Source organism: Pelmatolapia mariae, linkage group LG1 (genome assembly GCF_036321145.2).
Source record: "Pelmatolapia mariae isolate MD_Pm_ZW linkage group LG1, Pm_UMD_F_2, whole genome shotgun sequence".
Taxonomy (NCBI): domain Eukaryota; kingdom Metazoa; phylum Chordata; class Actinopteri; order Cichliformes; family Cichlidae; genus Pelmatolapia; species Pelmatolapia mariae.
The window spans coordinates 5844630-6091759 of record NC_086227.1 but is presented as its reverse complement, the minus strand read 5'-3'; the positions used below and the strand labels follow the sequence as shown (position 1 = coordinate 6091759).

The 247130-nt window shown below is 40.6% G+C and overlaps 1 protein-coding gene and 1 long non-coding RNA gene across 3 annotated transcripts; one reads left to right on the top strand and one right to left on the bottom strand.

Annotated features, from left to right (window-relative positions):
* The first annotated feature begins 7094 nt into the window (after window positions 1–7094).
* vstm2b (V-set and transmembrane domain containing 2B) lies at window positions 7095–126912 on the top strand. Of its 2 annotated transcripts, none has more exons than XM_063479555.2 (5): window positions 7095–7631; window positions 7979–8157; window positions 8678–8707; window positions 9125–9545; window positions 126132–126912. In XM_063479555.2, the coding sequence occupies exons 1-5, from the start codon at window positions 7559–7561 to the stop codon at window positions 126218–126220; spliced, it is 792 nt and encodes a 263-aa protein (XP_063335625.1). In that variant the 5' UTR covers window positions 7095–7558; the 3' UTR covers window positions 126221–126912. The 2 variants fall into 2 exon arrangements, with proteins under 2 accessions (XP_063335625.1, XP_063335540.1); XM_063479470.2 differs by having other exon boundaries at window positions 9110–9545.
* Window positions 126913–222861: 95949 nt separating this feature from the next.
* LOC134631163 (uncharacterized) lies at window positions 222862–227439 on the bottom strand. The gene is made up of 3 exons (XR_010094376.1): window positions 227213–227439; window positions 226214–226394; window positions 222862–223593 (listed from the first exon to the last, which is right to left on the bottom strand). It is a non-coding gene; the product is annotated as an uncharacterized LOC134631163 (long non-coding RNA).
* Between the last annotated feature and the right edge of the window lie 19691 nt (window positions 227440–247130).

Here is a 247130-nt window from a genome sequence, read left to right as displayed (position 1 = left end):
TTGTCAGGAAAAAGTTTCAACTCAAGTAAGCCAGTCAAGGACAAGAATGGGAAAACCATCACAAGTGACAAGAAACAAAGAAGAAGATGGGTTCAATGTTCAATGTTTAATGGTAACTTAATGTCCCCAATGGGAAATTTGCAGTATGTCCATACATCTCTGTATAAAAACAAACAAACACAACACATACCCACAAAAATAAGCCCAGAGGAAACAACCTAAATTTATCATCAAAAAAGTGCAGTGTGTAATGGCAACAACCCTTATGGTTTAGTGTTATTAACTATGATAATAGCACTAGGTACAAAAGACAATCTATGTCTCTTTGTCTTCACTGCAGGCACTTTATACCGACAACCTGATGGAAGCAGTTGAAAATCATTAAAGAGAGGGTGATCTGAACATAGCATGACAGAGGTTGCCTTCCTCAGCACCTGCCTGTTATAGAAGTCCACAAGCTGGACCTGAGACCTCCCTGAAATCTGACCAGCCACTTTAACCAGGTTACTAAGTCTGGTCTTATTATTCAAAGAAATATTACCATACCAAGCAATGATATAGAAGGTTAAAACAGATTCAATAAAACTTTTATTTAAAAAAAGAGTCATCATTACAGATGAAACATTAAAACCTCTCAACCTCCTTAAAAGGTACAGTCTTTGTTGAACCTTTTTCACTGTAGCAGCAAGATGTGACTCAAAGGACAGAGCTTTATCAAGAACAACCCCCAAATACTTATAACTGTCCACCAGTTCAATGGCTGCACCATTTACCACTGTTAGTGCAGGATGGGGGGATGTCTTCCTGAAGTCAATTACCATGTCCTTGGTTTTCAGTGTGTTGATCTTTAAGAAGGACTGATCATACCACAAAACAAACTCATCCACAACAGGCCCATGGGAATCCTCTTCACCATGAAGGAGGCTTACAATGACTGTGTCATCTGCACATTTAATGAAATGCCTATTAGCCTGTGTACTGCGACAGTCATTAGTGTACAAAATATACAGTAGAGGAGAGAGACAGCAACCCTGTGGTGAACCAGTAGAAGAGTTCAGCTGTTTGGTAAAACAGCTGTTTACTCCATTTACTCTCAAAGAGATCCTGAATTGACTAACACCGCAAACAGTCACCGACATACCACCAGCAGAAGAGCACCTCTGTATCAACACCAGTCCACCAACCAAGGCAGAGATCACCAAAGCCATCAAGTCCTTGAAAAATGGAAAGGCACCAGGGCCTGACGGCATCCTTCCAGAAGCTGTCAAGGCAGACGTGACAGCAGCAGTGGAGATGCTGCATCCTATCCTAGTGACGATATGGGAACAGGAGCAAGTGCCTGCCGACTGGAAGCTTGGGCACCTGGTGAAACTCCCCAAGAAAGGGGATCTATCCCAGTGCGGCAACTGGCGAGGAATTATGCTGCTGTCCATCCCCAGCAAGGTGTTGACCAGAATCATCTTGGAGAGAATGAAGGAGGCATTGGACAAGAGACTGTGATCAGAGCAGGCAGGATTAAGACAAGACAGATCATGTACAGACCACATCGCCACTCTGTGCATCATCATCGAGCAGTCTATCGAATGGCAGTCTCCCTTGTACACAATCTTCATTGACTTTGAAAAAGCCTTCGACAGTGTCGACAGGGAGACCATTTGGAAACTGATGCAGCACCATGGAATCCCACATCAACATCATCCAACAGCTATACGAAGACTCGTCCTGCCAGATCATCCACAAGGGAAAACTGACCAACCCCTTCGCAGTGAAAACCGGAGTGAGGCAAGGCTGGATGTTGTCACCGATATTCTTCCTGATTGTCATGGACTGGATCATGAGAGGAACCACAGAGGGCAGCAATACTGCATTCCAGTGGACCTTCACAAAACAGCTGGAGGACCTGGATTTTGCAGAGGATGTTAGCCTTCTGTCCCATAAGCAGCAACATGCACAGTCCAAGCTTACCTGGCCTGAAGATCAACATCAGAAAAACAGAGGTGATGCGGCTGAACAACTGACAAAAACATCCACTGCAGCTACAGGGAGAAGACTTAGTGGAAACCGACTGCTTTGTCTACCCTAGGAAGAGTAGTCAACAGCAATGGTGGCGCAGATGAAGACATTAGGAGCCGGATCAACAAAGCAAGGCTTGCATTCAACATCCTGCGACCCATCTGGAACTCCAAAGCCTTATCTCAGCGCAGCAAGATCCGCATCTTCAACACCAATGTGAAAGCAGTCCTCCTGTATGGGTCCGAGATGTGGCAGGGAGTGTTGGTCAAAATAAAATAAAAGACTCAGCAGTCCTGTTGCTCTATTTTCACCTGTATAGCAGGAGTGGGGCAGGCGGAGGTTTGCCCTGGTGCAGGTGTGCCACCGCGGTCAGTGGAAGGATACGGCAATTTCTCTGTGAATTTCACATTCCAGCGGCAGTGTATTTGGTGCTTGCTCGGATGTTTAGGGGTTTTTTTCGCTGTAAAAAGAAGTTTTCTTCCCACGCAGTGAGCAGGGGACGCTAATGTTTTTGTCACTTTTTACGGAATCAAACTCAAAATAAGGTCAGTACTTCCACGCTTTAAATGCTGCACGGTCATACTCTCTCCCGCACTCGTTATTTTATGCGTTTTTGATCTGCACACAGCTGTTGCCACGAATGTCGCACTTGCTTACGTCATTGTCATGAGACACTCACGCAAAAAAATCATGGTTTTAGTAACGCAGTAACGCAGCGTGCTTACGGGAAAGTAACAGTAATCTAATTACCTCTTTTTGCAATAGTAATCCCTTACTTTACTCGTTACTTGAAAAAAGTAATCGGATTACGCGTTACTGCCCATCTCTGGTGGCAGGTGGCCAACACCATTACCAGCAAGATACAGAGCTTCATCAACAAGTGCTTGCGACACATCCTCAACATCAGATGGCCTGAGAAGATCTCGAACACAGACCTGTGGAAGAGAACCAGAGAGAACCCGGTCGGTCAAGACATCAAGAAGAGAAAATGGGGCTGGATAGGCCACACACTTCAAAAAACATTCGACAATGTCACAAGACAAGCACTGGACTGGAACCCACAAGGAAAAAGGAAAGTGGGGGGACCCAAACAGATGTGGAGAAGATCTCTCGAGAGTGAAGTAAAGGCTGCCAGAATGACGTGGACCCAGCTGAAGAGAACGGCTCAGAACAGAGTCCGTTGGCGCGGTGTTGTTGCGGCTCTATGTCCACCAGGAGTCTACAGGCTTGATAATAATGATGATACATAAAACTGTATTATTGGAACCTTATAGATGGCAAATGGACTGATTCTTGAATAGCCCCTTTCTACTCTCCCGGAGTACTCAAAGCGCTGTATACAACACCGCATTCCCTTTCTTCTATGCTTTTCAGTGCTTTCTAGTTAACAATAACACACTAATGGATGCATTGGAGAGCAACCTGGGGTTCTCTATCTTGCCCAAGGATTAATTGGCTGGAAGAGACACGGATGGAACCCACAGCTGGACTGGCCGTCAGGCATACCGGCCATTTGCCCGGTGCCCAATGGCAATTTTCCATTTTTATGGGCCAATGTTTTTTTGTTTTTTTCTTTTGTAATGTTATAAACAATGAAAGGTGGTGGATTGGCCAATTGGTCATGATCAACTCTGGGTTGGACCAATTACAGCCGAGGAGGCTGAACTTCAATATTGAGGTGAAAAGAATATTCAGGTCAAAAGAAATACGATTTGTCCTGTACTTCAGCTAGAATGAAAAACAGTCACAAAGCTGGAGTTATTCTGTGTCTTTACGCTGCGCAGCTGCCTCTTCTTCTCTCATTCTCTCCCCCTCCCTCTCCTGTTGCTACTTCAATCATGAAACTGATCAATGATCAGCTGATCGGCTTTTCTGTCGCAAGTCCCGTCTCTCGTGTTTGTTTAGTGCGCACGTTGCGCTGGAAAGAGGAAACCAGCGGTAGTTGCAGGTAGTGTACTTTCTTATTCTCATTTAAAAATGTCTAGTTTTTATAAATAATTATCTGAATCTTAGAACCAAAGTTTTTATCTGATGTAATGTATAGAAATCCATTATTGTATATAGTAAATATTAAGTCTAATATATACCCTAGTAAGCTATAGTACTTTTTCCTTTGGAAAAAAATAGGATACCAGAATAGGGAGGATGGTGTAGGTTTAAGTTTATTAGATTGATACATATATACCAACAAGACAGTGTACATCACTGTCACAACAGTGTTCGTTTTCATTCACAAGCTTTACGGCTTTTCCTATAATACCTGGTGGGCCGGTCTGTAGTCAAAATGCCCAGGCCAATTTTTTTGTCCCAGTCCAGCCCTGATTGAACCACTAACCTTCCGAGCAGTAAATTACCTGCTTTACCTCCTGAGCTACAGTCACCCACTTATAATACTTAAAATGATTATTCTGCAGAAAAACGTTCCCCACCATTATTAAAATATTTGTTGGCCTTTTTTGGGGGGCTGTATTGGACAGAGCAGTGAAGAGTGACAGGAAGATGGAGGGAGAGAGAGAGAGAGCGTAAGACGTGGCAAAGGGCTGTGTGTCAGACCCGAAAGGGCCAGTCCGCTCCCCCCCCCCTCCCCCCCCCCCCCAATCAGTATTAATTAAAATTACTGTTGCATGTGTTTAAGACTGAGCTCATTTACAATGGACATTAAACATTGTAAATGTTTAATGTCCATCATCATATTTTATAAATCACATTTGCGTTGACTGACCATATACATCTGGAAATAAAAGTTGTTCATGACCTCAGAAACACAGGCCTACATCTTGAGTTTTCAAAAATTATATTAAAATAATCAATTATATCAAATTGATCAAATAATCAATCTTCTATACATCACACATGTTGGCCAAGGTGGTAGGCAAGAGGAAGCTCATTTGTTAGGATGCTAAATCACTGGAGCTCATTTATTTGCTAATGCTAGCTGTGTTTCCATAGGAAGTGCAAATTGTAACTGATCTCAGAGCAGTAAAAAAACGACCAGCTCCTGTTTGCCTCACACTGGTTTCCCCTTAGTTTACTGTCAAAGACCACAAGTTTATCCACAGCGTGCATGTGCAAGAACCCTAACTTTACCAGAAAAAAGTTGCTGGCCAGCTCCAGACATTGTTACATGATGGACAAGCCCTCAGAGACAGAGACATAACACCATTGCAATGACATTGAAATAGCTTTCAAAAAAAGAAAAATAAAAAAAAACAAAAAGCTTTTGGCGGCAATAGCCGACTGCGGCAACAAGATGGCAGTAATGTAGCAGCTGGATGCACATATGAAGTGGCAGAAGAGAAGCTTTATGACAGTGATATCTAAGATGAAAGGAGAGAGATTGCTTTACTTTGGCATGTTTTAATTTCATTTAAGATAAGATAACTCTTTATTGTCATTGCACAGTCATATCTACTACAATAGTACAACGAAATTGGAAACTGTTCCATGTTGGCACTATGCACAACTAAACACAACTGAGCACAGCACAGTAACAACACAACACAGTAACTTAAAGTGCAAGAAAGGTATGAGCAAAAAAAGAATGACTTAATAAATAAATAAAAGAATGAGTGAATGTTTATTGCACATTATTATTGTTGTTGTTGTTGTTGTTATTGCCCCCTCAAAAAGTCCAGGGAGGTAGCCAATCAGGTTAGTTGTTAGCACTGATATTGAATATTGATGAGACTGGCATAACAACTGTGCAAACCCCAGACAGAGTGATTGCAAATGTGGCACTAAACAAGTCGGGGCAATGACATCAGCAGAGAGAGGTTCACTGGTCACCCTTGTATGTGCAGTTAATGCCATTGGCAACACAACTCCTCCAATGTTTGTGTTCCCATGCATACGTTATGCAGACCACATAATGTCAGAGATGGGCCAGTAGGAAGTATTGGTAATGGAAATATATTAGGATGGATGCAAGAAACAGAGTTCCTCATCTTTCTGAAGCACTTTGCAAACCACACCAAGGTCAGCCATCTGATGGTGATTAAAAACTTGACACAAACGCATACAGTTCAGTTAATGAAGCTGGTGCACAACTACATTTTTTTTCAGCTTCATTATTATGTTCAAATCTTAGTGCAAGAGTTGTAGGTTACAATGCCCACTGAGCCAATGAGGCGAGACTGAATGAAGGCCAACCAAAATGAATGAAATATTCAGTTGGTGAAAAGTTGTTGTTTCTTTTGTTAGAATATATTCAAAAGCCATATTTCTGCACTCTGTCACACACACCTCCACACACACCTCCACACACACACACACACACACACACACACACACACACACACACACACACACACACACACACACACACACACACACATGTTTATAAGTGCATTTAAGTGTTGAATAAAAAAGATTACATATTAAGGTTTTGTCAGTACCCTTATTTCATTGTGTTACATTATGTTACAACGTACCCAGACTATGTGGTTAATTGTAAAATTTCACTCTTTGTGTTTGCAACCATGCCATGCAATTAGTAACTGTGTTGCAGAGAAAATAGCTCTACTATTTAATAACAGAGACATGCAGATATTTTGGATTGCAGAAAAGACAGAAATGTCAGAAGTGTTACAACTATCCCGGTCTCCCCCACTTGAGCAGGAATGGAAAAATACACCCAAAAACTTGACGCTCACCTTGGATCATGATAGAGAAATCACAGAGACTGTTGCAAGATTTGAAAAAAATATCTGCAGGCTGAGCTATTTTATGTCATAATTTGCACAAGTTTAAAATTACTTTTGAATAGGTTCATTTACAACTATACAACAAATCATAGCTTTGAACATGAAAAGTCAAGCAACTTTTTCATTATCATTTTACATAAATAGATTTTTTTTAAATTCACCGGCTTTGAAAAGTTGCATTTTCATTCATTTCCATTAACACCGTGTCGTCCAATTAATGTGACTCAGTTCAGCTTTCACACTAATTCAGCAAGTGTGTGAGTTCAATGCATAAAAGAAAATTGGTATTTATATTTGGAGCCCTGAAGCAGTGGGAAGACAAGACTGGCGGTGTGTGTGTGTGTCTCTTTGCAGCGTGCACAGCAGCGGGAGGGCTGCAGGTCGGTGACAGCAGACAGAGGAGGCGCAGCGACGAAGCTCTGCACTTTTCAGCAGTGATCGCTGTTGGTCTCTGGCTGCCTCAGCTGCAGTGCTTCCGATCTTTAACACACGCACAAGACCGTTAGTGAGGATGGAGCCTTTCTTCTTTCAGGGAAGCGCTGTACCAAGGTAGAGGAAGTCCCTGATCAGGAAGTTCGTTTTCTCAGATGGTAGTCAGCTGGGAACGAAGGAGGCGCCTCTTCTCTGAGAGATCCACTATTTGTAGCCTCTGCGCTGAAATGGAACTTTAATTATGCCCGAGCTCAGCTTTGGATCCTACGTGTTGCTGATGCTGCCGCTGCTGCGTCTGAATCGGGGTTCTTCTGTGCCTATATTTGGAGTTATCTGAGCAGGCGGGTAACATCGCGTCCAGGTCAAATGACCGTCCAACACTCGTGAACGTGATAAGAATTAACTGTGACATGGAAAAAACGGGACTCGACGGGATCCTTTATTATTTCCTTATCAACTCAGCCTGTATGATTTGTGCCAATGGTAAGTGAAGTGACATGAAGGTAATGCACATCGGAGATAGACTGGCATTAAAAAGCTCCTTCAGCTAAGCGCCACTTGTGTGAAACATGCCCTGCTAATGCTGATACTAAGCCCGTGCAGCTTATCCTTCTCTAATAACATGAATAGATAAATAAAATGCTTTCAATTAAATAAAGCCAGGGGAGATTTTTTGGATACCTCAGTAGAAACGTGTCAGTCTATAAACGGGATATGATTTAAATAGGGGCAGATGAAAGACCAATCTGCAGAGGAGGGCATATACTCATTTAAAAACTTGCAAAATTGCCGTCTCGCCTTTTTCTCTCTTCTACCCTTACACACCAAAGCTACATTTACTGAAGTCCCTAAAGATGTGAGTGTGGGGGAAGGAGATGATGTTGAGATGCCCTGCGCCTTTAAAGCTGTCAGCTCAGCACCCATGTCTTTGGAGATCCAGTGGTGGTACCTGAAGAAAGATATGTCTAAAGATGAGCTGCAGATCACTGCTCCAACTAACAGAGCCAAGGTACTTATAGCCCTCACGCATATGTGTGTGTCTCTGTCTCCACCCTGCATCATCTGCACTACAATTTATTTTAACATCCTTTAAGCATTAACACTGACTATATTTGGGAATACTGCTAAAGCATTTTCTCCACATTTCAGTAGCCATAAGCAGCACTTGTTGAACCATTTTAAAAGTGAACTGAAAACCCACACATCACTCAGACTTTGGGCACTTGGTGATTATCAACATTATCTGATACCTCTTAGGTCTGGTGTTTCAAACCACCATCATGAGCGCATATGGAAATTCATTTCCCCTTCAGCCCATTACAACATGTGGCAGGGGGGGAAAGAAAGCAGAAGAAAACACACACAAGGGACAATGAGAGAGGCTATCAACAGTGTCTTTGAGACAAACAGCTCTGCTTGTGCCATTTTCTCTCTCTGAAACAAAATAAAGGAAAACTCGTGTTGTTACCAAAATGTGCAGCTGACATTCGGTGAGATTTTCAAAACTGATAAAAGTATCTCTTTTTTAGGATGTTTCAAGAGAAGCCACAAAAATAAGTGTAAGTACCCGCTTTACTGTCCCGTTGAAAGTGTTTTATTCCCTGGATTTGTTCTATAATATTCACACTTTAGAGAGAGCATGAAATTCTTTCTGGCAAATGAAGATTGACCTGTGGCATCACAAAAGTGAGGCTCAAAGATTCCTCTTGTGCACATTTAGTTTATGCTAAACAAGCAAATAATATGTTATATAGGAGTTAGTAACACGTGTCCTTATTAGAGATAATGAAGGCTTTATAAATCTTTTGTGTTGATGTGTTGAGCAACTAATGAAGAGTCATGTTTTGGTGGTTAGTCATAAAACATGGAACTACAGATCGATGAATAAAATGCATAATAAAAGCAGATGTTACTGAGGCATTGCCATTTTTTTTCCCATGATCTCTGTGCCTGACTTCCAGACTGTGCGTGTTCAGGGCAATGCCATCTCTCACAGCCTCAGCCTGTCCAAGGTGAAGAAAGAAGATGAGGGCGTGTATGAGTGCCGTGTTTCTGATCTGTGGGCTGATGAAAGTCAGGAATTTAATGTTCATGCTACACTGCATGTCACACTGGCTGACAGTATGGTGGCTGAAGAGGCTGTGTCACACATTCAGAACCGTGGATCACTGAGGAATACCATCACAGCTTTGGGAGGTGCCTCATCTTGGAGGGCCACCTCTGAGCCTAGCAAAAATTTTGCAGGAGGTCGAATGCCAGGGCTGGGGAAGCACCGGGTGTCTCAAGAGTCTCAGCCTGGTCTCCTGTCTCCCTTCATATCCACCACCTCAGTGGCCAGGTCATCAGCTACACCCCTGTCAGGAGACGCAGGCATCCTCAGGCAGCAGTATGGGGCTGGTGAGTGAATGGGTGAATGCTGGAGATGGGTGGAGGTGAAACAGAGCTACAGTGACCCCCAGGTGTTCTACAATCTAAGATTAAATGGTGCAGTTTATCTTAGACTGAGGCTGCTGGTCTGTTTCGAGCTTCATCTGTCTTAATAAATTAAATAAAAGCAAATGCGCTGTTTACCTTGTAGCTATGTTTATCTACAGGTGCACTTCTATAGTTTAAATGTACAATACTTTTTTACTTTTTGTTCTCATAACCCATTTATATGCCCATGCCAACACCTCTCATGCTTTTCAAATTTATTCTATTCAGATGAGCACATTTTTTGACTTCTCTACGCATGTCTAACACCTATTTTTAGTTAGAAGCTTGGCAGATGGTTAGCAAGGGATGGGAGGGGCAGAGAGTTGTAATCTACCTCCCTGTAATTCGTCTCCCTGTCCCAGTTTTGTTCGATGACGCGTACTTGTGAATAATTAAAACTCATAGAAGTCTAGGCGCTCTGCTGATGTAGACTGCAGCTGGTCTGAATTGTATGCAGATCTCATGTATTGATTTGAAGTGCCTTTGCGTCGATGTGAATGTACTATGTTGGTAAATGATCAGTCTTTAGACAAAACGGTTAGGGTTAGGGTGTGTGCTTGTTCCTTTTAGGAAACTGTATCTCTTCAATATACCGTCATTCAGTGACTTCTAACAACGAAAGGGAGCAACATCTGAAATATGTGTGTTATATTATTAGAAAGTATTTGAACAAAAAGAGAAAACTAGATTTCGTGTGAAATACATGGATGATAGCTGGATCTGGAGAACTTACTCTTTGATTATTTGCAAGAAAATCAGTTAAAGTGACTGTTTAGTGGAATCTTTCCCAAATTCACCTGTTAAAGAAGAAAGTAGCAGAAGCAGATATATGTCAAAATTTTCACATATCTGTTCAGACCCTCCTGTCACTATAAAACACACACTGCTCCCAACAAACTGCAATAACTTCAGACATCTGGAAGTTTGTCATCCTTCAGTGCCTGGGTAGCTTGCAGTATGCCCCCAAAAGCAAAAAGCAAACAACGATGAACTAAGAAGTTGTGAGGTCAAGTGTCCACTGTTCATTTATGTAAGCAGCATCTGTTAGCTGTCTTCTAGATTATTACTGAAAGAATCCACAAAAGCTCCCAGCCACAAGCTTCCATTGCTGGCGTGAATGCTTCTTACTATTTTAGACATTTCAGCTGTGTTATGGAAAAATTTTGGTGAACACACTTGGTCGCTTTTCCTGGCTCATGTCCATTTTTGTGAACAACCAAACATTATAAGTGGATGGTAACAGAGGTATTTATTATACTTCATGAATGTATGTAAATGCATGCTGTTAACACTCCTACATACATCTGGGTGACTCAGCTTTTTAGTCTTGTTCATTTCCGATCTGTATCTGTTGTCTGGAGTTAGACATCACTCAGAGTTGTGATCTGTGTCAGAAAGGGTTCTCCAGAGCTTGTCAGTGAGAGACCAGAGCAAGTAATAGAGCGTGATTATACAAGGGAAGCATTTCTCCTGACCTCAGAATGTGGGGAAGTTTTTTTTTGTTGTTGTTTTTTTTGCAATTTTGGCCTCGAAGAGTGCAGAGGCAGGCGAATTAGTGTGAAGCTGGGACATGAGCTTTGAAGCTGAAACTGTGATTCACAATCAGAAGGAAATTATGATTCAGCAGCTTATTGGGAGGGATAGAGGGTTATTGATTGCTATACATGCTTTTTCCTAATATTTTGTTTGGAGCAAACATTTCCATACAGGAGTTACACAATCACATTTACTTCCTTCACTGTAAAGATTTGTTGTCTCGCAACTTAATTTGCTTTCAAAAGCTGGATTTTTTCTGGTGTACTTCTGTTTTATTGCTGCACTGTACTGACTTTTTGGACTTTTTAAAGCAAACTGGCCTTTCTTATAATCAGAATGAATCGAATAGACACATAAAAAAATGTTCAAATACTGGGTAGTAAAAATATAATAATAAGGTTCAAACAGTCCTACAAAGTCCCATATTGCAAAGTGAACTAGTTATAATTTCTGAATGATATATTGTTGAATTTCCACTTTCTTGAGCAATTCAAAATAAATCATGTAGAATACTTTTTAACATAAAATCCTCAGTTGCAAATATAAAGAAAATGCCATTTTATACAACTTTTATGCTGGATTGAGAAAATATGACAAGTTCTACCACAAAAATAAAAATATTAGTAGATAATCTAATCCAGGGGTTTCCATCTCCAGGCTGCAAGGGCCGGTGTCCCACAGGTTTTAGATATCAAACTGGGTCAACCTGATCAAATGATTAGTTCATTATCAGGCCTCTGGAGAACTTCAAGACATGTTGAGGAGGTCATTTAGCCATTTAAATCAGCTGTGTTGGATCAAGGACCAGTGTTGGGAAGGTTACTTTTAAAATGTATTCCACTACAGATTACAGAATACATGCCCCAAAATGTATTTTGTAATGTATTCCCTTATGTTACTCACTTTGGATTACTTAATATATTATCAAGCTTTTTACAACAACATGAATGTACTATTGCTGTGTGATTTATTACTATTATTGAAGAATACTCGCCATATCAATACCAACTAGATTTTTAAATCTTAATATAAAATGAGTAACAGTAGGATGGACATTAGGTAAGGCTGCACTTTTTGCAGCGATCTTGTATAGAAAACTATTCCACGCGTATATAAAACAGGTCCGCGGCGCCGAACTGTAGTAAAGGGGCCTCTGGCTAATATGTCGGGTTCCGTGTTGGACTCGTAACCATAAACTAGCTTTACTTTGTTGTCTGGGTCAACTTTGCTAGCGAGAGACAGAGAGAGGCGTTGACAGGCTGCTCCAACGGAACTTATTGTTTCGGAGAAAAACACAGACATAGTGTACAGTCGAGTTTTAATAGCTTACTTACAACTGGGCTACACTACCCATAAGGCTACATTCTTTAGGGCTATGCCTGTAACACTCTGCCTATTGCCTTCATATTAAATAATTTTTTTGAACAATAATTTTTCATTATGCGGGCCGCAAGTAGGGGTGACATAGGCCGCTAGATTGAGACACACACATTAGAGCCTCTGAATGTGTGTTTTGTTTGGGTTTCCAATGACGTGGAATTATCAAAAATAGAGAGGGCATAGCCTAACATATGAAACAGGAAAAGACCGCCGTGTAATCCATTTATTTCAACAAAGTAACTGTATTCCGAATACCACCTTTTTAAATGGTAACTGTAATGGAATACAGTTACTCATATTTTGTATTTTAAATAGGTAACGCCGGTACATGTATTCCGTTACTCCCCAACACCGTCAAGGACACATCTAAAACCTGCAGGACACCAGCCTTGAGGCCTGGAGTTGGACATCCCTGATATATTCCAAATAGAATAGGATTCTGTAGTTTGCAGATGTTGCTGTAATTATGACTGAGCAAAATAATTTAGTTAAATATAAGCATACTTTTCATATTCTAGACTCTGGAAGTTCAGGTTACGTTGTCCAGGACCTCTTAGCAAAAAAAGTTTGGGAACCACTGTCTTACAACAAGCATGTAGCGATTCCCTGCTTTGCTCCTCTCAACAGACCCTACAATTTCCATTCCAAGACGCTCAAAAGGAATGCCGATGACAGGGAGAGGTTGGAGTGCAGCGCTGAGGGGGATTTTAACAGATGTTATCTGACACTGTGGGCAACCTTTACAAAATGGAGCCACATCTTTGCTCAGACCAGGCCAGTAAAAATGGTGTTTGATGCAAGCTGTGGTCTTGTTCTTACCAAGGTGGTCAGCCCACGGAATAGAATGTCCCAAGGTGAGAATGGTGTCTCTCACCTTTTGGGGAACCACTAGCTGCAACACAGACCCTTTCCGATGATAGAGAATGTCATTTTGCAAGATGTACTCACTGTTAAGAACCTGCTCCGCTCCAGGTTCATTTTCCTTTGCCTTCTGGAAAAGAGATATTAAAGATTGATTAGATTTCTGGAGTTCAACTATTTCAGATGGAATATTGAACACTAATGGTAACTATGTTGGCTCAGTGTCTGTTGGCGAAATTAGAATTTCTCCTTCCTTTTTTGTCTGTGGGTCTTCGGTGGCTTCACCACAGTTGTTCCTAACTCCTCATTGGAAAAGGGCAGCGCACTCAGAATCTCAGAGTGGGTATTGACTTGCTTAGCCCGTGCTCTGGTAACGGCTACATTGCATTTGTGGATCTGATCGGACTCCAACAAATCAAAAAGCAGAGGAAGGTCATGCCCATAAGGCAAACTGCTCATAACACACATATTAAGCAAATGCATCTGATCCTGAACCTTAATGAACCCAACTAACAAAACCTCAAACAAACATAAGACAAATTGACCTGCTGAAATGACACATGAACTTAAATACTGACTTAGCTACACCACATGACACACAAGGGGAAGACAAATGGCTGCCATATAATCTACTAACACAAAATGATTAAACAAACTCCAAACACCCCCCAGGCACTGAAGCATTTGGTTTAGTCCAATGAGGCTTTCAGCAGTACTTCAGATCCATTAGCCCTTTGCCACACCTTTTACCAATCAGGGAGGAGAAGCCAAACCCGCAGGTCACTCAAGCAAAGAAAGATGAATTAATATAACATAAAACAGAATTTTGACCATTGTTTCATGTGGCCTCTTTCAATGCCACGTGATATGTGTGCACTCCCTATGAACATTGTAAGGTGTGATGAAAAAAATAAATTTAACCAAGAAATTATATTGGACAACTAGAAAGCGAAAATTTCAGAAGAAATTTTAAGTGTGCCTATGCCGCTGCTAATCAGTGTAGTTTGCCATTCATACAGCTACAGAGAGCAAAACTCAGAAGAGCAGCCATTCTCCACCATGAACTATGGTAAAAACAAACACCGCTCGCGCCTCACAGATGACAGCTTACAGTTTTGTGTAAAGATGAAGTGACTTTGTACAGCCCCGATTTGCAGACGCTGTGCACACAGGTTCATGAGCAGAAGTCCCATTGTACCACGGCAGACCCGACAATGTTTGCATGAACACGCTTTGAAGCATTACGTTATGGACCACTTTTCACACATGGTTGGTGTACCCACACAGCAGGCTGTAGCTTTTCAACTCACAGCCTGATACACACCCAAAAAACAGCCGAGAGAGCACAGACTACGCCCGAGAGGCGTGATTGCAGGTGCCGCTCAGGTGGGTCCACCTCCCCTGCAGCGGCACTGCAGACCACGCCCCGCCACACACATCAAACACGTAAAATAAATATTTATGCACTTTTGCATTCACTTTTTGTTTTTTGTTATTTTTACACAGTGTTCTGAATGATTAACAATGGTCTACAGCCAATCTTGTGTATTATTATACAAACTTTGGTTGTAAGATGCAGATAACTATTTAATAAAAAGCTAAATATTTTATATGAGAGTAAGAAAGAAAAGTATATCTTTGTGTCCCCCTTTCCCTGTTAATGCCCTACCTGGCACCCTGGCAAAAGCTTTGCTAGATCCGCCCCTGCACAGTTACCAGCTGTCAGCTACACAAAAACAGGAGCTTGGTGTTTATTTGTCTCTCAGAAACAGTTCATAACTTCCCTTCAACTCATTCATGTCACCTAAAGGGCAAACCTGTTTCTCCATCACCAGTTCAGCTCTGATGATTCAGTAAGGACATCTGGCTCCAGCAAACATCAGCTGATACTAGAAATTAAAATCAAATGAATTCTAACAACAGCTGATCAAGCTTAAACGTGCTGCTGTGTTTAGCGCGATAAACAAGAGCGAAAAACCGATCGTTGATCAGTTTCATGATGGAAGTTGCAACGGGCCAGAGAATGACAGGGGAGGCTTCATAAAGACAGAATAAATCGTAATATTTTCTCTGAATGTGGGATCTGACCCAAATAGAGTGCAGTTCATAACTTCTTACCTGAAATTCAGTTCAACTCACGCTCCTGCCTGTTAGCAACCACCGGTCGATCGGCGGTCGCCTCGCCGCCTCGTATTTCTCGTTCGCGGCATGTCCTTTCTGTCACACACTGCTGCCCTCTGTTGTAGCTCCACCACCAAACAACTCAGTTATTTTTTCCACATCGACCAGCATCATCGGCCCATATAAACGAAAAATAAGTCTAGCTAAAACACAGACTGTTGGCGAGCGATCGGGTGGTGAAACGTTTCAGGCGCCTCACTGTAAGACAAGTCCGGGTGCTCTTTCACGAAGGGTCGCTAGCGGCGCCAGCTAGCTAGCTACGCTAGCGGCGCTAGCTAGCTAGCCGGCTATCAAGACATGGGATGTCTTGATAAAACGAGCAGATATTTGAAGTTTACACACCTACATTCTCGCCTGAAAATATCTTAAAAGTTTATTTTGTGACCTAGAACCACAAATAAAAGACGTTTAAAAGGAAGAGGTGTCCGCCATTGTTTAACTCGGCAGAGGGGTGCTATGAATTATGGGATATGGAGTTTTCTAACAAGCATACAGATTTTCAGCCGTACTACTCCCGGTATACCACTAGAGAGAGCCAACACACCACAAATAAAGTCTGTTTCTATGGAAATTGGCCTAAATTTGCACTAAAATCTAAATATTTCAAAAACTATAAAAGTCATAAACACCAAAAGTGTATACCATACTAGTCCAGCTCCAGCCACACAAAATGATCTAACATATGTAACCCTATTGTCAAAACTGTTTGGCAGAGAAGCGCGGGAAAATTTTCACTAAAATATTAATATTTAATAAACTATAATAGTCATAAACACCAAAAGTCATAGCACACCATTCCTGATCCAGCCGCACAAAATGAGGTAACATATATGAAGCTTGTCTCAAAACTGCGGGGCAAGATTCGCTGCAAAATTTCAGGCAGAAACTGAAGAATAACTAGAAAAATTTGCATTTCCTGCGAAAATGCTGTGTGGATGCCTTAACGCTGAAGCTGTCTGCTGAAAAGCTGAAGAAGATGAAAAGTTGCATGGTGGTGAAAAAAAAAATGTCTCCCTGAGCAGGACTCGAACCTGGCCCTGCTGGGCTCAAGGCAGAGACTCATCTCACTGTGCCAAACTCACTCTCACAAGGAAAGTGATGGAGAGGCTGACAATTATGGTGGAATGAGCAGAAGCTGCTGAGAATTGTGCTGATAAGAGGTGAAAAGGCTGAAAATTTTGCAGAAAAGAGGTGAATCAGCAGAATTTCTGCAGAAAAGACGCAAAGAAGCAGAAACTTGCGCTGAAAAGAGATGAATCAGCAGAGTTTCTGCTGAAAAGAGTTTTTTTTTCGGAAAACAGCCAAAAAAGCTGGAATTTGTGCTGAAAAGGGGTGAAAAAAATGAAAATTTTGCTGAAAAGGGGTGAAGAAGCTAAAGTATACCAAATCAAAGTATTTGTGCCAAAACATAGTGTTTCTGCCATATTGTGGTACTACTACATTACAACATGAATACGGATTAAAGATGAAAGAAACTGGCAACAAATTCCTCCACTACAAACCAGTCTGATACCACTTCTTTGCAGTGTTCACATTACCACTTCTTTGCAGTGTTCACATTTACTAAGGCACTACCCAAAAGGCGCCACAAGAGGGCACTCCAACACAAGAGATGACCTATGTACACTGATGCACTTAGTAACAGTCAGCCTCCTACTTAGCCACTACGTAATACAGCGATATTACAGTGTACAAATTCACATAAATTTGTACGGGGAACAAACAAAGCAGGAACAAGCCCAAAACAATAAAATAACTGGGCTGCCATAGCTATCGCTAACTACCACATACGCTAAAGGTAACTAAAACCAATACACACAAGTAGCAGGGTAAACATCTTAAGCATGGAACATTTACTCACGTTTATGTGACACACACCATCCCCAACAAATACAGGATGGGCTATTTGCTCCCCTTCCCAGCAGCTCTCTCCTCAATCGTTAGCCCAGGAATGAAGGAAGACCATCTAGCTCAGAAGTCCCATGAATTCCCTCACTGCTCAGAGGCTGCTGGGTAATGTAGCTCACAATAACACAGGTTTTTCTACAAGCACAAATACTATAACATAGCAGAAATACTGTGATTTTGTTGAAATACTATGCTTTAGGACAAATACTATGATTTGGCAGAAATACTATGTTTTAGGACATATACTATGATTTGGCTCAAATACTATGATAAAACAGCAATACTATGTTTTGGTACAAATGCTGTGCTTAGGCACAAATATTATGATTTGGCAGACACTATGATTTAGCAGAGATAATATGATTTGGCAGAAATACTAAACTTTGGTACAAATACTATAATTGAGTGCAAGTACTTTAAGATAACAGAAATACTATGATTTAGCAGAAATACAATGTTTTTGCAGAAACACTGTAATTTCACTCAAATACTATGAAATAGCAGTAATACTATGATTTGGCAGAAATACTATGTTTCAGTACAAATACTATGACAAAGCAGAAATACTATGACTTAGAAGTAATACTATAACAAAAGGGATTCCTCAAAATACTATGAAATTGCAGTAATTCTATGATTTGGCAGAAATACTGTACTTCGTACAAATACAATGCTTTGGTACAAATACTATATTTTGATTTGAATACTATGATTTGCAACAAATACTATGATTTGGCACGAGTAGAATGATTTGGTACAAATACTACGAATTGGCAGAAATACTGTGACTTAGTAGTAATACTATAACATAACAGATATACTGTGATGTTGCAGACATTCTATGTCTTTGCACAAATACTGCAATTTGGCAGAAATACTATGTTTTAGCACAAATACTATGGTTTGCTATAAATACTATGATTTGGCACATATACTGTATTCAGCAGATATACTTTAACAAAATAGAGAGTCTACGACTTAGTAGTAATACTATAACATAATAGATATACTATGATTTTGCAGACAGTCTATGTTTTTGCACAACTAGCACAATGTGGCAGAAATACTATGATTTGGCACAAGTACTATGATTTAGTAGAAATACTCTTATTGGCAGAAATACTATGTTTCAGTACAAATATTATGATTTGGCAATAATACTGCGTTTCAGCACAACTACTGAGATTTGATTGAAATACTATGATTTAGAAGAAATACTATGACTTCGTAAAAATACCATGTTTTGGTTGGCACAAGTACCATGATTTAGTACAAATACTACGAATTGGCAGAAATACTGTGACTTAGTACTAATACTTTAACATAACAGATATACTGTGATTTAGCAGACATAGTATGTTTTTGCACAAATACTACGATGTCGCTCAAATACTATGAAATTGCAGTAATACTATGATTTTGAAGGAATACTATGATTAGGTAGAAATACTATGCCTTAGTAGTAAAACTATAACATAACAGATATACTGTGATTTTGCAGACATAGTATGTTTTTGCACAAATACTACGATTTCACTCAAATACTATGAAATTGCAGTAATACTATGATTTTGAAGGAATACTTTGTGTAAGAGCCAATTAAAGGTTAATTTTATTGCTAATGGTAAAATGATTAAAGGAGAAATATACATGTTTGTTGTTAAGAATATATTTTCTAGTTAATTTCAAAATACTGTTTGTTAAAGGTATAAAAATATAGAAGTGCGACATTCTAATGCGCTTTTTAGTATTTTGGGCTTCCGGCACACTGTAGTTACGTAGTTGGGGAGTCAGATAAGCTGGAAGCAACACAGTTTTTTGACCGAGCCTTGCCATGTAAATTCAAAGTTTCAATAAACATCTTTTTTGCAAGAAAAGAAAATGGACTTGCTCGCGTTTCAAATGCATGTTGCCGGACTGACTCCTAAAGGTGGGACAGAAGAGTGAAATAGAGACGGAGTGCCGCCACTACATAAGTCAAAAAACTCGCTTCACCAATATGTGGGGGATCGGCTGCACGGCGCTCAGATGGAAGGGCGCAGCCTAGCGGAATGTAAGATAAAAGGCGCTGCTTAAGGATGCTGGCACAAAACCGGATAATTCTTTGGATCATTCTTTAGAAGAAGGTAACAAACTCTTTTATTACTTCGTGCTGTAAGAGGAAAAGGACGTCTTTCGGCGGCTCGTTAAGCTTGGTGGAAAACGAAAGTGAAACTTAACTTCGTGCCGTCGTCAACCCTGCTCTCTTTTTTCTCTCTCTGCGTGTGGGACTGCATGTTGTAAAACAGGATTTGATGCAGTCAATGTGGAGTTTTTGGCACGTTATGAAGCTGGTTTACACTATGTCTATTAAAAAAATCTAAGGAGAAGACAAATAGTGCATGCAACTTGAGCCAATAAACCCCTGCAACTTGTAAGATGGCAGACGAAAGAGAGGTGGGAAGAACGTGTAAGTTAACAGAGAAGGCTTTGGAAGAAAAATTACAAAGATTCATTGCCTTAAGAAGACGAACATTAGGAACAATCACAGGCAAAATAAAGGAGATAAAGACAATGATGAGTGATGCTCAGAACCTTCAAAATGTGAATGAAAGGATGGAAAGTGACTTTGCATTGGCTCTGAATGAGTTTCACAGTCACAATAACCAAGTTATGAGCCTTTTGTCTGAAGAAGAAAAAATGTTTGACCAGGACAACTGGTTTGAGCTCAAAATGGCATCAATAACAGAGTTTATGAAAATAACAAAGAAATGGATAGCAGAGGATCATAAGCATATGATTCCAAATGAAGCTGAGCAGCAGGAGCACGTTGCAGATGATTTGGAGGAAGCTGTGAACCCAGATGACAGCGCATCACAGGTTGGAGCTAGAAAGGATGCAGTTCATAGCTCGCGTGGGTCTCAAGTCAGCCGAGCATCTACAACATCTAGAGTTTCATCAACTCGTGCTAAACAGGAGGCAGAACACGCAGCCTTGCTGGAACGAGCAGCCGCATTGAAGAAAAAGCAAGAGCTTGAGTTAGAGTTGGCCAGGATTAGGCAACATCTTGAGCTTGAAACAGCAAGAGTCAAAGCAGAAAAGGAAGAGTTAGAGTTGGAGACTGCATTAGCCGAAAGTCAAGCAAAATTAAAGGTGCTCAAAGAATATGAAAGATCTGAAGATGGTCTGAGCAGTTATGTGTCAATACAAAGATCGCAAGGTCGAGGAGTTAAAAAGGAAAGAGTTGGCATAATGCTCCCACAACAAGCTGATGTGAGTAGTCACGCTAATTCACAAGTGCAAAACTCACAGGTACCACAACTGTCTCATCCAGTCTCCACTCATGGGCTTAATGCTCACATTAACAGAAGTGATGATCTATTGTCAGTCATGCAGAAGCAGAATGCAATCACTGAGTTACTTGTGAAACAGCAGCAGCTGGCTCAGTTGCCAACAAAGGACATTCCTGTTTTTAAAGGTGATGCACTACAGTATAAGGCCTTCATAAGAGCCTTCGAACATGCAGTAGAGCAAAAGACTGATAACGATCAAGATAAGCTGTATTTTTTGGAACAGTTCACTGCTGGCGAACCACAGGAGCTAATTCGCAGTTGTGTTCACATGACTCCTAGCAAAGGTTACCGCGAGGCCAGACGGTTGCTACATAAGCACTACGGAGATGAGCTAAGGATCGCAAGCGCATTCATTGAGAAGGCACTCAAATGGCCGCAAGTGAAAAATGATGATGCAAAAGCATTAAATGCTTATGCTATGTTCCTGACTGGATGTCGCAACACCATGGAGGATGTTGAATTTTTGGAAGAGATGGATAATCCAACCAATCTGCGCACAGTGATATCCAAGCTGCCCTACAAAACCAGAGAACGTTGGCGTGTAGAAGCATTTGAACTCCAAGAAAAGAGGGGCAAAAGAGCAAGATTTGCAGATTTGGTGAACTTTATAGACCGCCAGGCTAAGATAGCTATGGATCCACTCTTTGGTAATATCCCAGACAACCGTGCAGTGACAAGTGGAAAGACTGACCAAAAGGAAAGATATCCAGCAAAGAAGGAGTTTCGAGGAAGCAGTTTTGCCACCAATATTTCCGCCGAGAACAAAAGACAAGAAACAAACGTTAAAACTGAAAATTCAATCAAGACAGTAAGTGCCTTTGAGAAGCCATGTTTGTATTGTCAGCAGCCTCACACTCTTGCTTCTTGTGGCAAGATTAAGAATCAACCACACAAAGAACGTATAGATTTCTTGAAGTCAAAGGGGCTCTGTTTTGGATGTTTGGTTTATGGGCATCTCAGCAAGTTCTGTAAGCGCAGAGTGGAATGTAAAGAGTGTTCACTAAAGCACCCAGACATTCTGCACATGAGGACAAAAGAAAGTTCTGTGGAAACAGAGAGGAAGGATGTTACTGATGGTAATGAGGCGCCTTGTGCTCAAGTTCCTGTCAGTCAAGAGACTTGTGGGCTTACAGGGGCCGGAGAAGAGGAATGTGTGCTCTCTATAGTACCAGTCAAGATCAAATCTAAAAGGAGTGATAAATATATAGAGACATATGCCTTTTTGGACCCGGGAAGCACGGCAACATTCTGCACTCAAGATCTACAAAGGAAACTGAATGTTAAAGGAAAGCCTACACGGATACTTCTAAGTACCATGAGTCAAGAAAAACCAGGAGAACAGAAACTCATGAACAGTTTTGTTATATCAGACCTGGAAGTGTGTGGGTTGGAAGATTCCAAGTTCGTTGACTTACCCAAGGTGTTCACTCACACTAGTATACCTGTGAGTAGTGGAAACATACCCAGGCAGTCAGACATTCAGAAGTGGCCTTATCTACGTGAAGTGAAGCTACCAGAGATAGAGGCTAATGTAGACCTGCTTATAGGAGCCAACTGTGCAAAAGCAATGGAGCCATGGCGTGTCATTCATGGACAAAATGGAGGTCCTTATGCAGTGAAGACCACCATTGGTTGGGTTGTGAATGGACCCATAAGAAAAGAACTAAATGACACAGAAAACAAAGAACCACATTTCTCAGTAAGCCGAATCTCCTTAGTGGAAGTTGAGAAGCTACTGGTCCAACAGTATAACATTGATTTTTCAGAACGTAATTATGATGACAAAGAGGAAATGTCACAAGAAGACAAACAGTTTCTACGAGCAGTAGAAAAGACAACGACCTTCGAAAATGGACACTATAACATTGGATTGCCACTTAAGAATGAGAATCTGCAAATGCCAAACAACCGTTGTGTTGCGGAGCAGCGGATAGCATGTTTGTTCAGGAAGTTTAAGAAGAATCCTCAGTTTTTTGAAGATTATAAGTGCTTCATGGAAACCATCATCACCAAGGGCTATGCAGTTCCAGTGCCAGACCACCAGTTGAGCCGTGACGACAACAGAGTGTTCTATATACCACACCATGGGGTGTATCACCCGAAGAAGAGAAAGTTGCGAGTCGTGTTCGACTGTACGGCTTCATATCAGGACATGTCTCTAAACAAGGAGTTACTGCAGGGACCGGATCTGACTAACACGCTGGTGGGTGTTCTTTTAAGATTCCGTGAAGAGCCAGTAGCGCTGATGGCAGACATTGAATCAATGTTTTACCAAGTCAATGTACCAGAAAGGGATGCTGATCTTCTTCGTTTTCTTTGGTGGCCAGATGGCAAGCTGGATGAGCCCATGAAGGAATATAGGATGATGGTGCACCTATTCGGAGCTACTTCCTCACCAAGTGTCGCCTCATATGCGCTAAGAAGAACGGCAGAAGATCACAAGGAAGAAGCATCTCCAGAAGCTGTTCAGACAGTCCTGTGCAACTTCTACGTAGATGACTGTCTGAAAAGTGTAGCTACAGAAAAGGCTGCAGTGAAATTAGTCAGTGATCTTCGTGCTCTGTGTACCAGTGGAGGGTTTACATTAACAAAATGGACAAGTAACAGTAGAAAAGTGTTGATGTCAATTCCTGAAGAACACAGAGCCAACGAGGTGAAAGATCTGGATCTTAGGCATGACAGTTTGCCAGTTGAGAGAACTCTAGGTGTACAGTGGAACACAGAAACAGATACCTTCACTTACACTATAAGGTTGCAAGACAAGCCAATGACCAGAAGAGGCATTTTGTCAGTCATTAATTCAATTTATGACCCTCTTGGCTTTCTAGCACCAGTCATCTTGCCTGCAAAACTTTTGTTGAAAGATCTCTGTAAAGAGCAGCATGGTTGGGACAAGGAGATCAACGAAAAGCATGCAACAGTTTGGAAAAAATGGAAAGAAGACGTTGTACTCCTCTCCAACTTCCATGTGAGTAGATGCCTAAAGCCTACAGGTTTCGGATGCACCGTTGTTGCACAGTTGCACCATTTTTCCGATGCTTCAGATTACGCATATGGAACTGTCTCTTACCTGTTGATGGAAAATAGACATGGCAAGAGACATTGTGCCTTTCTCATTGGGAAATCAAGAGTTTCTCCGCTCAAGCAAGTCACAATTCCTAGGCTTGAGCTGACTGCAGCAGTGATTTCAGTGAGGATGGACAGATTACTGCGACAAGAACTTCAAGTTCCTCTGCAACAATCAGTCTTCTGGACGGACAGCACAACTGTGCTTAGATACATTGATAGCGAAACATCTCGCTTCAAAACTTTTGTTGCAAATAGAGTTTCACTGATTCGAGAAGCAACCAAGCCATCGCAATGGAAGTATGTGACATCAGCAGAAAATCCTGCAGATCAAGCAAGCAGAGGCTTAAAGCCAAAAGATCTACTGGAAGAAGGTTCATGGATTCACGGGCCGAACTATCTTCTAGATGAAAATGAATGGCCAGAACAGCCAGTGAGAAAGAAGGAAAACCTTCAAGATGATCCAGAAGTCAAGACTTCAGCAACGGTTAATATGCTGAAAGTTGAGGAATGCATGGAACCGATGAAACATGTCATTGACTACTATTCAGACTGGACTAAACTGAAAAGAGCAGTGGCCTGGATAATGAAGCTAAGGAAGGTGCTGTGGATGTTAAAGGAAGAAAGAAAACATTACTCGAACATAGTCCAGAAAAATGAAAATGATCCTGAAAAGCAAAAGTTAAAGTTGCAAGTGCACATGGAGACATTTAAATCTGCAATAGGAAAGAAAGCACTTGCTTTGGAGGATCTTGAGGCTGCCGAATCAGAAATTGTTCGCTTCAGCCAGAAACAACATCATGGAGAGGAGATCAAAATCCTACAGAAGGGAGGACAGCTCAGTTGTAGCAGCCAGCTGTTCAAATTAGACCCAGTTCTGCGAGATGGGGTGCTGAGAGTTGGCGGCAGACTCAATAAATCAGGCTTGCCAGAAAATGCTAAACAGCCAGCAATTCTTTCTAAACACAGCAAAGTCTCTGAAATCATCTTGAGAGACATCCATCAACGAACTGGTCACTGTGGTCGCAATTATGTGCTGGCGCAGTTGCGATGCAGATATTGGATTCCACAAGCCAATTCTGCAATTAGAAAGATAATCAACAAATGTCAAACTTGCCGTAGGATTTCTGGAAGGGTTGGTGAGCAGAGGATGGCAGACTTACCTGAAGACCGTCTTCTACCAGACAAACCTCCGTTCACGAACACTGGCGTTGACTACTTTGGCCCATTTGATGTTAAGCGGGGCCGGGGTACTGTCAAAAGATATGGTGTCATGTTTACCTGCCTCACTCTCAGAGCTGTACATATTGAAGTTGCAGACAGTCTTGACACAGACTCCTGTATCAATGCGATTCGACGTTTCATCTGCAGAAGAGGTCAAGTTACCATCATGAGGTCAGATAATGGCACAAACTTTGTGGCAGCGGAAAGGGAGTTGAGGGAAGCCGTGCAAAGATTGGATAACGACAAAATAGAAAGAGTCCTACAACCAAAAGGCATAAAGTGGATTTTTAACAGCCCGGCTGCTTCACATCAAGGTGGAGTTTGGGAGAGACAAATTCGAACAGTGCGTCGAATTCTCAGCGCTCTCTTGAAGGAACAAGTGCCAAATGAAGATTGTCTTCATACGATAATGTGTGAGATTGAAAGCATCATTAATGGAAGACCTCTGACAAGCATCTCAGATGACATAAATGACGTTGAAGCTTTAACGCCGAGCCATCTGTTGCTGCTTAAGTCACAGCCCCTCATGCCTCCAGGTGTCTTCAACAAAAATGATGCATACACCAGAAGAAGATGGAGACAGGTTCAGTATCTGGCAGATTTGTTTTGGACCAGATGGACTCGTGAATATCTTCCACTTCTGCAAGAGCGCCAGAAGTGGCTGAAACCGAGAAGAAACTTCATGGTCGGAGATCTTGTGCTGCTGGTGGACAGTTCTTCTCCACGCAACTCCTGGCTCATGGGGAGAGTGGTTGAGACGTTGCCAGACTCAAGTGGAACAGTCCGAAGATTGAAAGTAAAAACTAAAAGCAACATCCTGGAAAGACCCGTTAACAAGTTGTGTCTTCTGGAGGAGGCTTCATCCGAACGATGAAGAGAAAGAATGTTTGTTCATGGACATTACAATTAGGTTGGCTCTTAATGATTAATGTGTAAGTTAGTAATTGTTTAGTTCTCCCGCCTAACCAATTAGGGGCCGGATGATGTAAGAGCCAATTAAAGGTTAATTTTATTGCTAATGGTAAAATGATTAAAGGAGAAATATACATGTTTGTTGTTAAGAATATATTTTCTAGTTAATTTCAAAATACTGTTTGTTAAAGGTATAAAAATATAGAAGTGCGACATTCTAATGCGCTTTTTAGTATTTTGGGCTTCCGGCACACTGTAGTTACGTAGTTGGGGAGTCAGATAAGCTGGAAGCAACACAGTTTTTTGACCGAGCCTTGCCATGTAAATTCAAAGTTTCAATAAACATCTTTTTTGCAAGAAAAGAAAATGGACTTGCTCGCGTTTCAAATGCATGTTGCCGGACTGACTCCTAAAGGTGGGACAGAAGAGTGAAATAGAGACGGAGTGCCGCCACTACACTTTGATTTGGTAGAAATACTATGCCTCAGTAGTAATACTATAACATAACAGATATAGTGTGATTTAGCAGACATAGTATGTTTTTGCACAAATACTACAATTTGGCTAGAAATACTATGTTTGGGCACAAATACTATGATTTGCTATAAATACTATGATTTGGCACATATACTATAATCAGCAGATATACTATAACATAACAGAAATTCTACGACTTAGTAGTAATACTATAACATAACGGAAATTTTAATTGGGCACAAATAACATGATTTGGCACAAATACCATGATTTGGAAAAAAAATTACCATGATTTGGCACAAATACGATGATATGGCAGAAATACTATGATTGGGTACAAATACTATGATTTGGCACAAGTACTATGACTTAGTACAAATACTATGATTTGGCAGAAATACTATGATTTAGCAGAAATACTATGTTTTAACATAATATCTTTTGACAGAAATTTCTGCTAAAAGGTACTATTTCTGCTTTTTAGCAGAAATACTGTAATTTTGCATAAATACTATGATTTGGGATAAATACAATGATTTGGCAGATATACTATATTCAGCACATATACTATAACATAACAGAAATACCTCCATTTACCTACTAGTAATACTATAACATATCAGAAATGTCATGATTTGACACAAAAACCATGATTTGGCACAAATACCATGAATTGGCAAAAATACTATGATTTCCCAGAATTACTATGATTGAGCAGAAGTACTAAGATGTAGTAGAAGTACTTTGATTTAGCAGAAATACTATTATGGATTAGTAATACTTTAACATGGGAGAAATATTGATACACACACACATACAGAGAGCCTAAAGGGAACAGTGGCTGTTAAGAGTCTGGGCTTGGTATATCTAGGTCAGTTAAATTGGCTGCACCTGCTGTAATCAGCCCTTACACACACAGACACAGAGAGAAGTATGAGTCTTCTTCAGTGTATTTCTCACATTCAGGACTCCCCTCGAACAAATGGCCATAATTTCCTAACCATAGGGGCTAGAACGCTCATTCTGACACCGTTTTGTTCAGAAGAGATGGGGGAATCTGCAGGTCTTCATAATTCAGAGATAAAATATAAATTATTGAAGATATATGACTTGCAATACACTGTAACTGAGTAGAGGCAAAGCAAAACTGCCTTGACTTGCCCTCAAACAACGTTTTGTAACTCTAAATCTATATGGAGCATCAAAATCATTCTTTCACCGTAAGAAACAGCAGGCTTTGGTGAACAGTCATGGAAATTTTCAGGTCTCTGTGGAAATCCATCAAAAAGATATGACGAGAGAAAAAAGTGCTGCATTTCCAGAGTTTGAAATCTGAGCGAGGGACAAATTTCCTACCCTCAAACAAGTGTAATTCATGGCCAAATGGTAATAGGTGAGGAAATAATTCTTGAATTCTGAGCATCAGGGATGTCTGACGATATATTGGCACAAGCGTTATGTCTCAACTTTGTTTTGTTAAGGAGATATGACGATTTGAAAATGCCTGTCATTAGAGAAATCCAGCGGTGATTTTGAACAAACTCTCCATTGAGTTTCTATGGAGCGTTTTAAGACCTTGTGTTGCTCTGAGGAGATTTGCAAAAATTCTGTAAATCCCACAACAATGATAGTGACATTGTCTGAAAGCCAGCAAAAATACCTACGTTTTGATGTATAATTTGTGGGGGTTGAGTGGAAATTGAGCGAGTAGCAAGAAGTTGTTCAGACATGAAGAGAAAATTCAGAAATTTCCACTGTCCATTTTGAGTTAATTGCATAGCAACCATAACAACGCATGTATTTTCTAATAAATCACAATTTTGCAACTGAAAACTTAAAGAGGTATAAGATTAAAATGGTAAAAGATCTGAAAAAGCTGAATCATACAGGAATAGCCCAATAATCTGAGAACATTTTAAAGTTTGAATGGAGTTTCTAGGTGAAAGTATGAGGAAGTAGTTAAGTTTCAAAAACAAGCAAGTTTTAGCAGAATTTCTGAAGATTTCCATTCATTTCAATGGGACAAATTAAAGGAAAAAAGTGTAATATTTTAAAAAGTATAATAGTAATAAACACCAAAAGTCATAGCACACATTAGCAGAAATAGCAGAACAGTTTAGAGTTTGAACTGAGAAAATCGGCTGAAAACTGAGGAAGTAGTTAAACGGCAAAAAACGTACGGAAGCAACCAGAATAAAGTATAAAGAACTAGAAAAAATTGCATTTCCTGCGAAAATGCTGTGTGGATGCCTTAATGCTGAAGCTGTCTGCTGAAAAGCTGAAAAAGATGAAAAGTTGCAAAAAGTTGTATGGTGGTGAAAAAAAAAAGTTGTCCTGAGCAGGATTTGAACCTGACCCTCTTGGGCTCAAGGCAGCAGCTCATCTCACTGTGCCAAACTCACTTTGACAAGGAAAGAGATGTAGAGATTGACAATTATGGTGGAATGAGCAGAAGCTGCTGAGAATTGTCCTGGTAAGAGGTAAAAGGGCTGAAAATTTTGCAGAAAAGAGGTAAATCAGCAGAATTTCTGCAGAAAAGAGGCAAAGAAGCAGAAACTTGCGCTGAAAAGAGGTGAATCGGCAGAGTTTCTGCTGAAAAGAGTTCTTTTTTCTTAAAACAGCCAAAAAAGCTGGAATTTGTGCTGAAAAGGGGTGAAAAAAATGAAAATTTTGCTGAAAAGGGGTGAAGAAGCTAAAGTATACCAAATCAAAGTATTTGTGCCAAAACAGTGTTTCTGCCATATTGTGGTACTACTACATTACAACATGAGTACGGATTAAAGATGAAAGAAACTGGCAACAAATTCCTCCACTACAAACCAGTCTGATACCACTTCTTTGCAGTGTTGACGTTTACTAAGGTACTACCCAAAAGGCGCCACAAGAGGGCACTCCAACACAACAGATGACCTATGTACACTGATCCACTTAGTAACAGTCAGCCTCCTTGAATTGGTAGAAATGTGATTTAGTAGTAATACTATAACATAACACATATACTGTGATGTTGCAGACATAGTATGTTTTTGTACTACTCATTTGTAGTGAAAACATTAGCAATATAAATTACAGGTCTGTGATAGGTGTTGGACTGTTGAGAAGAGTTAAATAAGTTGAACAGATATGTTTGGGTACAAATACTATGATTTGGTAATAATACTGTGTTTTAGCACAACTCCTGAGATTTGATTGAAATAATATGATTTAGAAGAAATATTATGACTTTGTACAAATACAATGTTTTGGCACAAATACCATGATATGGCAAAAATACTATGATTTAGCAGAAATACTGTGATTGAGCAGAAGTACTAAGATGTAGTAGAAGTACTTTGATATAGCACAAATACTATTATGGAGGAGCAATACTTTAACATGGGAGAAATATTGATACAGACACACACAGATACACAGAGCCTAAAGGGAACAGTATGGAGTGTTAACAAGAATCTGAGGTCCATATTAGAAAAGCTGCTAAAATCATAAAACTTTGCAGAATTGTAATAAATGAACAATATGAATTACTTGTCTGTGATAGTGTATTAATTTGTAGGGGGAAAAAAACATGTTGACCAAGGTGGAGTTGAACCCGTGATCTTTAGGCTGCCGACCGGCGTCATTACCAACTGCGCCACTAGGAAAGAAGATGGCGGCCGCTTGGAAAACAGGGAGATGAATTGTCAGATTTAGATCGTGGTGAGAGGCGTAGAACGCCGATTTTTGGAGTTACAAAACGTCATGTAACTCAAAAACTAGGTGGAATAGAAGCATCATTCTTCTACTGGGTGAATCAGCGGACTTTGGTGTACTTTGACTGCGATTTTCATTGCTCTTTGTACCTCAGTCGCGGAGATATGACGAGAGAAGAAACGGCTTCATTTTCAGAATTTGAAAAGTGAGAGGAGGGCAGATTTCCACCCCTCAAACGAACGTAATTTATGGCTCAACAGTAAGATGACTGTAAAAACTGCTCCACTTTGATTCAACAGAAATACTATTATGGAGGAGTAATACTTTAACATGGGAGAAATATTGATACACATACACATACACAGAGCCTAAAGGGAACAGTGGCTGTTAAGAGTCTGGGCTTGGTATATCTAGGTCAGCTAAATTGGCTGCACCTGCTGTAATCAGCACTTACACACACAGACACACAGAGAGGTATAAGTTTTCTGCAGTGTATTTCTCACATTTAGGATTCCCCTTGAACAAATGGCCATAATTTCCTAACCGTAGGGGCTAGAACGCTCATTCTGACATCGTTCTGTTCAGAAGAGATGGGGGAATCTGCAGGTCTTCTTAATTCAGCGTTAGAATATAAATTTTTGATAGATTTTTGAAGATATATGACTTGTAATACACTGTAACTGAGTAGAGGCAAAGCAAAACTGCCTTGACTTGCCCTCAAACAACGTTTTGTAACTCTAAATCTATATGGAGCATCAAAATCATTCTTTCACTGTAAGAAACAGCAGGCTTTGGTGAACAGTCATGGGAATTTTCAGGTCTCTGTTGAAATCCATCAAAAAGATATGACGAGAGAAAAAAGTGCCTCATTTCCAGATTTTGAAATCTGAAGAAATCTGAGCGAGGGACAAAATTCCTACCCTCAAACAAGTGTAATTCATGGCCAAATGGTAATAGCTGAGGAAAAAATTCTTGAATTGTGAGCATCAGGGATGTCTGAAGATAAATTGGCACAAGCCTCATGTCTCAACTTTGTTTCGTTAAGGAGATATGACGATTTGAAAATGCCTCTCATTAGAGAAATCCAGTGCTGATATTGAACAAGCTCTCCATTGAGTTTCTATGGAGAGTTTTAAGACTTTATGTTACTCTGAGGAGATTTGCAAAGAATCTATAAGTCCCACAAGAATGACACTGTCTGAAAGCCAGCAAAAATACCTACGTTTTGATGTAAAATTTGTGGGGGTTGAGTGGAAATTGAGCGAGTAGCAAGAAGTTGTTCAGACATGAAGAGAAAATTCAGAAAGGACAAGTGCACACTCTGAGTTAATTGCATAGCAACCATAACAACGCATGTATTTTGTGAAAAATCACAATTTTGCAACTGAAAACTTAAAGAGGTATACAATTAAAACGGTAGAAGATCTGAAAAAGCTGAATCATACAGGAATAGCCCAATAATCTGAGAACATTTTAAAGTTTGAATGGAGTTTCTAGGTGAAAGTATGAGGAAGTAGTTAAGTTTCAAAAACAAGCAAGTTTTAGCAGAATTTCTGAAGATTTCCATTCATTTCAATGGGACAAATTAAAGGAAAAAAGTGTAATATTTTAAAAAGTATAATAGTAATAAACACCAAAAGTCATAGCAAACATTAGCAGAAAGAGCAGAACAGTGTAGAGTTTGAACGGAGAAAATCGGCTGAAAACTGAGGGAGTAGTTAAACGGCAAAAAACGTACGGAAGCAACCTGAAGAATAACTAGAAAAATTTGCATTTCCTGCGAAAATGCTGTGTGGATGCCTTAACGCTGAAGCTGTCTGCTGAAAAGCCGAAAAAGATGAAAACTTGGAAAAAGTTGTATGGTGGTGAAAAAAAATGTCACCCTGAGCAGGATTCGAACCTGGCCCTCCTGGTCTCAAGACAACCACTCATCTCACTGCGCCAAACTCATTTTGACAAAGAAAAGGTGGAGAGACTGACAATTTTGCTGAAATGAGCAGAAGCTGCTGAGAATTGTGCTGATAAGAGGTGAAAAGGCTGAAAATTTTGCAGAAAAGAGGTGAATCAGCAGAATTTCTGCTGAAAAGAGGTAAAGAAGCCAAAAGTTGCGCTGAAAAGAGATGAATCAGCAGAATTTCTGCTCAAAAGAGTTTTTTTCTGAAAAAAGCTGAGATTTGTGCTGATAAGAGGTGAAAAGGCTGAAAATTTTGCAGAAGAGGCGAATAAGCAGAATTTGAGGTGAAAATTCTGAAAATTCTGCTGAAGAGTTCAATCAGCAGAATTTCTGCTGAAAAGAACACTTTTCAGAATTCTGCTGAAAAGATGTTTTTGCTTAAAATAGCTGAAAAAGCTGGGATTTGTGCTGAAAAGTGGTGAAAAAACTGAAAACTTTGCTAAAAAGGGGTGAAAAAGGTGAAATTTGTGTTGAAAAGACTTGAAAAAGCTTAATTGTTAACTGACAGAAATGTTGCCATAAGCGGGATTTGAACCCCGGCCTCCCAGTCTGAGAACGGATGCTCATCTCACTGAGCTAAAACACAGGTCATCTCGGCAAAGAAAATCAGTGATGCCACTGATAATATGGCAGAAATGGGCAAAAAATATTGCATAAAAAATTCAATATCTCAAAAAGTATAGAAGTTATGAGCACCAAAAGTCATAGCCTAAATTAGCAGAAAGAGCAGAATTTTTCAAAGTTTGAACGGTGAAAATAGCATGAAAACTGAGGGAGTAGTTAAGCGGCAAAAAACGTACGGAAGCAACCAGAATAAAGTACTAGAAAATTTGCATTTCCTGCGAAAATGCTGTGTGGATGCCTTAACGCTGAAGCTGTCTGCTGAAAAGCTGAAAACGATGAAAAGTTGCATGGTGGTGAAAAAAAAATGCCACCCTGAGCAGGATTCGAACCTGGCCCCGCCAGACTCAGAGCAGCTACTCATCTCACTGACCCAAACTCAGTTACAGAAAGAAGAGGTGGACAGACTGACAATTCTGCTGAAATTAGCAGAAGCTGCTGAGAATTGTGCTGATAAGAGGTGAAAAGGCTGAAGATTTTGCAGAAAAGAGGTAAATCAGCAGAATTTCTGCAGAAAAGAGGTAAAGAAGCAGAAACTTGCGCTAAAAAGAGGTGAATCAGCAGAGTTTCTGCTGAAAAGAGTTTTTTTTCTGAAAACAGCCAAAAAACCTGGAATTTGTGCTGAAAAGGGGTGAAAAAAATGTAAACTTTGCTGAAAAAGGGTGAAGAAGCTAAAGTATACCAAATCAAAGTATTTGTGCCAAAACACTATTTCTGCCATATTGTGGTATTTGTGCTACAAAAGTTACTACATTACAACATGATTAAAGATGAAATAAACTGGCAACAAATTCCTCCACTACAAACCAGTCTGATACCACTTCTTTGCATTGTTGACGTTTACTAAGGCACTACCCAAAAGGCGCCACAAGAGGGCACTCAAACACAAGAGATGACCTATGTACACTGATGCACTTAGTAACAGTCAGCCTCCTACTTTGCCACTACGTAATACAGCGGAAATACAGTAGCAGAAATGCAATGTTTTTGCAGAAACATTGAAATTTCACTCAAATACTATGAAATAGCAGTAATACTATGATTTGGCAGAAATACTATGTTTCAGTACAAATACTATGACAAAGCAGAAATACTATGACTTAGAAGTAATACTATAACAAAAGGGATTCCTCAAAATACTATGAAATTGCAGTGATTCTATGATTTGGCAGAAATACTGTACTTCGTACAAATACAATGCTTTGGTAAAAATACTATATTTTGATTTGAACTCTATGATTTGAAAAAGATGAAAGCATTGCAGAAAAGAGATGAATCAGCAGAATTTCTGCAGAAAAGAGGCAAAGAAGCAGAACGTTGCGCTGAAAAGAGGTGAATGAGCAGAATTTCTGCTGAAAAGAGGCAGAATTTCTGCTGAAAAGAGGCAGAAGGTTCTGTATGTAGAAAAAGAAACATGATAAACCATGTGTGAAATAAAGAAATGAAATGAAAGAACAACCTGATTCTGCTCAAATTCACCAATCAGAGCTACTGAGCTACAGAGCCACAGAGCTACTGCAGAATTTCTGCTCAAAAGAGTTTTTTTCTGAAAACAGCTGAGATTTGTGCTAATAAGAGGTCAAAAGGCTGAAAACTTTGCAGAAGCGGTGAATATGCAGAATTTGGGCTGAAAAGAGGTGAAAATTCTGCTGAAAAGAGTTGAATGAGCAGAATTTCTGCTGAAAAGAGTTCTGCAGAACTCTTTTCAGAATTCTGCTGAAAAGAGGTTTTTGCTGAAAACAGCAGAAAAAGCTGGGATTTGTGCTGAAAAGTGGTGAAAAAACTGAAAATTTTGCTGAAAAGGGGTGAAAAAGCTGAAATTGAGTTAAAAAAGTTTAACTGTTAACTGAAAGAAATGTTGCCATAAGCGGGATTTGAACCCCGGCCTCCCAGTCTGAGAACGGATGCTCATCTCACTGAGCTAAAACACAGGTCATCTCAGCAAAGAAAATCAGTGATGCCACTGATAATATGGCAGAAATGGGCAAAAAATATTGCATAAAAAATTCAATATCTCAAAAAGTATAGAAGTTATGAGCACCAAAAGTCATAGCCTAAATTAGCAGAAAGAGCAGAATTTTTCAAAGTTTGAACGGTGAAAATAGCATGAAAACTGAGGGAGTAGTTAAGCGGCAAAAAACGTACGGAAGCAACCAGAATAAAGTACTAGAAAATTTGCATTTCCTGCGAAAATGCTGTGTGGATGCCTTAACGCTGAAGCTGTCTGCTGAAAAGCTGAAAACGATGAAAAGTTGCATGGTGGTGAAAAAAAAATGCCACCCTGAGCAGGATTCGAACCTGGCCCCGCCAGACTCAGAGCAGCTACTCATCTCACTGACCCAAACTCAGTTACAGAAAGAAGAGGTGGACAGACTGACAATTCTGCTGAAATTAGCAGAAGCTGCTGAGAATTGTGCTGATAAGAGGTGAAAAGGCTGAAGATTTTGCAGAAAAGAGGTAAATCAGCAGAATTTCTGCAGAAAAGAGGTAAAGAAGCAGAAACTTGCGCTAAAAAGAGGTGAATCAGCAGAGTTTCTGCTGAAAAGAGTTTTTTTTCTGAAAACAGCCAAAAAACCTGGAATTTGTGCTGAAAAGGGGTGAAAAAAATGTAAACTTTGCTGAAAAAGGGTGAAGAAGCTAAAGTATACCAAATCAAAGTATTTGTGCCAAAACACTATTTCTGCCATATTGTGGTATTTGTGCTACAAAAGTTACTACATTACAACATGATTAAAGATGAAATAAACTGGCAACAAATTCCTCCACTACAAACCAGTCTGATACCACTTCTTTGCATTGTTGACGTTTACTAAGGCACTACCCAAAAGGCGCCACAAGAGGGCACTCAAACACAAGAGATGACCTATGTACACTGATGCACTTAGTAACAGTCAGCCTCCTACTTTGCCACTACGTAATACAGCGGAAATACAGTAGCAGAAATGCAATGTTTTTGCAGAAACATTGAAATTTCACTCAAATACTATGAAATAGCAGTAATACTATGATTTGGCAGAAATACTATGTTTCAGTACAAATACTATGACAAAGCAGAAATACTATGACTTAGAAGTAATACTATAACAAAAGGGATTCCTCAAAATACTATGAAATTGCAGTGATTCTATGATTTGGCAGAAATACTGTACTTCGTACAAATACAATGCTTTGGTAAAAATACTATATTTTGATTTGAACTCTATGATTTGAAAAAGATGAAAGCATTGCAGAAAAGAGATGAATCAGCAGAATTTCTGCAGAAAAGAGGCAAAGAAGCAGAACGTTGCGCTGAAAAGAGGTGAATGAGCAGAATTTCTGCTGAAAAGAGGCAGAATTTCTGCTGAAAAGAGGCAGAAGGTTCTGTATGTAGAAAAAGAAACATGATAAACCATGTGTGAAATAAAGAAATGAAATGAAAGAACAACCTGATTCTGCTCAAATTCACCAATCAGAGCTACTGAGCTACAGAGCCACAGAGCTACTGCAGAATTTCTGCTCAAAAGAGTTTTTTTCTGAAAACAGCTGAGATTTGTGCTAATAAGAGGTCAAAAGGCTGAAAACTTTGCAGAAGCGGTGAATATGCAGAATTTGGGCTGAAAAGAGGTGAAAATTCTGCTGAAAAGAGTTGAATGAGCAGAATTTCTGCTGAAAAGAGTTCTGCAGAACTCTTTTCAGAATTCTGCTGAAAAGAGGTTTTTGCTGAAAACAGCAGAAAAAGCTGGGATTTGTGCTGAAAAGTGGTGAAAAAACTGAAAATTTTGCTGAAAAGGGGTGAAAAAGCTGAAATTGAGTTAAAAAAGTTTAACTGTTAACTGAAAGAAATGTTGCCATAAGCGGGATTTGAACCCCGGCCTCCCAGTCTGAGAACGGATGCTCATCTCACTGAGCTAAAACACAGGTCATCCCGGCAAGGAAAATCAGTGAGGCCACTGATAATATGGCAGAAATGGGCAAAAAATATTGCAAAAAAAAATTCAATATCTCAAAAAGTATAGAAGTTATGAGCACCAAAAGTCATAGCCTACATTAGCAGAAAGAGCAGAATTTTTTAAAGTTTGAACTGAGAAAATCGGCTGAAAACTGAGGGAGTAGTTAAGCGGCAAAAAACGTACGGAAGCAACCAGAATAAAGTACTAGAAAATTTGCATTTCCTGCGAAAATGCTGTGTGGATGCCTTAACGCTGAAGCTGTCTGCTGAAAAGATGAAAAAGCTGAAAAGTTGCAAAAAAGTTGTATGGTGGTGAAAAAAAAATGTCTCCCTGAGCAGGATTCGAACCTGGCCCTCCTAGGCTCAAAACAAAGACTCATCTCACTGTGCCAAACTCACTTTCACAAGGAAAGAGATGGAGAGAATGACAAGTATAGTGGAACGAGCAGAAGCTGCTGAGAATTGTGCTGATAAGCGGTAAAAGGGCTGAAAATTTTGCAGAAAAGAGGTGAATCAGCAGAATTTCTGCAGAAAAGAGGCAATGAAGCAGAACTTTGCGCTGAAAAGAGGTGAATCAGCAGAGTTTCTGCTGAAAAGAGTTTTTTTTTTCTGAAAACAGCCAAAAAACCTGGAATTTGTGCTGAAAAGGGGTGAAAAAAATGAAAACTTTGCTGAAAAGAGTGAAGAAGCTAAAGTATACCAAATCAAAGTATTTGTGCCAAAACATAGTATTTCTGCCATATTGTGGTATTTGTGCAACAAAAGTTACTACATTACAACATGAATACGGATTAAAGATGAAAGAAACTGGCAACAAATTCCTCCACTACAAACCAGTCTGATACCACTGTGCAGTGTTCATGTTTACTAAGGCACTACCCAAAAAGCAACACAAGAGGGCACTCCAACACAAGAGATGACCTATGTACACTGATGCACTTAGTAACAGTCAGCCTCCTACTTTGCCACTACGTAATACAGCGGAAATACAGTAGCAGAAATACAATGTTTTTGCAGAAGCACTGTAATTTCACTCAAATACTATGAAATAGCAGTAATACTATGATTTGGCTGAAATACTATGACTTAAAAGTAATACTATAACAAAAGGGATTCCTCAAAATACTATGAAATTGCAGTAATTCTATGATTTGGCAGAAATACTGTACTTCGTACAAATACAATGCTTTGGTAAAAATACTATATTTTGATTTGAACTCTATGATTTGAAAAAGATGAAAGCATTGAAAAAGGTGTAAAGGCTGAAAATTTTGCAGAAAAGAGATGAATCAGCAGAATTTCTGCAGAAAAGATGCAAAGAAGCACAACGTTGCACTGAAAGAGGTGAATGAGCAGAATTTCTGCTGAAAAGAGGCAGAATTTCTGCTGAAAAGAGGCAGAAGGTTCTGTATGTGGAAAAAGAAACACAATGAACCATGTGTGAAATAAATAAAGAAATGAAATGAAAGAACAACCTGATTCTGCTCAAATTCACCAATCAGAGCTACTGCCACTGTCTGCTTCATTAGGCTGGGTACTTGTATGTATTTCGGTCCATATTAGAAAAGCTGCTAAAATTATAAAACTTTGCAGAATTGTAATAAATGATCAATATAAATGACAGGTCTGTGATAGTGTTTAAATTTGTAATGAAAAGAAAATGTTGAAGTAAGGGGGGATTGAACCCACGACCTTTGAGGTGCAGAGCCGTGTCATTACTGATTGCGCCACCTGGCAAGGGGGTGGGCGGCTGAAAAACAAATAGATCAGCAATCAGAAATAGATCGCGCTGAGAGGCGAAAAGCGCCGTTTTTTGGAGTTACAAAACGTCGTGTAACTCAAAAACTAGGAGGGCTAGCAGAATAATTCTTGTACTGGGTGAATCAGCGGACTTTGGTGTATTTTGACTGCGATTTTCATAGCTCTTTGTACCTCCGTCGCGGAGATATGACGAGAGAAGAAACGGCTTCATTTTTGGATTTTGAAAACTGAGAGGAGGGCAGATTTCCACCCCTCAAACAAACGTAATTTATGGCACAACGGTAAGATGAATGAAAAAACTGCTTCCACTGTGAGTGTCAGGAGTGTCTGAAGATATATTGGCACAAGCCTCATGTCCTAACTTTGCTTTGTTAAGGAGATATGGCGATCTAAAAATGCCTCCCGTTACAGAATTTCAGCTCTGAATTTCAAAACCTCCCTATAGAGTTTGAATGGGGACTTGTCAGACCTTGTGTCACTTCGAGGCAAATTGCGAAAAAACTGTGAATCTCACAATAAAGATAGTAACATTGTCTGAAAGACAACAAAAATACCTACGTTTTGATGTATAATTTGTGGGGGTTGAGTGAAAATTGAGCGAGTAGCAAGAAGTTGTTCAGACATGAAGAGAAAATTCAGAACCGACCAGCACACACTCTGAGTTAATTGCATAGCAACCATAGCAACGCATGTATTTTCTGAAAAATCACAACTTTGCAACTGAAAACTTAAAGAGAGATAAGATTAAAACGGTAGAAGGTCTGAAAAAGCTGAATCACACAGGAATAGCCCAATACTTTGAGAACATTTTAAAGTTTGAATGGAGTTTCTAGGTGAAAGTATGAGGAAGTAGTTAAGTTCCAAAACCAAGCAAGTTTTAGCAGAGTTGTGGAAGTTTTCCATTCATTTCAATGGGACAAATTAAAGGAAAAAAGTGTAATATTTTAAAAAGTATAATAGTAATAAACACCAAAAGTCATAGCCATCATTAGCAGAAAGAGCAGAACAGTTTAGAGTTTGAACTGAGAAAATCGGCTGAAAACTGTGGGAGTAGATCCACGGCAAAAAACGTACGGAAGCAACTAGAATAATAAAGAATAAAGAGAAACAGGAACTCAATAGTGTGGATGCTTCCAGCATCCACACAATAATAAAGAACTAGAAAAATTTGCATTTCCTGCGAAAATGCTGTGTGGATGCCTTAACGCTGAAGCTGTCTGCTGAAAAGCTGAAAATGATGAAAAGTTGCAAAAAGTTGTATGGTGGTGAAAAAAAAATGTCACCCTGAGCAGGATTTGAACCTGGCCCTCCTGGACTAAAGGCAGCTACTCATCTCACTCAGCCAAAGTCATTCTCACAAAGAACAGGTGGACAGACTGACAATTCTGCTGAAATTAGCAGAAGCTGCTGAGAATTGTGCTGATAAGAGGTGAAAAGGCTGAAAATTTTGCAGAAAAGAGGTGAATCAGCAGAATTTCTGCTGAAAAGAGGCAAAGAAGCAGAAAGTTGCGCTGAAAAGAGATGAATCAGCAGAATTTCTGCTCAAAAGAGTTTTTCCTGAAAACAGCTGAGATTTGTGCTAATAAGAGGTGAAAAGGCTGAAAATTTTGCAGAAGAGGTGAATAAGGAGAATTTGGGCTGAAAAGAGTTCTGCAGAACTTTTCAGCTGAAGCTGGCTTCAGGCTGAAGGTAAAGAAGCAGAAAGTTGCGCTGAAAAGAGGTGAATGAGCAGAATTTCTGCTGAAAAGAGGCAGAAATTTCTGTATGTAGAAAAAGAAACACTGTTGAACCATGTGTGAAATAAATAAAGAAATGAAATGAAAGAACAACCTGGTTCTGCTCAAATTCACCAATCAGAGGTACTGCCTCTGTCTGCTTCATCAGGCTGTGTATTTGTTTCTGCCATGGAGCGTTAACAAGAATCTGAGGTCCATATTAGAAAAGCTGCTAAAATCATAAAACTTGGCAGAATTGTAATAAATTAGCAATATAAATTACAGGTCTGTGATAGTGTATAAATTTGTAGTGAAAAACAAAACAAAACATGTGGACCAAGGTGGGATTGAACCCACGACCTTTGAGCTGCAGAGCCATGTCATTACTGATTGCGCCACCTGGAAAGGGGGCGGCGGCCTGAAAGACAGAGACTTGAGCAGTCAGAATTATATCGCGGTGAGAGGCGAAAAACGCCGGTTTTTGGTGTTACAAAACGTCGTGTAACTCAAAAACTAGGAGGGCTAGCAGCATAATTCTCGTACTGGGTGAATCAGCGGACTTTGGTGTACTTTGACTGCGATTTTCATTGCTCTTTGTACCTCCGTCGCGGAGATATGACGAGAGAAGAAACGGCTTCATTTTTGGATTTTGAAAACTGAGAGGAGGGCAGATTTCCACCCCTCAAACAAACGTAATTCATTGCTCAACGGTAAGATAATTGTAAAAACTGCTTCCACTGTGAGTGTCAGCAGTGTCTGAAGATGTATTGGCACAAGCCTCATGTCCTAACTTTGCTTTGTTAAGGAGATATGGCGATTTAAAAATGCCTCCCGTTACAGAATTTCAGCTCTGAATTTCAAAACCTCCCCATAGACTTTGAATGGGGAGTTGTCACACCTTGTGTCACTTCGAGGCAAATTGCGAAAAAACTGTGAATCTCACAATAAAGATAGTGACATTGTCTGAAAGCCAGCAAAAATACCTACGTTTTGATGTATAATTTGTGGGGATTGAGTGAAAATTGAGCGAGTAGCAAGAAGTTGTTCAGACATGAAGAGAAAATTCAGAACAGACCAGCACTCACTCTGAGTTAATTGCACAGAATTGTGGAATTTTCCCATTCATTTCAATGGGATGGGACAAATTAAAGGAAAAAAGTGTAATATTTTAAAAAGTATAATAGTAATAAACACCAAAAGTCATAGCAGGAATTAGCAGAAGGAGCAGAACATTTTAGAGTTTCAACGGAGAAAATCGGCTGAAAACTGAGGGAGTAGTTAAGCGGCGAAGAACGGAGCAACTTGAAGAATAAAGTATAAAGAACTAGAAAATTTGCATTTCCTGCGAAAATGCTGTGTGGATGCCTTAACGCTGAAGCTGTCTGCTGAAAAGCTGAAAAAGCTGAAAAGTTGCATGGTGGTGAAAAAAAAATAGTCACCCTTAGTAGGATTCGAACCTGGCCCTGCCAGACTCAGAACAGCTACTTATCTCACTGACCCAAACTCATTTACACAAAGAAGAGGTGGACAGACTGAGAATTCTGCTGAAATGAGCAGAAGCTGCTGATGATTGTGCTGATAAGAGGTGAAAAGGCTGAAAATTTTGCAGAAAAGAGGTGAATCAGCAGAGTTTCTGCTGAAAAGAGTTTTTTTCTGAAAACAGCCAAAAAACCTTGAATTTGTGCTGAAAAGGGGTGAAAAATGAAAACTTTGCTGAAAAAGGGCGAAGAAGCTAAAGTATACCAAATAAAAGTATTTGTGCCAAAACATAGTATTTCTGCCATATTGTGGTATTTGTGCAACAAACGTTACTACATTACAACATGAATACGGATTAAAGATGAAAGAAACTGGCAACAAATTCCTCCACTACAAACCAGTCTGGTACCACTGTGCAGTGTTCACGTTTACTAAGGCACTACCCAAAAGGCGCCACAAGAGGGCACTCCAACACAAGAGATGACCTATGTACACTGATGCACTTAGTAACAGTCAGCCTCCTACTTTGCCACTACCTAATACAGCGGAAATACAGTAGCAGAAATACAATGTTTTTGCAGAAACAATGTAATTTCACTCAAATACTATGAAATAGCAGTAATACTATGATTTGGCAGAAATACTATGACTTAGAAGTAATACTATAACAAAAGGGATTCCTCAAAATACTATGAAATTGCAGTAATTCTATGATTTGGCAGAAATACTGTACTTCGTACAAATACAATGCTTTGGTAAAAATACTATATTTTGATTTGAACTCTATGATTTGAAAAAGATGAAAGCATTGAAAAAGGTGAAAAGGCTGAAAATTTTGCAGAAAAGAGATGAATCAGCTGAATTTCTGCAGAAAAGAGGCAAAGAAGCAGAACGTTGCGCTGAAAAGAGGTGAATGAGCAGAATTTCTGCTGAAAAGAGGCAGAATTTCTGCTGAAAAGAGGCAGAAGGTTCTGTATGTAGAAAAAGAAACACGATGAACCATGTGTGAAATAAATAAAGAAATGAAAGAAAGAAATGAAAAGAAATGAAATGAAAGAACAACCTGATTCTGCTCAAATTCACCAATCTACTACTGAAGCAGACAGAGGCTACTGCCTCTGTCTGCTTGATTAGGCTGGGTACTTGTATGTATTTCGGTCCATATTAGAAAAGCTGCTAAAATGATAAAACTTTGCAGAATTGTAATAAATGATCAATATAAATTACAGGTCTGTGATAGTGTATAAATTTGTAGTGAAAAAACAAATGTTGAAGCAAGGTGGGATTGAACCCACGACCTTTGAGGTGCAGAGCCGTGTCATTACTGATTGCGCCACCTGGCAAGGGGGCGGGCGGCTGAAAAACAAAGACATGAGCAGTCAGAAAATAGATCGCGGTGAGCGGCGAAAAGCGCCGTTTTTTGGAGTTACAAAACGTCGTGTAACTCAAAAACTAGGAGGGCTAGAAGCATAATTCTTGTACTGGGTGAATCGGCGGACTTTGGTGTATTTTGACTGCGATTTTCATAGCTCTTTGTACCTCCGTCGCGGAGATATGACGAGAGAAGAAACGGCTTCATTTTCAGAGTGTGAGAACTGAGAGGAGGACAGATTTCCACCCCTCAAACAAACGTAATTTATGGCTCAACGTTAAGATGAATGTAAAAACTGCTTCAACTGTGAGTGTCAGGAGTGTCTGAAGATATATTGGCAAAAGCCTCATGTCCTAACTTTGCTTTGTTAAGGAGACATGGCGATTTTAAAATGCCTCCCGTTACAGAATTTCAGCTCTGAATTTCAAAACCTCCCCATACACTTTGAATGGGAAGTAACCACACCATGTGTCACTTCGAGGCAAATTGCGAAAAAACGGTAACTCTCACAATAAAGATAGTAACATTGTCTGAAAGCCAGCAAAAATACCTACGTTTTGATGTATAATTTGTGGGGGTTGAGTGGATATTGAGTGAGTAGCAAGAAGTTGTTCAGACATGAAGAGAAAATTCAGAACAGACCAGCACTCACTCTGAGTTAATTGCACAGAATTGTGGAAGTTTCCCATTCATTTCAATGGGATGGGACAAATTAAAGGAAAAAAGTGTAATATTTTAAAAAGTATAATAGTAATAAACACCAAAAGTCATAGCAGGAATTAGCAGAAAGAGCAGAACAGTTTAGAGTTTGAACGGAGAAAATCGGCTGAAAACTGAGGGAGTAGTTAAGCGGCAAAGAAAGTGGCAACTTGAAGAATAAAGTATAAAGAATAAAGAGAAACAGGAACTCAATAGTGTGGAAGCCCTTTAGGGCATCCACACAATAAAGAGAAACAGGAACTCAATAGTGTGGACGCCCTTTAGGGCATCCACACAACTAGAAAAATTTGCATTTCCTGCGAAAATGCAGTGTGGATGCTGTAACGCTGAAGCTGTCTGCTAAAAATAGCTGAAAAAGCTGAAAAGTAGCAAAAAATTGTAATAACTTTGCAGAAGCATAAGAACTTAGCAAAAATGTTAATTACTTGGCAGAAATACAATAACATAGCAGAACTTAGCAGAAATATTGTAACTTAGCAGAAACATGATAACTTCTCACAAATATAGGAATTTAGCAAACATGGTACAAGATTACAGATACTTTTTTTTTAACAAAAATACCTAAACATTGCAGAAATATTGTGATTTAGGACAAATATTACAACATAGCAGAAATGGTGTGATTCAGCAAATATAGTATGCTATGGCACAAACAGAATGAAAATGCTCAAATACTATGATTTTGCTCAAATACCATGATCATGCAATAATACCAATATTTGGCAGGAATACTATGCTTTGGCAGTAATACTATGATTTGGTAGAAATACTGTAATTACGCAGAAATACTATATTTACCTCAAATCCTATAAAATAGTAGAAATAGTATGATTTAGCAGAAATACTGTATTTAGCACAAATACCGAAAAGTAGCAGAAATACTATAATTTAGCATAATAGTAATAACTTACACAATTACAAATATGGACACATATGGAAACACACATGCACAGAGACACACAGCAGCAGCAGCAGCAAGTGAACAAACAGGGGCTGTACATACAGTGTTTCCTGTATGTTTCTAGGTGGGTCAAAAAGCCTGGAGCTGCTAAATTTGAATCCACAAAATCAGAGAGGCTGTGTACTTTTTCCCGCCAAAACAGGTGCACTACACGCAGGAACACAGAGGGAGACTGGATTTTTGCAGTCTACTTCTCATAGTGAGGACTCCCCTCAAACAATGACCATAATTTCCAAACCGTAGGGGCTAGAGCGGTCATTCTTACAACGTTTTGTTCAGAAGAGATGGGGGAATCGTCAAGTGTTATCTATTTAAAATAAAAATATTAATTTTTAGAGATATATGACATAGACGGAAAGGTTGGCTTACAAGCCATGTAGGCCCCAATATGCAAATTTGAATGCTTCAGCCCTCACACATGATTGGCTGGGTGGGAAACTGAGCAGGCCCTGATTTGTAAATTTGAATGTCTCAGACCTCAGATATGATTGGCTGGCTTAGAAGCCATGAAGGCCTCAAGTATGCAAATTTGTATGTCTCAGCCCTCAGATGTGATTGGCTGGCTGGGAAGCCATGCAGGCCCTGATATGTAAATTTAAAAGTCTCAGTCCTCACAGAGGATTGGCTGCCTGGGGACCTGGCAGAAATATATAGAAATACTATGATTAAGCACAAATACGACATTTAGTAGAAATACTATATTTAGCACAAATCTTATAAAAGAGCAGAAATAGTATGATTTGGCAGAAATGCTGTATATAGCACAAATCTTATAAAATAGCAGAAATATTATGATTTAGCAGAAATGCTGTATTTAGCACAAATCTCATAAAATAGCAGAAATAGTATGATTTAGCAGATATACTATATTTAGCACAAATCTTATAAAATAGCAGAAACAGTATGATTTAGCACAATAGTAATAACTTCTATTTCAGCCCGGCGAGCAGAAACAAGTCACCACATTGATAATGTGTTCCATTCATTTCAATGGGCAAAAATATTGCATAAAAAGCTTAATATTTTAAAAAGTATAATACTTAGAAGTACAAAAAGTCATAGCAGGAATGAGCAGAAATAGCAGAATCCAGTGAAACTTGAATGGTGAAAATTGCACAAAAACTGTGGAAGTAGTTAAGCGGCAAAAAAAATTGCATTTCCTGCGAAAATGCTGTGTGGATGCCTTAATGCTGAAGCTGTCTGCTGAAAAGCTGAAAAAGATGAAAAGTGTCAAAAAGTTGTATGGTGGTGAAAAAAAATATGTCGCCCTGAGCTGGATTCGAACCTGGCCCTCTTGGACTCAAGGCGGCAACTCATCTCACTGACCCAAACTTGTTCTCACAAAGAAGAGGTGGACAGATTGACAATTCTGCTGAAATCAGCAGAAGCTGCTCAGAATTGTGCTGATAAGAGGTGAAAAGGCTGAAAATTTTGCAGAAAAGAGGTGACTCAGCAGAATTTCTGCAGAAAAGAGGGAAAGAAGCAGAACGTTGCGATGAAAAGAGGTGAATGAGCAGAATTTCTGCTGAAAAGAGGCAGAAGGTTCTGTATGTAGAAAAAGAAACACTGTTAAACCATGTGTGAAATAAATAAAGAAATGAAATGAAAGAACAACCTGGTTCTGCTCAAATTCACCAACCAGAGGTACTGCGTCTGTCTGCTTTATCAGGCTGTGTACTTGTATGTATTTCTGCCATGAAGCGTTAACAAGAATCTGAGGTCCATATTAGAAAAGATGCTAAAATCATATAACTTTGCAGAATTGTAATAAATTAGCAAAATAAATTACAGGTCTGTGATAGTGTATAAATTTGTAGTGAAATAAAAGAATGTTGAACAAGGTGGGATTGAACCCACGACCTTTGAACTGCAGAGCCGTGTCATTACTGATTGCGCCACCTGGAAAGGGGGCGGGCGGCTGAAAGATAGAGACTTGGGCAGTCAGAAATTAGATCGCGGTGAGCGGCGAAAAGCGCCGTTTTTTGGAGTTACAAAACATCGTGTAACTCAAAAACTAGGAGGGCTAGCAGCATAATTCTTGTACTGGGTGAATCAGCGGACTTTGGTGTACTTTGTCTGCGATTTTCAATGCTCTTTGTACCTCCGTCGCGGAGATATGACGAGAGAAGAAACGGCTTCATTTTCAGAGTGTGAAAACTGAGAGGAGGACAGATTTCCACCCCTTAAACAAACGTAATTCATTGCTCAATGGTAAGATAATTGTAAAAACTGCTTCCACTGTGAGTGTCAGGAGTGTCTGAAGATATATTGGCACAAGCCTCATGTCCTAACTTTGCTTTGTTAAGGAGATATGGCGATTTGAAAATGCCTCCCGTTACAGAATTTCAGCTCTGAATTTCAAAACCTCCCCATAGACTTTGAATGGGGAGTAACCAGACCATGTGTCACTTCGAGGCAAATTGCGAAAAAACGGTAAATCTCACAATAAGGATAGTAACATTGTCTGAAAGCCAGCAAAAATACCTACGTTTTGATGTATAATTTGTGGGGGTTGAGTGGATATTGAGTGAGTAGCAAGAAGTTGTTCAGACATGAAGAGAAAATTCAGAACAGACCAGCACTCACTCTGAGTTAATTGCATAGCAACCATAGCAACGCATGTATTCTCTGAAAAATCACAATTTTGCAACTGAAAACTTAAAGAGAGATAAGATTAAAATGGTAGAAGGTCTGAAAAAGCTGAATCATACAGGAATAGCCCAATAATCTGAGAACATTTTAAAGTTTGAATGGAGTTTCTAGGTGAAAGTATGAGGAAGTAGTTAAGTTTCAAAAACAAGCAAGTTTTAGCAGAATTGTGGAAGTTTCCCATTCAATTTCAATGGGACAAATTAAAGGAAAAAAGTGTAATATTTTAAAAAGTATAATAGTAATAAACACCAAAAGTCATAGCAGGAATTAGCAGAAAGAGCAGAACAGTTTAGAGTTTGAACGGAGAAAATCGGCTGAAAACTGAGGGAGTAGTTAAGCGGCGAAGAACGGAGCAACTTGAAGAATAAAGTATAAAGAACTAGAAAAATTTGCATTTCCTGCGAAAATGCTGTGTGGATGCCTTAACGCTGAAGCTGTCTGCTGAAAAGCTGAAAAAAATGAAAAGTTGCAAAAAGTTGTATGGTGGTGAAAAAAAAAGTCACCCTAAGCAGGATTCGAACCTGGTCTTCCTGGTCTCAAGGCAGTCATTCATCTCACTGAGCCAAAGTCATTCTGACAAAGAATAGGTGGAGAGACTGACAATTTTGCTGAAATGAGCAGAAGCTGCTGAGAATTGTGCTGATAAGAGGTGAAAAGGCTGAAAATTTTGCAGAAAAGAGGTGAATCAGCAGAATTTCTGCTGAAAAGAGGTAAAGAAGCAAAAAGTTGCAGTGGAAAGAGATGAATCAGCAGAATTTCTGCTCAAAAGAGTTTTTTTCTGAAAAAAGCTGAGATTTGTGCTGATAAGAGGTGAAAAGGCTGAAAATGTAGCAGAAGAGGTAAATAAGCAGAATTTGGGCTGAAAAGAGGTGAAAATTCTGAAAATTTTGCTGCAAAGAGTTCAATCAGCAGAATTTCTGCTGAAAAGAGTTCTGCAGGAGTCTTTTCAGAATTCTGCTGAAAAGAGTTTTTTGCTGAAAACAGCTGAAAAAGCTGGGATTTGTTCTGAAAAGTGGTAAAAAAAAAACCCTGAAAATTTCGATGAAAAGGGGTGAAAAAGTTGAAATTTGTGTTGAATAGAGTTAAAAAAGTTTAACTGTTAATTGAAAGAAATGTTGCCATAAGCGGGATTTGAACCCGGGTCTCCCAGTCTGAGAACGGATGCTCATCTCACTGAGCTAAAACACAGGTCAACCCGGCAAGGAAAATTAGTGAGGCCACTGATAATATGGCAGAAATGGGCAAAAAATATTGCAAAAAAAAATTCAATATCTCAAAAAGTATAGAAGTTATGAGCACCAAAAGTCATAGCCGGCATTAGCAGAAACAGCAGAATTTTTTAAAGTTTGAACGGTGAAAACAGGCTGAAAATTTTGCAGAAAAGAGGTGACTCAGCAGAATTTCCGCAGAAAAGACGGAAAGAAGCAGAACTTTGCGCTGAAAAGAGGTGAATGAGCAGAATTTCTGCTGAAAAGAGGCAGAAGGTTCTGTATATAGAAAAAGAAACACTGTTCAACCATGTGTGAAATAAATAAAGAAATGAAATGAAAGAACAACCTGGTTCTGCTCAATCTCACCAATCAGAGGTACTGCCTCTGTCTGCTTCATCAGGCTGTGTACTTGTTTCTGCCATGGAGCGTTAACAATTGTGCTGATAAGAGGTGAAAAGGCTGAAAATTTTGCAGAAAAGAGGTGAATCAGCAGAATTTCTGCAGAAAAGAGGCAAAGAAGCAGATACTTGCACTGAAAAGAGATGAATCAGCAGAGTTTCTGCTGAAAATATATTTTTTATGAAAACAGCCAAAAAAGCTGGAATTTGTGCTGAAAAGGGTTGAAAAAAATGAAAATTTTGCTGAAAAGGGGTGAAGAAGCTAAAGTATACCAAATCAAAGTATTTGTGCCAAAACTTCCATATTGTGGTACTACTACATTACAACATGAATACGGATTAAAGATGAAAGAAACTGGCAACAAATTCCTCCACTACAAACCAGTCTGATACCACTACTTTGCAGTGTTCACGTTTAGTAAGGCACTACCCAAAAGGCGCCACAAGAGGGCACTCCAACACAAGAGATGACCTATGTACACTGATGCACTTAGTAACAGTCAGCCTCCTACTTTGCCACTACGTAATACAGCGGAAATACAGTAGCAGACATGCAATGTTTTTGCAGAAACATTGTAATTTCACTCAAATACTATGAAATAGCAGTAATACTATGATTTGGCAGAAATACTATGTTTCAGTACAAATACTATGACAAAGCAGAAATACTATGACTTAGAAGTAATACTATAACAAAAGGGATTCCTCAAAATACTATGAAATTGCAGTAATTCTATGATTTGGCAGAAATACTGTACTTCGTACAAATACAATGCTTTGGTAAAAATACTATATTTTGATTTGAACTCTATGATTTGAAAAAGATGAAAGCATTGAAAAAGGTGAAAAGGCTGAAAATTTTGCAGAAAAGAGATGAATCAGCAGAATTTCTGCAGAAAAGAGGCAAAGAAGCAGAACTTTGCGCTGAAAAGAGGTGAATGAGCAGAATTTCTGCTGAAAAGAGGCAGAATTTCTGCTGAAAAGAGGCAGAAGGTTCTGTATGTAGAAAAAGAAACACGATAAACCATGTGTGAAATAAAGAAATGAAATGAAAGAACAACCTGATTCTGCTCAAATTCACCAATCAGAGCTACTGCCTCTGTCTGCTTCATTAGGCTGGGTACTTGTATGTATTTCGGTCCATATTAGAAAAGCTGCTAAAATTATAAAACTTTGCAGAATTGTAATAAATGATCAATATAAATGACAGGTCTGTGATAGTGTTTAAATTTGTAGTGAAAAAAAAATGTTGAAGCAAGGTGGGATTGAACCCACGACCTTTGAGCTGCAGAGCCGTGTCATTACTGATTGCGCCACCTGGCAAGGGGGCGGGCGGCTGAATAACAAAGACATCAGCAATCAGAAATAGATCGCGGTGAGAGGCGAAAAGCGCCGTTTTTTGGAGTTACAAAACGTCGTGTAACTCAAAAACTAGGAGGGCTAGCAGCATAATTCTTGAACTGGGTGAATCAGCGGACTTTGGTGTATTTTGACTGCGATTTTCATTGCTCTTTGTACCTCCGTCGCGGAGATATGACGAGAGAAGAAACGGCTTCATTTCCAGAGTTTGAAGACTGAGAGAAGGACAGATTTCCACCCCTCAAACAAACGTAATTCATTGCTCAACGGTAAGATAATTGTAAAAACTGCTTCCACTGTGAGTGTCAGCAGTGTCTGAAGATATATTGGCACAAGCCTCATGTCCTAACTTTGCTTTGTTAAAGAGATATGGTGATTTGAAAATGCCTCCCGTTACAGAATTTCAGCTCTGAATTTCAAAACCTCCCCATAGACTTTGAATGGGGAGTTGTCAGACCTTGTGTCACTTCGAGGCAAATTGCGAAAAAATGGTAAATCTCACAATAAAGATAGTAACATTGTCTGAAAGCCAGCAAAAATACCTACGTTTTGATGTATAATTTGTGGGGGTTGAGTGGAAATTGAGCGAGTAGCAACAAGTTGTTCAGACATGAAGAGAAAATTCAGAACAGACCAGCACACACTCTGAGTTAATTGCATAGCAACCATAGCAACGCATGTATTTTCTGAAAAATCACAATTTTGCAACTGAAAACTTAAAGAGAGATAAGATTAAAACGGTAGAAGATGTGAAAAAGCTGATTCACACAGGAATAGCCAAATAATCTGAGAACATTTTAAAGTTTGAATGGAGTTTCTAGGTGAAAGTATGAGGAAGCAGTTAAGTTTCAAAACCAAGCAAGTTTTAGCAGAATTTCTGAAGATTTCCATTCATTTCAATGGGACAAATTAAAGGAAAAAAGTGTAATATTTTAAAAAGTATAATAGTAATAAACACCAAAAGTCATAGCTGGCATTAGCAGAAAGAGCAGAACAGTTTAGAGTTTGAACTGAGAAAATCGGCTGAAAACTGAGGAAGTAGTTAATCGGCAAAAAACGTACGGAAGCAACTAGAGGAATAATAAAGAATAAAGAGAAACAGGAAAACAATAGTGTGGATGCCTTTGAAGGCATCCACACAATAAAGAGAAACAGGAAAACAATAGTGTGGAAGCCCTTTAGGGCATCCACACAATAAAGAGAAACAGGAACTCAATAGTGTGGAAGCCCTTTAGGGCATCCACACAATAAAGAGAAACAGGAACTCAATAGTGTGGAAGCCCTTTTAGGGCATCCACACAATAAAGAGAAACAGGAAAACAATAGTGTGGATGCCTTGAGGCATCCACACAATAAAGAGAAACAGGAACACAATAGTGTGGAAGCCCTTTTAGGGCATCCACACAATAAAGAGAAACAGGAACTCAATAGTGTGGAAGCCCTTTTAGGGCATCCACACAACTAGAAAAAAATTTGCATTTCATGCGAAAATGCTGTGTGGATGCCGGAACGCTGAAGCTGTCTGCTGAAAATGAGTGAAAAAGATGAAAAGCTGCAAAAATTGTATGGCAGTAAAGAAACTGAAAAATTATGCTGAAAACAAGTGAAAAAACAGAAACTTTTGCTGAAAAGAGGTGAAAAGGCAAAGATTCTGCTTAAAAGGGGTAGAGAAGTTCAAATTTGTACTGAAAAGAGGTGAAAGGGTTTTCTCTGAAATGAGCAGAAGATACTGAGATTTGTATTGATAAGAGGTGAAAGGCTGAAAATTCTGCTTAAAATAGGTGAATCAGCAGAATTTCTACTGGAAAGAGGTAAAGAAGTAGAACGTTGCACTGAAAACAGGTGAATCAGCAGAATGTGTGCTAAAAAAGAAGTTTCTATTGAAAACACCTGAAAAAGCTGGGATTTGTGCTGAAAAGGGGTGAAAAAACTCACAATTCTGCTGAAACGGGGTGAAGAAGAGGTGTTGGGCTGTTGAAAAGAGTTAAATAAGTTGAACTGATATGTTTGGGTACAAATACTATGATTTGGCAAAAATACTGCGTTTTAGCACAACTACTGAGATTTGATTGAAATACTATGATTTAGAAGAAATATTATGACTTTGTACAAATACAATGTTTTGGCACAAATACTATGATTTGGTTCGAATGCTATGATTTGAAACAAATACTATGATTTGGCAGAAATACTATTATTTAGTAGAAATACTGTGATTTACCAGAGGTACGTTTCTGCAAAAATACTATGATTTTGCAGAAATACTATGCCTTAGTAGTAATACTATAACATCACAGATATATGATGATTTTGCAGACATTCTGGTTTTACACAAATACTATAATGTGGCAGTATACTATGTTTTAGCACAAATACTATGATTTGCTATAAATACTATGATTTGGCACATATACTATATTCAGCACATATACTATAACAAAACAGAAAGCCTACGACTTAGTAGTAATACTATAACATAACAGATATACTGTGATTTTGCAGACATTGTATGTTTTAGCACAAATACTATGATTTGCTATAAATACTATGATTTGGCACATATACTATATTCAGCACATATACTATAACAAAACAGAAAGTCTACGACTTAGTAGTAATACTATAACATAACAGATATACTGTGATTTTGCAGACATTGTATGTTTTAGCACAAATACTATGATTTGCTATAAATACTATGATTTGGCACATATACTATATTTAGCACATATACTATGACAAAACAGAAAGTCTACGACTTAGTAGTAATACTATAACATAACAGATATACTGTGATTTTGCAGACATTGTATGTTTTTGCACAAATACTACGATTTCGCTCAAATACTATGAAATTGCAGTAATACTATGATTTTGAAGGAAAACTTTGATTTGGTAGAAATACTATGCCTTAGTAGTAATACTATAACATAACAGATATACTGTGACTTTGCAGACATAGTATGTTTTTGCACAAATACTATGATTTCGCTCAAATACTATGAAATTGCAGTAATACTATGATTTTGAAGGAATACTATGATTTGGTAGAAATACTATGCCTTAGTAGTAATACTAAAACATAACAGATATACTGTGATTTTCCAGACATAGTATGTTTTTTTCACAAATACTACGATTTCGCTCAAATACTATGAAATTGCAGTAATACTATGATTTTGAAGGAATACTATGATTTGGTAGAAATACTATGCCTTAGTAGCAATACTATAACATAGCAGATATAATGTGATTTCTGCAGCCATAGTATGTTTTTGCACGAATACTACGATTTCGCTCAAATACTATGAAATTGCAGTAATACTATGATTTTGAAGGAAAACTTTGATTAGGTAGAAATACTATGCCTTAGTAGTAATACTATAACATAACTCATATACTGTGATTTAACAGACAATATGTTTTTGCACGAATAATACGATTTCGCTCAAATACTATGAAATTGCAGTAATACTATGATTTTGGAGGAATACTATGATTAGGTAGAAATACTATGCCTTAGTAGTAATACTATAACGTAACAGAAATTTTAATTGGGCACAAATAACATGATTTGGCACAAATACCATGATTTGGCAAAAGAAATACCAGGATTTGGCACAAATATGATGATATGGCTGAAATACTATGACTTAGTACAAATACTATTATTTGGCACAAATAGTATGATTTAGCAGAAATACTATGTTTTAATATAAATAATATCTTTTGACAAACATTTCTGCTGAAAGGTACCATTTCTGATTTTTAGCAGAAATACTGTAATTTTGCATAAATACTATGATTTGGGATAAATACTATGATTTGGCAGATATACTATATTCAGCACATATACTATAACATAACAGACATTCCTCCACTTAGTAGTAATCTCATAACATGAAATAAATATTATTGGTTTGGCCCCAAAACCATGATTTGGCACAAATACCATGATTTTTCAAAAATACTATGGTTTAGCAGAAATACTATGATTGAGCAGAAGTACTAAGATGTGGTAGAAGTACTTTGATTTAGCACAAATACTATTATGGAGGAGTAATACTTTAACATGGGAGAAATATTGATACAGACACACAAACATACACATACACAGAGCCTAAAGGGAGCAGTGGCTGTTAAGAGTCTGGGCTTGGTATATCTAGGTCAGCTAAATTGGCTGCACCTGCTGTAATCAGCCCTTACACACACAGACACACAGAGAGGTATAAGTTTTCTGCAGTGTATTTCTCACATTCAGGATTCCCCTCGAACAAATGGCCATAATTTCCTAACCGTAGGGGCTACAATGCTCATTCTGACACCGTTTTGTTCAGAAGAGATGGGGAAATCTGCAGGTCTTCTTAATTCAGAGATAGAATATAAATTTTTGAAGATATATGACTTGTAATACACTGTAACTGAGTAGAGGCGAAGCAAAACTGCCTTGACTTGCCCTCAAACAACGTTTTGTAACTCTAAATCTATATGGAGCATCAAAATCATTCTTTCACCGTAAGAAACAGCAGGCTTTGGTGAACAGTCATGGAAACTTTCAGGTCTCTGTGGAAATCCATCAAAAAGATATGACGAGAGAAAAAAGTGCCTCATTTCCAGAGTTTGAAATCTGAAGAGATCTGAGCAAGGCACAAATTTCCTACCCTCAAACAAATGTAATTCATGGCCAAACGGTAATAGGTGAGAAAAAAATTCTTGAATTGTGAGCATCAGGGGTGTCTGAAGATATATTGGCACAAGCGTCATGCCTCAACTTTGTTTCGTTAAGGAGATATGGCGATTTGAAAATGCTTGTCATTAGAGAAATCCAGCGCTGATTTTGAACAAACTCTCCATTGACTCTCTATGGAAAGTTTTGAGACTTTATGTTACTCTGAGGAGATTTGCAAAACATCTATAAGTCCCACAACAATGATAGTGACATTTTCTGAAAGCCAGCAAAAATACCTACGTTTTGATGTATAATTTGTGGGGGTTGAGTGGAAATTGAGCGAGTTGCAAGAAGTTGTTCAGACATGAAGAGAAAATTCAGAATGGATGAGTGTACACTGTAAGTTAATTGCATAGCAACCATAACAACGCATGTATTTTCTGAAAAATCACAATTTTGCAACTGAAAACTAAAAGAGGTATAAGATTAAAACGGTAGAAGATCTGAAAAAGCTGAATCATACAGGAATAGCCCAATAATCTGAGAACATTTTAAAGTTTGAATGGAGTTTCTAGGTGAAAGTATGAGGAAGTAGTTAAGTTTCAAAAACAAGCAAGTTTTATTAGAATTGTGAAAGCTTCCCATTCATTTCTAATGGGACAAATTAAAGGAAAAAAGTGTAATATCTTAAAAAGTATAATAGTAATAAACACCAAAAGTCATAGCAGGAAAGAGCAGAAAGAGCAGAACAGTTTAGAGTTTGAACTGAGAAAATCGGCTGAAAACTGAGGAAGTAGTTAAAGTCCAAAGAACGGAGCAACTTGAAGAATAATAATAAAGAATGAAGAGAAACAGGAACTCAATAGTGTGGAAGCCCTTTTAGGGCATCCACACAATAAAGAGAAACAGGAACTCAATAGTGTGGAAGCCCTTTTAGGGCATCCACACAATAAAGAGAAACAGGAACTCAATAGTGTGGAAGCCCTTTTAGGGCATCCACACAATAAAGAGAAACAGGAACTCAATAGTGTGGAAGCCCTTTGAGGGCATCCACACAACTAGAAAAATTTGCATTTCCTGCGAAAATGCTGTGTGGATGCCTTAACGCCAAAGCTGTCTGCTGAAAAGCTGAAAAAGATTAAAAGTTGCAAAAAGTTGTATGTTGGTGAAAAAAAATGTTATCCTGAGCAGAATTTGAACCTGGCCCTCCTGGGCTCAAGGCAGTAACTCATCTCACTGTGCCTAACTCACTCTGACAAGGAAAGAGATGGAGAGACTGAAAATTATGGTGGAATGAGCTGAAGCTGCTGAGAATTGTCCTGAGAACAGGTAAAAGGGCTGAAAACTTTGCAGAAAAGAGGTAAATCAGCAGAATTTCTGCAGAAAAGAGGCAAAGAAGCAGAACATTGCGCTGACCAGAGGTGAATCAGCAGAATTTCTGCTGAAAAGAGGCAGAACGACCTGGTTCTGCTCAAATTCACCAATCAGAGGTAGTGCTTCTGTCTGCTTCATCAGGCTGTGTATTTGTATATATTTCTGCCATGGAGCGTTAACAAGAATCTGAGGTCCATTTTAGAAAAGCTGCTAAAATAATATAACTTTGTAGAATTGTAATAAATTAGCAATATAAATTTCAGGTCTGTGATATTGTATCAATTTTTAGTGAAAAAAAACAATGTTGAACAAGGTGGGATTGAACTCACGACCTTTGAGCTGCAGAGCCTTGTCATTACTGATTGCGAGGGTCTGAAAGACAGAGACTGTTGCAGAAAAGAGGTGAATCAGCAGAGTTTCTGCTGAAAAGAGGTTTTTTTTCTGAAAACAGCCAAAAACGCTGGAATTTGTGAAGAAAAGGGGTGAAGAAGCTAAAGTATACCAAATCAAAGTATTTGTGCCAAAACATAGTATTTCTGCCATATTGTGGTATTTGTGCCACAAAAGTTGCTACATTACAACATGAATACGGATTAAAGATGAAAGAAACTGGCAACAAATTCCTCCACTACAAACCAGTCTGATACCACTTCTTTGCAGTGTTCACGTTTACTAAGGCACTACCCAAAAGGCGCCACAAGAGGGCACTCCAACACAAGAGATGACCTATGTACACTGATGCACTTAGTAACAGTCAGCCTCCTACTTAGCCACTATGTAATACAGCGATATTACAGTGTACAAATTCACATAAATTTGCAGGGGGAACAAACAAAGCAGGAACAAGCCCAAAGCAGGAAGCTGCTGAGAATTGTGCTGATAAGAGGTGAAAAGGCTGAAAATTTTGCAGAAAAGAGGTGAATCAGCAGAATTTCTGCAGAAAAGAGGCAAAGAAGCAGAAACTTGCGCTGAAAAGAGATGAATCAGCAGAGTTTCTGCAGAAAAGGTTTTTTTTTTCTGAAAACAGCCAAAAAAGCTGGAATTTGTGCTGAAAAGGGGTGAAAAAAATGAAAATTTTGCTGAAAAGGGGTGAAGAAGCTAAAGTATACCAAATCAAAGTATTTGTGCCAAAACATAGTATTTCTGCCATATTTGTGCCACAAAAGTTACCACATTACAACATGAATACGGATTAAAGATGAAAGAAACTGGCAACAAATTCCTCCACTACAAACCAGTCTGATACCACTTCTTTGCAGTGTTCACGTTTACTAAGGCACTACCCAAAAGGCGCCACAAGAGGGCACTCCAACACAAGAGATGACCTATGTACACTGATGCACTTAGTAACAGTCAGCCTCCTACTTAGCCACTACGTAATACAGCGATATTACAGTGTACAAATTCACATAAATTTGTAGGGGGAACAAACAAAGCAGGAACAAGCCCAAAACAATCAAATAACTGGGCTGCCATAGCTATCGCTAACTAGCACATACGCTAAAGGTAACTAAAACCAATACACACAAGTAGAAGGGTAAACATCTTAAGCATGGAACATTAACTCACGTTTATGTGACACACACCATCCCCAACAAATACAGGATGGGCTATTTGCTCCCCTTCCCAGCAGCTCTCTTCTCAATCGTTAGCCCAGGAACGAAGGAAGACCATCTAGCTCAGAAGTCCCATGAATTCCCTCACTGCTCAGAGGCTGCTGGGTAATGTAGCTCACAATAGCACAGGTTTTTCTACAAGCACAAATACTAGAACATAGCAGAAGTACTGTGATTTTGTTGAAATACTATGCTTTAGGACAAATACTATGATTTGGCAGAAATACTATGTTTTAGGACATATACTATGATTTGGCTCAAATACCATGATATAGCAGCAATACTATGTTTTGGCACAAATACTATAATTGAGTGCAAGTACTTTAAGATAACAGAAATACTATGATTTAGCAGAAATACAATGTTTTTGCAGAAACACTGTAATCTATATTTTGATTTGAATACTATGATTTGGCACGAGCAGTATGATTTAGTACAAATACTACGAATTGGCAGAAATACTGTGACTTAGTAGTAATACTATAACATAACAGATATACTGTGATGTTGAAGACATAGTACGTTTTTGCACATATGCTACGATTTCGCTCAAATACTATGAAATTGGAGTAATACTAAGGTTTTGAAGGAATGCTATGATTTGGTAGAAATACTATGCCTTAGTAGTAATACTATAACATAACAGATATACTATGATTTTGCAGACAGCCTATGTTTTTGCACAACTAGCACAATGTGGCAGAAATATTATGATTTGGCACAAGTACTATGATTTAGTAGAAATACTCTTATTAGCATAAATACTATGTTTCAGCACAACTACTGAGATTTGATTGAAATACTATGATTTAGAAGAAATACTATGACTTCATACAAATACTACTATGTGTTGGTTCAAATACTATGATTTGCAAAAAATACTATGATTTGGCACAAGTACCATGATTTAGTACAAATACTACGAATTGGCAGAAATACTGTGACTTACTAGTAATACTTTAACATAACAGATATACTGTGATGTGTTTGGCACATATACTATAATCAGCAGATATACTATAACATAACAGAAATTCTACGACTTAGTAGTAATACTATAACGTAACAGAAATTTTAATTGGGCACAAATAACATGATCTGGCACAAATACCATGATTTGGCAAAAAAATACCATGATTTGGCACAACTACCATGATTGGGTACAAATACTATGATTTGGCACAAGTACTATGAGTTAGTACAAATACTATGATTTGGCACAAATACTATGATTTAGCAGAAATACTATTTTTTAACATAAATAATATCTTTTGACCGAAATGTCTGCTAAAAGGTACTATTTCTGCTTTTTAGCAGAAATCCTGCAATTTTGCATAAACACTATGATTTGGGATAAATACTATGATTTGGCAAATATACTATATTCAGCATATATACTATAACATAACAGAAATACCTCCACCTACTAGTAATACTATAACATATCAGAATGTCATGATTTGACACAAAAACCATGATTTGGCACAAATACCATGATTTGGCAAAAATACTATGATTACCCAGAATTACTATGATTGAGCAGAAGTACTAAGATGTAGTAGAAGTACTTTGATTTAGCAGAAATACTATTATGGAGGAGTAATACTTTAACATGGGAGAAATATTGATACACACACACATACACAGAGCCTAAAGGGAACAGTGGCTGTTAAGAGTCTGGGCTTGGTATATCTAGTTCAGCTAAATTGGCTGCGCCTGCTGTAATCAGCACTTACACACACAGACACAGAGAGAGCTATGGGTTTTCTTCAGTGTATTTCTCACATTCAGGATTCCCCTGAATGTACAGTACGCAGTATTATTGATTTGGCAATAATACTGCGTTTCAGCACAACTACTGAGATTTGATTGAAATACTATGATTTGCAAAAAATACTATGATTTGGCACAAGTACCATGATTTAGTACAAATACTACGAATTGGCAGAAATACTGTGACTTACTAGTAATACTTTAACATAACAGATATACTGTGATTTAGCAGACATAGTATGTTTTTGCACATATACTACGATTTTGCTCAAATACTATGAAATTGCAGTAATACTATGATTTTGAAGGAATACCATGATTAGGTAGAAATACTATGCCTTAGTAGTAATACTATGACTAGGTCTGTGTGGAAATCCATCAAAAAGATATGACGAGAGAAAAAAGTGCCCCATTTCCAGATTTTGAAATCAGAACAGATCTGAGAGAATGACGAATTTCCTACCCTCAAACAAGTGTAACTCATCTCAGAATGGTAATAGGTGAGAAAAAACTTCTTCAATTGTGAGCATCAGGAGTGTCTGAAGATATATTTGCACAAGCCTCATGTCTCAACTTTGTTTCGTTAAGGAGATATGACGATTTGAAAATGCCTCTCATTAGAGAAATCCAGCGCTGATTTTGAAGAAACTCTCCATTGAGTTTCTATGGAGAGTTTTCAAACTTCATGTTACTCTGAGGAGATTTGCAAAAGAACTATAAGTCCCACAAGAATGATAGTGACATTTTCTGAAAGCCAGCAAAAATACCTACGTTTTGATGTATAATTTGTGGGGGTGGAAATTGAGCGAGTAGCAAGAAGTTGTTCAGACATGAAGAGAAGATTGAAAAAGGACAAGTGCACACTCTGAGTTAATTGCATAGCAACCATAACAACGCATGTATTTTCTGAAAAATCACAATTTTGCAACTGAAAACTTAAAGAGGTATAAAATTAAAACGGTAGAAGATCTGAAAAAGCTGAATCATACAGGAATAGCCCAATAATCTGAGAACATTTTAAAGTTTGAATGGAGTTTCTGGGTGAAAGTATGAGGAAGTAGTTAAGTTTCAAAAACAAGCAAGTTTTAGCAGATTTGTGGAAGTTTTCCATTCATTTCAATGGGACAAAAAAAAAAGGAAAAAAGTGTAATATTTTAAAAAGTATAATAGTAATAAACACCAAAAGTCATAGCAGTCGTTAGCAGAAAGAGCAGAACAGTTTAGAGTTTGAACGGAGAAAATCGGCTGAAAACTGAGGGAGTAGTTAATCGGCGAAATACGGAGCAACTAGAAGAATAAAGTATAAAGATAAAGAATAAAGAGAAACAGGAACTCAATAGTGTGGAAGCCCTTTGAGGGCGTCCACACAACTAGAAAAAGTTTGCATTTCCTGCAAAAATGCAGTGTGGATGCCGGAACGCTGAAGCTGTCTGCTGAAAATGACTGAAAAAGATGAAAAGTTGCAAAAATTGTATGGCAGTAAAGAAACTGAAAAATTCTGCTGAAAATAGGTAAAGAAGCAGAATCTTTTGCTGAAAAGAGGTGAAAAGGCAAAGATTCTGCTTAAAAGGGGTAGAGAAGTTCAAATTTGTACTGAAAAGAGGTGAAAAGGTTCCTTCTGAAATGAGCAGAAGATACAGAGATTTGTACTGATAAGAGGTGAAAGGCTGAAAAATTCTGCTTAAAATAGGTGAATCAGCAGAATTTCTACTGAAAAGAGGTAAAGAAGTAGAACGATGCACTGAAAACAGGAGAATCAGCAGAATGTCTGCTAAAAAAGAGATTTCTGTTGAAAACACCTGAAAAAGTTGGGATTTGTGCTGAAAGGGGTGAAAAAACTCACAATTCTGCTGAAACGGGGTGAAGAAGAGGTGTTGGGCTGTTGAGAAGAGTTAAATAAGTTGAACTGATATGTTTGGGTACAAATACGATGATTTGGTAGAAATACTATGCCGTAGTAGTATACACTATAACATAGCAGTTATAATGTGATTTTGCAGACATAGTATGTTTTTGCACAAATACTACGATTTCGCTCAAATACTATGAAATTGCAGTAATACTATGATTTTTAAGGAATACTATGATTTGGTAGCAATACTATGCCTTAGTAGTAATACTATAACATAACAGATATACTACGATTTGGCAGACATTCTATGTTTTTGCTCAAATACTATGAAATTGCAGTAATACTATGATTTTGAAGGAATACTATGATTACGTAGAAATACTATGCCTTAGTAGTAATACTATAACATAACAGATATACTGTGATTTGCAGACATATGTTTTTTCACAAATTTTACTCAGTTGTATATAGCATTTTTATTCTATCTTATTGTATATTTTATTCTATTTTATTCTAGTGTATATAGTATTCTATTGTATTCTATTCTGTACAGTTGTGTACTGTATTTATTCTTATTTTATTTTATTCTAATTTTTGCTTCATAACTTTTGCACTGTCCACTTCCTGCTGTGACAAAACAAATTTCCCACGTGTGGGACTAATAAAGGTTATCTTATCTTATCTTATCTTAAATACTACGATTTTGCTCAAATACTGTAAAATTGCAGTAATACTATGATTTTGAAGGCACAAATATTATAATTTGCTATAAATACTATGTTTTGGCACATATACTATATTCAGCAGATATATTATAACATAACAGAAATTTTACTTGGGCACAAATACTATAACTTGCCACAAATACCATGATTTGGCAAAAAAATACCATGATTTGGCAGAAATACTATGATAGGGTATGAATACTATGAATAGGCACCAGTACTATGATTTAGTACAAATACTATGATTTGACAGAAATACTATGTATGTTTTTGCACAAATAATACAATTGGGCAGAAATACTACGTTTTAGCACAAATACTATGATTTTGCCCATATACTACATTCAGCAGATATATTATAACATAACAGAAATTCTACGACTTAGTAGTAATAGTATAACATAACAGAAATTTTACTTGGGCACAAATACTATAACTTGGCACAAATAACATGATTTGGCAAAAAAATACCATGATTTGGCAGAAATACTATGATAGGGTATGAATACTATGAATAGGCACAAGTACTATGATTTAGTACAAATACTATGATTTGACAGAAATACTATGCCTTTGTAGTAATACTATAACATAATAGATACACTTTGATTTTGCAGACATAGTATGTTTTTGCACGAATACTATGATTTTGCTCAAATACTATGAAACTGCAGTAATACTATGATTTTGAAGGAATACTATGATTAGGTAGAAATACTATGCCTTAGTACTAATACTATAACATAGCAGATATAATGTGATTTTGCAGACATAGTATGTTTTTGCACGAATAGTACGATTTCGCTCAAATACTATGAAATTGCAGTAATACTATGATTTTGAAGGAATACTATGATTTGGTAGAAATACTATGCCTTAGTAGTAATACTATAACATAACAGATATACTGTGATTTTGCAGACATTCTATGTTTTTGCACAAATACTACGATTTTGCTCAAATACTATGAAATTGCAGTAATACTATGATTTTGAAGGAATACTATGATTTGGTAGAAATACTATGCCTTAGTAGTAATACTATAACATAACAGATATAGTGTGATTTTGCATAAGTATGTTTTTGCACAAATACTACAATTGGGCAGAAATACTATGTTTTAGCACAAATACTATGATTTGCTATAAATACTATGATTTGGCCCATATACTATATTCAGCAGATATATTATAACATAACAGAAATTCTACGACTTAGTAGTAATAGTATAACATAACAGAAATTTTACTTGGGCACAAATACTATAACTTGGCACAAATACCATGATTTGGAAGAAATACTATGATAGGGTATGAATACTCTGAATAGGCACAAGTACTATGATTTAGTACAAATACTATGATTTGACAGAAATACTATGCCTTAGTAGTAATACTATAACATAACAGATATACTGTGATTTTGCAGACATAGTATGTTTTTGCACAAATATTACGATTTTGCTCAAATACTATGAAATTGCAGTAATACTATGATGTTGAAGGAATACTATGATTAGGTAGAAATACTATGCCTTAGTAGTAATACTATAACATAACAGATATGCTATGATTTAGCAGACATAGTATGTTTTGCAAGAATAGTACGATTTTGCTCAAATACTACGAAATTTCAGTAATACTATGATTTTGAAGGAATACTATGATTTGGTAGAAATACTATGCCTTAGTAGTAATACTAAAACTTAACAGATATACTGTGATTTTGCATAAGTATGTTTTTGCACAAATACTACAATTGGGCAGAAATACTATGTTTGGGCACAAATACTATGATTTGCTATAAATACTATGATTTGGCACATATACTATAATCAGCAAATATACTATAACACAACAGAAATTCTACGACTTAGTAGTAATACTATAACATAACAGAAATTTTAATTGGGCACAAATAACATGATTTGGCACAAATACCATGATTTGGCAAGAAAAATACCATGATTTGGCACAAATACGATGATATGGCAGAAATACTATGATTGGGTACAAATACTATGATTTGGCACAAGTATTATGATTTAGCAGAAATACTATGTTTTAACATAATATCTTTTGACAGAAATTTCTCCTAAAAGGTACTATTTCTGCTTTTTAGCAGAAATACTGTAATTTTGCATAAATACTGTAATTTTGCATAAATACTATGATTTGGGATAAATACAATGATTTTGTAGATATACTATATTCAGCACATATACTATAACATAACAGAAATTTTAATTGGGCACAAATAACATGATTTGGCAAAATAATACCATGATTTGGCACAAATACAATGATATGGCAGAAATACTATGATTGGGTACAAATACTATGATTTGGCACAAGTACTATGACTTAGTACAAATACTATGATTTGGCACAAATACTATGACCTAGCAGAAATACTATGTTTTAACATAAATAATATCTTTTGACAGAAATTTCTGCTAAAAGGTACTATTTCTACTTTTTAGCAGAAATACTGTAATTTTGCATAAATACTATGATTTGGGATAAATACTATGATTTGGCAGGTATACTATATTCAGCACATATACTACAACATAACAGAAATACCTCCACCTAGTAGTAATACTATAACATATCAGAAATGTCATGATTTGACACAAAAACCATGATTTGGCACAAATACCATGATTTGGCAAAAATACTATGATTTCCCAGAATTAATATGATTGAGCAGAAGTACTAAGATGTAGTAGAAGTACTTTGATTTAGCAGAAATACTATTATGGAGGAGTAATACTTTAACATGGGAGAAATATTGATACACACACATATACACCGAGAGTAAAGGGAGCAGTGGCTGTTAAGAGTCTGGGCTTGGTATATCTAGGTCAGCTAAATTGGCTGCACCTGCTGTAATCAGCACTTACACACAGAGACACAGAGAGAAGTATGAGTCTTCTTCAGTGTATTTCTCACATTCAGGACTCCCCTCGAACAAATGGCAATAATTTCCTAACCTTAGGGGCTAGAACGCTCATTCTGACACCGTTTTGTTCAGAAGAGATGGGGGAATCAGCAGGTTTTCATAATACACAGATAAAATATAAATTATTGAAGATATATGACTTGTAATACACTGTAACTGAGTAGAGGCGAAGCAAAACTGCCTTGACTTGCCCTCAAACAACGTTTTGTAACTCTAAATCTATATGGACCATGAAAATCATTCTTTCACCGTAAGAAACAGCAGGCTTTGGTGAACAGTCATGGAAATTTTCAGGTCTCTGTGGAAATCCATCAAAAAGATATGACGAGAGAAAAAAGTGCTGCATTTCCAGAGTTTGAAATCTGAAGAAATCTGAGCGAATGAAGAATTTCCTACCCTCAAACAAGTGTAACTCATCTCAGAACGGTAATAGGTGAGAAAAAAATTCTTGAATTGTGAGCATCAGGAGTGTCTGAAAATATATTGGCACAAGCCTCATGTCTCCACTTTGTTTTGTTAAGGAGATATGACAATTTGAAAATGCCTCTCATTAGAGAAATGCAGCGCTGATTTTGACCAAACTCTCCATTGACTTTCTATGGAGAGTTTTCAAACTTTGTGTTGCTCTGAAGAGATTTGCAAAAAATCTGTAAATTCCACAAGAATAGCCCAATAATCTGAGAACATTTTAAAGATTGAATGGAGTTTCTAGGTGAAAGTATGAGGAGGTAGTTAAGTTTCAAAAACAAGCAAGTTTAGCAGAATTGTGGAAGTTTTCCATTCATTTCAATGGGACAAATTAAAGGAAAAAAGTGTAATATTTTAAAAAGTATAATAGTAATAAACACCAAAAGTCATAGCAATAATTAGCAGAAAGAGCAGAACAGTATAGAGTTTGAACTGAGAAAATCGGCTGAAAACTGAGGGAGTAGTTAAACGACAAAAAACGTACGGAAGCAACCAGAATAAAGTATAATAAAGAACTAGAAAAATTTGCATTTCCTGCGAAAATGCTGTGTGGATGCCTTAACGCTGAAGCTGTCTGCTGAAAAGCTGAAAAAGATGAAAAGTTGCATAAAGTTGTATGGTGGTGAAAAAAAAAAGCCACCCTGAGAAGGATCCGAACCGGGGCCTCCAGAGAGCAAGGCAGCTACTCATCTCACTGAGCCAAACTCATTCTCACAAAGAAGAGGTGGAGAGACGGACAATTCTGCTGAAATGAGCAGAAGCTGCCGCGAATTGTGCTGGTAAGAGGTGAAAAGGCTGAAAATTTTGCAGAAAAGAGGTGAATCAGCAGAATTTCTGCTGAAAAGAGGTAAAGAAGCAGAAAGTTGCACTGAAAAGAGAAGAATCAGCAGAATTTCTGCTCAAAAGAGTTTTTTCTGAAAACAGCTGAGATTTGCGCTAATAAGAGGTGAAAAGGCTGAACATTTTGCAGAATTTGGGCTGAAAAGAAGTGAAAATTCTGAAATTTCTGCTGAAAAGAGTTCAATCAGCAGAACTTCTGCTGACAAGAGGTGAATGAGCAGAATTCTGCTGAAAAGAGTTCAATCAGCAGAACTTCTGAAAAGGGGTGAAGAAGCTAAAGTATACCAAATCAAAGTATTTGTGCCAAAACATAGTGTTTCTGCCATATTGTGGTACTACTACATTACAACATGAATACGGATTAAAGATGAAAGAAACTGGCAACAAATTCCTCCACTACAAACCAGTCTGATACCAGTTCTTTGCAGTGTTCACGTTTACTAAGGCACTACCCAAAAGGCGCCACAAGAGGGCACTCCAACACAAGAGATGACCTATGTACACTGATGCACTTAGTAACAGTCAGCCTCCTTGAATTGGCAGAAATACTGTGATTTAGTAGTAATACTATAACATAACAGATATACTGTGATGTTGCAGACATAGTATGTTTTTGTACTACTCGTTTGTAGTGAAAAAAATTAGCAATATAAATTACAGGTCTGTGATAGTGTATAAATTTGTAGTGAAAAAAAAATGTTGACCAAGGTGGGATTGAACCCACGCCCTTTGAGCTGCAGAGCCGTGTCATTACTGATTGCGCCACCTGCAAAGAGGGCGGGCGGCTGAAAAACAAAGACATCAGCAATCAGAAATAAAAGAGATTTCTGTTGAAAACACCTGAAAAAGCTGGGATTTGTGCTGAAAAGGGGTGAAAAAACTCAATTCTGCTGAAACGGGGCGAAGAACAGGTGTTGGACTGTTGAGAAGAGTTAAATAAGTTGAACAGATATGTTTGGGTACAAATACTATGATTTGGTAATAATACTGTTTGGTAATAATATTTTTGGTAATAATTTTCAACCTTTTGAAAAGGCTGAAAATTTTGCAGAAAAGAGGTGAATCAGCAGAATTTCTGCAGAAAAGAGGCAAAGAAGCAGAAACTTGTGCTGAAAAGAGATGAATCAGCAGAGTTTCTGCTAAAAATAGTTTTTTTTTCTGAAAACAGCCAAAAAAGCTGGAATTTGTGCTGAAAAGGGGTGAAAAAAATGAAGATTTTGCTGAAAAGGGGTGAAGAAGCTAAAGTATACCAAATCAAAGTATTTGTGCCAAAACACAGTGTTTCTGCCATATTGTGGTACTACTACATTACAACATGAATACGGATTAAAGATGAAAGAAACTGGCAACAAATTCCTCCACTACAAACCAGTCTGATACCACTTCTTTGCAGTGTTCACGTTTACTAAGGCACTACCGAAAAGGCGCCACAAGAGGGCACTCCAACACAAGAGATGACCTATGTACACTGATGCACTTAGTAACAGTCAGCCTCCTACTTAGCCACTACGTAATACAGCGATAACACAGCAGAAATACTGTGATTTTGTTGAAATATTATGTTTTAGGACAAATACTATGATTTGGCAGAAATACTATGATATAGCAGCAATACTATGTTTTGGTACAAATGCTGCGCTTAGGCACAAATATTATGATTTGGCAGACACTATGATTTAGCAGAGATAATATGATTTGGCAGAAATACTAAACTTTGGCACAAATACTATAATTGAGTGCAAGTACTTTAAGATAACAGAAAAACTATGATTTAGCAGAAATACAATGTTTTTGCAGAAACACTGTAATTTCACTCAAATACTTTGAAATAGCCGTAATACTATGATTTGGCAGAACATAACAGAAATTCTACGACTTAGTAGTAATACTATAACATAACAGAAATATTAATTGGGCACAAATACTATAATTTGGCAAAAGTACCATGTTTTGGCAAAATCCCATAATTTGGCACAAATACTATGATTTGGCAGACACTATGATTTAGCAGAGATAATATGATTTGGCAGAAATACTAAACTTTGGCACAAATACTATAATTGAGTACTGTAAGATGAGAGAAATACTATGATTAAGCAGAAATACAATGTTTTTGCAGAAAAACTGTAATTTCACTCAAATACTATGAAATAACAGTAATGCTATGATTTGGCAGAAATACTATGTTTCAGTACAAATACTATGACAAAGCAGAAATACTATGACTTAGAAGTAATACTATAACAAAAGGGATTCCTCAAAATACTATGAAATTGCAGTAATTCTATGATTTGGAAGAAATACTGTACTTTGTACAAATACAATGCTTTGGTACAAATACTATATTTTGATTTGAATACTATGATTTGTCACGAGTAGTATGATTTAGTACAAATACTACGAATTGGCAGAAATACTGTGACTTAGTAGTAATACTATAACATAACAGATATACTGTGATGTTGAAGACATAGTATGTTTTTGCACATATGCTACGATTTCGCTCAAATAGTATGAAATTGCAGTAATACTATGGTTTTGAAGGAATACTATGATTTGGTAGAAATACTATGCCTTAGTAGTAATACTATAACATAACAGATATACTATGATTTTGCAGACAGTCTATGTTTTTGCACAACTAGCACAATGTGGCAGAAATACTATGATTTGGCACAAGTACTATGATTTAGTAGAAATACTCTTATTGGCACAAATACTATGTTTCAGTACAAATACTATGATTTGGCAATAATACTGCGTTTCAGCACAACTACTGAGATTTGATTGAAATACTATGATTTAGAAGAAATACGACTTCGTACAAATACTACTATGTTTTGGTTCGAATACTATGATTTGCAAAAAATACTATGATTTGGCACAAGTACCATGATTTAATACAAATACTGCGAATTGGCAGAAATACTGTGACTTACTAGTAATACTTTAACATAACAGATATACTGTGATTTAGCAGACATATTATGTTTTTGCACGAATACTACGATTTTGCTCAAATACTATGAAATTGCAGTAATACTATGATTTTGAAGGAATACCATGATTAGGTAGAAATACTATGCCTTAGTAGTAATACTATGACATAACAGATATACTGTGATTTTGCAGACATAGTATGTTTTTGCACAAATACTACGATTTCGCTCAAATACTATGAAATTGCAGTAATACTATGATTTTGAAGGAATACTATGATTTGGTAGAAATACTATGCCTTAGTACTAATACTATAACATAACAGATATACTGTGATTTTGCAGACATGGTATGTTTTTGCACGAAAACTACGATTTCGCTCAAATACTATGAAACTGCAGTAATACTATGATTTTGAAGGAATACTACGATTTGGTAGAAATAGTATGCCTTAGTACTAATACTATAACATAGCAGTTATAATGTGATTTGGCAGACATAGTATGTTTTTGCACAAATACTACAATTTGGCAGAAATACTATGTTTGGGCACAAATACTATGATTTGCTATAAATGCTATGATTTGGCACATATACTATAATCAGCAGATATACTATAACATAACAGAAATTCTACGACTTAGTAGTAATACTATAACATAACAGAAATTTTAATTGGGCACAAATAACATGATCTGGCACAAATACCATGATTTGGCAAAAAAATACCATGATTTGGTACAAATACAATGATATGGCAGAAATACTATGATTGGGTACAAATACTATGATTTGGCACAAGTACTATGACTTAGTACAAATACTATGATTTGGCACAAATACTATGATTTAGCAGAAATACTATGTTTTAACATAAATAATATCTTTTGACAGAAATTTCTGCTAAAAGGTAGTATTTCTGCTTTTTAGCAGAAATACTGCAATTTTGCATAAATACTATGATTTGGGATAAATACTATGATTTGGCAGATATACTATATTCAGCACATATACTATAACATAACAGAAATACCTCCACCTACTAGTATACTATAACAAATGTCATGATTTGACACAAAAACCATGATTTGGCACAAATACCATGATTTGGCAAAAATACTATGATTACCTAGAATTACTATGATTGAGCAGAAGTACTAAGATGTAGTAGAAGTACTTTGATTTAGCAGAAATACTATTATGGAGGAGTAATACTTTAACATGGGAGAAATATTGATACACACACACATACACAGAGCCTAAAGGGAACAGTGGCTGTTAAGAGTCTGGGCTTGGTATATCTAGGTCAGCTAAATTGGCTGCACCTGCTGTAATCAGCCCTTACACACACAGACACAGAGAGAAGTATGAGTCTTCTTCAGTGTATTTCTCACATTCAGGACTCCCCTCGAACAAATGGCCATTATTTCCTAACCGTAAGGGCTAGAACGCTCATTCTGACACCGTTTTGTTCAGAAGAGATGGGGGAATCTGCAGGTCTTCATAATTCAGAGATAAAATATAAATTATTGAAGATATATGACTTGTAATACACTGTAACTGAGTATAGGCAAAGTAAAACTGCCTTGACTTGCCCTCAAACAATGTTTTGTAACTCTAAATCTATATGGAGCATCAAAATGATTCTTTCACCGTAAGAAACAGCAGGCTTTGGTGAACAGTCATGGAAATTTTCAGGTCTCTGTGGAAATCCATCAAAAAGATATGACGAGAGAAAAAAGTGCCTCATTTCCAGAGTTTGAAATCTGAAGAAATCTGAGCGAATGACGAATTTCCTACACTCAAACAAGTGTAACTCATCTCAGAACGGTAATAGGTGAGAAAAAAATTCTTGAATTGTGAGCATCAGGAGTGTCTGAAGATATATTGGCACAAGCCTCAAGTCTCCACTTTGTTTCGTTAAGGAGATATGATAATTTGAAAATACCTCTCATTAGAGAAATCCAGCGCTGATTTTGAACAAACTCTCCATTGACTGTCTATGGAGAGTTTTCAAACTTTGTGTTGCTCTGAAGAGATTTGCAAAAAATCTGTAAATCCCACAAGAATGATAGTGACATTTTCTGAAAGCCAGCAAAAATACCTACGTTTTCATGTATAATTTGTGGGGGTTGAGTGGAAATTGAGCGAGTAGCAAGAAGTTGTTCAGACATGAAGAGAAAATTCAGAAAGGACAAGTGCACACTCTGAGTTAATTGCATAGCAACCATAACAACGCATGTATTTTCTGAAAAATCACAATTTTGCAACTGAAGACACAAAGAGGTATAAAATTAAAACGGTAGAAGATCTGAAAAAGCTGAGTCATACAGGAATAGCCCAATAATCTGAGAACATTTTAAAGTTTGAATGGAGTTTCTAGGTGAAAGTATGAGGAAGTAGTTAAGTTTCAAAAACAAGCAAGTTTTAGCAGAATTTCTGAAGATTTCCATTCATTTCAATGGGACAAATTAAAGGAAAAAAGTGTAATATTTTAAAAAGTATAATAGTAATAAACACCAAAAGTCATAGCAATAATTAGCAGAAAGAGCAGAACAGTATAGAGTTTGAACTGAGAAAATCGGCTGAAAACTGAGGAAGTAGTTAAACGACAAAAAACGTACGGAAGCAACCAGAATAAAGTATAATAAAGAACTAGAAAATTTGCATTTCCTGCGAAAATGCTGTGTGGATGCCTTAACGCTGAAGCTGTCTGCTGAAAAGCTGAAAAAGCAGAAAAGTTGCAAAAAGTTGTATGGTGGTGAAAAAAAAAAATTTCACCCTGAGTAGGATTCGAACCTGGCCCTGCCAGACTCAGAGCAGCTACTCATCTCACTGACCCAAACTCATTTACACAAAGAAGAGGTGGACAGACTGACAGTTCTGCTGAAATGAGCAGAAGCTGCTGAGAATTGTGCTGATAAGAGGTGAAAAGGCTGAAAATTTTGCAGAAAAGAGGTGAATCAGCAGAATTTCTGCAGAAAAGAGGCAAATAAGCAGAAAGTTGTGCTAAAAAGAGGTGAATCAGCAGAGTTTCTGCTGAAAAGAGTTGTTTTTCTGAAAACAGCCAAAAAACCTGGAATTTGTGCTGAAAAGGGGTGAAAAAAATGAAAACTTTGCTGAAAAAGGGTGAAGAAGCTAAAGTATACCAAATCAAAGTATTTGTGCCAAAACATAGTATTTCTGCCATATTGTGGTAGTTGTGCAACAAAAGTTACTACATTACAACATGAATATGGATTAAAGATGAAAGAAACTGGCAACAAATTCCTCCACTACAAACCAGTCTGATACCACTGTGCAGTGTTCACGTTTACTAAGGCACTACCCAAAAAGCACCACAAGAGGGCACTCCAACACAAGAGATGACCTATGTACACTGATGCACTTAGTAACAGTCAGCCTCCTACTTTGCCACTACGTAATACAGCGGAAATACAGTAGCAGAAATACAATGTTTTTGCAGAAACACTGTAATTTCACTCAAATAATATGAAATAGCAGTAATACTATGATTTGGCAGAAATACTATGTTTCAGTACAAATACTATGACAAAGCAGAAATACTATGACTTAGAAGTAATACTATAACAAAAGGGATTCCTCAAAATACTATGAAATTGCAGTAATTCTATGATTTGGCAGAAATACTGTACTTCGTACAAATACAATGCTTTGGTAAAAATACTATATTTTGATTTGAACTCTATGATTTAAAAAAGATGAAAGCATTGAAAAAGGTGAAAAGGCTGAAAATTTTGCAGAAAAGAGATGAATCAGCAGAATTTCTGCTGAAAAGACGCAAAGAAGCAGAACGTTGCACTGAAAGAGGTGAATGAGCAGAATTTCTGCTGAAAAGAGGCAGAATTTCTGCTGAAAAGAGGCAGAAGGTTCTGTATGTAGAAAAAGAAACACAATGAACCATGTGTGAAATAAATAAAGAAATGAAATGAAAGAACAACCTGATTCTGCTCAAATTCACCAATCAGAGCTACTGCCTCTGTCTGCTTCATTAGACTGGGTACTTGTATGTATTTCGGTCCATATTAGAAAAGCTGCTAAAATTATAAAACTTTGCAGAATTGTAATAAATGATCAATATAAATGACAGGTCTGTGATAGTGTTCAAATTTGTAATGAAAAAATAATGTTGAAGCAAGGGGGGATTGAACCCACGACCTTTGAGGTGCAGAGCCGTGTCATTACTGATTGCGCCACCTGGGAAGGGGGCGGGCAGCTGAAAGACAGACATTTGGGCAGTCAGAAAATAGATCGCGGTGAGCGGCGAAAAGCGCCGTTTTTTGGAGTTACAAAACGTCGTGTAACTCAAAAACTAGGAGGGCTAGCAGAATAATTCTTGTACTGGGTGAATCAGCGGACTTTGGTGTATTTTGACTGCGATTTCCATAGCTCTTTGTAGCTCCGTCGCGGAGACATGACGAGAGAAGAAACGGCTTCATTTCCAGAGTTTGAAAACTGAGAGAAGGACAGATTTCTGCTAAAAAAAAGAGGTGTAGACGCGCTTGATGGAAATGGCTTCATGTGTAAGGATACACTGAAGAGTGTCAAGAAAGAAGAGTGCATGCAAGTAAGGAAGATGTGTAACAACTGTGACAGGCAGGACTCGAACCTCTGCCACCGGGTCCCACAGCAGCGGCTCAACCCTCTGAGCCAAATGAGGTCTGGTGACAAAGGGGGCGGGTGTCTAAGACACAGAGACTTGAGCAGTCAGAATTAGATCGCGGTGAGCGGCGAAAAGCGCCGTTCTTTGGAGTTACAAAATGTCGTGTAACTCAAAAACTAGGAGGGCTAGCAGCATAATTCTTGTACTGGGTGAATCAGCGGACTTTGGTGTATTTTGACTGCGATTTTCATAGCTCTTTGTACCTCCGTCGCGGAGATATGACGAGAGAAGAAACGGCTTCATTTTCAGAGTGTGAGAACTGAGAGGAGGACAGATTTCCACCCCTCAAACAAACGTAATTTATGGCTCAACGGTAAGATGAATGTAAAAACTGATTCCACTGTGAGTGTCAGCAGTGTCTGAAGATATATTGGCACAAGCCTCATGTCCTAACTTTGCTTTGTTAATTAGATATGGCGATTTGAAAATGCCTCCTGTTACAGAATTTCAGCTCTGAATTTCAAAACCTCCACATAGACTTCGAATGGGGACTAAGCAGACCATGTGTCACTTCGAGGCAAATTGCGAAAAAACAGTAAATGTCACAATAAAGATAGTAATATTGTCTGAAAGCCAGCAAAAATACCTACGTTTTGATGTATAATTTGTGGGGGTTGAGTGGAAATTGAGCGAGTAGCAAGAAGTTGTTTGGACATGAAGAGAAAATTCAGAAAAGACCAGCTCTCACTCTGAGTTAATTGCATAGCAACCATAACAACGCATGTATTTTCTGAAAAATCACAATTTTGCAACTGAAAACTTAAAGAGGTATAAAATTAAAACGGTAGAAGATCTGAAAAAGCAGAATCATACAGGAGTAGCCCAATAATCTGAGAACATTTTAAAGTTTGAATGGAGTTTCTGGGTGAAAGTATGAGGAAGTAGTTAAGTTTCAAAAACAAGCAAGTTTTAGCAGAATTGTGGAAGTTTTCCATTCATTTCAATGGGACAAATTAAAGGAAAAAAGTGTAATATTTTAAAAAGTATAATAGTAATAAACACCAAAAGTCATAGCCATCATTAGCAGAAAGAGCAGAACAGTATAGAGTTTGAACTGAGAAAATCGGCTGAAAACTGAGGAAGTAGTTAAGTGCCAAAAAGTGTACGGAAGCAACTAGAGGAATAATAAAGAATAAAGAGAAACAGGAACTCAATGGTGTGGAAGCCCTTTAGGGCATCCACACAATAAAGAGAAACAGGAACTCAATAGTGTGGAAGCCCTTTCAGGGCATCCACACAATAAAGAGAAACAGGAACTCAATAGTGTGGAAGCCCTTTTAGGGCATCCACACAACTAGAAAAATTTGCATTTCCTGCGAAAATGCTGTGTGGATGCCTTAACGCTGAAGCTGTCTGCTGAAAAGCTGAAAAAGATTAAAAGTTGCATGGTGGTGAAAAAAAAATGTTATCCTGAGCAGGATTTGAACCTGGCCTTCCTGTGCTCAAAGCAGCAACTCATCTCACTGTGCCTAACTCACTCTGACAAGGAAAGAGATGGAGAGACTGACAATTATGGTGGAATGAGCAGAAGCTGCTGAGAATTGTCCTGAGAAGAGGTAAAAGGGCTGAAAACTTTGCAGAAAAGAGGTAAATCAGCAGAATTTCTGCAGAAAAGAGGCAAAGAAGCAGAACATTGCGCTGACCAGAGGTGAATCAGCAGAATTTCTGCTGAAAAGAGGCAGAACAACCTGGTTCTGCTCAAATTCACCAATCAGAGGTAGTGCTTCTGTCTGCTTCATCAGGCTGTGTACTTGTATATATTTCTGCCATGGAGCGTTAAGAAGAATCTGAGGTCCATTTTAGAAAAGCTGCTAAAATAATAAAACTTTGTAGAATTGTAATAAATTAGCAATATAAATTTCAGGTCTGTGATATTGTATCAATTTTTAGTGAAAAAAAACAATGTTGAACAAGGTGGGATTGAACTCACGACCTTTGAGCTGCAGAGCCTTGTCATTACTGATTGCGAGGGTCTGAAAGACAGAGACTGTTGCAGAAAAGAGGTGAATCAGCAGAGTTTCTGCTGAAAAGAGGTTTTTTTTCTGAAAACAGCCAAAAAAGCTGGAATTTGTGCTGAAAAGGGGTGAAGAAGCTAAAGTATACCAAATCAAAGTATTTGTGCCAAAACATAGTATTTCTGCCATATTGTGGTAGTACTACATTACAACATGAATACGGATTAAAGATGAAAGAAACTGGCAACAAATTCCTCCACTACAAACCAGTCTGCTACCACGTCTTTGCAGTGTTCACGTTTACTAAGGAACTACCGAAAAGGCGCCACAAGAGGGCACTCCAACACAAGAGATGACCTATGTACACTGATGCACTTAGTAACAGTCAGCCTCCTACTTAGCCACTACGTAATACAGCGATATTACAGTGTACAAATTCACATAAATTTGCAGGGGGAACAAACAAAGCAGGAACAAGCCCAAAGCAGGAAGCTGCTGAGAATTGTGCTGATAAGAGGTGAAAAGGCTGAAAATTTTGCAGAAAAGAGGTGAATCAGCAGAATTTCTGCAGAAAAGAGACAAAGAAGCAGAAACTTGCGCTGAAAAGAGATGAATCAGCAGAGTTTCTGCTGAAAAGAGTTTTTTTTTCTGAAAACAGCCAAAAAAGCTGGAATTTGTGCTGAAAAGGGGTGAAAAAAATGAAATTTTGCTGAAAAGGGGTGAAGAAGCTAAAGTATACCAAATCAAAGTATTTGTGCCAAAACATAGTGTTTCTGCCATATTGTGGTACTACTACATTACAACATGAATACGGATTAAAGATGAAAGAAACTGGCAACAAATTCCTCCACTACAAACCAGTCTGATACCACTTCTTTGCAGTGTTCACGTTTACTAAGGCACTACCCAAAAGGCGCCACAAGAGGGCACTCCAACACAAGAGATGACCTATGTACACTGATGCACTTAGTAACAGTCAGCCTCCTACTTAGCCACTACGTAATACAGTGATATTACAGTGTACAAATTCACATAAATTTGCAGGGGGAACAAACAAAGCAGGAACAAGCCCAAAGCAGGATCCGAACCTGGCCCTCCTGGTCTCAAGGAAACTATTCATTTCCCTGAGTCAAAGTCATTCTTACAAAGAAGAGGTGGTGAGACGGACAATTCTGCTGAAATGAGCAGAAGCTGCTGAGAATTGTGCTGATAAGAGGTGAAAAGGCTGAAAATTTTGCAGAAAAGAGGTGAATCAGCAGAATTTCTGCAGAAAAGAGGCAAAGAAGCAGAAACTTGCACTGAAAAGAGATGAATGAGCAGAGTTTCTGCTGAAAAGAGGTTTTTTTTTCTGAAAACAGCCAAAAAAGCTGGAATTTGTGCTGAAAAGGGGTGAAAAATGAAAATTTTGCTGAAAAGGGGTGAAGAAGCTAAAGTATACCAAATCAAAGTATTTGTGCCAAAACATAGTGTTTCTGCCATATTGTGGTACTACTACATTCCAACATGAATACGGATTAAAGATGAAAGAAACTGGCAACAAATTCCTCCACTACGAACCAGTCTGATACCACTTCTTTGCAGTGTTCATGTTTACTAAGGCACTACCCAAAAGGCGCCACAAGAGGGCACTCCAACACAAGAGATGACCTATGTACACTGATGCACTTAGTAACAGTCAGCCTCCTTGAATTGGCAGAAATACTGTGATTTAGTAGTAATACTATAACATAATAGATATACTGTGATGTTGCAGACATAGTATGTTTTTGCACTACTCATTTGTAGTGAAAAAAATTAGCAATATAAATTACAGGTCTGTGACAGTGTATAAATTTGTAGTGAAAAAACTGGCAACAAATTCCTCCACTACAAACCAGTCTGCTACCACTTCTTTGCAGTGTTCACGTTTACTAAGGCACTACCCAAAAGGCGCCACAAGAGGGCACTCCAACACAAGAGATGACCTATGTACACTGATGCACTTAGTAACAGTCAGCCTCCTACTTAGCCACTACGTAATACAGAGATATTACAGTGTACAAATTCACATAACAACAAACAAAGCAGGAACAAGCCCAAAACAATCAAATAACTGGGCTGCCATAGCTATCGCTAACTAGCACATACGCTAAAGGTAACTAAAACCAATACACACAAGTAGCAGGGTAAACATCTTAAGCATGGAACATTAACTCACGTTTATGTGACACACACCATCCCCAACAAATACAGGATGGGCTATTTGCTCCCCTTCCCAGCAGCTCTCTCCTGAATCGTTAGCCCAGGAATGAAGGAAGACCATCTAGCTCAGAAGTCCCATGAATTCCCTCACTGCTCAGAGGCTGCTGGGTAATGTAGCTCACACTAACACAGGTTTTTCTACAAGCACAAATACTATAACATAGCAGAAATACTGTGATTTTGTTGAAATACTATGTTTTGGGAGAAATACTATGATTTGGCAGAAATACTATGTTTTAGGACATATACTATGATTTGGCTCAAATACTATGATATAGCAGCAATACTATGTTTTGGTACAAATGCTGTGCTTAGGCACAAATATTATGATTTGGCAGACACTATGATTTAGCAGAGATAATATGATTTGGCAGCAATACTATGTTTTGGCACAAATACTATAATTGAGTGCAAGTACTTTAAGATAACAGAAATACTATGATTTAGCAGAAATACAATGTTTTTGCAGAAACACTGTAATTTCACTCAAATACTTTGAAATAGCCGTAATACTATGATTTGGCAGAACATAACAGAAATTCTACGACTTAGTAGTAATACTATAACATAACAGAAATATTAATTGGGCACAAATACTATGATTTGGCAGACACTATGATTTAGCAGAGATAATACGATTTGGCAGAAATACTAAACTTTGGCACAAATACTATAATTGAGTACTTTAAGATGAGAGAAATACTATGATTTAGCAGAAAAACCATGTTTTTGCAGAAACACTGTAATTTCACTCAAATACTATGAAATAGCAGTAATACTAAGATTTGGCAGAAATACTATGTTTCAGTACAAATACTATGACAAAGCAGAAATACTATGACTTAGAAGTAATTCTATAACAAAAGGGATTCCTCAAAATACTATGAAATTGCAGTAATTCTATGATTTGGCAGAAATACTGTACTTCGTACAAATACAATGCTATGGTACAAATACTATATTTTGATTTGAATACTATGATTTGGCACGAGTAGTATGATTTAGTACAAATACTACGAATTGGCAGAAATACTGTGACTTAGTAGTAATACTATAACATAACAGATATACTATGATTTTGCAGACAGTCTATGTTTTTGCACAACTAGCACAATATGGCAGAAATACGATGATTTGGCACAAGTACTATGATTTAGTACAAATACTCTTATTGGCACAAATACTATGTTTCAGTACAAATACTACGATTTGGCAATAATACTGGGTTTTAGCACAACTACTGAGATTTGGGTGAAATACTATGATTTAGAAGAAATACTATGACTTCGTACAGATACAATGTTTTGGTTCAAATAATATGATTTGCAAAAAATACTATGATTTGGCACACGTACCATGATTTAGTACAAATACTACGATTTCGCTCAAATACTATGAAATTGCAGTAATACTATGATTTTGGAGGAATACTATGATTTGGTAGAAATACTATGCCTTAGTAGTAATACTATAATATAGCAGATATAATGTGATTTTGCAGACATAGTATGTTTTTGCACAAATACTACGATTTCGCTCAAATACTATGGAATTGCAGGAATTATATGATTTGGTAGGAATACTATGCCTTAGTAGTAATACTATAACATAACAGATATACTATGATCTTGCAGACATTCTATGTTTTTGCACAAATACTACAGTTTGGCAGAAATACTATGTTTGGGCAGTAATACTATGATTTGCCATAAATACGATGATTTGGCACATATACTATAATCAGCAGATATACTATAACATAACAGAAATTCTACGACTTAGTAGTAACACTATAATATAACAGAAATTTTAACTGGGCACAAATAACATGATTTGGCACAAATACCATGATTTGGCCAAAAAATACCCTGATTTGGCAAAAAAATACCGTGATTTGGCACAAATACGATGATATTGCAGAAATACTATGATTGGGTACAAATACTTTGATTTGGCACAAGTACTATGAATAAGTACAAATACTATGATTTGGCAGAAATACCATGATTTAGCAGAAATACTATGTTTTAATAATATAACAGTAATAATATAACATAGTAGAAATACTGTTATTTTGTGGAAATACAATGCTTTATCACAAATACCATGATATGGGAAAAATACTATGATTCAGCAGAAATACTATGATTGAGCAGAAGTACTAAGATGTAGTAAAAGTACTTTGATTTAACAGAAATACAATTATGGAGGAGTAATACTTTAAAATGGGAAAAATATTGATACACACACACACACATACACAGAACCTAAAGGGAACAGTATTTGTGCCATGCAGTGTTAACAAGAATCTGAGGTCTATATTAACAAAGCTGCTAAAATCATAAAGCTTTGCAGAATTGTAATAAATGAACAATATGAATTACTTGTCTGTGATAGTGTATTAATTTGTAGGAGGAAAAAAACATGTTGATCAAGGTGGAATTGAACCCGTGATCTTCTGTTTGCCGAGCAGTGTCATTACCAACTGCGCCACTGGGAAAGAAGATGGCTGCTTAGAAAACAGGGAGATGACCAGTCAGAATTAGATAGCGGTGAGAGGCGTAAAACGCCGATTTTTGGAGTTACAAAACGTCGTGTAACTCAAAAACTAGGTGGAATAGAAGCATCATTCTTCGACTGGGTGAATCAGCGGACTTTGGTGTACTTTGACTGCGATTTTCATTGCTCTTTGTACCTCAGTCGCGGAGATATGACGAGAGAAGAAACTGCTTCATTTTCAGAATTTGAAAAGTGAGAGGAGGACAGATTTCCACCCCTCAAACAAACGTAATTTATGGCTCAACAGTAAGATGACTGTAAAAACTGCTCCAACTGTGAGTGTCAGCAGTGTCTGAAGATGAATTGGCACAAGCCTCTTGTCTTAACTTTGCTTTGTTAAAATTATTTATGATTTATGATTTGGAAGAAACACTTGAACTTGGTAGAAATACTATGATTTACATGAAATACTTTGACTTAGCAGAAATTCTATAATCTTGCAAAAAGGACTACAGTATAGCAGAAGTTCTATCATTGAGCAGAATTACTAGGATTTAGCACAAACACTATGATTTGGCTCAAAAACATTTATTTTGCAGTTATATTGTGATTTGGCAGAAATACTATGAGCAATAATAATATAACATAGCAGAAATACTGTTATTTTGTGGAAATACTATGCTTTCGCACAAATACCATGATTTGGCAAAAATACTATGATTTAGCAGAAATACTATGATTGAGCAGAAGTACTAAGATGTAGTAGAAGTACTTTGATTCAACAGAAATACTATTATGGAGGAGTAATACTTTAACATGGGAGAAATATTGAGACACACAGACACACACATACACAGAGAGCAAAGTGTACAGGGGCTGTTGAGGGTCTGGGCTTGGCATATCTAGGTCAGCTAAATTGGCTGCACCTGCTGTAATCAGCACTTACACACACAGACACAGAGAGAGGTATAAGTTTTCTGCAGTGTATTTCTCACATTCAGGATTCCCCTCGAACAAATGGCCATAATTTCTTAACCGTAGGGGCTGGAACGCTCATTCTGACACCGTTTTGTTCAGAAGAGATGGGGGAATCTGTAGGTCTTCATAATTCAGAGATAAGATATAAATTATTGAAGATATATGACTTGTAATACACTGTAACTGAGTAGAGGCAAAGCAAAACTGCCTTGACTTGCCCTCAAACAACGTTTTGTAACTCTAAATCTATATGGACCATCAAAATCATTCTTTCACCGTAAGAAACAGCAGGCTTTGGTGAACAGTCATGGGAATTTTCAGTTCTCTGTTGAAATCCATCAAAAAGATATGACGAGAGAAAAAAGTGCCTCATTTCCAGAGTTTGAAATCTGAAGAAATCTGAGCGAGGGACAAATTTCCTATCCTCAAACAAGTGTAATTCATGGCCAAACGGTAATAGGTGAGGAACAGATTCTTGAATTGTGAGCATCAGGGATGTCTGAAGATATATTGGCACAAGCGTCATGTCTCAACTTAATTTTGTTAAGGAGATATGACGATTTGAAAATGCCTGTCATTAGAGAAATCCAGCGCTGATTTTGAACAAACTCTGCATTGACTTTCTATGGAGAGTTTTAAGACTTTGTGTTGCTCTGAGGAGATTTGCAAAACCTCTTTAAATCCCACAACAATGATAGGGACATTTTCTGAAAGCCAGCAAAAATACCTACATTTTGATGTATAATTTGTGGGGGTTGAGTGGAAATTGAGCGAGTAGCAAGAAGTTGTTCAGACATGAAGAGAAAATTCAGAAAGGACAAGTGCACACTCTGAGTTAATTGCATAGCAACCATAACAACGCATGTATTTTCTGAAAAATCACAATTTTGCAACTGAAAACTTAAAGAGGTATAAGATTAAAACGGTAGAAGATCTGAAAAAGCTGAATCATACAGGAATAGCCCAATAATCTGAGAACATTTTAAAGTTTGAATGGAGTTTCTGGGTGAAAGTATGAGGAAGTAGTTACGTTTCAAAAACAAGCGAGTTTTAGCAGAATTTCAGAAGATTTCCATTCATTTCAATGGGACAAAAAAAAGGAAAAAAGTGTAATATTTTAAAAAGTATAATAGTAATAAACACCAAAAGTCATAGCAACCATTAGCAGAAAGAGCAGAACAGTTTAGAGTTTGAACTGAGAAAATCGGCTGAAAACTGAGGCAAAAAACGTACGGAAGCAACTTGAAGAATAACTAGAAAAATTTGCATTTCCTGCGAAAATGCTTTGTGGATGCCTTAACGCTGAAGCTGTCTGCTGAAAAGCTGAAAAAGATGAAAAGTAGCAAAAGTTGTATGGTGGTGAAAAAACACATTGCCCTGAGCAGGATTCGAACCGGGGCCTCCAGAGAGCAAGGCAGCTATTTATCTCACTGAGCTAAACTCATTTACACAAAGAAGAGTTGGAAAGACGGACAATTCTGCTGAAATGAGCAGAAGCTGCTGAGAATTGTGTTGATAAGAGGTGAAAAGGCTGAAAATTTTGCAGAAAAGAAGTGAATCAGCAGAATTTCTGCTGAAAAGAGGTAAAGAAGCAGAACGTTGCGCTGAAAAGAGATGAATCAGCAGAATCTCTGCTCAAAAGAGTTTTTTCTGAAAACAGCTGAGATTTGAGCTAATAAGAGGTGAAAAGGCTGAAAATTTTGCAGAGGAGGTGAATAGGCAGAATTTAGGCTGAAAAGAGGTGAAAATTCTGAAAATTCTGCTAAAGACTTCAATCAGCAGAATTTCTGCTGAAAAGAGTTCTGCAGAACTCTTTTCAGAATTCTGCTGAAAAGAGGTTTTTGCTGAAAATAGCTGAAAAAGCTGGGATTTGTGCTGAAAAGTGGTGAAAAAACTGAAAACTTTGCTGAAAAGGGGTGAAAAAGCTGAAATTGAGTTAAAAAGAGTTAAAAAAAAGTTTAATTGTTAACTGAAAGAAATGTTGCCATAAGCGGGATTTGAACCCAGGCCTCCCAGTCTGAGAACGGCTGCTCATCTCACTGAGCTAAAACACAGCTCAGCCCAGCGAGCAGAAACAAGTGACCACATTGATAATGTGTTCCATTCATTTCAATGGGCAAAAATATTGCAAAAAATATTCAATATCTCAAAAAGTATAGAAGCTATGAGCACCAAAAGTCATAGCACACATTAGCAGAAAGAGCAGAATTTTTTAAAGTTTGAACTGAGAAAATCGGCTGAAAACTGAGGGAGTAGTTAATCGGCAAAGAACGGAGCAACTAGAGGAATAATAAAGACTAGAAAAACTAGAAAAATTTGCATTTCCTGCGAAAATGCTGTGTGGATGCCTTAACGCTGAAGCTGTCTGCTGAAAAGCTGAAAAAGATGAAAAGTTGCAAAAAATTGTAGGGTGGTGAAAAAAAAAAACTCACCCTGGGCAGGATTCGAACCTGGCCCTGCTGGACACAAGGCAACTATTCATCTCACTGACCCAAACTCATTCTCGCAAGGAAGTGGTGGAGAGATGGACAATTCTGCTGAATTTAGCAGAAGCTGCTGAGAATTGTGCTGATAGGAGGTGAAAAGGATAAAAATTTTGCAGAAAAGTGGTGACTCAGCAGAATTTCTGCTGAAAAGAGGTAAAGAAGCAAAAAGTTGCGCTGAAAAGCGATGAATCAGCAGAATTTCTGCTCAAAAGAGGTTTTTTTTCTGAAAACAGCTGAGATTTGTGCTGATAAGAGGTGAAAAGGCTGAAAATTTTGCAGAAGAGGTGAATAAGCAGAATTTGGGCTGAAAAGAAGTGAAAATTCTGAAATTTCTGCTGAAAAGTGTTCAATCAGCATAACTTCTGCTGAAAAGTGGTGAATGAGCAGAATTCTGCTGAAAAGAGTTTTTTGCTGAAAACAGCTGGAAAAGCAAAGTTGTATGGTGGTGAAAAAAAAATGCTGCCCTGAGGAGGATTCAAACCTGGCCCTCCTACTCTCAAGGCAGATATTGATTCCCCTGAGCCAAAGTCATTCTTACAAAGGAGAGGTGGAGAGACGGACAGTTCTGCTGAAATGAGCAGAAGCTGCTGAGAATTGTGCTGATAAGAGGTGAAAAGGCTGAAAATTTTGCAGAAAAGAGGTGAATCAGCAGAATTTCTGCAGAAAAGAGGCAAAGCAGAAACTTGCGCTGAAAAGAGATGAATCAGCAGAGTTTCTGCTGAAAAGAGTTGTTTTTCTGAAAACAGCCAAAAAAGCTGGAATTTGTGCTGAAAAGGGGTGAAAAAAATGAAAATTTTGCTGAAAAGGGGTGAAGAAGCTAAAGTATACCAAATCAAAGTATTTGTGCCAAAACATAGTGTTTCTGCCATATTGTGGTACTACTACATTACAACATGAATACGGATTAAAGATGAAAGAAACTGGCAACAAATTCCTCCACTACAAACCAGTCTGATACCACTTCTTTGCAGTGTTCACGTTTACTAAGGCACTACCCAAAGGGCGCCACAAGAGGGCACTCCAACACAAGAGATGTACACTGATGCACTTAGTAACAGTCAGCCTCCTACTTAGCCACTACGTAATACAGCGATATTACAGTGTACAATTTCACATAAATTTGAAGGGGGAACAAACAAAGCAGGAACAAGCCCAAAACAATAAAATAACTGGGCTGCCATAGCTATCGCTTAACTAGCACATACGCTAAAGGTAACTAAAACCAATACACAAAAGTAGCAGGGTAAACATCTTAAGCATGGAACATTAACTCACGTTTATGTGACACACACCATCCCCAACAAATACAGAATGGGCTTTTTGCTCCCCTTCCCAGCAGCTCTCTCCTCAATCGTTAGCCCAGGAACGAAGGAAGACCATCTAGCTCAGAAGTCCCATGAATTCCCTCACTGCTCAGAGGCTGCTGGGTAATGTAGCTCACAATAACACAGGTTTTTCTACAAGCACAAATACTATAACATAGCAGAAATACTGTGATTTTGTTGAAATACTATGCTTTAGGACAAATACTATGATTTGGTAGTAATACTATGTTTTAGGACATATACTATGATTTGGCTCAAATACTATGATATAGCAGCAATACTATGTTTTGGTACAAATGCTGTGCTTAGGCACAAATATTATGATTTGGCAGACACTATGATTTAGCAGAGATAATATGATTTGGCAGAAATACTAAACTTTGGCACAAATACTATAATTGAGTGCAAGTACTTTAAGATAACAGAAATACTATGATTTAGCAGAAATACAATGTTTTTGCAGAAACACTGTAATTTCACTCAAATACTTTGAAATAGCCGTAATACTATGATTTGGCAGAACATAACAGAAATTCTACGACTTAGTAGTAATACTATAACATAACAGAAATATTAATTGGGCACAAATACTATAATTTGGCACAAGTACCATGTTTTGGCAAAATCCCATAATTTGGCACAAATACTATGATTTGGCAGACACCATGATTTAGCAGAGATAATATGATTTGTCAGAAATACTAAACTTTGGCACAAATACTATAATTGAGTACTTTAAGATGAGAGAAATACTATGATTTAGCAGAAAAACCATGTTTTTGCAGAAACACTGTAATTTCACTCAAATACTATGAAATAGCAGTAATTCTATGATTTGGCAGAAATACTATGTTTCAGAACAAATACAATGACTTAGAAGTAATACTATAACAAAAGGGATTCCTCAAAATACTATGAAATTGCAGTAATTCTATGATTTGGCAGAAATACTGTACTTCGTACAAATACAGTGCTTTGGTACAAATACTATATTTTGATTTGAGTACTATGACTTGCAACAAATACTATGATTTGGCACGAGTAGTATGATTTAGTACAAATACTATGAATTGGCAGAAATACTGTGACTTAGTAGTAATACTATAACATAACAGATATACTGTGATGTTGCAGACATAGTATGTTTTTGCACATATGCTACGATTTCACTCAAATACTATGAAATAGCAGTAATACTATGATTTTGAAGGAATACCATGATTTGGTAGAAACACTATGCCTTAGTAGTAATACTATGACATAACAGATATACTGTGATTTAACAGACAATATGTTTTTGCACGAATAATACGATTTCGCTCAAATACTATGAAATTGCAGTAATACTATGATTTTGAAGGAATACTTTGATTTGGTAGAAATACTATGCCTTAGTAGTAATACCATGACATAACAGATATACTGTGATTTAGCAGACATAGTATGTTTTTGCACAAATACTACGATTTCGCTCAAATACTATGAAATTGCAGTAATACTATGATTTTGAAGGAATACTATGATTTGGTAGAACTACTATGCCTTAGTACTAATACTATAACATAACAGATATACTGTGATTTTGCAGACATAGTATGTTTTTGCACAAATACTACAATTTGGCAAGAAATACTATGTTTGGGCACAAATACTATGATTTGATATAAATACTATGATTTGGCACATATACTATAATCAGCAGATATACTATAACATAACAGAAATTCTACGACTTAGTAGTAATACTATAACATAACAGAAATTTTAATTGGGCACAAATAACATGATCTGGCACAAATACCATGATTTGGCAAAAAAATACCATGATTTGGCACAAATACAATGATATGGCAGAAATACTATGATTGGGTACAAATACTATGATTTGGCACAAGTACTATGACTTAGTACAAATACTATGATTTGGCACAAATACTATGATTTAGCAGAAATACTGTGTTTTAACATAAATAATATCTTTTGACAGAAATTTCTGCTAAAAGGTACTATTTCTGCTTTTTAGCAGAAATACTGCAGTTTTGCATAAATACTATGATTTGGGATAAATACTATGATTTGGCAGATATACTATATTCAGCACATATACTATAACATAACAGAAATACCTCCACCTACTAGTAATACTGTAACATATCAGAAATGTCATGATTTGACACAAAAACCATGATTTGGCACAAATACCATGATTTGGCAAAAATACTATGATTAACCAGAATTACTATGATTGAGCAGAAGTACTAAGATGTAGTAGAAGTACTTTGATTTAGCAGAAATACTATTATGGAGGAGTAATACTTTAACATGGGAGAAATATTGATACACACACACATACACAGAGCCTAAAGGGAACAGGAGCTGTTAAGAGTCTGGGCTTGGTATATCTAGGTCAGCTAAATTGGCTGCACCTGCTGTAATCAGCCCTTACACACACAGACACAGAGAGAAGTATGAGTCTTCTTCAGTGTATTTCTCACATTCAGGATTCCCCTCGAACAAATGGCCATAATTTCCTAACCGTAGGGGCTAGAATGCTCATTCTGACACCGTTTTGTTCAGAAGAGATGGGGGAATCTGCAGGTCTTCATAATTCAGAGATAAAATATAAATTATTGAAGATATATGACTTGTAATACACTGTAACTGAGTATAGGCAAAGTAAAACTGCCTTGACTTGCCCTCAAACAACGTTTTGTAACTCTAAATCTATATGGAGCATCAAAATCATTCTTTCACCGTAAGAAACAGCAGGCTTTGGTGAACAGTCATGGAAATTTTCAGGTCTCTGTGGAAATCCATCAAAAAGATATGACGAGAGAAAAAAGTGCTGCATTTCCAGAGTTTGAAATCTGAGCGAGGGACAAATTTCCTACCCTCAAACAAGTGTAATTCATGGCCAAATGGTAATAGGTGAGGAAATAATTCTTGAATTCTGAGCATCAGGGATGTCTGACGATATATTGGCACAAGCGTTATGTTTCAACTTTGTTTTGTTAAGGAGATATGACGATTTGAAAATGCCTGTCATTAGAGAAATCCAGCGGTGATTTTGAACAAACTCTCCATTGAGTTTCTATGGAGCGTTTTAAGACCTTGTGTTGCTCTGAGGAGATTTGCAAAAATTCTATAAATCCCACAACAATGATTGTGACATTTTCTGAAAGCCAGCAAAAATACCTACGTTTTGATGTATAATTTGTGGGGGTTGAGTGGAAATTGAGCGAGTAGCAAGAAGTTGTTCAGACATGAAGAGAAAATTCAGAAATTTCCACTGTCCACTCTGAGTTAATTGCATAGCAACCATAACAACGCATGTATTTTCTAATAAATCACAATTTTGCAACTGAAAACTTAAAGAGGTATAAGATTAAAATGTTAAAAGATCTGAAAAAGCTGAATCATACAGGAATAGCCCAATAATCTGAGAACATTTTAAAGTTTGAATGGAGTTTCTAGGTGAAAGTATGAGGAAGTAGTTAAGTTTCAAAAACAAGCAAGTTTTAGCAGAATTTCTGAAGATTTCCATTCATTTCAATGGGACAAATTAAAGGAAAAAAGTGTAATATTTTAAAAAGTATAATAGTAATAAACACCAAAAGTCATAGCACACATTAGCAGAAATAGCAGAACAGTTTAGAGTTTGAACTGAGAAAATCGGCTGAAAACTGAGGAAGTAGTTAAACGGCAAAAAACGTACGGAAGCAACCAGAATAAAGTATAAAGAACTAGAAAAATTTGCATTTCCTGCGAAAATGCTGTGTGGATGCCTTATTGCTGAAGCTGTCTGCACAAAAACTGAAAAAGATGAAAAGTTGCAAAAAGTTGTATGGTGGTGAAAAAAACAAAAATTGCCCTGAGCAGGATTCGAAACTGGCACTCTTGGTCTCAAAGCAGCCACTCATCTCACTGAGCTAAACTCACTCTGACCAAGAAGAGGTGGAGAGACGGCCAACTCTGCTGAAATGAGCAGAAGCTGCTGAGAATTGTGCTGATAAGAGGAGAAAAGGCTGAAAATTTTGCAGAAAAGAGGTGAATCAGCAGAATTTCTGCAGAAAAGAGGTAAAGAAGCAGAAAGTTGCACTGAAAAGAGATGAATCAGCAGAATTTCTGCTCAAAAGTGTTTTTTCTGAAAACAGCTGAGATTTGTGCTAATAAGAGGTGAAAAGGCTGAAAATCTTGCAGAAGAGGTGAATAAGCAGAATTTTCAGCAGAATTCTGCCGAAAAGATGTTTTTGCTGAAAATACCTGAAAAAGCAGGGACTTGTGCTGAAAAGAGGTGAAAAAAAAATATTGCCGTGAGCAGGATTTGAACCTGGCCCTCCTGGTCTGAAGGCAGCCATTCATCTCACTGAACCGAACAGGTGGAGAGACTCATAATTCTGCTGAAATGAGCAGAAGCTGCTCAAACTTCTGCAGAAAAGAGGTGAATCAGCAGAATTTCTGCTGAAAAGAGGTAAAACAACCTGTTTCTGCTCAAATTCACCAATCAGAGGTACTGCCTCTGTCTGCTTCATCAGGTGGGTACTTGTATGTATTTCTGCCATGGAGCATTAACAAGAAAATGAGGTCCATATTAGAAAAGCTGCTAAAATCATAAAACGTGCGCTGAAAAGAGATGAATCAGCAGAGTTTCTGCTGAAAAGAGTTGTTTTTTTTTTCTGAATACAGCCAAAAATGCTGGAATTTTTGCTGAAAAGTTGTGAAAAAAATGAAAATTTTGCTGAAAAGGGGTGAAGAAGCTAAAGTATACCAAATCAAAGTATTTGTGCCAAAACATAGTGTTTCTGCCATATTGTGGTACTACTACATTACAACATGAATACGGATTAAAGATGAAAGAAACTGGCAACAAATTCCTCCACTACAAACCAGTCTGATACCACTTCTTTGCAGTGTTCACATTTACTAAGGCACTATCCAAAAGGCGCCACAAGAGGGCACTCCAACACAACAGATGACCTATGTACACTGATGCACTTAGTAACAGTCAGCCTCCTTGAATTGGCAGAAATACTGTGATTTAGTAGTAATACTATAACATAACAGATATACTGTGATGTTGCAGACAGACATAGTATGTTTTTGCACTACTCATTTGTAGTGAAAGAAATTAGCAATATAAATTAGAGGTCTGTGATAGTGTATAAATTTGTAGGGAAAAAAAATGTTGACCAAGGTGGGATTGAACGCACGACCTTTGAAATGCAGAGACGTGTCATTACTTACTCTGCTGAAATTAGCAGAAGCTGCTGAGAATTGTGCTGATAAGAGGTGAAAAGGCTGAAAATTTTGCAGAAAAGAGGTGAATCAGCAGAATTTCTGCAGAAAAGAGGCAAAGGAGCAGAAACTTGCGCTGAAAAGAGATGAATCAGCAGAGTTTCTGCTTAAAAGAGTTTTTTTTTTTCTGAAAACAGCCCCAAAAAATGGAATTTGTGCTGAAAAGGGGTGAAAAAAATGAAAATTTTGCTGAAAAGGGGTGAAGAAGCTAAAGTATACCAAATCAAAGTATTTGTGCCAAAACATAGTGTTTCTGCCATATTGTGGTATTTGTGCCACAAAAGTTACTACATTACAACATGAATACGGATTAAAGATGAAAGAAACTGGCAACAAATTCCTCCACTACAAACCAGTCTGATACCACTTCTTTGCAGTGTTCATGTTTACTAAGGCACTACCCAAAAGGCGCCACAAGAGGGCACTCCAACACAAGAGATGAGGTGAATGAGCAGAACTTCTGCAGAAAAGAGGCAGAACAAAAGAGAAAACTGAAAACAGCTTTTGCCATGACCGGGATTTGAACCTGGCCCTTCTGGTCTCAAGGCAGCTGCTCATCTCACTGAACCAAACTCATTCTCACAAAAACAAGAGATGGAGCAACTGACAATTTTGCTAAATGAGCAGAAGCTGCTGAGAACTGTGCTGAGAAGAAGTGAAAAGGTTGAAAATTTTGCAGAAAAGAGGTGAATCAGCAGAATTTCTGCAGAAAAGAGGTAAAGAAGCAATAAGTTGCGCTGAAAAGAGATGAATCAGCAGAATTTCTGCTCAAAAGAGTTTTTTTTCTGAAAACAGCTGAGATTTGTGCTGATAAGAGGTGAAAAGGCTGAACATTTTGCAGAAAAGAGGTGAATCAGCAGAATTTCTGCAGAAATGAGGTAAAGAAGCAATAAGTTGCGCTGAAAAGAGATGAATCAGCAGAGTTTCTGCTCAAAAGAGTTTTGTTTTTCTGAAAACAACCAAAAAAGCTGGAATTTGTGCTGAAAAGGGGTGAAAAAAATGAAAATTTTGCCTACAGGGGTGAAGAAGCTAAAGTATACCAAATCAAAGTATTTGTGCCAAAACATAGTGTTTCTGCCATATTGTGGTACTACTACATTACAACATGAATACGGATTAAAGATGAAAGAAACTGGCAACAAATTCCTCCACTACAAACCAGTCTGATACCACTTCTTTGCAGTGTTCACGTTTACTAAGGCACTACCCAAAAGGCGCCACAAGAGGGCACTCCAACACAAGAGATGACCTATGTACACTGATGCACTTAGTAACAGTCAGCCTCCTACTTAGCCATTACGTAATACAGCGATATTACAGTGTACAAATTCACATAAATTTGCAGGGGGAAAAAAACAAAGCAGGAACAAGCCCAAAACAATAAAATAACTGGGCTGCCATAGCTATTGCTAACTAGCACATACGCTAAAGGTAACTAAAACCAATACCAACCAATGTTTTTGCAGAAACACTGTAATTTCACTCAAATACTATGAAATAGCAGTAATACTATGATTTGGCAGAAATACTATGTCTTTGCAGAAACACTGTAATTTCACTCAAATAATATGAAATAGCAGTAATACTATGATTTGGCAGAAATACTATGTTTCAGTACAAATACTATGACAAAGCAGAAATACTATGACTTAGAAGTAATACTATAACAAAAGGGATTCCTCAAAATACTATGAAATTGCAGTAATTCTATGATTTGGCAGAAATACTGTACTTCGTACAAATACAATGCTTTGGTACAAATACTATATTTTGATTTCAATACTATGATTTGGCACGAGTAGTATGATTTAGTACAAATACTACGAATTGGCAGAAATACTGTGACTTAGTAGTAATACTATAACATAACAGATATACTATGATTTTGCAGACAGTCTATGTTTTTGCACAACTAGCACAATATGGCAGAAATACTAAGATTTGGCACAAGTACTATGATTTAGTACAAATACTCTTATTGGCACAAATACTATGTTTCAGTACAAATACTATGATTTGGCAATAATACTGGGTTTTAGCACAACTACTGAGATTTGGGTGAAATACCATGATTTAGAAGAAATACTATGACTTCGTACAAATACAATGTTTTGGTTCAAATAATATGATTTGCAAAAAATACTATGATTTGGCACAAGTACCATGATTTAGTACAAATACTACAGTTTCGCTCAAATACTATGAAATTGCAGTGATACTATGATTTTGAAGGAATACTATGATTTGGTAGAAATACTATGCCTTAGTAGTAATACTATAACATAGCAGATATAATGTGATTTTGCAGACATAGTATGTTTTTGCACAAATACTACGATTTCGCTCAAATACTATGGAATTGCAGTAATACTATGATTTGGAATACTATGATTTGATAGAAATACTATGCCTTAGTAGTAATAGTATAACATAACAGATATACTATGATTTTGCAGAAATTCTATGTTTTTGCACAAATACTACAATTTGGCAGAAATACTATGTTTGGGCAGTAATACTATGATTTGCTATAAATACTATGATTTGGCACATATACTATAATCAGCAGATATACTATAACATAACAGAAATTCTACGACTTAGTAGTAACACTATAATATAACAGAAATTTTAACTGGACACAAATAACATGATTTGCCCCAAAACCATGATTTGGCAAAAAAATACCATGATTTGGCACAAATACGATGATATTGCAGAAATACTATGATTGGGTACAAATACTATGATTTGGCACAAGTACTATGAATAAGTACAAATACTATGATTTGGCAGAAATACTATGACTTAGCAGAAATACTATGTTTTAACATAAATAATATCTTTTGACAGAAATTTCTGCTAAAAGGTACTATTTCTGCTTTTTAGCAGAAATACTGTAATTTTGCATAAACACTATGATTTGGGATAAATACTATGATTTGGCAGATATACTATATTCAGCAAATATACTATAACATAACAGACATTCCTCCACTTAGTAGTAATCTCATAACATAAAATAAATATTATGGTTCTGCCCCAAAACCATGATTTGGCACAAATACCATGATTTGTCAAAAATACTATGATTTAGCAGAAATACTATGATTGAGCAGAAGTACTAAGATGTAGTAGAAGTACTTTGATTTAGCACAAATACTATTATGGAGGAGTAATACTTTAACATGGGAGAAATATTGATACTCACACACACATACACAGAGAGCAAAGTGTACAGTGGCTGTTAAGAGTCTGTGCTTGGTATATCTAGGTCAGCTAAATTGGCTGCACCTGCTGTAATCAGCACTTACACACACAGACACAGAGAGAGGTATAAGTTTTCTGCAGTGTATTTCTCACATTCAGGATTCCCCTCGAACAAATGGCCATAATTTCCTAACCGTAGGAGATAGAACGGTCATTCTGACACCGTTTTGTTCAGAAGAGATGGGGGAATCTGGAGGTCTTCATAATTCAGAGATAAAATATAAATTATTAAAGATATATGACTTGTAATACACTGTAACTGAGTAGAGGCAAAGCAAAACTGCCTTGACCTGCCCTCAAACAACGTTTTGTAACTCTAAATCTATATGGAGCATCAAAATCATTCTTTCACCGTAAGAAACAGCAGGCTTTGGTGAACAGTCATGGAAATTTTCAGGTCTCTGTTTAAATCCATCAAAAAGATATGACGAGAGAAAAAAGTGCCTCATTTCCAGAGTTTGAAATCTGAAGAAATCTGAGCGAGGGACAAATTTCCTATCCTCAAACAAGTGTAATTCATGGCCAAACGGTAATAGGTGAGGAAAAAATTCTTGAATTGTGAGCATCAGGGATGTCTGAAGATATATTGGCACAAGCGTCATGTCTCAACTTTGTTTCGTTAAGGAGATATGACGATTTGAAAATGCCTCTCATTAGAGAATTCCAGCGCTGATTTTGAACAAACTCTCCATTGAGTTTCTATGGAGAGTTTTGAGACTTTATGTTACTCTGAGGAGATTTGCAAAAAGTTTATAAGTCCCACAACAATGATAGTGACATTTTCTGAATGCCAGCAAAAATACCTACGTTTTGATGTATAATTTGTGGGGGTTGAGTGGAAATTGAGCGAGTAGCAAGAAGTTGTTCAGACATGAAGAGAAAATTCAGAAAGGACGAGTGCACACTCTGAGTTAATTGCATAGCAACCATAACAACGCATGTATTTTCTGAAAAATCACAATTTTGCAACTGAAAACTTAAAGAGGTATAAAATTAAAACGGTAGAAGATCTGAAAAAGCTGAATCAGACAGGAATAGCCCAATAATTTGAGAACATTTTAAAGTTTGAATGGAGTTTCTAGGTGAAAGTATGACAAAGTAGTTAAGTTTCAAAAACAAGCAAGTTTTAGCAGAATTTCTGAAGATTTCCATTCATTTCAATGGGACAAATTAAAGGAAAAAAGTGTAATATTTTAAAAAGTATAATAGTAATAAACACCAAAAGTCATAGCAATAATTAGCAGAAAGAGCAGACCAGTATAGAGTTTAAACTGAGAAAATCGGCTGAAAACTGAGGCAGTAGTTAAACGCCAAAAAGTGTACGGAAGCAACCAGAATAAAGTATAATAAAGAACTAGAAAATTTGCATTTCCTGCGAAAATGCTGTGTGGATGCCTTAACGCTGAAGCTGTCTGCTGAAAAGCTGAAAAGTTCCAAAAAGTTGCATGGTGGTGGAAAAAAAAAATGTCGCCCTGAGCAGGATTTGAACCTGGCACTCCTAGTCCAAAGGCAGCTACTCATCTCACTGAGCCAAACCCATTCACACAAAAAGAGAGGTGGAGAGACTGATAATGCTGCTGAAATTAGCAGAAGCTGCTGAGAATTGTGCTGATGAGAGGTGAAAAGGCTGAAAATTTTGCAGAAAAGAGGTGAATCAGCAGAGCTTCTGCTGAAAAGAGTTTTTTTTTTCTGAAAACAGCCAACAAAGCTGGAATTTGTGCTGAAAAGGGGTGAAAAAAATGAAAACTTTGCTGAAAAAGGGTGAAGAAGCTAAAGTATACCAAATCAAAGTATTTGTGCCAAAACAGTATTTCTGCCATATTGTGGTATTTGTGCTACAAAAGTTACTACATTACAACATGAATACGGATTAAAGATGAAAGAAACTGGCAACAAATTCCTCCACTACAAACCAGTCTGATACCACTTCTTTGCATTGTTGACGTTTACTAAGGCACTACCCAAAAGGCGCCACAAGAGGGCACTCCAACACAAGAGATGACCTATGTACACTGATGCACTTAGTAACAGTCAGCCTCCTACTTTGCCACTACGTAATACAGCGGAAATACAGTAGCAGAAATGCAATGTTTTTGCAGAAATATTGTAATTTCACTCAAATACTATGAAATAGCAGTAAATCTATGATTTGGCAGAAATACTATGTTTCAGTACAAATACTATGACAAAGCAGAAATACTATGACTTAGAAGTAATACTATAACAAAAGGGATTCCTCAAAATACTATGAAATTGCAGTAATTCTATGATTTGGCAGAAATACTGTACTTCGTACAAATACAATGCTTTGGTAAAAATACTATATTTTGATTTTAACTCTATGATTTGAAAAAGATGAAAGCATTGAAAAAGGTGAAAAGGCTGGAAATTTTGCAGAAAAGAGATGAATCAGCAGAATTTCTGCAGAAAAGAGGCAAAGAAGCAGAACGTTGCGCTGAAAAGAGGTGAATGAGCAGAATTTCTGCTGAAAAGAGGCAGAATTTCTGCTAAAAAGAGGCAGAAGGTTCTGTATGTAGAAAAAGAAACACGATAAACCATGTGTGAAATAAAGAAATGAAATGAAAGAACAACCTGATTCTGCTCAAATTGACCAATCAGAGCTACTGCCTCTGTCTGCTTCATTAGGCTGGGTACTTGTATGTATTTCGGTCCATATTAGAAAAGCTGCTAAAATTATAAAACTTTGCAGAATTGTAATAAATGATCAATATAAATTACAGGTCTGTGATAGTGTTTAAATTTGTAATGAAAAAAAATGTTGAAGCAAGGTGGGATTGAACCCACGACCTTTGAGCTGCAGAGCCGTGTCATTACTGATTGCGCCACCTGGCAAGGGGGCGGGCGGCTGAAAAACAAATAGATCAGCAATCAGAAATAGATCGCGGTGAGAGGCGAAAAGCGCCGTTTTTTGGAGTTACAAAACGTCGTGTAACTCAAAAACTAGGAGGGCTAGCAGAATAATTCTTGTACTGGGTGAATCAGCGGACTTTGGTGTATTTTGACTGCGATTTTCATAGCTCTTTGTACCTCCGTCGCGGAGATATGACGAGAGAAGGAACGGCTTCATTTTCAGAGTGTGAGAACTGAGAGGAGGACAGATTTCCACCCCTCAAACAAACGTAATTTATGGCTCAACGGTAAGATGAATGTAAAAACTGCTTCCACTGTGAGTGTCAGCAGTGTCTGAAGATAAATTGGCACAAGCCTCATGTCCTAACTTTGCTTTGTTAAGGAGATATGGCGATTTCAAAATGCCTCCCGTTACAGAATTTCAGCTCTGAATTTCAAAACCTCCCCATAGACTTTGAATGGGAAGTAACCAGACTATGTGTCACTTCGAGGCAAATTGCGAAAAAACGGTAAATCTCACAATAAAGATAGTAACATTGTCTGAAAGCCAACAAAAATACCTACGTTTTGATGTATAATTTGTGGAGGTTGAGTGGAAATTGAGCGAGTAGCAAGAAGTTGTTCAGACATGAAGAGAAAATTCAGAACAGACCAGCACACACTCTGAGTTAATTGCATAGCAACCATAGCAACGCATGTATTTTCTGAAAAATCACAATTTTGCAACTGAAAACTTAAAGAGGTATAAAATGAAAACCGTAGAAGATCTGAAAAAGCTGAATCACACAGGAATAGCCCAATAATCTGAGAACATTTTAAAGTTTGAATGGAGTTTCTAGGTGAAAGTATGAGGAAGCAGTTAAGTTTCAAAACCAAGCAAGTTTTAGCAGAATTGTGGAAGTTTTCCATTCATTTCAATGGGACAAATTAAAGGAAAAAAGTGTAATATTTTAAAAAGTATAATAGTAATAAACACCAAAAGTCATAGCAGTCGTTAGCAGAAAGAGCAGAACAGTTTAGAGTTTGAACTGAGAAAATCGGCTGAAAACTGAGGGAGTAGTTAAGTGCCGAAAAACGTACGGAAGCAACTTTAAGAATATTAAAGAACTAGAAAAATTTGCATTTCCTGCGAAAATGCTGTGTGGATGCCTTAACGCTGAAGCTGTCTGCTGAAAAGCTGAAAAAGATGAAAGGTTGCAAAAAGTTTATGGTGGTGAAAAAAAAAAAAAAAAGGTCACCCTGAGCAGGATTTGAACCTGGTCCTCCTAGTCTAAAGGCAGCTACTCATCTTACTGAGCCAAACTCATTCTCACAAAGAAGAGGTGGACAGACTGACCATTCTGCTGAAATGAGCAGAAGCTGCTGAGAATTGTGCTGATAAGAGGTGAGAAGGCTGAAAATTTTGCAGAAAAGAGGTGACTCAGCAGAATTTTTGCTGAAAAGAGATAAAGAAGCAGAAAGTTGCGCTGAAAAGAGATGAATCAGCAGAATTTCTGCTCAAAAGAGGTTTTTTCTGAAAACAGCTGAGATTTGTGGTGATAACAGGTGAAAAGGCTGAAAAATTTGCAGAAGAGGTGAATAAGCAGAATTTGGGCTGAAAAGAAGTGAAAATTCTGCTGAAAAGAGTTCAATCAGCAGAATTTCTGCTGAAAAGAGTTCTGCAGAACTCTTTTCAGAATTCTGCTGAAAAGACGTTTTTGCTGAAAACAGCAGAAAAAGCTGGGATTTGTGCTGAAAAGTGGTGAAAAAACTGAAATATTTTACTGAAAAGGGGTGAAAAAGCTGAAATTGAGTTAAAAAAAAGTTTAACTGTTAACTGAAAGAAATGTTGCCATAAGAGGGATTTGAACCCAGGCCTCCTAGTCTGAGAACGGATGCTCATCTCACTGAGCTAAAACACAGGTCATCCCGGCAAGGAAAATCAGTGAGGCCACTGATGATATGGCAGAAATGGGCAAAAAATATTGCAAAAAAAATTCAATATCTCAAAAAGTATAGAAGTTATGAGCACCAAAAGTCATAGCAGGAATTAGCAGAAAAAGCAGAATTTTTTAAAGTTTGAATGGCGAAAATCGGATAAAAACTGTGGGAGTAGTTAAGTGCCGAAAAACGTACGGAAGCAACCAGAATAATAAAGAATAAAGAGAAACAGGAAAACAATAGTGTGGATGCCTTGAGGCATCCACACAATAAAGAGAAACAGGAACTCAATAGTGTGGATGCCCTCTGAGGGCATCCACACAATAAAGAGAAACAGGAACTCAATAGTGTGGAAGCCCTTTTAGGGCATCCACACAATAAAGAGAAACAGGAACTCAATAGTGTGGAAGCCCTTTTAGGGCATCCACACAATAATAAAGAAGAAAGAGAAACAGGATCTTAATAGTGTGGAAGCCCTTTTAGGGCATCCACACAATAAAGAGAAACAGGAACTCAATAGTGTGGAAGCCCTTTTAGGGCATCCACACAATAAAGAGAAACAGGAACTCAATAGTGTGGAAGCCCTTTGAGGGCATCCACACAATAAAGTATAATAAAGAAGAAAGAGAAACAGGAACTCAATAGTGTGGAAGCCCTTTTAGGGCATCCACACAACTAGAAAAATTTGCATTTCCTGCGAAAATGCTGTGTGGATGCCTTAACGCTGAAGCTGTCTGCTGAAAAGCTGAAAAAGATGAAAAGTTGCAAAAAGTTGTAAGGTGGTGAAAAAAATAAATGCCGCCCTAGCAGGATTTGAACCTGGCCTTCCTGGTCTCAAGGCAGCTATTCATTTCCCTGAGCCAAAGTTTTTCTTACAAAGAAGAGGTGGAGAGAGGGGACAAGTCTGCTGAAATGAGCAGAAGCTGCTGAGAATTGTGCAGATAAGAGGTGAAAAGGCTGAAAATTATGCAGAAAAGAGGTGAATCAGCAGAATTTCTGCAGAAAAGAGGCAAAGAAGCAGAAACTTGCGCTGAAAAGAGATGAATCAGCAGAGTTTCTGCTGAAAAGAGGTTTTTTTTCTGAAAACAGCCAAAAAAGCTGGAATTTGTGCTGAAAAGGGGTGAAAAAAATGAAAATTTTGCTGAAAAGGGGTGAAGAAGCTAAAGTATACCAAATCAAAGTATTTGTGCCAAAACATAGTATTTCTGCCATATTGTGGTATTTGTGCCACAAAAGTTACTACATTACAACATGAATACGGATTAAAGATGAAAGAAACTGGCAACAAATTCCTCCACTACAAACCAGTCTGATACCACGTCTTTGCAGTGTTCACGTTTACTAAGGCACTACCCAAAAGGCGCCACAAGAGGGCACTCCAACACAACAGATGACCTATGTACACTGATCCACTTAGTAACAGTCAGAGGTGAAAAGGCTGAAAATTTTGCAGAAAAGAGGTGAATCAGCAGAATTTCTGCAGAAAAGAGGCAAAGAAGCAGAAACTTGCGCTGAAAAGAGATGAATCAGCAGAGTATCTGCTGAAAAGAGTTTTGTTTTTCCGAAAACAGCGAAAAAAGCTGGAATTTGTGCTGAAAAGGGGTGAAAAAAATGAAAATTTTGCTGAAAAGGGGTGAAGAAGCTAAAGTATACCAAATCAAAGTATTTGTGCCAAAACATAGTATTTCTGCCATATTGTGGTATTTGTGCCACAAAAGTTACTACATTACAACATGAATACGGATTAAAGATGAAAGAAACTGGCAACAAATTCCTCCACTACAAACCAGTCTGATACCACGTCTTTGCAGTGTTCACGTTTACTAAGGCACTACCCAAAAGGCGCCACAAGAGGGCACTCCAACACAACAGATGACCTATGTACACTGATCCACTTAGTAACAGTCAGATATAGCACAAATACTATTATGGAGGAGCAATACTTTAACATGGGAGAAATATTGATACAGACACACACAGATACACAGAGCCTAAAGGGAACAGTATGGAGTGTTAACAAGAATCTGAGGTCCATATTAGAAAAGCTGCTAAAATCATAAAACTTTGCAGAATTGTAATAAATGAACAATATGAATTACTTGTCTGTGATAGTGTATTAATTTGTAGGGTGAAAAAAAATGTTGACCAAGGTGGAGTTGAACCCGTGATCTTTAGGCTGCCGACCGGCGTCATTACCAAGTGCGCCACTGGGAAAGAAGATGGCGGCCGCTTGGAAAACAGGGAGATGAACTGTCAGATTTAGATCGCGGTGAGAGGCGAAAAGCGCCGTCTTTAGGAGTTACAAAACGACGTGTAACTCAAAAACTAGGAGACCTAGCAGCATAATTCTTGTACTGGGTGAATCAGCGGACTTTGGTGTATTTTGACTGCGATTTTCATAGCTCTTTGTACCTCCGTCGCGGAAATATGACGAGAGAAGAAACGGCTTCATTTTCAGAGTTTGAAGACTGAGAGAAGGACAGATTTCCATTAGAAAAGCTGCTAAAATCATAAAACTTTGCAGAATTGTAATAAATGAACAATAAGAATAACTTGTCTGTGATAGTGTATTAATTTGTAGGGGAAAAAAATGTTGACCAAGGTGGAATTGAACCCGTGATGTTTGGGTTGCCAAGCAGTGTCATTACCAACTGCGCCACTGGGAAACAGAGAAGCAGCTTGGAAAACGGGGACATGAACTGATCGCGGTGAGAGGCGTAAAACGCCGATTTTTGGAGTTATAAAACGTCGTGTAACTCCAAAACTAGGTGGAATAGAAGCATCATTCTTCTACTGGGTGAATCAGCGGACTTTGGTGTACTTTGACTGCGATTTTTATTGCTCTTTGTACCTCCGTCGCGGAGATATGATGAGAGAAGAAACGGCTTCATTTTCAGAGTTTGAAAAGTGAGAGGAGGACAGATATCCACCCCTCAAACAAACGTAATTTATGGCTCAACAGTAAGATGACTGTAAAAACTGCTCATCTTTGATTCAACAGAAATACTATTATGGAGGAGTAATACCTTAAAGGGAGCAGTGGCTGTTAAGAGTCTGGGCTTGGTATATCTAGGTCAGCTAAATTGGCTGCACCTGCTGTAATCAGCCCTTACACACACAGACACACAGAGAGGTATAAGTTTTCTGCAGTGTATTTCTCACATTCAGGATTCCCCTCGAACAAATGGCCATAATTTCCTAACCGTAGGGGCTACAACGCTCATTCTGACATCGTTTTGTTCAGAAGAGATGGGGGAATTTGTAGGTCTTCTTAATTCAAAGGTAGAATATAAATTTTTGAAGATATGTGACATGTAATACACTGTAACTGAGTAGAGGCGAAGCAAAACTGCATTGACTTGCCCCCAAACAACGTTTTGTAACTCTAAATCTATATGGAGCATCAAAATCATTCTTTCACCGTAAGAAACAGCAGGCTTTGGTGAACAGTCATGGAAATTTTCAGGTCTCTGTGGAAATCCATCAAAAAGATATGACGAGAGAAAAAAGTGCCTCATTTCCAGAGTTTGAAATCTGAAGAGATCTGAGCAAGGCACAAATTTCCTACCCTCAAACAAATGTAATTCATGGCCAGACGGTAATAGGTGAGGAACAAATTCTTGAATTGTGAGCATCAGGGATGTCTGAAGATATATTGGCACAAGCGTCATGCCTCAACTTTGTTTCCTTAAGGAGATATGACGATTTGAAAATGCTTGTCATTAGAGAAATCCAGCGCTGATTTTGAACAAACTGTCCATTGACTCTCTATGGAAAGTTTTGAGACTTTATGATACTCTGAGGAGATTTGCAAAACATCTATAAGTCCCACAAGAATGATAGTGACATTTTCTGAAAGCCAACAAAAATACCTACATTTTGATGTATAATTTGTGGGGGTTGAGTGGAAATTGAGCGAGTAGCAAGAAGTTGTTCAGACATGAAGAGAAAATTCAGAAAGGACAAGTGCACACTCTGAGTTAATTGCATAGCAACCATAACAACGCATGTATTTTCTGAAAAATCACAATTTTGCAACTGAAAACTTAAAGAGGTATAAAATTAAAATGGTAGAAGATCTGAAAAAGCTGAATCACACAGGAATAGCCCAATAATCTGAGAACATTTTAAAGTTTGAATGGAGTTTCTAGGTGAAAGTATGAGGAAGCAGTTAAGTTTCAAAACCAAGCAAGTTTTAGCAGAGTTGTGGAAGTTTTCCATTCATTTCAATGGGACAAATTAAAGGAAAAAAGTGTAATATTTTAAAAAGTATAATAGTAATAAACACCAAAAGTCATAGCCATCATTAGCAGAAAGAGCAGAACAGTTCAGAGTTTGAACTGAGAAAATCGGCTGAAAACTGAGGAAGTAGTTAAGTGCCAAAAAGTGTACGGAAGCAACTAGAGGAATAATAAAGAACTAGAAAAAATTGCATTTCCTGCGAAAATGCTGTGTGGATGCCTTATCGCTGAAGCTGTCTGCTGAAAAGCTGAAAAAGATGAAAAGCTGCAAAAAGTTGTATGGTGGTGAAAAAAAAAATGTTGCCATGATCAGGATTTGAACCTGGCCCTCTGGAGCTGAAGGCAGCAACTCATCTCACTGAGCCAAACTCATTCTCACAGAGAAGAGGTGGACGGACTGACAATTCTGCTGAAATTAGCAGAAGCTGCTGGGAATTGTGCTGATAAGAGGTGAACAGGCTGAAAATTTTGCAGAAAAGAGGTGACTCAGCAGAATTTCTGCAGAAAAGAGGGAAAGAAGCAGAATGTTGCGCTGAAAAGAGGTGAATGAGCAGAATTTCTGCTGAAAAGAGGTAGAAGGTTCTGTATGTAGAAAAAGAAACACTGTTCAACCATGTGTGAAATAAATAAAGAAATGAAATGAAAGAACAACCTGGTTCTGCTCAATCTCACCAATCAGAGGTACTGCCTCTGTCTGCTTCATCAGGCTGTGTACTTGTTTCTGCCATGGAGCGTTAACAATTGTGCTGATAAGAGGTGAAAAGGCTGAAAATTTTGCAGAAAAGAGGTGAATCAGCAGAATTTCTGCAGAAAAGAGGCAAAGAAGCAGATACTTGCACTGAAAAGAGATGAATCAGCAGAGTTTCTGCTGAAAATATTTTTTTTTCTGAAAACAGCCAAAAAAGCTGGAATTTGTGCTGAAAAGGGTTGAAAAAAATGAAAATTTTGCTGAAAAGGGGTGAAGAAGCTAAAGTATACCAAATCAAAGTATTTGTGCCAAAACTTCCATATTGTGGTACTACTACATTACAACATGAATACGGATTAAAGATGAAAGAAACTGGCAACAAATTCCTCCACTACAAACCAGTCTGATACCACTACTTTGCAGTGTTCACGTTTAGTAAGGCACTACCCAAAAGGCGCCACAAGAGGGCACTCCAACACAAGACGTGACCTATGTACACTGATGCACTTAGTAATGAAAGTATGAGGAAGCAGTTAAGTTTCAAAACCAATCAAGTTTTAGCAGAACTGTGGAGGTTTTCCATTCATTTCAATGGGACAAATTAAAGGAAAAAAGTGTAATATTTTAAAAAGTATAATAGTAATAAACACCAAAAGTCATAGCAGTCGTTAGCAGAAAGAGCAGAACAGTTTAGAGTTTGAACTGAGAAAATCGGCTGAAAACTGAGGGAGTAGTTAAGTGCCGAAAAACGTACGGAAGCAACTTTAAGAATACTAGAAAAATTTGCATTTCCTGCGAAAATGCAGTGTGGATGCTTTAAAGCTGAAGCTGTCTGCTGAAAATAGCTGAAAAAGCTGAAAAGTTGCAGAAATTGTAAAAACTTTGCAGGAGCAAAGAAACTTTTCTAAAATGTAGTAACTTAGCAGAACTGTAATATCTTAAAGGAAACACTAGAAAAAATTGCATTTCCTGCGAAAATGCTGTGTGGATGCCTTAACGCTGAAGCTGTCTGCTGAAAAGCTGAAAATGATGAAAAGTTGCAAAAAGTTGTATGGTGGTGAAAAAAAAAAAAATGGCGCCCTGACCAGGATTCGAACCTGGCCCTCCTAGTCTCAAGGCAGCTACTCATCTCACTGACCCAAACTCATCCTCACAAAGAAGAGGTGGACAGACTGACAATTCTGTTGAAATTAGCAGAAGCTGCTGAGACTTGTGCTGATAAGAGGGGAAAGGCTGAAAATTTTGCAGAAAAGAGATGAATCAGCAGAATTTCTGCAGAAAAGAGTTTTTCCTGAAAACAGCTGAGATTTGTGCTAATAAGAGGTGAAAAGGCTGAAAATCTTGCAGAAAAGAGGTGAATCAGCAGAGTTTCTGCTGAAAAGAGTTTTTTTTTCTGAAAACAGCCAAAAAACCTGGAATTTGTGCTGAAAAGGGGTGATAAAAAATGAAAACTTTGCTGAAAAAGGGTGAAGAAGCTAAAGTATACCAAATCAAAGTATTTGTGCCAAAACATAGTATTTCTGCCATATTGTGGTATTTGTGCCACAAAAGTTACTACATTACAACATGAATACGGATTAAAGATGAAATAAACTTGCAACAAATTCCTCCACTACAAACCAGTCTGATACCACTTTTTTGCAGTGTTCACGTTTACTAAGGCACTACCCAAAAGGTGCCACAAGAGGGCACTCCAACACAAGAGATGACCTATGTACACTGATGCACTTAGTAACAGTCAGCCTCCTACTTAGCCACTACGTAATACAGCGATATTACAGTGTAAAAATTCTTACAAAGAAGAGGTGGAGAGACGGTCAATTCTGCTGAAATGAGCAGAAGCTGCTGAGAATTGTGCTGATAAGAGGTGAAAAGGCTGAAAATTTTGCAGAAAAGAGGTGAATAAGCGGAATTTCTGCAGAAAAGAGGCAAAGAAGCAGAAACTTGTGCTGAAAAGGGATGAATCAGCAGAGTTTCTGCTGAAAAGAGTTTTTTTTCCCTGAAAACAGCCAAAAAAGCAGGAATTTGTGCTGAAAAGGGGTGAAAAAAATGAAAATTTTGCTGAAAAGGGGTGAAGAAGCTAAAGTATACCAAATCAAAGTATTTGTGCCAAAACATAGTGTTTCTGCCATATTGTGGTACTACTACATTACAACATGAATACGGATTAAAGATGAAAGAAACTTGCAACAAATTCCTCCACTACAAACCAGTCTGATACCACTTACTAAGGCACTACCCAAAAGGCGCCACAAGAGGGCACTCCAACACAACAGATGACCTATGTACACTGATGCACTAACAGTCAGCCTCCTTGAATTGGCAGATTTAGTAGTAATACTATAACATAACAGATATACTGTGACGTTGCAGACATAGTATGTTTTTGCACTACTCATTTGTAGTGAACAAAATTAGCAATATAAATTACAGGTCTGTGATAGTGTATAAATTTGTAGTGAAAAAAAAATGTTGACCAAGGTGAAAAGGCTGAAAATTTTGCAGAAAAGAGATGAATCAGCAGAATTTATGCAGAAAAGAGGCAAAGAAGCAGAACGTTGCGCTGATAAGAGGTGAATGAGCAGAATTTCTGCTGAAAAGAGGCAGAATTTCTGCTGAAAACAGGCAGAAGGTTCTGTATATAGAAAAATAAACACGATGAACCATGTGTGAAATAAATAAAGAAATGAAATGAAAGAACAACCTGATTCTGCTCAAATTCACCAATCAGAGCTACTGCCTCTGTCTGCTTCATTAGGCTGGGTACTTGTATGTATTTCGGTCCATATTAGAAAAGCTGCTAAAATTATAAAACTTTGCAGAATTGTAATAAATGATCAATATAAATTACAGGTCTGTGATAGTGTATAAATTTGTAGTGAAAAAAGAAATGTTGAAGCAAGGTGGGATTGAACCCACGACCTTTGAGGTGCAGAGCCGTGTCATTACTGATTGCGCCACCTGGCAAGGGGGCGGGCGGCTGAAAGACAGACATTTGGGCAGTTAGAAAATAGCTCGCGGTGAGCGGCGAAAAGCGCCGTTTTTTGGAGTTACAAAACGTCGTGTAACTCAAAAACTAATTCTTGTACTGGGTGAATCAGCGGACTTTGGTGTATTTTGACTGCGATTTTCATAGCTCTTTGTACCTCCGTCGCGGAGATATGACGAGAGAAGAAACGGCTTCATTTCCAGAGTTTGACGACTGAGAGAAGGACAGATTTCCACCCCTTAAACAAACGTAATTCATTGCTCAACGGTAAGATAATTGTAAAAACTGCTTCCACTGTGAGTGTCAGCAGTGTCTGAAGATATATTGGCACAAGCCTCATGTCCTAACTTTGCTTTGTTAAAGAGATATGGCGATTTGAAAATGCCTCCTGTTACAGAATTTCAGCTCTGAATTTCAAAACCTCCACATAGACTTTGAATGGGGAGTTGTCAGACCTTGTGTCACTTCGAGGCAAATTGCGAAAGAACGGTAAATCTCACAATAAAGATAGTAACATTGTCTGAAAGCCAGCAAAAATACCTACGTTTTGATGTATAATTTGTGGGGGTTGAGTGGAAATTGAGCGAGTAGCAAGAAGTTGTTCAGACATGAAGAGAAAATTCAGAACAGACCAGCACACACTCTGAGTTAATTGCATAGCAACCATAGCAACGCATGTATTTTCTGAAAAATCACAATTTTGCAACTGAAAACTTAAAGAGAGATAAGATTAAAACGGTAGAAGATCTGAAAAAGCTGAATCACACAGGAATAGCCCAATAATCTGAGAACATTTTAAAGTTTGAATGGAGTTTCTAGGTGAAAGTATGAGGAAGCAGTTAAGTTTCAAAACCAAGCAAGTTTTAGCAGAATTTCTGAAGATTTCCATTCATTTCAATGGGACAAATTAAAGGAAAAAAGTGTAATATTTTAAAAAGTATAATAGTAATAAACACCAAAAGTCATAGCTGGCATTAGCAGAAAGAGCAGAACAGTTTAGAGTTTGAACTGAGAAAATCGGCTGAAAACTGTGGGAGTAGTTAATCGGCAAAAACGTACGGAAGCAACTAGAGGAATAATAAAGAATAAAGAGAAACAGGAAAACAATAGTGTGGATGCCTTTGAAGGCATCCACACAATAAAGAATAAAGAGAAACAGGAAAACAATAGTGTGGAAGCCCTTTAGGGCATCCACACAATAAAGAATAAAGAGAAACAGGAAAACAATAGTGTGGAAGCCCTTTAGGGCATCCACACAATAAAGAATAAAGAGAAACAGGAACTCAATAGTGTGGAAGCCCTTTTAGGGCATCCACACAATAAAGAGAAACAGGAACTCAATAGTGTGGAAGCACTTTTAGGGCATCCACACAATAATAAAGAAGAAAGAGAAACAGGATCTCAATAGTGTGGAAGCCCTTTTAGGGCATCCAAACAAAAATTGCATTTCCTGCGAAAATGCTGTGTGGATGCCTTAACGCTGAAGCTGTCTGCTGAAAAGCTGAAAATGATGAAAAGTTGCAAGGTGGTGAAAAAAAAAATGCCGCCCTGAGCAGGATTCGAACCTGGCCCTCCTGGTCTCAAGGCAGCTATTCATTTCCCTGAGCCAAAGTCATTCTTACAAAGAAGAGGTGGAGAGACGGACAATTCTGCTGAAATGAGCAGAAGCTGCTGAGAATTGTGCTGATAAGAGGTGAAAAGGCTGAAAATTTTGCAAAAAAGAGGGGAATCAGCAGAATTTCTGCAGAAAAGAGGCAAAGGAGCAGAAACTTGCGCTGAAAAGAGATGAATCAGCAGAGTTTCTGCTGAAAAGAGTTTTTTTCTGAAAACAGCCAAAAAAGCTGGAATTTGTGCTGAAAAGGGGTGAAAAAAATGAAAATTTTGCTGAAAAGGGGTGAAGAAGCTAAAGTATACCAAATCAAAGTATTTGTGCCAAAACATAGTGTTTCTGCTATATTGTGGTATTTTTGCCACAAAAGTTATTACATTACAACATGAATACGGATTAAAGATGAAAGAAACTGGCAACAAATTCCTCCACTACAAACCAGTCTGATACCACGTCTTTGCAGTGTTCACGTTTACTAAGGCACTACCCAAAAGGTGCCACAAGAGGGCACTCCAACATAAGAGATGACCTATGTACACTGATGCACTTAGTAACAGTCAGCCTCCTTGAATTGGCAGAAATACTCTGACTTAGTAGTAATACTATAACATAACAGATATACTGTGATGTTGCAGACATAGTATGTTTTTGCATACTCATTTGTAGTGAAAAAAATTAGCAATATAAATTACAGGTCTGTGATAGTGTATAAATTTGTAGTGAAAAAAAAATGTTGACCAAGGTGGGATTGAACCACAACCTTTGAGCTGCAGAGCCGTGTCATTACTGATTGCGCCACCAGGAAAGGGGACGTGCGGCTGAAAGACAGAGACTTGAGCAGCAGTTGCTGAAAACAACTGAAAAAGCAGAATTATCTGCTAAATAGAGGTGTAGACGCAGACGTGCTTGATGAAGATGGCTTTATGTGTAAGGGTACACCGAAGAGTGTCAAGAAAGCAGAGTGCATGCAAGCAAGCGGGGAAGAGTCCTGCCTGTCACAGGCAGGACTCGAACCCCTGCCACCGGGTCTCACGGCAGCTGCTCAACTCTCTGAGCCAAATGAGGTCTGGTCACAAACAATGATATGATGAGAGGAAAAATGTGCGAAAGAGCAGAAGAGGCTGGAACTTTTCAGCTACTCATTGAGCCAAACTGGTTCTCACATAACTGAAAAAAGGTGAAAAAGCTGACAACTCTAATACAAACAGCAGAAAAGGCAGGGATTGAACCCACGACCTGTGAGCTGCAGACCCGTGTCATTACTGATTGCGCCACCTGGAAAGGGGGCGGTGGGTCTAAAACACAGAGACTTGAGCAGTCAGAATTAGATCGCGGTGAGAGGCGAAAAACGCCGTTTTTTGGAGTTACAAAACGTCGTGTAACTCAAAAATTAGGAGGGCTAGCAGCATAATTCTTGTACTGGGTGAATCAGCGGACTTTGGTGTATTTTGACTGCGATTTTCATAGCTCTTTGTACCTCCGTCGCGGAGATATGACGAGAGAAGAAACGGCTTCATTTTCGGAGTTTGAAAACTGAGAGGAGGACAGATTTCCACCCCTTAAAGAAACGTAATTCATTGCTCAACGGTAAGATAATTGTAAAAACTGCTTCCACTGTGAGTGTCAGCAGTGTCTGAAGATATATTGGCACAAGCCTCATGTCCTAACTTTGCTATATTAAGGAGATATGGCAATTTGAAAATGCCTCCCGTTACAGAATTTCAGCTCTGAATTTCAAAACCTCCACATAGACTTTGAATGGGGAGTTAACACACCTTGTGTCACTTCGAGGCAAATTGCGAAAGAACGGTAAATCTCACAATAAAGATAGTGACATTGTCTGAAAGCCAGCAAAAATACCTACGTTTTGATGTATAATTTGTGGGGGTTGAGTGACAATTGAGCGAGTAGCAAGAAGTTGTTCAGACATGAAGAGAAAATTCAGAACAGACCAGCACACACTCTGAGTTAATTGCATAGCAACCATAGCAACGCATGTATTTTCTGAAAAATCACAACTTTGCAACTGAAAACTTAAAGAGAGATAAGATTAAAACGGTAGAAGATCTGAAAAAGCTGAATCACACAGGAATAGCCCAATAATCTGAGAACATTTTAAAGTTTGAATGGAGTTTCTAGGTGAAAGTATGAGGAAGTAGTTAAGTTTCAAAACCAAGCAAGTTTTAGCAGAGTTGTGGAAGTTTTCCATTCATTTCAATGGGACAAATTAAAGGAAAAAAGTGTAATATTTTAAAAAGTATAATAGTAATAAACACCAAAAGTCATAGCCATCATTAGCAGAAAGAGCAGAACAGTTTAGAGTTTGAACTGAGAAAATCGGCTGAAAACTGAGGGAGTAGTTCCATGGCAAAAAACGTACGGAAGCAACTAGAATAACTAGAAAATTTGCATTTCCTGCGAAAATGCTGTGTGGATGCCTTAACGCTGAAGCTGTCTGCTGAAAAGCTGAAAAGTTGCAAAAAGTTGTATGGTGGTGAAAAGAAAAATGTCACCCTGAGTAGGATTCGAACCTGGCCCCGCCAGACTCAGAGCAGCTACTCATCTCACTCACCCAAACTCATTTACACAAAGAAGACAAATTCCTCCACTACAAACCAGTCTGATACCACTTCTTTGCAGTGTTCACATTTTCACATTTAGTAAGGCACTACCCAAAAGGCGCCACAAGAGGGCACTCCAACACAAGAGATGACCTATGTACACTGATGCACTTAGTAACAGTCAGCCTCCTACTTTGCCACTACGTAAAACAGCGGAAATACAGTAGCAGAAATACAATGTTTTTGCAGAAACACTGTAATTTCACTCAAATACTATGAAATAGCAGTAATACTATGATTTGGCAGAAATACTATGTTTAAGTACAAATACTATGACAAAGCAGAAATACTATGACTTAGAAGTAATACTATAACAAAAGGGATTCCTCAAAATACTATGAAATTGCAGTAATTCTATGATTTGGCAGAAATACTGTACTTCGTACAAATACAATGCTTTGGTAAAAATACTATATTTTGATTTGAACTCTATGATTTGAAAAAGATGAAAGCATTGAAAAAGGTGAAAAGGCTGAAAATTTTGCAGAAAAGAGATGAATCAGCTGAATTTCTGCAGAAAAGAGGCAAAGAAGCAGAATGTTGCGCTGAAAAGAGGTGAATGAGCAGAATTTCTGCTGAAAAGAGGCAGAACAACCTGGTTCTGCTCAAATTCACCAATCAGAGCTACTGCCTCTGTCTTCTTCATTAGGCTGTCTACTTGTATGTATTTCGGTCCATATTAGAAAAGCTGCTAAAATCATAAAACTTTGCAGAATTGTAATAAATGATCAATATAAATTACAGGTCTGTGATAGTGTACAAATTTGTAGTGAAAAAAAAATGTTGAACAAGGTGGGATTGAACCCACGACCTTTGAGATGCAGAGCCGTGTCATTACTGATTGCGCCACCTGGGACAGGGGCGGTCGGCTGAAAAACATAGACATGACGAGTCAGAAGATAGATCGCGGTGAGAGGCGAAAAGCGCCGTTTTTTGGAGTTACAAAACGTCGTGTAACTCAAAAACTAGGAGGGCTAGCAGCATAATTCTTGTACTGGGTGAATCAGCGGACTTTGGTGTATTTTGACTGCGATTTTCATAGCTCTTTGTACCTCCGTCGCGGAGATATGACGAGAGAAGAAACGGCTTCATTTCCAGAGTTTGAAGACTGAGAGAAGGACTGATTTCCACCCCTCAAACAAACGTAATTTATGGCTCAACGGTAAGATGAACGAAAAAACTGCTTCCACTGTGAGTGTCAGGAGTGTCTGAAGATATATTGGCACAAGCCTCATGTCCTAACTTTGCTTTGTTAAGGAGATATGGCGATCTAAAAATGCCTCCCGTTACAGAATTTCAGCTCTGAATTTCAAAACCTCCCCATAGACTTTGAAAGGGGACTTGTCAGACCTTGTGTCACTTCGAGGTACATTGCAAAAAAACTGTGAATCTCACAATAAAGATAGTGACATTGTCTGAAAGCCAGCAAAAATACCTACGTTTTGATGTATAATTTGTGGGGGTTGAGTGAAAATTGAGCGAGTAGCAAGAAGTTGTTCAGACATGAAGAGAAAATTCAGAACAGACCAGCACACACTCTGAGTTAATTGCATAGCAACCATAGCAACGCATGTATTTTCTGAAAAATCACAATTTTGGAACTGAAAACTTAAAGAGAGATAAGATTAAAACGGTAGAAGGTCTGAAAAAGCTGAATCACACAGGAATAGCCCAATACTTTGAGAACATTTTAAAGTTTGAATGGAGTTTCTAGGTGAAAGTATGAGGAAGTAGTTAAGTTTCAAAACCAAGCAAGTTTTAGCAGAATTGTGGAAGTTTTCCATTCATTTCAATGGGACAAATTAAAGGAAAAAAGTGTAATATTTTAAAAAGTATAATAGTAATAAACACCAAAAGTCATAGCCATCATTAGCAGAAAGAGCAGAACATTTTAGAGTTTGAACTGAGAAAATCGGCTGAAAACTGTGGGAGTAGATCCACGGCAACAAACGTACGGAAGCAACTAGAATAATAAAGAATAAAGAGAAACAGGAACTCAATAGTGTGGATGCCTCAGGCATCCACACAATAAAGAATAAAGAGAAACAGGAACACAATAGTGTGGATGCCTTGGGCCATCCACACAATAAATCCGACGAATAGTAACAAGTGTGCCTCTTGGCATAGGCACACTTAATAATAAATCCGACGAATAGTAATAAGTGTGCCTCTTGGCATAGGCACACTTAATAAGTAAAACATATTTAAAGCAGTGACTGTTCAGTAAACTAAAGTGAAGCAAACTATTGGTGAGGTGTGACCGTTGGGCTGTATGTGTGGTCCAACTTGTGGACCTTGGGCATGTCGGGGAAGTGGACCCCAGAGTCAGTATCCTCGTCCTGATAGTCGCCCTCTACTGGCTCCTGCCGGAGGGCAGGGGCTGGGAGGGGCTGCAGGAGGATGGGCCTGGCCTCACGCAGATAGGGGAGTGGATCCCATCCGAGGGCCAAGAAACTCCACCATTGCCTGTGAGGCATCCACTATCCCCACTTTGCCCACTTAGGCATGGTGGAAAGAGGAGAGCTGGCAGGGTAGGGAAGCCAGGTGAGTGGAAGTGGCCAGCAGCACGGGTGCAATGTCAGGGTCCCCAGAACCTGCCAGCATGTGATGGGACAGGTGATGCAGGTAGAGGGATGAAATGAACACCAAATTGGTTAGACAAGCCTGGGTAGACATGGCCCTGTGTAGCCTAGCCAGCAGGGAGTCCGTAACCTTAGTTACACGGAGTCAATGAGCAGGGAGCAGGGAGTTCCTGCTAGGCGTTCTAGCTCTTTCTTGGCCTTCCCACAAAACAACACACAAATAAACACTGACTGCCCCTGCTTCAACGGATAAGCCATTAGTTTCTACATTACTGCTTGTGAACTTGCAAGACCGTGGGAACAGGGGGATGCCCGCGATGTCAGAGAACTCACTGACCTCAGGCAGCCACTGCGAGGAGCCGCTGTCTGTGTGAAATGTGAGACCATGGGCAATATGCCAGGTGAATGGCTGGCTCCAGGATCCCATGTGAGCACGAAGTGTGCAACCCACAAGACCGCAAGACAAGGCACCAGCAACTAGAATCAGTGCAGCTTAGAGCTTTTTTTTCGGGACATGGAGTAGAAGAAATCCTGGGAGGCTGCTGAGACAGGCTCCCCACCACAAAGGTAAATGGACACACTCTGCTACTACACATTGAACTACACACCATACACACACTGTACATGCATGCACACTGCCAAGTGGAGATCATACCTCAACACTGAAGTTTACCGAAAGCCCACACACACGGACCAGTACCTCCTTTTTGGCTCCCACCACCCTCTGGAACACAAACTTGGAGTAATCAGGAACCTGCAACACCAGGAAGAAAATGTTCCCTCTAAGCCAGAAGGGAAAACGAAGGAACACACACATGTGAAGTAAGCTCTTAAAATGTGGTTATCTCAATTGGGCTTTCATCAAAATAGCGAAGATGGGTAGGAAAAAAGGTTTCAATCAATTAGGGAGAAACAGAATGACAAATGGAACAACACTGTCATCCCTTATGTAGCAGGTTTATCAGAGGAACACAGCAGAGTCTTCTCCAAGGATCACATCCCAGTGCACTTCAGCCACTCTTAGACAAAAACTGGTTCATCCCAAGGACAAAACTCCCAAACACAAGCTAAACAACGCACTGTATGCTGTGCAGTGTAGTGAGGAGTGCTCAGACCTCTACATAATGCATGGCACAAAATAGAAGAACCACCTCGATGGGACAAGACTCCGCTGTACATGTCTGTCTAAAAGACAAAGGTCACTCTTTCAAGGATGCTGATGTTCACATCTTTTACAGAGAAGACAGATGGTTTGAAAGAGGAATGAAAGAGGCCATCTATGTTCACTGTGAATGATGAGCCTTGAACAGAGGTGAATTTTCTGCCACCTATAATGCAGTTTTTCCCTTCCCAGGCACCTTAACCTCCTAGGACCTGGCGTCCACATATGTGGACATCACATTTTGGGTTGTCTAGACCAAAATACAAAATTTTGCTCTACAAGGGCCTGATATCCACTTACCAGGACATTTTACTGCCACTGTTCTATCAAAATTTTAAATGAATGTCCTCATATATGGATCTCATTTTTCTCAGAAACAAAAATCAGGTATTTCTTTGTTTTTACATTCATCAGGTCCCAATCAGCCCAAATAGCAAAGAGAAATTAAAAATGCATGCCATGACAGAGTTCGGTTCTTAGGAGGTTAATGCCCACTCACATCTTGCATCAGGTGAACTCAATAGTTCACATGATAGGGTGAAGCAAGGTCTCATGGTAGTGTCACCCAAAACCTCTGCTGATAATGACCCACAACCTATTTGCCCGGACATTGAACTGTGCGCTGTTGGCCCTCAGGCCAGACCTGTGGCACTGACTTCCCACGTCATGAAGACACTGAAGAGACTCATCCTCGAACCAGCTCCGACCTATTGTCAGGCCACATCAGGATCCCCTTCAGTTCACTTACCAGTGCTGTCTCAGAGATGAGGATGTCATCATCTGCCTACCCAGTTGTGTCTACGCCTATCTGTACCAGCAAGTGAGCACTGTGAGGGTCATGCTTTTCAACTTTTCCAGTGCATTTAATACCATCAAGCCTCCTGGATGATAAGCTGACAGCGATGCAGCTGGACACAAGAGAGGTCTTGTTTGCTGGATTGTTGATTACCTGACAGGAAGGCCACAATATGTGCATCTTCAACGTTGTGCGTCTGACAATGTCATCAGCAACACACGGGCACCACAGACTCTACACGACAGACTTGAGCCACTGCACAGAGACCTGCCATCTTCAGAGGTTTTCTGATGACTCAGCAGTGGTTGGATGTATCAGTGAGGGTGATGGACTCCTTTGTCAAGCAGAATCATCTGTAGCACAACGTGACAAAGACCAAAGAATTGTTTGTGGACTTTAGGAGGAACTGGAAACCTGTGACCACTGTTTCAATCCAGGGGGTCGATGTTGACATTGTGGAGGGCTATAAATACCTCAGAGTACACATAGACAATAAACTGGACTGGGTTCAAAACACCACTGCACTGTACAGGAAGGGCCAGAAATGTCTCTATTTTCTGAGGTGGCTGAAGTCTTTTAACATCTGTCGGTCAATGCTCAGGATTTTCTATGAGTCTGTGTGGTGAATGCCATCCTCTATGCTGTCGCATGCTGGGGCAGAAGGTTAAGAGTCACAGATGCAAGCAAACTCACTGGATATTATCCAAGGTAAGGACAACGGTAGATAATACCTCCCACCCACTGCATTACGTGCTGGCCAGTAAAAGGAGCAGGTTCAGTGAGAGACTGAGATCAACCAAATGCACCACTGAGTAATACAGGAAATCATTCTTGCCTGTGGCTTTCTCTCTGTGTATCTCTCTCTGATTCTGACATATGATCAATTGTGGGTCAACGACCTCCTTAAGGGACAAGGGATGAAATATCCCACTAGGGATTAAATATCTAGGACTCACCACCATTTGGTATTAGAACTGAAGAAGCTCAGATGAGAGGTGAAACGTCTTCAAGAAATTTAAAGAAGCCAAGTTTACTTTTTTTCACAAGCTCCTTAAATCTGTCTTTTTCACTTATTTTTCTGTGTTTCAGATGATTTGTTGAAAATATTTGACAACAGATTAAGGTTAAAAAGAAAATAAAAACTCAAACATTACCTTTGCTAGTGACAGCCAAAGAGATGCCAGAGGAGGGGGCCGCTCAAAAATACAAGCATCTGTCATTTGACTGCAATGTCATCTGACTTAGAGGCAGGAGGGTAATAGAAGGGGAAAGAGAATTTGTCAGATGTTTCAAATTGCCTGTCATGTTTTCATCCTCTCCCTTTCATTACAGTACATCATATTAATGTGTTCACTGAGCCCTTGCAGCTGTTGGAGTGTGTAAATTATTACATGTGGTGATCATATTTATATTATACAAAGATTTTCTCTCTTATAAGTCATTGTCATTACCAAATGGACAACACAGGGTTTGATCTCTGATTATGAGATAACGACAAAGAACAGTGAGAGACAAAGATAATATATACACAAGAGGGAATCAGGGCAATGTGGACACACCTGGGGAAAACGGCTGGATGGCCTGATAAGACGGGTGAAGCAAAACTGAGCAGAATTCACATGAGACAAGGACTGTCAAAATAAAACAGGGAACATAAACACAGAGACAGAGACCTTGACTGAAAAAAATGCAACTAGACACAAGGAAAGGGTAAACAAACAGGGATAAGACCCACAAACAGAGTGACACAGATTTGACACTTGTAAACAGACATGACTGACTACAGGGGCTACACGCTTTTCTCAATGGTGTTTTATTTTTACATTTTTATTGTTTCAAAGTGTAGACCTTCAGACCACAGTAAAACTTTAGAAGCGAGAGACAAAATGGAGGATCATGCAGTCGTTTTCCCTCCAGAACACCTTTCCAGGGGTAGAACTTCAGGAGAATAACGCTAGTCCCAATATCTGAGAATGTTTTTTCTGCCTTATGTCAGATTGTGGATATCTCCCTTAGAGATGTCATGAATAGCATTGTTACCTCCACACTGAAAGATTACACATTAAAAATTGAGATAATTTGGACATCTGACTGGGGCACTTGGGGATGTCCCAAACACCCCCACTTGTTTGGGATACACTGGTGCAGACCCAGCACATCTGTCAGCTGGTTTGAGAACACCTCGGTGTCCCCCAGAAAAGCTAGTAGAGATGGAGATTGTCAGTTTGTGTTTTAATCTGCGGAAATGTAAAAGCCCTCATAAACCAAAACTACATGCTAGTCCAATAAATTTGTCCGTCCACACAATTCACAAACAAATGAGCAATAAATCCTTTAAATCCTGACGTCACGATTTGCAGAGGCAGAGGTGTGTGTGATTTTTATGAGGACCCAAATCCAGACCACAGAGAGACAAAAAACTGAACTAAACTGAACTGAAGACGTGCTGTTTATTTAGGCAGAAATACCAAACAGGGGGAAACACCCCCCCCCCCCCCCCCCCATAAAAAACTATACTAAGGAACACTTAAACTGGGGGAACAAAGAAATAAACACAAACCCCGTAACACTAGAAAAACCCTGGAAACCCGGAAACTGGGAGGAACACGGGAGGAAACGCAGATGCACTGTCAAAGGCCAGTGGAAAAACAATATATACAGAAAGGAGGCGATCAGGGGAACCGGAAACAGACAGGGAACAGCTGAGACAAACTAAGGAACAGAAGGAAGCAAAAAAAGAACACACTTAACATGCAAGACTGTCAAAATAAAACAGGAAGCACAGAGACACAGACTTGACATAACATCAGGGATAAAACAAGGAGGCAAACAATAAAACATACAGGGGAGCTGAGAAGAGACACAAGGAGAGCTGCACGGGAACAAGAAAGGGAGGTGAAATTTGCATTTCCTGCAAAAATGCTGTGTGGATGCTGTAACGCTGAAGCTGTCTGCTGAAAATAGCTGAAAAAGATGAAAAGTTGCAAAAATTGTAAAAGCTTTGCAGAAGCATAAGAACTTAACAAAAATGTAATTACTTAGCAGAACTGCAATAACTTAGAGGAAACATAATACTTGGCAGAAATACTATAACATAGCAGAACTTAGCAGAAATATTGTACCTTAGCAGAAACATGATAACTTCTCAGAAAAACAAGAATTTAGGAGAAATGCGATAAGATGACAGAAATACTATATTTAGCCAAAAATACTTAAACATTACAAAAGGAAAAATATTTAGGAAAAATACTACAACATAGCAGAAAAACTGTGATTCAGTAGAAATATTATGATTTAGCAGAAATACTGTGATGTACCACAAATAGTTTAATTTAGCAGAAGAACTATCATTTGACACAAAACCTATGATTTAGCACAAATAGTATAACATAGCAAAAATACCATGATTTAGAAGAAATACTATATTTAGAAAAAAACCTATAATTTAGTAGAAATACTATGATTTAGCATAAATACTATGATATAGCCGAATTAATATGATTTAGAACAAATACTATGATTTAGCAGAATAGTAATAACAAAAAAAAAGCAAAAATATTGGAAAAGCAAAATGACCAGCTGAAAAAAGCTGAACATGGTTAAGTTCCCTCAAAACAAAAAACAAAACAAGAAAGAACAGCCAACAGATACACACAGTTACAAGTATGGACACATATAGAAACACAAATGCACAGAGAGAGACACACACACAGGATCTATGCCAGTCAACCAGCATCTCATTATCCTACAATGAGATGCTGCCAAAAAAAGGGACTCTCTCTCTCTGTCTCAAACACACACACACACACACACACACACACACACACACACACACACACACACACACACAGAGCTGGAAGTGAACAGGGGCTGTTAATAGTGTTGCCTGTATGTTTCTAGGTCAATCAAACAGCCTGGAGCTGCTCAATTTGAATCCACCAATCAGAGAGGCTGCCTGTTTCCTGCCTAAACAGCTGCACCTGGTGCAGCCCTTTACACACACAGGCACAGAGAGAGAGAGGCTTTTTGCTCTGTATTTCTCATAGTTAGGATTTCCATCGAACAAATGGCCATACTTCCTTAACCGTAGGGATGGGGGAAGGGATGGGGGAATTGTCAAGTGTTGACAATTTATAAATAAAATATGGATTAATAGAGATATATGACTTCTAATGTACCATAACTGAGTAGAGGCAAAGCGAAAGCTGCCCTGACTTGCCCTCAAACAATGTTTTGTAACTCTAAATCTATATGGAGCATCGATATCATTCTTTCACTGTAAGATATAGCAGGCTTTGGTGAACAGTCATGGAAATTTTCAGGTCTCTGTGGAAATCCATCAAAAAGATATGACAAGAGAAAAAAAGTGCTTCATTTCCAGAGTTTGAAATCTGAAGAAATCTCAGCAAGAGACGAATTTCCTACCCTCAAACAAACGTAATTCATGGCCAAACGGTAATAGGAGATAAAAAAATTCTTGATATGTGAGTGTCAGGAGTGTCTGAAGATATATTGGCACAAGCCTCATGTCTTTACTTCGCTTCGTTAAGGAGATATGGTGATTCAAATATGCGTCTCATTAGAGAATTCCAGCGGTGATTTTGAACAAACTCTCCATTGAGTTTCTATGGAGAGTTTTCAGACTTTGTGTTGCTCTGAGGAGATTTGCCAAAATGCTGTAATTCCCACAACAATGATAGTGACATTGTCTGAAAGCCAGCAAAAATACCTATGTTTTGATGTATAATTTGTGGGGGTTGAGTGAAAATTGAGCGAGTAGCAAGAAGTTGTTCGGACATGAAGAGAAAATTCAGAAAGGTCCAGTGGCCACTCTAAGCCAACTGCATAGTAACCATAACAACGCATTTATTTTCTGAAAAATCACAATGATGCAACTGAAAACTTAAAGAGGGATAAGATTAAAACGGTAGAAGATCTGAAAAAGCTGAATCACACAGGAATAGCCCAATACTTTGAGAACAGTTTAAAGTTTGAATGGTTTTTCTACGTGAAAGTATGAGGAAGTAGTTAAGTTTCAAAAACAAGCAAGTTTTAGCAGAATTTTGGAAATTTCCCATTCATTTCAATGGGACAAAAAACTGAATAAAAAGCTTAATATTTTAAAAAGTATAATAGTAAAAAATACCAAAAGTCATAGCACACATTAGCAGAAATAGCAGAATAGCGAAAAATAAAGAATAAAGAGAAATATGCCAACAGCATCCACACAATTAAAAGTGTAGGTCATTTGGTTAAATGATTACTCTGCACAACTTGTCTGTTATGACCTGTGTGGGCTAATCCAGTCGGAACAGTACGATGGGGTTACGTTTTGGTATTGGCCATTATGTGTATGGTGTGATGAGTACACATTAAGGTTTACAGTGGAATAATATCCAGAGTGGCCATTGACTTATACCACCTCACAAGACAGCTCCAAAGAGGGTGAGGGAGAAGGAAAGAGGGGCGAGAGTCATAAACACAGAAGACATGACACCCACACGGGGGTTAGACAAAACACAGGAGAAGCCTCAGGGAAACCACAAAACTTAAATAGTTAAGAATATAATACAAGAACTAAACCGAGGATAAACAGGAACTAAATCATCATAATACAAGGAGTACAGTATACAATTAGCTTAGAGTGCTGGGTGAAAAGACCCAGCACCCTGACACCTGAAAGTTAAAGAATTTCTGATCAATTCATCCATGGCAGTGTAGTGTTGAGATGGTAAGCATCACAAATTGTGGGTTCATATCTCTTACTCTCTAGGCTTTTCTGTGTAGAGTTTGCATGTTTGCTCAGTGCTGTTTTTCTTCCACCTACTCTGATATCATCACACAGTCCTAAAACATGCATGTTATTTAACAGGTAACCTAAAATTGGCCACAGTGGTGTTTTGAACTTGGTTCAGGACCTCCCAGAGTATTTTTGTATACACACACACACACATATAGAAAGTGCAGAAAGTTTGATTGTTTTTACACTATTGTTGATTATTGGAATATTTTGTGACTGGTGACAATAGTGTAAAACGTATAAAGAGCTGTGTGAAAAGGGCAAACATGGTTTGTACTATAAAGCACTGTAAGTGATGAGAGCAGAAAGGTTCCATATAAATGCCAGAGAATCCTATCATTCATTTTCTTAACGAGCCCAGGGTTGCTGAGAATGGCTACATTCAATTTTTAGATTAACTGATAGACTGTTTGATAATTTTTCTGTTAAATAAATAGAATCTTTTATTTGTTCATTTCTATTTGTGTTATTACATTATATGTGGAATAAAAAAAAGAGGATGTGTGTGTGTGTGTGTGTGTGTGTGTGTGTGTGTGTGTGTGTGTGTGTGTGTTGCGGTAGTGGTGGTGGGGGGGTAGCACTAGGACCACAAAAATTAAAAGGGCCACAGGCACCCAAGAACCACCCGGCAGAGCTCCTCCCAGTCAGGGAGAGGTCCAAGCCACACCAAGCTACCGAGTCAGTCACGCACCCCGAGTGGTGACCCCGTCCCACCCGGGCTCAGCAAGCCCCAGACCCAGGCTGAGCAATGCACGCACACACGCACACCATTCACTAACTCACTCACTTTCATCCACCCACTAACGACACACAGAGAGATAAAGACACATATAGTGTCACGGGTGATGGGAAAATACGGAGTCAGTCGTGGAGCTCTGGATGCAAAGCAAACAGTGCATTTATTTACAGTGCTCAAAAACAGTCTCCAAACACAAAGCAAAGTGCAAAAATCCAACGGTGATCTTCTCCAAACTCCCAGTGGTGCGCAGGTGAGTTTCCAAAGTGATTATCCGAGTGTGTTTTTCTCCTCCGAGAGCTTAATCCCGCGGGCTCCTTCTCTCCAACCTCCAGCTCCGTGTCTTTTCCTCCTAAAATGGGACGTGACAAATCGTCAGTATTTTACGTGTCGGGAGTGAGAACGGGTTGCATATCAGTAGCACGGAAGTAGCTGACTACGTAAGTAATCTGGACGCTACAGCTTTAAGCAGCTGTGCGCGCTCCCGCGGACGCGAAAATCACGATCACTGTCTAGCACAACACCTGGAGCTAAGGGGGCAAAACAATCGCATGAGTGCTGCTGTTTGACTGAGGAAGAATAAAGTAGTCGTGGTAAGCCAATCACATGACCACTTAAAGACAAAGCAACAAGGTGATATATACCAGTTTTTAAATTGTGTTGATAGGCCACGTAAAACCAGAGTCATGATAAACAATATATACGCGGCGTTTTTTCCTCAATAGTTTCATCATGTTTACTGTCTAAGGACAGCGCTAGCAAGCACTCTCTGCTTATGACCAAAACAAAAAACAAAAACAAAAAAAAACCAGCAGAAGTTTTAGGAGTGACGGCGAGAGAGAGAGAGCAGAAAAAGAGAGAGCGAGTTTTGAGATGTGAGAGATTTGTGACGTTTAGCGTGTTTGGAGCGTGTAGTTAATGTGTTGTCTTGTGTAGTTAGTGTGTAGTGTTGTGGATAGTTTTGTGTTGTGTGTCAGAACAATGAGGAAACCCAAGCACGAGTCTATGGAGCGCTACATTACGGACAGTATCCCCACCTTTACTGACGGGCTGAGTCTTTTAGCCGTGAGGGACAGGCGTCCGCGAAATGCCCCTTCTTCCCGCACACAAAACACTCACCCACCAGTTGTCTTCTCCTCCGGGTGAATTTAGTCCGTCCCAGCTGCATGGGTTGCTCCTTGTCAGCAGGTGAGTCCGGTTCCTCTTCTCTCCACTCGAGAGACGGTAATCCAGTCGGAACTCCTACGCCTCCTACTGACCGTCGCCCATCTCCAGTCCGCCTGCCAAACTCCCGCATATGGTCGTCTAGACTGATACACATGTTAACCAGGGCACTTAACGACTTAGGAAGCTCTTTAGTGGCCAACTCACGTTTGACGTTCTCATTTAAGCTGTTTAGGAAGGCTCCCCGGAGCGCCCTCTCCTCCCAGCCAGTCTCCTCGGCCAAGATCCAAAAATCCACGGAGAAGTCTGCCACGCTCCGCCGGCCCTGCTTTAAAGTAAACATGCGATGAGCAGCACTGTCAGGGTTAGATCCTTTGTCAAACACACACCGAAATTTGCTCAAAAAATCACTATATGAGATGGAGGGCTGGGCGCTCAGGACTGCTTGAGCCCACAGCAGAGCTTGTCCAGCCATGAGCTCAACCATGAGGGTGATTTTGGCAATATCTGAGGCATAAGCTCGAGTCTGCTGCCTAAAAATCAGAGAGCATTGAGTCAAAAATCCCCGGCTTTTGTCCAAATCTCCACTGAATTTTTCAGGTACAGGTAACGTGTGTTCTCGCTGTGGCGGAGGTGGAGATGGAGGAAGAGGACAGGCCGCCGCTACACTTAGAAGCTCTACTGGTGGCTGTGGTTGTGCAGGGGGCTCTGGTGGTTGAACAGGTGCTCTAGGTGTAGCAAGCAACATACCTTTCAGTTCAGATACCACCTGTAGTAGCACGGACTGCTCCTCGGCAACATGCTGCAGCATCTTTTCATGTCGTTCCAACCGTTCAGCTTGAAGCGCGAGCTCGCGCTGGACGGGAGTTGAGTCCGCTGAGTCCATTGCTGGCTGGATTGTTCTGTCACGGGTGATGGGAAAATACGGACTCAGTCGCGGAGCTCTGGATGCAAAGCAAACAGTGCATTTATTTACAGTGCTCAAAAACAGTCTCCAAACACAAAGCAAAGTGCAAAAATCCAACGGTGATCTTCTCCAAACTCCCAGTGGTGCGCAGGTGAGTTTCCAAAGTGATTATCCGAGTGTGTTTTTCTCCTCCGAGAGCTTAATCCCGCGGGCTCCTTCTCTCCAACCTCCTGCTCCGTGTCTTTTCCTCCTACAAACGAGCGACAACAACAGGTGAGAAGGCTAGCCGGCTAAAGCTATGTTGCAAGTAACAAACACTCTTTACTACCGAGCTTCAAGTACAATCCAGCGTCGACTGCCGTCTGGACACACAGTTAAATACCTGTGGTTCCCAGAAATCCACATCAGGGAAGATGCGTATCACAGCAAGGTCTCTCTGTGTCCACACAACGAGGTCACAGTGGTTGGCGCCGGTAACAAAGATTTGTGTTTGTACCTGACAGTAGTGTATCCAGTAATGGTGACAAATCCTCCAGTGTTGCAATAGGAATCTGCCTTTTTTGCGATCGCCTCTCAAAGGCAAAAGGAGGGTGTGTTTATGTTTTCATCAAGACCACGTTTTTGGGCAGCTGCTGAAGAAAAGTCAATGTTATGTGCAACCTCGGGCTGTATCTTGGTCATATTTCCGGGCAATACCCAATATGCTGGCTCGTCTGTTACAGTTCTGGTGACTCTGATACGCACTGTAGCCTCGACTTTAAACAAAAGAGCAGCGACATGGGTGCAGGTCTCTGCAACTCCGGCCATGCATGTGCAGTGAGCAGCCTCAACCCTCCCATTGGTGCTCACAATGACCCATGGCTATAATGCAGTTTCATTTAGTCGTTGTGAGTGCAGTACCTGAAACACACAAAAAACACTTTTAATAAAAGGTCTGTAATGAACCAAGGCTAATATAGATGGGTTGGCTGTACGTGCAAATCAAAAACTGTAACAAGGAAGTTGTTTAGAAAGTTATCAAGTTCAAACCGACTTACCTATGTCTTAACGACAACGTACTCGCAGCGTGGAGGCTTAAAGATGGACAAATCTTGCACCCAGCCGTTTGTGAATTGGATGTGGGCCTCCAGGGATTTATAATTCTTAAACTGGTTTGCCGTGTATGCGCTGACTCCACAGACAAGGTATGCGAAGATATCGGGATAGGACAAAGGCGGTAGGTCGTCTGGGTTTCCACTCCACTTCCTTATTTCATACGGGTCCACATTACCGATGCACGCAATTTTTTCAAAGTACCGTCTCTTGGCGTCTGGGCGCAATCGGTCGCGATACAGCCCTTTGTCTTTTGCGCTGATTTTGAGCATGGTTCTGGCAGTCCCGATTCCAACACTCCAACACTGTGTGCTTGTTTTGCTTTCTGGCCTACTGACATGGCACCGCGATCCCACAATGCACTGCGGCGTGACGTCAACTCCAAAGCCCTATACATGCACTGACCCCCCCTCCCCTGTGGTGTTGGCAAGCAGATGCTGCAAGCTATTCAGATAATCCAGTGATTTCTGTTACTATAGTTAACTGAACCTTCATAGGCAGGCAGCTGCCAAGGTTAATTAACACACTGAGATGAACAACTGTATATTACGATTCCTTTTGACTTCTTTGTATGTTATGAGCTTTATACGAAGCACTTTAGAGGCCAATGGACAAGCAGAAATGTTTGCATTATACAGTGCTATTGTAAATATTGCCACATCTTTCTGTGTCTTCCAGACTGCAGTGTGATGAGCACCATGGACCCGCTACTGTGCATCACTCTCCTGTTCATGCATAAGCTCCTCCCATTATTGCTGGCCCACTGAAGAGACATCAGGCAAACCTGTGAACCTGCAGCATTCTTACTTTCTATATCAAACAGAAACCTAGCAGCACTCAATGGTTACCAGAAAGAGGGGGACACATTTAATCAGTGTATATCTATGGTGTTGCATCACATCTTTGCTAGGAGTAAAAGCAAAGCAACACAGAACGCAGGAGCTTGACACACAAATAAAAGAGATGGACCCCCCTCTGTCACGACATGATGGAGATAAAGTCTTGATGGCTGACAGCGGACAGGAGAAAAGAGCGTATAAAAATAAAACCAGCATCACTAATGATCCACAGAATCATTCTTATACTTACACTTATACTTCCGGTGCCCCCCGTGTGCGGCAGCCTGTTACAGCAGCTCTGCTCATTCCGAGTTTCTTTCTTTCTTATCTTTTCTTCTCGTAATTTTTCTATAACTAACGTATTAGTAATTAGACTCTGCAACCATGTTCTACCGTTTTGTGCTAGTTCTGGTCGTTTTTCTTAGTTTTTTTCTACTTTTTTCACCCGTGTGTGGGGACCCAGAGCAGGGATCCTTTGTTTACAGTAAGGATCAGCTGTTAGCGCTGTGTCCCACAGCAGTACTGCCAGGCGGACAGACCCGACATTCCCAGCGAGCTGAGGAGGAAAAGACGGGGGTGTCGTGCTGGGAAGGAGCGCCGTCGCCCGAGAAGGAGACGTTATCGACCATCTCTTCCTTCTGTAATTATTGGAAATGTACGGTCTTTGCACAATAAATTGGATGAGCTCACGTCGCTAACCTGGTCACAGAGGGAGTACCGGCAATGTAGCATCATGATGCTAACGGAGTCGTGGCTAACACCGCTAACTCCGGACACGAGTGTGACACTACCGGGATTCCAGCTGCTTCGAGCGGACAGGACAAGAGACAGCGGTAAGAGGAAAGGAGGGGGACTGGCAGTGTTTGTGAATGACAGATGGTGTAACCCTGGGCACATCACTGTAAAAGAACAACTCTGCAGCAGAGACATTGAGCTGTTAGCCGTTAGCATGCGTCCGTACTACCTGCCCCGGGAATTCTCGCATGTTATCGCGATAACAGCGTATGTCCCCCCCTCGGCCAACGCGGATGCAGCCTGTGACACTCTCCACTCAGTGGTCAGCAGACTGCAAACACAATCTCCGAGAGCCCTCCTCATAATATCAGGGGACTTTAATCATGCCTCACTGGACTCCACACTGCCCACCTTCACCCAGTATGTGACCTGCCCAACCAGAGACAATAAAACACTGGACTTACTGTATGCCAATGCTGAAGAGGCATACAGTTCATCACCTCTCCCTCCCCTGGGCAGATCTGATCACAACCTGGTGCACCTTGTCCCTGTGTATGAGCCCTTAGTGCGCAGGGAGCCACCAGCCGCCCGCACAGTACAGAGATGGTCGCAGGAGAGCGAGGAGGCTCTTAAGGATTGTTTTGAGTCGACTGTGTGAGGACATCGACAGCCTTACTACATGCATTACGGACTATATTAATTTCTGTGTGGATAACACCGTACCTACCAGGACTGTACGGTGTTTCTCCAACAACAAACCTTGGATTACCCCGGAAATTAAAGCTGTCCTCAAGCAGAAGAGGAGGGCCTTCAAATCCAAAGACAAAGAGGAGTTGAAAAGGGTGCAGAGAGAGTTGAGGGGACTGATAAGGAATGGGAAGGATAGCTACAGGCAGAAGATGGAGAACCAGCTTCAGCAAAATAACGTTGGTGAAGTCTGGAGAGGCCTCAGAACCATCTCGGGCCACAAACATCAGAACTCTCTGCCTGGGAGGGATGTGAGGTGGGCAAATGAACTGAATCATTTCTTCAACAGATTTGATTCAGCCATGAGGCAGTCTCCAACATCGGCTGCAGACTCAACCACCCCCACTGCTGCTGTTCCACCTCTGACACCTCAGACACTTCACACCTCCTCTATTCACCCTGCTCACTCCTCCCCACCCCCAACAACAGCATCCAATACACAATCAACACAAGGCTCCAGCCTGTCTCTCTCAACCACCCAGGTTAGGAGGGAACTGAGGAGGATTAATGGCAAGAAGGCAGCGGGTCCAGATGGCATCAGCTCGAGGGTCGTCAGGTCCTGCGCGGACCAACTGTGTGGTGTGATGGAGCACCTCTTCAACCTGAGCCTGAGGCTGGGAAGAGTCCCACAGCTCTGGAAAACCTCCTGTGTTGTACCAGTGCCAAAGACTTCACGCCCCAAGGACCTCAACAGCTACAGGCCGGTGGCTCTGACATCCCACCTGATGAAGACCCTGGAGCGGCTGTTCCTGGCTCAGCTTCGGCGCCTTGTGAGCTCATCACTGGACCCACTTCAGTTTGCCTACCAGCCTGGCATTGGAGCGGATGATGCCGTCATTCACCTCCTACATCGCTCCCTCGCTCACCTGGAGACCGCTGGGAGCACTGTGAGAATCATGTTCTTTGATTTTTCCAGTGCCTTCAACACTATTCTTCCCTCGGTTCTGAAGGACAAGCTGGAGAACTCTGGAGTGGACCATCACCTCACTACCTGGATTTTGGACTACCTCACCGACCGACCACAGTATGTGAGGACTCAGGGCTGTGTGTCGGACAGGGTCGTCTGCAGTACGGGGGCCCCACAGGGAACGGTTCTGGCTCCGTTCCTCTTCACCATCTACACTGCAGACTTCTCCTACAACTCCACCCAGTGCTTCCTGCAGAAGTTCTCTGCTATAGTCGGCCTCATCACTGATGGGGACGACAAGGAGTACAGAGGACTGACTCAGGACTTTGTGGACTGGTGCCAGCTGAACTACCTCCAGATCAATGCCAGTAAAACCAAGGAGCTGGTGGTAGACTTCCGCAGGCACAAACATCCTCCACTGCAACCACTGAACATCCAAGGTATGGACATTGAGACTGTGGACAGCTACAGGTACCTTGGTGTTCATCTGAACAACAAACTGGATTTGACTCATAACTCAGACGCCCTCTACAGGAAAGGGCAGAGCAGGCTGTACCTGCTGCGGAGACTCAGGTCGTTTGGAGTGGAGGGCCCACTCCTGAAGACCTTCTATGACTCTGTGGTGGCCTCAGCCATCTTTTATGGTGTGGTCTGCTGGGGTGGCAGCATCTCTGCTGGGGACAGGAAGAGACTGAACAGGCTGATCCGAAGGGCCAGCTCTGTTCTAGGATGCCCTCTGGACCCAGTGGAGGTTGTGAGTGACAGGAGAATGGTGGCTAAGCTGTCATCCCTGCTGGACAACATCTCCCACCCCATGCATGAGACTGTGACAGCACTGAGCAGCTCCTTCAGTGGGAGACTGCGGCACCCACGGTGTGGGACAGAGAGATTTCGCAGGTCTTTCCTCCCCACTGCTGTCAGACTCCACAACAAAGACTTTAACTGATCATACACACACATCCACAAATGTGCAATAACACAAATGTGCAATAATCTTTCTGGCACCGTTGTATTTTTCACTCTGTTGTATATAGCATTTGTATTCTATTTTTATCCTATTGTATATTTTATTCTATTTTATTCTACTGTATATAGTATTCTATTTTTATTCTATTCTGTACAGTTGTGTACTGTATTTATTCTTATTTTATTTTATTCTAATTGTCCTTCATAACTTTTGCACTGTCCACTTCCTGCTGTGACAAAACAAATTTCCCACGTGTGGGACTAATAAAGGTTATCTTATCTTATCTTATCTTATTCAGCATGCGTACTCTGTGCTCAAACACTCCTCACTGCCAATTTGACCACGCACAGAGGATAGAGTGTATTTGTCTAACGTGTCATGCCCTCCTTCTTGCACACACACACACACACACACACACACACACACACACACACACACACACACACACACACACACACACACACACACACACATGCCACCACCACCACCACCATCATTATCATCTCATAGCTGTGTTGAATAATGTAAACGAAAATTAATATGCTGATATATTTTTAGAGAGATAAGGCTCACTTTACCACTGACACTAATTACCTCTATTGATGTTTATTTTTTTGACACTTTTCATTTCTATTACATGACATGATTTACTTGTGACAGCAGCTGAAACAGTTTATTGTTTTCCTAATAAAAGGTAGACCACAAACCTCTGCATGTTAATGCTTGTCTTTCTACAGGACCAGGATACAGACAAAGGTAGTCAGTAATCTTACTCACAGCTTCATGCTAGGAAAACTGCTTTACTTCAAAGAAAACTGAAATGTGATATCAGCATTCCTGATCTCAACAGCTCTATTGGACAATTTCTTTAGAAAATATTTCTTAATGATAAATAATCAGATTTAAATAACCAAGTGCAAAAGGTCTTCACAAATCCAAGAAGGCATGAAGCCCAGAGAAAACAGGCAACACACACACACACACACACACACACACACACACACACACACACACACACACACACACACACACACACACACACCAATGAAGGGAAGCCAGTATAGGAAAAAATATGCTCTCTCTTTCTAGTCCCTGTCAGTGCTCTTGCTCCAGAATTTCGATCAACTGAAGGCTTTTCAGTGAGCTTTTAGGACATCTTGATAATAATGAATTACAGTAGTTCAGCCTAGAAGTAATGCATGCATGAAATAGTTTTTCAGCGTCACCCTGAGACAGGATATTTCTCATTTTAGAGATATTGCACAAATGGAAGAAAACAGTCCTACATATTTGTTTAATATGTGCATTGAAGGACATATCCTGGTTAAAAATGTATCAAGGTTCCTGGAGGCCAAGGTAATGCCATCCTGAGTAAGAATCTGGTTAGATAGCACATTTGATATCGGAATTTAGTAGCAGAGGTCATCCAGGTCTTTGTGTCTTTAAGACATTCCTGCAGTTTAACTAATTGGTGTGTGTTATCTGGTTTCATGGATAGATAAAGGTAGATATCATGCGCATACCAATGAAAATGTCGCAGTGTTTTATAGTAATACTTCCAAAGGGAAATATGTATTATATAGAAATATTGATCCTACCAAAAAAACCCTCTGTAACTCGGTAACTAACATATGCGTGTGTGTCAGGAACGCTCAACATCTACATGCACGAATTTGACCCTATCATAGCTACCGTAGGGCGAGAGGGTACACTCTGGACAGATTGGCAGTCTGTCACAGGGCCAAAAGAGACAAAAGAGACAAATAAGTCATGCCAGTGGGATGGAAAAACTGGCATCTGGGAATAAGTCCCAATAGAGCTTCAGAATATTTTTTGAGAATATGTTCTAAATAATCCCCAAAATATCAATGTGCCACAGTGTACATAAATTGAGATTATATTCACAGTTTGATCTATGAACAAGGTTGAGTTTACATCATCAACCTGCTATTTAAAAATACTCAAAATACCAAAAGTACTAAAGTAGAGTGATCATTATCGTATGCTGACAAGGGATGCTTGTCAGAGTCAGTAAATTCAAACCACTTTATATAAAAGTGATTTGGTATGCTTTGAGTGATTTAACAAATTTCTAAACAGCAAAAACCCTTGTGGATATCCTAACTAGGGTATTGGGAAATATAGACTTTATGACAGGTCACAGCAATATGCATAAATAAGACCTCAGCAGGCAACTGCCCAGAGCTTTGCACTAAAGCTCAATTTGCAATGCAGCTCTCAGAACTAATCTCATCTCATGGATGTTGATGCAGGCAAAGAGAATGTGACTAACCTGAATCTTACATAAGCCATGGCATGTCCTGCAAAAACAGGAACACCATGAGGACACATACTCACCTCATTTCACTTGACAATAAAATAAACCACGAGTTAGCAGAGCTTCAGGGCACACAGAAGTACTGCATGAATGACTAAAATGGTCAAAGCTATGTTCAAAATTATTCATTTTCACCTCTTTTACTTCATCAATTTTCACACCTGTACCACACATTATGAATTATTATATACTTGACTTTACACAGGCACATTTGTCCTACTAAAGTGGATGGCAAATAGGGATGGATTAATGCTTCTGAAAATCAATGACACACTTACCATCACCCCCTCCCCTCCAGTTTTAAGATAATAAGAAAACTGCTGTATTTAATAAGACAAAGCATTTTATTAACCATCAAAATTAATATGATCATATATTGTATTATTAATTGACACTAATAAACTACTCACATGCTGTGTTATTAGGTGGATTGCTAATGCCAGTCGCAGGAACATATACTGAGCTGATAAGAGTTTATTAACCCCTGACAGAAGAGCTATGGCGGTATGACAGACATTCAGAAAATCTTAAGATAATGGCTCCATGTATAGATGTTATTACTGTGAGACAATTGCCCATTCCTTAGCCTGCCTTTTTAAAAAGTACAAAATTGTATATGTACAGACAGGAAAAGGAGAGATACATGTATGGGAAAAGATGAGATGAGAAGGATACAGAAATAAATCAAGCACCATATGGCAGATGCCCCAGTGAACATCTGGCAGTGAAGTCTGTGGCAAGCTGAAGCTGACATTTCAGACAGGCGCTGTGGTCTTTGCACAGATCTGATTTGATTCCAGGTTAAAGAAGGTCAGAAGGGATAACACAGAGGAAGGCAGGGTATGGCTGGGGCAAAGGCATGAGCACACACATGCACGCAGACACACATGTCGGGTGTTGCTATCCTAGTGGGGACATCTGATTGGGATAATGCTTTCCCTAGCCACTTACCCTAACCCTAACCATCAAAAATGAATGCCTAACCCTAACCCTTACCCTAAACCTAACCATAACCTAATAACCTAATCACACTAAAACCACATTTTGGGGACCTGGATTTTGGTCCCCACGAGGGCTGTTGGTCCCACCAGTATAGTAAATTTCAGATTTTGGTCCCTACCAAGATACATACTTATACAGCAATATCTTGAGCTCTAAAAATCAGTCAACTTTGGCACCAAGTGTCTGTGAGCTATTTATAAAAATTGCTTTAGTGTTAGCTGGACTGAAAGTATAAAGTGAGGTTAGTCCAGCAGTGGCATTTTCATTCGTGTCCATCCTTGGCTTTCCTCCTCCTGCCGCTTTCAGACATGTGACTCATTTGCACTTGTTCTTGCTCCTGACATTGAGCAAGCTTAGATTACACAGCCTTCTTACAACAGATATACAGCCAACAACATCATCAGAAGTAAAGTCTCTACTGTGAAAAGCTTGGCAAGAAAAAAAAAAAACCCTAGCCAATGGATATGGGGTGATTAGTGACAGTACCATGAATTGACTGCTTTGTCACATAGTGGTTTTTTTGTGATAAATTAAGTGCTTAAGCTACTCGGCTTCCTCTTATTATAGTCCAAAGACATGCAGTTAGTGGGGTTAGATCAATTGATGATTCTAAATTGCCCATTTGTAATTGTGAATAGTTGGCTTGCTCTCTGTGTTAGCCCTGTGTCAGACTGACAACCTGCATTTGCCCTATGGTAGCTGGTATAGGCTTCAGTCCCCCTGTGACCCTGCCACAATCATCCCATCACTAGCCTGAAGGATTATCGTCCTGTGGCCCTCACTCTGGTAATCATGAAATGCTTCAAGAGACTAGTCCTTCAGCACATCAAGGACTATCTCCCCCAAGACCTCTACCCCTACTAGTCTGCATACTGCGTGAACAAAGCTACGTCACGATGCTCTTCGTGGATTACAGCTCAGCTTTCAATACAAACATCCCGGACATCCTCATCACCAAACTGGTCACTCTTGTGCTCCTCCTCTCACATGTGCCTGGATAAAGGACCCACACACACGCATGGCCCCAGACTGTGAGACCTGACCCACATCTCTCTTCCACCTGCACGCCGAGCACTACAGGTGCACCAGTGCAAAGACTGACAGACTCAAGAACAGTTTCGTTCCAAAAGCCATATTTGCCCTGAAGTCACACATTCACTGCCAATTCACACCCCCCAATCCAAAGACTTCCCTCTATACACAGACTATGCAAACTACCATCACTACTGTGAAATGTTTAATTTACATGCAATTAGGTTATTGCACTGTAAATACATAATCCAATGTAATCATTTTTATATTTGTATACAGTGCCACAGAACTCTGCACCTTAACCCTAAATCCTTTTTTTGTTTTTACATGTCTGCACTTGCTCTGAACCTCATTGTACATGTGTATAGTGGCAATAAAAAGCATTCTATTCTATTTTATAAGGATAAGTGGAAGGAAGATGGATGATATTGTAATTCAACGAATTATTTCTTTTTTTAAATAAATATACCAAAATACACAAATTATAAGAAATTACAGAAGGAAAACAACAACAAAAACAACAACAAAACTTCTGTCCCCCTCATAACTATTTGTTTCCCCAAAAAATTTTACTTGGGGTGAGATCTGAAGGATAGACTGATGGCTTCATAAAACCATTCAACAAGGCCTGATCGTTTTGGAAAAGATGATATAGGGAAAGGCAGGTGATTTTATCTCTAGTTCCTCTAGTCCACATGTTGAAGTGTCCTTGGGCAAGGTACTGAACTAATGGAGTGTGTGTGTCTGTGTGTGACAGATACAAAAAAAAGCTTAAAGTACATAGAATAAAGAGCTGTATGAATGTGTGGGTGACTGGGTGAATGTGGTTTATAGTGTAGAACCGCTAAGTTCTCAGTAAGAGTTAAAAGCATTACATAAATACAATTCAATTTCCATTCCCATCAGGATTAAAATTTGTTCATGTGTTTAATGTCTGCGTGTCTCAAGCTCGTGTTGTCATGTCTGCATCTCATTATGTTTCCTGTTTTATTTTGAAGAGGTCTGGTTCATTGTATTTAGTTTCACTTCCCTTGTGGGGTCATTATGGTCATTCTAATCAGCTGTTTCCCCATGTGTTTCCACTTCCCCCAATCACCTCCTGTGTCCTGTGCGGGAAGCGAAGTATGCACGATCCTCTCCACTGCTGTCACTACTCGTAACTTTTTTCTGGTAGGACAAGTGCAGGAGCCATACCACACAGTGATGCAGCTGGTGAGGATACTCTCAACGATGCCTCTGTAGAAGGTGCTCATAATGAGGTTGAGGCTGTTACTCTCCTCAGTTTGTGGATAAAGTAGAGTTGTTGTTGGGCTTTACTGACCAGTGATGCTGTGTTCTTTGATCGGGAGAGATCTTGATTTGTCTTGATTTGAAGCATGAACTGTTCAAAGCACTTCATAATAACGGAGGTGAGTGCAACCAGACGGTAGTCGTTAAAGTAGGAGGGAGACAACTTTTTCGGTAAAGGAATCATGGTGGAGGCTTTGAGGCATATGGAAATGACAGCCTTCTGTGCGGTAAAGCGAGCGAAGGATTTGCTTAGCTCATCTGTTAAAGAGGTGGAACTGACAGCGGCCTGCGGAGTGGGCTTATAGTCTGTGATGGTTTGTATTCCTTGCCACACCCTCTGAGCATCTCTGCTGTCGCTGAAGCTTTGCGAAATCCTCCTGGAGTACTGCCTTTTCGCCTCTCTGATGCCACATGACAGGTTTGCCCTTGCTGTTCTTAGGCTCACCTCTTCCCCAGCTCTGAAGGCTCACCCTCAGAAGCCTGTAGACCTCACCTGTGAGCCATGGTTTCGGATTTGCAGTGACAGTCCTGGTCTCTGTGACATCAGTGATGCACTTTGAAATATAAGCAATGACCGTTTCTGTATATTCCTGCGGGTATGTGGTGTTGTCGTGTTTGGCGGCCTGTTTAAGGATCTCCCAGTCGGTGGTGGAAAAAACAGTCTTGCAGTGCCTCTGAGGACCCTTCTGGCCACACACGTACCTGCTTACAAACTGGTTTGGTGACTTTGACCAGGGGTTATGGCATTTGCATAACAGTGGGGGAGGGCTTTGTAATCTCCTCTCTGGGTGGTGAAAACATTGTCCAAAATGTTGTTTCCTCGTGTGGGGAAATATAATATGTTTATGTCATGGTCCCCGCACCTCACCAGCTGACATCTGTCAGTCACCTTGTTTTGTTTGTTCTCCCTCTCTTGCCTCTGCTCTCTCTTTCTCTCTCGCTCTCTCCCGCTCTCTATTTCTCCTGCCGGGGCAGAGCTCAGTGTGGGCTCCCGCCCCTGGCCCACGCACCTGGGGATGATCAGCACACCTGTCGCTGATTATGAATTAGAAGTGCTACTTAAGATGGCAGACCTGCTCAACTCGTCGCTGGATCGTTGAGCCATCAGCGTCAGTCCCCCCGCAGTCTGCAAAGTTAAGTTTTGAGTACGTCTGAACCTGGAAACTAACTGTGTATCTGTATGTGTGTAGATTTCCCCCGAACCCGTTCCCCGTGCACTGAGACGGAGCGCAAGCCAGAGTGGTGGTGGCGAGAAGAGGAGCTGTGTGTGTTTGCGAAGGCTGCGTGGAATTCTTCCCTCCCTGGACTCCTGCTCCTTTCACCCCCGGACCCTGGGACCCGGCCCCTTTTCCCCCAAACACCGTTGTATATATTTCACTGTGGAGAGCACTGTAAATAAATTCACTCTTGTTTTGAAGGAATTCATGGTCTGCGCCTGAGTCTGCTTCACTAGTCGTGACAGAACGATCCAGCCACAACATGGACTCAGCAGACCAGAAAACCATCGGACAGGCACTTGCTGCCCAAGAAGCTGCGCTGACCCGCCACGAACAAATGTTACACCAGTTGCGAGGTGAGATCGTCGCGCTAACCCAAGCTGTTTCCCGTTTGACCACACTAGGGAGCATGCAGCCGGGGAATCTCCAGCCAGCTCACCCCGCCCCGCAGGAAACACTCGCGGCGGCTACGGCAAGCCCCCCATTGACAGCCACTCCATCTTCCGACGGTCCTCTGCCTTCGCCTGAACCCTTTACGGGTGAGTCGGAAAAGTGCTCTGGTTTTCTGGCCCAATGCTCATTGATTTTCCGCGAACAGCGGCGCTTTCATAACAATGACGGGGCAAAGATTGCATTCTTTGTACAAATGCTGAGAGATCGTGCTTTGAAATGGGCCCAGGTGGTATTAAACTCTGATCCTGGGATTTCTTTTGAGGATTTTGTGGCTAAATTTAAGACCGTGTTTAACAGAGGCTCTGGAGCCGAGGCTGCGGCGCTCCGCCTCCTTAACTTCAAGCAAGGGAAGCGGAGTATGGCAGATTATTCAATCGACTTCTGGATTTTGGCAGAAGAAACTGGCTGGGGACCGAATGCGCTCAGGAGCACACTGTTAAATAACATTCGTGAGGATCTGAAAGATGAGCTGATTATGCGGGACCTTCCCGCTGCTTTTGATGAACTAATGTCTTTGTGCGTTAAGGTGGATGAGCGGCTACGGGCTCGTCGACAAGCACGGAACTCCAGTTCCCTGGAGGCCGCGGGGCAACGAGGGGCGGATGCCTCGGCCAATTACCGGTCCTCCCAGACACCAGAGGGCGCCGACGGAGAGGTACAACCAATGCAAATCGGCAGCTCCCACCTTACAGCTGCGGAACGCCAGCCACGCATCACAGCCGGTGAGTGCCTGGGACACATGATCGCCTCCTGCCCATCGCGAGCAAAAGGCCGCGCCCGCCAGTGACGGTAGGAGTACTGGTGGGCGGTTTAAATCAGGATAAATCTCCTCCACGTCTAGCCCTGCCGGCTAAACTTCTGGTCCATTCCGAGTGTCATTCACTTTCTGTGCTCATTGATTCGGGAGCAGAACAAAACTTCATCGACTCCGAACTAGCAAAACAACTCTGTGTCACTGTGGAGCCACTGCCTCACGCCTTATGCGTCACGGCTTTGTCTGGGCAGCGCCTCCCCGACATCACACACATCACTGAACCTCTCACCCTCACACTGTCTGGCAATCATTCGGAGGAGATTAGCTTTTCGTTTTTCACTCCACCCAGACGCCGTTAGTTCTCGGGCATCCCTGGCTCCAGCAACACAATCCCACTATTAATTGGCAGAAAGGAGGCATCACTGGCTGGGGAGAGGGGTGTCATATGAACTGCCTTAAGGCTGCCTCACCTCCAAGCACATCGGCCACTGGCCCAGAACCACCACGGTCTTCCGACTTAACTAATGTGCCATCTGTTTACCACGATCTCGCTGAAGTGTTTCGGAAGGACCGAGCCCAGTCACTGCCGCCCCATCGGCCCTACGACTGCGCCATTGATCTGCTGCCGGGGGCTCCTTTACCGACCAGCCGCCTCTATAGCCTCTCGCTGCCGGAACGGGAGGCTATGGAGAAATACATAACTGAATCCCTCGCTGCTGGCCTCATCCGTGCCTCTTCCTCACCCGTCGCAGCAGGTTTCTTCTTCGTGGAAAAGAAGGATAAGACCCTCCGACCCTGTATTGACTATCGGGGTCTCAATAACATTACGGTCAAGAATAAATATCCACTGCCTCTGCTCACCTCTGCTTTCGAACTTCTCCAGGGCGGCACCATATTCAGTAAGCTGGACTTAAGAAACGCCTACCACCTAGTCCGGATTTGGAACGGCGATGAATGGAAGACCGCGTTCAGTACCCACCTCGGACAGTTCGAGTATCTGGTCATGCCGTTCGGCCTCACTAACGCACCTGCTGTTTTCCAGGCTCTGGTCAACGATGTTCTCAGAGACTTTATTAACCGATTTGTGTTTGTCTACCTAGACGACATTCTGATCTTCTCCTCTTCTCAAGCTGAACACGAGACCCAGGTCCGGCTGGTACTGCAACGCCTTCTGGAGAACCGGCTGTTTGTCAAAGGCGAGAAATGTGAGTTCCATGTGCCCACTGTTGCCTTCCTAGGGTACATAATCGAGCGAGGAGATCTACGACCTGACCCTGTGAAAGTCAAGGCTGTTGTGAATTGGCCAGAACCAAATAACCGTCGCCAGTTGCAACGCTTCCTGGGTTTCGCCAATTTCTACAGGAGATTCATTCGGGACTTCAGCAGGATTGCTTTACCTTTAACCCAGTTAACCTCTCCCAAGCTTGCTGTTCAGTGGAGTGATGCCGCCCAATCAGCCTTTCAGGAGCTCAAGAAACGGTTTGCCTCAGCGCCCATCCTGGTCCAGCCTGACACCACTCTTCAGTTCGTGGTAGAGGTTGACGCATCCGACTCGGGGGTGGGGGCCGTCCTTTCCCAACAAAAGGAGGGTAAGCTGCACCCCTGTGCCTTTTTTTCCCGTCGTCTCACCCCTGCTGAGCGTAACTATGATGTTGGCGACCGGGAGCTGCTGGCGATTAAGCTTGCCTTGGAAGAATGGCGGCACTGGCTGGAGGGCACCACTCAACCCTTCGTGGTCTGGACTGATCACAAACCTGGCCTATCTTCAAACGGCAAAGCGTCTCAACGCTCGACACGCCAGGTGGGCTCTGTTTTTCACCCGTTTCCACTTCTCAATCACCTACAGACCCGGTTCCCGGAACGTCAAGCCGGACGCCCTCTCCCGTCAGTTCTCCGCTGCTGAAGAAAAGGCGGATCCGGACCCCATCCTGCCAGCAACCTGTACTATCGGGGCTTTCACCTGGGAGATGGAGGCGGCTATCCGGGAGGCCCAGGAAACCGAACCGGATCCGGGAGGGGGACCCGCCCACAGACTCTATGTTCCTCGCTCCGTCAGATCCCAGGTTTTGCAGTGGGCCCACACAGCCCGGTTCTCATGCCATCCAGGTATACATCGCACCATCAAGTTTCTCCAGCGGTACTTCTGGTGGCCCTCACTCACCCAAGATACTCGGGAATACATCACCGCCTGCACTGTCTGTGCCCGAAACAAACCATCGAACCAACCCCCGGCAGGTCAGCTCCATCCGTTATCCTCTCCTTCCAGACCATGGTCTCACATAGCACTGGATTTCATCACCAGGCTACCTCCCTCAGCAGGTAACACCGTCATACTCACCATAATCGACCGTTTCTCTAAAGCGGCTCATTTCATTGCTCTGCCTAAGCTTCCCACAGCTCTCGAGACAGCACGCCTGCTCACCACTCACGTCTTCCGCCTGCACGGAATCCCGGAAGACATTGTGTCTGACAGAGGGCCTCAATTCACTTCTCGGGTCTGGAAAGAGTTCTGCAACTCCCTGGGAGCTAAGGTCAGTCTATCCTCGGGCTATCATCCTCAGAGCAACAGCCAGTCCGAGCGGGCCAACCAGGAACTGGAGACCACCCTACGCTGCGTCACCTCCACCAATCAAACCATCTGGAGTGAGGAGTTGCCGTGGATCGAGTATGCCCATAACAGCCTGACTGCCTCTGCCACCGGCCGGTCTCCATTCGAAGCTTCCTTCGGTTATCAGCCTCCCCTTTTCCCTGCTGTGGAAGGTGAGCACTCTGTACCCTCCGTCCAGGCTCATCTACGCAGGTGCCGACGGGTTTGGCGGGCCACTCAAGCGGCCCTACTACGCACGAAGGAGAACAACAAATGCATCGCAGACCGGCACCGGACCCCAGCACCCGAATACTCTGTCGGCCAGAAGGTATGGCTCTCAACCCGCTTTATTCCCGTCAGGACCGAATCCAAAAAACTTACACCCAATTTCATTTGACCTTTTGAAATCTCTGCCCTGGTCTCTGTGAAGCTGAAGCTCCCTCACAATATGAGAATCCATAATGTCTTCCATGTTTCTCAAATCAAACCAGTCCGGTCCAGTCCTCTGTGCCCTCCTTCCAGGCCCCCTCCTCCCGCCCGGCTCGTGTATGGGTTGCCAGCTTACTCCGTCACTCGCATCATGGACTCGCGACGCCGGGGGCGTGGCTGCCAGTACCTGGTGGACTGGGAAGGCTATGGCGTGGAGGAACGCTCCTGGGTCCCGCGAGCGGGACAAGAATATGCTCCGGGAGTTCCACCGCCTGCATCCGGACAAGCCTGGTGGGTCGCCGGGAGGCTCCCGTTGAGGGGGGGGGGGTACTGTCATGGTCCCCGCACCTCGCCAGCTGACATCTGTCAGTCACCTTGTTTTGTTTGTTCTCCCTCTCTCGCCTCTGCTCTCTCTTTCTCTCTCGCTCTCTCCTGCTCTCTCTTTCTCCTGCTGGGGCGGAGCTCAGTGTGGGCTCCCGCCCCTGGCCCATGCACCTGGGGATGATAAGCACACCTGTCGCTGATTATGAATTAGAAGTGCTACTTAAGATGGCAGACCTGCTCAACTCGTCGCTGGATCGTTGAGCCATCAGCGTCAGTCCCCCTGCAGTCTGCAAAGTTAAGTTTTGAGTACGTCTGAACCTGGAAACTAACTGTGTATCTGTATGTGTGTAGATTTCCCCCGAACCCGTTCCCCGTGCACTGAGACGGAGCGCAAGCCAGAGTGGTGGTGGCGAGAAGAGGAGCTGTGTGTGTTTGCGAAGGCTGCGTGGAATTCTTCCCTCCCTGGACACCTGCTCCTTTCACCCCCGGACCCTGGGACCCCGGCCCCTTTTCCCCCAAACACCGTTGTATATATTTCACTGTGGAGAGCACTGTAAATAAATTCACTCTTGTTTTGAAGGAATTCATGGTCTGCGCCTGAGTCTGCTTCACTAGTCGTGACAGTTTATGCAGTTTGGGAAGCACAGTCTTTGGGTCTGCATAATTGAAATCACCCGCTAGGACGAGAAAAGCATCTGGGTGGGCTGCCTGCTGCTCACTGACATGCTGGTGCAGCGGGGCTAGGGGAGGGTCTGTGCTGACAGACGTGGGTTACTGACCTGGTAGCCTGGCTTCCCCTGGGTGGGTCAGGGGCAGGCGTGGGGTTCTGGGGGTGCTTGAAGGTAATATGCGCCTTGAAGGACATGTCCTGGTCAAAAATGACTCCAAGGTTCCTCACAGCATTACTGGAGGCCAAGGTAATGCCATCCAGAGTAAGAATCTGGTTAGATACCATATTTCTAAGATTTTCAGGGCCGAGTACAATAACCTCAGTTTTATCTGAATTAAGAAGCAGGTCGCCAAGGTCTGTCCTGCACGGCCAAAAGACTTCGCCCGCCGGTAGAAAGGAGGATACGGGTGGGCAAGGTCTCCTTTTCACATTCTCCTCCACGCTTCATGCTAGCCGCTAAAGTGACTGTCCACTCTGCCTCTCACTCTCTTCAGGCGCTGATTGACTCCGGGGCGGAGCAGAGCTTCATGGATGATTCCCTGGCTCTCAAACTTAAGATTTACACATAAGCATTGCCCCACTCATTGCAGGTCACCGCTTTAAATGGTCAGCGTCTCCCCGATATAACTCACGTTACAGAACCCGTGTCCCTAACTCTGTCTGGGAATCACACTGAAATGTTACAGTTTTATGTCTTTAAAGCTCCTCTCACGCCCCTAGTGCTAGGATTTCCGTGGTTACGCCAGCATAACCCCGTACTCGACTGGAAGGAGGAGAGGGTTCTGGGGTGGGGGGAGGAGTGTCACATGACCTGTTTGAAAAGCAGCTACTCCCGTAAAAGCATCTAACCCACTACCACACGAGCCCCCTGACCTTTCAGCCATCCCATCAGAGTATCATGATCTCAAGCAAGTGTTTTGTAAGGACCGAGCCCGCTCTCTTCCTCCTCACCGCCCGTACGACTGCAGTATTGATTTGCTCCCAGGTGCACCTCTTCCCACTAGTCGCTTATACAGTCTCTCTCAACCTGAACGTGAATGCATGGAGAAGTATATTAATGAATCCTTGGCTGATGGACTGATTCGCCCCTCTTCATCCCCCGTGGCTGCCGGGTTCTTTTTCGTCACTAAGAAGGATAAAAGCCTTCGGCCATGTATTGATTTCCGGGGCCTCAATAACATCACCATTAAGAATAAATACCCTCTGCCACTCTTATCCTCAGCCTTTGAACTCCTGCAGGGGGCGACCATTTTCACTAAGCTCGATCTGCGCAATGCTTACCACTTAGTCAGGATGAGAGAGAGAGACGAGTGGAAAACAGCCTTCAACACGCACCTGGGCCATTTTGAATACTTGGTCATGCCGTTTGGACTGACTAATGCTCCCGCTGTGTTTCAGGGTCTAGTCAACGATGTTCTCCGAGATTTCATCAATTTGTGTTTGTGTACCTTGACGACATCCTCATCTTCTCCCACTCTCTCTCTGATCATGTACGCCACGTCAGACAAGTCCTGCAACGTCTCCTGGAGAATCGCCTGTTTGTTAAAGAGGAGAAGTGTGAGTTTCATGTGAGTACTGTGTCATTTTTGGGCTACATCATCGAACAGGGCGATTTAAGAGCCGATCCAGCTAAGGTACAAGCAGTCTTGGACTGGCCCACTCCACCTAACCGTAAGCAGCTTCAACGGTTCCTCGGTTTCGCAAACTTTTATCGGAGATTCATTCGTGACTACAGCAAAATTGCTTTGCCACTAACCCGTTTAACTTCCCCTAAGGTGGCTTTCTGCTGGGATGATCAGGCTCAGGAGGCTTTCTCCCGGCTAAAGAAACGCTTCGCGTCGGCACCCATCCTCCGGCAACCGGATCTCAAGCGGCAGTTTGTTGTGGAAGTGGACGCCTCGGACGTAGGGGTCAGAGCCGTTCTCTCTCAGCAACTAGAGGGTAAGCTCCACCCTTGTGCTTACTTCTCCCGTCGTCTCTCTCCTGCAGAGCAGAACTACGACATTGGGGACAGGGAGCTGTTGGCAATCAAACTCGCCTTGGAGGAGTGGCGCCACTGGCTGGAGGGCGCAACAGAGCCCTTTGTGGTATGGACTGACCACAAGAACCTCGAATACATCCGGTCAGCTAAACGACTAAACGCCCGACAAGCCAGGTGGGCTCTGTTCTTTACCAGATTCTGCTTCACCATCACCTACAGGCCCGGTTCTCGGAACGTGAAACCCGATGCCCTTTCCCGCCAATTCACCACCTCAGAGGACCCCACCCGTGAGGCTCCCTCCCACATGCGTTATCGGAGCCCTGTGGTGGGAGATCGAGTCCGCCATACGGGAGGCCCAACGGGCAGAACCGGATCCTGGGACTGGTCCCCCGGGCTTGCTCTTTGTTCCCACGTCTGTTCGCTCACGAGTGCTACAATGGGCCCACGGCGGAAAACTCACCTGTCATCCGGGCATTCATCGCACCGTCACCTTCATCAAGCGGTTCGCCTGGTGGCCTACACTGGCCAAGGACGTCCAAGGCTTCATCGCTGCCTGTCCAACCTGTGCACAGAATAAACCTGTCAACCAGCCCGCTGCCGGCCTCCTTCATCCCTTACCTACGCCAAGCCGCCCCTGGTCCCACATTGCGGTTGCCTTTGTCACTGGTCTTCCGCCGTCATCAGGTAACACAGTCATCCTCACTATTGTCGACCGTTTTTCTAAAGCTGCCCACTTTGTTGCTCTCCCCAAGCTCCCCACTGCCCTGGAAACCGCCCGGCTTCTGTCAACTCATGTGTTTCGCCTTCACGGCATCCCCGCTGAAGTGGTCTCGGACCGAGGTCCACAGTTCACGTCGCGTGTTTGGAAGGAGTTCTGCACCTCCTTAGGGGCCCAGGTCAGCCTCTCGTCGGGTTTTCATCCACAGACCAACGGTCAGGCGGAACGGGCCAACCAAGACCTCAAAGCAGCTCTCCGTTGCTTGACATAGACTAATCAGACCACCTGGAGCGAGCAACTGACGTGGGTGGAGTACGCTCACAATAGCCTTACCTCGTCGGCCACAGGTGTCTCTCCGTTCGAGGCCTCTCTGGGGTACCAACCTCCCCTGTTCCCTGCAATCGAAGGTGAGCACTTTGTGCCCTCTGTTCAGCAGCACCTGCGGCGGTGTCGGCGCACATGGCGGGCCGGAACAAGCGGCAGGCAGATCGCCACAGGACCCCGGCTCCGTCCTACTCACCTGGACAGAAGGTTTGGCTCTCGACCCGGTATGTACCTCTCAGAACAGAATCGCAAAAGCTCTCCCCCACCTTCATTGGACCGTTCGAAGTGGACTCGGTTGTTAACCCAGTTTCTGTGCGCCTCAAGCTCCCCAGGACCATGCGTATCCACAATGTGTTTCATGTTTCACAACTCAAACCCCACTGTTCCAGTCCTCTGTGCCCTCCTTCCGGACCCCCTCCGCCCGCCCGGGTCGTCGCTGGCCGTCCGGCCTTCTCCGTGACTCGGATTATGGACGTCAGGCGCCGGGGTCGTGGCCTGCAGTATCTTGTGGACTGGGAGGGCTATGGCATCGAGGAGCGTTCCTGGGTCCCGCGGGCGGGTCTGCTGGACCGGGCTATGATTCGGCGGTTCCATGAGGCTCACCCTGAGAAGCCTGGGGGTCGCCGGGAGGCTGCCGTTGGGGGGGGGGGGGGGGGGGGGGTACTGTCACGACCTGCGGGATCGGCAAGGCGCGGATCAGCATCTCTCCCCTCCTAGTTCCCCTTCTCTTCTCTCTCCCTCTCCCCCTCTCTCCCCTGTTTTGCCGGGGCGGAACTCATTGCGGGTTCACGCCCTCGGTCCACGCCTTCCTGGATTGTGCACACCTGGGCCTCATCAGACCAGCTGGTATATTAGAGGGAGGAGATCAGCTGTTCGACGCTGGATTGTTGTGAAGGCTCTTGTCAGTACACACCTAGCTCAAGTTTCCCGTGCCTCTGTCTCAGAGACTTAACGTGTTCCTATGTTCCTAGATTCCCCGGACCCGTCCCCGTGTTTCCTTGTGTGAAGTGTGGAAGGAGTGGCAGGTTGCTAGCGGAGAGGAGAGAGGCTGTTCTGAGCGCGTGTGTGATTTCCCCGTTTTCCCTGGAGCCCTGGACCCCTGCCCCTCACGTCTTGTATATAGCACTAACCCCGCACTGTCTGTACATACACCTGGTGAAGTTCTGTAATAAACTATCTCTGTTTTAACGCTACCCGGGAGTCCTGCGAGTGGATCCTCTAAGCAACCCGTGACAGCTCCGTCTCCGAGCTGGGGCCCTGGCTGGGCCTTGGGGGCTTGGGTCCTGGTTGGTGTGTTGCTGGGGTTGTGGGTGGGTGGGTATATGGGAGCTCAGCCCTGGCACGGGGTGCCGCCAGTGCATCGAGCCACCTGGGGGAGCTCTTCAACTGGTGGGGGAGGCTGTTACATCTTGCAGGAGGTCTCCTCTCTCCAGGAACTCACTCTGCAGGTGGGGGAGAGATATAGGAGAGGTGGAGGAAGAACTCAGCCTGGGTGTCTATTGTCTTGTGTAGTCTGGAAGATGAGTGGATGACGGGGTGGGTGTAGTTTTCTCTGTGGTGGGGTCGGGTGGGCTGTCCCGGGCTCTGTGGGGCCGGGACAGTTCATTCAGTGCCTCACTCCTGTTGTTGTTATTGGAGCAGGGAGGGATATAGACAGCAACAAACAGTATTGCTGAAAATTCCCTCAGTAGGTAGAATGGTCTGCACTTGATGATCATTAACTCCAGCAGAGGTGAACAGTGTTTGCATGGCCACAGCAGCGTCACAACACCAGGCATTGTTGATGTAAACACAGTCCCACTCCGCAAGTCTTACCACCTTTGGTGTGAGTTCTGTCTGCTCAAAAACATGCTAGCCGGTCGAGTTGAATGCCGCTGTCGGGAATGTTATTGTTAAGCCAAGTTTCTACAAAGACGAAGACACAACACTCCCTCACTGACTTCAAATTGGACCGAAGTAAGCATACATGATCCAGCTTGTTGTCCAGGGAGCGCACATTGGACAGTATGACGGTGGGAATAGCGAGTTTATGTGGATTAGCCGCTAGCCTACTCCGGATGCCTCCACACTTACCCCTCTTCTGTTTCCTGTTACCCTTGAGACATTTCAACTGTGGGTGCAATCCAGTAGCGGGGGTTGCTAATTGCTAATGCCTAATGCCTCCAAAGCAGTCCGCAGTTCCTCAGTTTATTTCATAGCGCTTCCATGTGTAAAAGGTTCGTGGATTTGCTTCTGTTGATTTGGAGCAGGAGCTCACGAGTGCATGAGCGTTCTTGTGAAAAACAAGAAAAAGAGCATAACAAAGATGGGAACGCCATTTTGTCGGGACAGAGAGCAGCCGCTGCGTGTGTCTGCGCCGCTATCTTGATAATGTATGTGTTTTATCCCAGGGTTGGGTTTCTGTTCATCTGGGCATATTGCTTTCAATGGGAGATTTACTTTAATTACTCATCCAAATGACTTATTCAGTCTCAGCTGACTGCAGGTTTCCCCAACCTTATAAACAGTGTCTCCAAAAGTTGAATCTGTTCATCTGGACGTGCGTTTTGTGGGAGAAACGTTTCGTCACTCATCCAAGTGACTTCTTCAGTCTCAGCTGACTGCAGGTTTCCCCAATCTTATAAACAGTACATTTGCATAATGACTGAAACCAGCCCACTGAAGGAACAATGGGCTGGGAGCTCAGTTCCTTAATCATAATTATGCAAATTCTCATGACCATTGATCAACAACCACTGACCAAAACCCACTGATCAAAGACCACTGATCAATGGCCATGAGTACCATTCACAGAGAGTTGGGGAATGGCTGCAATCACAGCATTGTAAGATGGCGAAAGATGCCAGATTCAACTATTGGAGATTTACTTTCCTGGATGATTGAGAATGCATCAAGACCTTATAAACAGTGCATTTGCATAATGACTGAAACTAGCACCACTGATTAACAATGGCCCTTGAGGTCAGTTTCATGGTCATTAATATGCAAATTGTCATGAGCATTAATCCGTGGCCATGGGTACCATTTGTAGAGAGTTGGTGAATGGCTGCAATCACAGCCTCACAATTGTAAGACAGTGAAAGATGTACCTCCTCAACTCAGAGATGGTCTTTCCTTTTTCATTAAATGGCCTCTTTGACACCCTCCTCAACACACCATTCCCCCCTGCCCAGGATGTGTACATCCTCATCATCGAAAGAGTAGACACTAGCCTATAGGTGTAAATAGACTGCGAAGTCCTGGCCCAACGAGTTAGCTCTTTTGTGTTGTGTCATCCAAGTGGATGACACAACACAACCTATGGCTAAGTAGCCAGAGGTTGTTTGGTTTCCTAGATGTCTAAATCACAGACATCCTGCTGGCATTTAACAGCGTACATGAAATTACTCTGTTTGTGTGGTGGGACCCAATCCTTAGGGTGGACCATTTGTTTCGCAGTGTATTTTGGGGTTTGAAAGCCACAGAGACGGGGTGTTTAGAGAAAATTTGTCTCTACTGTTCTGATACTCCTGACACATGGGATCAGTAAAGGCTTTCGTATAGGCAGCACTTGTCCTTCTTCTCTTTTGTATTGGCGAATTCTTCAGGTGCCTTCACATTTACTCAGGACTGTTTTTTGGATATGATGTTCTTCTTCCCTGGCCATCTGTAGGGATGGCATTTGCTCGGTGTGCGTTGGTTTATACATCAACTTTTAAATGTCCCCTATTACTGATGAAAATCTCAAAGTCTAAGTAGGCTAGCCTGTCATTTTTCATATCCCCCTTGGTCAACTTGATGTGTTTGACCACTGAGTTAATGTGATTAGTGAATAATGATTTGATTTTCATCCAGGTGTCATCCAGATACCTGAACCAATGACTTGGTGGTGTACAATAATACAGAGAAAACCCCAACAATCAGACAACCCCCTATGACTAATGGACTTAGATGACAAATGGAAGGAAGAACTCCCTTTTTACAGGAAGACACCTCAGGACACCTCATAACTGGGCTCACGGAGGGGCGGCTATCTGCCACAAGCTTTTGGGGGTTATGGGATAGAGGCAGCACAACAGACATGCTGTGGAAGAGTGCCAGAGATTAATAATCACTCATAATTAAATGTAGATGATGCATTGACTGTTTCTTCTTCTGTCACCTTTTTCACTCACTATGTGTTTATACACCTCTCTGCATTATCCTATTAGTTATTATTAATCTCTGGATCTCTTCCACAGCACATCTTTATTCTCTCTTCCTCCCCTCACTCCAACCGGTCTCGGCAGATGGCCGCCCCTCCTTGAGCCTAGTTCTGCTGGAGGTTTCTTCCTGTTTAAAGGGAGTTTTTCCTTCCCACTGTTGCCAAAGCTCTTGCATATAGGGGGTTATATAATTGTTCGCGTTTTCTTTGTATGATTATACGGTCTTTACCTTACAATATAAAGCACCTTAAGGCAACTATTGTTGTGATTTCATGCTATATAAATAAAATTGAATTATGCAAACTAAATATTTATTTTTCTATTCTAAAGATGACATTTGTTGAGGAAGTAAAGCTTTTGTCATGTTGAGTCACTTTCTAAAGTAACTCACCAGTAAATAATGTTATAGTAGTTTGTCCACATCCATATATGTGGATAAAAAGTTTACATAAAAGATAGTGGACAGTATCACAACAGATATTGACCTTCTGCTGGAATGCATTACCATAGAGATCTGTATAGAGAAGATGAAAAAAGATGTCATTGTGAGTTTTGTTTACAGGGCTCCTGGATCCGGTATTGCTATATTCGGCACTACAACATTGATTTGTTAAATCCCAAAAGAACATAGAATTACAGAAGATTTCATCAACTGTAAGTACAGTATGGCCCTATACCCAACAATTGCTAGACCCAGTCAAATTACTTATTTATCTAACAACATAAATAAACATAAATGACCTTCCTGTTTTTATTGTTTACCACTGTAAATATAGGAAACAGAGGAAAACTAGTCATTTAAATTTTAAAGTAGTAGAGCCTCAGCAACTCTCTCTAACTGCCCACACAAGTGCAGGGCACACCGAAGGTAAGAGCTGCTCTCAATATGAGAGACAGACAACCTAACAGTAGGTGGTAGGTTGCTGCATATGGCCAGAACCACAAGCCGTGTTCTGAGGCAAAGCTCTTTAGCAGTATTCAGCTGCAGGATTTTCTGCCCGAGTTTCCTCCCGTAGCCTTTCTCTACCCAAGGTGTAAGCCACAAGCACATGCACACGCAGACTGCATAGACAAAAACTATTGTGGCTGGTATCTACTGCTTTCTGTCTCTTCCTAAGCCTAATGGATCTGTGCTTAAATCATCCTAACATTGTGGTAGATTCACTTTTCCTAAATCACTTTGAAAAGAAGATTAAAATGATCAAGCAAAGCAGGCCAGAGTAAAATACAAATCAAAGTGTTTGTCAGCTGGTTTATTTTCAAAGCAACTCTTTGTGCCAACATGTAATTACTGATTATCAGAAAGTGCTCCAGTGACTCTGTTAGTCTACTGAAATCAAGGAGGTATTGATCAGTAACATAATAATTTTCATTTGTTCAGTGCATCTACTGTCCATGAACTGTTAGGATCCCAGGACTTTGAGTTTCATGCCTTTTATTTTTCATTGTAATTAATTTTCTAATGTTTTGTTCACACCTGGTTCTGTTCTGGGTTTTAGTTTATTTTGTATCCCCTGAGTCCCGTATATATTCTTGCCTCACTTATATTCCTGTGTCTGGTGTAGTCCTGTCTCAGTGTTTTGGCTCACATTGCTCCGTGTCTGGTTAATGGTTATTCCTCAGTGTTCTGGTTCTCCTTAGTTTTCTCATCGTGTTGTCCGGTGGTTCATGTTTCCCCTTGGATTCTGAGTTTTCCTTAATTTGTACTCCAGCCCTATGTATTTAGTATTCACTCCTGAGAGAAATAAAGCTGTTGCTGAATTTAGTTCTGCATTTGGGTCCACAATCTGATTGCCACATGGTGACACATGACATGCATGCTTCAGCAGTTTAGTCATCCATTAATCTGAGAGTATGTCAAAGTTTTGGATTTATTTCTGAATGCACTGCTCGGTCTCATCGCTGTGAAAGTCACAATGACTATCTATGTTACTATCCCATCTGTGTCATTTATGTTACAAAATTGCACCTAGTATAACACAAAAGTGGCACTTTCAACCCTGCAAGAATGTAAGTAGTCACATGAGGTCATGTTTCTTGCAGCAAATTTGATTGCTGCAGTAGATTAAATTAAATACAATATGGTACCATTATACTAATAATTTCTTTTCACACAACTATGCTGAGCCATCTCCACCACTAGATGGCAGCAGATGCTCAACACATCTTCAATAACGCTAAAGAAGCTGATAGGCTTAAAAAAAATCCCTGTCCTGCTACCAGCAGACTTTCTCTCCTCTCTCACTCACTCACTCACTCACTCACACACACGCACACACACGCACACACACACGCGCGCACACACACACACACACACACACACACACACACACACACACACACACACACGGTTTACTTTTTAATTTTCTATATATTTAGTCCCACATGTGGTGGGAAGTCCAGAGTCAGGAGATAGGGGCTGTCCCTGATCATAAGGTCAGTGGTTTGATCCCTAGCTTCTTCACTATGCATGTCAAAGTATGTTTGGGCAAGATATGCATTCATCGCAGTGTGTGAGAATGTTAGATAAGGTGCTTAGGCATAGAAAAAAGGACTGTATAAATGAAATTTAAAGTAGTAAGCCTTTGGGTATAAAATTAGAGCAGCAGATAGGTAAAGATACAAGATGTCACCACCTAAGAGGTCTCCTATGTGCAAGCACTAGGTGACAGAAAAAAGCCACAGCAAAACCACAGATGGGAAAAAGAACCATGAACACAAAGTACACACTAGAGTTCATGTCAAATAACAACATGAGTGTTATTGGTGGTGTCATGTCTTCTACAATGTCCAGCCTTCCCATTGATGTTTTAATAATAAACTTCTGTAGACATCTACATCATCTGAGTGTAAAGTTCTTTTATTCTTTTGCAAAAGTGTTTCTTTCAGATCTTAAAACACAGCACAGCTGCACACAAGGATTCTTGTGTAGATGGACCTCATGTTGTAACAATTTATTGTAGGGTCTTTACCTTACAATATAAAGCACCTTGAGGAAACTGTTGTTGTGATTTGGTGCTATATAAATGAAACTGAACTGATCTGAAAAGAAACCAAAAGGATTTAACACACTCATTCCACCGTGTGGTCTCCTTCTGGAACTAGTGAAGAGATCAGCAGTTTACCTTACACTGAGGATCTGCTTACCAACAATGATGATAACAACCGTCATCATCATCATGTGAATGTAATAGTTCTTCCCCACTCATCATTTGCATTTCTAACGTCAGTGTAAGCTAAGTCTGCTTTCGTGTGAGTTTGTGTGTATGAGAGAGAGAGAGTGAGAGAGGATGAGTAAGAGGGCTGAATGGCTTGATCTACGGCAGGTTGAGGTGAACATGAGGAGGGTCAGTAATCCAGTGTCTTAGGTTTCCTATTAATTGCTCTTAAAGGAAGTGTTCAGAGGTTCCCACACACACAGAACAATGAAGCCAGTCTGCTTCTGGAATGCTGGTAAAGCAACCTGCCGTCTTTCTATCCATCCGTGCATCTGTCTTCCACACTTCTTTTACTCTACTTTCACTGTCCCTGTCTTTGTGTTCCTTTCTGTCTCTGCAGGCACTATTGATGATTAAATAAGCAGATACAATAGTCGTCACCATTAAACGCAATGTTCTAGTCGTTCAGCATCTCACCCGGTCAAATCAAAATTCCATGTTTATTGTTTTTGTAACCATGAATTTTGCAGATGCTCAAATATCAAAATAAACCAACGAACAAGATGACACATTTACACTTTATAAGACACAGTATGCAAAGTATAATCAGTGTAGTTTATAAGGCACATTTGTTTAATAGACTCTCTCTTACATGTGTCCAATATTCTGGACCAAAATGTTTACCCATGTTTTTTTATTGTTCTGAATTAATCCATGAGCTAAAAGCAACAGTATGTTGATTAGATTAGCGTGGAATGACACTGAATCACCTATCTCATCTGTGGTGGTGTATTCCTTGATCGTACGTCACAGATGTGGGCCTGCCATCATGGTCAGAGATGTCAGTTTGTTTAATCTGGACAGCTGTGCTTCCATGTTATACAGATGGATACTGATAATATTAATATAATGATGATGTTATTTTAGAGGTGGTATTAGTGTAGTAATGATTTATAGGGCCGTTGTGTAACATTAAAAGGTGGACATTTAATTTTTTCTTGCAGTATTTTTAACTTGGTTATGAGGTCTATGAGGACAGTACATTACTGATTGTTAATGATGGACTTAGCTCTCCTTGGCTTTAGGAAGTAATTAAATAACATACTTAGCAGAGTAATTTAAAGATTTGAGTACATGTGGATTTTGTCAATTCAGTTCAATTCAATTCAATTCAATTCAATTCAATTTTATTTATATAGCACCAAATCACAACAACAGTTGCCTCAAGGCACTTACACACATGCTCACAGTTCATGCTTAAATTCAACAATGTAGCCTTTTCTGTTTCCACTCAGCCAACAGTTTCAGCTGACTAACGATCAAAAATGATCCCAACCAACCACCCAGCATTCTGATTTCCACATCACAGTTATGACAGGAATTAATTATGTTGTTTAGGGGCTGGAGGTGTGTACATTGTCATTATATGAGTTACATTTCCTGCGTCTATTGCACAATAAAAGGCACTTGTGTTTGAACTGTGAGGCAGCAAAAGGAGAAATCGGAGCATTTGCATTTACAGTAACTGATAAACAGTGAGGAGCATATCACTGAGACCATACTGTCTGTACTGTGTTATATGCAACCTCTGAATCCTACAAAAAAAGGAATAGCAAATTTAAATAATTATGAGTTTTCAAAGTGAGCACAAGAAATTACTATACTCCCTACTATATTCCCTTGTATTCTTATTCCTATTTATTCTATTTATCCCTTTCATATATTTTATTTATATATGTCTCTGTATTTATATATGTGTATATATATAATATTCTGCTCACGTTCTGTAACTTCTGTCGGTGCTGTGCTTTTGGAAACCAAATTTCCCAGAGGAACCCACCCGAGGGATTAATAAAGTTTTATCTTATCTTATCTTATCTTATCTCTCTTATCTTTCCTGCAAAAAATAGACAGTAGGCTATAATAAAAATGGTGATTATAAATGTTTTTGCAATAAACTAAAATGAAGGCTAATGCAAACATGGTGTGTTTTACATTAAATGGACTGGACTTGCCTTACTAATCAACCATAGCCATTTGTCTTAACAGCACATTCACAGAGCACTTTAATCTCATCACTCATTGATTGGGGCAACTTTGGCCTGAAAACACAACAAGATGAAGACCAGCCTCTTTTCCTCCTGAACAACAAGCGCCTTTATGGATCATTATTTAGCTTTAGAGACGTCATAGCAATCTTTTTCACTGATACATGAAGCCATTTCCAGACAAAGCTGTAAAAGGCTGCAGTACATGACGTGCTTAGCCGCACATGTGGGACAGGTAGCATCTGCCTTGTTAACACATTGGAGGATTTGCTTGATGAAGAGACAGATTTTTCTTTCTGATTATGGCAGAATAGTAAACAACTGGTAAGTGCAGTCAACTGAAGCAAACAGAATGGAAAAGAGGGGGCTAGAAGATGGACAGCAATAAGAATAAAGAAGAACGACCAGTGAAGACAGAATCAAGAGTTCTTGGGTTGTGTGCATTTGTGTTGTGAAGGTTGGGCCTTAGATGCCTGTGATCAACTAACCACGAAACCTGCCCTGCACAACCTTGCATTCAGACACAAATGATTGCTTTCCCTTTTCAATTTACTAGCATTTATTTATGTGCTCATAGTATACGTAGTATTTATTGAACTATTCTGAAGTCCTTCCTTCTCTGACCTGACAGCTAACCTTTGTGTGGTTCTATGGTCAGATGACAGAAATGATATTTACTGTGAGATTGCCTTTTTCTAGTCTTATCACAACACTCAGTGAGCTTGTTAATAGCTTTTATTGTTTTTGAGTTCCAGACAGCTTTTCAGCTGTCTCCACATCACACCACACACCTTCCCCCTGGAACTGCTGTCACTTAAGCAGGAAGAGCGTGAACACTTGACATGCTGCAGCTGGCGTACAGCCTCCCTGGCACTGCCCCTCGAGCCTGCTGCACCACCCGTCCCCTGCAGCTGAGCCAAAGACCACACCTCTGCCACATCTAGCTTTTCTAAAAAATAAATAAAAACTGTTATTATTTAAAAAAAACAACAACAACATGTGTTACTTCTGTGGAAAGATACATTTTTCCTCACTTCCTCCTTCTTTCTTCAGTTGGGCATTCTCCTGCAGTTTTGTCTGCAGGATTCTCTTATACAACATCCTCATTGCTTTCTCCACTTCACCTCATGGTAACTATGTTTTCTTATAACAGCAGATTCTCTACAGATTGTATAAAACCCTTGTTTTATAATAATTCTGATTCACTAATATAAGCATGATTGTAAGAATAAAATTGGGCCATGGCCATATTTCATGAATCCAACAGCAATTTTGCATGTCCTGGGTTCCCCCCCCCCCCCCCCCCCCCGCCCCTTTTTGAGGAGTTGACCTGGATATCAACAAGTCATTTTCACTTGGAGAACTTTTCTTTTTTGGACGTTTAGTGTATTTACATGATATTTACATTATATCATATTGGCTTACTGCTGTTACTGCCCAGGAGGGCAGCCTAACTTGCATGTTAACCTCACAGCAAACCTCAACTGGCTAAAGACTACATACTTTTAGTGACACAAGTCAAAAGTTTTTCATTGGTGTTGAGTTTGTCTGGTTGAAAGGCTGCTGCTCAGACACCCATGGTGCCAAATGGGCAGCTGAACGGGCCAGGCCACCCAGGGTGCTTCACCCTGGTTCACATACACCCACACACATTTGCACACATACATTCCTGGGCTACAATGGCATGTTGTCTGTGGAGTGTGCCATCTTGCGCTGATCCTGGTGCATGCGCATACAAACTCACTTGTTTCTTCCAGATCAAAACAGCACTGGTCTTTGCCCATGTGGCTGATTGTCTTGCAACTTTCTCATCATTTTCTTTTCCTTTGCTTTCACTGACAGTAACAAATAAAAACTGAGCATGTATATTCTATTCTTGATTTACCTTTTTCCCCCCATCCTGGCACCAAGCTGAAAGGTTCCTGTTAGAACGGCTTATGTTTTTGTTCAGATATTTTTTCTTGGCCATTTTTAAATGGCAACATTTTGTTTTACAATTTCCAAACAGGTGTCACAAGGCTTCTAGTAGTTTTTCTTCACATTACAGTCTTGGCCATGGAGAATTTTCAGCAGCTGATGGAGGTGGTGCTGGACATTTTGACTACTCAAATGCAAAAGCACCAAAAACAGGCAAAATAAATTCAAAACCCACTTTTAATAGTGGATGTGATATGCCGCTCAAAGCCCATCAAGTTGTATGGGGAGTATCAGTGGACAGTTGTCAGATCTCTCTAGAGATGTTCATTAAGGTTCAACTCTGGGCTCTGGCTAGGCCACTTTGTTATCTTGGCCTCTGCTTAGGGTTGTTGTCCTGTTGGAAAATGAACCTTCACCCCAGGCTGGGTTCCTCTGGAGCAGGTTATCAACAAGTCTATCAGTATATTACTGCATTTATCTTTCCATCCACCCTGACTAGTACCCTTTTCCTGCTGCTGAAAAAAACTCACAGTATGATGCTGCCACCATCATGCTTCACTGCAGGGATGGTGTACATAGTTTTCAATGACGTGAGGACTTACTACCCTAGTGGGCAAAACATTACTCCATGCTGACGGCTAATAGTGGACAGTCAGTAGTACAGCAGGACAGAAGTATTGTTTTTTCCCCTCTATAGTTAGGACTACTTGCATCATCTATCCATAGAGAAAAAATGAAGATATGAAGAGAAATTACCAATTTTGAGGGCTTGTGATCCATATTCTGCTCCCACAGCTTTGGAGCAGAATATGGGCCAGAAAAGTTCCAGCAGTATTACCGTATTTTCCGCACTATAAGGTGCACTTAAAATCCTTTAATTTTCTCAAAAATCGAGAGTGCGCCTTATAATCCGGTGCGCCTTATGTATGAATTCTGGTTGTGCTTACTGACATTGAACCGATTTTATGTGGTACACGGAGCTCAAAAATCTGTCAAAAAATGTTTTAGTACGACTTTGGTAAGCTACGAAGCCGCACTGCTTGATGGATTGTCGGAGCATTAAGACTACCGTAGTCAGGAGACTTGTGGAGTAATCTGGGTCCAAAACTCCGTCCGCTTCAGTTCCCAAAGTCAAACAAACACTGCAGCATCACTGAGAGTTAAAAAACATCTAAATTCCTTCATCTTTAATAAAATGATCAGCATTGCTGCTTTACCAGCGGTAACAATTAAGTTTAATATCCAGGCATCCATGAAAACAGAATTGATTAAATTTAACAGAGTTAGAAGTTAGCAGGAAGTTAGCTCGCTAGTTTCCACCTAAACATGATATAGCATGTTTAGGTGGGGACACAAGGGACACAAGCACAACGCATAACCCTGGCTGGGGACTGCCAGCACAAGATAACCCCAGAAAATGTTTATCAAGCACATGAGTCCTGGGTCCCAGGCCCATGACAAAAATAGAGAAGATAACCCCCCTCATAATACATCCCGACCAAACTGGTTTCATAAAAGGTATGCACTTATCAACAAATACATGTAGATTACTTAATTTGATAGACTATTCATGTAGTAAAAACAGCATGTCATTACTACCAATCTCACCCCTGTGGGTCTCACTGCCATAGCCCACATCCATCCCCCTGGTAAGATAATGAAATCCCCAGATGGGGCAGCCTGCAGGACGCCATGCACTGCTTCCAAGAATGCTAAGTCTGAACTGTAACTTTGCACAAATGTACAAACAACAAACCAAACGGCACAGAAAACAACCTTGTCATCCATGGGGAAAAACCCCCAACATATTGTTGTGGTTATACCTACACTGTGGAACAGAGTCCAGCCTATCTCTAACAGACTGATTCCAGAAACAGCTGTCTTTTGAGGTAAGTCCAGTTATATCTAACCAATATGTCTCAACCCCATGCACTAGCTCAGGCTCCCCACCAGAGAGGTGACATTCTATGTCTCTGAAACCAGTCTTGGCAACCAGGGATCAAACCACCAGGACCTCTGCTCCAACCATTGCCCAGTTCACATGACACTGAACTCTGGAATCAGATCCATATGGATCTGTATATCTATCTATCTATCTATCTATATCTCTCTCTCTCTATATAGAGATATATATATATAGATATATATAAATTTTCATAAAATAATAAGGGAACAGTCCTTAGTTGGCTATAAACTGGCCATTGTCCTGGGACCCCTAATACACACTTGTTTGAGTAGGTGACACACTAACCCACACCATTTCCTGCATGTCATTCCTCCGTACTCCTTTACCACACAGACAACTTCTTGTTGTTGTTGAAAGTCTACATTTTATGGGCATCATAATATTCTGTGGTGCTGTACAGAGACAAAATTACAAAAAACATTAGCTAAAGCTATTAGTCATTAGCTAAATACTTGGAGGAGTTGCTGGCATAAATACTGGCTGCCAGTAGAGCTCCTTATGGGAAGGTCAAACACTTCTTTTGTGAATGTGCTAGATCTGGAAATCCTAAGTTGGCTTACTAAGTAGTTAATAACCTTTATGTGACTGTGATTGCCAGTGTAGGTGTTAGTGAAGCCAGATAAGGAAAATATATCTTGGGTGTGCTTGCTCAGCAGTACAGGCACCTTGTCCACTGGTTTCTCAAAGTATCAACAAACACATGGCACACTTGCTCACAACCACTCAATGTGTGCCTATATGTCCCACAATATCCCCTGTGGTCTGGGAAACACAATGTTCAATGTTCAGTTTAAAACACCTGACACCTTGACCAGCATAAATAAACATCAGTGGCCTCAAAGTTTGACAGAAAGACGAATACACACAGACAGAGATAAGTGGTTTTTAATGTTGATGGTTTACTTCAGTTGGAGCCAGGGTCAGGCAGGTCACAGAGATGGTGAGATAACCAATTCATGTAAGACTGCTATTGCAGGTGCATTGGCAATAAGAGAGTCTGCACTGGTGCACCTGCTGTCACAGTAGCTTTCCTTTTACTTTTTTTTTTTTTTTTTTTTTTTTTACCTATGCATCCTAAATATGTCATCACAATACTAAATGTGAACATACTGTAATTGGTCCATGCTGTGTGTGCAGTTACAGGTGTGAACGTCTGTATTTCTGCATCAAAGCCACTTTTTATTATTTTAAAATGAATTGACTTTTTTAGTGAATCGTGGCAGGTACTTTAGAGGCTGTTGCTCTGGTATTCTCGTCAGCAGACTGTTTGCATACAGTACACTTTATCAGTTAAGTCAAACCAAAGGCATCATTTCCCACAAAAGGAAGGTCTGAAGGTGGAACAGATTTTTTTCTCAGTTAAATACAGCCCATTGCTGTGATTTTATCTAACCTGCTCTCGGAAGGTAAGGCATATAATTTCATTTTTCATCTGTCAGTATACATTTTTATGGTGATTATGGTTGTGTAGTAGTGATTTAAATAGTCAAAATTCAAAGGGAAACAAATACTTCAGAGCTATTTTAATGACATCATTAGGCTAAAACATTTTAAAGCTTTTCTGAGCCTCTTATGAGAGTTTACAAAAGCAATCATATGTGTTTTAGCGATAGCATATTAGTAGAATTTATAGTAGCACTTTCTATTACAGCTCGGTATTAAAGGGGTAATAGTAGGGTAACAAGGGGGAAACAAGAGGGTAATTTCTAAGTTATTACTATGCAATTACCAAAGTAATAACCACGTAATATCCAAGTAATATCAAGGTAGCAACAGTTGTTAAAGCTGAGTAATATTATGCTGACATTTATGTAATTGGATAATAAGGGCCCCAAAACTGGGGGTAACAATACTGAGCTGTAATAGAAACTGCTACCAAATTCATTTTTCTTATTTAAGCTTTTTTTTTTTTTTTTTTGAAGTTAATGTAAATTCATACGTCTCATGAAAATCAAATAATGCAACCCCCCCCCCCCCCCCCCCAAAAAAAAAACAAAAAAACAAAACAAAATCAGAAACATTAAAAAATGCTTTTCCCAGTCAAGATAGGGACTGTTGGTATCCAGTGGAATATTTTCCACATGATGCAAATAGTACTGGCTTACTCAGTCATGAGCGGCATAGAGCTGAAAGCTCTTAAAATGGTATGTGTACAATGAAATTATTGTAAATTGTCACACTATTAACTGCACACTAGATGTGGGCATCACTCACAAGGTAAAGTGGGTTGTCTGATAATGTAAAAGGAGATCAGTCGTAGACCAGGTTTTTTTGGCAACAGCTGCTTGCATACAGTTGTTGTGACCCTGGTAGTTATAGCAACATGAGACAAAGATTTGCGCAGTGATTTCTGTAGCACTCCCCCAAGGACAAACCAGTCATTTTATACACCCAGTGTTGGGGAGTAACGGAATACATGTACCGCCGTTACGTATTTAAAATACAAAATATGAGTAACTGTATTCCGTTACAGTTACCGTTTAAAAAGGTGGTATTTAGAATACAGTTACTTTGTTGAAATAAATGGATTACACGGCGGTATTTTCCTGTTTCATATTGTCGCGGGTCAGGACTGTTTGGGTTTTGTTTGACAGCTATGTTCTGTTGTTCCAGGCGGCAGCGTTATGGTTGCCATGGTTACAGGGTGACGCGCGCTTTCTCTGCGACTGTGTGTTTCCTGGGTGAGAGAGCGCCTTTTTGTTGTTGTTGTTGTGCTAAGCTAATAGGCAGAATGCTACAGGCATAGCCCTAAAGAATGTAGCCTCATGGGCAGTGTAGTCGGTGCTGCAGCGAGAATGGACTGCCATACCCGTTATGTGTCTGTGAACGCGAGGAGGGAGAAAAAGGAGAGTGGTAAAGTACGAGTTGTCATTGAGCAGAAACGGGAGCTGGAAGCATGTAAATATAATAATAACTACTGCAGCCAAGAAGAGTGCCTGACGAGCCCAGTTGTAAGTAAGCTATTAAGTTCCGTTGGAGCAGCCTTTCAACGCCTCTCTCTGTCTCTCGCAAGCAAAGTTGACGCAGATAACAAAGTAAAGCTATTTTTCGGCTACGGAACCCGACGTATTAGCCAGAGGTCCCTTTACTATGGTTAGGACCTCCAGTAATAGTAATAAATCACACAGCAATAGTACATTCATGTAGTTGTAAAAAGTATGATAATATATTAAGTAATCCAAAGTATTCAGAATACGTTACTCTCATTGAGTAACGTAACGGAATACGTTACAAAATACATTTTGAGGCATGTATTCTGTAATCTGTAGTGAAATACATTTTAAAAGTAACCTTCCCAACACTGTATACACCTCACTTGGAGTTATTTCAGTCAGAATGTCTGTCACTTACTCCATTCCTACTGTAATATGAGCTGTAATGAACATTATAACCAGTGGGGGCTGCTAGCAGAGCTTTAGACTTGTTTAAACATGACAGAGCAGTGGTAAAGGAAAATATCAGGGACATTCTTACAGGTATCTGAGGAGAAATACTTTGCTTATGTATGGATTTAACTGCACTGGCAAATAATACCCCATGTGTAATGTACAGTCTCTGTGGACAACTTCATGAACTTGGAATTTGTCTGATTTTTTTCTAGACCTATATGAGTTCAACTCAAGGTGTCTGAAGATAAAGTGGATAAAGGTCAATTTTATTACACCCTTGCTCACAGTGTTGTGTTAAAGCCACCACTTTTTATCTGTAGTTAAATGTGCTGTCTGGCTGCAGTATTTGTGTGCAGTTGTCCCTTTATGTAGTCTTTTCAGCACACCAAGACACTGTGCATGTGCAACCACACACCCACTCGCCTGCAGTATAGTACAGTAGAGGGGCGACAGAAGGAGATGTGAGGCGATAGCTCCCTTTTTTCAGGGCAGAAAAAGACCCCAATTGTGTCTGAGTGCCCTCCTTTCCCTCGCCTCACCTCGCCTTGCATGCCTCTGGAAGTGCAAAGAAAAGAGAGAAAGAGATTTAGAGAAAGGGAGAGGGAAGGAGGGAAGGCTGGTTCGCTGTGCAGCTGCTCCCGCAGAGGCCTTTGGATTACATCAGAGTGTCTGAGAAGAAAGGAATGAGAGAAGGGAGAGAGAGGAAAGGAGAGAGAGGGGCACCCAGAAAAGAGGGGGCACCCAAAGGAGGGTGTGAGGCACACTCCACAAATCAGACACCCCCTCTCCCCCCCCCTTTTTTTTTTACCATGCTCCCTTTATTCCTGCTCCCTCACTCTATCTCTCTATCAAGGGTTGTAGTGGTACGGCCCTCCACAGAGCTATCATTGTTATAAGACTGAAGAGGACACACAGTAACATAAACAGAGGGGAGGAAGTTAACTTTTCTTCCTTCTTTATTGCTGAATAAATTATAGTCTAAATATTTTTCTGTGTCTACACTGAAGAAATACATGGTTAACTAAACACAATTGTTAAACTCTAAACCCCAGCCTCCCATTTCTGTTTTTTTAAAGCCTTGAATTTGCTGATTTTCTTTTACTAAATCAACTAAATTTTGGAACATGCCAGTAGATTTGCTGCTTTTCAGCAATGAGAAAATCATGTGATCATCAGCATGGATACATGCTTCAGAAAGTCGCCATCAAAGAAAACGCATTAAATGAGGTGCCTATAGCTCAGGTGGTAGAGCAGGTCACAGTGGAAGGTTGGTGGTTCGATTCTCTGTCTGCTCCCGTCTCCATGCCAAATATCCTTGGGCAATATATAACCCTATGTTGCTCTCCGTTGGATGAATGTTAGATAGAAAGATCTTGGGTGAATGAGCCAAGTTGTGTAAGGCTCGGACAGAGTAGAAAAGCACTATTTACCATTTGATAAAAATACACAGCTGTGCACAAAAAGCAATTAAAGCACAGCAGTTGACACAAAGATGGAAGGAGGAAATTAATTTCAAATAACCAGATTTGGTGAATTCTGCTTTACAGTGATAATGGCAGCACAGTATCCTGGCTTCCACAGGCTTCCTGTATGCTATGCCTTTTAATGATACTGCCTAGGGGATGTGTGTATAAAGAAAACAGAACTGATCCTAGTACAGAACCCTGTGGAATAACCTTAGCAGGGCTCGCAAAATCGCTAGCCCGACGTCCCGGGGCTAGCGATTTTTCCAGTCGGGCTACCAAAATCCATCTCAGCCCTGCCCGTCGGGCTATCATAGGAATGAAAGATATGTCAATGCTTTTGCATTCTTTCACAAATGTAGCTGAGTAATTATGTCATCGGCATCGATGAGCCACTGTCGATATGTGACACATTGAAATCGCGTTTGAATTTGCGCTTGTTTTTTGCTTTCACTTTCACTTTGCGTCACTTTGCCATCGCGCAAACTGTGTGTAGACTAATTGGTAAGTCACAGATTAATTGCGCACCAATTCCTCTGACATCGTCTTATCAATCGTTAGCTTACTATCAAACATGGCAAGTGAAATCTCCTGCAGCAAGCTTAAACATGTGATAGAGATTGATTGCGCAGAGAATTGCTGATCGTTATGTAAGTACGTGTGTAAAAGCAGATGGATTTACGCAGGTATTTTAGTTCTGCAGAGCCAAACAAGACAGGTCAGGGTGAAGAAGGGGCAGCCAAAGAAAAGCCGACCACAAAACGGAAAAGTTATGACAAATCAGACAATGAGGGAAAAAGAAAGCACAGCTTTTTTGGTTTCATGGACAAAAGAATTTATCTGGCTGGAATATGACGAGCTAAATAACATAATGTTCTGCCGGGTGTGTTGTGAGTTTTCCTCGATTTCTGAGTCGACAAGCGCCTTTGTTACTGGGACCAGTCATTTTAAGAAAGACCCCATCAGAACCCATGAGAAATGCAAGAAATACATTATTGCTCAGTCTGCAGTATCTTTCCCAGAACAAACACCAATTGCAAAAAAGATACTAAAAGTAAAAGCATAACAAGAAGACCTGAAAAAGCTGTTTAGAACAGCGTGCTATGTTGCAAAGAGTGAACTACCATTGGCAAAATTTAGCAGTCTTTGCAAACTTCAAAAAGCAAATGTCCTAGATCTTGGTTCCACTTGCCTCTGTCCCATGTTTCAGGTACATGGGACAGATAGATGTGAACCTTGAACAAATAGAATGAAACTCAAATATATGGAATGAAGCTTGAATATGTATTCTGAATATACTGAATAAAAGTCTCAATATATTGAATGAAGTTTGATTACATAGAATGAACTTTGACTATATAGAATGAAACTGGAATATGTGGAACGAACTTTGAAAATATTGAATGAAAACTAATATTAAAGCCTCTGGCACCATTTTGTGTTTTAGAAGTGTAATATTATAGCATATGATGTCACTACAAGAAGTAACAGTCTGAATAAGTCAGTAGGGAAACAGCATTCCTGAGTAAAGGACACACGATTCTGTGGAAAATGCTTGTACTGTACAAGCTAATACTAGTAACACGGTTCAGTATTGTACTACACTGACAAAATTTAGGTACTGTTTAATCATAGAACGCTGTATGTACTGCACTCCTAGCTCACCTTCAGCAGTGCTAAAGGAGAAAATTCGAATCTCCTTTAGTTTTTGTAAACTTCACAATGTAGTTTAAGTGCCAACAGCTAACCAGTAAGTAAAAGTCGAAGTATAAAGCGAATGAAAATGAAATGAATTACTGAGCGAAGTCCAATGCTCAAACAAAACCAGTTTATTACAGTCTCTTTTTAAATTTTTTTTAAATTTATTAATTACATTTTTGGCCTGTCCTGTCCTGTCCTGTCCGGCACTGTAACAATCAGAATTATGGGCTGAAAGGCCAAGAAAAATACCCAAAGATTTATTTTCCCAAGTGGATCATTACAGCTTTTCCCATACTGGTCCACTTGATTGTCATAGTTTATTTTTTACTTTTAAATTATTACAAGCAGAACGGACAGGATAGGAGGATGGGGAAGAGAAAGAAGAAAAGAGAAGTTGGGAAGAGAGTTAACAGAAGGAGAGAGAAAGAAAAATAGAGGAGAAGAGGGATAGAGGGAGAAAAGACTGAAACTCTGTTTGATCACCTGCTGAGAAAAGAACAAGAAAAAAGAAAACAACACAGTAGGGAAACCACAGCAACAACCAACATAAGCATAAGTTACAGTCAGTAAGAAATATTGAATGTTACTGAGCAGCATACAGGACTAATATTGCATGATATGTTTAGAGGCAGCAGTCAACCAAGACAGTGTTTGTCTGTGAGTACCTATTTGTACACCTGTGTGAACACTTGTGTGAACACATTTGTGCGCACCTTTGTGTGTAAGCATGCTTGTATTCATTAGGTTTTTCCATGTAAGTGTCTAATAGTAGGTGTAGGGACCAATAGCCCTGCCCTGCTGGACATGAAGCAGGCACGGAGAAGATCCGTAGACCAGGCATCTAGAGGACCCCCAGAGCACGAGAGCCCAAGGAGGATCACCACAAGGGGAGTCGTGCCACCTACCTAGAAAAGAGCTGAGGAGTGCTCCGGACGAGGGTCACCAGCCACGGTGCAGAAGGACAGGGGCGACGAGCCTGCAGGATTTGACAGAAGCCGGTTACGCCAGAGAAGAGCCTCCACACCCCGTAAGGGCCCTGACTGAGCCAGGCCCCAGGCCCCCCGCAAGCAGCCACCAGGAGTAAGCCAGTACACACCTGCGGGTGGGGGCACCAGCTACTGGCAGGGAGTGTGGTGGGGGCAGAAAGGCCCCCACACCTGGGGGGTCTGAGATGTTCCGAGACAGGTGGAGTCTAAGACCCAACCTGACACAGACAGACAAACAGGCACACACAGACACAAACATGCATTCCCACCATCATGCAAATGTGACCAGAGCTTCTACGCACCCTCCGGTGGAGCAGTTCTAGGTTCGTGAGGTAGTATTAGAGGGAGAATGATTTGCAGGAGAGTGGCGAGTTGAGGAAAATCACTGTATTATCACACAGATGATAACACTGCAACATAGACACAACTATAGCCGGCAAAACAACTTATAACCTAAACAATCACACATATATAATCTGTATTAAGTGTCTCTGAGTCCCCATACGGGTATGGTGTCAGTGATCCAAAGTCTGAAGTCAAGAGTCAGAAGAGTACGTCAAGTCAAGCTTGCTTCTTCTTGGAGAACAATAAAGAAAAAAAATAGAAAAGAAGATTTACTGGGTGCACCCTGAGTTCTTTTTCTACTATCAGTGCTGTTATGTGGTCTGGGGGCGTCCTACCAAACCGTGAATCTTCAAAGGAGCGAAGGAGGATCCTTGTGGCAGGTGAATTCTAGGGTCTGGGATGGCTCGCCATCTCCTCGCAGAGGAGAGTTCTAACATCAAAAGTCCATGAATAACCACCAATGGGATGGAAGGAAGAAAAAAAACCCAGCCTGCATGACAATAAAAGCCCTCATTGCATACAGCTTTGGAATCCAGCTCTCACACACACACACTTGTGTATTCAAGTATGCTTAACATATGCACATGGCATTATTTCAATCTTCATGCAAAATGCAAACACACCATTGAACTAATAAAATAGTGCAAGTCAGCATTGAAAAACAGTTTTACTGAAAGTTTTCCTGAAACAACTTGAACCTTACAGTAAGTCTTAATCATAATTTATCATTAAAATAATTTTTTCTCTTTAAATCTCTTTAAATCAACCTCTGAAATAATGGTAACGATTTGTGTAATGCTCTTCATCCAGCTATGGGACTCCAATCACATTTTACACATAGGCACTTCTTCAGTGCCTGCCCGACACACCCACACACCGATAGAGTTGGGAAGCAAGTACCATGCTCGCTACATCAGCTAGCAATGCTAACTTTCACGACACTGACCAAGACAGTCGGAAGTACTATAAGAAACAACCTCCGGTCTTCTTGGTGATTCTGTTCTGCTCCTCCTGAACCAAATCCCGGTTTCCACTGAAGAAAGTATTTTTCATCACTAATCAGGGATTGCTTGCTCTAGCATTTCACCCAATGCTCTGTAGCCTCATCTGCATTGATACGGAATCTCGCTCAGTCAGCATAAGTAGGAGGGATCTACTTCTCCTAACCAATCACAGGCAAGTGTGTATGGTTTAAGCCAATAAGGTGAAAGGATGGCAAAATAAACTTGACGGGCATACAATTGAGCCAATAGAAAATAGGTTTGGCAAAACAGACCAAATAAACTATAGTGAATTATAAAAAAAATAGATTAGACAGAAAAGGAAAAAGAACAACTGTGGAAGCTCAATTTCACTGGGCTACACTGACATTTACAAATGCTCAGCACTTGCCCAACATAGAGACACAGAAATGATCGCTGTACACACACTCACACTCCCCATACATACTCTTGGCAGGCTTGGCAGGTGGCTGCCGATGGCGTGGTGTGGCGGGGGCTGAAAGTGGCTTAGCAGGTGCCTGCCGACAACATGGCGTGGCGTGGCTGGTTGGATGTACCATGGTGGGTGCTAGACGAAGCTTGAGCTAGCAGGACCAGATGGCGCAATGAGCTCTGGCTGAGCAGGTGGCTGGCCAGGCCCACCTGAGTCCCCAGCTGACGCAGTAGGAGCCTCAACGAGCTTGCCTGAGCCCCCAGTGGAGACAAGAGGCTTGGGACAGGCTCGACTGAGGCCCCAGCGGAAACAAGAGGCTGGGACGGCTCAACTGGACTTTTAACAGGAAGAAACCTTCAGCAGAACCAGGCTCAGGGAGGGGTGCTGTCTGACGCGATTGGTTGGGGGTGAGGGGAGGGAGACAAGACAAAGGACATACTGAGGAAGCGAGTCAGAAATTAATAATAACTAATTATTAAATGCAGAGTGGTGTATAAACACATAGTGAGTGTAGAAGTGTGAGGCGAACGAGAAACGCTCAGTGCATCATAAGAATCCTGCAGCAGCCTAGACCTATTACAGCTTAGGCTTCAGGGTCACCTGACTATATGCTTTGTCAATAAGGAAAGTTTTAAGCGTAATTTTAAAAGTGGAGAGGGTGTCTATCTCCCAAATCCAACCTGTGAGGTTGTACAATAGAGGGGCCTGAAAGCTAAAGGGTCTGCCCCATTCTATTTTTAAATACTCTAGGAAACACAAGTAAACCAGCTGTCTGAAAGCAAAGTGCTTTAATGGGGTGAAACAATACTATAAAGTCATTAACATAAGATGGGGCCTGATTGTTGAAGACCTTGTATGTGAAAAGCAGGATTTTAAATTTGATTCTGAATTTGAGAGGGAGAAGGCAGTATAGGAAAAATATGCGCCCTATTTCTAGTCCCTGTCAGTACTCTTGCTGAGTACTGAGATAAAATAAAGTGAGAGCTTTATTATTATATTCTTTAACAGCATTTCAATGCGTGCGCGCGCGCACACACACACACACACACACACACACACGCACGTATGCAGGAACACACTCAGACGCATGCTTTCTCTTTATCCTTTTGGTGCCCTCTTGATGGCTTTGTTTCCATGTCAGCTGTTAAAATGCTGTTAAGATTCTTCAGATGCCAGTGGCTGATTTGGGTCAGTGGACACTTTATCGGTTTGTGTGTATATGTGTGTAGACGTCTGTTTTAAGAAATGTTTTTTGCAAATTAAGAAAAAAAGCATGTTTAAAAGTAAAATGATGCACAACATGCATCCCAATCACTAGTTATTTTGTGGAATTCATTGTCACTAGGTGCATTAAGGGGAACCTTCAAAGAGCCTTTTCAAAAATACAAACCCAATTCTAAAAACCTGGGCAGACTGTTGAAAATGTAAACAAAAACAGAATTCATTGATTTGAAACTTGCATAAACCCATATTTTATTAATGTTTGCATTACGACATCAATTTTTTAAAACTAAGAAAATATATCATTTTAAGAAAAATATGAGCTCATTTTGAATGTAATAGTAGCAACACATCTCAAAAAAGCTGATTTTCAATTTTTAATTCAATTTTATTTATATATCGCCAAATCACAACAACGGTCACCTCAAGGCACTTTATATTGTAAGGTAGACCCTACAATAATACATAGAAAAAAAGGCAATGTACTAAAACAAAATGCTGGAGAAAAATGAAAATTACTTGGCAGCATTTCAGTGACATGAAACATCAAATTCATCTCTGATACACTTGCTGTAATCTAACTCTGACCATGAACACCATAGCTCCTGTGCATCAATGTATCACAGTGCTTTGCCGTAAACTCACCACAGAAATGCAAACTAACCTGTTTATCCAACACTAAAGTGCCGAGTAATTTTCATAACACAAAGTTAGTATACCTTAGTTTATTTTGCAGAACATTTCACAATATGAAAATACATAATTTATCAAAACACATCATCAGCAGCAGACAAAGGTGTTGGAAAACCTTTTCGCTCTATCTGGCTTCTCACCAACGCCGCTGCTGCTCGTGGACCAGAGTGTCACCCAGCATCTGGTTGCTACGTCATCTTAAATTGGTCTATGATTTGAACGCGCCAGTGCGTCCATTGACATAGGTTATGATACAGATAATTTTGGTTTAACACAAATGATCAGTGATTCCACTAGAATAACAAATCGCTCTCGAACTCTAATAGACCTGGTATTTTCTAACAAACTGGATAGAATGATAAAAATATATAACTTTTTAACTGGCTTGTCTGACCACAATGTCATATTCTTCTCTAGAAAGCTGACTAAAAAGCGACTGAGATGGGTCAGTAAAAGCATGAATTTAAAAAAAACATTTATTCCAAATAGTCAAGAACAACATTTAATGGCAGCTCTAAATAATTTTGATTGGACTAGCATACTATCCTATGATGACACTAATAAATGTTGTGATCTATTATACTCTGCTATTAAAGAGGTCTTGTTACAGTTTCAGAAAGAGAGCCATTTAAAGAAACGAGTTTATTCATTGCCTTGGATTAATGCTGAGTGTAAAAAGCTTATGAGACTCAGAGACCAGTTGCTAAAAAAATTGTTACAATCTGGATTAAAAACCGATCAATTAAATTTTATATCTGCAAGGAATAAAGTCACACAAACTTTAAGAATGGCAAAAGCTAATTTTTTCATGACTGTAATTAATAGTGCCAAATGAAATTGTAAGCTAATTTGGGAAAATATTAACAAACTCCTCGGTAACAGTAAGCATAATGCTGATAAAGACCTTAAATTTGCCAATGAACTGGTATCAGAGCCTCTCAGCCTAGCTACTAAATTAAATGATTTTTTCCAAAGTACCATTACTGAAATTGAACAATTGTTTTCTAATTCTTGTAACCCTCAACAAACTATTGGGAATACCGACACCAAACAGGATGTTTCTTCTCAAGATTCAAAGTTCAATATTCAAAAAATTACAGAAAATGAAGTAGAAAATATAATCTCTAAATTAAAAAGTTCTAAAGCAAGGGATGAGTTTGGATTTGATACCAATTTCTTGAAGCATTATAAATCTTCACTTTTGGTGCCTGTGACCAATCTTATTAATTCATCAATCACGCAGGCAGTCGTTCCTCTGAGTTGGAAGGTGGCAAAAGTTACACCAATTTATAAATTGGGTGATAAATCAGACCCTGCTAATTATTGACCTATCTTTTCAAAGATAGCAGAAAAGTGGGTTGCTAATTCTATCATTGAACATCTTAATGACTCCAATCCGGGTTTGCACCCTATGCAATTCGGATTTCACACTCTTCATTCAACTGAAACGACTGTCTGTGTTTTTGTTGAGAGAGTGAAATCTTACTTAGACAAGAGCAGTTATGTTGCGGCTGTTTTTTTTTATTTCAAGCGTGCGTTTGACACTGTGAATCATCTTAAGCTCTTGTCTAGACTGTCAACATTTAACTTTAGTAATCACACCGTTAAATGGATACAGTCTTATCTATCAGACAGAAAACAATGCATGCAAATAAAGAATAGCAAGTCACCCTATCTTTACTGTACGCAAGGTGTCCCTCAGGATTCAATTCTAGGCCCACTGTTATTTTCACCTTATGTAAATGACTTGCCCAATGTGTGCAAAAAAGTGGACACGATTATGTATGCTGATGATACGGTAATTTTTACACAAGACAAAACTGCTGATGATGCAGCCACTGTTAGAGGTGATTGTGAATTGGCATTTAGACAGACCACCTTTTCACAGAATGCTCTGTCATATCAGGGAGTGAGCTTCTGGAATAGTCTTCCACTGTCAGTGAGGGAAAGTACAAGTATCCCCATCTTTAAGAGTCACTTAAAAGGGTGGCTGAGGGAAACACAAACATGTGATCTTATTTAATAATCATGCTTTATACTGGACGTGAAAAAGAGTTAGTGTATTAAAAAAAGGGAAACAGCTATTAGTGTAATGGGTCAGCGCAATATCAGGACAGTCAGGGCATGTGCAATACTGGGGTTTGTGCAATATAATTGATGTGTTTCCGTTATTGTCATCAATATTCTCCTCTGTTGTCCACTCTTCTTGTCATTGTTTGTTCTAGTATAATGTGATCACTGTTTTTGTCCTTGTCACATGATCTGTAAATAGTGTCTCTGTATGTTTTTACTAACTTGTGTTTAACACCAACCTGCCTGAGGGTCTGCAGATGGAAATTAGCCCAAGGCTATAATCTGGCATATTTACATTTGTTTAAATGTTCATTAATATGTATTGCCCCTCTTTCTAAATAAAGTAAATTTTAAAAAAATGATAAAACTCTGTAATGAATTACGGTCTGATTTTATTGGCAGAGGATTCGGGGGAATGTACGCTGATGGTGCGCATCCTGCCCGGACTGTCAGCTGGTGAACCAGACGGCTATTACTTTGTGCCCACTACTATTAATGAAGTTTCCCATTGAGCACATTGGCATGGGCCTCATTGACCCATTTCTTCAGAGTGGACGGGAATATTGGTTTGTATTAGTTCTGGTGGATTATACTACACGATATCCTATCATGATGTCACCATAACCATCCGCTTCGCCAGAGGTTATTTGGTTTCCCTGATGTATAAATCCTGGCAATCCTCCTGGCACTTAACAGTGTACACTATGTTACTCTGTTTGTGTCGGGGGACCCGATCCTTGGGGTGGACCAATTTTTGGCGCAGCGTGTTTTGGGGTTTAAAAGCCACAGAGACCCGGTGTTTAGAAAAAATGCGTCTCAACTGCTCCGATACTCCTGACACATATGGGATCACTACAGGTTTTCGCTTGGGCAGCGGTTGTCCTTCTCTCCTGGATCGGCTGGAGCTTTCTTTAGGTGCCTTTCCAGCTTTGACAAAAGTCCAGCTGGGATAACCACATTTACTCAGGCACATTTACAAAGGTTACTAATATGTGTCAGGAGTATCGGAGCAGTTGAGATGGCACAACACAGAAGAGCTACCTCGTCAGGCCAGGACTCTGCAGTCTATTTACACCTACAGGCCAGTGGACACTCTTTCAAGGATGAGGATGTACACATCTTGGACAGGGAGGAACGCTGGTTTGAGCGCGGAGTCAAGGAGGCCATTTATGTGAAAAGGGAAAGACCATCTCTGAATCGAGGAGGGGGCCTAAGGGTACATCTTTCGCCATCTTACAATGCTGTGATTGCAGCCATTCCCCAACTCTCTGTGAATGGTACTCATGGCCATTGATCAGTGGTCTTTGATCAGTGGGTTTTGGTCAGTGGTTGTTGATCAATGGTCATGAGAATTTGCATAATTAAGATTAAGGAACTGACCTCCCAGCCCATTGTTCCTTCAGTGGGCTGGTTTCGGTCATTATGCAAATGTACTGTTTATAAGATTGGGGAAACCTGCAGTCAGCTGAGACTGAAGAAGTCACTTGGATGAGTGACGAAACGTTTCTCCCACAAAACGCTACATCCAGATGAACAGAATCAACTTTTGGAGATTTACTTTCCTGGATGATTGAGAATGCATCAAGACATAAAAGTAGGAATAATAGAAGAGTCCCTGGTGTAGCCCCATAGTTCTTATGCAGAAGAAAGACAGGGCTATACGATTCTGTGTTGACTATTGAAAGGTGAATGAAATGTCACAGTTTTATTCTTATCCCATGCCAGGTCAACAAGCTCCTCCACCAGCTAGGTACTGCTCATTTTTTCATGATGACCAAAGGTTACAAATAGATTCCCTTGTTCCAGAGTCCAAGGAAAAAATTGCCTTCTCCACTCTGTACAGTTTGTACCAGTGCATCACACTTGTGTTCAGCTTGTTCGAACTGGGTGCTGCATCTGTATACTGCATATACTGGTGCCTACCTGGTTGATGTTATCATCCACAACGACACCTGGGCGGAGCATTTGCAGACAGTGGCCATGGTTCTTGAGTCCTTAGGTAGGTGGGGCTTATGGCCAAAACGAAGAAGTGTGTAGGCGGACAGAAGGATGTGCAGTATCTGGTACCACTTGGGAGGCAGGCTATTCTACCCGCATGAGTAGAAAACAATGGCTATCACAGCCTGCCCATGTCCCAAGGCCAAAAAAGAGGTGAGATGGTCCTTGGGGCAGGTTGGTTATGACCACAGTGTGACAAAATGATGGACCCAACCACATAGTTCACACTTTTGACACTTTTATACGGTTGCTGTTCTGCTGGTCCAGGGCAACCTGCGTGAAAAGCGGCGGTGGCGCAGCAGTCGAGGATATGAGCTGAGGCTCACAGGTGGTTGACAGTGCGCTGACCTCTGGCGAAAATTCAATTCAATTCAATTCAATTCAATTTTATTTATATAGCGCCAAATCACAACAAAAGTCGCCTCAAGGCGCTTTATATTGTACAGTAGATCGCACAATAATAAATACAGAGAAAAACCCAACAATCATATGACCCCCTATGAGCAAGCACTTTGGCGACAGTGGGAAGGAAAAACTCCCTTTTAACAGGAAGAAACCTCCGGCAGAACCAGGCTCAGGGAGGGGCGGCCATCTGCTGCGACCGGTTGGGGTGAAAGAAGGAAAACAGGATGAAAGACATGCTGTGGAAGAGAGACAGAGATTAATAACAGATATGATTCGATGCAGAGGGGTCTATTAACACATAGTGAGTGAGAAAGGTGACTGGAAAGGAAAAACTCAATGCATCATGGGAATCCCCGGCAGCCTACGTCTATTGCAGCATAACTAAGGGAGGATTCAGGGTCACTTGGTCCAGCCCTAACTATATGCTTTAGCAAAAAGGAAAGTTTTAAGCCTAATCTTGAAAGTAGAGATAGTGTCTGTCTCCCGAATCCAAACTGGAAGCTGGTTCCACAGAAGAGGGGCCTGAAAACTGAAGGCTCTCCCTCCCATTCTACTTTTAAATACTCTAGGGACAGCAAGTAGGCCTGCAGAGCGAGAGCGAAGTGCTCTAATAGGGTGATATGGTACTACAAGGTCATTAAGATAAGATGGGGCCTGATTATTTAAGACCTTGTATGTGAGGAGCAGGATTTTGAATTCAATTCTGGATTTAACAGGAAGCCAATGAAGGGAAGCCAAAACAGGAGAAATATGCTCTCTTTTTCTAGTCCCTGTCAGTACTCTTGCTGCAGCATTTTGGATTAGCTGAAGACTTTTCAGCGAGTTTTTAGGACATCCTGATAATAAAGAATTACAGTAGTCCAGCCTGGAAGTAATGAATGCATGAACTAGTTTTTCAGCGTCACTCTGAGACAGGATATTTCTAATTTTAGAGATGTTGCGCAAATGGAAGAAAGCAGTCTTACATATTTGTTTAATATGTGCGCCCAAGGACATATCCTGTTCAAAAATGACTCCAAGGTTCCTCACAGTGTTACTGGAGGCCAAGGTAATGCCATCCAGTAAGAATCTGGTTAGATACCATATTTCTAAGATTTTCAGGGCCGAGTACAATAACCTCAGTTTTATCTGAATTAAGAAGCAGAAAGTTAGCGGCCATCCAGGTCTTTATGTCTTTAAGACATTCCTGCAGTTTAACTAATTGGTATGTGTTGCCTGGCTTCATGGATAGATAGAGCTGCGTGTCATCTGCATAGCATTGAAAATTTATGCTATGTCTTCTAATGATGCTGCCTAGGGGAAGCATGTATAATGTAAATAGAATTGGTCCTAGCACTGAACCCTGTGGAACACCATAATTGACCTTAGTGTGTGAAGAGGACTCTCCATTTACATGAACAAATTGGAGTCTATTAGATAGATATGATACAAACCACTGCAGCGCACTACCTGTAATACCTACAGCATGTTCTAATCGCTCTAATAGGATATTATGATCAACAGTATCAAACGCTGCACTGAGGTCTAGCAGGACAAGCACAGAGATGAGTCCACTGTCAGAGGCCATAAGAAGATCATTTGTAACCTTCACTAAAGCTGTTTCTGTGCTGTGATGAGCTCTGAAACCTAACTGAAACTCTTCAAATAAGCCATTCCTCTGCAGATGATCTGTTAGCTGTTTGACAACTACTCTTTTCAAGGATTTCTGATTTGAAAGGAAGGTTGGAGATTGGCCTATAATTAGCTAAGACAGCTGGGTCTCGAGATGGCTTTTTAAGTAAAGGTTTAACTACAGCCACCTTGAAGGCCTGTGGTACATAGCCGATTATTAGAGATAGTTTGATCATATTTAAGATTGAAGAATTAATTAATGGCAGGACTTCTTTGAGCAGTTTTGTAGGAATGGGGTCTAAAAGACACGTTGATGGTTTGGAGGAAGTAATTATTGAAGTTAACTCAGAAAGATCAATTGGAGAAAAAGAGTCTAACTTAATATCGATGGTACTAAAAGTAGCTGTAGATAATATGACATCTGTGGGATGATTATTGGTAATTTTTTCTCTAATGATAAAAATTTTATTTGTGAAGAAGTTCATGAAGTCATTACTAGTTAACGTTAAAGGGATTGTTGGCTCAGTAGAGCTCTGACTTTTTGTCAGCCTGGCTACAGTGCTGAAGAGAAACCTGGGGTTGTTCTTATTTTCTTCAATCAGTGACGAATAGTAAGATGTTCTGGCTTTGCGGAGGGCTTTCTTATAAAGCAGCAAACTATTTCTCCAGGCTAAATGAAAGCCAGTCCAGACGATGTGCTGGCCTCTGACCTCCAGAAAGGCGTGGGGGTCGCCTCCCTCCCCCATGGGATCTTGGGACACCAGTGGGCACAGTGGCGGTGACGGCCAGGAACTGATCCGAGCTGCCAGACTCTCTAACAGGTGCATCCGGCGCTCGGACCACTCCTGCAGTTATTCCACCTGGCAGGCAAAACACTGCAGCCTGCTCGCTCCGCATAGCTGCAAGCTCAGCCACCATTTGGGCCAGCACCTCCGATGGCTGGTCGTGGTTCCGCCATGCCACGATCCTGATTCTGGGTTTCGGCACCAGTATGACAAAATGGACCCGACCACATAGTTCGCAATTTCAACACTTTTATTCTGTTGCTGTTTCCTCTACTCCTCGGCCGCAGCTTTTCAGCTGCCAGCCACACACACAACAACACACCTTAGGTCCCGGCACGTCTTATCCAGGGGAGGCGGGATGAGCTGATGAAGTTCTGGTGTGTGTCAGCCTTCCCTGCAGTTATGCCACAAACCACGCCCTGCCACACACAGGTTTGACCAAACTTTGCGGAGCTGACCAGCCCCTTGGCTGATCTCATCAAAAGGGTGCCCCAGATGTGGTCCAATAGATGCAACATTGCCAGGTGCTGTTTGTGCAGGTAAAGGAGGCTCTCTGTAGGGAATCCCTGCTACCCCCTCTTAATTTTTACCTCCCTTTTGTCCTGGATACTGATGCTTTGAACAGAAGGCTGGGGGCTGTTTGGTCCCAGCAGGTAAGGAGGATTGACTGCCTAGTTGTGTACATCACCTGGAAACTGCTGAAGTGAGAAGCCCAGTACAGCACCAAAAGGAAGCAGTACTTGACGGTCCGGTAGGCGGTCGACAGTGTTGGGGAGTAACGGAATACATGTACCGCCGTTACGTATTTAGAATACAAAATATGAGTAACTGTATTCCGTTACAGTTACCGTTTAAAAAGGTGGTATTCAGAATACAGTTACTTTGTTGAAATAAATGGATTACACGGCGGTACTTTCCTGTTTCATATTGTCGCTGGTCAGGACTGTTTGGGTTTGTTTGACAGCTACGCTCTGTTGTTCCAGGCGGCAGCGTTACGGTTGCCATGGTTACAGGGTGACGCTCTCTCTCTCTCTCTGCGTGTTTCCTGGGTGAGAGAGCGCTTTTTTGTTGTTGTTGTTGTGCTAAGCTAAAAGGCAGAATGCTACAGGCATGGCCCTAAAGAATGTAGCCTCATGGGCAGTGTAGTCCGTGCTGCAGCGAGAATGGACTACCATACACGTTATGTGTCTGTGAGCGAGGGAGGGAGAGAAAGGAAAAGTCCGAGCTGTCACGGAGCAAAAACGGGAGCTGGAAGCATGTAAATATAATAATAACCACTGCAGCCAAGAAGAGTGCCTGGAGAGCCCAGTTGTAAGTAAGCTATTAAGACTCAACTGTACACTGTGTTCGTGTTTTCCTCCGGAAAAAATAAGTTCCGTTGGAGCAGCCTTTCAACGCCTCTCTCTGTCTCTCGCTAGCAAAGTTGACCCAGACAACAAAGTAAAGCTAGTTTTCAGCTACGAGCCCGACACGGAACCCACCGTATTAGCCAGATGTCCCTTTACTACGGTTCGGAGCCGCGGACCTTCAGTAACAGTAATAAATCACAGCAATAGTATATTCACGTAGTTGTAAACAGCATGATAATATATTAAGTAATCCAAAGTATTCAGAATACGTTACCCTCATTGAGTAACGTAACGGAATACGTTACAGAATACATTTTGGGGCATGTATTCGGTATTCTGTAATGGAATACATTTTAAAAGTAACCTTCCCAACACTGGCGGTCGACTCCCTCTTGGGCTGCCCTTTCAGTTCAAGGTTATTTATTTGCAATTTGTGTATAATCCAGCAGTCAAGGCACATTGGAATTCTTGTGCAGAGCTCTCTCAGCCATAGTGAGCATGTTAGAAAAAGACAAACTAAACAAGACAATACAAAATACAAAACTAATATAAATGATAAATTATACCCCTTTTACAAGAGGGTGGCAGTATATACACAGAAGTCTGATTATATTGCAGATATTGCATATATTGCACAGTTAGGCTATGCACATTTCTGAGGTAGTGTGATAGTGTGGGGTTATTATTGCACATTGTTCAGTGAGGTTTTTCATTTTGCCATCGGTCTGACTGTGGTGGGAAAGAAGCTATTGAAAAGTCTTGTTCTGTGAGTGATGATACTGTCCGCTCTGCTGTGTCTTAGGTTGTATGTGCAGTTCTTGTGTCTGAGCAGAGAGTGAGCTGGATGGAGTGAGTCCCTGATAATTCCCTCTGCTCCATCTTTCACACTCTGTTTGGATCACACCCTGCTGCAGTGGCTCCACCGCAATGGCAATGCCAACGGCAACATGGTGGTATCTTGCTTTGGAGCCTTTTAAGTTCAGAGTGGTCCAAATGCTGGGGGCGCAGGTGGTGGTGGCTGATTTCCTGTACCCTTCGTGGAGATGGGTGGGGTGGGGGAGCTGTGGCTGAGATGCAGGGTAGGGACGGAGCAGCGGGTTCAGGGTGTAGTGTCAGGGGAGGCTGGTTGTCACAGCCAGCGAACATCACCTAATAGTAGTTGCCAGGGAAGAAGAGGGAAGTGGATCGGCTCAGCTGACAGAGTGGACCTGTTAGAAAGCACCCAAGTCTGTCTTTTGCACTTTTCCCTGGAAAGTGCAAAAGACAAAAGTAAACTGTTGTCGTCAAGCAGCCATATCTGAATTGTGCTGGGCTCTTTTTACAATGACATTATATGTAGGCTTTAAATTTGAAGTTTATCAAGTGCCACTCAGCATTCCTTACCTATAAATATAACCACATATCTATAACTACATCTCTGAATGTAATATATATATATATATATATATATTAGGGGTGCAACGATACTCGTATCGATATTGAACCGTTCATACAGTGCTTTCGGTTCGGTACGCATGTGTATCGAACAATACAAAATTTTTAATTTATTTTATCAACTTTTCTTCTGACGATGCTGTCTGTGTTGAGAGGTCAGTGGATCTGCGTTCGACTACTCCGCCTAGGCTGCACTGTCGAGCGCAGATCCACTGAGCGCAGCGCAAGCTAGCAAGACAGAAGCTAATCATTGCAACATGGCAAATTGAACCTCCCCCACCCTCATTCAGATCTTGCGTTTGGAACTATCTTGGTTTTCATGTGAAGCATGACCCTGATGGTAAGCGCGTCATGGACAAAAGTAAAACAGTATGTCGGATGTGCCACGCAGTGCTCAATTACATGGGTGGGAACTACTGCGTTAGCGCAGTTTGCTCGTTAACGTGTTGCCCCCATGCACGGGGCGATCCGCGGTAGCTCGTTAACGGAGATTTGCCGTGTTGTGGCGTTAACGTCATTTCAGATTAACGCTGACAGCACTAATGGGAACACAACGAATATGACTGCACATTTACTCCAACATCATCCTAGTGCAAAGACAAGTGGAAGCAGACAAAAACAACAAGCACGCATGCTACAAACTTTACCCGAGTCATTTAGACAGCCGTTAGCACATGATTCTCCTTATGGGGACCTGATATGTTTAATATGCTGCTGAGAATATAGCCCAGAAGAAGCGTATAGTATAGCTTTTATTTTGGAAAGAGCCATTTCTCTGTAATAAACTCTCTTTTCCAAAGATGAGGGATTTCTCCATCAGATATTTATTTTTTTATTACTTTGTCGTTTCAGCAACTTTAGATTTAAAAACTGTACTTTTGAGTTAAAATATATATTTATAATTTTAATAAATGACAAATTAAAAAAGCATGAACATTTTTTTGTATCGAAAAAATATCGAACCGTGACACCAAAGTATCGAACCGAACCGTGAATTTTGTGTATCGTTGCACCCCTAATATATATATATATATGTATATATATATATATATATATATATATATATATATATATATATATATATATATATATATATATGTGAGAGAGAGAGAGAGAGAGCATTTTGAGTCAACTATTGTTGTGATTCGGCGCATGATGAAAATGGTGACTGCAGTGGTCTCTGTACTAATTTCTTCAAAATTCCCTCTATTTTAGTTTGCCATTGATCACTTTCTCGTGCTTGTGTGGCTAAAATGAATAAATAATATATAATCTTAAGTAATCACAATGGTTCTTTGATTATATCAACAAACTGGGCATGGATTAAAGTATGAATTTTAGTAGCAGACTGCTTGTATTTCAGTGTCATCATCTCTTACATCATGATGCCAGCTGATGATATTGCTTTAGTGATATAGATAACATGAAGTGGTAAATGGTAAGTGGAATAGCATTTTTGCACTCTGGCTAAATACCCATTGCACTTTTTTCATTACAACCTACAGTCTCCCCTATATTCATACTATGTTACAGTCTCAGAAACCACCATATTACCATATTAGCACATCATTGGAGGCAAATGGGGCAAATAGAGACACGAGAACCTGAAATTCTTTTCTTTTAATACAGTTTGTGTAAAGGCATTTTAAAAATAGGTAGCCCTACGTATTCTTCTTTTCAATGCAAGATTACCATATCCTAACGTAAGACTGTAAGGTTTAGCTTCTTTAAGTTTTGTGAAGCCTCTCGTGTTTGAGAGGGGTTTGAGTTACTGGACTTAAACATGTCCAGTCACTTTCTTTCTGAGCTGCTTAGATAATTAAAGCTGTGTTCTGTACTATTTCACCATGTTTTTGAGGAGTCTTTTTTCTAAACATGGAAACTAGTTGTCGTTTCCAGAGTTTGCAATTTGTGTCAACCACAGGGACTCCATGTGATTGTGGCATTTAACCCTTGGAAGCCTTTATTCTTTTAGGCTCCACAGTCTAACAGAAGACAACATTTTCACATGTTTGCATTTAGTGAATGTGTAATTATAGCATATTGTGTCTGGCAGCCATGGCAGTAGGCGCCTGTCCACTCGCATTAACTTGACTTAATTGTGTGAATATCTGAAGAAAGACATGGCCTGATTTTGGACTGGGGATGTTGCATGCTTGTGTGTGTGTCACTACTGTTAGATTTATAAAGACACTGCAAAATATATAATTATATATATAGTGTGTTCAGTGCTGCAGATATGTTTCAGTATGGAAACAGGCTCTAATCATTCATCATTTGTTATATTTTTGTGTGTCTGCATTCATTTATTATTCTCTGATTTTAAATTTAAACGCACTACATATACATACAAACAATGGTAATTTAACCCTGTAAGATCCAACCCATAAAAGAAGAGCCAGAAAATTCTGATTTTTTTGGAACTGAGATGTTTTAACCCTTAAAACAAAATCCACATTTTTTTTTGCTATATCATGTTGTGTATGATATATTTTTATTCTATATTTATTCCATATTTTTTGTATCACATTTGATACATTGGGCGTTTTTGGCGACTTCTTGTTAACAACAATGTTAATTTTAGGCAAAAAAGAGTTTTATCCATAACATTTTGAAATTATGGCAAGTATTGATCATGTTGAGGAGGTCTCAGAAACTCATGTATCAAATATGATACAAAGGTCATTATAGAGTTAAGAACATATTTGTTATAGTCTGTGCTTGTGTATAAGTGCTGGGGATGTCTGACAGTGGGTGTGATGTGAGGTGCCTGAAATAGGCAGCTATTAGCATGATACATGATCCAGACTGAATTGAAGCCTTATCAAAGACAAGCTGGAGGATTATATGAGTTCCTCCCTCCTGTAAGCAACCTTGTCTCTTGATGTTCCTCTACACTCCTCCATTCAGTCTTCAAAATGCCTCAATTTAGTGCAATCCTTGTTGGATGTCAGCTAATATGCATGCAAACAAATATGTGTAAACATAAATTTGATTTAATTTATTAAGAAATGTTCAAGTTTAAAAAAAAAATTAAGAGAATGCCTAAAACTTACAACTGGTCCATTTCAGAGTTTTACATTGATTATGTGTTAATGTGTTTTAGTTTTCAGTGTTGAGCTCTAGGCAGTGGTGTCACTAATTCAAGTGCTTTTTTTCTCGATTACTTGAGACCCAACGATACAAAACATTCTATTTGCTTGCCTTGTATAAATAATATTTTAGAGGAGGAATGTGCTTATTGACTTGAGGTGGTGCAGCTGTCTGTGTGGTTCAGGGTTTACCTGATCCAAAACACCACTAAAACCAAGTAGCTGATTTTTGACTATAAGGAAGAAAACAAATGGTAATTCAGCCCTTTTTCATCTGCAGGGAATGTCTGGAGAAGTTTTTTTGGACGGCATTCATGAGGACCTGATGTGCAGCACAAACTCCACAGCACTGGTAATGAAGTCACAGCAGATACTTTAAGTATAGTTACTTTCAGCTTACTTAGCAGAGTTAAAATGAAGCTTTTGTGTAAGTTTAATAAGGAAGATCTGTAGGCACACATCTGTCTGCTTCCCAGATGTTGGTGGCTAATGTAAGCTTCACATCCCCTCCACTTTGCCACACTGTCAAGCTCATTACGACATCACTGCCCAACTTCTTCAGGCCAATCAGCCTACTCTCCATATACTTTAATCTCACTGCTCATCTGTCATTCTCTCTTGCAGAGGTTAGCAAAGAAAAAGTTGGATAGGCAGGAACGTGACGAGAGAAGACGAGTACTGGGATGCTAGGTGTACAACAAAGGCAGTGCTGGCAAAGGACAAGGCTCACATGCAACTTACAGTGAGTTGTATGTCAGGCCTGACACTGAGTAAGGAGAAAAAGGACTGATTGGCTAGGCAGAGAGATTGAGGAGGAAGGGGTGTGCAGTAGGTTAGGTTGCTTAAGGAAACAGATGGAAATGTACTAATGAGTGAAGAGTGTGTTCTAGGAAAGTGGAAGGAATACTTTGAAGAGCTCAAGAATAAAGAAAATGCAAAAAAGAGGAAGACATATGGACAGTTACTGAATCAGGAAGTGCAGAGGATTAGTAAAGAGGAAGTGAGTGCAGCTATGAAGAAGATGGGTGGAAACGTCATTGGTTAGGATGCCGTATCCACCAGCTGCAAGAAAGTATTGTACGTTTACATACGTGCTTATATACAGGGGTGCACATAAGTGGTACGCAGGTGCGCATTCGCTGTCAAAATAAAAGACGTGCACCAGATAAGAACTTGCAACACGCGTTTGCGTACATATAAAAGGCACTGTTTTTGTCTGCTAGAGTGGGATTTTCACTGCATATTCTGCACCACATCTCTGTGCGTTCATCATTTGTTTGAAGCCAGCTCACCTCCTGCAACCACTTTTCCAAGAATGGGCGCTTCTTTTGTGGTTCGGACTCCTTCTGACATTTCTTTGGAGGTGGAGGAACACCAAAGTAATTGCTTAAAGGAGCTTGCTTCTTCAACATCTTTAAGAGTTCTAAACAAATGTCTGTCCTCCTCCAGAAAATCTTATGTACGCAGTGGTCTTATGGACCACTTATGTGCACCCCTGCTTATATAAAGCACTTGATAGAGCTTTTATTTGGCATTATTTACATAAGAACATGAAGTGCTAAAAGCTCTTTGAGTGGTCAGTTACAGTAGAAAAGTACCAGTTTATTTACCATGAAAACCCCCAAAAGTGAAAGTAGTGGAATAGAAAGCAGAGAGAAAATTTGAATTCAATTGAGGAAATATCATTATTAACCCTCTCAGGCTCAAATTAAGTTTTAGTTGCTAATGCACAACCAAGTCCTGCAGTGGTACTTCTGAGTAAAAAAAACTCATAAAATATGTATGTGGGGTAATCAGGTTGTTAGTGTTTTAACTGTTGCAAATCTGCAACGCCTGCCTTGAGAGGGTTAAGTTTACACTGTGTCATCTGTGTCAAAGTATAAGCCGTAGCTGGCTAAAACGATCTATACACTATACAAAAGTCTCGAGCAGACCCCTCATTTCTTTATATTTTGTTACAACCCTCTCACTGAAGAAAGCCTTTGGGTAGCTGTAGCTCAGGCGGTAGAGCAGGTCATGTACTAATTGGAAGATTGGCGGTTTGATCCCTGGTTGCTTTAAACTGCCTGCCAAGATATTGCCCCCAAGTTGCTCTCTGACACATCTTCTGGGGTGTGAATGTTAGATAGAAAGCACTTAAGCACAGAAAAAGTGCTTGTATCAGTGGATGAATGAGGCATGGTGGATAAAGTGCTTTGAGTGCTCCATGAGAGCTGTATAAGAACTGGCTTATTTACCATCGCCTGCTTTTATTGATTGGCATGGATCCATTGTCAGCTAATACAGCTCATTAGTGTCGTCCAGGCTATAAAAGTTGGCCCACATATACTGTTCATTCTCTCTTTTGCAGTCCACCTCACATCAGTCTACTTGTGATGTTGATGTTGGTGAACTTCTTGTAGTGACTCCTCCTTGTCACCTACTTTGAACCAGCTTGTGAAAATTTTAATTCTAAGGTCAGAAATGGTTTCAATGGAATGGTAGCTGCCAAGAAGTTACTCGTAAGAAAAAGGAAAGGATTAAAGGCCGAGGCATGCTAAATTAAACAAAAACTGCACTGAATATCTGTCATGGTTCTGGGTCATTTTTGACCCAGCATTTTGAGTTTGTGGTGTTTTGTTATTGTTCTGTATGTTGGTTTATGTTATGATGCTTGTGCTGTTTTGATTAGTATTACCGTATTTTTTGGACCACCAGATTATAAGGTGCACTGTCGATGAACAGGTCTGTTTTCATACATAAGGCGCACCGGATTATAAGGCGCATTAAGCGAAACAAAACAGTCAGATAAGTCAAACTTTACTCAACTCATTCTTTTTGCTTTCTCTACTTCCTTACCATTAATTCATTAATGTTGAATTCTCTCGCAGCTGCTCTATTCCCATGTTGTTGCAGTATATTAATGACTAACCTCGTATTGTGGATGGATTATCTCAGTTGTTCTCCTGACTGAAGTTTGGTCCGTTTAAAGCATCCTGCCATGCGATGGCATTTGTCCCTAACCATTGGGAACCCCCGTTAACTTTTACTGAGTGGAAAAAAGTTAGCGTTCATCCTCCAGCTTCACTGTGTTTATGTTATGCTAACAATCGCTAGCGATCACGTAGCACATCGTTATATACCAGCTAGCCAAACTTCAGTAACCCTACAAACGTCACTGCTGTTTAGTTTTCTGTCTTCATTTATGTTGGAAGTGATGGCAGAGCTGTACGTTTTAATTTTGTCACAAATCAAATCTCTCAGTCAGAACATGCTATTTTTAGGTGGAAACTAGCAAACTAACTTCCTGCTAACTTCTACCTCCGTTAAATTTAATAAATTGTTTTTATGAATGCCTGGATATTAAACTTAATTGTTACACTTGGTAAAGCAGCAACGCTGATCATTTTATTAAAGATTAAAGAATTTAGACAGTTTTTAACTGTCAGCGATGCCGCAGTGTTTGTTTGACTTTGGGACCTGAAGCGGACAGAGTTTTGGACCCAGATTATGCCGTGAGGCTTCTGACTACGGTAGCCGTAATGCTCCGACAATCCATCAAGTGGTGCAGCTTCGTAGCTTAGCAAAGTTGTACTAAAACATTTTTTGACAGATTTTTTGACAGACATAAAATCGGTTTGAGGTCAGTAAAAGCACAACCACAATTCATACATAAGGCGCACCGGATTATAAGGCGCACTGTTGATTTTTGAGAAAAATAAATTAAAGTGTGCCTTATAGTGCGGAAAATATGGTATCCTATGCTTTGGTTAATACTCATTAAGAGTTTAGTTCTTAGGGTTTCGTTCCCGTGCTCCCTCTGTTTAGTGTCTCGTCTGTTTCTCTGCGCCTGCCCTGGTCCCAAGTCTCCTGTCTAGTCATCCCTGTCCTTATGTTCCCTATGTACCGTGTCAGTATTATCGTAGTGTTAAGCAGTGTTGGGAAGGTTACTTTTAAAATGTATTCCACTACAGATTACAGAATACATGCCCCAAAATGTATTTTATAACGTATTCTGTTACGTTACTCAATGTGTAACGTATTCTGAATACTTTGGATTACTTAATATATTATCATGCTCTTTACAACTACATGAATGTACTATTGCTGTGTGATTTATTACTATTACTGAAGGTCTGCGTAGTAAAGGGACCTCTGGCTAATACGTCGGGTTCCGTGTCGGGCTCGTAGCCGAAAAATAGCTTTACTTTGTTGTCTGGGTCAACTTTGCTAGTGAGAGACAGAGAGAGGCGTTGAAAGGCTGCCGCAATGGAACTTATTGTTTCGGAGGAAAACACGAACACAGTGTACAGTCGAGTCTTAATAGCTTACTTACGACGGCGATCGTGGCTCAAGAGTTGGGTGTTCGCCTTGTAATCGGAAGGTTGCTGGTTCGAGCCCCGGCTTGGGCAGTCTCGGTCGTTGTGTCCATGGGCAAGACACTTCACCCATTGCCTACTGGTGGTGGTCAGAGGGCCCGGTGGCGCCAGTGTCCGGCAGCCTCGCCTCTGTCAGTGCGCCCCAGGGTGGCTGTGGCTACAACGTAGCTTGCCATCACCAGTGTGTGAATGAATGGGTGGATGACTGGATGTGTAAAGCGCTTTGGGGTCCTTAGGGACTAGTAAAGCGCTATATACACTGCAAAAACAGCTATACTTGAAACAAGCCAAATATTCTCAAATCTGACAAAATTTTCTTGTTTTAAGGAAAAGAATCTGCCAATGGGGTAAGCAAAAGTTGCTTGACTAGAATTCTTATAACTAGCAAATTAATCTAACTGCTGTATGCCTTTTAACTAGACAAAACTGTCTAAAATGTATGCTTAATTGAAGAAAATAAGATAAGATAAGATAACCTTTATTAGTCCCACACGTGGGAAATTTGTTTTGTCACAGCAGGAAGTGGACAGTGCAACAGTTATGAAGCAAAAATTAGAATAAAATAAAATAAGAATAAATACAGTATACAACTGTACAGAATAGAATAAAATAAAATACTATATACAGTAGAATAAAATAGAATAAAATATGCAATAAGATAAAAATAGAATACAAATGCTATATACAACTGAGTAAAAATACAACGATGCCAGAAAAGATTATTGCACATTAGTGTTATTGTACATGTGTGGATGTGTGTGTTGATCAGTTGGAGTCTTTGTTGTGCAGTCTGACAGCAGTGGGGAGGAAAGACCTGCGAAATCTCTCCATCCCACACCGTGGGTGCCGCAGTCTCCCACTGAAGGAGCTGCTCAGTGCTGTCACAGTCTCATGCATGGGGTGGGAGATGTTGTCCAACAGGGATGACAGCTTAGCCACCATTCTCCTGTCACTCACCACCTCACTGGGTCCAGAGGGCATCCTAGAACAGAGCTGGCCCTTCGGATAAGCCTGTTCAGTCTCTTCCTGTCCCCAGCAGAGATGCTGCCGCCCCAGCAGACCACACCATAAAAGATGGCTGAGGCCACCACAGAGTCATAGAAGGTCTTCAGGAGTGGGCCCTCCACTCCAAACGACCTGAGTCTCCGCAGCAGGTACAGATGTGACTTATTATAAGGAAAGACACTTTGATATTTAGAAAATCTGTACCTAAAATGAGTATTATGCTTTCTTGAACAAGCTATTTTCAAGAATTATTTGCTTACTTTAAGATTCTACACCTAATGTAGATTTTCCACATAACAAAAAAAAAAACTTACTATAGGACAAATTTTCTTAAAACTGAATTGTTTCTTTCTTGATTGAGCTAACTATTAGAAATATATTTCACCTCTGAGAACAATAATTAGCAAAAATTCCTGAGAATAAGACACCATCTCTTCAAAAAGCTACTAAAAATATGGGACTTCATCTTAAATTAAGACAGCAGACGCACTCTTAGTTTTTGCGCTTTTATTGACACAGCAATGGGTCAGTAACTCAATTTTAACAGTACTGAGGTCTGTTCCAGGAGAATCATGTCTAACATTATCTACATTTCAGCAGGGTACTGTGTAACATCGTCAATATAAAAAGTGCATATTCCAGATACTCTTAACAGGAATAATATCAGTATAACATACTCTGGTATCAAAAATAAATTTAGCTGCAGCTTAAAACAATCAGCATTTGAAATCCTATATTACATAAGCTTTTAGAAGAACAAGTTGAAAGATTACACAAACAAACATGTGTTTTACATTTGAACAACTTTTCTAGAGAATAAAAACAACCTCACTGACTAACATGGAGTCTGATAAACAAGGCAGATGGAGTCTGATAAACAAGGCAGATGGAGTCTGATAAACAAGGCAGATGGAGTCTGTCATCTGAGAGACTCACTCAATGAATGACTTCCACTCACCAAGCGCCTTCCTGTAAGCTATCATGCAGTTGCCTTCAGAGACAAGCAGAACGGGACAAGCCAGGGGTCGCTGACGCAGGTAGCCTTCAGGGTCTTCTGAAGTCTACATGACAGAAAAGAAAGAAGATTAGAACAAGACCTTAAGAAACACAATTTTTTAATTTGCATTACAGTTTAAAATAGATCAAATTTTTTTGTAGGTGTTATTAACATCAACATGTTATGGGGATCTGAACTTTAAGAATATTTAGACCGACTCCACAGAAAATATATAAAAGGAAAGCATGAGTAACCACAAAATACAACAATATATAAATATAGAATATTGCAGCCTTACCTTTAGGACATGGAAAAAAGCCTCACTACAGACGCCCAGCTTCTTAGGTGGTACTGTGCTGGAAGGGAAAAGCATTGGAAGGGCTCTGAACACAGCTGCTGCATGTTCCACTGGTTTGAAAAAAGAAAAATAAGACAGGGCAACACCATTAAGCATTGCAAATAATGTAATCTGCAAAGCATAAACGTAGACAAATCAAGATACTGTAGCATTACCTCCATTCAAAGTTTTTGGCAGCTTCATAACTTTCTTCATGACACCATAGAACTGCACCTTCGAGTAGAAGATTTCCCATCTATCCTTCATCTCAGAAATGTATTTCGAGTTGGATGGTTGAATAATTCTCTGCAGCTCATCCAGGACCTGAAAAATACAGACAGAAACCCAACTAAGAGACCTATGTAGCTCTGTGTGTGGTCTTGACAATAAGTGATAACAATTTAAACACGAGGGCCAGTATTTAAGAAATTTGAAAATCATATCAAAATGTCCCCAAAGGAATAACAGGATGGCTAAAAGAAATAAGTGCTGCTTACATGATCCAGTTCTCTGTAACAAAGGTATGCCTCTGGTATCTTCACTGCTCTGTCCTGCTCCTTTACAGCATTGGTTTGGTTTGGTTTTTGGGTCTTGTATATTTCTTGGAGTGTCTTGTAGTGTCTTGCCTGAGTTTTTTGGCTGTCAAAGAAGTCAGCTGAACCAGCTAAACACACAGAGCAGAGGTGTGTAAATTATTTATTGCAACAGTAAGGCTTTATATATCTGTTATTGGTGCAAAACAATAAAACAAAAATACCAAAATATATTTGTAAATTAGATCAACAAATTAACTAACCACCTATCCTCAAATTGTTCATTCATCCTGTCAAGTTGTCACTATTAAATGGAACGCAAAGATTCCAAGATAAACAGTGAAGTAGTTGTGTTCTATTGTTAGCAGAATTTTTAAGAAAACAAAAAAAGTATCCTTTAAACCACATATACACTCAAGGTGTATTAAGAGGGTGCATTATATCATACTTACATTCTTCATCAATGCCATCCTGGTGGTGCACTGGGATGCCCATGGATCTAACTGGTGATTTATCTAGAATAATAGTTGATGCACTGGACACTGCTGTCACTTATTGCAACGCTTTCATTCCCATCCTTTCTTGGCTTCTTCGAAGGAGGTTTTTTGCCCTTCCTTGGACTTTTAACATTGGAGAGTCTCTTCATTAGCTTTTTAGCAACATGCTTCTAACAGGTACAAACAGTAATAATTAAGAGATGATAACATACATCACCCATGATTAGCACAGAGTGATAGTGAGCAAATGCTACTTACTCACCACACGTTTCTTTAAGCATTGGGTAGTACTCCATCAGTCGCTTTGCCATGGCATCAACCTCATGTTTGCTAGGGTATCTGGAGTCCTCAGCTGCCCTTGCTATCGAAATCATGTTTGTCATGGTGTTTCTTACGAGTCGACAAAAGAGTTCCTTTGACAAAGGTTCAGCACACTCTGTCCCCAGCCGCTTCTTTTCAAAGTAGGAACGTCGAGCTTGCTCAAGTTCACTGTCTGTGAAGACTATGTACTCTGGGTTGGACATAGTCACAAACTTAGAAGTGCTGGGTTCCTCTCTGGAGAAGTCACCATCTCCAGTGGTTGTTAGCGTTTTTTCAGCAGCAGTCTTGTTCTAAAATAGATAGATAGATAGATATAATTTTATTTCGAACATGCAAATATAATTGAAATAACAACAGAAAAAAAACAAAAAACAAAACTTAAAAAGCATCAAGTTTTCATGTATATATCTTTGTCTACAGAATGCGTGTGCTCAAAAAGGAGTAGGATGAAGTTTACACTTTTCTTGTTCCTACCCCCTTATTTCAAATTTCATTGCTTACAAATCCATATCCAGGATTCAACATTATTTGATCATATATGATCAAATACAGTGTACACAGGGCTAATTTTCACACAAAATTGCACAAGAACTTTAGGTCTCTACACATGAAAGAAAATACAACACAATATCAGTATCAGTAAGTGTTGAATAATAAAAAATATGTATATTTAATAAATATGTAGGCCACTTGATTTAAGTCAAAACTAAAGAAGATGATCAACATCTCTTCTACTTTCTGTTAAGTGAGCATTGGTGGAATTACTTGAAACTGCATAAAACAAACTGGTGTGTTCTCAGTTTTGTCACACAGCGATAGGACATAACTTACTTCTTCACATTTGTGCACTGCAAGCCATAGAGCCCGACGTCTGAGGAAATGTTCAGGACCAGGAAACAGATCTTTGATGTCATCTCGTGAAAGTGATGAGAGCAGGTCTTCTCCAACATTTGCTTCTGCAATAGGAGTTTCCAATTATCACTACATTGCATTATCCTCATGTGCAAGCCAGCTGACAGCTTTGCTTGTGTAACAGACAGGATACATAGGAAACATAATTTAATATTTACCATTTAAAACCAATACTCTATTCCATTATCTTCCCTCCTGACTGCTCCACAGGTTCTAAATTACCTTCCTCCCATTGACTGGTAAAAGTAATATATTTGTGATACATCAGTTAAATACATGTATACATATAAATGTATTATTTTTTTTTGCTTCCTGAGCTAAAGTATATAATGAAATAACTTCAGTAATGGAAATTTGAAACTCCAACAATTTCTGTAAAATTGGCATTAACTTATGGCACTTTGCACACTTGTTGAATAAATTCACAGACACTGAAACTAATAACTAGACATGAATTCCTTTCATAACTCTCTGCACTAGCATATTTAAATACGCTAATGCAACTAAGCTAACCGCACAGCTAAGCTAAGCTAACAACCGGGTATAGCCTGCCATGCTAGCGACTTAACATGCAACATACCAGAACACAAAACATAGAAAAAACAAAACAGTCACATACCTTTCAGGTTGGCAATTGTTATTTCGTCCAGTTTTTCCATAGCGTGCCTTAATTTCTTCACACTGTACCAACTGTATCGCATCTACACCCGCAGTAGCGGTTTTAGATACGGGCGACACGGGTGGTTGCCCGGGGCGGCATCGTGGTGGGGGGCGGCATCACGGGCATCGGCAAAGAAAAAAAAAATTGCTCGTACTCATGCTGCCCCGACATCAGCCAGCGCATATTGGGAATGGCATAGGTACCGATCGGTTTTCTATCGCCCATTTGCTGGGAGTAAGGGCGCCCTCCGTTTGCGAGGTGCGCCTGCTGCTTGCGGCACAGGGAGGAGAGGGCGGGGCGGCGGGGGATTCTCTGGGTGGCTGGAGCAGCGTCTAATAACCAACTTGCAAAATAAAACAAAATAAAAACAAACCAACAAACACGAAAACACCAGACATAATGATACAGACTTATAATTTGCACCGATGTTTTTTCGAAATTCTATACGTGAAAAGTGAGCGCGAGAGCCCTCGGTGCGCCTGCTCGCTGCTGAAGTCAAAGTAAACTTTATTGTCATCTCCGCTACATACAATCCAGTATATAGAGAGACGAGACGACGAGGCTCCAGTTACAGCAGTGCAAGTAAACAAATAATAACTATAAGAAGAGTAAGAAAATAAATATACACTTTAGGACCAGGGGTAAAGGGATCAATAACAATTTAAAATGTATATTTTATATTTTGTTGATTTAAAGTCTCACACACAACCCGTTTTTAAAGTTTAAAAAAAAGAGAAAAGAAGAGGAGTTTAGCGACTTCCACAGTCGCTAGAGGCCGGGGATGGAGCCTGCCTATTTGCCTGACGCGCTGTCAACTGTACGCAATAATGCGAGAGGTGGAATTGCTTGCTTGTTTATTAAAGTGCTTGAAAAGTTTACAGAGCAATGTGATCGGCTCGCGATTCAAACTCTTAAAACATCACAGCTCTAATGCAACAAGGGGAAACTCGTTGTGCTGCGGTCAACAAAAACTACGTCTACCCAGCCCTCCTCTCTGTCAAAATCAAACCAGTGAATGACAGACTGACAACGCCCTCTTAATGTCACCGCTAGCACCCACGTGACTCCCGTTACACATCACCATAGCAACCAAACAAATGAAAACCCAGTGATCATTAAAATTCAATACATTTAATTATGGCTCCTACAAGGAGAAACGAGCAAAAGATACAGGTAAGCAGATGTGTCATTGGATAATGGCAGGTCATGTATCCTAAAACATTAAGAATCAGAATACTTTCTTAATCCCTAAGGAAATTATGTGGGTTACAGTTCCTCCAAGAAGAAATGGTAAAAATAGTAACAGTAACAGACTAAACTCCAAACAATATATACAATAATATAATATTAATTAGTCAGTGTCAATTGTTGAATTGTCCTGTTCCCATTGTATGACGAATTATGATGTCTGTTTGGTAGCCGTTTGCATACTATGCATACTCTCTCTCTCTTCATATATAGGGTCATATATGTGTGTGTGCGTGTGTGTGTGCGTGCGTGTGTGCGTGGGGGGGGGGGCGCCAGAGGGCGTGTTCGCCCGGGGCGCCAAACAGGCTAGGACCGCCACTGTACACCCGGACCCCAAAATATTACTGATCCTGCAATCCAACCTCTTAGGCACGAAGCTAGAGGCGGGAAGGTGGGCTGTACCAACTCCGGAGTATGGGGTTGTGTACGGAAATGGTTTAGTTCGCTCTTTTATACCTATAAAATTATATATATTTAAATATTTGACTATTTAGTTAGATTATGTTCTGTAAATACTGACGTGTGGGTATTATTACTTACTACAGCTGTTATAAGGCACCGAATTAGGATAGCCATTCCTACCCCTTAATGGAATAATCCTGGTTATCTTGGCTTTATGGGAAAAATGGTTCACAGACCAGTAAAACAAAATGATTTGGCGCTGTGTTATCTACTTCGTTTTTGTGGGTCTGACCCTCAAATCCCTACTGAGTCATATTAATTCTGCACATAGCCATAGTCCAGATTTCCGTGTAGTTTGTGGCATAGATGGATGTGTCAAAGAATATCGTGTTTACAACTCATTTTGGTATCACATTCGTCGAACACACTCTGACCACCTTGGCAATGGACGATGCAGCGGATCGACTAGGACACAAAAATCTGTAAGGTGAGACTGACTATATACTTTGATATCTTTGAAAATAATCATATAAAATATTCATGTTAGATGGCTACTTGTTTTTACAGCTTAACAGTAGATATGTTAATGCTTATTCCTTATAATCCACAACAATGCTATCTATTTATAAAAAATCTTCTGAGAGTGTTTAATTTCTTCTACTAGAGAAAAGAACATTTTGTATTTTTTTAAACTTTTGTTTTAAATAAACCGATTGTCATGGTCCGGAGTCTCCGTGGTTGCTTGTGTTTATTAATATTCATTGTGTCAGTTAGTTTCCTGGTTATTTGTTAATTATTTCCAGTGTTTAGGTGTTCTCTGTGCCTCCCTTGTCTTGAGTGTATTGTCCCTGGTTCGATATTCGTGTTTATTCCTGTTTTACTTTGATAGTCCCATGCCCTGCATCGGTGTATTCTGTTTTGCTTCCTCCTGGTCTCTTCTCATCTGATTAGTGTCAGCTGTGTTTCGTGCCTGTCTGCCAGTTCCTCGTTTCCTTTTGTGTGTGTATATTTAGTGTGTTCTTTGTGGGATCGTCTGTATTCTCTCCTGTGTTATCATCTGTGTTCCCTCCCTGATGTTTTCATGTCTCATGCTCCTTGTTCAAGGTTGTAAGGTTTTTGCAACATTTTCCATGTCTCCTGTGTTCTTTAGTTTAGCTTTCCCAGTTTAGGTTTTTGAGGATTTTCAAGGCTTTTAAACTACAGTTAAGCTGCCAAATAGCAATGAGCATTAAATGAATATCCATTTATTAAACTCAGCCTGAAAACATGCATATTTTAGAGTAAATTATCAAATGCAGTATATTTCTGACATTAGAATTATTTAGAAATTATCAGTGTAGCTCGTATTTAATTTCCTTATCCTCAACTAGTCAATTAATCAACTAATCTCAATTGCAGTTCTAGGATGGAACCCTCATCAGCAGTGAACAGAAATCTGAGTAACATGTGGGCATACAGGACCGATTCAGTGGTGGAAAGCCAGCCAACAATGATATGATATGAGATTTCACTCCATATTACAGTTTCACACACAAAGATATGACATATGCGGTCATGAAATAGTACCTGGGTGATGTAATTGGACTACACGTGAGCTCAACAGATGTTTTATAAAAGGTACACTGCTTTACATGCATGAACTGTATTTTCAGGTTATTGTTTTGGACAGTTTTGTGACAATTTTTAAAATGAAGTTGTTTTTCTATAAATTCTGACAGTTGAATGCGATTTTAGCATTGCCATAGTATAGATATACTGATACTTGTCTGATGCTGATCTATTAATCTGTTTGACCTGGCCTAAAGTGAATGAGTTGTGCTGTTTCTGTTTTTCAAATGGGCCTGTATTTCATGTTTACCATGTGCTTTTAGTTCCTGCCTTTGTTCATGTACTTCATATTGTGTCAAACTTGACAGCAATTATATTAAACTTTAGTGTCAATAAATACATTTCTTAAACTGAGCAGCTGTTTAAGTGCCCTTACTCTTGAAATGAGAAAAATAATCTTATTTTTATTCTGGAAATTCAACCAAACCATTGTCATACCTTGTAACTGGTGAATAAAGCTCAAAATGAGCTGAAATATCCTTTTAAGGAAAAGTTAGACATATTTTCCTAGAATAAGCTTTATTTTCTTGTCCAAAACTTGCTTGTTAAGAATATATTTTCTTTTTAGGCAAAAAATAAGAAAAAATGTCCATAAACAAGGGTTTTTTTACTTTCTTGAAAATCGTATTTTGCAGTGTAAGTACAGGCCATTTACCATTTACTTACAACTGGGCTCGTCAGGCACTCTTCTTGGCTGCAGTGGTTATTATTATATTTACATGCTTCCAGCTCCCATTTCTGCTCGATGACAACTCGTACTTTTCCACCCTCCTTTTTCTCCCTCCTCGCGCTCACAAACACATAAGGGGTATGGCAGTCGGCTGCAGCACAGACTACACTGCCCATAAGGCTACATTCTTTAGGGCTATGCCTGTAGCATTCTGCCTATTAGCTTAGCACAACAACAACAACAACAAAAAGGCGCTCTCTCAACCAGGGAACACACAGTCGCAGAGAGAGCGCGTCACCATGGCAACCGTAACGCTGCCGCCTGGAACAACAGAACATAGCTGTCAAACAAAACCCAAACAGGCCTGACCCGCCACAATATGAAACAGGAAAATACCGCCGTGTAATCCATTTATTTCAACAAAGTAACTGTATTCTAAATACCACCTTTTTAAACGGTAACTGTAACGGAATACAGTTACTCATATTTTGTATTTTAAATACGTAACGGCGGTACATGTATTCCGTTACTCCCCAACACTGGTGTTAAGCTTGTGTCTCTGAGTCCCTGTCTGTGCTGTCCTGTTTTATTTTGATAGTCTGTCTCCTACCCCAGTGTATCTAGTTGTGACTTTCCTTGTCTCATTATGTCTGATTTCCCAGCTGTGTTTCTTCCTGTTTCCCCATCCTCTCATAAATCTACCTGTGTATTTTAGTCCTCAGTCTACCCTTGCGTGTTGTCGCGCCGTTAACATACACACCCTCTCCGTGCTGTGTGTTTCCTCTTTGCTCCTGGTTTAAATTGAACTTGTTAGTCTCATAGTCTCTAGCCTCTTAGCTCTCTGTTTCCAAGTTTAGTTTCCTAGTTTCCAGTTATGATGTTCGGTTCTCTGTATTTTGGCATCTGAGTTTTCCCAGCATTAAAAGCTGCGCTTTGAGTTTAACCATCTTTTTCTGAGTCCTGCGATTGGGTCCTCACTTCTGCCTGCCGCACAGCACACACCATGACAATATTAGTGGAAACTGATGGAGTGATGAATCGAAATTTGAATTTCACTAGTTGAAATCATTGTCAGCATGTATGGAGAAGGTCATGAGAGACCTTCTCCATACATGAGAGACCTTCTCCTTCTTTATGGTTGGTTTACACAGCTTGTGTATGTTTGTGTATGCATGTGTAGCTGTATATATCCACACGCGCGCGCGTGTGTGTGTGGGTGGGTGAATTGTGTTGCTTACATTGTTGAGATATACATTGCTGTGCTTGAGAGTCACCATCTACCGGAACCAAATTCCTTGTATGTGTCTGTGCATATACATGGCCAATAAACGCGATTCTGATTCTGAGAGATACAATCACCAATCACCCTACAACAGTGACTGTGTACACTAGTGCTGGGTGATATGACGATATATATCGTGTGGATGATAGAAAAGTGTCTATTGTGCCATTTGTCTTCTATCGTTTCTATCGTTTCTAACCCTAATTTTATAAATTATTACATAAAATATATCATTAACCCTTTACAACCGGTCGGAGCAGGCACACTCCGTTTTGCCTAACTATTTTTAAATCCCTGTAGAACTGGAACCACGTAAGGTAGCGCAATAATTGTTTTTGCATGTGAAACCGGAGGAGTTGTACTTACATCTTATTCCATTAGCTTGTCCTAGGTCACGGTTTCCTTCCACATATAGCTTTGCAAAAATTGCATAAAAAGCACTTCCAGCAACAAAAACATAATATTCCAGACTTGCAGCAACAAAAACATAATATTCCAGAAACACGCTTTGCCGATCCGATCAGCTGTTCATAACACTTCCTACGTTGGAATATAAGTCAGCGCGAACTATCGCATGTCCGCCATTACCTGTCCGAAACCGGAAGTGACGTCATTTTCGCGGAAAATTTAGTTTTTTACCTTCAAAGCCTATGTTGGTGTTTTTAAAAGTCATGTTTGACTTTATGCTTTTCTGTATCGTTTCTGGGATGCTTAGAAGTCAAATTACACTGTTGAAAATAGTTTATTTTGATGCACATGCTGTTTTTTTGCAAATTTGCATTATAATATTTATTTTCATTTTTCCTGTAGTATATTAAAATTAGTGTATCTCAAACATAAAACTATGAAGACACTCAAAATAAATTTCTTGTGGTTGGCAACTATTTTGTGCAACTTTTTTGTATTTACAGTTTTGAGGGATAAGCCTCTTAAATTTCTCTAACTAGAAATATATCTAAAAAACAAAACAAAAACGATTTTCAATTTTTTTGTAGTTTATTGCACTTTTTTTTTGCAATTTATGTAGTTTCTATGGACTTAATGCATACGTATTATTAAAATTTGGGCTATAACGGTTGTATTGATGTATAGCAACTTGAAATGCTCCCACAAATGGCACTATAGCATGTAAAATGTAAACATAAGCTCTGGCGGACTTGGTTCTATGGTAGGTCTTAAAGGGTTAAATAGCCTGTGGCAAATATATTAGTGTTGTCTTCTCACTATACATACTCTGAACTTTATGCAAGAGAAAATAAAGTATAAAAAAATGATATTTTTCGCAAAGAAACTCTGTCTTGTGGTTTTGCGACATGGTGCTGCTTTACGTGCACCCGGATTTGCGACATGCTTTACGGTAACTCAAAACAAAGACTGCACCCTCTCCACTCGCTGTTTACAGACTGCATACTTTCCAGATGACCACAGGTCAGGTGGTATATTGTGATATATATCGTTATCGTGATATAAAAGAATTCATATCGTGATAAATATTTTTTCCATATCGCCCAGCACTAGTGTACACCTATCTGTAAAACACAGTAGAGGCTCTGTCCTGGTTTGAGGCTGTGTTTGAACCAGTGTTGTTCTTGTCAAAGTTGATGGAATTGCATTAAAGTACCTTAAGATTTTGATCCACCATGTAATACAACGTGGAAAGCATTCCAAATACACTACCAGTGCATTAAAAGCATACCATACACAATGCAACACTATCAGTCATGATCTCAACCCCAGACCTCAGCATTATTGAAGTTCTGTGTGTGTGTGTGTGTGTGTGTATTCTGTTGATTGTGGTGTAACACACTGCTGAACAGATGCATATTCAACAAACTTGACATTCCCGCCAAACTGACCCCTAGAGTGAGTCTTTCCCCTAACCCTCCCCCGCCTTTCTCCCGCCAATATCCATAAGCTCAGCACACACACACACCCACATATTGTGTGTGTTACTTGTCCAGCGCTCACCCCACGCCCCTCCTTCTTTGGGCCACAGACTGGCCTTGTGTCAGGCACACTGGCAGACCAGTATATGTGTGTGTTGGGATGGTAAGGCAGGTGCCTCTTTTCTTTCAGAGACAGTTGTACTCATCCAGTCATACTCCAGAATGGACAGTTACCCTCAACACAATATAGCGACCCATCGACCCTGCAGCCAGTGGCTGGCTGCCATGTTATGCTGTTGAAGCTTCAGCTAGATGGGCCCCTCAGAAGCAAGCAGCTTTGAAGATTTTGGGCATTTGTAGTTTGTTGGGATCAAATCTGCTATACTGGCTGGTGGGTATATATATATATATATATATATATATATATATATTAGGGGTGCAACGATACACAAAATTCACGGTTCGGTTCGGTTCGATACTTTGGTGTCATGGTTCGATATTTTTTCGATACAAAAAAATGTTCATGCCTTTTTAATTTATCATTTATTAAAATTATAAATATATATTTTAACTCAAAAGTACAGTTTTTAAATTTAATGTTGCTGAAACGACAACAAAATAATAAAAAAAATAAATCTATCTGATCGAGAAATCACTCATCTTTGGAAAAGAGAGTTTATTACAGAGAAATGGCTCTTTCCAAAATAAAAGCTATACTATACGCTTCTTCTGGGCTATATTCTCAGCAGCATATTAAACATATCAGGTCCCCATAAGGAGAATCATGTGCTAACGGCTGTCTAAATGACTCGGGTAAAGTTTGTAGCATGCGTGCTTGTTGTTTTTGTCTGCTTCCACTTGTCTTTGCACTAGGATGATGTCGGCGTAAATGTGCAGTCACATTCGTTGTGTTCCCACTAGTGCTGTCAGCGTTAATCTCGTTAAAATGACATTAACGCCATAACGAGGCAAATCTCGGTTAACAAGTTACCGCGGATCGCCCCGTGCTTGGGGCTGGACGGCGTCAACACGTTAACGAGCTAACTGCGCTAACGCACTAGTTCCCACCAATTGAGCATTGTGTGGCACATCCGACATACTGTTTTACTTTTGTCCATGACGCGCTTACCATCAGGGTCATGCTTCACATGAAAACCAAGATAGTTCCAAACGCAAGATCTGAATGAGGGTGGGGGAGGTTCAATTTGCCATGTTGCAATGATTAGCTTCTGTCTTGCTAGCTTGCGCTGCGCTCAGTGGATCTGCGCTCGACAGTGCAGCCTAGGCGGAGTAGTCGAACGCAGATCCACTGAGCGCTCAACACAGACAGCATCGCCAGAAGAAAAGTTGATAAAATAAATAAAAAATTTGGTATTGTTCGATACATATGCGTACCGAACCAAAAGCACTGTATCGAACGGTTCAATATCGATACATGTATTGTTGCACCCCTAATATATATATATAGATATGGATATATAGATAGATAGATATGGATATAGATAGATAGATATCTATCTATCTATCTATCTATCTATCTCTCTCTCTCTCTCTCTATATATATATATATATATATATATATATATATATATATATATAAATACTTAGACTTCTAAGTATTTCGACAAAATTAGACTTCTTTCTTGAAATATGACTAATCAGCAGTGTATACTTTTCAGCTGACTCATACTACCCGATCTGACTCTCAGGCTCTGATCATCAGTTTGATGCTGAAAAATTGGTGTGTGATGATCACTACAAAAACTTCAGATGGCTTGTGAGCCATTATCAATCACATTCAGAACAGTTGGAAACAGTCTTCGGGGTTTTTAAAACAATGGTTGAAGTGTGCTGTGATGGTTTAGCTCATGTTTACACAATTAATTGCCACGTATAAATCAGGTATTTTTGGTTGTTTATTTTTGTTACTGTAAAAGTATAACTGCAGCAAGTAGTTTTAGTTTTGGTCATTAATAGGGCAGCTCCCAGACACGTTGGTGTTGGTGGTCCTTCTAAACTTGTTCACCATCAAATCAAGTGTTCATCCTTTGTTCATCACGGTGGCAGTGTTGGGGAGTAACGGAATACATGTACCGCCGTTACGTATTTAAAATACAAAATATGAGTAACTGTATTCCGTTACAGTTATCGTTTAAAAAGGTGGTATTTAGAATACAGTTACTTTGTTGAAATAAATGGATTACACGGCGGTATTTTCCTGTTTCATATTGTGGCGGGTCAGGCCTGTTTGGGTTTTGTTTGACAGCTATGTTCTGTTGTTCCAGGTGGCAGCGTTACGGTTGCCATGGTGACGCTCTCTCTCTGCGACTGTGTGTTTCCTGGGTGAGAGAGCGCCTTTTTGTTGTTGTTGTTGTGCTAAGCTAATAGGCAGAATGCTACAGGCATAGCCCTAAAGAATGTAGCCTTATGGGCAGTGTAGTCCGTGCTGCAGGGAGAATGGACTGCCATACCCGTTATGTGTCTGTGAGCGCGAGGAGGGAGAAAAAGGAGGGTGGAAAAGTACGAGTTGTCATCGAGCAGAAATGGGAGCTGGAAGCATGTAAATATAATAATAACCACTGCAGCCAAGAAGAGTGCCTGACGAGCCCAGTTGTAAGTAAGCTATTAAGACTTGACTGTACACCGTGTTCGTGTTTTCCTCCGAAACAATAAGTTCCGTTGCAGCAGCCTTTCAACGCCTCTCTCTGTCTTTCGCTAGCAAAGTTGACCCAGACAAAGTAAAGCTATTTTTCGGCTACGAGCCCGACACGGAACCCGACGTATTAGCCAGAGGTCCCTTTACTACGCGGACCTTCAGTAATAGTAATAAATCACAAAGCAATAGTACATTCATGTAGTTGTAAAGAGCATGATAATATATTAAGTAATCCAAAGTATTCAGAATACGTTACTCTCATTGAGTAACGTAACGGAATACGTTACAAAATACATTTTGGGGCATGTATTCTGTAATCTGTAGTGGAATACATTTTAAAAGTAACCTTCCCAACACTGCACGGTGACATCATTCCCCCTCCACCACTGTGTCTAGTGACTATTGCAAAACATCCCTGTCCACCAGTTCCCCACATGTCAGGCATGTGTCCAGCCTGTGGTCAGTGCTGCAGAACAATAATGGATCCATGAAGAAAAGTAAGAGGACATATTTCCCCCCATTTTTCCCTTGTCTTCTCACACCACCCTCTTTCCACAATGACCTCATTGCATACACATGATCAGTTTTCTTTTGTGTTTGTGTTTGAAGCATGCCCATCACAAAGTGGTAACCACTCCTCACCAGGAGACCTCTGTCTTTTGGTACAGCTGACCTCCTTCTCAACTCATTAGTAACATCTACACACACGCATACGCAGATGCTTTCTGTTACATACTGAATTTCACAGCTGCAGCATTTAAAAAAATCCGTTCTACAAGCTTTAATGTTTGTAGGGAAAATAATCGTTAAGCACATTTAAATATAACAATTTCCACTCAATAGTTGTTTTAAGTGTTAACAATGGAATCCTTTTAGAATAGAATAGTTTTATCTATAAATCTAATACAGACAATCCAAACTATTGTGAGATTATTATATTATATATATTTCGCTTTTATACTTGGCTGTCTCTTCACCACGACGGACTGGTACAGCATCTGCATCACTGCAGCCGCAGCACCAATCCGTTTGTCGATCTCCTGCTCCCTTCTCCCGTCGCTGAACAAGACCACGAGATACTTAAACTCTTCCAAATATTCAAATTCATTTCAATTCAATTACATTTATATAGCACCAAATGACAGCAACAGTTGCTTCGGTGTGTTTTATATTGTAATGTAAAGACCCTACAATAATACAGAGAAAACAGAGAAAACCCCAGCAATCATTTGACCCCCTATGAGCAAGCAATTTGGCCACAGTGAGAAGGAAACTTCAGGAAGAAACCTTAAGCAGAACCAGGCTCAGGGAGGGGCAGCAGTCTGCCAAGATAGGTTAGTGGTGAGGGGAGGAAGACAGGATAAATACATGCTGTGGAAGGTAGCCAGAGATTAATAATAACTCACAATGTATTGTAGAGAGGTATATAAACACATATTGAGTGAAAAAGGTGAGTGAAAAGAAACACTCACTGTATCATGGAAAGCCCACAGCAGCATAGACCTGTTAGAGCATAATTAAGTGAGGATTCAGGGTCACCTGATCCACCCTTTACTATATGCTTTATCAAAAAGCAAAGTCTTAAGCCTAATCTAAAAAGTAGAGAGGGTGTCTATCTCCCAATCTAAGCTTGGAGCTGGTTCCACATAAGAGGCCTTGGAAACTGAAAACAAAGCCCTGTTTTCCACTTCCTCCAAATACAGGATGCGTGAAAATAGAGAACTATGGTGCATCCATGTTTCTGCTTGTAGTACTGACTGTTTTATGTGAAATATGTGGAATGAAGACACAGTTCCAAGAGAAAACACATGTAATTGCTGCTGAGAGTTGGGTCATCCTGTAATCTCTTATGAACTACCTCCACTCAGTAACTGTGGAACACAAGTGAAGAGAGATGTAACGTCATTTAAGACCATTGGTTCATCTGCCTCCATAATGACACCTCTCACCTTCTCAACAAAATCCAAGGTGTTCTGGATGTGGTGTTTAGAGTTACCTACCAACAGGTTGAAGACTGAAGCTGGAAACTTTGAAATGTTATAGGTGACCAAGTTGATGCAGACAATTGATCTTAAAGGTACACCCTGTTTAAGTATGCTTGGTAAACCCTAAATAACTTAGAAATATGGTATCTATTCAGATACTCAGTTTTTTTTAATGATTGTAGGGTTTTTACCTTACAATATAAAGTGCTTTGAGGCAACTATTGAATTGAACTCTATATTATGCTGGTGTGTTTGGCGCACAACAAGTTGATCAAACTTCATTTGCCGCCTGGTCTTATACTTTTCATTCTGTGCTAGACAAGCCTTCTCAGTGAATTTAATCACTTTATGAAGAGTTTTCTCATCTAGAAAATTTTAGCACATTGGTGGTAAAATTTGTTTGTGTCACCTGTACATTGAGCAGCTGACTCTTTGCCTTCTGTAGGAGTTTTGTTGCTTGGAGGCCCTAAACTGAAGATCTCATATACAGACTTTTAAGAATAATCCTGCTTTTTTTGCAGCTAAGGCTAAATATCAGGTGGTTTATGTAGTCAGCCATCTTACCTGGTGTTTGCTCATACTTGCATACTAGCTTTAGGCGATCCTTGTCAAAGTGGGTTTTAAATGTCTTGATGCATGCTCAATCATTCTGTCACGGTTAGCCGGGCAAACTGTGTGGATTATTAACGGACCCAAGATGCGGCACAACTGAGGTGAGGAAGCTTTATTGGTGGAGCGTGCACATACAACAAAAGGCGAGGGTGGCGAGAACAGAACTGAGTAAAACCTAAACTGGGAAAAACTAAGAATAAAGCTAACCGGAAACCTTGAGACACAAACGAAGATGCAGGGAGACGTAGAGAATGATGCAGCGAGTGAACATAGAATGACGCAGACGAACCAGCAACGAGGACAAGGTGACACACACTATAATTACACACACCAGGAATCAAGGGATGGGAAACAGGAGGGGAACGCACCTGGGAGACATCACAGCTGACGAGGCAGGGGAACGTAAACAGAATGCACTGACATTAGACAGGGACCTTCAAAGTAAAACAGGAACACATACACGCAAAGACACAGACTAAGAAACGCGAACTAAACACAGAGACCTTACTACACAAAAGGGGATACACAGGCAGGGATGACACCAAACAGAGGGAACACAACTAAACCCTGGGAAACCAAAACACAACAGTCATAATACATAAAACTATCAAAAGTAAAAGTACAACAACCAAAAACACTGGGTCACTGACCCAGGACCATGACACATTCAGGTAAGGAAATTCCAGAAAGTTGATTCTGTTCATCTGGATGTAACGTTTTCAGCTGGAAAAATGTTTCATCACTTATCCATTTCACTTCTTCAGTCTTGAAACTGACCTCACAGCCAGATTTTTAAAATACTCTTGGAACCACAAATACTGGCAATCTGACAGTGAAGCACTCTATTATGGTACTACAGGGTGGGCCATTTATATGGATACACCGTAATAAAATGGGAATGGTTGGTGATATTAAAGTCCTGTTTGTGGCACATTAGTATATGTGAGGGGGCAAACTCCTCAAGATGGGTGGTGACCATGGTGACCATTTAGAAGTCGGCCATCTTGGATACAACTTTTGTTTTTTCAATAGGAAGAGGGCCATGTGACACATCAAACTTATTGGTAATGTCACAAGAAAAACAATGGTGTGCTTGGTTTCAACGTAACTTTATTCTTTCATGAGTTATTTACAAGTTCCTGACCACTTATAAAATGTGTTCAATGTGCTGCCCATTGTGTTGGATTGTCAATGCAACCCTCTTCTCCCACTCTTCACACACTGATAGCAACACCACAGGAGAAATGCCAGCACAGGCATCCAGTATCCGTAGTTTCAGGTGCTGCACATCTCGTATCTTCACACCATAGACCATTGCCTTCAGATGACCCCAAAGATAAAAGTTTAAGGGGGTCAGATCGGGAGACCTTGGGGGCCATTCAACTGGCCCACGACGACCAATCCACTTTCCAGGAAACTGTTCATCTAGGAATGCTCGGACCTGGCACCCATAATGTGGTGGTGCACCATCTTGCTGGAAAAACTCAGGGAACGTGCCAGCTTCAGTGCATAAAGAGGGAAACACATCATCATGTAGCAATTTCAAATATCCAGTGGCCTTGAGGTTTCCATTGATGAAGAATGGACCCACTATCGTTGTACCCCATATACCACACCAAACCATCACTTTTGTTGTTCCAACAGTCTTGGAGGGATCCATCCAATGTGGGTTAGTGTCAGACCAATAGCGGTGGTTTTGTTTGTTAACTTCACCATTCACATAAAAGTTTGCCTCATCACTGAATAGGGATGGGTATTGATAAGATTTTTACGATTCCGATTCCGTTTTCGATTCTGTTTAACGATTCGATTCTTTATTGATTCTCTCATCGATTCTTTTTAAAAAAGGAGAACACTAAGGTCGATTAGCTTACCCATATGGTAAAAAAATACATTTTTCCTGGCCAAAATATATTTCAAATATATGGTAAATATATTTTGTATTTGTGATGCTCCAAAAAAATATATTTTTGAAATTGAAAATATATTTCTTTCAAACCAAAATACATTTCAAAACATATTTTAGGGTGAAGAAAATACATTTCCAACCTTACAGTAGAATGTATATCAAAGTATCCTTTATTTAAAATGTATTTAGTGCAATAATGATGATAATGATAATAATACTAAAAGTAACATGTTTTATGCACATCTGCAAAAAACAGTTGGATTCAAACAAAACAGAGTCAAAGGTCTAGCAAGAATTAGGTTGTTTATTCATTTGCTTACAGTATTTCACATTACACAATATCTCACTATAATGTAGCATTCATTGACTTTGAAATTATCTGTCAGTGATACAGTAAACAAGATACAACAACTGCTATGTACACTTTAGTTTTTGACAATATATACATTATAGTACTTAAAGGAACACACTCCACTTTTTTTGGAAATAGGCTCATTCTCCATCTCCCTCAGAGTTAAAAATGCAGCATCTTCTTTCTAGATCCATACGTTAATAGGACTCTGGAGTGTGATCTTACGGGATGGGGCGTAGCCAGGATTTTTGGTCGAGGCGCCATATTAGCAGGCCAAACAAATGCTTGCTGTGTGGCCGGTTGTAATGTTAGATTGCACTACCGGCAAAGGAATAAGCTTGAAAACAGGCTCTCTTTTCATTGTTTCCTCACCTGGAAGCATCATGAGGGAGCTTATGTGTTGGATGTTACCAAAAGAAGGCGTCTAGCCTGGATAGCAGCTGCGAGACGAGCTGATATTCAGTTCTCTACCATCCCCAGATATCTGTTGGTGTGCTCCAGTATTTTCATTCAGGTAAGTTCTAAATAAGTTCATATTATTCTTTATAGCCTGTTAGTTTTATTTTCAATGCGCTCTGAGATCATAGCACAAACTTAGAACAAACATGCAGAACTACGTTCTATTTATAGAGTTGCTAATTATTTGGCATTATTGCAGCAAACCAGCCTATGAAATGAATGAAACAAATCCTGACTGGGTTCCAACGCTACACATGGGGCACTACGAAATCCCTGCTTCAAACTACATGCTACATACCACCATGCCAATCAGATTACTTCTTCCATGTGTGGGTAAAAAGGTGACCCTCCTGGATAAGATGGTGAAGGTTTGCTGCGTTTTGGTGAACATGTGCCCCAGTGTGGTAGTAAAACCAGGGAAAAATGCTCTTGTTAAATACTCTTAAGTCTTGTGCTGTTTATGTAGTGATAAGTTTTCAAAAGAGACAGTAAATTACAGAATGCTAGTAGTGGGTGATATTATTTAAATGCTGTCTTGATTTTATGTGAACATTTTGTCATTTGTAAACTATACATAACATTGATTCTACATTGTAACTGATTTGATGTTCTACAAAGTGCTTTTAATTTAAAAAAGGCAAACATTTCTTTGTTTCTTTATTCAACTTTTGAACAGTGGTACTTAGTAAGTACATATTCAGTAAATGCAAAGTATTTACATGGCCCCGTAAATTAAAACATTATGGGTTATTCAGAACAGAACTATGCTTGGAAAAATATTGTCCCATCAGTTGATCCAACTCCTCCACAGTAGCAGGTGGAACTTTTCTTTTTTGAGGATGGCTTCTTTTACCTGTCACAACGAATGGTCTGTTTATGTTTTGATCAAGAACCTTTTTTTGGGCAGCTGAAGAGGAGAAGTCCATCTTATGGCCAACCTCTGGCTGTATCTTGGTCATATTACCAGGCAAAACCCAGTATGCAGGTTCATCTGTAAAAGTCCTTGTGCCACAGATCCGCACTGTTGCTTCTACATTAAACAGAAGAGCAGCGACATGGCTACAGGTCTATACGACTCCGGCCATACAGGTGCAGTGGGCGGCTTCAATCTTCCCTGTGATGCTCACAATGACCTGTGGCTGCAATGCTGCAATTCAGTCTTTAAGAGTGCAGTACCTGAAACACACACAGACAAAGTTCATTTAAAGACAAGAACTTTAATGAGCCAAGGCCGACACAAATGTGTTTTATCTACTTTCAAATCCATTTATCATAAATGTAACAAATAAAGTGTTTTTATATATCCATCTATAGAATGCTGCATGTTATATTCTAAATCTGCCTGTTTCTTTTTAGAAACCTATCAGCAAAAAATGAACCTAAAGTATGTAATGCAAGGATGTAATCACTTTCAAGAGGGAGAAAACATAATGTTCGACTTTAAGTGACAATTATGGACACCTAATATGATAAGGAGATTCTGCAGGTCATTAATCAATGTATAAAACTAAAACAGAATGTATTTTTAGTGACACAGGACACAAACAAGGAAGCAAGATGTGTAATTAGGATTATTTATAATAAATATGAATTAATTAGGGCAATTTCTTTAACCATAAAGAATAACTAAATCCTTCAGGACAATGTCACATCAATGCACTGAACTCACTATGTTATCCCTCTAACAGAGCCTCTACATGTTCTCACTGTAATTTCCCCCTCATGAATGAATTTATGCTTGCACTAATTTGAATGTTTGGGAGGGAATCAAACGCATTTTACTCGCAGTACTCAAGCTGACTTACCTTTGCTTGAATAATGGCGTACTCACAACGTGGAGGCTTAAAAATAGCCAAATCTTGTACCCAGTCCTCGGTGGATTGGATGTGAGCCTCCAGAGATTTATAATTGCGAAATTGGTGCGCCGTGTATGCGCTGACTCCACAGACAAGGTACGAGAGTAGCTCATGCTAAGTCAATAGCGGTTTGGTCTTCAGGGTTTCTACTCCACGGCTGTATTTCATACGGGTCCACATTTCAACAATCAAGTACCATCTCTTTGCATCTGGACACAATCTGTCTCTATACCGTCATTTTCTTTTGAGCTACGTTTAGAGCTGGGCGATAAAACGATAACGATATGTATTGCGAAATAACTTTTTCTCGATAGAAAAATTTAACTATTGCGATAGGCCTCATCCCTCTTGTCCTCTTAAAAAAAAAAAAAAAAGAACAGCCAATCCAAATTAAGTAGCGCAGAGCCGAACCAATCACAGCCGCAGCGTCACGTCACGTGACTTGTTACGTACAGCACAAGTGCCAAGGCGCACATGTGTATTTGTTTTTGCAGCCGGGCTGCCCAGGTAATGAAGGAAATGAGTTTGCCGACTAGAGAAAAATCAACCGAGAGCGTGAGCGAAGGTTGCCGAAGAAAAAAACGATGATGGTTCCAATGCCAACAAGGAGAGATTGAGAATTTCCTTTTAGTTCTCAGTTTATTATTTGATATTGACAAAAGTTAGTCAATTTTGTCTGTTCTTCTGTAAAACGAACTAAGATTTAATTTTAGAATTAAAATTTTGTTTCTAAGTGGAATTGACAATTTAGTAGTTTGTTTTGTTTGTTCTATTTTGAAACTTAAATGCTTTAGCGGCTGCCTTTTGTGTAGTTTGCAATATTTGCCTTTATTTATCTGAAACTGAAGTCTCATGTTCCTTAAGTACATCTACCCTGTTGAACTTATTATGGGAAATAAATATTTAAATCAAAACAAGCTGCAGATTATTTCACATTTTACTCGTGAGCAACGGCACATTTAAATCTTACAAATATAGTTATTTGATTGATTATACTTTATTCATCCCGAGGGAAATTGGGTTAAGGCTGCCAGCCGTGCCAGCGCCGTTATAATTTGGCTTATATCGTGACATATATCGTTATCGCCTGAAATGAAAAAAACATATCGTGATATGAAAAAATCTTATATCGCCCAGCTCTAGCTACGTTTCAGAATGGTTCGTAGCAATCTTGTTTTGATTCGTGGCCTGCCAAGATGGTGCTGCACTCCCACAATGCATTGTGACATTACGTCAACTTCAAAGCCCTTTGCGTGCAGGAGAGTATGCGCATGCGCATTGCCATGGTGGTTTAAAAAATAAAGATATAATGAAAAGTAATTAATAAAAATTATATATTTAAACATTCCCACAAATGTGCAATGAACGTGCAAAAACTCTCTTTATTAGTTGTTGCTGTTTCTTTCTTTGTTTCTTTTTTTTTTTTTTTTGAAAAATAACGACGTCTCTGAGGCACGAATTCCGACAGTGAGAGGAACGGCCGGATACAGGAGACCGGAAGAAACAAGCCGATTATGTTCGCGTTAATTAAGTGGTTGGAAGATGTAAAATTCTCAATTCTGCCAACTGAACATATACGAGATTTTAATGAGGATGAATAATTAGCTGGCATGGAGGAAACGGACCTTTATTTGGTGGAGTGGCGACAAGAAGCCAAAAGGCGGGTGGCCGATCTATGAAGCCTCCATCATCAAGCTAGCAGGTGCCTTTTCTCATATAATATTACTTTATTCTCGCTTATTTGGCACGGAAGCGTAGAGCTGCCAACCAGGCAAAAGAGAAATATAAGTATACTTACTTTGCAACCATTAAAATAGGTTGTAAAGTAAGTTACCAATACAAATAGGTGATGATGCATTGTAGTGGTTGGTCTCAGACAAAGAAGGTCAACAGATTTATGAATGCTGGAGGGTAAGGAGAGATGACCAAAAGGGGTGTTAGCATTACTGTAATGTGAACTGGATAGACTTTCCATCTAGGAAAAAAACGAGGTAAAATTATGCGTAAAATATATCTGTATTAATATCTGTATCTATATAAACAGAAATATCTGTTTGCTAAATGAAGCCAGCTAACATAAATCATATTTTTATTTTAACTGTAAAATAAAATAGTAATAGAACTGTGACTTTTGTTTGTTACAGTGGCGGTAAGGAAGAGGTTTCCCAATGTGTCCAGAAGGGCTTTGAGGATTGCAGTGAAAGCTGGGGGAACTGAGACTGCTGGAAAAGGAAAAGAAAATACATTTTAAGTATGTTGACTTATGTTCATACAATCACACACACATATACACATACACACACATATGTATGTATATATATATGTACATATATATATATAATATATATATATATATATATATATATATATATATATATATATATATATATACACACACATATATATCTATATGTGTGTGTGTGTTTCTTTTAGCATGTTTAAGTATGTAATGAGAATAAAATTATAAAATGAATATTCCTTGCTTGATTGATATGCTATATGTATGTTTTAAACATCAAATAAAGATTTCTTTCAGCTGTTACATGTGAATGTGTTTTCTTAGAAATATATGAAGGGTTAAATTTATATATTTTTGAATGATTTTAATTAAGTTTAAATTGTATTTTAAAATATATTTTATGAATATATTTCAAAATATAAAAAAACAGCCAAAAAATATGTGTTAAAACACATTTCAAAATATATTATAAATATATTTTTTAAATATATTTTAAAATATACAAAACATGGCCAAAAAATATATGTGCTAAAATACATTTCAAAATATATAAATATATTTTAAAATGTATTTTAGCACATATATTTTTTGGCCATTTTTTGTATATTTTGAAATATATTTCAAAATGTATTTTAAAATATATTTTTTTACCGTATGGGTAGAACTTTGTTTTATATCTTCTCTTTGAACAAGATAGAAATTTAGGAGTAGCATGGCCTTACAAACCCAACAGTGAGATCTTAAGAGATCCACAGCCTACGGCTCTTCAATGGGGTGTCACAGGGTCCCCGGGAAAAAAAATTGTAAATGTAAAATAAATACTCTTCTGTAGCAATAACAAAGTATAACATAAATTATTCTGTAGCAATTACACAAGAATATCCAGTAATGTCCCTGCCTACAATTAAACACATTCACTTACCGTAAATCGGGGGCATCTGCTGTGGCAAATGGGTGCAAGCCTTTTACCACAAACTTAGTCAGTGCTCGGTGACATTCGTCTATCCTGGCCTGAAAGGAGACGCTACCGGCAGACTGCAGCGACAACTGCCAGCATCTGAGCCAGCCAGACTCGGTCTGTCTCTCTCATCATGGTCACCTAAATGCAACGCACAGTAATGGCAGGTTTTGTAATAAGGCAGATCGCGCTAACATAATATGCACTGTTAGTTGATTATTTACCTGCCGCATTAACGGGAGAGGACGTGCAAATGTTACCGCTGCTGCTGGGTTGAGATTCACGAGTCCGGAGCGGAATTAAAAACACGACATTCATTTAAGGTTATTTTGTGAGCAAATGCTTTTGCATATTTGTAGTGTTTCCTCCCTTAAATGAAATATCTACTTTGCAAGTATTGCAAGTTGCCCTGTTGTCATCCGTTCTCATAAAGTATGACCAAACTTTTGAGCATTTGAGCCGCCATGTTTCCTGCCAGGTAAATGACGCTCCGCAACGTGGTGACGTCATTCGGGGCGACTGGAATCGATAAGGGAATCGTTTGCAAAAATGGCAAACAATTCCAAGGAATTGAAACAGTGGGAACCGGTTCTCAACAAGAACCGGTTTTCGATACCCATCCCTATCACTGAACAAAATCTTCTGCGTGAACTGAGGGTCCTGTTCCAATTTTTGTTTTGCCCATTCTGCAAATTCTGTGCGCCGATCTGGGTCATCCTCGTTGAGATGCTGCAGTAGCTGGAGTTTGTAAGGGTGCCATTTGTGAGTAGCTAATATCCGCCGAAGGGATGTTCGACTAATGCCACTCTCCAGTGACATGCGGCCAGTGCTACGCTGTGGGCTCTTGCTGAATGAAGCTAGGACAGCCACTGATGTTTCTTCATTAGTGACAGTTTTCTTGCGTCCACATTTTGGCAAATCCAACACTGAACCAGTTTCACGAAACTTAGCAAGCAGTTTGCTAATTGTAGCATGGGAGATGGGTGGTCTCGTAGGGTGTCTTGCATTGAAATCTGCTGCAATGACCCGGTTACTGCGTTCACCAGATATCAACACAATTTCGATCCGCTCCTCACGTGTTAACCTCTTCGACATGTCAATGGCTGTGAACAAAGAGAAACTTGTAAATAACTCATGAAAGAATAAAGTTACGTTGAAACCAAGCACACCATTGTTTTTCTTGTGACATTACCAATAAGTTTGATGTGTCACATGGCCCTCTTCCTATTGAAAAAACAAAAGTTGTATTCAAGATGGCCGACTTCTAAATGGCCACCATGGTCACCACCCATCTTGAGGAGTTTGCCCCCTCTCATATACTAATGTGCCACAAACAGGACTTTAGCTTGGGTGTCATTCTCGATAGCACATTATCTTTTAATTCACATATCAATAATGTCACACGTGCAGCATATTTTCAACTCCGTAACGTCAATCGCCTCCGCCCTTTCCTCACTCCTCATGCCACTGCCATTCTCGTCCATAATCTTGTCATCTCTCGGATTGATTACTGTAATTCATTATTATTTGGCCTTACACAAAAATCTTTTAACAAGCTTCAACGTGTCCAGAACTCTGCTGCCCGTATTATTACTAGGACTTCCTCTACCCACCACATCTCCCCAATCCTGAAGCAGCTACACTGGCTCCCAGTTAAATTTCGCATCCATTTTAAAATAATCCTTTATACATTTAAGGCTATTCATTCTCTCTCTCCACCATACCTCTCTGATTTAGTACAGATGAACCTCCCATCCCGGTGCCTCAGATCTTCATCTTCTCTTTCTCTCTCTGTTCCTTCCGCTCGTCTGATTACAATGGGGGGCAGGGCTTTTAGTTGCTCTGCCCCTCGACTTTGGAATTCCTTACCCCCTGACCTCAGAAATATTAGTTCATTCACTCTTTTTAAGTCCACCCTCAAAACTCAACTGTTTAAAATTGCTTATGTTTAAACCTCTGTATGCTCTTAACTTTTATCTGTTATTCTTATTACTGTGTATATTTCCAGTTTTTGTGTTTTTATTCGTTGTACAGTGTCCTTGTGTGCTTTGAAAGGCGCTATTTTTAAATAAAATGTATTATTATTATTATTTAATATCACCAACCATTCCCACTTTATTACGGTGTATCCATATAAATGGCCCACCCTGTACAATAACATTGGGTGTTTAAAATAAAACAGGGACGATTACTCAAGACCTATTAAATAATGAGAAGGATTTTAAATTTGATTCTGCATTCAACAGGGAGCCAATGAAGAGAAACCAATATGGGAGAATACTACTACTACTACTTCTACTACTACTAATAATAATAATATTTTATTTATAAAGCATTTTCAGACAAAGTGCTGAACAGCTATTGAAGATAAAAATGATAAATAAATAGCCTCTCTCATTCTAGTTCCTTTCAGTACTTTAAGTACTTTGCATGGAGTTTTTAGGACATCCTAACAACAAGTAGTCCAGCCTACAAGTAGTAAATGCATGAACCAGTTTTTTAGCATTCTTGTGAGACAGGGTTCTTCTAATTTCAGACATATTGTACAAATGGAAGGAATCAGTCCTACATATTTGTTTAACATGTGCATTCAGGACTCCTTACAGTGTTACTGGAGGTCAAGGTGATGCCTAGAAAAATATGTGTAAAAAAACCAGAAATGATTTTCAATTTCTTTGTGATGTATTGCACTTTTTAGCAATAATTTAGTTCCTTTTTACATATATATAAGTGCAATTTGGGATATTATTGTGAAATGAAATAAATAATCAAATAAAAGATATGATTGGGCAGAATTGTTTTATTTTAGGCTAAAAAGGTTTAATTAATGGTACATTTAATCAATCATTTATTGATGTATTAGGCAATTCATTTTGGCCCTCATGGACCTCTGTAGATTTCCATCGGTTTCTCTTTTTGGTAGTACCCAATTCTGCTTTGGAGAAAGCCCTTTCACAGGGTACTCAGGATACAGGGGTGCACAAATATCCCACAGCAAGTCTGTATAAGCTTCAATATATGCACCTCTGTCTAAATGATACCCATTTATGAAGTTTATAACTCATGCTTGGCACACAACAAAGACTTTACCTTGAAATAAAACCCCCCAGAACCCTAAATATATATATGTATATATCTATCACTGATCCCCTCCTGGACCCCATGTCGTTTACCCACAGAGCCAAAAGGTCAGTAGGCAATGCGGTTAACATAGCACTGCACTTCATCCTCCACCATCTGTACTCTGCAGGAAGTTATACCAGGCTGAGGCTCTGCTGCAGGACAGCTGAATGTACTGCTTTTACCTGTGGGTGGATTACTGACTTCATGTCTGACAGGAGGCAACATGTGAGACCAGCAGCCATGTCTTGGACTTTCAATGCATCAGCACAGGTTCCCCTCAGGCCGGTATACTTTCTCCTCTGCTCTTCTTCCTGTACACCAACAGTTGCACCTCCAATCATTAGTCAGTCAAACTCCTTAAGATTGCAGATGACACCACCCTCATTAGACTCATCTGAGGTGGAGATGAGTCCGCCTATAGGAAAGAGATTTACATCCTGGTGACCTGGTGCAGTGACAACAACTTGGAGTGTAATGCAGGCTAAACAGTGGAGATGATAGTGGACTTCAGGTTGAAATCAGCCTCCCATGCCCATTGGAGACTATACACCTCCAGCAAACTGAGATGGGAGAGGGAGATTGGTGTCCACCCTTCACATCCTAAACATAAACTTTTTGTGACACTCAAATCTGGCAGGAGGCTGCAGTCCATCAGAACCAACCCTTCATGGCACAAGAACAGTCTCTTTCCCCTAGGCTGTCAGGCTACTTAACAACGCTCCCTAAACCCACTCGCTGTTCAGTTAATGTGTTTAAGTAACACACTTGCTTACCCATGCTACAATGACTTTGCACTCTGGAATCAGTACAAGAATCCAGTAAAAGATATTTATGTGGAAAAGATCTTTACTGATGATGCAAAGGAAACTTGTATGTTTCACCAGTCTGGCAGAATTGCACTTATTCAGCATAGCTGAATAGTTGAATTGACAATTCAGTATTTCTGGTGTGAAGATGACCAGCAAAGTATTTAATTTGGCTTGCAGCAAATCTCCACTTTGGTCTACTGAAAAATACAACACTCTTTCCTCAGATTTCTTTTGTTGCCTCACCTGTTTTTTGATGATGCTAGAGGCCACTGTCAAACCCTTGTCAAAAATGTCCCATAAGTGTTAAGTTAGACTGTGTGCAAAGTGAGTGGGAGGGAGTTGTGTAGTAATCACTTTGAAACTTTTTAAAACTGAATTTTTCTTCAGATATAACTTTTACTCTTCCTGTATGTGCAGAAGAAGAATGATACTTCACATAACTTTAATGTCTATTAAATATGCACAGTTTGATTGATGACTAATGAATTTGCATTAATTAGCACCCTTTTGTCACCCTTTTGGTACAAAGGGATACCAATAATTTTGAATGTTGTCAGTGAAAACAGTATAACCACATCTTTAATTTAACATGTACCAATCATTTTGCCAGTGTATCACAGGGCTAACATGTTGTACATACCAGTGTTGTTCCACTGGTCAAATCTAAACAAATTTAAAACTTACCCAAATAAAGCGATGCCTCTCCTTTCATCTCAGACAGTGCTGTCAATTAATATGTGCATTCATCCTTTACATTCCTTTACTGTTAGCCTTGAGTGGAGCTGGGCAAGTTGAGAAGTCAGCAGATTTTTTCTGGTTGTTTGCACATGTGCATTGTGGATAAACCTGTGGTCTTTGATGACAAACTGAGAGGAGACCGTTTATTCTTGCTAATCACCTTGGACAACATGTGTGATATAGAGAAGATGGAGTTTGAAAAAGTTGTTATTTACTCAATTATTACTTTACCAAGGAAAGCTGTGATGATGATGTAGAGGGGACGGCAGCTCTGAACATGTCCAGTCTAATAAATCAGGCAGGTTGAGCAGGCATAGGCTCAGCAGCACTTTAAGATTAGCATCTATTAAAATCTCTCACCAGCTTTTAACTTAGATATTGACAGTTAATCATGTCACTCACTGAATTTTATCCTGTTAATTAAGATAGAATTCTGTGTTTCTGAGCTCATAACCACCATTTTTTCCTAGTTTTATTGGTTCTTTTCCTGTTTGAAAACAGTGCAGACAAGCAGCACAAACAATATGCTTTAATCTGATCTAGTTTATCTTTTTAAATTGCTAGTAGAAACCTGGATAATGTGACCTGTGCAGTAAGTCCTGATTTAGGCACACCTGTCCCAGTTAACACAAACCTATATACCATACTTATTGTGCAAAGAACTGATAAGGTTAGATTTCAGTCTTCAGTGCAGCCATTGAAGTAGCAGCTAGTGATTACTGCAGGTCACACAGGCTGGGTGGCCTTCTGCACTGAGACGGACCTGCAGCTCCTAAGAGGACCCCCAGCTCAGTTGAGGGGCTACTGGTATATGTGTGTGTACGTGTGCCTGTGCATGTCCACGAGTCATTTTGTGTGTGTTAGTTCCAGTGTATGTGTATGTGTGGAAGATCAAGGGTAACCCCGGCCATAGAGGAGGTCAGCAGTGTGACAGAGAGGCTCTCTTAGCAACGAGGCCCAGGAATGTTCTCAGGGACTGAACCAGGGGAAGTCAGCTGCTTTCGAACAATTACACAAGAGTTAATATTGGCACTGCAGGTCAGAGGTTAAATGCCTGCAAGTCACATGATGGAGGTCAGGCTGCAAGTAGACACAATCAGTATTATGGCTAATGTTGTCCTGCCACCCCAGGAGTATTATAGCACATCGCAGCAGGCAGACCAGTAATAGATAGCAAAAAATATAAAAGCATTCTCATTCTGCCTGTGTATTGTCTTAATCTTAAGATTCCTGTCCAGATTCTTCCACAGAAAAGGTCATATCAAAAGGAAAACATCTGGATTTCAAAACAGCTCTTTATATCCCAAACACTTCCAGAGTGCTGGGAAATGATGTGATGCAGTAATGCGGGAATCGTGCCCTTGTCCTCTCATTCATTAAGATCCCATGTGTGATTTAGATGCTTCCTTAAAGTCTTTGACCTTTATTTCAGTTTTTTCCTTCAGCAAAAGTTACGCTTGAAATATTTTGTAAATTGTTGCCTTCTCTTCTTGTTGGCATTTCCATAGCAACCTGACTTTTCTATATGTGTAGTGCTGAGAAACTTAGATTGTCCACTTCAGTCAGGAAGATACCACCCTCTCTCTCCCTCTGTGTGTGTGTATGCGCCTTGCTCTCTGTTCTCCTGCTCCCCACTCTTCCACAGGGCTCAGATTACTGTGGGAGGACGGAATGTATGAATGGATGGCCCTTCATGCACAACATCTGTGCACCCAGAGCAAACCCCTACACACACACACACACACACACACACACACACACACACACACACACACACACACAAATACCCTCGTACTTGCTCATTCACAAATATCTGAACGAGCCTGTCACTGGTCCTTGTCCAAACACAGGGAAGAAACCAAGAGAGAGCTGGAGACTTATAAAAAATGTTGGAATCACCATCACCATCCAATTGAGAAGCTCTATTGTCAAATTCACTGATGGCTGAAGCAGAGAGCTGCAGACCTGAGGGTTGAATATTGATAAAGAGAGGGCAGTAAAAAGCAAGAGGAATACCTTTCCTGGTCTGGATGGTTTAAGATGGCCTAAAGAAACTAAGATGTTAGTAAATCACAGGGAAGTGTGTTTTCATGGCTGTTGCTGTTGTTACATGTTTCTGTATCCACTGAAGATGACTCTCTGTGACCTGTACTCTACAGGCTATGGCATAATATAAGCTTACTGCACTGAAGAGCAACCCTATTTATATATATCACTTTTGAAAATTGAAACTTTAATTTTCAAGAAGAGCTTCTGATAGGTCATTCATGTCACATTGTTTCCCTACTTCCCTTATTGGACTGTAAATGTTTTATTCATTAACGTATTTATGTATTTTTTGCTGGAAGCCTTGTGGCACTCCACAAATCTGCACATCAGACACAACAAGAGGTGAGATTACTCACAGGTTTGCTACATTAAAGGTTTAATTTGGAGCTTTCCCAGTGTTTACTGCTTTAAGTTAAACGTTCAACATCCGAAACAACTTGTAATTCAGCTGTAATCATATAAAATGTGAAAATTTAAATGAGCTTTTAAATCATTGAATAATGAGTATTATATACTGGACATACATTTGCACAAATGAATAATTCACTTCTTTATGTAATCATGTTTATTCATTTTTTTGCCGCAAATACCTAAGGTCATGAAAGAAATGTACAAGTTGCATTCACTGTAGTTGTAGTACAACCTCCAGGATGGTCAGTCCAGGATAGGAGTTAACTACTGTTTATTGTTGTTCAGTGGAGCTTTATCGCAGAGATCTGTTTGTCTTCAAGTGTAAGTCTGCAGAGAATGCTGTTACTATGTGCGTATCTGAGAGTGTGCATAGCAGCTTCCCTCCACAACCTCCTCTACGTCAACCTAGTCGTTTCTTTGGCACAGTTTTGGTTTTGTGTGCTAAAGCTGAAGACTTAATACAGACCAAACATTTAACACAACGGAGATAGAGAGACAATGAGGATTGTGAACGGCCTAAGGCCTACTTTTGTGAGTCCACTAGGGTTCACTTTGGTGTAAGTAATATCAGTGTGATCATCAGGCAATGAGCACAAGGGTGTGTCTGGACCTCCACATGTCTGACCACAGCCACTTTACAACTGCACTGACTCTCTCTCTGCTGCCACAGTGCACACTGAAAAACAAGCATGTGAGCCTGAATTTAACAGTGAGCCCTGCAAGCACTTACTTCACTGAGAAAAATGCCCTTCACCCAGTACCCTGTAGTTGTCACATATGCTCCGAGACCTTTGATGACATAGCTCTGACATGTGCTGAAGGAAGCATCAGCACTGACTTTTTTTCTCCAAGTATATTTAACATAATCCTGTGGAAAACCAAACATGACTAAAGTGTACTGCACACATAAAAATCTAATAGAGTCAAGTATGGTCTGTAATCCATTATCACTAATTTATGTATGAAAAGGATCCTTCTCTGAAGCTCAGTTTTCAGGTGAACACAGTAGTAAAATCCTGCTTTATCCAGTTAAGGTGACTGTTAGAGTCCAAACACAATCTTGAAACATTAATGCATGCTTTTGTAACCTTGTCTTGTTTACTGCACTTGTTTACTTGTTTACTGCAACAGATGAGCCTCCGTTGCTCATCTGTTGTCATGTTCCGTGGGAGTGTCTGGGGTTTTTCCCAGTCTGTATTGGGATTGTTTCTAGGGTCCACCCTCTGGGGCGGAGATTCCGGCATCTCACCTGTTTCTCATCTTCGAGCAATTAGCAGGAGGGCTTTTTAAACCAGCACTGGCTTCCACTCATCACCAGTTTGTCCTGCTACCTCTAACTAGGCTGCCCTTGTGCTCAGCTTTATGGCTGGCTCTTTTATGCCTAATATGTATCTCTTTGTGTTTCCACTCCAGGTTACAGCCACCTCTGATTAACCTCTGCGGTCATCACCTTCCAGTGCTGGTTCAGTTGGCTTCCACATCGACAGTCTATTACAACCAGTGTTGGGGAGTAACAGAATACATGTACCGCCGTTACGTATTTAAAATACAAATTATGAGTAACTGTATTCCGTTACAGTTACCGTTTAAAAAGGTGGTATTCAGAATACAGTTACTTTCTTGAAATGAATGGATTACACGGCGGTTTCATAAGGCTGGAAACCCAAACAAAACATGAATTAAGAGGCTCTAATGTCTGTGTCTCAATCTCGCGGCCCATGTCACCCCTACTTGCGGCCCACATAGTCACGAGAAGAAATATTTAAAAAAAATTATTCACAAAAATGATTTAATATGAAGGCAATAAGCAGAGTGTTACTGGCATAGCCCTAAAGAATGTAGCCTCATGAGCAGTGTGGTCCGTGCTGCAGGGAGAATGGACTGCCATACCCCTTATGTATGGAGGACCACAAGAGCCACGCGCATCGAAATAAAAATTTCTGTGCTTTAATAATGAATTGTAGAATAAATTCTGCAATTGTAAATTCATTTTTGAATTCCAATTTAATAAACTGCAGTTCAAAATTCTTTTTCCAATTGCATTTCAAAATCCTTTTTCCAATTGCATTTTAATAAACTGCATTTTAAAATCCTTTTTCAGTTGCACTTTAATAAACTGCAGTTCAAAATCCTTTTTCCACTTGCAATTTAATAAACTGCAGTTCAAAATCCTTTTTCCACTTGCAATTTAATAAACTGCAGTTCAAAATCCTTTTTCCACTTGCAATTTAATAAACTGCAGTTCAAAATCCTTTTTCCACCTGCAATTTAATAAACTGCAGTTCAAAATCCATTTCCCTTTCCTGTTCGCTCCGGGATTAGGTGCTGGATTAGCTGCTGGATTAGCTGCTGGATTAGCTCTTCGATTAACAACTTGCTGGAGGCTATTCAAATTAGCCACACCGTGGGATGTAAGGAGCTCTCTGATTGGTTGGTCAGACACAGGCTGTCTGCCAGCCTGGATTTTTCTAGCTCATAGCTTCGCCCTGCTAAGAAGCCTGTGTGCTTGTACAAAGGCCGTTCAGCCTCGGGATTTACACTCGGCTCGACACGGATATGTGAAGAATGAAGGGACTCTGCAGCGAAACGGAGAGCCAACCTCTGACTGAGTGCCTGTCTACACAGTCTGACCACCTGTTGAAGGTAAGGTGCTAACGTGGCTAACGCTAGCATCACCGCACATAGCCCCGTTATTTTAAGATCATCTTAGCTAATGAAAGTTTTACGTCGCAGCTGTACGAGCTAGCTACGTGTTTTGTAAGCTGCTGTGCTCTTCACAAATAAAGCTGGAAGCAGCTCAGACTGTTAGAACCAGCACTGAGGCCTGTTACATTTATACAGTGTTAGAGCAATGGCTGCAACCTACAGCCTTTAAACTAGCGATTAAAATGCTGACAGTAAACGCGTCAGTCCAGATGTTACCACATTACTTTGTGATACTTAAAACAACTGAGACAGGCTGATTAAAATAACAGCTGTCAGTTCTCTCATTCCTTATATCAAGACTGGAGATCACACTACTGATTTCAGTTCATTTAATATGTGAGAGCACAGATTCATTCTCAACTGGACATAAATGATGATCAAAGGTTATATATATGATGAATTCATCAAATCCCAGCCTCTAACACAGTGCGCTGAATCTTAGCTTTGAATGTCCAGTATATTCTAATCAGTGCAATGTAAGCATTCACTGAACCTACAGTATCTACACCTGTGTGGCAAATGTGTGGTAAAGATACAGATAATGAAATTTAATTATTAATACAATATACATCATGAAAAATGAAAGCTGAAATTGATTCAGTTTAGTACTTTTCTCTGTATGCTCTGTGATTATAAAGGCCTTAAATTCTGTGATATATACTGTAAATGATTTTCACAGAGGTCTTAAAGTAGTTAAATCACTGCTGATAGTCTGGTTGTTTATATTTTCACATGTTTTTGTGTCTGTAGGGCTGTTTGATGACGATTTGGACTCCTCTGGGAGATGAGGACACACCCACATCTGTTCCATACTGCAGCCATGGATGGTGTTACAGCTCTGAGTCAGCTTTAGGCCATCAGACGCACACACTGGAAAACCAGCACCTGGACTTCATGCAGGAGAGACGGCCTCAGTGATGATGGACTCTGCATCCTCTACCTCACCTCCTAATCTCTTTCTTCTTTAACACATAATTAAAATCACTCCAAAAGAGTGTAAACTTACTGAGGAAGTCTCTAACTTGTACACATTTGTACTTTTACTTGTTTTATGAGTTATTTTTAAGAAGAGTAAAGTTATTCACATAAAGTTTTTATTCTTCTGTATTTATTCTTTTGTATCATGTACCACAGTCATACTGAACTTTACAGACCTGGTGAAAAAAAAAAAAAACACACACATATATATATATATCTATATATATCTATCTATATCTATCTATATATCTATCTATATCTATATCTATCTATCTATCTATCAGCTTCAGCAGTATTTCGATTCATCTTATGAATTCCAGTCTAATGTCAATTCACTGAGTTCAGTTTTGGTCTTAAACTCCAGAGAATACCACCTGGTTCAACAATCTTTTTATCTGATTATTGGCAAAATGTTTTCTTCTGAGAGATGCTCCTGAGGCTGAAATTGAGCCCAGAGAAACAACAACAAAGTTTAGTTCCTCTGGATTTTCCATGGAAAATTGTTTTATCACTCATCCAGGTGACTTCTCCAGTGTCACGGATGAGTGATGAATGTATCTCCCACTGGAAACCATTGTGTCTAGTTAAAGTCATTCGGTTTTTTTAAGGAGAGTTGTTAGATGCTGTGCTCGTGAGGACAATGGGTTTTAACTTGCTGCACAACACAAAGCTGCTATACTGGATCAACGATCAAAACACTTAATTGAGCAGAATTAAGTCAAAATGTAATATCCTCATATGATGACACATCACACACGACCCAGCATTGTTCTAAGAATGCAAACTTTCTTATTGGAAGTTTCCACAGCTGCCAAAAAGGGACAGATTTCTGTCTGGTCTTAATGAGTGGTCGTTGCTCTCTCGTTTTCTCTGGAATTGCTGCACGGAGGATGTAACACCCATGATAAGCGCTGAGGTGTGTGTCCTTGTCAGAAATCAGCCATCCTCAGCTTCCAGGTTAGGAAAAGTGGAACCAGAAGATATTCAAATGCATCTCTTCACAGCTGCTGATGAATTCTACAAAAAACAAAGTTTGTTAAAAACATTTGCAGGTGAACCACCACTGATTTATCAGTGCCATCCATTTACTCAGAAATTACTGACAAGTGGATAACTAGAATATATAGTTTATAATTTCAAAAATGTCCTGTACAAAATCAGGGCTCGCAAAATTTCAAAATCCCTGGTAGCCCTTCGGGCAGGGACTCTTCAGTTTTTGGTAGCCCAAAATAAATTTAAGTAGCCCGAATAAATAAGGGAGCAATTTTTTTTATGTTTTGTTTCCTGTTTTGTTTCCGTAACGGGAAAAAAACATTAATCAAAAAATTGTTGAAACACAAATTACAATATTGTATAAAAATTACAATCATCAACTCAAATACTTGGTTGTAATTGAACAGAAATTTCTATGAACTTGTAAGAACTGTACAACAGGAATCAGTCTGTGTCAGATCCTGAATTTGAAATTTCCACTGGAGTCACGGGTAAGAGGCAAGTGGAACCAAGATCTAGGCCATTTGCTTTTTGAAGTTTGCAAAGACTGCTAAATTTTGCCAGTGGTAGTTCACTCTTTGCAACATAGTACGCTGTTCTTAACAGATTTTTCAGGTTGATTTTTAGTATGTTATTTGCAGACTGAGCAATAATCAATTTCTTGCATTTCTCATGGGCTCTAATGGGGGCCTTTCTTAAAATTACTGGTCCCAGTAACAAAGGCACTTGTCGACTCAATGTTCTGCCGGGTGTGTTGTTGGTTTCCCTCGATTTCTATGTTATTTACACGGGTGCACATAAGTGGTCTGCATGTGCGCATTCGCTGTCACAATAAAAGACGCGCACCAGATAAGAAGTTGCAACGCGCGTTTGCGTCCATATAAAAGGCACTGTTTTTGTCCGCTAGAGTGGGATTTTCATGGCACATTCTGCACCAAATCTCTGTGCGTTCATCATTTGTTTAAAGCCAGCCTACCTCCTGCAACCACTTTTCCTAGAATACGCGCTTCTTTTGTGGTTCGGACTCCATCTGACATTTCTTTGGAGGTGGAGGAACACCAAAGTAATTGCTTAAAGGAGCTTCTTCGACATCTTTAAGAGTTCTAAACAAATGTCTGTCGTCCTCCAGAAAATCTTATGGACGCAAACACGCGTTGCAACTTCTTATCTTGTGCGCGTATTTTATTTTGACAGCGAACGCGCACCTGCGGACCACTTATGTGCACCCCTGGTTATTTAGCTTGTCATATTCCAGCCACAGAAATTCTTTTGTCCATGAAACCATAAAGCTGCACTTTCTTTTTGCCTTATAGTCTGATTTGTCATAACTTTTCCGTTTTGTGGTAAGCTTTTCTTTGGCTGTCACTTCTTCACCCTGACCGGTCTTATTTGGCTCAGCAGAACTAAAATATATATCCTGCTGCCTTTACACACGCACTCACATAACGCTCAGCGATTCTCTGCGCGATCAACCTCTCACATGTTTAAGCTTGCTGCGGAAGATTTCACTTGTCATGTTTGATAGCAAACTAACGATTGATAAGACGATGTCAGAGGAATTGGTGCGCAAATTATCGTCACTCACCAATCAGTACTGTCGCTCTCTATACGCAGTTCGCGCGATTGCAAAGTGAAAGCAAAAAACAAGCGCAAATTCAAATGCGATTTCAATATGTCACATATAGGGCTGCTCGATTATGGCAAAAATGATAATCACGATTATTTTCACTGAAATTGAGATCTCGATTATTTGATGATATTTATTTAACAATAACAATGTATTGAATAATGGCTTTAAAGATTGTCAAAAATAGTATAAAATAGTGTGCAAATACTGATAACAGTGCAAATGTTTGCAATATAAAAAATAAAATGTAAACATCTATGTTTAGTGAACTTTGCCATGTCGCTCTGTGGTGCAGCTACAACACCAAAGTTTACACACTATGTCTACTTGATCCACGTCTGACTCCGCGAACCAATAATGTTTCCACACCACTGAAGGGTTTTTTTTTTTTAACCTCTTTTCAACCAACGGCAGTCACTCTCCTCTCCAAATAACTTCTGCTTAGCTTTCCGAGCTTCCCTCTGTTAGCTCCTCTTAATTGTTGTGAGGCGTGTTCGAAACGCAGAGAGGTGCGCTCGATTTGCCACACGGAGCAGCGCGAGAGTAAAGCACGAGGGAGGTGCTAATAATCGGCTCAGTCATTTTTAATGATCGTTGAAAGCCCAGATCGTAATTTAGATTAAAATTCGATTAATTGAGCAGCCCTAGTCACATATTGACAGTGGTTCACCGATGCCAATGACATATTTACCCAGCTACATTTCCGAAAGAATGCAAAAGCATTGACATATATTTTTCCTTCCTATGATAGCCCGACGGGCAGGGCAGGGATAGATTCTGGTAGCCCGACTGGAAAAATCGCTAGCCCCGGGACGTCGGGCTAGCGATTTTGCGAGCCCTGAAAATGAACTATATATGACAAATGTGGTGCTTGTGGAATTTTTAACAAGGACCCTACAAAACTTTACTCATGCTGCCAAACTTTTGACAGCTAGGTGTGCAGTTCCTGCTTTAAATGCATCCACTTTTAAGATTAAGGAATCTAAGTGATAAGAGGCCAGAAATGTTTGAACTCACTTATGAACCTACATCACTGAGGCCATCTCTCCTGCATGAAGTCCAGGTGCTGGTTTTCCAGTGTGTGCGTCTGATGGCCCAAAGCTGCCTCAGAGCTGTAACACCATCCATGGCTGCAGTATGGAACAGATGTGGGTGTGTCCTCATCTCCCAGAGGAGTCCAAATCGTCATCAAACAGCCCTACAGACACAAAAACGTGAAAATATAAACAACCAGACTATCAGCAGTGATTTAACTACTTTAAGACCTCTGTGAAAATCATTTACAGTATATATCACAGAATTTAAGGCCTTTATAATCACAGAGCATACAGAGAAAAGTACTAAACTGAATCAATTTCAGCTTTCATTTTTCATGATGTATATTGTATTAATAATTAAATTTCATTATCTGTATCTTTACCACACATTTACCACACAGGTGTAGATACTATAGGTTCAGTGAATGCTTACATTGCACTGATTAGAATATACTGGACATTCAAAGCTAAGATTCAGCACACTGTGTTAGAGGCTGGGATTTGATGAATTCATCATATATACAACCTTTGATCATCATTTATGTCCAGTTGAGAATGAATCTGTGCACTCACATATTAAATGAACTGAAATCAGTAGTGCGATCTCCAGTCTTGATATAAGGAATGAGAGAACTGACAGCTGTTATTTTAATCAGCCTGTCTCAGTTGTTTTAACTCTTAAGTATCACAAAGTAATGTGGTAACATCTGGACTGACGCGTTTACTGTCAGCATTTTAATCGCTAGTTTAAAGGCTGCAGGTTACAGCCATTGCTCTAACACTGTATAAATGTAACAGGGCTCAGTGCTGGTTCTAACAGTCTGAGCTGCTTCCAGCTTTATTTGTGAAGAGCACAGCAGCTTACAAAACACGTAGCTAGCTCGTACAGCTGCGACGTAAAACTTTCATAAACTAAGATGTCCTTAAAATAACGGGGCTACGTGCGGTGATGCTAGCGTTAGCCATGTTAGCACCTTACCTTCAACAGGTGGTCAGACTGTGTAGACAGGCACTCAGTCAGAGGTTGCGCTCTCCGTTTCGCTGCAGGGTCCCTTCATTCTTCACATATCCGTGTCGAGCCGAGTGTAAATCCCGAGGCTGAACGGCCTTTGTACAAGCACACAGGCTTCTTAGCAGGGCGAAGCTATGAGCTAGAAAAATCCAGGCTGGCAGACAGCCTGTGTCTGACCAACCAATCAGAGAGCTCCTTACATCCCATGGTGTGGCTAATTTGAATAGCCTCCAGCAAGTTGTTAATCGAAGAGCTAATCCAGCAGCTAATCCAGCAGCTAATCCAGCACCTAATCCCGGAGCGAACAGGAAAGGGAAATGGATTTTGAACTGCAGTTTATTAAATTGCAAGTGGAAAAAGGATTTTGAACTGCAGTTTATTAAAGTGCAAGTGGAAAAAGGATTTTGAACTGCAGTTTATTAAATTGCAAGTGGAAAAAGGATTTTGAAATGCAGTTTATTAAAGTGCAAATGGAAAAAGGATTTTTAACTGCAGTTTATTAAATTGCAATTGGAAAAAGGATTTTGAAATGCAGTTTATTAAATTGGAATTCAAAAATGAATTTACAATTGCAGAATTTATTCTACAATTCATTATTTAAGCACAGAAATTTTTATTTCGATGCGCGTGGCTCTTGTGGTCCTCCATACTTATGTGTCTGTGAGCGCGAGGGAGGGAGAAAGAGGAGAGTGGAAAAGTACGAGTTGTCAGCGAGCAGAAATGGGAGATGGAAGCATGTAAATATAACAATAACCACTGCAGCCAAGAAGAGTGCCTGACGAGCCCAGTTGTAAGTAAGCTATTAAGACTCGACTGTACACCGTGTTTGTGTTTTCCTCTGAAACAATAAGTTCCGTTGGAGCAGCCTTTCAACGCCTCTCTCTGTCTCTCGCTAGCAAAGTTGACCCAGACAACAAAGTAAAGTTTTCAGCTACGAGCCCGCAGTGTTGGGGAGTAACGGAATACATGTACCGCCGTTACGTATTTAAAATACAAAATATGAGTAACTGTATGTATTCCGTTACAGTTACCGTTTAAAAAGGTGGTATTTAGAATACAGTTACTTTGTTGAAATAAATGGATTACACTGCGGTACTTTCCTGTTTCATATTGTCGCGGGTCAGGAGTCAGGACTGTTTGGGTTTTGTTTGACAGCTACGTTCTGTTGTTCCAGGCGGCAGTGTTACGGTTGCCATGGTTACAGGGTGACGCTCTCTCTCTGCGTGTTTCCTGGGTGAGAGAGCGCCTTTTTGTTGTTGTTGTTGTTGTGCTAAGCTAATAGACAGAATGCTACTGCTCTAAAGAATGTAGCATCATGGGCAGTATAGTCCGTGCTGCAGGGAGAATGGACTGCCATACTCGTTATGTGTCTGTGAGCGCGAGGAGGAAGAAAAAGGCGAGTGGAAAAGTACGAGCTGTCATCGAGCAAAAACGGGAGCTGGAAGCATGTAAATATAATAATAACCACTGCAGCCAAAAAGAGTGCCTGACGAGCCCAGTTGTAAGTAAGCTATTAAGACTCGACTGTACACTGTGTTCGTGTTTTCCTCCGAAACAATAAGTTCCGTTGCAGCAGCCTTTCAACGCCTCTCTCTGTCTCTCGCAAGCAAAGTTGACCCACACAACAAAGTAAAGTTATTTTTCGGCTACGAGCCCGACATGGAACTCGTATTAGTCAGAGGTCCCTTTACTACGGTTCGGAGCCGCGGACCTTCAGTAACAGTAATAAATCACAGCAATAGTACATTCACGTAGTTGTAACATGATAATATATTAAGTAATCCAAAGTATTCAGAATACGTTACTGTCATTGAGTAACGTAACGGAATACGTTACAGAATACATTTTGGGGCATGTATTTTGTAATCTGTAGTGGAATATATTTTAAAAGTAACCTTCCCAACACTGCGAGCCCGACATGGAGCCCGACATGGAACCCGACGTATTAGCCAGAGGTCCTTTTACTACGGTTCGGAGCCGCTGACCTGTTTTATATACGCGCGGAATAGTATTCTATATGAGATTGCTGCAAAAAGTGCAGCCTTACCTCCACCCTACTGTTACATTTTATATTAAGATTTAAAAATCTAGTTGGTATTGCTATGGCGAATAACCTTCAGTAAAAGTAAGAAATCACACGGCAATAGTACATTCATGTAGTTGTAAAAAGCATGTTAATATATTAAGTAATCCAAAGTATTCAGAATACATTACTCTCATTGAGTAACGTAACGGAATACGTTACAAAATACATTTTGGGGCATGTATTCTGTAATCTGTAGTGGAATACATTGATACGTAACCTTCCCAACACTGATTACATCAAAGGATCCATACTCACCTCGCTTGCCTGCGTGCCCTCCTGCCCTTCATGACTACCCAGGACACTCTTCAGAAACTCTGGAAACGGACCCCCTTCTCTCACAGTGCTGGTTCCCTGCTGTGAACACTCCCACGGTTACCCTCCCCAAAGCAACTCACTCTCAACCTGCAAGTAAGCAAATTCCTTAGCAGTCAATACTCACCACTAGTCCTCCATTCACTTTCCCATCCGGTAACCGCTTTCTACTCTGTTGCAGAGTTCCCATTCTGTCACCCTTGTTAGTGTCGCCCCATGATTAGTCATTCTCTGTTCACGATCCTCACAGCTCCCAGTGCTCTCTTGGCGTCCCTTGTACCAAGTCATGTTCTATCTAACTCAGTGTTCTTGCTTGTAATAATAATAATGGATTGCATTTATATAGCGCTTTTCGAGACCCTCAAAGCGCTGAAAATAAAAGTCTTGTAAATGGTTAATCGAGTGTTGAGTCTGCATTTGGGTCTGCGTCTTGCATGACCTGTTTGCTTGCACCAGATAAAAATCAAGTGGAAGCGTTTTGCACTAGCTATAGGTGTCATGAACCAAGAGCATTTCGCTTCATTTTCAGCTTCACTGGCTGGTAGTTTGCTGAATCAATTTTTAAAATCCTTTTATTTGTCTTTAAGACTCTTAATGGTTGTGCCTCATTTTTATCTGTCTGAACTGCTGCACCCAGATGTCCCATCACATTCTATCAGGTCATCAGACCAGATGCTTTTGCTTGTTCCAAAGACACAAGGCAAACTCAGATTTGGCAGAGGTTCTGCACTTGCAACTCCAAAGCTTTGGAATGATTTGCCATTGCACGTCAGGAAGGCTCCTTCACTCGATATTTTAAAATCTTGTTTAAAAACATGGCCTTAAGTTACTTTCTACATCTTCCTTTATTCTTAAACTTCTAAAGCTCTTGCCTTGTAGCTTTTTTTTGTCGTTCATGTTGGTGTTATTGTACAAAGTCGTATGGTCTGAGCTGTCAGATCTACACTCAGAAGTACACCTTACTAGTAGCAGCTGGACCCTCTTTTGCCTTCAGAACTGTTTTTGCGGCATATATTCATGAAAAATTCCTTAGACATTTTGCTCCATAGATTTATGGACTGCACATCCATGATGCCTATCTCCTGTTGAGCACATCACAAAGGTGCTTTGAGATCTGGAGGCCATTGAATTCAGTGAGGTACTCAAATTCAATTCAATTCAGTTTTATTTATACAGCACCAAATCGTAACAACAGTCTCCTTAAGCTCAAGACCCTGCAGTAATACAGAGAAACCTGAACAATTAGACGACCCCCTATAAGCAAGAACTCTGGCGACTGTGGGAAGGAAAAACTCCAGGTTCAGGGAGGGGCAGCCATCTGCTGCAGCCAGTAAGGGGTGAGGGGAGGGAGACAAGACTAAAGACATGCTGTGGATGAGATTCAGAGATTAAGAATAACTAATAAATAAATGCAGAGAGGTGAATAAACACATGGTGAGTGAAAAGGGGTGAGAGAAGGAGAATGGCTCAATGCATCATGGGAATCCCCCAACAGCTTAGACCTATTGCAGAGTAACCAAGGGAGGATTTAGGGTCAACTGATCCAGTCCTAACTATATGCTTTATCAAAAGGAAAGTTTGAAGCCTAATCTTAAAAGTAGGGACGGTGTCTGTCTCTCGAATCCAAACTGGAAGCTGGTTCCACAAAAGAGGGGTCACAAAACTGAAGGCTCTGCTTCCCATTCTACTTTTAAATACTCTAGGAACAACTAGTAAGCCTGCAGTGTGAGAGCAAAGTGCTCTAATGGGGTGACACCATACTATGAGGTCTTTACAATAAGATGGATCCTGATTATTCAAACCCTTGTATGTGATGAGATTTTGAATTCAATTCTGGATTTAACAAGTAGCCAGTGAAGAGAAGCCAATATAGGAGAAATAAGCTCTCTCTTTCTAGTCCCTGTCAGTACTCTTGCTACAGCATTTAGGATCAGCTGAAAGTTTTTTTTTTTTTAGGGAGTCTTTAGGACATCCTGATAATAAGGACTTGCAGTAGTATAGAAGTAATAAATGCATGAACTCGTTTTTCAGCATCACTGTGACACAGGCTATTTCTAATTTTTGGCATAATGCCCAAATGCAAGAAAGTACTCCTACATATTTGTTTAGTATGTGACTCGAAGGACATATCCTGGTCAAAAATGACTCCTAGGTTCCTCTGGAGGCCAAGGTAATGCCATCCAAAGTAAGCATCTGGTTAGGTACCATATTTCTAAGATTTTTAGGGCCTCGTTCAAGAAGTCAGTTTAAAACCAGAGATAATTTGAGCTTTGTGGCATGGTGTGTTATCCTGCTGGAAACCACCAAGCCATTACTGTTGACAGAAAGGATACACCGTGGTCATACAGGGATGGACATGGTCAGCAACAACACTCTTGTAGGCTGTGGTGTTTAGAAAATCCAGAGTTAGTAAGATTATTATCATTTCATCATTCATTGTTTCTTTTACAACTGCTGTCATGTAAATCGTCCAAAAACTGGAAAATGCAGTAACATGACATGCAAGTATGCCTGAAATTGCATGCCATGAACCTGATGTTACAGATGTCTATTCGATAATAAGTTGTGATCAGCACATATTTGAAAATCAGCATTGTTCAGAACCCCTGATTCAGACTGGGCAGTTGTTTAAAGGAAAGTGTTACATAAATAAGGCCGTAATAATCACAAAAGTCAGAACTTAGGTAGTTTCCAACTTCTGTAAGTGTCAACCCTCCTTTCCTCATCTGACCACATCCTGCATGGTTCCTCCAGCCCTGATAGCCGTTATCTGGAAGAAATTGTGTGAAACCAGTGGTGTGATAGGGAGGCGGTGGTTAAATGTATACTTCTTTATTCAAACTTCAAATGCCCTCCCTTAGGACCAGAAATAAAGAGCTGGTACAGAGGTCAGATCAATACTGATTACAGTTTTTCTCAATTGCTAAAACACATTTCTTGAAGCCTCCACCCATTTTCTCAAAACCTTAAACACAAATCCAAAAATTGTAACTACATTCACAAAACCCCAGACTTTTCTGTCAAAATCAAACTGTTACCTCAAAATCAGTTATCCTGTGTTCAAAAACAAACATTGTGTTCACATCATAAACACAGCAAGTAAAAATATATTCACCACAGAACATTTGTCAGGCACTACATCAAGTAATTGAAGGCAAAGAATCCAGTGCATTAAGTGTATTTAACAAAAATTACAGTGATTAGAATGATACGAAGTGCAGAATGTAGATAACAAAAAATCAAGAAAATTACAAAACCTAAATGAAAAGCACATTAATGTAAGCACATCATCATGTCTTTGTGCGAGGTCTGTCCAGAGGACTTCATCCAAATCACAGGCAATATTCTCCTTTGCCAGACTATGTGGGAAAACCCCCCCAGTTACCTATGGCTGCACAAAGGGTACCATTGCCAGTATGTTGGCCAGGGACTTCCACAATGGCACATTGACCAGTTGTGTTCCTCCTTTTTGCCAGATAGAACCCTGCTTCAGCTCTGCAACTACTAGCCTACAGTAACAGTAGGACTATGGGCATACTTTTACTGGGTTGGGTTGAACTCTTTGATCTGCTTCCCTCATTGTCATTCCATGAACAAGACATGGTGTACAATACTTGCCCGAATTTCATCAGTAATGACTTTTCTTGGTCATCCTCCCCCCTCGAACTGACTTTTATCCTACCCAGTTGTTCTGATCGCATCATTAAACAAACGTGTGTTCAATTGTGCGTTGCTGTGTGTAAAAGATGACAGCTGTGTTGGAATTGTGTTCACATTTTGCTGCCAGTGTTTATAGTTTTGCAATACAAGTGTGAAATGTGTTTAAGGTTTTGTGTATGAGTTTCGCAAATTTTGTCTAAGTACCTGAACAGTGATTAAGGTTTGGTGAAAAGAGTGTTTGATTGGAAAAATAAGTTTAGGCCACTGAGAATTTGGTTTAGAGAATGGAGTTTACAGTTTTTCTGCATTCCTAAAACACTAATCTATTTCCAAAATAAAATACGACTGTTCTGATGGGAGTATTTGTTACAACACTGGTTTAATCTTAAACACCCTCAATACTACTACAGTGGCAATAACCTTTGGCAAATTCCACCAGATTGGCTACATTCCTTGTGACAAAAGTGTTTGTAGAGCTACTGGGAGCTTTCTGCTCAGCCTTCGTGGTTTTGGTAAATGGTGCAGACTATTCTAGCATGCAGTAACCCCAAACCCCAGACTTTTTTCATTTTTTAGCTACATAAATGCAGACAGCATCCACCAGGATTCAACAGAGGAACTCTTTGGCAAAACATATTTGGATGTAAGTTTACAGGTCAGCTTATCATGTGCTCTCCTACCTCTTGACAGAGGCAGCTGAATCAATGGTGTGGCGGGAGATCCCCTATCCATGAAGACATGTGTGGTCCCTTCATCATTCTGTTTTCCCTCCCCCTCCATGGTACTGTAGCTAAGGCTCCCCTCCAACAATCAGGTCCTTCATGGAGGCCATAATGACAAAATGAAAGCCAGTTGTGTGTCTGTGGAGGTTTTAATGAGTTTCAGAGCTGCTGTGGAAATGCTGGCAGTCCAAACACACAGTGGTGCTGCTGAAACACAAAGAAACTAATGGGAGGCTTGTAAGATTGTTCCAGGAGATCTGTTGTAGCTTTGTGAATTTTGCCTTTGATAGTAACTGTACTGATGATGGGGATGCCAGCAGAATTCATGTTCCTGAGTTTGTGTCTTTTTGAGCAGGTCTTTGCCTTTGAGTGAAGGATTAAAGTATGTAGCCTGATGTGCTTGTTTGCAGTTCTCCAGATAAACAGCTGAAGTGGGCTTGAAGAGCAAAGGGAGGGGAACACATGAGTAGCACAGACAATGGTTACTGTGGTGAGGTTCATTGTTTTTAAAACTCACTTTATTTTGCAATAGGAATAGGTTCTTTGTATACTATGCCTTCTATGGTCTCAGTGGCAGGGGCTAAGTTAAAAGGGACCGACTGCACTAAAGCCCACATTTCCTGTAGTTACAATGATTTCTGCTCTGGGGACATACACTGCTAAAACATGTAGATGATGCTCTTCCAAGCTCTGTGTAGGACCAATGCACTTAGATGTAAGTTCTGTAAACAAAGACAGTAGTTAAATATAATATCTGCACCGTCCTCTTTCACTTCCTGTTCCAAAGGAATTGGGAAAAAACTGCTGTGATTTCACACCAATAGAGCACTTGGCTCTCAAATAGGATTTATAGTCCCGCAAATGTGTCCGTCTATGTACATTTTTTGGTCGGACAGAGGGGGGAGAGGGGTTTTCACCCATGCAAGACCCACTGGTGTGCAATCCTTAAACATCCCGATTGCGCGTCACTGGAAGTGGATGACATATACGGCTGCCCAATGGTTGACATGTGGGCTGGAATAGAGCAGGAAGTGATATTGGAGTTCACTGAGAATTGGAAAACCACGAAAAAACTTCAAAGAAAAAATAAAGCATAAAAAGCACAGATAGTTGTTGCAGTGACATTTTTCATTGTTTTAAAGTTCAGTTTCTCTTCAGCTCTTTGTATGTCAGAACTTCACTCTCCTTCGTGGGATGAGCAAGTGTGACCCATAGACTGGTAGTGACATTTTGTACACAGACAAGCATGCCCTGGAGCAGGCAACGGAAAAGCTCTCGCTGCTTCACCATAAATTCCGCTTACTTGTGGTTCCTAGGATATTTAAAAGTAGAATGGGAAGCTGAGCTTAGGGGGTTGTATAAATATAAAATATAACACAAAAAGTGCTTAAGGGGACACGGTGACATGGTGGTTAGCACTGTTGCTGCACAGCAAGACCACCATCAGGCTGCGGTCTTTCAGTGTGGAGTTTGCATGTTCTCCCCGTGTTTGCGTGGGTTCTCCCCGGTTACTCCGGCTTCCTCCCACAGTCCAAACACATGCAGTTAGTGGGGATAGGTTAATTGATCAATACAAATTGCCCATAGGTGTGAATGCGGGAGTGAATGTGAGTGTGAATGGTTGTCTGTCTCTGTGTGTTAGCCTTGCGACAGACTGGCGACCTGTCCAGGGTGTACCCCGCCTCTCGCCCTATGACAGCTGGGATAGGCTCCAGCACCCCCCGCGACCCTGAAAAAGATAAGCGGAAGCGAATGGAAGGAAGTGCTTAAGTAACTGTTGTGTTATCTGGCAGTATAAAAACTAAACTGAAATGAATGTGTTGGCATGAGCTTTCCAGCAGTCATAGTTCAGATCAAACACACAGGAGCAAATACAGCAAATTATGTCAAAAAGAATGTCCAAAAGCATCAGTATGAGGGGCAGTAGTGTAAAGCTTTCCATTTATCGGCACAGAATATTCAGCACAATATAAAATAACAGCTTGACTGACTAAGGTTTATTAAAGAGCAGTTTTTCTGCAAATTCAATCATTTTGTCCTCTAAGTCTAAACGTACATATTACTCAAGCTTATCTTTATCAGAATTTAAACAGAGATGAGTTGGTATGTGCCACAGTGTCCTGGTGGCTAGAGAAGTAGGGGGCCGACTATATCTCGCTATGCCCCCTGTGGCAGGGTGTGGTTTGGGCGTGGCTGCAGGGGAGGCTGAGACACACTGGAGCTCCATCAGTTCATCACGCCTCCCCCTGTATAAAATATGCCGGGACCTGAGGTTGTTGTTGTTGTTGTTGTTTGTGTGACTGTTGGCTAAAAAGCTGCGACCGAGTGTGTTGGAGTATACAGCAACTGAGTAAGATAAAATAAGATAAGATAACCTTTATTAGTCCCACATGTGGGGAATTTGTTTTGTTACAGCAGACTGTGCAAAGTTACATAGAAAAATTAGAAAAAAAACCCCACTGGAATAAGATAAGAATAGGATACTGTACACAACTGTACACAATAGAATAAAATAGGATACAAATGCTATATACAATTGAGTATAATACAACAATGCCAGAAAAGAGTATTGAACTTAGTGTTATTGCTATTGCCCTTTCCTGCAGAGGGCTTCAGAATTATGAGTCCAGTCCAGTTTATTGTTCAGATGAATACCAAGGTACCTGTAGCTGTCCACAGCCTCAATGTCCATACCTTGGATGTTTAGTAAGATAAGATAAGATAAGATGACCTTTATTAGTCCCACACGTGGGAAATTTGTTTTGTCACAGCAGGAAGTGGACAGTGCAAAAGTTATGAAGGACAATTACAATAAAATAAAATAAGAATAAATACAGTACACAACTGTACAGAATAGAATAAAAACAGAATACTATATACAGTAGAATAAAATAGAATAAAATATACAATAGGATAAAAATAGAATACAAATGCTATATACAACAGAGTGAAAAATACAACGATGCCAGAAAAGATTATTGCACATTTGTGTTATTGCACATTTGTGGATGTGTGTGTATGATCAGTTAAAGTCTTTGTTGTGGAGTCTGACAGCAGTGGGGAGGAAAGACCTGCGAAATCTCTCCGTCCCACACCGTGGGTGCCGCAGTCTCCCACTGAAGGAGCTGCTCAGTGCTGTCACAGTCTCATGCATGGGGTGGGAGATGTTGTCCAGCAGGGATGACAGCTTAGCCACCATTCTCCTGTCACTCACAACCTCCACTGGGTCCAGAGGGCATCCTAGAACAGAGCTGGCCCTTCGGATCAGCCTGTTCAGTCTCTTCCTGTCCCCAGCAGAGATGCTGCCACCCCAGCAGACCACACCATAAAAGATGGCTGAGGCCACCACAGAGTCATAGAAGGTCTTCAGGAGTGGGCCCTCCACTCCAAACGACCTGAGTCTCCGCAGCAGGTACAGCCTGCTCTGCCCTTTCCTGTAGAGGGCGTCTGAGTTATGAGTCCAGTCCAGTTTGTTGTTCAGATGAACACCAAGGTACCTGTAGCTGTCCACAGTCTCAATGTCCATACCTTGGATGTTCAGTGGTTGCAGTGGAGGATGTTTGTGCCTGCGGAAGTCTACCACCAGCTCCTTGGTTTTACTGGCATTGATCTGGAGGTAGTTCAGCTGGCACCAGTCCACAAAGTCCTGAGTCAGTCCTCTGTACTCGTCCCCATCAGTGATGAGGCCGACTATAGCAGAGTCATCAGAGAACTTCTGCAGGAAGCACTGGGTGGAGTTGTGGGAGAAGTCTGCAGTGTAGATGGTGAAGAGGAACGGAGCCAGAACCGTTCCCTGTGGGGCCCCCGTACTGCAGACGACCCTGTCCGACACACAGCCCTGAGTCCTCACATACTGTGGTCGGTCGGTGAGGTAGTCCAAAATCCAGGTAGTGAGGTGATGGTCCACTCCAGAGTTCTCCAGCTTGTCCTTCAGAACCGAGGGAAGAATAGCGTTGAAGGCACTGGAGAAATCAAAGAACATGATTCTCACAGCGCTCCCAGCGGTCTCCAGGTGAGCGAGGGAGCGATGTAGGAGGTGAATGACGGCATCATCCGCTCCAATGCCAGGCTGGTAGGCAAACTGAAGTGGGTCCAGTGATGAGCTCACAAGGCGCCGAAGCTGAGCCAGGACCAGCCGCTCCAGGGTCTTCATCAGGTGGGATGTCAGAGCCACCGGCCTGTAGCTGTTGAGGTCCTTGGGGCGTGAAGTCTTTGGCACTGGTACAACACAGGAGGTTTTCCAGAGCTGTGGGACTCTTCCCAGCCTCAGGCTCAGGTTGAAGAGGTGCTCCATCACACCACACAGTTGGTCCGCGCAGCACCTGACGACCCTCGAGCTGAAGCCATCTGGACCCGCTGCCTTCTTGCCATTAATCCTCCTCAGTTCCCTCCTAACCTGGGTGGTTGAGAGAGACAGTCTGGAGCCTTGTGTTGATTGTGTATTGGATGCTGTTGTTGGGGGTGGGGAGGAGTGAGCAGGGTGAATAGAGGAGGTGTGAAGTGTCTGAGGTGTCAGAGGTGGAACAGCAGCAGTGGGGGTGGTTGAGTCTGCAGCCGATGTTGGAGACTGCCTCATGGCTGAATCAAATCTGTTGAAGAAATGATTCAGTTCATTTGCCCACCTCACATCCCTCCCAGGCAGAGAGTTCTGATGTTTGTGGCCCGAGATGGTTCTGAGGCCTCTCCAGACTTCACCAACGTTATTTTGCTGAAGCTGGTTCTCCATCTTCTGCCTGTAGCTATCCTTCCCATTCCTTATCAGTCCCCTCAACTCTCTCTGCACCCTTTTCAACTCCTCTTTGTCTTTGGATTTGAAGGCCCTCCTCTTCTGCTTGAGGACAGCTTTAATTTCCGGGGTAATCCAAGGTTTGTTGTTGGAGAAACACCGTACAGTCCTGGTAGGTATGGTGTTATCCACACAGAAATTAATATAGTCCGTAATGCATGTAGTAAGGCTGTCGATGTCCTCTCCGTGGTCGTCACAGATCACCTCCCACACAGTCGACTCAAAACAATCCTTAAGAGCCTCCTCGCTCTCCTGCGACCATCTCTGTACTGTGCGGGTGGCTGGTGGCTCCCTGCGCACTAAGGGCTCATACACAGGGACAAGGTGCACCAGGTTGTGATCAGATCTGCCCAGGGGAGGGAGAGGTGATGAACTGTATGCCTCTTCAGCATTGGCATACAGTAAGTCCAGTGTTTTATTGTCTCTGGTTGGGCAGGTCACATACTGGGTGAAGGTGGGCAGTGTGGAGTCCAGTGAGGCATGATTAAAGTCCCCTGATATTATGAGGAGGGCTCTCGGAGATTGTGTTTGCAGTCTGCTGACCACTGAGTGGAGAGTGTCACAGGCTGCATCCGCGTTGGCCGAGGGGGGGACATACGCTGTTATCGCGATAACATGCGAGAATTCCCGGGGCAGGTAGTACGGACGCATGCTAACGGCTAACAGCTCAATGTCTCTGCTGCAGAGTTGTTCTTTTACAGTGATGTGCCCAGGGTTACACCATCTGTCATTCACAAACACTGCCAGTCCCCCTCCTTTCCTCTTACCGCTGTCTCTTGTCCTGTCCGCTCGCAGCAGCTGGAATCCCGGTAGTGTCACACTCGTGTCCGGAGTTAGCGGTGTTAGCCACGACTCCGTTAGCATCATGATGCTACATTGCCGGTACTCCCTCTGTGACCAGGTTAGCGACGTGAGCTCATCCAATTTATTTTGCAAAGACCGTACATTTCCAATAATTACAGAAGGAAGAGATGGTCGATAACGTCTCCTTCTCGGGCGACGGCGCTCCTTCCCAGCACGACACCCCCGTCTTTTCCTCCTCAGCTCGCTGGGAATGTCGGGTCTGTCCACCGGCAGTACTGCTGTGGGACGCAGCGCTAACAGCTGATCCTTACTGTAAACAAAGGATCCCTGCTCTGGGTCCCCACACACGGGTGAAAAAAGTAGAAAAAAACTAAGAAAAACGACCAGAACTAGCACAAAACGGTAGAACATGGTTGCAGAGTCTAATTACTAATACGTTAGTTATAGAAAAATTACGAGAAGAAAAGATAAGAAAGAAAGAAACTCGGAATGAGCAGAGCTGCTGTAACAGGCTGCCGCACACGGGGGGCGCCGGAAGTGGAGGATGTATGTGCCTGCGGAAGTCTACCACCTGCGGAAGTCTACCACCAGCTCCTTGGTTTTACTGGTGTTGATCTGGAGGTTGTTCTGCTGGCACCAGTCCACAAAACCATTGGTCAGTTCTTTGTACTCCCTGTCGTCCCCATCAGTGATGAAGCCAACTATTGCAGAGTCGTCAGAGAACTTCTGCAGGAAGCACTGGGTGGAGTTGTGGGAGAAATCTGCAGTGTAGATGGTGAAGAGGAACGGAGCCAGAACCGTTCCCTGTGGGGCCCCCATACTGCAGACGACCCTGTCCGACACACAGCCCTGAGTTCTCACATACTGTGGTCGGTTAGTGACGTAGTCCAGAATCCATGTAGTGAGGTGATGGTCCACTCCTGAGTTCTCCAGCTTGTTCTTCAGGACCATGGGAAGAATGGCGTTAAAGGCACTGGAGAAATCAAAGAACTTGATTCTCACAGTGCTCCCAGTGGTCTCCAGGTGAGAGAGGGAACAATGCACGAGGTGAATGACGGCATCATCTACTCCGATGGTAGGCAAACTGAAGTGGGTCCAGTGATGAGCTCACCAGGCGCTGAAACTGAGCCAGGACCAGCCGCTCCAGGGTCTTCATCAGGTGGGATGTCAGAGCCACCGGCCTATAGCTGTTGAGGTCCTTTGGACGTGGAGTCTTTGGCACTGGTACAACACAGGAGGTTTTCCAGAGCTGTGGGACTCTCCCCAGCCTCAGGCTCAGGTTGAAGAGGTGCTCCATCACCCCACACAGTTGATCTGCGCAGGACCTGATGACCCTTGAGCTGATGCCATCTGGACCCGCTGCCTTCCTGGCTTTAATCCTCCTCAGTTCCCTTCTAACCTGGGTGGTTGAGAGAGACAGGCTGGAGCCTTGTGTTGAGTGTGTGTTGGATGCTGTTGTTGGGGGTGGGGAGTGGTTAGCAGGGTGAGTAGAGGAGGTGTGAAATGGTTGAGGTGTCAGAGGTGGAGGTGCAGCAGCAGTGCGGGTGGGTGAGTCTGCAGCCGATGTTGAAGACTGCCTCATGGATGAATCAAATGTGTTAAAGAAATGATTCAGTTCATTCGCCATGGAACATGGAACATGGAACAGAGCAAAACAAGAGCCCCCAAGAGTCCAAAACACTGTTCAGGGGGCCGGCCCGGGGGCTGATAGCACAAAAGTTCACATAGTTCAGGTGGCCGGCCCGGAGGTTGCTAGCACAGGAGCCCAGAGTGAAACGGTTCAGGGGGTCGGCCACACAGAAGGCAGTGGTGACGTGGAAACTGTTCTGGAGGTCGACCCGGAGGTCGCCAGTTCACTAATCTATCACAAAGCCCTCTCGAAGGTTGACCGCATGGAAGACGGTGGCGACATGGGCAGAACAAATGAGGGTGAGGATGAGGGAGGATGAGGCTGGACCAGGCGAGGCTGAGGATGAGGCTGGACCAGGCGAGGATGAGGCTGCTGCAGACGAGGAGGATGCTGCAGACGAGGATGATGCTGCAGACAAGGATGTGGAAACCGTAGGTGATGGCGCTGCAGGCGACGGTGATGGCTGGAGCGGCTCCTCTGACCCTCCAGCGAAGGCTGAAAGCTGAAGTGGCTCTTCTGTTGTGAAACGGCTGTGTGCAGGCAGGAAAAGGACCCAAGGTGCAGACTCCGGAGACAAACGTAAACTCAAAAAACACCTTTAATGCTGAACTCAAAGTAACAAACTTCCAAAGTACAAACATTAACGCAGGCAGGCAAACAAAACACACAGCCGTTTCATAACAGAAGATTGCGACCAGAGTATGGACCCAGCAGACTCCGTGTGGTATCGGTGACCCGCAGTATCTGCCTTCCTCAAGGAGAGGGTGAGGCAGGAGGCTAAGCATGCCCCGGAGCTCGAGTCACCCTTCTATGGGTCATGTTTGGCTTGGGGAGGGCCCTGCAGCCTCCAGACTGGCATGGCTATGGCCGGGCCGGCGCCTATGCCTCGGGCGATCAGATTGAGCACGTGCTCATTCTCTCCGTTCGCTACACCTCCTCCTCCACCCCTGGATTACCAGTCCAACAAGAGGCTGAAGCAGCGGAGGAAGAAGGATTATGCAACGGCAGACAATGGACTTACTCCGCTACAGTCTTTTGCTCTCTTTATGGGACTGCAGCGTTCTGAGCTTCACAAACTCTCTGCTTCCTCATCGCAGCCCGGTCCGTTGGAGGATTTGCAGCCCAGTTTGCCACCTCCCACTTGCCAGAGAAGGCGGCGCTCACGCCGTCACCACTCTGTCTCTGCGGAGCAACTCCCAGTGGTGAGTTATAATGACTGCTTTTGTTCTGCTCCCTCTTAGCTGGGAAAAGACAATCATATGAACACTGCTAAAACCAAGACTGAAAAGACGGTTAAACATGGTGGGAAATGGTCGACACCTATTTTAGATGAGCCGGTTTTCATTGAGCCTGCTCCTTTGTCTCCCTGTGCTCCTGCTCCCAGGGCAGCTGCGGTCCAGCCATCCCCTGCACCTGTATCAGTTCCTCGGGTGAGGGGGGCTAGGGCCCAGTTGATCCCTGCTCCAGTTTCCAGGCCAGCTGAGGCTCTGCTAGTCCCTGCACCCGTACCTGTTCCTCGGGTGGGGACAGCAGCTGCCCAGCCGTTGCCTGTGCCTGTTCCGGTTCCCAGGGTGAGGCTAGCCAGGACACAGCCTACCTCTGCACCCGTACCTACTCCTCGGGTGGGAGTGGCTAGTGCCCAGCAGGCTCGTGCACCCATTTCTTACCTTGCTGGAGGCTCTGGTGAGCCCGTCTAGCTGTTTTTCTCATGTTCTGGAGGCTCAGGAGAATTAGCTCAGCTACCTGCTAATCCACCACCTAACCCACCATTACTACCATCTTTACAACAGTCAATACATCTGAAACTTCTGTCCATAGCTCACACATTAGCTCACTTATCAGTTCAGCCACCTGTTCCTGCTGGAGGGTCCAAGGGGCCTGTCCGGCCTTCGTCTGTTGTTCCCGCTGGGGGGTCTGGAGAACCGCACCAGCCTTTGTTTGTCTCTGCTGGAGGGACCCAGGGGCCTGTCCAACCGTCTGTTCCTGCTGGGGGTTCTGGAGAACCGCTCCAGCCATCTTCCGTCTCTGCTGGAGGGTCCGAAGGAACCGCTTCAGCCGTCTGTTCCCGCTGGAGGGTCCGAGGAACCGCTTCGGCCGTCTGTTCCCGCTGGAGGGTCCGAGGAACCGCTTCAGCCGTCTGTTCCCGCTGGAGGGTCCGAGGAACTGCTTCAGTTGTCTCCTGTCTCCGCTGTAGGGTCTGAGGAGCCTGTCCAGCCACCTGTTCCTGCTGGAGGGTCCGAGGGGCCCGTCCGGCCTTCGTCTGTCTTCGCTGGAGGGTCCGAGGGGCCCGTCCAGCCTTCTGTCTCCGCTGGGGGGCCCGAGGGGCCCCTCCAGCCTTCTGTCTCCGCTGGAGGGTCTGAGGGGCCTGTCCAGCCTTCTGCCTTTGCTAGAGAGTCCGAGGGGCTCATTCAGCCTTCTGCCTTCGCTGGAGGATCCGAGGGGCCCGTTCAGCAACCTGCCTCCGCTGGAGGGTCCGAGGGGCCTGTCCAGCCTTCTGCCTTTGCTAGAGAGTCCGAGGGGCTCATTCAGCCTTCTGCCTTCGCTGGAGGATCCGAGGGGCCCGTTCAGCAACCTGCCTCCGCTGGAGGATCCGAGGGGCCCGTTCAGCAACCTGCCTCCGCTGGAGGGTCCGAGGGGCCCGTCCAGCCTTCGTCTGCCTCCGCTGGAGGGTCCGAGGGGCCCGTCCAGCAACCTGCCTCCGCTGGAGGGTCCGAGGGGCCCGTCCAGTCTTCGTCGACTGCAGCGCCACCATCTGCGGCTCCCACGCTGTCGCCTGCAGCGCCACTTCCTGCTCCTACATCTGCGGCTCCCACGCCGTTGCCTGCAGCGCCACTTCCTGCAGTTTCCACACTGCCGCCTGCAGTGCCACCACCTGTTCCGTCGCCTGCAGTTGCCATGCTGCCATCTGGTCCTGCTTCGTCTCTGCCTGAGGCCTTCGCACGGGCTGGTTCTGCTTTGTCTACGCCGGAGGTCTCCGCATCGTCTGGCCCTGCCTCACCTCGTCCTGTCCGGCCTGCTCGTCCTCGTCCTGTCCGGCTACTTTCCAGGCTGATGGCTGGACGTCATCGCCATCGTGGACGCCCTCCTGAACGGTGTCATTCTGTGCTGCCTTCCGTGCGGCCGGCCTCCGGACCTACTCAGTCGCCGCCGCCGCCGCCTTCCGCGCGGCCAGCCTCCGGACCTCCTTCGCCTCCTTCGCCTGCCTCGCCGCCGTTGCTTTTCACACGGTTGGCCTCCTGAACTGCCCGGGTTTGGACTTTTGTGCTGTCAACCTCCAGGCCGGCCCCCTGAACTTTTTTCTGAACTGTTTTCCTGGCCGCCTGCACCTTTAGTGACCCTTTTTTGTTTGGTTGGTTGTTTTGAATTGTTTCCTGGGCTCCTGTGTTTGCTGTTTGGTTGCTGTTGCAGTGCCTGCCTGTGAGTCTGTGTCTTTAAGTTCAGTCTGTGTTATGTTTTCTGTTTTACTTTGGAGGTGCATGTCTTATGTTAATGTGTCTGGTTTTGCTTCCTTTGTCTCGTTAGGCCTGAGTTGCCCCAGCTGTGTTTCCCTCCTGTTTCCCATTCCCTGATTGCTCCCTCTGTGTATTTAAGCCCTGTGTTTCTCTGTGTCCGTGTCGCGATCTACCCTTATCTACCCTCATCTTGCTGTGTGTTCTGTCTGCGTAAGCTTATTTTGTATTCTCAGTTTTTTACCCTTTTGAGTTCAGCATTAAAGCTGTTTAAGTTCACGTTTGTCTCCGGAGTCTGCACTTTGGGTCCTTTTCCTGCCTGCACACAGCCGTTTCATAACATCTTTGGACCCTCCAGCAAGAACAATCACAGAACCAGCAGGCCTGGGGGCCTCTGGCAAACACAAAACAAAACCAGCAGGCACGGGGCCTCTGGCACACATGAAACAAAACCAGCAGGCACGTAGGCCTCTGGCACACATGAAGCAAACTGCAGCTGCACAGAGCACTGACCCTGCTCAGGCAGTGACAGCCGGGTGCAGTCCTCAGCTGGCTGCTTAGCCTCCAGGGGTCCAGTGTCGGCTGAGGGCTGAAAATCAACCTCTGGGGAGGCCCTGGAGTGAGTACAGGTGCTGTTTGAGGAACAGGTGCATTGTTAATTGGTTTTTCTCTCTGCTCAGAAAAAGTGGGTGAAAAGCAGTCTTTTGGGGTTTGTACTGATGTAGCCCTGAGAACAGTAGAAGCAGGTGAAGGTGATGGCTGAATGAATGGAGAAGCTGAGGATTGAACTGAGGTTTGAGCTGAACACAAAACTGCTGTCTGAGCCACAGGCTGGGCTAACGAGCTGGCTAAAGGCTGATGTAATGGTTGACGTTAAACTGGAGCTGGTGGTGGAGCGGATGAAACACAGTCTATAACTTTTATGGGGGTTTTAAAAATACCAACTTGTGAGAGGTCAGTTATGACGGAGGTAGGGTAAGCGATGACAGTTATCCCTCGTTAAACAACACACAGTTCCCGAATAAACAGTTCCTGAAACAACACTGTCATTTAAACTCACCACAGCCGGTCGCACAGAAGTCCCAGAATCCAGCTGTGGGGTGATGTGCCAACAGCACGATCGTCGCTTACCTCCGGCCGATTGTGCCGACTGGCCAGGCAAAACCTTTGGCGGGTCGGGCCGGAGAACCTCCGGCGGGTGAAGCTGAGGCGGCTGCTTTGGGATGGTCGTAGTCCACTGTTGCTGGGCAGAATCCGCTAATTCCCGAGCTTGCACGACTTCCCGGGTCTCATGCAGATCGGCAATTAAGTCCTTAAATCCTCTAACCTGGCGGAGATAGGGATTTCCTTCAAGGATAGCCTCAATTGCATTTATCCCCACAACCTTTGCTCGTGCATTGGAGGTGTGGGTTACCCAGTCCACCAGGCGTAGGACGCGTGTCAGATCGCTCTTCCCGGGCAAGTCCGCTGGATCCATTTTGTGGTCGGTTCGTATTGTCACGGCTGGGGCAGCAGTCGTGTGGAGATGAGAAGGAGGATCCAAGTAGCAGACAGCGGAGCTGATGAGAGTGAGTTTATTTACAGTGCACCAAACATAACAAAAGCAAGGGCTGAACTGAATGTAAACCTAAACTGGGAGAAACTAATAAAGAAACCTGAAAACCTAAGGACACCGGAAGACACAGGGAAATGACACGGAGAAAGCAGGGCAGAGAGACTCGGAGAAACACTGATTAACACTGAGTTACACAGACAAACCGACAAGGAGCACAGACTGACACCCACTATATATACACACACAAGGGTAAGCATCTGGTTAGATGCCATATTTCCAAGATATTCATACAAGCTCAGAGATGTATGCCATGGTATTCTAATGATACTGCATAAGGGAAGCATGTATAATGCAAACAGAATTGGTCCTAGCACAGAACCCGATGGAACTCCATAATTAACCATGTGTGAAAAGAAGCCTTCATTTACATGAACATATTGGAGTCAGTTAGATAGATATGATTCAAGCCACTGCTGACAGTGAAGAAGTAAAATTATTAACAAGATAATCGATCTCTGTAGGAGAAGAGTTCAGATAGCTGATCTACACTGTGTTGGTGCATTGCATTGAAGAAGATAACAGTGCACTGTAAAACCAAATATTGTGTTTAATTAAAAATATTAAGGAGACTGAACTCAGGTTTTATCAACTTTTTTTTAGAACTCAGTTGCCAGTACTTTTCATTCAAAAAGCTGATCAGCTTAGACCCAGCTTTCTAATTTAATACCATTTAAATAAACTAAGTAGGCTGGAATTTTTGCTTTTCAAGGCGGACGGACAAAATCAAATCAAAATCAAATCAAATCACTTTTATTGTCACATAAAAGTGATTTGATTTGATTTTGATATGGTTTGTACCAGTTCACATGTTCATGGCACAC

Bases quoted from the DNA above. Each gene is read 5' to 3' on its own strand.
- vstm2b (XM_063479470.2), top strand. From the start codon at position 7,559: ATGGAAAAAACGGGACTCGACGGGATCCTTTATTATTTCCTTATCAAC. The intron at 8,158-8,677 runs GTACTTATAGCC...TCTCTTTTTTAG, and splicing joins CTCCAACTAACAGAGCCAAG to GATGTTTCAAGAGAAGCCAC. The intron at 9,546-126,131 runs GTGAGTGAATGG...TGTGTCTTCCAG, and splicing joins CAGGCAGCAGTATGGGGCTG to ACTGCAGTGTGATGAGCACC.